The following is a 231414-nucleotide window of genomic DNA, read 5'->3' as shown; positions in this document are numbered from 1 at the left end:
TTTTTTGAAGTAATGAGTAAAGTAATTGGATTACTGTTACTTTCCTGTAAGCACGCTGTGTTACTGCGTTACTAAACCGTGATTTTGCTTGCGAGAGTGTCTCAAATGATGTATGAGTGTGCGACGTCCGTGGCAGCAACAGACACCTGTGCAGATCAACGATGCATAATATGGAGTGCAGGAGAGAGTACGACCACGCAGCGTTTTAAGTGTGTACTGACATTACTTTGAGTTTGATTCGGTAAACAGTTACAAAAACATTAGCGTCCACTGTACACTCTGGAAGGGAAGAAACTAAGTAATAAAGTAATTAATTACTTTTGAAAATAGGCAATCGATAAGTAACTGGATTACTTTCTTGGAGAAGTAATCGGTAATTAGTAACTAATTACTATTTTTAAGTAACTTGACCAACACTGTTGGTTACACTGGGCGAGACGGTCAGCATGGAGTTCACTGTCAGCGTTTGGCAGCACACTGGCTGATGAAACTTTACAGACAGCTTTGAAGTAACGTATAAATCTAAAGCCAGCAGACATTTACTTAATTTCTTACTTAGTATAGAACATAAAAACAACTAAAACAAACAAGAAAAATATAGTTGTTGTTTTTTTCAAATTTATAACAAAAATGTCAGAAAAAATCTAAATGTATAGAAAAAAAATCTACAATCAAAAGATTCACATTTCTGAGAAAAGAAATCTCAAATTCAGTGGTAAAATATTACAAATTTACAAGAAAAAAGGGCAAATTTCTGAGAGTCCTTTTTAAAGCTTCAGCTTTGTGTGTCAAGATTTGCTGGATCTCATTTGTGATTTCCAGTAATAATAATAATCATTTTAAAAGAAGCCAGGCTTTGTGGGACAATTTTATAGAGAAAATTTATATTAATTTCTTTTAAAAAAAAAAACTTTATGCTTGCATTTATTTCTGTGTGAGGTTCCAAGTTATTCAATGTGTTTATTATAAAATGCAAGTGACTGATTATGGGGGAAAAAACAATCAAAAAATCGAATTCATATTAAAACAACTTACCTGAAATGGTCATTTTTATTTAGTTTCATATGTTTTTGTTTCTGGTATCCATTAGACTGAAATAAACAGATTAAAACTCAGGCCAGAAAGAAACAGGCTTTCAGATCGTTTTTAAACGATTAAAGGAAATTCTATGATATTATGAGACGGCTCCAGGAAATTATGAAAGCACTTGTTGCTACTTTCTCATATTTAATCAATCAAATAACTGCAAGAGAAATAAACTGACCTGCAGTGTGTACAGAGAGGTTGATTCAGAGTTGCTTAATCTTGCTACAATGACTCATTAACAATGAACAGGTAGTGCAGGGCCTCATAGAAGTAAAGTGTGATTGGACACACACTCTGAACCTTATCGGCTCATTAAATGTGAGCTGATAACTTGGCCAGCTGTTAGGTCAGTTTATAGATTAAGCAGATGAGATAAATTTAAATTCTTGGATTCTTTCTTCTTCTGTTTCTTTTTTAAATCCCAGGCTCTTTGGTGACTTGAGGACTCTGACTTTTACCCGGTAACATCTGGGATGGGCTCCAGTTGTGACATGAATTTAGATAAAAGAGTGTAAAACAGATAAATATTGTTCAAATCTTCCGGTGAAACATCAGCTGGCAAGAGCTCCAGTTATAAAACAGTGCAGGCATGTAAATCCACACTCATCAGTATAGCGGCATAAATTTCATCTTCAAACAGAGGATTCACAATATGATAACATACACCTGAGTTACACTGCATTAAACAGAAATGGTTTATTTAGATGAGCAATGAGAACCAGCTGGGGGTGAGATAAGGGACTTTTGTTGGCGTCTCATTTTGCTTTTACATCACAAACGAATGAACACAGCTTTTGTATTTTGTAAAACATCAGAACAAATAAACCCAGATTAGCAGACAGTATTTCAGATTTTAATTCTGGACAGAAAAGGGTGCAGTGCCCACTGTCCATTTTGCAGACTGCAATTTAAAATAAAAACGAGTGTCCGGATGGAGAGTGTCTCAGCGAGGCGGCGGTGTTTGGAGGGGAAGTCATTTGAAGAGTTTGAACTTGCGCATCAGTGGCTGGACAGTCTCTTTTGGATACGGCTTCAGGGCTAAACACGTGGGGATGTTCTCAGGCTGTTCGATCCAAAGCTTGTGGGAGACACCAGCCTGCGTCAGAGACTCAGACAGACCAGAGAGGGCAGCCTCGTCTGGAGCCTGGAGACAAAAAAAGCATACTCTCACTGACGACTGCAACAGATTCCTGCAATGAAGGACAGAGTTCTGGGAACAAAACACTGCAGGTCTGTCCAAACAAGAGGCTGAGACAGTACATCTATTTCTATATGCACCACTTTGTTTGTCCTAACAGGCTTTGGTGGGTTTAATAAAGCAGCCCAGTAAAAACAATAGACAACAGCTGTTAAGAGTAATACACCAGCACAATGCTTTCCTTTTAAATGTAAAGGGGAACATCTTGAAAGCTGAAAACAGGCAAAATGAAAGACACCCCTTGCCAGTCTCTTAAAAATGTAATATCATATTATGTTTATAGGGAATAAATCAGCACTCTGACACTTCTTTTAAAAGTGAAGTGCAATTTAAAAATATATATATTTTAATTGAAAAACTGGGAGAAGTTAATAATAACACAACACACTGTAAAGCCTCCTATTGGGCCGAAGTGGACCTTTCACTGGCTTTGGCCTCTGTGTTTGACAGCCCTGCTTCTGAGGAGAAAAATCTCTTATTGCGAACTTCTACTTGAAATTACAGACTTTAAAAGTCTAATGAATTACAGGGAAAATGTATCTGCTAGCGCATAATTTATCATCGTATCGTAATGTGTAGGACTGGTCTTTTAATTCGGCGCTCAGCTTGATCACTCTGATATTATTATTTGTTAAAATGAAGGGTTTTAAATGCTGCTAGAGAAGCAATGACTGTGAATAATAGCCATAAATCGATATTATATAGAAATTTACTGCTGCTGCTGATTTCAAATAAGAATGTCGACTTATAACATCTCCGTATTTAATCTGTATCGGGCGATGAACCCGCAATATGCTCCAAGAAGCTAAAGTAGCGAATTTCTGAACAGAGTTTGGCACGGCTGTCTTACCCCCAGCACCACCTTGTGCATGGAGTCCAGCTCGGACAGGTAGCGCTGTGTGTCCGGATCTCCGTAGTGCAGGTGGATGGCGGCGGTAGCGGCGTGGCAGGCCTGAGTTATCACGGCCCCCAGGGGCCAGGACAGTTTATGAACCAGATCCGAGCGGACCACTACGTACTGGACCAGCCGGCCGGGAGACCCGGCTCCTGACGCCGCCATCTTTAGCCCGGACAGGAACTCATGCTCTGTTTATTTTCCGGGTCAAACTGTTAATAACGTGTTATGAGCAGCACTACCGCCCTCTAGCGGTCACTGTTAAGACTCCATAGTGTAGCAGCCTGTTCGTTTGGTATATGTAAGATTCTATGGTATTTATGATTGCATTAACAAGGAAACAGCTGGGTAAACACCACAGATTTTTCCCCTTTTCTACCACACCTTATATTTCTTATTTTTCCACTTTATTTTCACCTTCTTTCTTCTCTCTAAACATAAATCATAATCCTACTCATCATAAATATATATTTATAAAAACACTACAAACCATTTTATCTGTATACATATAAGAATGTGTTCTTCCTTCACCTTATCCCATTTATTTGTCCATCAAATTTCAAATGCATATACAACTGTCTGCAGATGAGCTCACGTAAATTGTGTCAATTACTTCTGTAAATAGTAAAGCCTCCTGTGATTTGATCAATTTAGCAGAAATTCAAGCTGCCAAAAACAAAATTCATAGAAACATGTTTAAGTAATAAATGATTTTAAATAACTAAGTAGATTTGGGAGCACAGGAGGACAGTAGCTACTTCTACTGACTGTTGGGAAGTTTTTGATGAACAGCCTCATTTTAAAGCGATGTTTGGCACAGCTGCATCATAAAGCCCATAAAGCTGCTCTGCTGATGATGTGATCTCATATCTCCAGTGAGCACAACAGTGTTCAAGACAACCTTTACGTCTACTTTTAATTTCTACTGAAAAGTATTTGTCTGTAGAGTCCTGCCCCCAGCATGAGGGAGTGTGTTGTGTTGTTAGACCAAACAACGCAATGCATACATGTTAGGATAAATCTGTGTCTAGGCTTTGGAGCACAGTGTAAGGGTGTGAGGGTGGGCTCCAGGAGGAGCAGGATAAACACTCGCGGGTGTGTTGTTGACAGCTGTGTTGTTCATAGTGAGTTATTTAAGATGCGCAAACCTTCTGCCCCAGTGCAGCACAAGCTCTTAATGAAGCAGTCGTTCCACACGTCACATTGAACTGACATGTCGTTAAAATGAAGCTCTGAACTGAGGATGTCTCATTCGCTTTATAACTCGTTGCCTCGACTCCTCGCCTCTCTTCCTTTCACCCCAATCAGCCCTGTGTATTTAGAGTACCGTCTCTTCCTCTGCTTTTCCATCTGTTTCCCCTCACTCCTGTATTAATTCAACAAAAACTAAAAGCTTTTGTTTTCTTTTTTTATACCTCATAACAAAATAAGTTAACTTCAATAATGGAAAAAAACCCCACAAATCACCAGTTCATTAAAAAAAGACAAGCAAACGCCAGTAAATGTCACAATAATAATTTATTAAGCATACACATTATAATATAAATATAAAATATGCTATTTTTGATTTTAAAATTGGTGAGACATCATTATATCTGTGTTGAGACAGACGACCATACAAACAGGTTTTAATATTCTACCAAAATCGGCTGAAACTTCTATGCAGCTGTAACAAACTCGCCATGATGGTGCCGTCCTAAAATCAGAGCCTGTATTCACGGAGCACGCCAGAGAAGTGTAACTGATCTAGGATCAGGTCCGAAGTTAATGTCACCATAAATGAGGAGGCGAACTGGTCTTAGATCAGCCCTCCTAGTCTAAGATGCTGTATGCAGTGGGGCCCACGTACAAAGAGAGCACAATTACCTACCGTATAATTCTTTATATATAGTTCTTACTGTAGTCCAACAATGGCAATTAGCAGCATGAAAATGCACCACTCATATTTTATTCTAGTTCCAAGAAACTGCAAAATAAGTCGAAGAGTAAAGGAATGAAATAAACATCAAACATACGGATGATCATTGTCACTGTACTACGAGAGAAACTCCTCCACAGTGAAACAATCAGAGAGAATCAAACAATCAAATCAGATCGGAGCGATGACATTTGATGTCGCGGTCGGGTTCAATTCACTTTGGTCTCGGTCAACGGCAGGAAGTGGAAAATCGTGGCGTTTCTCCCAGAAGTGGAAATCAGCGACATCAGGTTCTGTGCGTTTGATCGACACGTCGAGGAGAAGCGATTCTCAAACCAGGATTTACAGTTTCGGTCGACTGATTCCAAAGTGGATTGATCCCCGAACCGATCAATGACGATAAATAACAAATAGTTTGAAGATTTTTTCCAGTTTTTTGTTTGTTTTTTTTCATCGGTTTTTTCTTTTTCTTTTTTTTAAAAGTTCGGTTGACATGCTGAATCGTTGTGTTTGCAGGTCTGTGGTCGATCAAAAGGAAAAGTATTGGGCGAACCACTCCTGGCGCTGAGCGTCCGGGGAGTCGATGGCAGAGTCCTTTGTTTCAGGAGGGCTTCAGGACGGACACACACAAACAGAAAGTTAAGGAAAGAGAAGTGAGAGGCTGATCGCTCAGCTCGTTTAGTCTTAAACATAAAGGGGTGAAAAGCACAAGCTTCACTTTAACGCTCTCCGATTTTTTCACACCGAAAGTCGATGTGTTTTTATAATAATCCAACTTTAGCCTCAAATGATGACTTTCTGATTGAAAAGAAAATGATGCTCTAATGCTTTCATCTCTCAGGAAAATATAGGTTCAGCTGAGCGGCCTTCCTCCAGCGAAGCTCCACAATCTGATCCAAAGCTAAAAACCTTTTTCCTTTTTTGCCTCCAAAATCAAAAACAAACATTCACACTCTGTTGATATTAACATGCAGAAAGAGCGGGGGACACACATTAACAACTGTGTGGAAGATGTTTGTTTTAGTACTTCGTCCGGTCTAAATACTGAAATAAATCAAACTGAGCTCTGCATCTAAAACATCAGTGACTGTGTGGTTTTGTGGAGGTTCATGCGAGACACGGTGTAGATGTTAATTTTGGACGTATTTTCCTAACTATTACAATAAATAGCCCAAAGCAGCCTCTGTGTTAGTTTGTGAACATGAGCTAGTGACGGAGCATTACCAAAGCCGATCTAACCCTACATGTAACGGGATGCCCGCCTGTGCACATGTCTTCATTGTAACCAGTGATGTAACAGATGAGTTCAGCCAGTTCTTTAGTTACCACATTCCCTCCTTCCTATTGGTTGTTGTGTCGCCTGATCCTGACTTCTCCTGCTGTGTCCAATACTACGTGTGTTTTTATGTGTGTTATTTTCACTGCAGTGGCAGATTGTCGTTTACATGTTTGTTTTTAGAAAATAAAATTATTTAGACAGAAAGATAAGGGGGAATTCTGTTTCTCCTCAGACAGACCAGCTAAACTTTTTTACTATCATGAATCAATAATCATTAATATTACTGTTAATTTAGCTGTTTGTGTGTCTACCTCTGATGCTTTGAGAAAATGTAACTGGGGTTTTGACCTTTTTCCACACTCCACTGGTGTTTTTGTGTGATTTAAGTTTGAAATCTGAGCGTTTGAATGTGTAATTTTCTTTTCTGTCCACAGGGGGCAGCATAACCACAAGATTCAAGATGAGCCACGCCAGTGTTTGTCCTTCTCCGCTCTCCATTACAGCTGATTGAATGACTACTCTCCTGTGCAGCCTTTGGAAAGTAACCACCCGCAATGTTTTATCTCTAAGTAAAGGTTTAGTGAAGTTCACACAGTCCTTTGAAGTGAATAGATCTTTTAAAGAGTATTCCCCGTTTAGCAAAACTGTTAAAAACACATGGCTGTAGCAGCGCCGTCCCTCATCACCATGAGAACGGTTTAATTTGGCTCCTCAAAAAATCATATCACGATGCTGCTGCAGTAAATCATCACTAGAGCCTCAAAACAGCTGAAAATAGTTACAAAAATGGAACAATTTCATCCTGTCTGAATAAGATTTTCTGATAGACCTTAAAAGCTATTTTTTTTGGATGTTATTTGCCTTTAGATGCTTCAATAATGTAGAGATCTGGGCTCAGGGGAGGCCAGTCCATGACCGATAGAGTTTATTATGTTGTTCTATCCAGGATTGCTTTGACTGCAGTGGGATCACTGTCATGCAAAACGAAATTTTGTAATGTTTGGCAAACTGTTATTTTTTGGGCATTTTATAGATTCATTAAAAGAAATATAAAGAAAGGGAACAATTATGTATTTTAGTGACAGGCTACTAGTAACAAAGTGTCTAAAGACACAATTTAAAATGGGTTCTTTGCTTGTCATGTGCACACACTGGTTTATCTCTTGAGTTTTTTTTATTTATTTATTGAATTTTATTGTTTTATTTATATTTTGATATTGCTAGGGATGATGCAATGATCGGGGACCATTCTTAATTTCGTTGTTCTCGTGACAATGACAATAAAGTTTCTGATTCTGATTCTGAGTTGATGGTTTTTTTATGCTTGAATGATTCATAGATCAGTAACAAACAAAAACCATTTTTTGAAGCAAATAACGAGAAATGAAAATGGCTTTTGCATCTTTTTTTTTACCTATTCATGCTTGTCTGGATGAAAAAACAACAACGTGATGCTTCCCCACTTCACTGCCTGTTATTGTATGGCTACTACACCATATTTGAAAACTAGGCACCAAAGTTAAAACTACATTCTAAAACTGTAATACTTTTAAACTTCAAACAGCTATTGGACTGAATCGGAGGTTTTTGTGTGTCTCTGTTTTCTTCCGCATCTTAAAGGGAAGTACAGATTCAGTTGAGCAGCCTCTCTTCAGTGGAAGCTGAAAAATCTGATTCAAAGCTCTGAAGCCTTTGTTTTTTAAAAGATACAATTATTTGTCTTGAAATCAAAGTTTCACACAGGAGTTTGGACACAGCTCTGCATCTATAATATTAGTAATTGTGTGGATGAGTGTTTATGCAAGATATGGTGTAGACGTTAAATTCTGAATTCTTTGGAAGTATTTGAGTTTAACAAAAAATAAAAAGCCCAAAGCACCCTTTGTGTTGCTTTGTGAACACGAAATTGTGATGGACCATTAAGAAGGAAAATCTAACCCTAGAAGTAACAGGGTAACTGTCTGTGAAACGCACAAACTGTCATGTAATGCACTTTCTATGAAAATGTCACAACATTTGCTTCTTCCTATTTTTGTGTCTCTGAAGCACTTCCAATGTTTCTACCGCCCTGCGATGCATTTTAATCCTACGGCTGTGTTCACATTATAAAGGATGGGTGTAGTCACTGTGGCATCACCCATTGGCTAGTAAAGTCCGATTAAAGAAGCCTAAAGTTGTTTACGCTAATGCTTATTAATCATTGTGATTAAAAAGCCTCCTCTCTGACTCTAATATTGACCACAGTTCACAAAACAAGGTTAACATCATTTCCAGTATGACCTTAACATTGAATTATTCTTTATACTATTTATTTTTTGTTACTCTCTCACTGATAAATTCAAAACTGCTGCAAAACAGTAGCCAGAAATGCACAAAATGAACCGATGGGACTGAACAGGCCAATCACAAGCTGTGGGTTGCGTCGATTCGATGTTTAATAGCTTTTTTTTAAAATGAGGGGCAGGTTTTGGTGTAGGATTCCCGCTGAAACACAACTTGGGGATTAAGCTCAACTTTTCAGATTCTTAAGCTTTGTGCATCTTTTATATTGTCTTTGTCACATTTTAAAAGAGCACTGATGGGCTGAGCTTGGTGAGTATATGTGTGTTAAAATACTTTAAGAGGTTAGTTTCCTCAGCAGGTAACTCTATAACACTAAATTACTTTAAATTGGCATTATCCAATGATTTAAAGTCTATTCTTTTCCAGGAGAATGCCAATCGCGGCTGGAATTTATATGATCTAATCAAGCTGCAGTTCCTTCCTGACTCACGTCCTCAGAGGGGAAACACACTGTTCCCCAAAGTTTGAACTAATTAGTGTGTGCATCTATTAAAAACAAACACCTTCTGTTTCTTAATGGGCTACTTCTTAAACAAACAGTCCCATAACCCCGGGGCGATGCTAAAATTTTACGAGGGTATTTTTTTGTTATTTTACTTTCTCCCAAAAAGACCTCCCTTATATTTGCTTAGCCTAATAAATCTTGTTTATGCTGCGCACAGTCACAGTGCAGACTCAAGGCGTTCTGTTTTACCACAAATTCATAAAATATTCATGTTAATGTATAATTTGTGCTCACGGTCATCTCATATTAAACACCCTCAGAGTCTGTATTCTCAGTGTGTGCACTGACTGACAGAATCACGAGGCGATCAGAGGATTTTAAAGATAATTTTCAGGAAGCTTTGATGCAGGAAGTGCAGCTTTCTGTTCGCAAGAAGAAAAGGAGAAAAGAGAGGTGAAATGTGGTGGCATGAAACCGTGAGCAGAGAAGCTGGATGACTTGCAGGAGCAGGGCAGGAAATACGATGGAGAGGAGATGAAAAGAGATTGGCAGAGCATGAGAAGATGAATCAAGGTCAGAGGAAGAAGTAAGAAGAGCGAGAGGAGCGTATCAGATTGAAGGAGGGAGTCTATCCACTGTACGTGACAGCAGAGAGAGGATGTGGCCTCTCTTTGCATTTGCACAAATACTGGACATTGAGGGGGAAACAGAGGGCTAGAAACTCAGCAGGCTTTTACAAATGTGTGCACTTCACCTGCCTACCTTATTTTTTAAGGGATCAAGGTGCAGTCATATCATCTGCAGCTCAAGTGTTTAAGATTTGGTCTTTCAGTTGTACATTTCAATCATGTAGATCAGCGGTCCCCAACCCCCGGGCCTCGGACCGGTACCGGTCCGTGAGTCGTTTGGTACCGGGCCGCGAGAGTTGAGGCTCAGGTGTGAAATGTATGGTTTTCAGGGTTTTTATCAGTTTTCAGCGTTATTTTGTTATCGTTTTTATCGTTTACTCGGTTTTCCTGGGTCTTTTCACTAGTTTTATTTTGTTGTATTTATCCGCGACACCTTAAAGGCCGGTCCGTGAAAATATTGTCGGGCATAAACCGGTGCGTGGCGCAAAAAAGGTTGGGGACCGCTGATGTAGATTACTTCAATTTGCATTGTTTGCACTTTGTTTACTTATCTATATGTTTATATCAAAACTATTTAATTTAAAATATAATTTTTTTTACTATACTTTTTACGATCCATCCATCCATTTTGTTCCACTTATCCAGTTCAGGGTCTTGCTGTAAGGTGACATTGCTGGCCATGACCTTTTAATATACTATGATATTTTAGGCCTTTTAAACAGCTTTAAAGAATCCCAGGACTGTATGAGTAAATGCACACGTTAGAACAGCTACCTGAAGACAGCTTATGTGAGAGCCAAAAGCTGAGACTTCAGTCTGCTCTAAAGGTTCATTCAGCTATTTTTTTTTCTATTCTTGAATCTGTATGATGTCAACAGATTACTAATATGGTCAAATCTGGCTGTGAGCACAGAAGCTGCACCCACGTTCTGTTTAAACTTTCTGTTTTTGAGGGGCAGCCATTGAGAAGAAAGCGGGCCTTGAAGGGGGAGGGGTCTAAAATGCCTTGTTTTAGAGAGTCATTGAACTGGCTTGGCGTCTCGTTGGCTCTGGTAAATGAGGATTATTATTGTTGCAGAGTTTTGTATTTCAGATTTTGATTTATATTATTGTGTTTTTGGTGCATGATACTTGATATTTTGTTTTTTCTTCTGGTGTTTTTCTCTTTAGTTCCTGTCGACATGATTGTCTTGATTCCTTTCAGCTGTTTCTTATTCCTCAACTGTTTCTAATCCCTCTAATTCTCCTACATTTATATGCAGCTTACTCCTGACTTTCTTGTTGTCTGTCTGATACGCGTCTATGAAGCTTGTTTTTATTTTATTTGTTTGGGGTTTTTGCTGTCCATACCCCAAAATTTAGGGTCATTAACCTAAAACACGTAACCTTGAGTTAGTCATCTTGAATTTAGGATTAGATTAGGATTAGTCTGGGACTTAAACATACCCAATTTAACACCATTAACAGGCTGTTATACATATTGCGTTCTATATTTTCCTATTAAACAGATCTTTGTTATGAATGTTCTGGATGTTTGTAGGCACAAAGATATCTCCTTCAGCCAAAACGGGTGCAAGCTGCAGTCTAATAACTACTCTTTACTGCTCTGATGTCTGACTTACTTCTTCTATACAAACTGAAGTCTATTTGAATAACGTTTATCAGGGTTAAACACGTAACGACTTATTGATTTAAAGAGGCCAGCATAGCAAATCGCTCAAGTGTAAGGAAAATGTTTACCATCACTCAAACTGTTTGTTAAGAACAAAGAGTGTGAAGAGTGAGAGCAGAGATAAATTGTACTATAGTCTGAAAACATTTCAAAGCCTCTAACACCTGACCTCATACTGTCATCGCCTTACTTTGTTGTGCATGTTAGAATGTGTGTTAGGGTACAGCTCTGGCAATGAGGAATAATAATGTGTGTGTGCTTGTGCAAGCATTTTAAATCAACAGAGGTTTGTCCCAAGCTTTTGCAAAGCAGCCACTGCGTCTTACTCGGCAGTACAACATGCAGCACAAAGGAAAGAAACCACTCACTCACACACATGCTGTAAACCTACATGCAACTACACCCCCCCCCCTCATCCCGCCACCCCTCACACGCATACACACTGCATGTATTCATGTGAGAAGCATGTTGCATAATTTATCATCATATCAGTTCACACAGTTCGTCACAGCCACCAAAGCAGCGTTTACTGGAGCGTAGAGTAGAGCAGGATCAAAATAAGACACCACCACACACAGAGGGAGACGGTCCATAATAGCAAAAGACAATATCTACTTCAATACAAGTCTGCATTAAAAAAAACGTTTATTTACTTTTTACAAAAACGGTCGAGCCCATTTCGAGTCGAGTAAAAGTGCAACATGCTGAAATTTAGATGATGGTGAGGATGAAGAAAGAAACGTCACAGTGTGACACAAAACAACGACAAAAAAGACACAGTGGATAATAACAACAGGTAGTGTAAACGTCCTGAACTGAAAAGAAGAGAAAACAAAACCAAAAAAAAAAGAACATTCAGCATGCACACAGTTCAGACAGCAACATGTTCGGACTGATGGGAAAGAAAAGAAATCAAAAGTAAAAACATGCCCCTTTTGCATTCCAAGGCCATTCTTTGAAGCTTCAGTCGCACACGGGACTCTTGTGTTTATGTTGCCCTTTCCATATTATTCACTTCTATTTAAAGAGCTGCCAATGCCTCTGAGTTCAAACGTGCTGCAGCAGAAAGTAGTCGTGTCCTTTAATGTCGACTCAGGGTCAGCTGGTTTGTGATATAAACAGTAAAAACCTCAGGCCCTGAAAGGAGGCAGAAAATCATCTACAAGTCTTTTTGATTAACTGTTCGCCAAACCCTAACCCCGAGGAGAGAGGCTGTTATCAAAAACTATTAACGGTTATTATCACCAAAAAGTATGAAAGGACCAAACTGTCGTCATAGCTTAGCATTTATATGACTTAGGGTACTCCAGACGTTTAGGCTCTAGATGTCTTTGATGTAAAACTATCTACAATCCATAGTTAAATAGTTTGGACATTATTTCCACTTAAAAATCTAAATCAAGAAAAACAAAGTGGTGAGGATTTGATTGAACCTGGTTTGCTCTACTGTAAGCTGCAAACAGTAGCATGTCTGTTAGCTTATTAGCTTAAAATTAGCTTTTAAAAAGTAGCCCTGGTTACTTTAAAAGCCAAAAACATTACATCAACCATGCATTAAACAGTTTTTTCTATTGTTTTTTTCCCCAGTGGTTTAAAGTAGTAGGATTAAACTTGGTTTTCAAAAAAATAGCCCTTGCCTGACTCTCTCAGTTGTCTCTAACAGTCCTTTTTCTATTTGGGATGAATTTATCGCAGAAAAGTGTAAGAGCTTTATGCTAGCTTCCAACCTGCAGTATAACATAAATCTCACACAAGCACTCCATCAGGACGATAAAACCTGATGTGGCTCTAGATAGTACTTTGCTAGGGACAGCATTAGTGAAACAAGATTTGGGTTAAAACACCCCCTTGGTTGGAGTTGGGAGTGACCGCTTAATGTAACACCATAACACCTTGAATGCAACGAGCCATGCAGCAGTTTTTATCTCATCAGTTAATACTATGTACTATAATGCCAGTTCACCCTGAATGTCTGAAACATGTATACGATGCCTGGTTCTACTTCCTAATGATTTTTTATAGTATGGGACTGTCTCATTGTTGAGGATTTCAATTTAATATTTTAGGGCCTTTGCCTTGGAATATAAAGCACCTCCTCAAGGTTATACAGCTGTTGTGAATAGAAAGGTTTTATTCATTTCCAAGGAAAAAATTATAATATGTTGACTAAACCTTGGTTGAGTTTGTTTTTCTGTGTCACCTTTAATGTCTTTGCATTTAAACAATCTAACATCACTGTATCTGGAGAATACCATAGTATCCACCAATCACCTAACGCCAAATCTTTAAAATAACTGCCTGATTATGTGATGACTAATTTTGTTGCAGCTCTAGCACCTGCTAAATACATATATTTTAATCTTGTTCCAAACAGAGTCAAGTGGAAGCAACACCTGGCAGTTTAACCAGTGTGTTATCTTGATTAAACTAATAACAAAAACTGAGAAAATCAAGTAGCAACAGCTGATATTTAAGCCAAAAAACCAAAGTAATGATCTAAAAACAAGCAGCGTTTTTCTGCCTTTTTTGTCTTAAACTCAGGTTCCACATCTTGCTTCTACAACTGTCAACAAACTGCAGAGGGGAAAGCTCAACATGGCACCAGCAATCAACAAGGTTGGGAATCAGCGAACAGTTGATCACAGCACAGAGCTTCTGAAAGCTTCTTTTTTTAGAATCTGCAGCTATAGCTGACAATGATTTCATGCTTCTTATGGTTTATGAAAGTGCCACACTTGGCAAGAAAGAATGAGTATAATAAAACAAAACATCTGTAGAGAAGAAGAACCAAGTTCTGTTGTTTGTTTTAAAATCTAAAATAAAGATATTATATATTTGAATGTTTACCTCTGGCCACGACTCACTTCAGTAAAAGTGCTTCTGAGGCCTGTGATTGGATAATTAATGCGCTGCTGTTAGTCGGGGCTGAAAAGGTCTCACCTCATGAATTTCTTGGGTTCGGTGGGAGGGGTCAGCGGGGCAAGAGGTTTGTTGGAGTTGAGCTCAAGGTGATGGAGGGGGGAGTTGGGGATAGGCTCTAGGCGACTGGGCGGGGTTGGGGGCGGGGGTGGTGGTTGTGGGGGCTGGCCGCTCCCTGTACCCACCAAGCCCATGCCCATACCTGCTCCCTCCAGAGCCCTGACATTAGGAGAGCTGCTCAATCTGCTGGCTGCTGTTTTCTCATTCTTTCTCTTTTGCTACACAGGAGAAAAAAAAAAGAAAAAAAAAGAAAAAGGAGGGGCACGGGGGTCAAAAAGGAGCAAAAGGGAAGTTTAAAACAAAATAATAATAAAAACTTAGGAAGTAATGAAAGGATAAAAAGGGCAAATGGAGTACAGGGAGAGCTCTGGAAGCTGTAACAGTCCAGCCAATGAGAGACAGGAAAGAGCAGCGTGCTAACTTAATAATATTCAAATGCTGATCGAAGCAGAGTGAATGGATCAGTCTGAAGACCGGCATTGCTCAGTCACAGTCTTAAAGCACCAGTCACTCTGAGCAGAATGAAAGTTCAGATGAGAAGAGATGTGTAAAAGCGGGAAACATCTCACACTAACAAATGGCTTTGAAAGCAAAGGAAGGCTGAAGAAAAGAAGACCAGTCAAATCGGGTGGCACATTTATACACACAAAGACATGATCAGAGAAAGGGTTTGCAAAGAAAACAACGCGTCACAGGTCAAAGTTGTACCTGAGATCGTGTCAACAGTTAAATCATGCAGTGGGAACCATTCAGCTCAGACACACATGACAATGAGACATTCTGTTAACCAGAAACATCTTCTGAACCTGTTTCCTGCTACGAGCTATGAAGTCCTGCATGAGAATGTCAATCTTGTTCTAAACCTTTTAATTTTCTGCTCTTTTGTACTTTTTTGCCACAAAAGGAAAAGGTCGGCACACTATTTACTTTAAAATATCAATTTAATTCTTGATGCAATGTAACAAAGAAAAGAGTATTAATTTCAAAGGAGCTTCTTTAGACATCGGTCAAAGAGAAAAATGAGCTGCTATTCTTATTGTAGAAGCACTAATTGATTTAAATCACCACGGCAACCACCATATGTCTGGGAGTGTTATCACATGGGACACCAAGAACAAAGAACAAAGGGCCCACAGAAAATCAGAATATTTGATCTGAAATATATTCAGTATACAGTCTGGATTAGAAAACACTAGGAGTGATTTTTGGCATCATCATAAAGATGCATTACTGAAGCAGATGTAGTACATTAAGCTGAATATTCTAAAAATGTTTTCTAAAAGGGAACGGGGATACAATTTGAGGGGGGAATTAAATTTAAAACATCCTCGTATCCGTACAACATTAAAAAGTTTTTGCATCTCTGTGTGTGGAGTGAAGCTGTGGAACAGACTAAGTAAAGATATGAAGCAATGTCCGAGCATGGCGCAGTTTAAAAAGCGGTTTAAGGATATGGTTTTTACAGGGTACAGGGAAAAGGTAGAGATTTTATAGGCTGTTCTTGTCTAATATTTTCATGTGTGTGCGCGTGCACGGGTATGTTGGTATGGGTATATATATATATATATATATATATATATATATATATATATTTGTAGGTTGTGTATCCTTGAGGTGTTAATGGGGTTATTGAAAATGTGTATATGTGCGTATGTGTGTATATACGTATGTATGGATAGATAGAAACATATATGTGTATAAATAAAAAAAATAAAAAATTACACATAACATATAATGTAATTGCAAGGAGGTATTTCTGTAGTCTATTGATACTAGATAGTGGAAAAGGGGTGGGATTAAATAAGTTTATGCTTCTTCCTGCTCCGGCGATCGTGGCTCAAGAGTTGGGCGTTCGCCTTGTAATCGGAAGGTTGCCGGTTCGAGCCCCGGCTTGGACAGTCTCGGTCGTTGTGTCCTTGGGAAAGACACTTCACCCGTTGCCTACTGGTGGTGGTCAGAGGGCCCGGTGGCGCCAGTGTCCGGCAGCCTCGCCTCTGTCAGTGCGCCCCAGGGTGGCTGTGGCTACAATGTAGCTTACCATCACCAGTGTGTGAATGTGTGCGTGAATGGGTGGAAGACTGGATATGTAAAGCGCTTTGGGGTCCTTAGGGACTAGAAAAGCGCTATATAAATACAGGCCATTTATATTTACCTTTTTGAACATGAACGTTATTTGGAGTTGTGGTTGCTCGTTTTCCTTTTGTTTTGCTTTGTTCATTTGTCTCTTTTAATTCTATTTTGTTGTACTTTTTCAACATGTTCAAAATAAAGATTCAATCAATCAATCAATCAAACTTCAGTACAGTGCTTGAGTAAATGCACTATGCTATATTTGAACCACTGGTCCCATCCATACTTTCATCCAGTGGAGTTAATTGTATTTTTAGTGGGGCCTGTGCCACCCCATGCCCCCCCTCTGACCACACCCTTGACAACTACAAGATGGTCGTCATAAATCCAGTAAAAAGAGAAAATACGATGCCGGTGTGACAGGAAGGAAAGAAAAACCAAGTCTCTAATAAACAATTGATTTTAAGGTATTTATTGAACCTTTTTTACACAAGCTGAGGGAAAGGTCTAAATTAAATTGTTTCAATTATCAAATATTAAAATAGAAATAAATGTTATTTATATAATTTCTAAAAATGTGCCATTTAATTATCCTTATATAGTATACAGAGCTTTTCCTTTTGTTGCAATATATTGTGTAACATTGGGGGGCGGGGGAGTCTGGTATCTAAATTAATGCTTGCTTTTGCTTATCTGGTTATTTCGCTAAACCAACATCCTATATACTGATTTTTTGAGAAGTGCTTTAAAGAACAGAAATGTTTGTTTTCAGCAGCTTTAAACAGATCACAAAATCAATGCTTCAGAAAAGCACCATTGTCCTTTTGGCTTTAGGTTTAAATTCTCTAGTTATATAATTACATTGAGCCACAGCGACTAACAGGAAACAGCATTTATTTAATTAAAGGTAATAAGAGAAAATAATTTTATTGCAGTCAAACTTCCTGATTTTATTTGACTGCATTCATTAAAACCAAAGGCCCTTTCCTTTTGTGGTGTTTTTATGGTGCATTGAAATCTATATGAACTGTGACACTTTGGTTCAGCTGCTGCAAACAAACAAGATCTTGGTATGTAGACCTTGGACAGCCTCCCCCTCACTCCTCAGTCTGTGCTATTATCTAGAAATGAAAGAAACACCACAGTTCCTGTTTCTCATGCCGTTTCCTGTCCGTTTCTCCATCCTTGACGACCTTCATTTTACAGAAAAGAATAAATGTGATAAAATTGATTTTTTTTCTCCCCTTGTCCTTCTACTGTCTCTCATAAACTCTGAAAGTTTTACTGGAACATCGTGATCCTTTCTTTGCTGTAAAACAACTTCATGTCTTGCTCTGTAAACTTTGCTAAAGGACGACAGTCACCTCAAAAATGGTGTAATTCTTAACAGGTATTACTTAAAATGATTTACTGTGGTACCTTTTTAAAACCTCAGCACTGATGGTGTTGGTTGATCAGCACGGATGTACATGAAATGACTTGGAGTGGATATCATCTTTGCTATGTAGTAAAATAATGGAGCAGGCTTATCAGAGTGCCCCTGTGTGTGGCGTGTTACAGGATATTAGGGCCTACCTTAATGAGCGGGTTGATAACTCCCACATTAGGACTGGCGGTGAACACTTTGTTGAAGTTGGTCTCCCTGTTGACGAGTTCCAGCTGGTAGAACTTTTTATCGTCCTGGAGGAGAAAATCGTGTTAGCTGACAGCCAGTTAGGCTGCGGAGGACTCAGGGGAGTGTAGAGTGACTGAAAATCACACATTTAATGAGCTCTGTCTGGCAACATTTCCGAGTGGCACACAAACTTGACACTACAGTTTCATGTCTTTGTGAAAACTGCTTAAAAACAGCAATTCTGACAACCAAACTCTTCTGCCCACCAGAATTTTGCACCTGTGAGGTACCTTTTATGCACTTTAGCATAAACTTTTCACCTCCCAAGCGCTCCAAACTGTCAGAGACAACTCCACAGCTGACTCAGACAGCAATAGTGCCTCAGCATTAAAAATGTAACCTGATTAATAAAAATCACCATCTCAGTACCACTGAGTGTCAGACAAAAACAATGAATCTCACAATGTTAATGAACTGAAGTAGATTAGGTCTCAAACTGTCCGAAAGAGAGAAACTAAGCCTGACAATGGTGCTGAAAATTGTGATGCAGCGTTTAAATGAAGACTAATTCCAACATATTTCTGAGGGTAGCAGTTCTGAATGCCAACATGTGAATATATTTAGCATGTTTCCAAGTTTGGACGAGTTGAAATCTTTTATTTTATTTTTAAACATTTCAATTGTCACATGAGGTTTCGGACTCTTCTTGAGAAACAACTTTGTGGTGTTCCTCAGGATTCTGTCTTGGGTCCTGCACTATTCTAATTAGCACCTTCTCTTTAAGTCAAATATTTACCGACTGTTCGTTTTATGAAGGACTCCTCACCCATACATTATTTTTAACATGTCAAACTCTGTGAGTAATGAGTTATTAAGCTGTATGTGTGTGTATGAGTAGTCGAATACATGTTGCTGCCCTCGACAGTCATGAGTGCAAATACTGCTTGATTAAACTACTTACTCATAATTAAGTTCATATTCAAAGGCAATTAACTGTTAGATTTTATAAGATGTTAAACACCCAGCCACAGTCACTACATGGTATAACTACTCGACCACAGCAAAATGTACCCAGATTCTGCACAGGCATGTCAACGGTAACCTGCAAGACGCTGGTGTTAGCACTGCTAATGTTAGCCACCCTTTACTAAATTAATCTGACGCTGTGTGTCTGAACTACTGACTGAAAAGGTCAAAGCTAAGTGTGAAACCATTTAGAATTGGACGAACCAAGTGCTTTTTTTATTGATTGTAAGACAAGTTCTTTGCTAAATGCTTGCTTTCAATTCTCCTCACACTCTGGCTTGTTTTTCTCTTTTGGTGTTCTCTTGGTTCTTTGATGAGGCTCATTAGCTAGCCTGTGGCCAGAAGTGACAGACAGATGATTAGTGCAATGGACGTCATTTAATTATTATTTAAAATGCGCTGGCCGTTTCCAAACAGCTTCAAAAGATGACTTCAAAGCTGGTTCTGTAGTAAAACCATGTGGTGTTTCACTTTAGTCTCGAATATAAGATAAAATATAGTAATATAGTATAAAAACGAGTATAAAATCAGTGTTGTTAGAAAAGTAACTTGTGAAAATCAGCACAACCTGAGCGATTTTTAATTGTACAGCAAACATTTTTTTTGTTGGGTTTATTCAAATGTTTAGCCTAGAGTTTTCAGGAGAGTTAAACATATATTTTGTGGGTCTGGACAACACTATCCATGCTTTCTCTATAAATCAGATAAGATCTGGAAAGCATTACTCATCATTTTTGTTCAGTGTGCAAACAAATAAGGGAGGATGCATTTTCCTCTTCATGTTTATAGCTATAGCTTCTTATGGTTGAGACTTTACCTCAATACCTACCACCAGTTTTTTGACTAGAGTTTCTCTCTCAGAAACCATATCTTTGAGCTCGGCGATGAGCTGCAGATCCTCAGGACGACTCTCTCTGTTCCTGAACTTATCCTCTGTTCCTTCCAACCTGTGAGATAAAGAAAAAAAAAAGACATAAGACCATAAATATCCACCCACAGTCTAGGCTAAAACAAAATTATACATATCTAAAAATCAAGCAACACGTCAATGCACAGTTTGATCCAACAAACTGTGTGCGTTTCTTCCACATATTAAATATGTGACATCAAACATTAGCAGGGAAAGATTCAAAGCAGGAACATTTGATCTGGCACTTTATAGTGTATGTTTACAAGATGGAAGCATTTAAGAGTTGAGAAAATTAAAAGTGTGTATCAAAAGGCGATTTCCTTTTTCATTACACTTTAATCAATAAAACAGTAATTGTCCTTCCTTTCTTCCCCGCCCTCGCCTCTTCTCATCACAAAAACCATTATGTCAGCAGCTGTGCAGTCCCTGTGGAGAATGTTTTGATTCTGTAACTTAGGAGAACTTTCAAAAACGTTATAATGGATTTATTTTCACACTGGCCTTTAGAGAAATCAACACTTTGTGTAAAAGCTCTGATTAATTTAACGTCTGGTGACGTTTTCCCTTCTGCACGCTAAAGAGCGCAGTGCAGTAAGCGAGTGACACGCTCAAGCAAGCAGTCATATGTTGTACTGTTGGCTTAAATTAGTTATTTTTTTAAGCTGTGATAAACTAAAATTTTATTTTGTGCACAAAACTCAAGTAAACATAAAAGAAACATGCCGTGATACAAGTCATTATGCCAGTCTCATAATTAAACAGCGATGCACTCAGTTGCAGTTACTGTGTACTGGGTTGCTAATAAATCAAAGTATTTTCAGAATATGTTTTTTTTTCTGGTCACAAGAATTATGACATGACACTAGGGCTGCTCGATTATGGCAAAAATGATAATCACGATTATTTTCACTGAAATTGAGATCTTGATTATTTGACGATATTTAACAATAACAATGTATTGAATAATGACTTTAAAGATTGTCAAAAAATAATATAAAATAGTGGTCAAATACTGATAACAGTGCAAATGTTTAATTGAGCAGCCCTACATGACACCCTCATAAATTTAAATTAGGAAAGAAAGAAAAAAGAACTTAAGCAAAAGAAACAATAACAGGAAAATGAAACCATCAAAGCTCAGTTACAGAAACTTTTATGTGAGGCGTTTTAGGAAATGAAAACAGGTCTTTTTGATCAAACACGACTTCTTTTCATGTTTAGCTGCAAGCATGTTTCTAGTTTTGGTAATACTTTTTATTATTATTTGACAGTGAACTTAAAAACTTGTTACACTAACACAGTACAAATTTCCCTGGATTTTTCTCCTGTATCTTGTTTATAGTTCTTAAAATTTTGTATTTCAGGTTATTTTTTAGGGTTTTTAGTCTTTTTTTTTATATTGTGTTTACATGCTGAGTACCAAATATACTTAATTGGTTTTAGACTCCCTCATTTCCTTTTCTTTCTTGTTAAGTCTACATCTCTGTCCCCCCGTGCGCTACCTCCAGTTTCAGTTTAGTACTCTGTTGTCTCTTGTTTTTTGTCTTTTATTTTCGTTGTTTATTGTTCTTGATCAGTTTCAGCTGTCCTTGTTTCCCAGGTGTTTTCCCTCCTCCTAATTGCCCCTTTTCTATACAGTCAGTGGCGTCTTCCCATTGTTTATAGTTCTTAAATTAGTCTTTGTCCCAGCATCTGTCTTATACCCTCATATATTCAGACTCAGGTCTGTTGTGTTGTGGCTTTTGCATTTTGGACTGTTTCAAGAACCTCATGAGGTGTCTTCTGAGTTAACTCAGGTTATGAGTCTCTTCAGTCCATTTTTCATAACATGATTTTTTTCATTTTAGTAAGCTTCACAATTTATATATTGATGGGTTGGAGGAAAATAAATCAAGCACCCATCTTTTAACAGCTAAATTTGAGCTTTTAAGTATTTAACATAACAAAAAAATAAAAAAATAAAATGGCAGTAGTGATTGCTTTCTTTAGGCCAGCTTCTCTTCTAGATAAATTGCAGTCACTCCAAAGAAAATCTGGCATTGGAGTGGAACAGCCAGTGGAGCTCATCCAAGTGATGCTGATAAAAGCTGATCTGCACTTTCGTCAGATATTAGCTCTGCTGTTGTGCTGGTACTTTTGAGTTTATCAGACAGGCGATTCATCATTTTTTTTCCTGTTTGCCAAACATTTTCTGCTGCTCAAGTAGGAGAATATCTACAGTATGAACCAAACTAAATTCTGGTTGCTGCTTTGTATTGTTCAAGTGCAATAATCACTTTAGGGATCTAGAGTAAATTCTGAACACGAAAGTAAAAATATGAAGGAAAGGAGCTTGAGGCTGTTGCAGTCTTTGTGTTTTGAAACTGGATGCTACGAGCAAGGGGCAGAGAAAGGACATAACCTCACCCTACAGCACACCCATTATCTTCTTTTTTTGGCTTTAATAGTAATTATCATTTAAAAAATTAAAGTCAAGTTGTATTCAATGAGATATGAAACTTGCTTTGCTTTGCTTTGTCTTAGCTAATTAACAACGTCTTTAGAGATATGTGGGCCTCATAGGGTCACGTCTATGCTCGCCTTTTTCTTTTTTGTTAGGCAAAATATAGCTGATGTTATTGTGCTAATCTTTATTTAAGAAAAATTCAAGTTGGATCCTTTTTTACTGTTAATAACTGATTATCTATCTATCTATCTATCTATCTATCTATCTATCTATCTATCTATATCTGTGTTCAAGCAGACTGAGTTGGTGCTAAAACAGCTCTTCCTCTGAGCAGGAGCACACTGAGGCCAAGTGTTTAGTGACCAGCTATTTTGTGCCTGAGTACCACAGCATCAGCAACCCTTTGCTGAGCAGAAGGACCCTCAGTCACACCCACAGGAAAAGCAAGGGAGCGCTGTGCCACCAGTGGCATTTATCTCATTTTCAGATTTGTTTCAGATCACACGGACAGACGGTTTCCAGCTTACGGACAAACACACACACACAAAACATCATGACAACCTGCAGGGAGAAAATCCGCTGCATGGTTAAGCTGATAAGAGACGCTGGACAGCCACGACTGCTCCAATATGTCACCAGCAAACCTGCAACACTGTGTTCATGTGGATTTTCTGGAGGTGCTTCATCTTCTTGGTGAAGGTGAAGTCTGTGATAAGATGATGACTTAGAATCTCTCAGCAAGAGTCTGAGGTTTCAGGATTTCAAATGTCCCAAAAACAGAAATGAGAAATGGTCAGGAGGGTTTCTGTTATCTTTGCCACCTTCTTATCATGTCTTGACCTTTTCTCTCATAGCCGCTGTTGACACACCACATTCATGCTACTCACACCACATCAGCAGCTGAACGAACAAATGCATGACCCACTCATGTTGTTGCACTGGTCCATGTGCACAGTGTTAACTCTGAATAGTTTCAGCTGTGTGGTTGCAGACACAAACTACTCATTAAGTGAACATTTTTCCCTAGTTGGTTTAAACTTTGTAAGTACAATAATATACACCAAGACATACAAATACAAAAATGTCGTGAGAAAAATGAATGAGAAACTGAAGAGTCATTTCGAAAACTCACTGTGCATTTATGATAGAATATGGAGATATAAAGAAGCACTCATCAAAGAAAACGTTAAAAATAGAAAAGAAGGCTAAAAGAGAAATGAAGGAAAGATCCAAAAGGTCACATTAAGCAGCTTTCATACTGTATGCTTGATATTTTCTCTATAAAGACTTTATAGGAGGCAGAGTTTTATCTACGGCAGCCAGAGACAGCTTGATCTTTAAAGGAGCAGTTTGATTTGTTTGGTCGTGCAGCAACAAAATTTGTTTTCTCTTTGAGAAGAAATTGGTGTTTTGAGACTTGCAGGGGGTTTTCTGCAGGATCCTTGGAGTCTTTTTCAATATTGCATTGCTAATGTTGCAGAAAGCAAAACCTCTGTGATATTTACATACAGTTTAATATGTGTTAATTTGAGAACTGGTGTTGAAGTGTTAGACAGTAATTATGCTTACTTATGCCTTCAAGAGAGTAAACACCAGGAAAGCAGCAGGACCAGACGGCATCCCAGGTCGTATCCTAAGAGACTGCGCATACCAGCTAGCTCCTGTGTTCACTGAGATATTCAACATCTCTTTATCTCAGTCGGTGATCCCCACATGCTTCAAAGAGTCCATCATTGTTCCTGTCCCGAAGAAACCCCACCCTGCCTCTCTCAATGACTATCGCCCTGTAGCCCTCACCTCAGTAGTGATGAAGTGCTTTGAACGCCTGGTCAGAGACTTCATCATTTCTTCACTACCAGACACACTGGACCCACTACAGTTCGCTTACCGTCCAAATCGTTCCACAGACGATGCCATCTCTCATCTCCTCCACACATCACTCACTCACTTGGACACTAGAAGGGGGAATTATGTTAAAATGCTCTTCATAGACTACAGCTCTGCATTTAATACCATAATTCCCTCCACACTCACCACCAAGCTGGAGCATCTGGGACTCAGCTCATCTATGTGTCAGTGGATCTCCAACTTCCTAACTGGCAGACCACAGGCAGTAAGGATGGGCGGACATGTCTCAGCCTCCACCACTCTCAGCACTGGAGCCCCCCAGGGGTGTGTTCTGAGCCCCCTGCTGTACTCTTTGTACACATATGACTGTGTGGCCACTACCAGCTCCACCACCATCATCAAGTTTGCTGACGACACCGTCGTGGTGGGCCTGATCTCTGATAACAACGAGACGGCCTACCTGAAGGAGATTAGGAATCTGGAGAACTGGTGCCAGAGGAACAACCTCCTTCTAAACGTCAGTAAGACAAAGGAGCTGATAGTGGACTTCAGCACTAAGCAGGAGAGGAACTACCAGACCCCCGTCATCAACGAGTGCCCAGTGGAGAGAGTGGACAGCTTCAAATACCTCGGAGTTCACATCACGCAGGACCTGTCATGGTCCTGTCACATCAACACCGTGGTGAAAAAGGCCCGACAGCGTCTCTACCACCTCAGACGCTTGAGAGACTTCCAACTGCCCTCCAAGGTGCTCAGGAACTTTTACTCGTGCACCATAGAGAGCATCCTGGCGGGAAACATCTTAACCTGGTTCGGGAACAGCACCATGCAGGACAGACGAGCTCTACAGAGGGTTGTGCGGTCAGCTGAGCGCACCATCCGCTCCGAGCTCCCTGACCTGCACTCAATCTACAGCAGGCGGTGCTGGACCAAGGCCAGGAAGATGGTGAAGGACCTCAGCCATCCCAACAACAGACTGTTCTCTCTGTTGAGGTCAGGAAAGCGATTCCGCTCCCTGAAGACCAACACAGAGAGACTGAGGAGGAGCTTCTTCCCGCAGGCGATACGGTCTCTCAATCACACCACCACACAGTACTGACCCACACATGTGGTTCTTACACACACGCTGGACTTTCTGGACTTTGGTTTTGCACAACACTGGTCACTATATTCTTCATTTCCAGTTAATACTTGTACAGCTGCTGTTATTGTGTATATATTTATTTATATTTAGATTTCTTCATACATTCTTATATAGTTCTATATTGTGTATTGTGTATTTTGTTGTACAGTTATTTTATTTTCAACTTTAATTTATATATTTTATCTTTATCTTATTCTTCCCAGTTAAATTTACCCTTCATTCTAATTTGTGTTGTACAGTTATTTCATTTTTAACCTTAATTTATATTTTATTCCTTCCTAGTTAAATTTACCCTTTTTAATTTTTCATATTTATTTCCTATCTTATTCATAGCCTTTCCTTTTTTGTTTTCTTTAGGTCACGAGCAGTTGTCCAAGCATTTCACTACATATCGTACTGTGTATGACTGTGTACGTGACAAATAAAATTTGAATTTGAATTTGAATTTGATTTGGTGCCGCTATCATGGTTCTGGATTCTTTTGGTCTCATTTTTATTTAGTAATCTTTTCTTTCTTTCTTTTTTTTTTAAATACACTACCTGCGTTTATTTAACAAGTCAGTCCCCAGTATATACAGTATGTGGACAAAAGTGCAGGGCCACTTACATATTACATCTACAGGATCTGCTCATCCATGGAAACCATGCCATGAAGCTCCTGGCATACAGTTTTTATGCTGATGTTAATCCCAGAGAAGATTTGGAGCGCTGCAGTGTTTGAGTCAGCAGAGTGTTGGCAACTTTTACACATTATGCATCTCAGCAGATAACACTCTGTAACTTTACATAGTCTTTGCAATACTACTACTTTGGACCTAAGTTTTGGACTAAAGATCTAGATTGTACTCTTCTTCCTGGTGTCCTGGAATTGAGTCCCCTCCCTTTGTGAATTTTTCCAGTCATGATGTACGACCTCAGCTGGAAGGCTGCTAATACGACTGCAGACATGACTACAAACTGAAAAATCCTAACTTCATAAAAACAAAAACCCCGCAGGCGAGCTTTTAAACTCCCAGAGGACCGAGCAACAAGGTGCACAGGCAGAGAGCAAAACACTGAAATATTCATGAAAACTAAACAGTGCAGCAATTTCAGGGGATATTTAGAGGGAGGGTAAAGCTGTCGCGTCATCACAGTGATTAATTAGGAAGGGACACAGCTTGTTAAGATAAATCTATGCTGTACTTAATTAGATGACAGAAAGTGGATTATCTAAGAGGAAAGCCCTAGAAATGCATCTTTAGGGACTTGAGTGAAGACAGCAAATCAGGAAGTTTTCCTGACTTTATTAAAGTAAAATTCTTACCATAATAACAAAAAACAAAAAACAGCCTAGAATACATCTGTAACCTAAATTTCCTGCATGGACTACAAACCTTGTGCCCTGATAATGATGTAGATGGTTTCATGTTTTTTCTCTTTGGTAAGGGTTCATTAAGAAGCAAGGCTGGGTCTGATTTCAGATAGATTTAAATGGACTAAAATGAGTGTAATTCAGAAAGAAAAAAAAATCTAAAAAGTTTATTTGAACTCAACACACAACCACTGATCACAAATTTCAACACATTAATCTCTAGGATCAGAAAAAACAACAGGCAGACACCACAAAAAAACTGACACTGAAATGTGATGCAACTAAAGTCAAGCCTTGAGATGGGATTATTTTCTAAAACACTTTTGTGGCATCATTTTTAAGTTTTTGATTAACTATTATTTAATCTCAAATAAAAGAGAAACTAAGAAGATCTTAACTTCTTGCTTTAATTTTTGCCACATGAGACTGTGGCAGGTTTAGTTCATGGAAACACTTAATTCGTAAGACATGTTTTTTTTCTCGAATGAATGCACTTTTCCCCCCAAAGTTAAATAATTGTGATCTCAATACTGACCAAAAAAATGTGGGAAAAGCTTGATTTTCAGAATTGTTGTACACTCGCTGGCCACTTTGTTACACCTGCACACCTGTTCAATTGCTTGTTAACAAAAACGTCAAATCAGCCAATCACATGGCAGCAACTCAATGCATTTAGACATGTACACATTTTCAGTTCAACCTAAAGTTCAAACTGAGCATCATAATGAGGAAGAAAGGTGATTTGAGTTTGTGGCATGGTTGTTGGTATTTCAGAAAGCGCTGATCTGCTGGGATTTTCCCATACAACCATCTCTAGGGTTTGCAGTGAATGGTCTGAAAAAGACAAAATATCCAGTGAGCGGCAGTTCTTTGGATGAAGATGCTTTGTTGGTGTCAGAGGTCAGAAGACAATGAGCAGAATGCTTCTAGCTTGATAGGAAGGTAAAAGTAACTCAAACAACCACTCGTTACACCCAGACTGGGTGGCACTCCTGTCAGCTAAGAACAGAAAACTTGCCTGGTCTGTTGAGTCTCGATTTCTGCTACAACATTTGGATGGCATAAACAATATGAAAGCATGGATCCTGCCTGCCTTGTATCAATGAATACCAAGTGAACATTGTTTAAATTTCACAGCTTAACGGGAATATTTGGTCATCCCACTATAACCATAGTGTACCCATCTTCTGATGGCTGCTTCCAACAGGATAACACACCATGTCACAAATCATCTCAAACTGTTTTTTTCCCCTGATTTCTTCAGCAGACAAACCAGCAGCAACTGTACAATCCCATCATGTCAATATGGACTCAGATCTCTCAGGACTGTTTTCAGCATCCTGCTGGATCTATGCCATGAAGCACTGAGGCAATTCTGAAGGCACAAAGGGGTCTGTCAATGTGACATCATGCATTCAGACTTGCGCTGTAACAAAAGAGATAAATGTCAGACAGCTGCTGTAACGCTTCACATGCGTTCAGATACTGTTGGATTACAGGAAAAGGGTGCAGTGTGTTATGCAAGATAATGTTGAAGGGTGGATGCAAGAACTGCCCATTCAGGGTGATTCGGGTGAATTCACACTGTTCATCTGTGACCCAGCAGGTGGCGCTGTGCTCTCAGCAGAATCTGAGTAAAAGGAGGTCAACTCTAAAGGGTAGAGCTAGCTCGCTACATGTTTCCTGATGGTCTCTGGACACACACACACACACACACACACACACACACACACACACACACACACACACACACACACAGCATGTCTCCGTATGAATTTTCATTTTTCATCTCCCTGTTTTTTATCAGTGTTGCTTTCTCTTCACAGATTCGGTTTCATCTCTTTCCTTCATGCTTTGACATCACAGATCGCCCACCAACAGGAAGATTACCTTAAAATTCACCTTATTTTTACACCCACTCTTCTAAACATCTTCTCCAGTTTTCTCTTTCAGCTTTTATACCACATCTCAGTCTCTGTTATCTATCTTCCTCACATCCCCTCAGCCTCCTTTTTTATTTTCCTCCTATACATACATTCATCACTTACAATTCACCCAACATCTCACTTGACCTCTCTTGCCTACAGTATCTTCACTGCATGTCATCAGTAATACAACTCTCCCTCTTCATCTGCAGTAATAAAAAAAACCCCACACGCATACATTTCCTACCACTAATGAGGTCCTTTAACCCCTTTCATCAATTCTTGGCGGTCTAAATGTCTTTGATCCACATCTATACATCAACTCTGATCTGTGCTCAGAGTTCTTCGACTGAGTAACTTCTAATTTACAGCATACTTAAGGACTCAGAGGACTTATGCTTTAAAGGAGGCAATAATTTACATTTCTTTTTGTTTTATCACCATGCTTGAATTCTCAACTTTATTCAGTGTATAAAGAGTTTAGCTGAATGCCTCATGTTATGAGACTTCAATTGGATGAAGTTGCAGTTTTTCAGGGTTGAATCTGGTGGTGAATCACCCTCTGAAGTTCTTCAGTTTCACATTGGAGAACAGAAAAGCTGCAGCAGTGTGATGTTAACCCTTGACACTCACCATACAATATAATTTATAGATTAGAAATGATTACAAGTTGTATTTTATTACAGGAATGATTCACTGTAGGACTAAAATTGCTTTTGGGTTAATTTGCTCATGTCAGGTTTAAAGGACTTCCTCCAGTGGAGTTAATTCCCATAGACTCGTGTGTTAAAAGTCCCATGGGGGTGGGGGGTACTTATTAAGCTCACTGATCTTAACCTTTTGACTGTTTGTGGTGTTGGAGCCTTTTGGAACATTTTTCATACAATTAATAGTGTCTGAGAAATAATATGGTCTACTTAGCTTGTCTCTTACTTAGCACTAAGTAGCTTTGTTTTGAATGCTCAATTTAAGCAGAATACCTAAATATGTACCAGTCTCTTTAACATTTAAAGGTGCAAATATGGTCACGACTCCAAAACCACTGAAAAAGGAGAGTCAAAACACCACTTGATTGAGTCAAGGTGAACAGGTCTAGATCTGATTTGCTGTGGATGATATCGTGGCAAAGTTCAGCTGGTGAATTAAAACAGCCAATGTTAGCATGGAAGACCAGGATCTGAGACACGGCCTGGAGCTTTTCATGAATAGATTTCACATTGATTGGACTGGCTAAGTGCATATGTAGGTCCACATGGGTGGCACTTCAAGACCCAGATGATGTACTCTTTATGTTCATAAAATATAGTAGGAAACATCTTCTTTTTTGTACAAAAATCTTTCATGCCTACTAAATTGATGGAATTTAATATAATTTAATATCAGGGGCACTAGCAACACACAGACCATGCTGAGTATACGTAAAGGATTCAATATATTTGGGATTTACAGTTTGGAAGTGTTTTTTTTGGATGTTTGAAATAGTACATTTGATGGCGTTGACATGTCATGATTTTTTTGTGTAAAAAAAAAAAAAAAAGTTTGTTTGTGTAGTTGGACTTCAGCCTTAAACTCCAGGTAGGATACTGGTGACACTGGAGATATATAGAAGGTTTCTATTTTTGGACTGAACAGCTCATGTACAGTGATGTTTAGATGAAGAGAGCAGACTTTACATTTACTGTCTGTGTGAAGAAGACGTGCTGATGGTGCAGGCAGCACAGATCCATTGTTATATGACAGTTTCATTAATTTAGAATCAGCTGTCTCATACTTCCAAGACAGGTCTGGGCGTTGTTCCTTAATTAAATTGATTCCATATACAGATGTGAGAGTGTGAGAGTGTGGATAAAGGCACATTACAGCTTCTACACGTGTAATCCGGAGCGCTATATTGTGCTGGCGTTTGTGTTTCTATTTTGCCAGCCTTTGATTCATGGATTATCATTTCTTTTTGTGATCTGTTTGTGTTTTGGAGACTGAATACATTATTTCCAGATGACTGCAGCACAGGTAAATATTGCAGGTGCACTCATTGCTTGAAGCTTGCAGTAAATCTCTCATGGTGCCGCCGCTTACGGTTAGGCAGTTTCGTTACGCACTGTTGTGCTCAGCGCAGTGATTAAAAATTTATGACACGCACAATGTGATTGGCTGGGAAGAAAAAAACTCGTTGCACTTTATACTCCATTCCACCTGGCCAAAAAGGAATAAAGGAAGTCTATGCTTTAAGTGTCTCATTATGAAGTAGTGACTGCACTGCATGAACAAACAGGAAACCCACATTTTTTTTTAAAGACTCCCCAAATGTGAAAAAGAGCATTTGTCTAAAAAACAAAGTTAAATCTGTAGAAGAGATCTGACTGTTGCCTCTACTGTTATTTTCCCCAGAGACACCCAGTCTGTTTATTAGGATATAGTGGGATATACTTTAATGCTCGCACTTGACCCTGGCAACGCAGAATGACATCATCTACGATGAATAGGCTGACCTGCACTCAGAATCTGTTAAGTGTTACTCGTCTGCAGCTGTACAGCTGTTTAAAGGCATATAGTTTTTAAAATGTGTACATACAGTATCTGAAGGGCGGAGATCTTGTCTTTGAGCAGTTCCTGGGCTTTGTTGAAATCTGACAGCATGTTCTGCGTCTCCCTGCTGTGGACGGCGCTCAGCTCGGCTAGCTCCCGCTCGTGTCTCTTTGTCAGCTCCTGCTCATGAGCCCTGAGGAACGAGAAGAAGAGTCAGCCGACAATTTGAAATAGCATTTAAGATTTTTTTGCATGCAGTGTCCAACTCACTAAAATACTGCCATCACACCAAATGTGAGATGAAGTTTTCACACTGCCTTCGTACACACAGAGTCTATGCAATGAGACAAACTGACACAAATTTGCACCGGGCGATGTGAACGGAGCCAAATCTGCATTTGTACTATTTAAAATATAAAACCCATCAGCCGGGATTCTCCTGAAGCTACAGACAATCAGAAATGAAGGACAATCTTGCTGATGCCATTAAGGAGCAGCTGGAGCCGCTTCAGCTTTGCAGGACTTTCTGGCAACTTCTGAAATTATTTTACCTTAACTTAATTCCCACTATCAGTTGTGTTCCATGGATTCGATTTTAATAGAGAGTATTTTCTGGTGTATGAAAACTTGCCAGTAGTAGAAACAGCAAACAGTGAATCAACAGTCGACCTTTGAATCATAAGAGCCAACATCCTGTGGCCACAGCAGAGGTTCAAGACAAGTTTAGCTGTTTGCTGGCAGACATAGGATGTAGATAAGTGCACTTGTGGTTTTCTTGTCTCTCAGTATTGATAACTTGGGTTTGCACTGGCTATGTTTAGTGTCCGGGTGGGATGTGCCAGAGATACTGTGGCTCGAGAGTGCTAACCACTGGCCCACCATCACCATAAACATCAAATAACCATGACCTAAATAGGAGGAATAGGAGGATTCTGCCAATGCTGACTGGGTGGCAGGTGTTAAACTCATACACAGTTCTGGTTTCTGGTCTACAGGGATACAGCACACTGAGGAAGTAACTGTCTCTTCCTGTTTTTGTAGGTTTTTTTGGCATATTTGTCAACACTTACATGTCTCAGATCATCAAACAAGTCTTAATATTAGACAAAGATAACCCGAACAAACAGACATTTTCTTTGATGATCTGAAGCATGAAAACGTGCCAAGAAGGGTAGAGCGCAGATACTTTTTAAATGGTATTATAGATGCTTAGTCTCACCAACGGTGATGAAAAACACAGAATTACTTGCAATATTTTAGCTCCGTCTAACGTGATTCCGCTTTTTGACTCAAACCCAACCCAAATATCAGATCGGTGCGCCCCTACAGCACCTCAGAGCTGTTGCCAATTAAAAGAATCATGATAATGACCGAAAAAACAATTAATTATAATTGCATTATATCGCACTGTTCACTTTTAATTAACAAAAATATTAAGTATATCCCATGTTTCACATCACATCATGTTTCACTTTGCTTGATCACAATTTAAGCTCTGGGATAAAGTGCTGTTTGCTGTAACTCAGAGGTAATAGATTTATTTTTACTCTTTAATATGTGAGGTTGCACTTTAAGACTTAATCAGGTCCTGCAGACTCTCTCTCTCGCTTTGTATTTTTCTCCCAGGACGGGCAAAACATAATGGATTGCTCCAGGGAAATGTTAGTGAGATAAGAAAATCCAGAGACGGATGCACGGAATGAATTCCTAGAACATAATTTCATGACAAACACATAATTAATTTAAAATCATAATGAAACTGACATGTATGAATATTTAATAAAAAAAATACTGCAAAACATGTGCACAGCAATATTTGAAGACCTGGACAAGGGGCAGGATGATAAAAGAGGATAATGAAATGAGGGGAATAAAAAAACAAAACAAAACGAGTTGATGAAAGCGAGGAGGACGATGGAGGGAGAAACATGGATGCTCGTCTGCCTCTCATTCTGACTGGGCCAACTCTCCCCGAGGGGCGCACGTCTCATCTCCCGCTCTCTGCTTCCTCTTTATTTATTTATCAGTCTATTTTTATCCCCGTGACCAGGATTCAGACGGGGCGTTACGTAACAGGAGAAGAAATGTGCTGCGCAGAGAGCGATGACGTGCATATATAAAGGCAAGCGGCACACAAATTAACAGATAATAATAATGCACCACGGGCGCATTTAAAAATACAGTGTGATGGATGCTAATGAGTAGCCGGACCACATTACTCATATAGCACTTTAAAAATTCATGCCATGCCGCAGGGACAACACGATTATAGCCCACATTTTGCATTACCCAAAATAATCTACATGTCTTCTAATCAATGGGCTCCTGACACTGGTCGAGAGACAGAGGCAGACTAAAGAGACGGATTTGCTTCTTTCGGGCTTTTCTTTCCTCCCTTTTATCTTTTGGTGTATTTTCATCACTCAGGCTCGGACAGAGAGGGATTGCAGAAACTATCGTCATCCAAATATAATAAGAGAATTCAAATTCAGACACATGTGCCGATGACAGGCCCACTGCGGGCGTTTTTGTGTGTTCTAGGCGACAGCGTGTACACGCCAAAGCTATCCTGAAATGTCACTGACAGTGTGGTGCTAATGTTTTTAAAGGAATAGTGTGACATTTTCAGGAAGGCAGCTTTTCTTCTTTTTTTTTTTGCTTTAAATGCCACATTCAGCATCATCTCAGATGGTTTTTTTTGCATGGATTAAAGAAATAAGATGTGACGTTTGTAGTTTTTTCCCCAAGAAACAAACTGTTTAATGTTGCTGTTTACTGCTCTGAGCTAAAAGTCTAGATCAGCATTTTAGGAAATGGTAAATGGCCTGTATTTATATAGCGCTTTTACTAGTCCCTAAGGACCCCAAAGCGCTTTACATATCCAGTCATCCACACACACATTCACACACTGGTGATGGCAAGCTACATTGTAGCCACAGCCACCCTGGGGCGCACTGACAGAGGCGAGGCTGCCGGACACTGGCGCCACCGGGCCCTCTGACCACCACCAGTAGGCAACGGGTGAAGTGTCTTGCCCAAGGACACAACGACCGAGACTGCCGGGGCTCGAACCGGCAACCTTCCGATTACAAGGCGAACTCCTAACTCTTGAGCCACGATCGCCCCTAATATGCTTATTTACTTCTTTAATATGTATATTAGGACATTCTATTGCTTACTTATGAAGTTGAAAATTGCAGTTAGTTCAGATTAGCATGAAGAAAGCAACATCTAGCTTGGCTTTCCCCAAACTTCAAAAACGGGTATTGCCCTCAAATAAAGCAGATTTAACCAAAAGATGTATTCATTACGAAATGTGCAGAATGTGCAAACACATCATAACAGAAAACATTAATAGGCAGGATGGCGGTTCAGGTCTACCCTGGACATTTCCCTGTCCAGCATGTTCTCCCTGTACTTGCAGGGTTTCCTGTGTGCTCTAACTTTCTGTCATAGAGCAAAACCAAACATGTTAGGTCAGGATCCAGCCACACATGCCTAGAGACTAGGGCTGCCACAAACGATTATTTTGATAGTCGACTAGTCACCGATTATTTTTGCAATTAGTCGACTAATCAGATCATGCATCCATTGGACGTAAAACGTACAGCTTATTGCACCAGCATGCATCTGCTCTTATATAACTATCATTAGCTTACAGCTTTAAGTGTTTAAGGTATGTGCTAACTAAAAATGAAGACAAGATGATAGTTTATTAAATGTAAATGAAATTTGCAGATTGTTTCCGTGGAATTTAATAAACTCAGCTGTCTGCTCCTTGCTATCTTAAATAACGGGACACCGGAGTAAATTCTCGAGCATCTCACACTTCTGATAATCAGTTGTCTGCTTGACGTTTATTCAGCTGTGTAAAAACTATAACTTTAATCTCAGCCAAACCGATTTACTCAGGAACAAATAAAATACTAAAAAAAGCCAAACAATAACATTTTTAAGTTATCTAAGTGACTTATATATGTTTAACCTGAGTAGCAAAAGACGACGGTGAGTTTGAAAACGATTTGCCGGGAGTCCGGTGTTCTCGCCGGCTCTAGTAAGCCTTGAACCCCGGCTCGCTATCAAGCTGGTGGGTAACAGACGTCTCCGAAAACGTCGGAGCGCTTTTGAAAATATGCGGTTTCTTGATAAACTGAGCAGATATTTCAAGTTTACACAGCTACATACTCGCCCGAAAATATGTTAAACGTTTATTTTGTGACCCAGAAAATAAACGTTTGCCGCCACTGTTGGAAACTGAGCAGGGCCGTGCTATGAATTCTGGGATAGGTTGGGCCCCGAAGCAACCAATCCTTCAAATATGGGGAAGGGCACATTTGTTGGCCGCATTTGTCGGAGTCTTAGAATTTGGACAGTCTTCGTCGTGTCGCTGTAACATAATCGGCCTACAAATGCAGGCACAGGAGGATGCGCTTCCAGAATTTGAACACAGCTGCGATACCGGACACTGCTTCTTCTTCTTCGGGGTTTAATGGCAACTGTCACATGTCAGTTGCGGTGGTAAGATCTAACTTTTTCTTCGAAGGTAAACCTAACTTTCTGCTAGTAGTTGGCATCCATGCTAACCACCAGTAACCACAGCAGACAGCTAATGACCAAATCAACTTTGTGATTGATTTCACATTACAACATCCAGCAAACACTCGACTGGTCTCTAGGTCTGTGCGTCCGAGGTATGTTATATGTGGGTGTATTAATGAATGTGCCTGAAGTGGTTTGAGTACTAAGAAAGACTAGAAAACCACAATATGAATAAATGCCAACCCACATAACATAAATGTCAAGCTTCTAAGACTGATTATGAATATTGTGAACACATGCCAGCTTTGCTTTCACGCTCAGCTCTGCAGATTGTGCTTCAACCAAAACCTAAATTCCTCATTTTTAAAAGTCAAACTCAAAATTGATTCAACAGAAGATTCTAAATGGAATCTGAACCGTGCACTGTAACTGCTTACTGCCAAAAACGGACACAAAAAGAAAGAAAAATAAGGCACTCAAACAACCATCGCTCTAAAATATTCAGCAGTTTGGTTGCTAGGTTACAGTAAAGGATAAGCTTCACTGTGAAGATGCAGTTTTGTTTTTTTCTTTTCTGTGTTTTTGAGATATTTGGACGTGCATGTGTGTGAGAACTGTTCAAAGTGCAAGTTTAACGATTCATTCTTCGGCCACACAGAAACATGATACAAAAGAAAAAAAGAGGCATATTCAGAGGAGATCAGTCACAAAGGTAGAGGATTAAGCAGTCTAATGTAAATGCAGCAAACAGTAACGTAATGTTGACAAAAAGAAAACAATGTTTAGTTAGACTCTGGAGCGGTAGACGAAACCAATTTGCTGTGAACGTGTTGAGAAAACGCGTTTTTCCTCCCTGTGAAGTAAAGTTTGACCGCAGGTTTTCACTTCAGTGCTACACAATGAACACTGAGTCATACCGGATCTGCTGATTGGCTTCACTGCGGATCTTGAGCACCTCCTTGCCCTTCAGCTCCAGCTCTTTAGTCAGGGTGCTGATGTTCTCGTTGAGCGTGTGGATTTGGTGGTCCAGCTGAGCGATGTGGTTCTTCCTCCTCGTCACCTCCTCCTGCAACTCGGAGATCCGGCCCAACAGCTCGCGTTCCTGTGAAAAGAGAAACAATAAAAATCAGCTCTGAAGAGATGAAGGACGTAAAGGTTTAGCTATAAGGCTTGTAATGTTGATTTTAAAGCTTATCTATATGGTAGAATATTTTGGAAACTACACTTTAGAATTTTTTAAAGTTGGTTATTTCGAACATGTTTAACACCTTGAGAATATTTTTTAAATCCACCATTAGGGTGAAACTTTTCAGATGAATAGGTGAATGCTGAACACAGCTGAATGAACAAAAATGGCTTTACCACGATGAAGCAATCATCCATCAGTGCACACAACGCAGATAGCAACAAAGCCTCTTAACGAATATAGTGAACAGCATTTTATCTTAAGTCCTAAATTTATGCAGGACTTTAAATAATCTGGCTTATGTGTCTTGATTCAATTGTCAAAACCCTTTTCAATGTGTCCATAATTTCACATCCTTAAGAAGCTCACAGAGCCGAATTACAGCTTTTATCAAAAACTGAACATATGTTTTGACATAAGTCTGTTGTATTTACTGTATTTTCTCAAAAAGCAACAGAGACTATTTATCTCAAAAACAGAAGACTTGCAGCATCTTGTATTAGAGGCAGGTTTGGTATTTCTCACAAACTGTTCAAACCTTCTGTTTGCAGACAAAAGTTGGCTTAAAGGGAGAGAAGCTGTTTATTTCAGACAGTGGATTAATCGAAAGGTTGCAGCACTATAAGATTAATAGGGGTTATTTTGAAGTGGGAATCGCACAAAGCCACTTTCGCAGAGTTCAGGAAAAAAAACAGAGGTGGAAAGGAGCATATTAGGTCCTCTTTAAGTAAATTTACTTGTTTCCTCAGGTAAAGTCACTGCATGATACTGTTAAGGCAGTATTAAGCTGTGACCCCTCTTAAAATAGATCAGAAATAAATGTTAGATTGCTAAATTCTTTGAACAACAAGCAGCACACCAGTGCCAAAAGTATTCGCTCAGCTTTCCCACACATATGAACTTGACTAAAATCCCATTCTTAATGTCGGCCAACCATTTGCAGCTATAACAGCTCCAACTCTTCTGGGAAGAGTTGGAGAAGAGTTTAAGATGACCAGTCTTTTAGAAGTGCATTTATGAGATCAGATGCTGATGTTCACTGAGATGGCCTGGTTTGCATTCTCTGATCTGATTGATAGTAAATGGTAAATGAACTGGTTCTTATATAGCACTTTTCTACTCTGAGTACTCAAAGCGCTTTATACAACTTGTTCATTCACCACACCCATTCACTTTTCTAAGTGCTATCTAACTACCATTCATACATACACATTCACACACACATTTTTGGGTTGTATGGAAGCCCCAAACGCAATTTCATTGTTCTTGACAATGACAATAAATAAATAAATACTAAATAAATACTAAATACACTCCGATGGCTGCATCGGAGAGCAACCTGGGGTTAGTATCTTGCCTAAGGATATTTGGCATGCAGACTGGGATTGAACCACCAACCTTCCAGTTAGTAGGTGACCTGCTCTACCACCTGAGCTGCACAAAGTTGCGAGCATGAAGTTGTACAAAGTTTCTTGGTAGCTGAAGTATTAACAGTTCCTTTAACTGGAACTAAAGGGCAGAGCAAAACTCCTGAAAAACAAGCCCAGACCATAAACCCCCTCTGCCAAACTTTACACAGATTTTCCATCGGCCTTCCATTTATTTGGGCTCAGGACACAACTTAACACTTCCTGTAACTCTTTCAAATTAAAAGCCTTAGTGTTTCTTCTTACCACAGCTTTGCAGGCATATACAACAAACACTGGAGAGGACTGTTCCTTTAGCTTGCACATTATAGGCAGCCCTTATTTGGTCACTTTGTCCACAGAGACATCTAAATCCTCCACTGGTTTTCATTTAAGGATACACAGTGATTTCCAACTGTGCCACAATAAGCTGAGTCCGTGTAAGGTTCTTATTTTGTCAACTTACTTGCATTTTGCAGCCAGTGTACTTGGGGAAACAATGATCTATTAGTTCTTTTGGGCCATAACAGTTTGTTTATGACTGATAAAAGCAACTTAATAAAATCAACTTAATAAAACTTAATAAAATCCAGTAGAGAACTCAAGCTGTTGAACCAGGTAATTTAACTGACGAGTATGGCAAAAACAAGATTTCAGTCATTATGGGAGAGACGAGATTCATCTGAGCTCTGATAATACAACAGTGCTGTAAACTACTGAATGACTTCATGTAAACATGACCAACAACTGAAATTACTCACGACCGCCTGCCGAGCTGCTCTTTTCTTCTGAGCTCCACACTGACACAAGAAGCAGCTCGATTCTGTCGCATTTTGAAAGTGAGAAAATGAGCAAGTGATTTTCCCAGCAGGGGTGCGGTGAACGACGCGTAGGTTCAACCAAACAGTGGCATAAAAAAAACAAAAAGAACAACGCAGCCTGTCTGCATTTACGAGTCCATTATTGGAACATGTGACTCACAGCTTCGCAAACTTTAAGAAGTATTCCACTTTCTGTTGTTTGTTAATAGGGAGCTTAAATTTCTTTTGTATACAGTGCATGAACTGAGGGGGTGCATTGAGGTCTGGTATAAGATAGAAAAGGATTATTTTGAATAGTGCATAGCTACTCTGATAAAGTCATAAGGTCAGTTGCTGCGATTTATCCTCTTTGTAGCTCTGAATATCATCTCAGATTTTCCTGAAAATGGTAAATTGATCTGTGCCTGTAAAAGGTGAACTTTAAAGAAACAATGACACCTTACTATGTTACTTATTTCACTGATATATATATATATATATATATATATATATATATATATATATTTACATACATACATACATACATACATACATACATACATATATTAATTGTCATCTCTCATTTGGGTGTTTCTATTTTAGTAACTTTCAGTTTTATGTTGACTGTCATTTGTCTGTGATGTGTTTTAGACACAAGAGACTGCTTCCTTTCTCTCATTGTCCTTGATTAGTTTTGGCTGTTCCTTGTTTCCCAGGTGTTTCCACTCCTCTGATTAGTCCTCATTGGTCTCCTTGGTGTTTGTTCTTAGAACTTTGGCATCTCATCTAATAAAAGGTTGATTTTAAAGATTACAAAAAAGTTTATTTGTCATCATGGAGCATTTTGTGTTGACTAATGAGGAGAAAAAATGAGCTGAATCCATTTTCAGAGGAGCCTGAAACACTGAAAGAGATCTGAAACCTTTCTCAAGTCATTGTCATTAACATACTCAACTCTGAAATTCCCGGGAGGTGAAATGGGCCTCACGTGCCAAACATTTCATTACGTTTGGTGACTTAAATGAAGAAGCAAGATGTGATCTGAAGACTCTCAGTTGAGTGCCACTTAACACCATCAGAATTAGATTAAACACTGTCACGTTATCGTCTACTAATGATTCCTCTCCCTGTGAAAAATCTAATTTAACTTGGCACTATAACAATTTGTGCCAAGGACTGTGTTCACATATCCAGAAGCCATAATCTTGTATAATAGCTTCATATTCACAAACTACTGTCTATTTGCATCGCCATCTGCATTTTCACTTAATGTAATTGGCTGTTTTTTTTTTTAAGTCCAAAACCTTCAGTACAATCAAGCACAATGGTGATCGGCCAGATGAGTCTTTAATGACCAATTTACTCATTTTACTCTTCATCTCATCCAAATCTTGGCTGGCGTTGGAGCAGGAGATGAAGGGAAATTAGGAAAGAAAGCTGGCAGAATTAAAGAAAGAAACAAAGGCTAATTGGAAGAGCATTTATCGAATGATATGGGACATTATAACTTAATATACTCTTTCAATTACAGCAGATATCAGCCTTTGATTTCACAACTGCGGAAGACGAGATAAAATTCCCAGTGTTGGGCTCGTTTGGGGGAGAGATTTATTTACTTTTGCATCTTGTCTGAGTTGATCTATCATCTTTTTTTTTGTCTGCTTATCTGCTGTCTCTCTCTTTTATAATCTAATTTTATCCTCTCTTTCAAACACCTCAGATATAATATGTGAACAGTGCCGTAAAGGAGATCGCTTTGTCATTCTCTGTTTTGCCTAGTTCTTCTTTATCCTTCTTTTCCTTAAAAAATAAACTTTTCAAATAATAATCAAAAAGGACATTACAGTAAAATAGAGTGTGATTTCCTGAGCTACTTTATTTTTCAATGGGTATTAGTAGTTAGCCAATGAAATCCCATGAACTGCTGCCATGAATACATATTTTTATTCTCAGGGGAACAATGCTGTGCCCCAGTTTCTAAACAGTGTGTGAGTTATTTGCTTTGTTATTCCTTTAAATGTGCTTTTTTGTTAGTTTTGAGTTCTTTACTGTCTTATTCATAAGTGTATCTGTGAATTTTAACAGTAAAGCCTTCACTTTTAATTCCTCCTTTCAGCGGGACAAAGGTGGTTCGTACTGTTGCTGTAAAATATGCTGGCTGTCATCATGTTTATCCAGGGCTGCCAACACTAATATGGGAAATATGCCACTTTTCTGCCTGTCACAATCTCAGCTAACCACTTCATATACAATTCTACCAAACTGTTAAGAACACATTGCTCCAAAAACCCATGGCTCCATGAGAACAGAACCATAGCGGGGAGAAAAATAATACGAGCGATAAAAGGAAACAACGGTTCTCTGAAGATGCTTTAAATCTAACAATGAGGAAGAAAACAAATGTTCTCATGTGTGCTAGAGCATCATCATGACCACAACAATACAATCAAAGTGGACCGGAATAGTTATTAAAAGTCAAGAGATACTGATGGCAGGGTAATTCTTCAGACAAGACTGTTAGATCAAACATGATAAATATCTAGACAAGGATAGATGACACTGTGCACACAAAGACCTGCGCACACCTCTGCACTCCATCAGCCTCTCCCTCCCCATCTGTTAAGTAATTGGAGGTACAAAAGCATTATTTAACACAGCGTGACGCCCGTCTGCCACTGAGCTCCTCCGCTCTATTGACTCAACTCAGGAAGTTTTAGTTTATGTTCCATTAATGCCTCAGCAAAGTAAACAAGGAATTATTGTAAACACAGACTCCCACTGATGTTGAATATAAATGTAAAACAAAATGTTTAAAGGCAGACTTTTAACATTATTAAATCCCAGGACCTACAGCATGGACAGAAATGTCCATTACTAAAGCCCCATTCAAGCAGGCCCAGAGAACCCCTAGCAACCAACAGTAACCCAGTCACCAGAGAAAAGTGTTATTTCCTGACAGGTTGGTGAGTGGTGGAAGTCGATATCTTCCATGGAAATTATAGATCTACTAATAACTAAAGCTGCTTCTTTCCACATGACTTTACATGGTTAACAGGTAGCAACAGCTTGCTAACTGTGAAAACATACTTGTGTGGCTCGATGCTCCCGCAGTAATCAAGTCTCTGGGTTTAAATCTGATGATTGTTTAAAGAGTTTGCAGAGGTGATAAAGAGGAAGAGGTCTTTCTCTTTTCAAAGGCCTGCAAAAATGGCTTTTTACTTTTTTCTTGTTAAACAGTTACCAATGTAAATTAGATTATTATCCTACTACTATGTAGGAAAGTATGAATGTCAGACTTTGTGTCTAATTGTGATTTATATTCGGGAATGGGCATTCTCTGGCATTATTAATTTCATTGCTCAGTTCATCTGCAAAACAAAAACACTAGAGAGATGACTTGCAGGGAGTTGGTAACGCATTCGACATAAAACAAGAAAAATATCAAGAAAAAAATGAGCCGACAATTATTTATTTGCCCCCTGTGGATCCAACCTTCCATCCAATGAAACTCGTCCAGTGGGTGTTTCCTCAGGAAAAGAAAATATTGAGCAGCTATGTACATCGCTTTGTGAGCAGCACATCAACTTCTTCGTCTGAGCGCGTAACTTGGATGTCTTTATGGATCTCAGAGGACCAAATAATAAATAAATAAATCTTCGGATGCAAGAAAAAAGGCAGAACACAGTGATGTAGAAATCTACGAGAACCTGACCCTTGTCTCCTGTAATCCATGACATCAGAAAACATGCTACTTTTTCAGTCATTCATTTTGAATCTTTTTAAATAAAATATGATGATAATTTTGCAAATCATGGTCCACATTGTGGTCAAAAACAAGAATAAAGGAGAGTTTGCTTTACCTCATAGCTGACTGCTAGTTGACCACCCCTCGCTTGTCACATTCAGTTTCAAATTACCAGAGTGAAAACAGTTTGAGGCTTTAAGACAGATCCTCACTAACAGGTTGATGATGTCATAGTGGCTGTGTTGACTGAACACGTAGTTACATTTCTTGGGAGGTGTGTATCAGGTTAGATGGGAGGTTACGGCACAGGTTTAAGAGGGGGTTCTGCTTATCTCTGAAGTCATGCCGTACATTTCCAGCTGAAGCATAATTCAAACATCACTGCTTGACTGGCAGGTAGTTGAGACTGTAACGTGTGCCTATTAGCTTTAATTGCCCTCCTGTTCTCTTTGTGACTAAAGAGGGAGTAAAGGTGGGGTGTGTGCACGTGTGCATTTAGGGGGTGCATAGTGGCAGTATTAAAGAGAACCAGCTGTGTGTCTCTGCTAGAACATCTGTATCATAAGGTGATGAGAATGGAACTCACTGTGCTGGGGGTAATTAGAAAGATTTACAAGTGGTGCTCAGAGGGCTGCCTGCAGTGTGGTGTGTGTGCTTGTGAGCAGGTGGTATATGATGCTGGTAGCATCATTTAACATTGACTCCATCCCACTGAATTTCTTTGATTTTGATTTCTTTGAAAGTAATTTTGTTTTTAGAGGACTGTGCGACCTAGATTACTGCATTAGTGTCTGAATGTTTTATCACTTATTTTGTATTTGAGCATGAGCTGTATACTGAAGATAGATGGTGGCTGATCAATCACGGCTTCACCAGCTGATTAATGAAGTCCTGTTCTGAAGCCTTGAGTTTTGCATTTTGGCCACCACCACGTTGGTGTGTTGGAAGAAGAAGCGTCCATATTTTGACATGATGGTGGATTACAGAGTTAACGATAACATGCTTCACACAGACATACAGATGTCTGCTAGTTAGTTAGGTCTAGCTAACAGACTCGATACCTCTATGAAGTGGGAAATTAACAATCGAGACAAAAACCAGCCTATAAAACATGTTTTACTGCAATAAAGTTTCCATAAAGGAGACTATAAAGACCCGTGTGTCAAGTGCTCATTTGAGGAAGTGCAACTTTTGGCACTTCTTTATGGCCCATTTATCCTCACCATGCAAACTGTGCCAGATGAAAAAAGCGACATCATATACAGAGGGCGATGTTGCAAAAGTCTGAAAAGAAAAAGACTTTTTTCTCCTCTTATACCAGCGCTGATGTGCACACTGTGTCTGAGTGGAGACACTTATCGTAATGTGGGGACTATTTCCTCCCTCAGTGCTGGTATAAGTGGTACGGAGCTGAGGCGACGTCACTGTTTGCAAACAGACCAATGTAGTGAGCTTAACCGAGGCTGAATTCTTCAGCGCTAAGAGTATCTATTTGCTTTGGACATGAACACTTTCTTGGGCTGTAAAAATTTAGTATATACAAAAAAATAAAAGTAAAAAGCTTCCACAAATCAAGGCGACACCTATAAATTGCTCATTTTTGAGTCAATCCGATTGTTCAGTCTGACGTCACTAGCCGTGTCTGGGTCTAAACTCCGCTGCAGGTCCATATATCAAACAATCACTATGGCATTACTGAGAGTTGAAAAACTGTCTAAAGTCTTTCATCTTTAATAAAATGATCAGCGTTCTGCTCTACCGGGTGTAACAATTGAGTTTAACATCCAGGCATCCATGAAAACTGAATTTATGACATTTAACGGAGTTAGAAGTTAGCAGGAAGTTAGCTCGCTAGCTTCTATCCAAATACAATATAGCATGTCCTGACTGCGGGGTTTTGGAAACAAATTAAAACGTACAGCTCTGTTATCACTTCCAGCATAAATGAAGACAGAAAACTAAATAGCAGTGACGTTTGTAGGGTTACTGAAGTTTGGCTAGCTGGTATATAATGATGTGCTACGTGCTTGCGACACAGCTATGTTAGCATAATATAAACAAGCTAACTTTTTTTCCCACTCGATAAAAGTTAACGTGAGTGTTCTCGGTGGTCAGGAACAAATGTAATCGCATGGCAGGATGCTGTAAAAGGACCAAACTTCAGCCAGGAGAACAACTGAGATAATCCATCCACAATACGAGGTTAGTCATTCATATACTGCTGCATGTGCTGGGCTGTAGTTACATCCTAAGGTTTTAAAAACTGAGCTTAAATAAATGATTAGTGGTAATAAAAGCCGAGGGAGGTCAACAGTGATCACTGACTGTTTTAGGAGCTTTTTGAGATTAAATAGAAGAAAATAAATAACATTAAACATGTTAACAACACAAAAGCCATATTAAATGCAGACTACTTTAGACCCGGAAGTAGGATTCGTCGCGTCATCACTGAACAACCGGATAGGTAAAGCTGGAGCTGGTGCATAGTCAACATTTCCTCTTGAAATGCTCCTTATTTTTTAAGCACTTTTAACATTGATCCAGCTTGTCCTCAATTATTTTTTTGTTGCTCAAGTAATCAGTTATATGACTAATCACCTCGATGTAACCTCAGGCTAATTTAAAAACTTGGTGAAATAAAGAAAAATCCATAAAAATATCAGCAGCCTGTGGCTTTGATCCAAATTAAATGGCTCACCGGTGCACATAAGTCAAGCCGGGTGTGTATGACAGGAGAATGTAATACTGTGTGCGTCTAATCTTCACTGTGGCCATGGAAGAGAGAGAATATGGTAAAGTGTTTTGAGGATTCATCCTTCACTGGATGCCCATTCATCACATAGCTTTGTTGCTCGTGGTGCTGTGGTGGCGGTGGAAATGAATGTGGTTGGAAATGCTGTTGTGATAAGCCAGCCCGTCTTCAGTAAGTCTCACAGTACCTGTGTCCGGTTATTCTCGATCGTCTTCTCCAGCTCGGCCTTGGCGGCGGCTGACTCGTGCTGGTGGGTTTGTCTCAGGTGTTCGATGGCTGACGCGTGGATGTGGTTCAGCTCCGATCGCAGAGAGGCTGATGGAAAAATATGATCGAATACACGAATGTCAGGAGGTCACATTTTATTTGCACAGAGCATCACGCACATGATGAAGCAAAGCTAGTCTGCATATTTCAGATTCAGACTTACTCAGAAAGCTCCTTTCAGCCTTTTGTCTATTTGCAAAAAGAGCTCATTACATCCAAAGGCATTCTTACTACATTACTTTTTTCCCCCTAACTTTGCCCATAAAGAGAATGTCTCTGCTGCCTTTACCCGAGTGGCCTTTAATCCTCACTTCAATGAACACCTTTTATTGCAAACAGTCTAATGGCTTAGAGAAGCATGGTGAGGGAACACACTGCTATTAGCTTTGAAAGACAAAAGAAGAACAAAGTCACGAACTGCACATGATTTCTCTCTGCAGTTCAAAACCAGTCAGAAGACGGGCAAACAGAAAGAAACAGAACATGCGAATACACACGTATGGGGATACGATAGAAAAAAAGGTAAGAGATATAAGGAGGAACAGGTAATAAAATAATATTATCGCTGGAGCCTGCCAGTGTCAGGACCATGACATAGAGGGTAATGGAAGACCATTTATCACAGCACAGTACTGGTTTGTCGGCACCAAATATTTGGTGAGGTTGAGAATTTACTTCACTTATGTGCTTATATGATTTTGTTAGACTTTAGATCCTTGTTGATGTTTCATTTTACTCTGTTGTCCCTACACTGCATTATAATGAGAAAATAATAAAGACCAGATGTTTCTCCTGTCAAATAGCAACATTAACGTAAGACAGAGAAATGTAATAATGTAGTCTGTGATGAAAGAATGTCTGTCTACAGTCATGTAGAAAACATCCATATGTCTTGCGTTCTGAAATTACAGCTATTATTCACGGAAATGCCATTTCTATAGCACCGCGGTGCAAGACCAGCTATCTAAATGCGCTTTAATGTTGTTCTGCAGTGGGGAGGAAAGACTGTCTTTTGACAGAATGAGATCAGACCCGGGCTTGAGGAGGGGTGGTTAACTGCCACAATCGATGGGGATGGTTAATTGAAAAGAGACGACAACCGACAAACAGGACAAAACACAAACTGTGAGCGAGCAGGCACCCATCATTCTACTGCATGACTTTCCCTCGGACCCAATTCTGAGTGTTTTATTGAAACAGATATCTCCCACAGCCGTCCTTTTTCACTTCCGATGTTTTTCCACTAGTTGGAAAAACTCCATGAGGTTCGGGGGAATGAGCCGTCTGAACAGAGCGTGGAGCAGGCAGTAAACATGACCAAGACTCACTAATGGTGAACGGACCAGGTTACCAGCTGCTAAAGTCCAACACGTTCTGACATTAACAGAACGTTGCCAGGGAGCTGGAAAGTTACAGATTTGTGTCCTCACAAACAAAACTGGCTCAAATGTGTGATAATGTGACCTCATCTTTTCCAACTGTTCTCCGTCTGCACCAGCTGGGAAACCCTGAGCTGTGCTGATGTATCACAGAGAGGCCTGTACATGTATATCTCACAAAACTAAAATACTGTGAAAATCTTCATTTTTTTTCACTTTTTTATTTAAACGGGTAAACTTTTATATATTCTATATAGATTTATACATTTAAAATGAATAAATTAATACTTTCTTTGTTTTAATTTTGATTATTATGGCTTAGAGCTAATGAAAATCTTAAAATATCTTAAATTATTTCATTATTTCATTTGAAGTTTGAGTAAATAAAAATTTAAACAGTATAAATACTGCATGATTTTATGCTTCATCTGCTCACGTCCTTTACAGAGATGCTGATTTCTTTTTCCAGTTGGACTTGCTCACAGTGCTGTCTGTGCTCCATTCGTCAGCCAGCTCACTTTTCAGAAATTGGACAGTTTTGTATTTTGAATCCTTTTTTGATAAAAATGAGAAAATGTTACGATAAAACTTATGATGGATTTGTGAGTTTTTTTTCATGAGCTTTAAGCCAAAACCAAATCAAAATGTATAAATATTTAATAAATGGAGAATACATGAAAGTATAAATCCTGAAACAACTAACTTTTTCCTGGACCTTCATATTATTGTAGATGCACTAGTACAGATGGACCCTGTCGCACACTTTTGCCTGCAGACTGGGGTCAGGTTACAAAAATTGGGGGATGCCAAAACAACACTGTGTGGTCTGCGGCTGCAGAGGAGGCGTGGTGCAGTGGGTTCAGAGGCCAATGCCCGGGAGGCTGGGAGGGCAGCTGGGGCTGATTGGCTTATTAGGCTCTCCGGTGATCAGGAGGTCGCTGGGACCGGAGGAGAGAGTTGCACCGGGAGTTGGTAATCTCACTAGAGACACCGACCCTGTGACATTGTACACGTGTTGGGTCCTTTTGCCAAACTAAAGCTCACAATGCATTTACATTTCAGAGAAATCCAGTTTAAAATATATTTTTTGAAAAATAATTGTGTTACATATTAGAGGATAAAATATTAGCCACAATAAATGTGGCAGCCCTAATTTTCCCTTTAAGTCCTTCACTGCCAGTATCTTCTTTCACTCAAGACTTTCTTCTGAAATACATGAATCTGTTTAGCCCCTGCTGCATTTTTTCCATTTGGATTTTTCTGAAATAACCACCAGGAATCCATATTCATAGGTGTGTGAAGTCTCCTTTATGTAGACACAAATCAGCTGCCGCAGGGTGTGTTTGAGGGTTTCATAAATGACTTCCACTTAAGGCTGTATATAGTCTGGAATAGCACTTAATGTGGCAGTGTGAAAACAGAGCGAGACAGGGGGGAGGATCTCATGGCTGAATTGAAGTCCTGCCAATAGTCTCATATTCAACCTACAAGTTTAAACACAAATATATTCATATTTGTGTTTAAACTTGTCGGTTCTACTTAAACATTCTTCTGTTCTTTCTATAGTTTCAGCTCAAACTGAAAAATCACTGCAGACTGAATAAAAGCTCTCCAATCAAGGCAAAATATACTTAAAATTCATGGGTGGGTTAATCTGTTTTTATGTATGCACCCACACACAAAGACAGAGCAACCAAACACACACACACACACTTTACCTAACATGGCTTTGCCCTCATCCTCCAGTTCAAAGCGGAGCGTTTGAAGCTCCTGTTCTGACTGCTGTTTGAGCGTCTCGATGCTCTGGCGGTGAGCCTCTCTGAGAGACTGCAGCTCTGCATGGTGATGGTGGCGGAGACGCTCCTCCAGGTCCTGATGGAGAGATGAGACAGGTGGGTAAAAAAAGGAAACAGAGGAGGGTGAAAGAGAAACAAAAAGAGGTCAGGAAAACAATTAGAAAGAGGGAAATGGAGGAGTGGGAGGACCAGAGGGAGACCAGCGACAGGAAAAATGCAAGAAAATGAACAGTATAGGAGGAAATGATGGAGTGGGAGGGAAAAGTAAGAGGCAAGAGGGATAAAAACAATGAAATGGAACAGTGAGCAAGAAAGAAAGTAAAAGAAAACAATTTTATTTAAAATCCTCTATGAGCTAAAGGACAAACTGACCACTGAAGCATCAAGAAACACACCATTTATGCTGCAGACTGCACAAATCGGGGTCACCTTCTATGTCTGAATGCATCATAGTGCACACGCTATTTTCTTACATTTCTTACATTTGAAATGTCAGAAAAAATTATAAGTCACTCTGCTCTGGAGATGTGATATTAAAGAACGCGCAGACAGTTTTCTCCGTCATATTTCAAGTCTCATAAACACTTTTCCTAGAAGGTTTGCCGTTCCTGTCCAGAAGTGCTTCATATTCATATTGCTGCATATTTCCATCTGCTTTGGATGCTGGAAGATCGTTCTGGTTGCCATTAGTTTGCATGAAAAAAAACATCCTGTCTGCAAACACTTGCCAACTAGCTACTGAACTTGGAAAAGTGCGGCACACCAGAACTAAAGTGTTCACCGTCACTGAACGGCGTGCTTTATTGGTGCAACCAGCATGTTTCAAAACACCCAACTTTCACTTTGAAGGCAGACAGTCTTTGTTTTCTGTTTGTGTCACACTGCTTAGGTATTACATCACTATTTTAATGGCAGATACACAAAGCTAAGGTGTCCGTCGGGATATTAGGCATAAAAATGGATTGGCGCATCCCTGCTCTTCATCCTTCTGCATGCAAACATGGAAATCTGGAGATGGGATAGAGGTGGGTTTCTAAGAAGCTTGCAGATATATCCTGAAAGATCTGACAAATGGATGTTAAGAAGAGTATCAGGCAATTTCCCAGGATTGGAGCTCACATCATGTCCTGCTGGAATTAATTAATTTATGGTAACCCTTCAAAAAACCTGTTTATTGACACAGAGAGAAAAACTGAGTGATGTGCCATCAGATTCTTTTGATAATTTTGCTGTTGTCGTGCTATGAAGAAGGAACAGGCACAAAGACATTAATTAGTATTTAGGCTAAAGGCACCAGAGGCAGTCTTTGTGTACACTTCCAATTTTCAGCTTTTCTGGAAACTTTTTGTCACATTCAGCATCTGAAAGCAAGAGTCTCGACTATTTAATTAATAAAACAATAAATATGTTCATTTTGTTTCGTTCAGCTCTTTGATTTCCACTTTAGTTTCCAAACAAGAACTTAAACAGTTTAAACAGAAAAACATATTTGACTATTAGCAAAAACAACTGACAAGCATACACAGCATTAGCATCATGCATTAGCACTGTTTACTGGAGGGTTGCCACAAAACAAACACACACACACACACACACACACACACACACACACACACACACACACACACACACAGTAACATCAGTGAAGACCTACTAATGTTACGCTGCTGGCAGCTGAGTGTTTACTCTGGCAGGAAAAGGCTGTTTTTGATGTGTGAGTATCCACACTTTGTGCCTTTCTAGCAGCAGTTTATAGGAAACATGCTTTTACTTCTTTGAGAAATAGTCAGCGCTGCTGTTGCTGTCAGGATTTGACGTCTCTGTGTCAAACGGCCATTAAAGTGTTTCTGCAATCTATCAGGAGCCTCATTTCTGTTTCCAGAAAGCAGTCCTCTAAAGTTATCACTGAGATTACACACACAGGGTACTACTTAAGCGCTGTTTTTCAACATGCAGGTATAAGTTGGTACAATATGACTTCTTTAGAGATTAACAGTAGTCATTGTCAAGGCTTTTCTAAGCTTACAAAGGTGTTTATGATGATGATACCTCTAATTTACAGAAAGTAGCCTCCACCTAAACTACTTCTTTTGGCTTTAACTGCAGGGATCACCATAGTGGACTGTCTGCCTCCATCTCACCCTATTCCTAGCATCCTGCTCTGTCACACCAACCCTCTGCATGTTCTCCTTCATGACATCCACAAACCTCCTCTGAGGTCTTCCTCTTTTCCTCCTGCCTGGCAGCTTCATCTTCAACATCCTTTGTCCAGTATATCCACTATCCCTCCTCTGTACATGTCCAAACTATCTTAGAGTCACCTCTAACTTTGTCTCCAAAACACCCAACCTGAGCTGTCCCTCTGATGCACTGATTTCTAATCTTGGTCAAAATCGCTCAACAGTCCATCATCTAATCTGAGAAACTCCAGTGCGTCTCTCTAAAACCCAACTCTTGAACTTAATAAAACTTTTAAATGCTTAACTGTCTGATTAGATTTTTGGTTGGCAGATGCATTTGGTAACACTCTATGTTCAGAATAGAATTTCAGTCTTGATGTCAAGCCCCAAGAAAATGGTCAAACCAATGAGGGCAAAAAATGTAAAATAAAGATGAGAACAATACAAGTGACTTTTTAATTTATCAAGAACCTCGATATAAAGTGTTAAATGTTCTTTCCAACTCTGGACAAACCACCTAATCATCTTTGTCTAAAATGGTATCAAGATAACTAACCCAGCATGACAATAAATAAGGAAAACGTTGATACTTTTTCTATCAGCAGTCGTGAAATATTGGATGACGTTCAGATCTCATTTGCATTGTTGCACAAAGCATTAAAGCACACCACGGTTCACACTGAGTTTAGCTCGTTTTTCTTTGTCAGTGAAATGTTCAGGTGCCATTTTGTAAATTTTAAACCACAATCCATCAGCGAGAATGATCTAAAATGATATTCAAATGAGGCTGACAGAAACATCTGCATTTTGATTCAGCAGTGTGTAATGCCTTTGGGAAATGATACATGGATTGAAGAGATGCTTGAATATTGAAATGAGGCTCGCTCTGAGTTGGCAGACAGCAGCCCTGGTTATTCAGTGTTCGACGGGGCTCCCATGCTGTTTTTATGGCAACCCTTCAAAAGCACCAAAAGCAGCACAGTGCATTAATGACATCAGAAAGAAAAAAGAAAAGAAATAACTGCTATTTATAGTGGATTCAGTCATTTATCTGCTATAACAGGGCTCTCTGTTTTCTCACGATGAAAAGCTGCTTTATATTTTACATAATTTTCCTATTTGCACTTTAGAATCACATTAAGTCCTAAAAAGATAACGTAACAATCCTCAGCAACTTAATAAAAGGCAACATTATTCTGATTAATCTCAAACACAGTCAGAGTATCAATGATGAATGAATCCAGTGTGATTTAATCCACTGCGTATGGAGTTCACATGTTGATGCCTAAAATTTGATGTTTTGGTTGCCACCACAGTTTCTTTATTCTACCAAATCTACCAAACAGAAACCAACCACACAAACAAGGGACATAAAAGTCTGTATCCAGACTAGGGATGGGTACCGGTATCCGGTGCCATAATGGCACCGGTTCTGACATAAACGGTAGTAACCAGACCGAAAAGCAGCGCACATTTCGGTGCTTTGTTTTTCCTGAGCTGAGATACACTTTAGATTCTAGCCAATCATTTTACGTTTCCGAGGATAGTAGGCGGGCCCAGGTACGTACGTTCTTTTAGAGCAGAGCTACAGATTAAAAATGCCCAAGGTGAAGCGGTCAAAGTCTGGCTGTACTTCACAGCAAAAGATGCAAACTCAGCAGCCTGCAACAAGTGCTTTAAGGTGATACTGTGCAAAGGAGGTAACACCTCGAATCTGATGAAACACCTGGCGACACATAGCGGGGTTTTTTTTTTAAAGCCGAGAAATGCACCGTATTTGATAGCTTGCTGCAAGACCTCACACCGAGCACATCTACTGTGGGTGTGGTGGCTGTTATCGACCCGGAGTTAGCAACATCCCCCAAGAATCCGAATAGTAGAGTCCTGGCCCCTAGCCCTGCCAGTGTAGCAGAAATGATGAGGATGATGATGGCAGCAGCAGCCGTTCTTCTCTGGGTGAGTCGCTTAATGTTGTTCGTGTGTAATTTACGTTGAGTAGGCTAACCACGTTATTACATTAATGCATGTAAGGTGAACTAGCAAACACCGTCATAGTTACATGCGGCTGTCTTGTTTGATGGCAGATGCTCCCTTCACTCTGGCCAAAAAAGGCTAAAATGACCAAAGAAAAAGTGGAAAACGGCTAAACGTGAGAGGTTTTTGGACAAAATTTGTTTTTTCCATTGTTTAAGCACTGCTTCCAGCCAAGAGTGATGCCATAAATCCCCTATAGCTGCAGAAAAGGCTAACATTGTTATCTTTTCACAAAAAAACAGCTGAACACGAGAGGTTTTTGGACAAAGTGTGTGTTCTCCATTCTTTAAGCACCGGTTCGAGCACCGTTTAAAAAGTACCGGTTTGGTACTGGTATCGGATAAAACCTAAACGATACCCATCCCTAATCCAGACCAATGAACTATAAAACAAATTGACTCGCTAAACAGCTGATGTCAAACTATCCACCGAAGCCAAAACCATTTTTGTACTAACTTGAAAACATGTTTGCTTCTGCTGTAAATTGGGGCATTTTAACATGTGAGTCTATGAGTGCTCATTCACTTTCTGAGCCTGCCTCAAGTGGCGACTGAAGGAACTGCCGTTTCCAGCACTTTTAACCCCTCAGTCATGATTTTCACATGTGATAAATTGAGAACGATGCAACATAACTTTTTCAAATTGATACCATTGGTGCATCTAGTAAAAATCGATGACATGTTTGAATCTCAGCTACCTCAACCTCAAGGATCAAGGTCATGGATAAACTTTTCTGAAAATACTCTATGGTGTAAATTTGACTCTTTTTTTTCTTCAATTTTACCATACTGCAAGGATTATTATTTTGTTGTCTGGTTGTGTTTCGTCGACCTTTATGTAGCTAACCTGACGCCATGAGTGAAGTAAGCGGTTGGTATAATCTTGGCACAGATAAAAGAATAGACATGCAAAGTGACCTTCAAGATGTTGTAAGCTGAAATCTTCCAACACAAAAGTGGTGCACACTTTATGCTGCCAAAAAGTGTGCATCACTTTATGGCAACATAAAGTGGTGCACACTTTATGGCAACATAAAGTGGTGCAAATAAGCATTTCGATTGAAAAATGTACCCTATATATGCTCAGTGCCCGGCCCAAGAAGGAAAAGCAGCAAAGACCTCTTTCACTCAAATATAAAAGAGAAGCTAGGCCGGAGGAGGGTAACAAAGGGGCTTGCAGATCAATCATGGCAGCCTACTTTACTATCGTGTCCAACATGAGACACAACACTACACTCAATTTTATACTTCCAAATAATCCATTTAGGGCCTCATTCTTTCCCTGTCTTCCTTTTTAAGATTAGGTGTTGGTCCACTGGCCCTTACTTGAGACTTGAGCAAATCTTAAGGACTTGATTTAATCCATCTAATCCTTGCCTAAGTATTCTGTTTCTCTTGAACACATCACAAAACACAAGCTCTACAGTTTGACTTTGAAGTAGCACCACTGCAGTTTTTTAAGATCTGGGAGAGCCTTTAATTATCATAGATATTCTTAATGTCCTTCACTGAGTTCATATGTGCAGCGAATCCTGTAAGAGTTTTAAAAGCCACTAATCTATCTTATTCATCAGTATTGATCATTGTTGCTTTTGTGCCCCGAGTCAGTTAAAAGCATACCTTTTATTCCTTTAATTAAAAGGAGAGCATTAGTTTCTCTTAACTGCAGTGAATCCTTTAATTACAAACTGACCGAACTGTTGTTACATTCACCTCCTCCCCTGTCTTGTCTCTCTGTGCTGTTTGTGTGTGAAGGCCTGCTTCTTCAATCTTCTTTCCATTACCAAGCAGTCAATATTTGTTACTTTTCTGGTGGCTGAATCCATTTAACAAGTAAAAGTGGTGATACCGAAGAACAAGAGCTTCGGGTAAACATACAAAGACATGAACTGAGAACATTGACCCTCAGGTTTTGTGGCAAACTGATTCAGCTGCTTTTAGTGCAATTCTGAATCCTGACCCCGAAGACCACTGAGAGTCCCCAGGTGGAGAAAGTGAGGCATCTGAAAGAGATGTGGCTTAAAAGCCTGTCTAATGTGCATTCAAGATCTTAGACTGTTGAGTAGAATCTTAATGCCTAAACTAACCTGCAGCCAACACAAGGGTTTTAAGACAGGTAACATGTTTGAACCCTGAAGCTGCTGTAATACAATAATGCTCACCTTATTCAAAGCTTTTTTGACCAGAGAACACCACCTGACTAGTAAAAACGTTTGACTGTGGGAAATGACTGCACTCTGCCGTTATTCCAGAGATGATTGAGGGGATTTGGTGATTTTTTTTTTTTTTAATGCAGGACTTGAAGGTCAGATCAGATCAGGAGAAAAGTAGCACAGGTGATGTCTGAACATGTGCACACTAACTTTCAGCATTCCTCATAGATAATTATTTCACTACATAAAGAATTATGGCAGAAAAAAGCAACTCTCCTGGCTGGAAAAAGAAATCTGATTGAATTGAAGCCAGAGAAAACGACCCCACTTGATGCGCTTGATGTATGAGAAGAGTTTATTGCCTTAAAAGTCAGTTTCTATGCTTCTTCAACACAGCATTATGTGTGTTCTGTAATTAATCATGACATTTAAAGTAAAATTGACAAAAGCAGGAACTGTTTGAGTGCATGATGACCTTGTGATTAACAAAATGGTACCAGCGACATTTTTGTTGCTGACTGGGCTGCTGCTGTACAGGAAGGGAGGTGATCTATTAGTCAGATGGTCAGTGGTGTGATCCCTGGCTCATACACTCCATCTCTTGAAGTGTCCTTGGGAAAGACACAGAACTCCAAATTGCCCCTGGTGAATTCATTGGAGTGGGAATGTGTGTGTGATAAGAAAAAAAAAAAAGGTTAACAGCAGAATAAAGTGCTGTGTGGATGGGAGATGTCCAGAAGTACTTCTATTCTCTCAGAAAGAGTAGAAAAGCGCTACACAAGTACCACGAATCAGAAACATTCTACCGAGGCAACTCTGGATAAAAAATATGGGAGTAATACTGAGTGGTGCATGCTGTTTTCTGTTGTGGTGACCAGTAAAATTTAAAGTTCAAATAAGTCTAAAAAAAATTTACTATCTAATTTAAGTGTCCATGGATGGTAACACTAGGTAATGCACAAATTAGAAGAAAATCTTGATTCACAGGCACGACAATTTACATTTTCACAGTAATCTTACAAGTCCTGTGTGAACTAAGTATACCCAATGAGCCAGTAAATTATAGAACCACTGTGGTCACTTGTTTATGCACAGCTGACCTAAGGTCCCACCACAGGATTTCAATTAGGTTGAGGTCTGGACTTAGTCTCAGTCAGTGTAGTAGATTTGCTGTTGTGCTTGGAATTATTGTCCTATGGTGTGACTCAATGTAGACCAAGCTTTAGCTGTTAGACAGATGGCCTCACATTTGGCTCTACAATACTTTGGTATAAAGAGGAGCTGGTTGGCTCAGCGACTACATGGTACCCAGGACCCATGGCTGCAAAACAAGCCCCGATCATCACTCCTCCATCACTGTCCTTGACAGCTGGTTCGAAGCATTTGTCTCCACCTTGGTCTTGTCTATCCAAAGAGCTTTGGTTCAGATGTCTTGTGGTTTATTCAGATACAAACCTAAGCCATACTGTCCAAGGCTTTCTGCCGCCAACCCTTTAAAACAAGTCATAGTTGATCAGACTTTTTCTAATGATACGCTTATTATGAACTTTAGTATTTAACACACCAGCTTAAGTCTGAGTCTGAGATGTAGCTTTAGGATTTTTTGTTATTTCTCTATGCACTACACGATCCAAACTTGGGCTGAAAGTGCTGGAAAGATTGTGACTGTCACAACCTCTGCTTTTACAGAGATGGTCACATTTGCTGATTATCAATCAATCAAGTGCATTTGATTAGAGACACATGACTAGTCCAATGAGGCTGTTTAACATGTAACCCTCTAAATTCCTATTGAAGCAGTTAGTGTTACTTTTCACAGGACTTCATATCTTGTGTGAAAACCTTTTTACATGACTGCATCAACAGGAAGGATTTATGTCAGTAAAACGAATAACATCAATCCATCTGACAGTGATATTTCAGTGGGTGGTGGGTGCCTGCAATTTTTTAAATATTTATTTGAATTAATATCTACACATCCTTTTAAAAAACACCACTGTTGAAGGTGAAATCATTCTTTCCCTTAGCGTGCAGACAAAAGAAGGCAAGTAAGTATTGGAGAAATAACTAAGACAAAAGATAGGAAATTCCATATAGTGTCAATTGCCTCACCCTCATTCACTGCTTCTATTTGCAGCTTTTTGTTGCAGAGAGTCTGGGAGCAAACTTTGGTTATTTGAATGTGTGTGTATGTGCGTATATAGCAAGGATTTGGAACAAATGTATTACTCCCTGGATATAACTTCCTGTGAAGTGTGAAGAGATAACACCAGACAATATGAATGTACCTCTCATCACCCCCCCCACCCCCCCCACCCCGCACAGACACACACACCTACACACACACTGACAAATCACAAATCATCCTTCAAATGCCTCCACACGGGATAATTGAGTTTTCTCTCCCTGCGCTCCGACAGAAACAAACACCCCGTCACCATAAAAGCCCTCCATAAAGCTTTTAACACTTGGTTTCCCAGCTTATTAACTAAGTCTGTGACAGAGGAAGAAGTACTCTGAGCAACAAAAAAAGTGGTCAATTTTGTGGGTATAGTGAGCAAATATGTACCAGTGCTGTGTGCGTTTGCATCAGAGGAGAAACAAGTGGAGGAGGAGATGAAGATAACAGAGAGGAGCGTGTTTGTTACAGCAGTCAGTTCGGTTTACGGGGAAATAATGAAGACTGTCGATTTCATAAGAGCTGTGTGACTCACTGTTTTCTATCATTCACACACACACACACACACACAAACACACACACACAGTCTCATACAAATGTGTACTGTGGGAAATGCCAGAAAGACATCATAAGGACGCTGCTTCCTGACCTCCATTCTACTTAAAGTATTAATACAATTACAGCGTCCAAGACGGAGACGGGATTTGGAATTGTGATGTAAAACTGATCCAAATCGACCTTGACTGTGAAATGGACGGATTAGTGCTGAAGAACATTTTCTTGGCACCTTGAGGAGAGGGTATGTTGTGTTTATACTTGCATGTTTTTGACATTATAAAGAGGAAACACAGAGCTGTCAGTAGAGCTGCTTGATGCAGAGGCTGTCTGCTGTCAGTCAGGGCGAGTAATGATGGAGATGAGTCACTGCCACTCTACTCTTGACTCTGACAAGGCTCCACTGCATTCAAAAGTCAAGTAAGACTTCTCCCGAGGAGCATCTCTAACTGGCTGAGAGGATAACAGGAGTCTGTAAGCTCACAGTTCATGTAGTCGTTTAAACTATTTACATTGAATAACAGCATGAAACTTTTCAGGAATGCAACATTTTACATATAAAAACTAAAAGTTCTTATTATGCTGAAATGGAGGACTACTGTCGGCCTGGGGGGGTAATGGCAAAACCCATCGGGTCTTTTTTTAAGGAGTAAAAATGATGTAGTCTTGGACTCCTGCTGCATATGGAGTTAATTAAACCACTCGTATCTATTTTCTACAACCTCTGTCTCTCTTCCACAGCGTGCTTTTGTTCCGTCTTCCTCCCCTCACCCACAACCGGTCGAGGCAGATGGCTGCCCCTCCCTGAGCCTGGTTCTGATGGAGATTTCTTCCTGTTAAAAGGGAGCTTTTCCTTTCCACTGTTGCCAAGTGTTTGCTCACATTTTGCAAATTTTTATGTTCTTCTCTGTGTTATTGTAAGGTATTTACAAACCTTCGCTAGTCTGTGTCAGTGACTGCCATCAGTCTGGGTCTGACCATGACTGTTTAGAGCTATCCTACCACGTGACCTGTGCAAAGTGATCACCCAGAGATTGATGGTGTTGCATCCTCGGTCTCTTGTCTATGTCACCATTCTTTTTTTCTTTTTGCAATACCCTGTCTGGCATAGTGAAATCTACATAAACCTAGATAGTTTTGTAGCTATAATTGAGAGGTGTCACACAGAGGCAATCATAAAACGACTCTTTTATAAAGTGGTGAGCTGAAGGGATGCACTCACTGAACATGTGTGTGTGTAACAGTCCTATTAAAATGTGGCTGTGGAGAATGGGCAGATTGTTATTTGCTGTTTTGTTGAGAATTACTCATCCAAAGAACATGACTGAGTCACTAAAGTCATCTGCCACAGGAAAACAAAGACAGATAAATGAAAACATGTAGAACATCTTGATCAGCTCTCACTTTTTAGCACCCTTGTGTTAGTCTGTTTGAGTTAGGGTAAAAGTTAGAATTAAGTTTAAATTTAGGCTTAGATTTAGGTTAAAGGTTTAGCACTTAGAGCTAATAAACCAGATAATAAACCAACTAATTCAGAACTGAAGAAGGCCCAGTGGTCTTAGAAAACACACTTTTTGAACTAAATAGAAATAATAATGCACTGTATTCGGTGATTGGGGAACATTGAGTGCAGAGGACAGTGTTCACTGATGACTGCTGATTGATGCTCCACGCAGAGCAGAGAGACGTAGGGGTCCCGAGGGTCGCTGAGATGTATTATTATAATTACTGTTTTATTTCTCCGTATGTCACCCACATCCTTTGTTTTGATTAGCGAGAGCAGTACACGCTTCCCAACAACATTTTGTATTAAGTTCTGTATTTGTCTGCAGGCCTATTGATCTATTTGAGCTGGAAAGACTCTCTGTCAGGAGCAAAATCAATTTCAAATTCAGCTTTCAAACAGCAAACACAACAGCAGCAATTAAAAAGTTATTTGCTCTGCAGTGTGTTATCATTGGTCTCTTTGTCTTCACAGGGTTGTGCAAAGGGATTGTAATGTGGCAGGTCTAGCAGCTTGTCCATCCAAAAAGATTGAAATAGGACATAAACTATTATTTTCATGTAATTTGCAATGAACAAAATGTGTCTATTGGGCTGATCAGTCTACTGCTCATGGTACTGATTTGGCCCGAGTCTGTGTTGCAGTATAAATCTTGCCAGTCAGACTGCTTCATGACACATTTTTAGATTTATATCCTTTCCATCGATAAAACTTTCAGGCATAGAAAAAGAATGTTTTCAGAGGACTCTATGTACTTGTTAAAAACTTAAGTACACTCTTACTGCTTTTGTAAAAAATAAAGATGGCAAGTAGTAGCCAGTAGCAGCTAATCAGAGGCACTTGATAAATTGATTATCAGCAAGTGTGAAAATCTCTAAAAGCAGAAAATGTTGCTCCTTGCTGTACTGGAGCTTCAGGTGCTGTGTAAACAAAATGCCACAATTGTTCAATCAGTGCTAAATTCACCCCAATGTCAGAGAAACAGCAAAAAACCCAAGAGCTACATCACAGACTCTACAGTACAATTAGAAAAAGACTGAACAAGTATGGCCTGTTTGGAGCCTCTTCTCTCTAAAAAGAACTTGGCAGCATGGCTTAAGCTTGGAAAGCTGTATTTAAACAAATTGTAAGACTTCAGTGCTTTGGATAGACCAGACCAAAGTGGGGTGATGATATGGGCTTGTTTTGCAGCCACAGGACTTGGACACTTAGCATTGACTGAGACAACTCTGTATACGCTACCTGTGTGACAGCTCAAGCTTGGCCCAAACTCATGCAACAGGACAATTCAAGCACAGCAGAAAATCTATAACAGATTGGCTAAAAAAGTAAAGGAATCAAGGTGTTTCAATGGCCAGGTCAAAGTGCGGGAGCTCAACCTGCAGCGGTGGGACCTTAAAAGAGCTGTGTATAAATGAAAGCGTGTAAACCTCAATACCTATAAACTTCTTGGAAAGAAGAATGGACCAAAGTTCTTCCACATCAATGGGAGAGACCGATAAAGTCACACAAAATGTATGTCTTCTCTATTCTGTTTTTGACCTATCTATCGATGATATAGATATAGATAGGAACTGAATGGGGATATGGCGAATAACACCGCGTCACGCCAAGTTTAAGCCTATAGCACAAGACACCATCAACTGCAGGATCTACCAAGGAGATGCTTTGTCCCCACTGCTGTTCTGCACAGGCCTGAACCTCACTGACAAGACTGGCTACGGATACCAGCTACAGAATGGAGCCATCATCATCCACCTCCTCTACATGGATGAGATGTAGGAGTGAATGAGACACTGATTCACTGATCCACACCACGAGGATCTACAGCAACAACACTGGAATGTCAGTCGATCTGGGGAAGTGTGGTCGGATGGTAACAAAGAGAGGCAAGGTAGTCAGAACTAAGGGGATTGCACTACCAGAAGGCGATATTGCAGAAATTGAGGACAGCTACAAGTACTTGGGAATCCCACAGCAAATGGGAACCACAAAGACGCCACTAGGAAAGCTGCAACCAACCAAATGAACCTTTGACAAAAAAGCTCTATAGCAGCATTTTTGGGTCACTTTAATGTTACCTTCAAATCACGTTGCCTGGCGTGCTCCATGTCCTGCATGGCGCAGCGGTGGGCCTCCTGCAGACGGTGCTGTCGCCTCTGATGCTCCGTCTGCAGCTCCTCCAGCTGCATCCTCAGGTGCTCCCTCTCCTGGCTGAACTGGTGCTGTAGCTGCTGCAGCGACGACTGCGACTGGGACAGCTGCATCTCCAGACTTTGCTTCAACAAGGATATCTGCACAATAATAAGAACAATACATATTGCAGTGATTGTCAGTGAGAAAGTTGAAGAAGCCGCTGCCTCTAGACCTCTGCATACATAATTAGTTGGATAGAAATCAGGTAGGTGGTCCAGGAAGTGCAAGTTCAGGCTGTCTCAAGGGAACTGCATTTTTACATGGCAGAATAACAAAAAGGTAGAAGGTTGGGGTTGGCAATCAATTTGCCTTAAACAAATATATACTCTCAAGACCTCCAGCAAAAGAGCTTTTTGCTGTGAACATAGCACTAAAAGCAGGCAGCAGTGTGACTCACAAAATTAACCTGTCTAGACAGCTTAGGATTTTGAATTCAAGTGTTGAGATAAGTACGACCTTGCAACTGCTGCCAGGTCAAAAAACACATTCTAATCAGAAATCCCGATGAAGAAGATCGACAGTAAACTTTAGGGGCATCAAACTCATTTAAGGTCACGGGCCCATAAGTTACTTACTACACAATTTAATGTCAAGTAGGCTGAGCCAATAAAATCACTTAAAATAACCCAGTTCTTAAAACAGAAGCAACCATCCATTCACAAAGCAGATGTTTGGAATGTGATCAGAAAATCTTTTAGAAAGGCTTTATAAATTCAAAAATGCTGATTTTAATTTAGCCAGTCTCACCCTTAAGATCGTCTTCTTATGCACTCACAGACAGCTTGTAGTGGGTCTGCGGTTTCTATATTACTCCCTGAAAGTTGTGCTCTGATGGTGTGCTTCTTGCACACACACAACTTCTCTTCCTCTTCTTGACCTAAATTTCATGTAGGGGGTCATTGTTGAATTTCTATTATTGTAGCTTTGGTGATAGTGAAATGAAAATCAGTTAAGACTTCATGGACTCATTCTCAGAATATTGTGATCACACCCCTACACCTCTTTACACAAGTTTCAGGGTAAAGATCTCACAGACAAACAGGAGCATTTGTACCCTGAATGTGCAACTCCGCTCTATGGACTGTGAAAGCTGAACGAATTATCCGGCTTTGAGCTTTTAATTAAAAATACAACAATACTGTCAAACATAATCGGAGAAAGTTGTTGATAAATCCATCATCTTGTGCAGCCACTTGCAGATCATCGTTTCTGAGATAGTAAACACAACAGGAAAGACTCTCTGTGATCTAAATAGAGTAGCTTTGCCGCAGGAACTGCTTCACTAATTTGGAAATTACATTATCACTCAGACATGAGTCACACATTTTTTTGCATGGTGGCAAATCTTTATTAGCAGGCACATATGATTATATATGCTGCACACTGATCCTGTATTATCTAAAATTGACTTGCTCATATAGCTTGCAAATTGTGGACTTAGTGGGGAGGGTTTTTGTATAATAGGTGAAAACTTGCATAATGTATTAAACAGTTTCCACATTCCCTACATTTATACACATTGGCATCCTTGTTTCAAACATTGATATCCACTAAGGTTAAAACAGGGGCCTGATTTACTAAACTGAGAGTGGAAAGTCTTTTGTTTTATCTACTAAGAGTAAAAGGTTTTGTGTTTTGTTGCTGCAATTTTGAATAGTTGAATTATCACCTGGTGATTATGTAACCAACATGAAATGCGACTTTTATAATGACAGCCCATCACTTTAGGGACATTTTGCACGTCATGTCAGGCATTTTAAGCTTTCTGTGCCTCGTTTCACTGTGTTTTGTGCCAGCTGTAAAAAAAGAAGGTCATCACAAATTGCCAACAGTGAGAGTAAATCCTGGACTGATGGCAGTGATTTTGCATGTCTTGCAATTATAAAGTCAGCAGTGCCGACCTCTCTAAGTAGTAACTTTTTGGGGTTTTTGGGTTTCTCCCATAAATCATGTAAAGCTAAAACCATACACTAGAAAACAAAGACAAATTTAATTTATTTAGCTCATTTCATTATATGAAAACTAAATCTGCTTAATACAAAATATTAAGACATGAACCCCTCCCCCCCAAAATAAAGTTTACAATGCCTTAAGGGAGTGAAAACTGCAAAACAGAACAAACAACAACAACAAAAAATATTAAGTGTAGGCCTTTGTGAATAGAAGGGTTTGGAGTCTGTTTGACACACAGATTTAGTTGATCTCAATTTAATCAACATTTTATATTGCGCTGAGAGCCATTGAAGTCATTTCATTACTGGGGTAATGCAGGTAAATTGCGGGTAAAACAGTGACCTATAAGGATTCTGGCTGCTGCATTTTGGACAAGCTGAAGATGTCGATGATGTTGATCATTTGGGAAATCCTGCAAATAGAGCGTTGCAATAATATAACCTACTTGATTTGAATGCATGAACGAATTTCTCAGAGTCAGTTTTAGAGAAGATTTTTCTAATCTTAGATACATTTTAAGTTGTAGAAAGCAGTTCTGGTAATTATAATGATGTGGTTATCAAAACTGAGGTCACTTTTTAAAATGACACCAAGGTTTGTGACTTGATCACTGTGTTTTAGAGAAATGGATGATAAATATGAACACATTTTGGACTACAAGTATTTCTGTCCTGTCTCTGTTCAGTTCTAAAAAGTTTTGAGACATTCAGGACTTCAAGTCATCAATGCAGCTTATTGGTTTATGACCAGAGGTTAGATCATAAGAGGGAAGTGGTAAGTACAACTGCGTGTCATTGCTATAAGAATATGAGGCTATATTAATAATAATAATAATAATGGATACTTTATTGATCCCCATGGGGAAATTACTTGTTTTTCTCTGCATTTGACCCATTCACTCTGTGAAGCAGTGGGCAGCCCACTAAGCAGGCGCCCGGGGAGCAGTGTGTAGGGACGGCACCTTGCTCAGGGGTACCTCAGGGTAGCCGTTAAGTGGATTCGAACCGCCGACCTTCCGATCATGGGGCGACCACTTTACCTACTGAGCTATCCCTGCCCGAAATATTTTATTTATATATATATATATATATATATATATATATATATATATATATATATATATATATATATATATATATATATATATATATATATATATATATATATATATATATATATATATATATATATATATATATATATATATATATAATGACAGTACCAAGTGGGAGCACGTAAAAGTTGAACAGTAATGGACCAAGGACTGACCCTTGAGGAACCCCCAATTGAATTTTGCATTTGAATGGATCTAAAACTGCTAATTGAAACATAAAAAAACTTCGACCCTTTAGATACGATTAGAAGCAATAATGTGTCTGACCTGTTAAACCTACTGAGTCATGAAGCCTTTAGTTAGATTATGATATGGTACAATTATTAATTACTAATAGATTTAAGTTAGTTTTATTGGGTGACAGTGTGATTACAGCACATTTAAAAGAAACAGGGAAAAAGCCAAACTGGAGAGAGCTGTTGATAAAATTTACTAAAAGATTTGTAAAACAGTGAAATACAGATTTGACAACTTACATATATTAATTTTGTATCATTTTTGCTATAGCTGGCATTTTTGAGAAATTTCTTGCTCACAGTTGTCAGATAGACACATATAATGGAGGTTGGGCTTAAAAACCACACTGATTAAGCTTTTGCATGAGTTCAATAAGGAAGATCTGTTTTCACTCATCTGCTCGCTTCTAGTCTGCTGTTATTATGTTCTTTACTGTATTCAAAGTTTCAGACGTGTAGCCCTGTATTATTTAATGGTAAATGGACTGATTCTTATATTTTCTACTCTCCCAGAGTATTCAAAGAGCTCTACACAACATGGCACATTCACCCATTCACTGTCTTCTATGCTTTTAAGTGCTTTCTAACTACCATTCACACTCATACTCCGATGGATGCATTGGAGAGCAACTTGGGGTTAATATCTTATCAAGGATATTTGGCATGCAGACTAGTGGGAGCCAGGGATCGAACCACCAACAGATGACCTGCTTTACCTCCTGAGGTACAGTCATACAGCCATGAGCTATAGTGTATATGATAATATTAGACATAATATTATAACATTTCCCCCTCAATATTATCTTACTTTGGTGCATTTTATTTGCCAAAAATGAAACAAAAAAAAAACAGTGAACATAAGTCAAAGATGAAATTCACATGCAGCCAAATTCTTCTTCTTGTTAATCCTGAAGTTGATAATCATGAAGTGAAAATCTGATATTGTGACAGTGATGGTGTGGATGCCACTGACCCTTTTTAATTTGGTTTTTCACTGAGATTCAAAGCGGAGGTTTTCAAGCTTTACCAACTCTGCGTTTGAGTGCAAAATTACCCGCATATATCATTCACATTAGGCGTTATTTACAACGACACTAATATTTTCAATGCTTGTGCCTTTTGAAAACACACTTTGGAGCATGCTGTGCATCAAGGCCTTACTGGCACTGACATCTGCCATTTGATTTCTAAACAGCCTCTTCTCCATCAGTGCGTATTTGTCAAGAGCCTGACTGCTGCTCTGATTTGGCATTGGAGTAAATAAATATGGTTTAGCTGATTGTGAGGTGCGGAGCTGCCACATTAATCACCGATGACAGGGTGGGCATGTTGAAGACCAGCAATTAATGCAAGAGACATGCACAAACAAACAGAAATAAAGCTGTTGATTCTGCACGTACGATGACCACAGGAGAGCTTAGTCATGCCACATTAATATTACTGTGCAGTCATTAGCTACAGCAGCCGGCTCTGGTGTGCGTTAAACACTAACACATAATGAATACGTGAATCTGTGTGCCAGTGTTAGGAGGAAATCTGTGAGTCTGGCACAGACAAGCCATCACAGGCACAACATACACCTAGAAGAGAGGTAGCTCTTATTGCTTCAATAATGTTTCGCCCATCATATTGATTTTCTCACCACTGGTATAATTACAACCACTTGACTCCAGGCTGTGGGCATTTTGTGTTCAAAAAGGTCTGTTGATTGTAAGTTGAAGATTAAACCTTTAAATCTTTAACCAGTATTGTTGCGTAACAGTACTTTACAGACACACTTGGTGTACAGATGCTATGTGATTTCTTGTGTTAATAAAAGCTGTTAGTTTCTTGCTGTTCCTGTTTTTATTTAAAATATATCCTTTCTCAGCAATGCCTTTGTTTGTGTCTACACTCACTGGACACTTTATTTATCACACCTTGTTACTACTGGGGTGGACCCTCTTTTACCTTTGCCTTTAATTCTTGATGGCAGAGATTCAACAAGGTGCTGAAAACATTCCTCAGAGATTTTGGGAGATTTTATGAGATCACATCTCAAAGTTGCTCCTTTTGGATTGGTTGAGGCCACTGGAGTAAACTCCTTGTCATGGTCAAGAAAACAATATGACATAATTTTAGTGGTCAAAAAGGGATGGACATGATCAGCAACAATACTCAGGTAGGATGGCATTTAAACAATGCTCATTTGGTACTGAGGAATCCAAAGTGTGCCCAAAAATATATTCTTCACACTATTACACCACCACCAGCCTGAACCTTTAATACAAGGCAGAAAAATTCTGAACCTGCCATCTGAATATTGCAGAAGAAATCGAGACTCATTAGACCACTTTTCCCAATCTTCAGTTCTGTCTAATTTTGGTGAGTGTGTGAAAATTGTGGCTTTAGTTTCCTGTTCAGGTCATCGTGACCATGTCTACATGCATAAATGCATTGAGTTGGTTACATGTGATTGGTTAATAAAATATTAGCAATAATGAGCAGTAGTGTGTTTTCCCTCCTTTTTCTTCTTTATCGACTTCTCCCCTCTAATTATCTACAGCTTGGTGTACTTTCAGGTTGCAGTCACATAACCAACACAATTACCTCACATGTTTATCTCTAATTACTTTTCCTTGACTTCAGTGTCAAAAGCTTTGAGGTGAAGTACCTGTGTGAAGACGACCTCTTCAAAAGTGGCCCACACAGCTCACACCACTTTCATTAGGGTGCTTAATAATGTGGTGGGTGATGTGAGTCAGCCCTGGTGATACTACAGAAGTAGTACAGCCTTATCTGTTCTTATTATTTTTCTTTATGCAGGCTATATGAACTTAGACATTGATGTGAATAATGTTTCCATTACCAAGTGGGAAAAAGTGAGAAACTTTGCAGTCACAATGAAATAAAATGGTTTGAATAAGAAATGTGGCTCACCATGCTGTCCACTCATGTTGTCCACTCATCTACTTAAACGCTTCCTTTATTAAAGCTTTTAGAATCTCCGACATGAAACTAATTAAAGGTAATCCCAAAAACTGGAAGTACAGCAACCCCGAAAATGAGAACAAAAGCACAGCAAAATGAGTTACACAACAACATTCACCTCTCTTTGAACTTTGAAATAGGGAAAATTATCTTTATTTATACAGTGAGCTTGGCAAACTGTTAAGATTCAAAACATATCGGCATATTAAATCATTACGGCACAGGCGGTAATTTACATCATCTGTTTCACTTGTCAGGTATGTTGATCATTTTGGTTTGTGAACGTTTGAATGGTGTGCTGCTACGAACCCTGGGAAGGCCTTATTTTCTTAGAGTTGGGAAGTGTATCATCTGCTAAAGGAGGTAAGGAAGCATGCACTGAAGCACCTTTTCTTTGCAACTTGAGAATTTGACCAGCTCTTATTACAGCTGCCATGCAGATGATTTAATCAGAAGCCCTCTTAAGTACAAATGACTATTTGACCACAACCAAAGTCACATCTCTGCTTTTGTCTTTGTTTTATCATCTGTTTATTGTCCTGTTTTCCTGTTTGTGTCCTGCCTTAGTACTGGTTTGTTTTCTCATGTTATTCTCATGTGTTTTGATTTTTCTTTGTATTCAATGTGTGCCTGCTCATCACTGCAGCTTTTTAATTCACACCTATTTATGAGCTTACTAAGTCACAGTAGTCTTTCAAAATCTACCAATATTTACTTACAAAATTCCCAAAACACAACATAAACACCAACATTCACTTAACATTTCAATATGTGCCCTTTTAGTGTTTTGCACAGAGACAGTAAAGTGAACAGAAGGATGGGCGGCACTGTTTGTGCTCCCATTGGGAAGAGCCTCACCTGTTCTAGCAGGTCCTCCACTTTCCTTTGCCAGCTCTCCCTGGCATTGCTCAGTTCCTGCTCCTTGCTTTGCGCCAGCTGAGCCAAGGCTGAGTTTTTGTCCTCCTCGTGCTCCTCTTTCAGCTCCTCACGTAGCTTCTTACACTCCTGCCTATAGCACAGCACAAAATGAAACACATATGCGTTTATGTTTCAGGCGCTTTATTAATCATCCAGTGTGATTCACAAAACCTGTACGGAAAAATACACAAATTCAATCTGTGAACTGCGAAGTTCCAGAAAACCTGAGAGTAAAACAGTGTGACAGAGGAATCAAGTAAATCTTAGTGAGCTCAATAAAGACCCTTCAGCAGCAGCGTTACTGACAGGTAGCTTAGATCAGAGGATGCTCCATTTCAGCACTTTTACCGCCGTTTGTAAGATGGAAATTAGATTTTTGGAAAACAGTGGGAACCTCCTCAAACTTCTTTCTTGTGAGTGAATAACCATAAATCATTGGAACTGGGGGATTGCCTATATTGATTAAGTGTCAACTCTCAAACTGATTTATGTGCTGTGCTGACAAGAAATTGAGCACAGCGTTAGTTCAATCAGGGCATGCAGTCAAGCCCAGCAGTGACCACAGATAAAATAATTTTAACGCCCACTCATGTCAGCTGATACCCTCATATAGATTCAGGTGGCAAATTTAATATAGGGCCTACTGCTTTAGTGTGGAAGCCACTTTGCAACCCACTTCTGCCAGGTTTCTCTAAAAACTCCCTGGGGGAGTCCCTCCCTTTAGTCAATCAAGAGTGCTGCAGTGAGAGTACTGACAGAGACTAGAAACAGCACATTCCTCCCAAATTAGCATCGTCGCCCTGTTAAATCCAGAACTGATGTTAAAATCCTTCTCCTTACATATAAAATCTTGAACAATCAGGCCCGTATCATATTTTAAAGACCTTGTAGCACCATATTATCCTAAAAGATCACTTTGGTCTCAGACTGCTCCTGTACTCTAGAATCAGGCCCCTCTACTTTGAATCAGGCTCCTCGCACTGAGCTTTTCTTCTTCACTCATCTCTTTTCACCCTCTGTGTATTCATACACCACTACTGTAGTTAATCATTAGTTCTTATTCATCTCTATCACTCTCTCACAGTGTGTCCTTTGTCCTCTCTTCCTCCCCTCACCCCCATCCGGTCGTGGCAGAACGTTGCCTCTCCCTGAGCCTGTTTCTGTCGGATGTTTTTCCTTCCCTCTGTCGCCAAGCGCTTGCTCAATGGGGGTCATGTGATTGTTGGGGTTTCTATCTAATATTGTAGCGTCTTTACCTTACAATATAAAACACATTGAGGGGACTGTTGTTGTGAATTGGTGCTATATAAATAACCCCAGCTCCTCCTTTCACGCTTTATCTGACTTAATCTGAAATCTGCTGTCAATGATGCTTGATCTTCTCTGTGCTCCTGCTGATGCCCTCCCCATCACCAGTTTTTACTGTCTCCATAATGAAGGGTGGCAAGGTCCCAGAACGGAGCTGCCAAAAAATGAATTACTCCAGTCATAAATATTAATCTTCTTTTGTCTACAGGGGTCTTGACTGAACTGAAATTATGGATTGCCTGGAGGGTATCAAATAAATCTAACAGGTATGCTCTGGGAAAATAAGGAACTAGAATTCAGCTAATTCCCCCAAATGTTGTGTGTTAGGTTTAGGCTGATTTTGTGGAGATGACAACAAAGTCTGAAAGAAGAGACTCAAACAAGCAGCTAGGAATTGGCTTGAAAAGTAAAGGTGCTTCAGAGAGCTCTATAACACTTTATGGGAACAATAAATTGTCCTGAATCATTAGACCTCAACACAGCTTCCACTGAGCGCCCATCACTCTCCAACACTTCGGCTAACAGCTCTGCGAATGGCAGTGTGTGTGTCTGCGCGCTGCCAATGTGATAGCTGTGTGGGAGTAGAAATGGCAGCTGTTAAATGAAGTATCCAGGCAAACACATTTTTTCTCTCACTTCGAGAGCTGCAAAGTGTCAGACTGAAGGCAGGCTATAACACACACAGCGATGCAGTCACACACCACAAAGTCACGTTCATAATGCGGCACACTTGACACGTGTCATCATTCACGTCCTCGTTCGGCATAAAGCAGACGTTCTCCCTCTCTCTTGCTCTCTCACAGACACATCCAGACTTGAGGCGTCAATGATCTCTGCTCTTCTCTTCTCTGCTGTGCAGGAAGAGCCGAGGGCAAATGGAAAGAGGTAAAAACATGAAGGGATGAAGGAACTTTCAAAGATGGAAGGAATATCCGGATCAAATGTGGGATAATTGGCTGGATTCAGGGATCGTACAGGCAGATATGAGCCGCATGTGCTCATTTAAGGTGCGTGTGACATTATAATTTACTGTGTGCTCAAAATATGTAATCATTCTAACAAGAACTTTGTTCGTACAGTACTTTTAAAACACACAGTTACAATGTGCTTCACAAACTGGGGCGCCACTGTAACTCACCTGGTTGAGCTAGCGACCCGGACACTAAAGGCTAGGGACCTTATGGCAATTCGAGACAGAAGATTTCCCATGTGTCATTCGCCCTCACTCTCTCACCCCCTTCCTGTCTACCCTCTGCACTGTCCACCAAATAGGCTAAAACATAATCAAAGAAGATTAAAAATAAACCTTTTAAAGCATAAATGATTTTTTTTTGTGTTCTAAATTGCAATAAAATTTAACCTTTTATACTTGTATACATACGTCAGCATGCACAATTCATTTTGTTAATTTTATTATTGTGACATGGAAACCTAAATAACAAGAAACCAGAGCCACAGTAGCACCATAAACAATCCAACCTGATGTTTTTCCCAAGATTTGCAAACAAAGGTTAATAACTTATAAACACCCAAAATTACAAATCATCACAATCTGTACATAAAAACACTATTTTTTTCAAAACATCCCACTAGGATGAAGGTATTCTTAACTTGTCATAACTAAGGACTATACAGAAAAAAGTCACTCATTGTTTGTTGTTGTCCTAAACAGGGTTTAGGACTGTATGTTTCGTTAATTTGAACATATGCAAATTTTTGTCATTTCTTTTCAATGACTTTACTGTAGATTTGCTGCAGTGCATTGCCCTGTTGCATGACCCAGTTTGGGCCAAGCTTTAGACAAGTGCATCACATTTGACTTTAGAATATTTTGGTACACAGAAGAGTTCGTGGTTGACTCAGTGTCTCCGAGGCACCCAGGTGCCAGGTAGCTATGAAATAGGGGTGGGTTTTGATAATCGATTTATCGATTAAAATCGATTCTGGCTTGGATAACGTGATATCGATTCATTAAAATCCTGAATCGATTTTTTAATATTAATTTATTTTGCCCGAAACGCCAGAATCTCAGGTTAAACCTCACAAAATTTCAAGAACCACCAAACAGCTAAAACAGTAAATGAGAGCAGGTACACGGATTCTGCACAAAATCGTAAACACAAAGCGCGGACCCGCCGACGGATCAGAATCAGTGAGATGTCGCCTTTCTCACTTGACGGCACGGACACGGTCGGGGCTGGAAGCCGACAGCTCGCTGATTCTGATGTTTCGGCAGGTCCGCGCTTTGTGTTTATGCCTTTTTTGCGCTGGTTCTGAAGCTGTTAGTTTGATGTCTCTCCAAACATTATTGACCGAACCAGCAGCAAAAAAAGATCCAAACTACGCTTCACAAAAACATCGTCATGAATTCCCTCTGACGTTTGCTGTTTTGCTTCCACCACACTTCACGCACAGCTCTCTCTCTCTCTCTCTCTGTCTCTTAGTATACTTCAAGAACAGTTTCCCATCTAAAAATCTGTTTTCTGTATTATTCGCTTGCTTGTTACGCACAAGTCTACTGTTGTTTACAGCGCTGTCGGCCGCTGTTTTTTCCCTTTTACTTACTTCCGAAAAGAAAGCCTCATTTCTGCGGTTCAATAGGCTTCTGAACAAATTTAAACTTTTTAAAATGATGCAAAATGCAAAACGCTTAGCCGTGTCTCTAATAAAACCGCTGTAACTTCAGAAGTAATGTTCATAAGTTGATTAATGGTTTTCTTTTGTTTTTGATGTACTGCAGAATATTTTTATAAAATCCCAGGCCAGGAAAATCCCCTTCATGTTTTTCTGTGTTTTATCTTCAGCTACTTTGACACAAAGGCATCTGCTGTGATGCTCACACCTTTGATAAAGTCTTGCGAGTGTCAGCTTCCTTTTTATAGATACAAAAATATGTAAATGTACTGATCTGAATTATAATATTTCTGACTGTCTGAGGCAAAATTTCCCAGATTTAAATCGAATCGAATCGTGGATCGAATCGATTCGGGACCTTGCGAATCTGAATCGAAGCGATTCTAGAAATCCGTGACGATACCCAGCCCTACTATGAAACCAGCCCAAATCATCACCACTCCACCACCGTGCTCAACAGCTAGTATGACGTGTTTGCGGTGATATCCTGCATTTGTTTTTGTTTGTTTTTTTCAAACACGGTGCTGTGCATTATTGCCAAACATCTGCACTTTGGTCTCGTCTGGACATTTTTCCAGAGGGCTTGTGGTTCGTTCAGGTGCAGCATTTTAAACTAAAGCTGTGCTGTCACATTCTTTTTCAAGGGGAAGAGGCTTTCTCTCCTTTCTCCAACAACGTGCTAAATGTTCTGCTTTTATAGAGATTCTCAATTAATCAAGTATATATGATTAGCAGCACCTAGCTACTTCTTATTAGAAGTAGTATAGGTGTACTGAGTTCTTCACAGTACTGCACAAAGACTGTATATTCACCTTTTAATGTTGATTATTATTGCACATACAGTGTAGTTTAGCTTCTATAGTGAACTTCTAAGAACTATGTGATTTAGTTAGTTTACATAGGGGCAAATTTATCAACATCCTGTCTGCTGTTTTTCATTTTTTAAGTCCACACATCCCTGCAGCATAATTAAACACATACATCATATAGTTAAGAAGAAATGTAACAGTCAAGGTCTTTGCATATTTATAACTTGCTGACAAAAGACTCCGATGCTCTCCATTCCAAATCTGTGAACCTACATACATACTCACATAAAGGAGACGTGCCCAGAATAATTTAATACAAGCAGAGAATGATTAAGAAGAATGTTTAAGAAAATGCTGCCTACAAAAATATGTTTTTGACAGACCTTTACAACAAACCACAGCTTCAGCCAACTGATGCTGCTGTTTCAATATTTATCATTTATAAGAGTCAATACTGCTGCTTGTGAGTCTGAAATAAGAACAATGAGGTGGACCTGAATTTAATGTGTATAATGTATATTGTGTAAAAGCCCACTGTGAGGGAAACCAGCCACCAGGCTTATACTGACTCACAGTTACTGCATCACAGGATTTCCAAGCAGCTGCCAGTCGCACGAGACATTTTGGCTGCTGGTACTTTGACAGATTTCTGATTTGCACCAGGCAACGAGACCCATTGCAAAGCTAACACGCGCATCAACTTATGTGGTGCTAAATCCCTGTGGTAGGCCAAAACGTGGAGGTCTTACTTCTCCTTTTGTCTTTTTTGCCATTCTTACATGTACTCTTGTGTATTTAGGCCAGACATTTCCAAACCAGCAAATGTAAGCGATAACATTGATAATGAGAACTGACGGGGTGTGAAGTGTAAAAACAAATACAGAAATAGAAATATATGGACTAACCACTTGTCTGCAAGTTTCCTTGCAGAATACTTTCTATACAAGTAACAACAACAGTACAAATTCAAACTCAGATCTAAAAACATTTACTGGATTTTCCACTTTAGAATTTAAAAAAAAAAAAGATATTAGTATGACATTAACAATATAAACTTTAGCCTGATTATGTTTCGGGTGCCTGCAGACATTTTAATAATGAGTGACTGATGATTTATTTATTATTCAATATTAAACAAGCAGGTTCACCGCACAGAAAGAAAAAAAAAAAAAGAGAAAGTCGTAGTTTTGGAGTCACATTAATAAAATTATCCCCTAAAGAACAGCCGGCTCACATTACAGGATGATGTGGGTAATTAAATATTAGCTGTCCCTCCGCTATTTACCTTCTGAAAGTCATAGCACAGGCAGACGTTCAGAGTTTAGATGTAAATCCTTGAACGCAAACAACTGCAGACAAACCCTGCTGGAAGCATCTGCCACAAACTCTGCTGTAACATTCAGCAGACTCACACCTTGCAGGAACTTTGTGAGAGGACGTGTCTGTTAAAAGATGCAATAAAGGGCTAAAGAGGTACGTGCAGTCTCTTTATCATAAAACAGCTACAACTGTAGCAACTCAACAAAGCAGTATAGTTTTATGTAACATGGACAAATGCTGTAATAACATTGTCCAAGCAGCTGGTCTTTGTCATTGATTGTAGAATTAATTTCAATATTTCTGGAATATCTGGTGCCAAACTATTATGTTTGTTTAACATTTAGCTAAACTGCCACAGCAGGGAGATGCTGGTGTCATGTTCACTCAGGTCACCATCCTAGTTTTAGGTTGGACAGGTTGGAGGGGGAGGCTGTTTTTCCACTGTGGGGTTTTTACCTTACAATATAAATAAATATAAATAAAATATGTAAATGCATTTTAGCCACATGCTAAAAAAACAGTTCTTCCTGAGTATATCCTCTGATTGGCTGTTCCTCATAAACAGAAGATTAGAACAGCAGGTAAATGGGGCATCTGTGCTCACAGCGTGCCAAATTACACAAAGACTGGACTAAAAATCAGGACCTGTCAATATATTCCATTTTCCTAAAATAAAAAAATGCATATGCAGGCCAATGATGCATAAGTGAGCATCACTGACCCCCTCTAAAAGGCCGCCGTTGATCTAATTCAGTGACATTTTGCAGGTTAACGGAGGCAGTTTTTGGCTGAAACAGTGACCTTTAGATCAATAGTTCAGTCACAGCAGAGATGGAGAAAGGTTTTCATCTTCTGCCCAAGGCTTCCTGCTGCAGCACATTTACAATGACTTACTTTTCGGCCAATATTAATCTGCCACCACTGTGAGATATTCAGTATTAGGTGGCTGGTTCTAATTATGATATAAAATAAGGATTAAATTTGTTTTTATATTGGGATTAGGAGGAAAAATGAACTAGACATCCCTTGTATTGAACTAGTCATAGTATTTTTTACTTTAGGGTCTGATCAGCTGTCCACTACCTCCAGTTTTATCACTGGCAATAACTGGGTATAATATCTACAGGGAACTGTAACACAGAGACAGCTGTTCGCATTAAAAAACATTTTTCACTTATTTATTTTATCCACGACTGTAATTGTACTTTTTCTGATACATTTCTTCCAGAATCTACACTGCCCTTCAATAAATCCTGTTTTCACTTTCATATGAATATAAGCAATAAATACATTGCAAGTGCTCCCTGAAATGCAGTAAATAGGATGTGAATAAAAGCACTTCTTGTGTATTCGCACTCAGGATGCAAACACTTAACTTAGTCCGTTAAAAGAAGGTTCAAAATAATTGATTTCATTTCCTCGTGAGCGTGCCCATTAAAGCAGGATGGATCTGTATTAGGATATACACACTTCAATACTTTTTATTATCTCAAGTCATACTAAATCGCGTATTGAACAATGGTATTTCATACTGCACATTTTCCTTTTATCATGCAGTCCTTTGCAGTCATACTACCTGCTGATTTCTGACTTTCATTTCACGCTCTTTTTCTCAGCCTCGGAGTTCGTTTAATCAGTTAATGCCCCCGCTCTTTGTAAAGGTCACACTTGATATTGTTTAATATTTCTGTCTTTTCCTCGATCAACCGGCCCAAAGATGTCTTCTTGCCCGACTGTAATTTATTTTCTACTTCTCTACTTAACTTTCTTGTATTACCCCACTTCACTCTTACTCTTTCCTTTGCGCTCATTTTTTTTGTGTGTATCTGAATCTGATTGTGCATACTTAGAGGCTTTCAGATGATCAAATCAAGTAAAATGCACCTGCAGTGCTGAGAAAAAGTTTTTGCCACTTCTTGATGAGTTCATTTTTTTGTATATTTGGAACACTTGCATGTTTTCCATCCATCCATCCATCCATCCATCTTTACCCGTTTTATCCGGGGCCGGGTCACGGGGGGCAGCAGCCCAAGCAGAGAAGCCCTGACCTCCCTCTCCCCAGCCACCTCCTCCAGCTTATCCGGGGGAACACCAAGGCGTTCCCAGGCCAGCTGAGAGATATAATCTCTCCAGCGTGTCCTGGGTCTGCCCCGGGCCTCCTCCTGGTGGGACATGCCCGGAACACCTCGCCCAGGAGGTGCCCAGGAGGCATCCGTGAATCGCTACCTTATCGTGGTGGAGGGGTTTGCGTGTCCCAGGGATCCCAGGGGCTATGTTGTCTGGGGGCTTTTGCCCCCTGGTAGAGTCTCCCATGGCAAATTGGTCCTGGGTGAGGGACCAGACAAAGAGCGATTCAGAAGACCCTTATGAGAAAAACATTGAGGGAACAGTTTACCCTGCCCGGGATAGGGTTACCAGGGCCCCGCCCTGGAGCCAGGCCCGGGAAGGGTGCCCAAGGGCGAGCATCTGGTGGCCGGGCCTTAGTCCATGGGGCCCAGCCAGGCCCAGCGTGAAAAGGGGACATGGGCCCATCCTCCCGCAGGCCCACCACCCGCAGGAGGAACCGTAGGGGTCGGGTGCATTGTGTGCTGGGCAGGAGGCCCTGGCGGACTGATCCCCGGCTATCAAGACTGGCACTTGCACGTTTTACATCATCAAATCAAATTTAGATCAAACAAGACCTCAGTAAATTTAAAATGCAGATTTTAAATGATGATTTTCATTAAGGAAAAAAAAACTCTACCTAATAATGGTTGTTCCACCACTGGCACCAATGAGTCTTTAACATCACAGTGGGGGAATATTGGCCCACTGTTTTTTGCAGAATTGTTTTCATTCAGCCACACTGGAGGGGTTTCAAGCATCTCAATTGATTTTAAGTCTAGACTTTTATGAGGCCACTCCAAAAAATTTAAAAAAAATATTTTTTTTGAGTCATCCAGAGGTGGATCCAGATCTTTGTCCTTCTGTATAACCTGAGTATGCTTGAGCATCAGGCAATGAACTGATAGTCGGACTTTCTCCTTCAGGATTTTCTGATACAGCGCAGGACTCACGGTTCCATCAATTACAACAAGTCGTCCAGGTATTAACCACCTTACTACCACCACCATGTTTAACTGTTAGTGTGATGATCATTTTATGAAATGCTGTGTTAGTTTTATGCCAGATGTAATGGGACTCTTTTGGTTTTTGAAATTAAATTAATTACAGGAAATTATAAGTCATCATTTAATAACAGGGAGCAATTACTTTTTCAGATTGGGGCACGTAGGTTTGGATAACTTTTTCCACTTAATGAATGAAACTATCATTTAAAAATACAAGTGGCCATTAGTACTACCCCTCAGCCTCCTAATACGCTCCTGTGGTATAAATTTGATAATCCAAGGTGATTCCTTTGAGTTCAAGGTAGATGAGATTTGTAATAGATGCACCTAAGCTATGAATTTAAAAACCCTACGTTGCCTCATTCTTAAGTTATTGTGTTCAGAATCATAGGTCCACGCCATCTACCCACTACGTTTTGTATTACCTGCGTTATCTCTGTATAATATGATGATCTGAAACATGTCGAGATACCAAGAAGGTTGCAAACACCCTTTCAAATTAACAGAAATGTGGAAAATACAATTTGATTTCAGTTGTAATTTTGTTGGTTAGTTATTAGATTATGTGTTTTCTGTATAATAACAACACCCCAACAACGCCGGTCCAGTCCATAGCCTTAACAGAGAAAACAGGCCTCTCTCTCCCCAGCTGCCTACTTCATCGTTTCCTTGGACAAAGTCAGCATTCCCGAGCCCCTTGAAAGATATCATCTCTCAAGTATGTCACAAGTCTGCTGCAGGGCCTCATCCCACTAGGACGTGCCCAAAACCAGTAAGCGTCCAGCTCGGATCAGATAAACTACCTCCACAGCTCCTTTCGAGGTGGGGGAGCAGCCGCTCCTCACCCTACCTCTAAGGGAGAGCACAGATGGTCTTTGGAGCAATCTCACTTCTGCTTGTGTCTGCAGTCTTATTCTTTCGGTCACGGCCCGCAGCTCGTGGCAATAGGTGATGGTATGAATACAGATCGACCAGTAAATTAACAGCTTCACGCCAACACTCAGGTCCTTTCACCATAATAGAGTGTTCCAGCGTTACTGCAGACATCTGCAGTAAATAAATGTAATACTTGCTTGTTGAAATACTTGGGCGGTCACAGACTTTGTTCTGATATTATAATTTAAAATACTTTTCCTTTTTGGGCACACCTCTGTAAGGTACACAAAGTCACCTTAAAGTATAACAGATGCATTCAAGTAGGGACAGATGTGGGATTTTAGTGTACTGCTATTTCTTAAGAGTGTAGGGGATAAACTAGAATAGAATTAGTATTAAGGATTATCATGAGTGACAGCAACTGGAAAGTGGTGACAATTCAAGCTTCCTACGCATGTGAACAATGAATTAAGACAATAAAGCACACAAACCACCCGAAGACTCAGTGAAGGTGCAAAAGACTAAAACAGAAATATTGGCATACTGACGCATTTATATTATCCTGATGTTCCCCATCAACAGAGAGGGACAAATTTTAAGAAGCACATAAATAGAAGGCCAATAGGTGTCAAGTCTTGCATTAAATTTAGGAGAATTGATGTTAAAATACTGAAGCTGCATCTTTCTTCTCTTATCTTGACAATCATCACAACCTAAATCTGTCAGCGGCCTCTCTCTTGGCAGCTTTTTCTTTCTTTTTATACCTCCCCAGAAGTATGATTTTTCTGGTTGATAACAGTATTTATTTAACAGAGAGAATTCCTCCTTCACAAAAATATCAAACAGTTGGCTAATTTCACCTTCTGCATTACATTTTAAGGTGCTTCCAATGAGGAGGATGTTTAAATAAAAAAATGACAAAAACAAAAAGGGGGGATTGTGTCACATGCTGTAATAGCAGCTCTGCTGTGATATTAATGATCAGACCTGATGCAAAGTACATCTTCTCATTTTCCCTCTGCTGTGCTGACAAACTATCTGCAGCAAATTCACTTAAATACTTTATAAACCGCAGACTAGGTGATATTCAGTCTTCAAAGACAAGGTGAACGCACTGTAGGATTAAAAATAAATAAATAAATATAGACCAGCATATTTATACAGAGCACTTGTCGCTCTCCTCCTCTCAGTCTCCTCTTCATTAGCTTCCATTTACCTTCCTTTGTCTCTATGCACTGAGCTCTTTATTCCCTGGAGAACATCTATTCATTTGGTGGTTGGGGTGAGTACACTGTGGTTAGTGAGCCGTCTGAATAAAGGAGGCTGGCTTTAATCCCCCTTTCACTGTGGAAACAGGCGGTTTGTCTGTGATAGTGTAATCACGGAACGAGCTCTCTGGATTACCAAATGAGCAGAAGAGGTTCGGCGGATCAGCAGACTAAAGCGCAGATGAGGCCGTGCTAGGTTGTCCTGGTTATACATAAGATCTTAGAAGCATGTTAGGCACTTGAAACTTTAGACCAGCTTCTGACAGATGCTTTATCCTCGTTGTTCTGGCCTTTAGTTTAAGACTATTCAGGGAAGTCTTAAACTAAAGGCCATGAGAAGTTCAGGGAAGCAAAATCAATCTATGATTCAGTGAGAACTGACCTGGTTCACACTAAAATATCAGCAATTAATGGGATTTCCTGACTACTTCCTTTTTCCAAAATATTCATATATATGTAAAAGTATATATCTGTACTCTAAAAAGCCTGAAAGTCAATATTAGGCATGCCTAAAGCCCGAACTCTTTTAGGCAAGTTTTTTGTTGTCATTTCTTTAAGCAGTCTTAAGGAATAGTTCTCCAGACGTCTTGTAGGACATTCAGAGTTTTTCTTTGGATGCTTGTTCTGTTCACTAATAATGAGGTACAGGCTCTGAGGAGGTAGTTCAAGGGGATCATTTGGGATCATTTTCATGCTGATAGATGAAGCTGTTGCCAGTCAAATGCTTTCCAGGTTATATTGTGTGCTCGCTCAATCTAACTGTACTTTTCTGTGTTCATAATTCCATCAAATTGGACAAGCTCTCTAACGCAGTAGTACCAAACCATGACAGAGCCACCATGGCTTTACATGTTTACAGACACTCACTATTGTACTCTCCCCTGACCTTATCAGTAAGTACTGATGCAGATTTGAACCTAAAATGTTTCCAATTATTTTCAGTCCAGTTCTTGAGTAATCTGGCAAAACTCACCTTTCCTCCTTTTCCTCTTCGTGAGAGTCACCTTTGTACTTAAACCATTTCTTAGAAAGCTTCAGTGAACAGTAGTTCCTGTCTCAGGTCAGTGCTGGATTTTTTTTCTATTGCTTTAGGTGTTTTCAGATACTGTTCATATGCTGTTGAAAGCTTTTCAGGCCTGCCACTATTTCTTGTGCCCTTCCCTTGTAGTTATTTGTCACAAAGTACACAATACCCTTTGCGTAATAACTGTCGATGTGGAACTTATGAATGGAGGGAATTAATTATCGATTTAAGAAAGCGTGTGCATGAACTTTCAAGGCAAAACTCCACAAACAGAAACAGAGGTATAGATGAGATGTTACGATTACCGCAGCACTTTCACTTTGGCCTCAAAAGGAAGAATTCATCAGATGCTGTTGAATCCTGACAAAAACTCTAACAGAGTCATTTAGTAGCTGTGTGAAAAGTACATCAGTTCACACCTGAAAACAGTCAATTTTACTCTGAGAGGATTTTGAATAATCACTCTTCAAAGGTCTATGGACGTTAACAGAGACTTTAACACTGGATTGAGCTGAAAAGCTGCAGAGCCCACCAAGACTAATGCTCTGTCACAGTCAACGGTGGAAGCAGCAGGACCCGTGTGTGTGTGTGTTTACGTGCATTTGTGTGTGTGTTTAATCTACTAACAGCAGGAAATGAAAATAAGTAAATAAAAAGACAGAAATTACCCATCTGTTCTCAATTTCATACTCTGTTAAAAGAAAAGATGAAGACGGAGGATGCTATTGTTGCTTTTCCATTTAAAATACATACACACATTCTTGTTTTTCTATCTTACTGAGGACATCTAATTGACATCTAATTTTTGGTCCCCACAAAGACATCTAAACCGGTACACACACACACCTGAGTGTTTCAGTCCATTTGAGCTCCAGCTCCAGAGCCATCTTGTCCATCTTATGTTTTTCTTCTTCTTTGGTGGTGATGAGTTTGGCTTCATGCTGACGTTTTTGGGTCTCCAGCTCTCCCTGAGAGAAGGACACATTGGCTTCAGTCCACCATTGCAGTCTAAATCATATGTTACACTTAAACTCTGTGGTGTGCACATCACTTAAGATTCTCAACAAGTTTTGACCTGCCTAGCTGAAGTTTTGGTCTGACGTGCATGCTGTCTAAATGCCAGTCATGCACACATTCACAGCACCTGCAAGCTAAAGAGCCAGCTAACAAGGGAAGCAACAAAAAGGAAAAGTTGCTGAAGGCAGAATAATTTCAGCAGTGGTGTGAGACTGAGCAGCCTACGCCTTTACTGAGTGCAGAGAGAGAGACCCGTGTATTCACCATTAGACACTTTCTGTTTTCAAAGACTATGATTTGCATCATTACTATTTTGTCTTTTCTGTCTTTAAGGAACTTTCTACACATATATTGCGCTCTCATGTTCAGGCCTGTTAAACAGCCTGTGCAAAATTCTGAAAAATGTTATAAAGTTACTTCTTTGCTTTTACATCAGCATACATTTGGTCTTATTGAATTTCTCTGCACTACCTGCTCGTTAAACAGGTTGTCGTGAGTTGACTGTGCTGTAACCTTTGTGTAGAACTGTGATGTTTGGTTTTTCTTAGCAAACTAAGGTTTATGGGGACCAACTGTGTCTGACAAGGCAGAACGGAATGTATGTTCTTAATTACAGGGTGTAAGTAAGCTACAAATTTTCAGGTGCCCCAGTGTGCACCTTAGTGAAACCAAAGTTATGAAATTTATCTAAATTAACTTTAATCTCAATGATGGTGTCAGTGGTCAATCTGCATGCCCAAAAACAAGCTGAGTCAGATGTTTCCTGCACTGGATCCTCCATACTCTATGTAAAGGATAATGTGAGGTAATAGGCTAAATGAAAATATGATTTATGCTTTGTAGATGTTAATTTTGTGAACTGCTCTCCTTCTTCTCATTCATCTCTCAGGCTTTTCCACAACACAAGGAAGGCCAGTATGGGATGCCTTAAAAGTGACAATCAGTTATAGACAGCCTTTCACAAAGCATTGTGGGATATTAGGCCCAGTTTTCAATCAGGTTTTTCCTTTTTTAAGGAGAGAATCCAGCTTCGTAGGTGGATTTTTTGCAGGACAAAAAAATAAAGCTATGTAGTGTGACACTGCTAACAGACAGCACAACATGTTGGCTTCTGGCAATGTCAATCCTAACATCCTAACACAGCAGGGACACAGAAGCCATGCTAAAAATAGAAAAGGAGAAACTGCTACAACAAAATTTACGATTTTCTTTTTTTAAACCAGGACACTAATTTTTAAAAAGAGACATTGTTGCAGTGTTTCAAATATATTATTTTAGCACTTTGATGAGTACAAAGAAAAGAAAATGCTATCTGGTTACATAATGTTTAGGAGAAGGACAATCGTTATGGGTAAATAGCAGCACAGAAAAAAACAAAAAATGTTTATTTGATTTTAGAGTGAACTGTTGCTTCACAGATAAGTTAAGGTTCGAGGTTCATCCCAGGAAGTTGATTCTGTTCATCTGGACGTTTCCATCCAAGTGACTTCTTCAGTCTCAGCTAACTGCAGGTTTCCCCAACCTTATAAACAGTACATTAGCATAATGACTGAAACTAGCACCACAGAATGAATATAATATACAAATTAACATACAAATTAACATACAAATTAATATACAAATTGTCATGACCATTGATCAACAGCTACTGATCAACAACCACTGATCAATGACCACTGATCAGTGGCGATGAATACCACTCACAGAGAGTTGGGGAATGGCTGCAATCACAGCATTTTAAGATGGTGAAAGATGTACCCTTAGGCCCCCTCCTCAAATCAGAGATGTTCTTTCCCTTTTCACATAAATTGCCTCTTTGACTCTCCGCTCAAACCAGCATTCCTCCCTGTCCAGGATGTGTGCATCCTCATCATTGAAAGAGTGTAGAGTGAAAGCCTGTAGGTGTAAATAGGTGCGAGTTAGCTCTTCTGTGTTGTGCCATCCGCTTTGCCAGAGGTTGTTTGGTTTCCCCGATGTATAAATCATGGAAATCTTAACAGCGTACACTACATTACTCTGTTTGTGCTGGGAGACCCGATCCTCAGGATGGGCCAATTAGTGGTGCAGCGTGTTTGGGGGTTTGAAAGCCATAGAGATGCAGTGTTGAGAGAAAACGCGTCACAACTGTTCCGATACTCCTGACAAATAAGGGAACACTAAGGGTTTTCGCTTAGGCAGCAGTTGTTTATAAGGTTGGGGAAACCTGCAGTTGGTTGAGGCTGAAGAAGTCACTCGGATGAGTGATGAAATGTTTCTCCCACTGAAAACACTACGTCCAGATAAACAGAATCAAGCTTTTGGGATTTCCTCACCTGGATGTTTGACCATGCATCAAGATGTTTGAGGTTAAGTATGCTGTTGTAAAGTTCAGTGCCCAGGCTGACGTGTGCTTTGTTTGCCTGACCTGCAGTGCAGTCAGCAGGTTGCTGGTCTCTCTCAGTCGGGCCCGTGTAGCATCCAGCTCCTCCAGCAGCTTGTCCTGCGCCTCCTTCAGTGTGGAGATCTGCCCCTCAGCTGTTTTAATATCATTCTCCCCCTGCTGTACTTCTTGCTGCAGCCGAGACACCTGCAGGGAGGACAGACAGACAGAGTGAGGCAGAGAGAATAGACTCTGTCCACACCCGCCTCTCTGTTACACTTCAGGCTGTAGCTCAGTGTGGCACCAACCTTGAAACTACATCAGCATTTTAGGCTCAGCGAGGTGGAATTTCCATCAAAAATACATTCAATGACTGTTTCCATTTCAGATTTTTAAATGAGCCAAGCCCATATATTTTTTTTGCTAACATAGCAAAATAGTTTTGCAATGCATCACATATTAATTTCCCCAAATGTCTGAAGTAGTGGCTAAAAATGTTTGCATAAAGTACCCCAAAAAACAACAACAAATAGTGGCAGCAGATTTATACTGAGGAAACCTTGAAACTGAAAACCATTTACTGATTCAGTGTTTTAGTATGCAATCAATTTAATTCATTCATAATCATTTGAGCTAAACTCTCATCTTTATTCTTTCTTGTTCAGCTACTTTACTACACAAGTACTAAAGTCTTGTTGTTTTGCAGCAGAGCTGATCTGACCTGCTCAGGTGCAGTCAGGTTCAAAAAGAATTAAAACTGAAGCTTTGGGTTTAAAGTTTTATAAAAAGAAATCTCGAACCCAGTTACCTCCTCTCCTGGGCTCAGTTTGAGTTTACAAGCTCTATTTTTTCACACACTTAATTTTTCTGTGTCCTTTAAGAGCGACGGAAGCTGTGATTCTTAGAAGCGATCCTCAGCTCATTTTTCAGGGGCTAACATGACTGAAATGTGTTTTTATTTCAGCTTAAAAACAGCAAGCAGTTTTTAACACTCTGGGAACACATTTTTTGAAAAGCTCAAGATTCAGATGTAGGTTTCTTAAACTTTCTGTGGTGAGAAAACTGACCGGAAGTTAAAACAACTGTAATAGTATATGTGTGTATTTAAAAAAAAAATCTAAACTTTTACCAAAGTGTGCACATACTTAAAGAAACTCCATGTGCTCAAGGACATCGCTTCATCTGATCTCAAGAACGGGCACTAAACTGATTTAAAAGGTCAAGAATAAAATTTAAACCTTTCAGTTTTTCTTCTTTCCATTGAGATGCTTCTGATCTGTTTTCAAAGTGTTCCTTTAACTTTTTTGAGCAGCGTATTTACACAATATATTGTTTGCACACTTGAACAGAAGTTTTACAAAGTCAATGTGTCGTACCTCCTCAGTGGCTGCATTGAGTTTGGACGTCAGCTCCTCCCTCAGCTCATCCAGCTGCTGCCTGAGCAGCGTCTTCTGCTCCTCCAGTGACTGACGCTCCCTCTCAAACTGCTGCTCCAGCTCCTGTGGAGAACGATCAATAACACAACACTGTCAAAAACAACAGGGAAACTTAGAAAGCCAAAGTGAGCTCAAGACCTTGGATGAAAAGTTTTTGCGCCTGAAGATTCCTTGAACCCTTATCTGTTTCCCTCAGATAAGTGACTCACATAAAGGGGAAACAGTACGAGTCGTGCATGATTTAGTTGAAGGTCGAAGTTAAATTTAATCAGTATTCACGGTATTTAGCGTCTGTAAAGATTTTGAGTCATACAGGTAATGAAATATCTGAGAGACGAGTCAGGGCAGAAATGATTCATAATTCAGATGAAATCTTGTTAAAAACGGTCACGATCAAACAGCAAGTCATTTTTCCACTAACCTACTGAGTACCAATTAATCTAAAATATAGCAAAAGCTGCAAAACCGAAGGCCAACATGAACAACCTTGGGCTCAGTGAATAGGAGACACTTGAGAGGAATTTGAAATACAACAAAATCGGCATAACTGTGCCACCAGTCCATTATAAGAAATGAAAAACACCAGCAAATACTTACAATTTTACATCAGGCTAATAAAAAAACAGCTTTATAATGAGCCAGGAAACATTGATGTTACTGCACATGTTCTACATACTCCCACCTAAAACTCAAAAAGTTTCAAACTGCATTGAAGCGCAAAAAGTTACAGCAATTATTTCAGTCGTAATAGTCCTGAGTGGCCTCTTCAGTGAATGTACCAGGGTGGAAGAGGTTAGAGAAAACCTTTGCAAAGGTTTTTGTTAGAATTTCCTAACTGAAAGTCAGTTTTGCAAACCACATCTAAAACAATCTAAAAGCCAAGGCAGTCGCTCTTTCATTTAAGAGTTTCACCAAAACTGTGCTATTATACCAAAGTTTTATACCAAAGGTTTAGCAGACATAATCTTTAACATCAGACAAAGTGATGCTAATGGGAACATTACTGTGAGTTCATGTTTACTAAATGAATGTTAGCCGATGTAGAGATGCTGTAGACTTGACGTGTCATTGTTTGCCAGCAAGCTGATGTGGGAGGGAGAGAAAAAATGGAGCCTATACACAGATTATTAAAACAGTGCATACAGCGGTGTTGCACTACACCAGTACTGATAAAAAAATTTAATACTTCATAACAAACATCAATGTTGTGTTTTAAATACATACATTTGTATTTTGAGTACAAAAAAAGGTGTGGCTAAACCACATATTAGATAAAGTTTTGTTATGTTATAGATTTTATTTTAAACTGATTTTTATTTTTGCTTGAGTATTTTGGAGTCTGTAGTACTTGTTATAATTTAGTTTTAGTTTTAGAGTTTAATTTGTTCCCTCAGTATTTTCTGTCTTATTCTCTTGTGTCAACCCACCTTTTATGTGTCTGCATTTCACCATTTAACAATTTTCCCTTCCTGTTTTATTTTGATAGTCTTTTGTCTCTAGTGTCTTGTGTTTAATTTTACTTCCCCTCCTGCCTCACTGCGTTTGATTATCTTCACCTGTGTTTTTTTTAATCTACCTATCCATCCATCCATCCATCCATCCATCCATCCATCCATACTATGTACTTTTTTTAGACTTTTTCCATCAGCTGAAATAAAAACTTGCTTTTGTTTGATTTAACCTATCTCCACATATCTACGTTTGGATTCCCTTTGCCTGCAGTTCATGACATGACATAAAGTTACATTTCTAAGAAACTACATGTCTACAGTGGAGTTTATATAGCAACACTGTAGTTATGGATTTACTGCAGTGCTGTAAAAAGACAACTCTGAGGCATTAATAAGGTGACTACAATTCATCTACAGGTGTATCTGAACCAGATTTCAGGTCACTCCATCAAACATTTGTTGATACATTTTACTGGTGACTAAAGAAGGATCCAGATCCAGATCCAGAACTTGCCTCCCTCTCTCTCCTTTGTTTGACATTACATTCACTGCATTCATCTGTACAAATTTCTAAATATACTTCAAACATTTTCATTGTCCTTGGCAGTCAGAAGAGAAAGCGCTCTTGCAATTGTCACCACTATAAAGCTTATTATGTCTTCTGATGAATGGGGAATGGTTTCTGTTATACTGAGCGATGATTGCTACTTTCCAAGGACAATTAGAGCTCAGGGAAATTGCTATAATGTCAAATAAAATTTGCCACCGTTATTCATTACACAGGAGGATGGAGTTTGTAACGGCGTGCAAAAACACTCTGACAAGTGTGACAGAGTCCCATAAAAATGAATGGGACTTTAAAAAATGTATTTGAATGGAAGAAAGAGTGAAAAATCACAGTAATTCATGTGTAATGCTTCATGACTTCTTACATTCCACTCTCTGCTTAGAGCATGGAAAGTTTCTCTGTTGTCATTCTGACAAATGTTACAATTGTTAGCTTACCTTGCATAGAAAGTGAATATTTAATGACAAAAGAATGCATGTGTAAAAAAAAAAAAAACCCTCTGCAATGTGTAATATTTTACACCAACATAACCAGTTAAAACATCACACATTGCTCCACTACTGGCTTCCCACAGCACAAAGGCTCAAATTAGTCTGACAGATGCTGTGAATCCTGCAAAAAACTGAAAATATACCAAAAAGACTTCAAAACATAACCCTAAACTAGAGCTGCATCTTTCTATTTTCTGCCCGGAGCCTGCTTCTGCCCCAGACCCCTGCAGAGAAAAATGAGGGCAAAAATCAGGACACAGAATAACTCTGTAGCAGTATGAGAACTGTATTTATTTTATATGTAGTTTATTTATTTTTTATTATTATAGGACACAATATGCAACATGAACCAAGAGATGCATTTATAGCCAAAGCTAGTCTGCAAGCCCCGTTCCTTGCACAGTAAATACAAACAGTAACAAACAGTGACCAAACAGTTACACAATCATTTAGTGACAGTATACTGAGAAAATTATACTCACAATAATGGGGAATAAGTGAGCCTACATTCACTCAGTGCCAATAAATTATGGTCCCTCCCTTTTGTGCCATTAAAAGGAGACTTCACCAACTATTCAGCTGCAAACCATAAAACAAAAACATTAAACTGAATATGGCACAATGACTCATCAGCCATCACAGTAAGGTAAGTACGACAGTCTTTCTGGGAGTTCTTACAGATGGCTGAAGAGGCCACAGTCTGGGCATAAGATGTGGTACATTTGTGCTGTGCACCAGTGTTAGAAAGGGGAGCTGGTGTGGTTGCTAGAAAGCATCTCATTATCACAGGGCATATGCAGGTTTCTACAATTTATGGGACTCTGGGGGCACACAATCGGTGAGAGCCTGCACTGCAGGGCCGACTGAGTCGACAAGCCGGCCTGGTCGAAATAAGGAAAGGGACATCTCGCCTTCCATCAAAGGCTGAAAACTTCCTGTATTTGCAGAAACAGCCGCCAATACAGAAGGATATACAGGAAGAGGTAAAATTGTATTTGACCAGATGCGTTCTGACCGTGTTCGTGATCCAGCCTCAGTTTGCTGAATTTACAAAAAACCTAAGAATTGGGGGGGGGGCACTTTAGCTCTAACTTTTAAAAATCCTTGGGGATTCTCACTATACTCAAGTAAGTATTAAGAAAAAACATTGAAATATTTCAATACTTCAAAGAAAACAAAAACTATCTTCTAGATAAAAAAAACATTTGTTTTAAAGTCCAACTTTTTTACTATTATTTAACCTTAAAAATCAGAGAATATTGTGTGAATTGCAGACTGTTTGGTGCTGAAACAGACAAAGTCAAATGGTGCAAAAAATAACAAAGAAATAAGAAATAATAAGAGAGAAGGAAATAATAAAGACATATCTATAGGCTCCATAGACTGTATATAAAAGATGGACAGAGCTTCCAGCTCTCATAAAAGAAGCAAAGACCTGCAACTTCTTTTAATGTAAAAAGAAGCCAGACTATGCATGGAAAAATGAACGTACTTTTCACCACATTTAATATCTCAGTAAACAGTTTATTGATATGTTTTTGGTCTCTAATTAATGACCAAGTCTTATTTTATAATAATAATAATGTATCTTTTATTGATCCCATTTAACCCATTCACTCAGTGAAGCAGTGGGCAGCCACCAATCTAGCGCCCGGGGAGCAGTGTGTTATACAACATGATGCTCATTGTGTTTTACACTGTGGCTTCCACCTTATTTAAATTAAGATGGACAAAATTCTCAACTCAAGATGTTAAAACAGAACAGAACTAACTAAAGGGGTGATGTCACAGTGACTGTCCATCTTGTATAGAAAGTCAGTGATTATGACACAGAAGGATTAATGTCATGCCAGGTAGCTTCATTTAGAGCGTGAGACAAAGGCAGAATAGATCCATTTAAATTCAAAATGCAGCCTCCTCACAGACAACTGTCATTATAATTTAAAGTGATGAAAGAATGAAGATGACGAAAGAAAAAATGATTAACTAGAAGTGATGAAACTTGGATCAGACAAAAGAATTAGGTGATGAAGATTCATTTCTTCTCATCTGTCTGCTCTGTCATTTTTGGAGAAAAGATGTAAAATTGTGACTGAGTGAGACGGGAATGAATGCTGCTGGTCGCCCTCCTCCTCATCCTCCTCCCCATCACTCTTTAAACCTGAACAATTCTGCACACAGTGCTGACAGCATAATCATGAACAGGACTGAACAATGGCAAATTACTGTGCAGTTGAGAACGCAGTGGGAGGGAATAGGAAGCCATGTTAATCCCACAGCCGTGAAAATCCCACAGAGCCACGGAGGAGAAAGTCTTCGTATGGAATGCATATCTATAACTACAGAAATAATAACAGTCTTCTCTTAGCGCTGCTTTCCCATCTGATCCGGTCTACAGTGGAATATCATTTAAAACATCCTCATTATGCAACTTTGATGCAAGAGAATACTTGATCACTTGCTTTCACATGGCTGTGTGACTGGAATGAAGGACTCTTGAGATTAGGCATCATCACAAGGCTATTTCGGGCTGGTGGAACTGCATGCCACGGCTGCAGTCAAATCAGTGGTAGGCTGCGATTTGGAACAGCAAACCATAGGCTCATTAAATTGGTCCCAAGCCCAGTTTGTAATCCTAGGAGACAATTTCACTGTTTCATATCAGATACAAAGCTATTCTGTTGGTGCAGTATTCTTCGATACTAGGCACAAAAAAGGATGCCACCGATGATCATCTCCTGAAATTATCCAATATCAACTTGTATTTATTTATGCTTCAGCAACTGTTTTCATTGCACCTTTTACAACAATGACCATGTATACCTCTATGCTGCACTCTAGCTTATATTTGTGGGTCACTTCATTAGGTGTCCCCGTTCAGCTGCTCGTAAATGCAAATATCTAATCAGCCAATCAAATGTCAGCAACTCAGTGACTTTAGACATGTATGCATGGTCGAAGTAACCTGCTGAAGTTCAAACTGAGGATCAGAATCATGAAGAATGGTGATTCAAGTATGATTGTTGTCCAGCTGGACTGGTCAGAGTATTTCAGAAGCATTGGGAATTTTCCCAAAGAGTTTACAGCGTGATCAGAAAAAGGGGAAAAATCCAGTGAGCGGTAGTTCTCTGGGAGAAAATGTCTTGTTGATGCCACAGATCGGAAGAGGAAGTGGATCTGATAGGATGTCAAAATCAACCCAAATAACCACTTTTTACAAGTGAGGAATGCAGAAGAATGAACAAGACAAACAACAGCAGCAGAAGACCCCACAAGGTGCCACTGCTGTCAGATAGAAACAGGAAACTGAGGTCACATTTAACATGGGCTCATCAAAACTGGACAACAGAAACCTTCTGGTGAGCCTTGATGTCTTAATTGTGTCATTTGTACTTTGGCATGAACAGCATGAAAGCATGGATCCACCCTGCCTTGTGCCAGTGGTTCAGGCTGGTGCTCGAACTCTATTAGTGGGTGGGATATTATCTTGAGACACTTTGGGCTCCTTAGTATCAGAGGAGCACTGTTTAAACAGCCTACCCAAGTACTGCTGCTAACCACGTACACCCCTTATGACCACAGTGTACGCATCTTATGATGGCCACTTCAAGCAGGATAACACACCATGTCACAAAGTTTAGGTCATCTCAAACTGGATTTTTGAATGTGACAATGAATTCACTGGATTTAAATGACCTCCAAACATAGAAATTTAACAGAGCTCCTTTTGGACCTGGTAGAAGACAAGACATCGTCCGTGTGCGGCTGACAAATCTGCAGGAAGTGTGTGATGCTGCCACGTCAATATGGACCAAAGGATCTGAGGAATGTTTCCAGCACCTTGTTGATTCTGTGCCCTGAAGAATTAAGAAAGTTCTGGGGAAAGTTCTTTTTTGCATTTATTTTTTGGCCTTTTTTCTACACATTTTTGGATTCTGTTGGTTTCTCACATTTTCTTGACTTTCTGTTTGATCTCTCTAGGTCTTGCCTCTTGGGTCCTAAACTACTGCTCTACATTCCTTATATCCAACTGTGACATCTGAATCAGGAGTTTTCTTTAAAGCACATTTACTAATGAACTTTGCAGCATTCATTTCAGACGAGAGGGAAATAAGAAACTCAGTGCTTTCCAAAAAGAAACTCATGTTCTTCTTAAGAGTTAAAAAAAAAAAGGTAATGGGGTAAAAATATATACCATAGAATATGCAGCAGACAAGCAGTGGGTAAAAGCGTCATCTAAGAACTGTGCATGTATGTGCTTAAGCTCTGTTAGGGAGGCCACACGCTGTTCTAAGTAAGTAGCAGTAAAATATTGATGCTAGAAGTTTTAGAAACTCTCATATATGCACAGACACACACACACACACACACACACACTGTACTGGTTACCACAGCCATATCCTTGAGCCAATGCTCACATCTGTCTCCTTCAACATCAAATCATTTTGCCCTAAATTTGATCACTTTACTTACTTTATACCCTCCACTTGGAGTTTTATGCGCAGTAAATGTCATCCGTGTCCTGGTAAGACTGTGAATTTAAATATATTGGTCTTGCGCTCTTTTCAATGTCGAACTTTCAAAGCTTCTAACAAGCCTTATTTCCTCATTTATTTGAAAGACGACACCCCCCCCCCCCCTAACAATTAACGTTGTCCTTTAAAGAAGCAAAAGCTTAAAAAGTTCCTTTTTTTACTATGTAGCTTGATGTTTTCTAACATGTGCATGCAATGTGTTAATCTAATTAATGTCTTATTGTTTCTGTAGCAGACACACTACAACAACTCGAGGAGCACTAGTTTAAGCATCTCCCTGAAATAGCACCTAACGCTTAAGACGCTCTTTGTCACCTGTGTGACTCATCAGGCAGCATGAACTGTCTGCACATGTGGCTGTCATCAGCTGCCACTTCTTATTATACTTTGTTTTCATTGAGAACCTATTTTAAATGCCTGTTCTGGATCTGGTTGCTTTGTGACATAATAAAACTGACAAAACCTTCATCGGGTTATTCACATTCCTACCAGCTCAGATTAGGAGAGCCCAGAGGTGTTCCAGATTACATTTATAGGTGATAAATATAAATGCGCACCCACATCAGTAGGTTGCATTTCCTCCTTTGATTTTTGCCAGCTTCTTAGTCACAGTTATAGCATCATTTGATGTATTTTAGTCTATAGACAACAAAAGAAAATGCAACTGATGTCATATGTCGTGCCTGTGCTAGTTGGTGTACTACTTTGAATATGAGTAACAACATGTGCGCAGTAGTATCACCCTGTGATACATTTTTCTCTTGTTAGAGGACTTGCTTTTTGTTTGCATGCTGGTTTGTGTTTTAGCAATGACTGTCTTTCACATTGACACTGAAGTTAAAAAGACTCGAAGCCCTACCATTACCAGGTACACTCAGGCAGAGGTGGAAAGTAACTCAGTACAATAATCAAGTACTATACTTGACAACACTTGACTTGCTAGTACTCAACTTTCTAATTTAAACGGTTCTTCTGCTTCACCTCAACATTTCAATTTTTGTACATTCATAAGAAAATACATTTATCTCTATTCATCTGTTTAGATTTTACAGTCTATTCCATGTGACTGATGGTTCCCAAACTTAGATTTTAACATTCTATTATTCTATTATTAACTTGTAACACCTATGTAATTTGCACAAATCCTTTTAGTAGACTGTTTAAGTATTAATAAGCAATAACACAAAGCTTAGGGCAAAGTTGGTAGAAGAGCACAGAACAATGTGGTTACAGTGATTCTTCTCTGAGAGCATGCAGGATATAACATCACTGCTCATCTCTGCCTTTATTATTACAACAGTGCAAGTCAGAAATGAAGCCGAATCAGCTGCTTGGCTGCATCACTCGGGGTCTGGGTACCTCTCACTGCTAACTCTGTGTGACCATTATATACCGTTTTACAGGTCCGCACAGAGCTTTGATGTTATTCTTGCAGTCGCGGGTTGTTGTTTCTTGCATGGACCATCAGCACCGGCTCCCCTCAGGGCTGTGTTCTTTCTCCTCTGCTCTTCTCCCTGTACACCAACTGCTGCACCTCCACCCACCAGTCTGTCAAGCTAATCAAGTTCGCAGATGACACCACCGTCATTGGGCTCATCTCTGACGGGGATGAGTCTGCCTACAGGAGGGAGGTTGAACGTCTGGTGTCTTGGTGCAGCCACAACAACCTGGTGCTGAATGCCCAGAAGACAGTGGAGATTATTGTGGACTTCAGGAAGCACACAGCCCCACTCCCCCCCATCATCCTGACTGACACCCCCATCACCTCTGTGGACTCATTCCGCTTCCTGGGTACCACCATCACCCAGGACCTGAAGTGGGAGCCCACCATCACCTCCGTCATCAAGAAAGCCCAGCAGAGGATGTACTTCCTGAGACAGCTGAAGAAATTCAACCTGCCAACACGGACGATGATGCAGTTCTACACTGCAATCATCGAGTCCATCCTCACCTCCTCCATCACCGTGTGGTACGCTGGAGCCACTATCAGGGACAAACAGAGACTGCAGCGTGTTGTGCGCTCTGCTGAGAAGGTGATTGGCTGCAGACTCCCATCTCTGCAGGACCTGTACACCTCCAGGACACTGCGGCGTGCAGCCCGGATCTCAGCTGACCCTTCTCACCCTGGACACAGTCTGTTTGACCTGCTCCCCTCAGGCAGGAGGCTCCGGTCCATTCGCACCAGAACCTCTCGCCACAAGAACAGTTTCTTCCCCTCTGCTGTTGGACACATGAACAATAACCACATGATTGTCCCCGCCACTAACACATGACCCTACGCTGTGTCACTGCATCATTTCATGTTTGGCACTGATCACCACCTGCACTCATGTATATATCTTTCTACGTAGCACTCATAATTCTTATTCTCATGTATATATCTCATGTATATCTCATGCACATATCTTTCTTTCTACATAGCACTTTAATTCTTATTGTCTGCACTGAAGCATCGCAGCAATTTCCTAATGTTGTAAACCTCAACATCTGGCAATAAACCCATTCTGATTCTGATTCTGATTCTGATGAGTGCAGCGCTCTCTTTACTTTCTTGTCACTTTTACATGTTTGCCAGTGTTTCACGTTTGCTTCTTTGTACGTCTGCAAATGTGACTTTCTTCTTCGCTCTTTTTAGAAAGAAGATGTAATCATCGCTCCTCAGCAGTCATAAATCACTCTAATACTTTTGCCTCATCTTCCACATGAACTGTCATGAAAAGCCGCTGTTGTGCAACGCACATAAAAAACTATGCTGGAACATTTTTCCTACCCCCCCCAAATCACGCAGACAATCGAGGAACTTATGTAGCTTATTGTTTGATTAATAACTATGATGTAATTACTGAATTACTCCATTACAGAGCCAGAATATCAATGATGTGGCTCATCCGGTTCGCAATCCATCACAATTCACAGGTTCTTGCCAGTAAAATGACAACTGTGACCTTGAGCACACTTTGGGTGAAGACCCATTAGTTGATCACTGTCTGCAAGTCTCTGACCAATACCCAACACTGACTACAGTATATCCATCACTTTCTGCAGATTAAATACTGTAATCTTAGTTTACTTGCCTTTATATGAGGAGTAATTTCAGGTGTAATGATCCCGTCAGTGCTGTCATCCGATAGGGAAAAATGTGAAGATTTTCAGCACTATGAAAAGTGAAAACCATCAGGTTGTGAGAGCCTAACTCACCAATCTCAATATCCAAAAGAAACTTTAATCAAACCTTCATCAGTCCCGGATTGCTAAACTGATTCGTGCGTACTACACAATACGAAACATTTCAGTAAACAATGCATGAACAGTCACAGACTTTAGTAAGCACAAACTTCAAAATTAGGGAAAAAATTCCAAACATCACAGCTCACTGCTCTGTCTATCATCATCTTTCTAACAGATTTTCAATTTCAAACGTTCTTCAGCCTCTCTGAGAGAATCACATCTGCTCTTCCTCTTACACACAGGAAAAACTGCGCTCTTTGTATTCACGAGACTGACAGTCTTGTGACAACAATAAACTGAAAATGTTAGTCGGATCTTTTTCCACCGCCTGAGAGGAAGCGTTTCAAAGAGGAGCATCACCTGAAATTCAATATGAAATTAACTGAATACCGAAGCCAGTATTCAGCATTTCTTTACATTTTTGGCATCAGCAGAAAAAAGCTATTGAAACAGTATTTAGACCTTTGTGAAAAACATGTTACAAAGTGTCTAGGAAAACACAGCATTTATCTTCTTTATAGCTCTTGCGGCAGTGAATAAAGGAGAGTTTTTGTACAGATTGCAGAAACAGGCTTGTGATAAGTTACTTGTTAGTAATCCACACACACAACTTACATAAGATCATTTGTGGAGAGGTAAATGAGTATGGCTCACAGTACAGGACTATATTAATAATTGGGAATAGGAAAAACTTTCATTTTCAACCTAGATTGTTAATAATCAACATAAATCCCCCCCCACCACCACCACCACCACCACCACCACCACACACACACACACACACACACACACACACACACACACACACACACACACACACACACAACTGCAACCTACTGTAACTGTAGCCAGTGGTATAGAAAAACATATGCAACATAATGCGGGCTGTCTGTCATTCCACTCGTTCGCTAATGAATACAACATGAGCAGACTGAATTATCTGACAGGACCACATCCTTTGGCAGGCCGCAGATCCTTAGTGCAAAGAACCCGAGCGAGCCGACAGCTTGTATTTTGACTGAGTCGTTCCTGATTATCTGTCTGCTCATCGTTTTATAATATCAACTCTAACTACACGGTTATTTGCAGTAGGTGCCTCCCGGGTTATGATAAAGTTTTGTAACAACATGTCACCACTTATAACTGTGACTTAGAGGTAGAGCAAATTTCAAACAGGGAGGACGTTCGTCAAACAATCCAGGTGAGCAGCAAAAAGGAAACAAAAAAATACACAAGAACAATGGAAACAAGAGAAATACTACAAAGTATAAAGTAGAAATAAAACACTGACTTGAGGGAGTCTGTTGCTGCCTGGGTTAATAATAGCTAAAGTCCAAACGGGACACCGAATCTGATCCAATTCATCAGATTTCTATCATCAGTTTTGTGATCTAGTGTACATTTTTATCCCTGTCAGGTTACCGCTGACAGGGATAAGCGGAAGAGAGCGGATGGATGGATGGAGGTTACCGCTGAATAATTAGATTTCAAAATGAAATATAAAAACTTGACGACAGAAAGTATATCATACATAAGTATGATATATTTTATGTCAAACTTTTATTCTGTACATGATGACAACAGGGTGACACAAGCTGATTATTAATGACTGTTCTCTTTCCTCCTTATTTAAAAAATCAGCATTGACTTGTGTTCATATTCCTCAGTCGTTTGAGTTGCCATGGTGAATTGTGATATCACTGTTTTATGTGTTATAAACTACATAAAACTACACGTACTTCAGCTAGTTTGAAAGTAAATTTAATCTCAAAGTTTAGCTCTCCAGACAGCAAATTTTCCATCACATACTCTATATAACCTACAATATGTCTGTGAAGGTTCTCAGTCATCCAGGTCATCGTAGTCAAAGGAGCTTGCAAAGGGAGGAGGGAGGACAGACGCAACAACATTGTCATCCCCTATGTAGCCGGCGTATCAGAGAAACTCAGGAGAGTTTTCTCCAAGCATGACATCCCAGTGTATTTCAGACCCAGCAACACGCTCAGACAGAAACTGGTTCACCCGAAAGACAAAACGCCAAAACACAAACTTAACAATGTGGTGTATGCTGTACAGTGCAGCGAGGAATGCTCAGACCTCTACATCGGAGAGACCAAACAGCCACTTCACAAGCGCATGGCACAACACAGAAGAGCCACCTCCACAGGACAAGACTCAGCAGTCCATCTGCATCTTAAGGATAAAGGACACTCTTTCGAGGATGCCAATGTTCACATTTTGGACAGAGAGGACAGATGGTTTGAAAGAGGAGTGAAAGAAGCCATCTATGTCCACTGTGAGCGACCATCTTTGAACAGAGGCGGGGGTTTACGACACCAACTCTCTGCCATCTATAATCCAGTTTTGAGATCCCTTCCCAGACGCCTTAACGCCCACTCACATCCTGGGCCATCTGACCTCAGGAATTCGCATGATAAGGTGGGGCCAGGTTTCACAATGAACACACCCGAAACTCTGGCTGATTGGGACCCACACCCAGTTTCACACCTTGGCTCAGGCGATTAGAGGATCATCAGGGGGTCCTTTTGTCCCTCTGTGGGGGGATACTAGGTATCCACTAGGTTTATATCTGGGACTCTCCACCATTTGACCTTAGAACTGAAGAAGCTTCTCGGATGAGAGGTGAAACGTCTTCAAGCAACTTAAAGAAGTCCAGACGCTTTATTTGCAAGCTCCTTTGATAACCTACAATACTCTACCTGCTGTGTAGCAAATGGTAGAGAGGAAATTACTGATAAACACAGAGGGTCATTTAGGAGCGAGAGAAAAATATTTCCTTCTGCAGTTAGCAGACCACAAACAAGAGAGTGAATATTGGACAACAGTCTAAATAAATAATGAAGTTACTCTGTAAGATGTCAGATCGTATCAGACTGCTGCAGTCAAAGGTTAGAGAAGCGTGTCTACTACAAGATCAATGGATCAGTCCCGGGTCATCTCTCTCGTCAACACCACTGCTCCGCTGATGCTGTTTCAGCCTACAGCTATGTGCAAGTGAAACTTTCCTTAAAAAATACATGCTAAATCAAGTTGGTCAAGTTAGTTTGTTAAAAATTATTTCCTGAAGACTAATCCATCCATCCATCCATCCAATCCAATCCAACTTTATTTATATAGCACTTTTAAAAACAACAAAGTTGACCAAAGTGCTTTCCAATAATAAAACAGAGATAGCAGTTAAAAACCATACTTTAAGCATACAATGAAATCAATAAACAAAATAAATATATAATTGAAAAAGATAAAAATAAATCAGTGTATATATTAAATATCACAACATGAGTAGAATAAACAATAAGATATACAATGAATAAGATTAACAAGGTAGAAAGATTAAGAATGATCAACAGCTGACTACAAACTGACTCTGATAATACTCCTAGAAAGCCTTTGAAAAAAAGTGTGTCTTTAAAAGTGATTTAAACATTTCAAGTGTTGGGGCCAGCCTGATATGGAGGGGCAGTTTGTTCCATAGTTTGGGGGCCACAACAGCGAAAGCTCGGTCCCCTCGGTGTTTCAGTCTCGACATGGGGACAGCAAGGAGTGACTGGTCAGATGATCTGAGAGATCATCTGACCAGTCTGACCAGTCAGACCAGTGTCCTTTAACCATGCAGATTAAAGGACACCAGCATCTTACTTACCAAACATTTTTGTATTAGATGAGGTCAGTACCTGAAGCCAACGAGTTGCTTGTCATCTTGAGCAGTTCACCATCTCCTTCTTTCACTTTATTTCTGATTGAATGCAACATTTGACAACTCTAGCTTTTCAACATGTGCAGTTCTAGGGAATTCAACAGTAATGGCAAAGTTTGTAATAAAGCTGCCCAAGCCTTTACTGGACGAAGAGTGGCCCTTTTACCATACATTTTATACAGTTGTCCTAGGTGTGCGTGCCACCAAGATGTCTGATGGCCTAGCCCCCCCCAAAAAATCACCACAGAAGGTTTTGGTTAAACGTATTTAACCTCCCAGTGACTAGTATGCAGCTGATTAGCTCAAAACCGTGCAACAAGTTCACACTAGTTAGCAAGCTAATATTAGTGGGCTGAGATCACAGACACTATAAAAGATGAACACAGCTTTTGGGCCTGAAATTTAAGTTAATGCAAAAGCACCTTAACCGTGATTCTTTTTATTGGTCAGCCAGGAACCACTGCACTAGAAAAACTGGGGAAATGGCCCTCAGCTCACTCTCCCTGTGACCTCACTAAACATTTCCTGATATGTTTATGGGCCCAATCACTAGTTTCTAATCATCGCAAACAGCAACTCGGGCCCACTACCTTCCATTATTAACCCAATTACCTGTACTGCTGTCACTGTCAGCAGGCACCAGTAGACACTGTCACTATGATTTCCCATCACAGTAATGGCGACTGTGCTGGATTGTGGAGCACACAAATCGGCGATAGCAAGGCACCACGCGATGACCATGTTTTGACATATTTTTAGCTGCACATTGTCTTGTGACTAAAATATTACCAAAGCTCAAAAGTGCATAAAGTTAAAAAAAAAAAATCTAATGCATCAGAACAAATAAAAATACTTATGCACCAAAAGTTAATTTACTGTCACATCTGGTGTCCATCAGAAATTCTTCGAAAAACAGAATGTTTACGGCTTGAGAATAGCTCCGGGCCTGATGATGCAGGATCAATTAGCATACAGCTGTTCACATTCCTTCGGCTTCGAGCAATAATCGCTGATTACTCAAGATGCGGCAATCACAAAATAAACCCCTGTTGATTTTCATTCATTGTGCCCTGTGAACCCACCATCTGATCCATCCATGTTTTAAAGCTGCAGTATACAAAAGTGTTTTTAGAAAGTGACATGACATAAAAACACTCAAACACACTGGGCTTTAACACTCAAAAAATGCATAAACATGCTTATTTGTTCGTGATATTGTCCCAGCTACAGTCAGCAGATTAGACAGGCGACCCACACAAACAACAACAACACTAAGGCCGGCTAACAGCAGCACTTCTCAACAGAAAGGTTCTGTACATCCTCAACAACTCACCTCAGTATTGGAGAGAAATAAGCTTCACTGACTCCAGAGGCTCCACATGGACACCCAGCTGACATAAACAGCAGACTGACAGAGTTGTTTGTACCTACAGCCGCCATAATTAGGATTACGCACTTAAATTTCAGAGGAGTAAAAAAACAGAAATGGACGGCAATCAGCAAGCTACTGACATCTACAGCAGTGGTGAGATTTCACAAACTGTACCTTTAACTCTATGTTTTTTGGCTTGTTTTAACAGACAAAGGAAGAAAACTTGAGATGCACTGGTTTAGCCCATTCAACCCACTATTTTCTTTAAACTACTGCACCGAGGCTAGTGTGAAATTTGCTCAAGTCCCTCCTCACAGGCTACATTTTAGTAAAGCCTGAAAACAGAGGCCAGAGGCACTGCAGAATTCTAGTTTCCTCTCCAACTACTTCGGTTTCAACCTGCTGGATTATCTATTTTTTTTTAAATAACTACACCAGCTTTAAATGTAGTCGTTTCTTCTTTGTAGTTGGGACCTTTGTTATGATTGCATGTGTCAGATGCTTCACTTCATAATAAGGCTCTGGTCTGGAAGAACCTTCGTCATATCAGAGGTGTACACTGGAACATTTACAATAAAGGGCCCAGGCCAGCCCTGTATGTCTTTCTGTCCTTGAAAACAATGAAAACATGTCCCTGTGTGTGTGTGTGTGTGTGTGTGTGTGTGTGTGTGTGTGTGTACTCACAGCCAGGAGGCGGTTCTTGTCCTTCTCGGCGTTGTTGAGAGCGGTCTCCAGGGTCACCCTGTTCTTCTTGGCGACTTCCTCCAGAGCTCGAGCTTGGCTCTCCTTCATTTGGCTGGTCTCCTCTTCGTATCGAGCTCGCAGACTGTTCACGTCCTTCTCGTGGGACACTTTCTCATCACGGAGGGTCTAAAAAACACCGAAAACGCACGTGCGAACTTAAATTATGCTCAAAGGTGAGCGCTGCGATAGACGATAGACAGACACAGAGCTCGGGCTGACATTCACAACATATGCTGCATTATTCAGCCATATTGCCACCGTTTGCTTGGGGATAATCCTCCAGGCTGCCTCTATACAGTGCTACTCTTTCTCGCCACGTCACTCTCATGTGTTATTCTTTGAACAGTAAAAGTTGATAAAGCCTGGGCACAGCCTATCTGGGATTACTGATAATGGGGTTATTGATTAGGACACAATGAAGCCCATTATCAGTCTCAAAAGTAAAGATACAATCGTTTGGATTCTAGATGTCCAACGGTCTTTATCACACTGGTGTTCAGGTATTGTGTTTTTTAAGTATGCTAAAGCAGTCTAGCTGATAACAGGAGAACTTCTTTTTACTCATTATTTAAACAGTAGGTCTTTGAGTTCATGCAGAAAGAAACAAACAGACTTTGGGATGTTTTGTAGTGAAGTCCCAAGTGAAATGAACAGCTGCTGATTGAAGACTCTGACCAACACGTTTTAAACATTGTAAAACGATCTTTAATATAGGCAGGCATGTAATATTATGTTTGACAAAAATGTAACTAAATTAGGTGCACAGAAACTATATTTGACTCTGCAGTGGGACATCGCAAGATGATGACAACAGCGTATAATACGGTGACCTTTGGGATAAAATAAGAAGCAGCAATACGGAGACCAAACAGTTCAGGATATGTTGACCTGATCGTGTGGCTGTTTTCACTTTTTTTTTCTTTTCTTGTTTTCTTGGACAAGTCCAAATATCAACTTTGGTGTCCATACAGGAAACAGTTTTGATGATCTATAGTATCACTACATATGAATTATTTGTTTAAGGCAAACACATCAGCAGTGTTAGTTTTAGTCATAATGCATTTTGGCTTACTACAAAACCTCCTAGTGGTAAAATGTCAATGTACCAGTGTTGTACACTCATTCAAACAATCAACTATGGTTAGAAGTGCTTCACAAGTACCTGGATGATGTACAGTCAAACAAGTAAGTAAAACTCTTGCCCTTCTTGCCTGCAGGAAAGAGAGGGACCTGAGAAATTTTCAACCAAGTTACAAGAGCTAGCAAGACAATCACAATTCTCAGTGTCATCTATGTACATTAAGTGCACAACTTAGATCATTTAATTTGAGACAACACTGTGTCATTACAAACTGCACTTGCAACTGAACTAATGAGTACTGTAAAAAATGCTCATCTGTATAGATAAATCCAATAGTAATTTTAAATTTAAGAAAAAAGTGAAAATTTGTTCAAAACGAACTTCTAATGCGACCCACTGATGAGTTACAGACGTGACAGATGTTTAAGAGGAGGAAAAACATTAAAAAGCCTGAAATTCCAAGTTAAAATGCTAAGTTAATGAGTATAAACACAAAAAAAATATGTAATGAGCATCATTTAAAGAATGAATATAAGTTATCAGCAGTGATTTATATGTGTGGATGAAATGAGAGGAGAAGCTGTAGAATAGCAGAGCAAGGAGGCAGAAAATGCAGTGAAGAACAGATGTAGAAAAGATGTTGTTTAGAGAGACACAAGGAGAACGAATGAAGTCCTGCAGAGTTAGGTTGTTGTCAGGCTCTATAAACTGTGTAACTCAGAGATGAGCAGACAGGCAAGAACAAATGCCCTCTGTACCCAGCAACAGTGCACTGGGTTTGTCATTGGGAAGCTATTATAGTATGAATCAAGGCTACAGTCAAAAAATAGTGATTTTCAGGGGAAACAGACAAAACAGACAAAAAAAAAATTAATATGCAAGCGCTAAAGTTTGGTTTTAATCAGGAGAGCAGCTGTTTCCTCTTTGCATGGCTTTAACAAAACTTTAATTGGCTAAACTTCGCCAAAAAAAAGTCACAAGGGAACTGTAATACACATGAGCTGAGCTGACTCACACAGTGAGCGATCTGAGGGAACATATCCTATTAAAGACTATACCAAGATTATCTGACTACTAATGAGATTAGAGTTAAAATCAGCAGCTCTGTTTCCAGCTTTAAATTTCTGTTCGTTGTGTGTCTCGGGTTAAAAAACTGTAGCTAAAGGTGTAGATAAAGTTAACATGTGGGCTCTGGTTGTGGAGCTGGGTAGGTTCCTGGTTTCTTTGCGCACTAACAAGAGATTGGCACCACACCAATCATCTGGTGGCAGTAGCACATCAGGGCGTACTACAGGCAGACATAAAAGGGATGGCAGGAAGAAAACTTGAAAGTAACTGATAAAAATAATTTTTAAAATAAGGTTATATATATTTTTAAATTTAAATTTGCTCAGTCTCAGGAGTCCACACACTGAATTTCAGGTAGGCCATTAAAGGCTCTGACAGCATTTTTACTGATGACAAGCGTATGCGTTATTTGATGGTTATTTTATTAAAATAAATAAATAAAGAGGCTAAGTGGCTGGTAATAGAAGCGAGGGATTAGCTGAGTGAACAATTAATCTTTGGCACCACAAATATATGTTTGTTAAACTAATTGCAAATGTCATCAGTGTCACCGACTCACTGTTGGGTTACGCAGCCACCCGTCACTTACCCAGGGTTGCACTGTACACTGCACTGTAGCCGCGACAGCTCCCCTCCCCTCTCGCTAATTGCTGTAATAGATGTAAACAAGCAGGGTGGGAGGTGGAGCAGATGACATCTAGTAAAACTTCTGCAGTCCACCAGTCTACTTTGATGTAGCGAATGAAAGGTTGAATGTAGCGTTTGAGTCCGGCCTGTCATATAGACTATGCCAGCCTTAATTAATTTCAAATCAAACTATCAATATATATCACATTTTACAAAAAAATCCCGTTAACTGTTTAGGAATTACAGACATTTTTAAATACAGATCACATTTTTAGAGGTTCAAAAGTAATTGGAGGATTCACAAGCAGTTTCATAGCTTAGTTATTATTATATAACAAATGAAGCAGACATAATATCTGAAGTTGAATTAAAATGTTGAATTTCACGTGTCTCAGCAAGACACACGAGACAACTAAGGTGGATGAAGACAGAATTAATTCCATGGTTAAGAGAAGTAACATCTAACCAAGCTAAGAACACCTTTGAGCAGATAGCTGGTACCTCCATCTGATCCTATCACTAATATCATCCTCTGTCACACCAACCTTCTGCATGTCCTCCTTCACTATACCTGTGAATCTTTTCTGTGGTCTCTGGCAGCTCCACATTTAAAATACTTAGCCTAATATGCACTCTCTCTCATCTGCACATGTCAAAACCATCTCAGCCTTCCGTCGTTTGAACTTTATCTCCAAACAGCTCAACCTCAGCTGTCCCTCTGATGCACTCATTTCTAATTTCTAAACATACATCAAATCAGGACTCACTACTATCTTGTAAACCTTCCCTTTCAGTCTTGCTGATATTCTTCTGTCACAAATCACCTGACCTACTCCTCCCTGTATGCACTTTCTTCTTCACCCCTCCTGTGCACTGTCCATTACTTTGAATGGTTGACCCCAAGTATTCCAACTCATCTACCTTCACTAACTCTACCAATTTTATGTTTATCTTTCCACCTGTCTCCCTTTCATTCACACACATGTTCTGTTTTGTTTCATTGTTTCATTCTGTTGTTTGCTTCATTCCTCCTCTCTCCAGAGCATACCTCCACCTCTCCAGACTCTGCTTCCTACTCTCCTTACAGATCATAATATCATCTGTGATCATCAGCGTTCACAGAAACTCCTCCCTGAGCTCAGCTGTCAACCTGTCCATCATGACCACAAACAAGTAGGGGCTCTGAGCAGATTTAATCTCACCCCAACTTGAACCCATCTGTCACTCTTACCACACACCTCACCAGTGTCTTGCTGTCCTCATAAATGTCCTGTACCTCCCCTCACATAACTTCTCTGACGGCTCATCAACTTTGTCCATCTATAGTGTGTCCAGCTTCACATACAACTGACTGTAAGCTTTTCCTTTGCCACCTCACTCTTTCTTGAACGCCTACCCTCCCAGTACTCCGGTGTACTATTTTTAATCTCCATGCTATCTCACTTTTCCACCCTCTTCCCTTGATATTCTCACTCTGATAACAAAATTTATATCAATGGACATAAGTGGAGCCTTGCATGGTGGTGGATGCAGAAACTATAACATTGTTGTTGGTTTATTAGATGGAGAGACATCTGTATCGGCATCTCATGGTATTAAAAATCATATCCTATGACATACTAATACCCTAGTGTTCTATATACTTTAATGGCAGTAAATTTACTGCTTCAGAATTAATAGCGTAATAGCTCCCCAGCCTATTTAGTGATACTAAATGCTTACATAACCACAGAGAGCCCATTACAAATTATATTCACTCATTACAAATTAAATGTTTGCTTAAGTGTGATAAACGTAATGTGTAAAACTCTTCCTTTGTCCACTAAACTAAACTCTAGAAATACTAGGCTTAAGAAAAATGTGAATATATTAGCTTCTCAAGTCATTTAGACTGACTGATCAACAGCATGACACATTTTACTGTCCTAAAACATGTACAGTTTATATCTCATTCAACCTCACAATTTTCATTAACCCTACTGAGTGTCTGGCAGATCATCAGACACTGGCAGCAACATGAAAAAACTTTAATCTCCGATCAAAGAACGAGCATATTAGTGTGCAGTAATTGCTCAGAACCAAAGGCTGTTTTGGAAAACTACCAAAAACAACATCTAACAAACTGGGCAAGCCTGCTGTGTTATCATATGGCCAACAAAGCCATGGGCGCCACATCTCCACAGTGTGACACAAACAACAGGCCATGAACATCCTGAGAGGTTAATTTCTCCTTTTGCAGAGAGACAGAGGAAAAAAACTCAAAGAAATAAAAGCAAACAAAATGGGAGAGAATGGTAATAAGAGGGAACCGAAATGAAAACCAAGGAAACAATTAATCTAATGACTTTTCACACATGTTCCCTAATTAAGTCAGGTCAATGAAATTATCATTATAGTTCCGTCTCTTCTTGTTCACTAATGTTGCTTATTTCGAACCATAATTGATCCAATCTTTGTCTTAAAAAAACAAGGAAAGAAGAAAACATGGTCTGCATTGCCAAAAAAGATGCAAATTTATATGGATTTCACTTGGAAGGAACTGTGCCAAATATCACTACATTAACAATTAAATGTAATTATAAAAATCATCTTTGCAATGTTTACATCAAGGTAATTTTAATTTATTTTACAAATACGATACATTCACTATCATTCAATTGTACAAAGCATTTGTTTTTTACGGGACTTTTAGCAGTAAGTATTTACATCTAAAACACTCATGAACCCATCTGAGTCAGGGCTGCTATAGCTGATTATGAATGGTTCTTACTGTTTTTGTTTTGTTTTCGGTTTCAAGCCACTTCGCAACCCAACTCTGTCTCAGTGTAGCAGAAAAAGTAAATTAGCTCTTTATAACTTCAGTCAATTATCCTTCCATGTTTTAACTGACTTGGTCAGTGTCTCATCTGTTGGCACCGTTTCCCTATCTGGTCCTGCTGCAGCCCTCCTCGCCACTGGCTTTCATATGTAAAGGGTGAAGAGGTCCCTGAACAGAGCTGCACCGCCAAATATAAATTACTGCAGATGGGAATGCTCTCTTCCCAATTTCTTGCTTCACTGCCCGTTCAGCTTGTGACTGTTTTCTTTTGGCATTACATGTTATGTTCTGTTTACTCACTTTACTAAACTTTAGAGGGGAACATTCAGTTACTGTGACACTCATGTTCAGTGCAGCATTTTGATCTGCTGCTCCATTGGGGGTCCTGAGACCCTATAACTGCATTTTGATCGAGGTGATATGTCCAAAGTATAATACAAACACCAGTGTAATTTCTCCATTTCACTACTAAGGGTTAAAATATCACTGTATTAAGAAAATTCTTTTAAGTTTACCTGAAATGAAAAGTTCTTTTCAGACAGTTATGAGGAGACAGAAACGGGTTCACGTTATTTATAACCAGCTCAAAGCTGGTTATAAATAACGTGAACCAAATAGAGATTCTGGCTTTAGGTTAGAGGGAGTGTAAAACTGGTTGAGTAACAGTTACCTATAACCAGTTGTGGCAAATGGCTGATCCTCCCTGAGCCTGGTTCTGCTGGAGGTCTCTTTCTCTTAAAATGGCGTTTTTCATTCCCACTGTTGACAAGTGTTTCCTCAGAGAGGGTCGTCTGATTGTTGTTTTTTCTGTATTGTTATAGGAGAGCTTTGAGGCAACTGTTGTTGTGACTTCACGCAACATAAATAAAAGTTTTCAATGTGTTTTTTCAGATGAGAAAACATGTAGACTATGTGACACAAAAATACATTGGAAAAAATTCAACCCACCTCTCTGGGACCTTTAATACAAAAAGCATTCATAGCGTGAAGGTAAAATTTCATTAAGCATAAATAAAGTTATTTTACATTAATAAATCAACTGAACCCGTCGAGGTCAGATGGGAACTTTTATCAAATTTAGTTGAGTTTGCATAAATTTCATCAAGAGCCAATTTATAATGATGAATCAGTGTTGAAAGGTTTGGAAATTTAGCTTCAGCCATAGAAGAAAGATGGCATGAAGTTTAAGTGATCTGAGATCTTCCATTATCCTTGGGAAGACATCTAAATTCACAGCAACCACACTCAGTGGGAGAAGTCTTTCAGCTCCCAGAGGATTACACTGCACAAATGTCAGATATAAAAGAATGGGAAAACACACATGAGGCTGCAACACTTGACATTTACTATCGGCTGCGGTTGGTCTGCTGACTACGCTGTTGCTTAAATCATCTGACCTTTAAGAGTCCTGCTTTCTAAAAAGAGGAGCAGCTGTCCTTTTTTCAGAGCTTGTAAAAGCTGTGATCGACAAGTTTGACCCTTTCAACTGTTTGACGACCACAGGTCATCTTGCACAGATGACATGCTTTAAACTTTGTTGCAGACCTACGATTAATTTTCTTCTTAATCCCTAGGAATTCCTCTGCAACGCACTAAATATGCCAAAATAACTAACGAAAGATAGACAGGGCGGGTATTTATGCATACTGTAAATCTACATGCTCTTATCTAAAAATCTGACTTCGCCTACAAGTACAACTCTCTCAGATACATCAATAATTAAAATCAAGTGCTCTTTTTACTTCTGTAAAGACTTGGTTTGGGAAAGACATCAGCCTCACATGGGGATTGCAGTCTCGTCTGTACAGTCAGTATCACAAACTAAGAGAAGCAAGCAAAAGAAAACTTGAAAAATGAATTTGGACTAGAGTCTACGTTTAAATCTACTTTTGCTTGATCCTGGTCACATGGTCAGGAGAGACAAGTTCACTACTTAAAATGCACATAAATACAAAAAAATACAGGAGACCAAGGCTTCATGCTGGGGTTTCACAATAACATTTTGGGTACAATTTTTTTTCTAACAAAGTAACCCTAATGTGAAAACCTGATGTCAGTAGGTATTACTTATTACTGCTCAACTCCATCGACATTGGACCACTACACTAAAAAGTATGGGCACTGACTTCTTCACAGTCCTTGTATTTTAAACTGGTGTGAAGCAAACTACAAAAAAGATCAGTTTCTGCATCTTGATGACTTATTGGTTATTCATAACAGAGCTGCTTCCTGTCCGACATGAATACAAAACACTTCACCATCACACACACGCACCTTCTCCAGGGCCTGGAGCTGCTGTTTCTGTCTTTCATCCAGTGCTTGGCCCTGGCTCTGAAGGGCCTCCCTCTCTTCCTCCATTCGCACCACCTTGTCCTTCAGCCGATTCCGCTCGTTGTCCAGGTCCCTGATGGCTGCTTCCTGGGTCATCTGGGTGGCCTGCAGACTGCTTATCTGACCTATGGCAGAGCAGAGGCGAGAAGAATACAAATATTCAACTGATGCAATCAGCATGTTGCTGGTTCTTATTGATGCTGCCAACACAGCTACAACGAGGGGCTGTCAAAAAGTTTCAGTTTTGTGATTGTGCCATAGTTGACCCTGACTCATAGGAAGAAGGTCTACAACTCCCTGGGGCCTTTCTATGTGGAGCTAGAATTCTTTTGCTTTGTCATGTCTTTGTCTCTGGGTACTTCAGAGCTATACAGTTCTTCACTGAAAACCTGCTTGAGATTGCTTTGATCTCTAGGGGCTTGCTACATTCTCCAGTAGTTAGCAATGAAAATGTTGACATGCCCACAAATACTTTTAAAACTATTCCCAGAGCAGTAGTGAAACTGTTAAAGTACAATGCAAAACAGGAAGTAAAAGTTGTGTTTTTTCACGTGTTAGTTGCAGCGATAATTCTGTTTCTAGAAAGCTTCACACAAGTTCTAAGTTCTAGTTTCACTATTTACTCTCCAAGTTCTAGTGAAACTAGAACTTGGAGAGTAAATAACAACTCTCTGAAGATAAGTTTCCATCTTCCCTGTGAACTACAGGTGATCGTGTCAAACTGCTTGCCATTAAATCAATCACAAGAAATTTTTGTTGCAGCCATTTTTGTGACCGATTTCACTTCCACAAGTTTGGAAATAAACATTTTTGTTACCCAACTGGTGGTAGCCAGTTAGTAACTGATTGGTCTTTGTGATTGTGAGAGGCCTTAAATGCTGATTCTAAATTAGCTGTAAGTATGAGTGAGAGTCTGAAAGGTTATTTTTGTCACTATGCTAGCCCTGCAATGGATTAGAGACCCTGTCTCTCCCCCGTGACAGCTGGAACAGGCTTGAGCCCCACTTTGGCCCTTAACTCGATAAGCTGTTAGGAAAATATATGGATGAATGGACACCCAATGTGGCAAGAAAGGGTCCTTATCAAGCATCTGTATGTGAGCTGGGAGTGAAAATGTGCTGGACATTTCTGGACATACAAACCATAAAACTTAAACTCAAGACTACACATTTAGTAATTGTTGAAGGATGATAAGTTGAAATTTACCACTCTTACACTTTTTTTTTTACCTTTATAACTTAAAAAACAAAAGGCACTTTAAAAGGCAAAAAGGACTCATGGTCATTTCTTTGCAAACAACCTTGAGAGGTCCTCTGATCTGTAGTGTGGTAAATGAGACTCCCATGGCTGCATTTACCAGCTGGATCTTATTTGTCTCTAACATGCAAGCAGCTCCAGTGGAAAGTGATAAAATGCTCTCATTGGATACAACGAACTCATTGGAGCTAATGGGCCGAGAATGACTCCGCACCAAAGTGGCTGCGATTGCTCACACGTTTCAGACAGTAATGTTTATGCAATGTTGTTAACCAAAGTAGTGATGGAAATACATCATAAGACATTAGACCAGATTCTAACATACACCTATTTAGCCATTTACATGTGCACATAAACACAGACAAACTGGGCACTGTCGTCAGCAAGGCTTCTTCTAGCAGCCTCTGAGGGACCGGGAACACCATTAGCCCCGATATACAGTACAGCAACATGCTATTAAAGTGTAACAGGCAACGATGTGTCAGACAAGATGAGGGGAGCTGTTAGTCGATATGTTTGACGTGTTTGCACGGAAAGCATAGAGTGCATCTTGAGTCTAGTGCGGATGCAAGAATTCACAGGTCTCATGAAAAGAGAAAGGGAAGAGATTGTGGGTCTTACTGGCTTTGAGAAGTATTTCAGTTGCCTGCTGCTGAACTCGGTCTCTGGCTGCCTCTAGTTCACATTCAGCCTCCTTCTGACGGATTTCCACAATCTCCGAGTTCTGGGTCACCTCGTCCAGCTGCTTGGTTAAGTCCTAGAGGAGAGTCAAATCCACAAAAGAAAGCTCTGTTAGGGTAGGTTAAGAAGAACAACAACCAACCTCTAACATCTTTACAGAAGGAAATAATTAAATTATAATTTACCCCCAGTTTAAATGACACTGATGAAAAGACTGATGGTCTGTGCTGTCATACAACTCTTTTCGGTTTACTTTCCCTACTTTCAGACATTGCAGACGGGTGTTTTCAAACATCATTAAAGACCAGCTGATAAATGCAGCTTTGATATATATAGTTCTAAGCCTAAATATAGTATCTAAATGAGCTTGAATATTAAACCTAAATAACTAGCAGACCAGAGACTTCAAATGGCATGACACATCTGACTTTTACTCAGTGAAACTGCAGTTCCTCTAATGGCCACTTGAGACCAGCTTCCAGGTCAATCCCCATAAACTCATATGTTAAAACTTCCCATTAAAAACAGCATGTTTACAGCCTTGCACACAAACAGTTTTGGCCTCTACAGATACTTTCCACCTTTAAAACAACTATACAGAGGGGAAATATTTTTATCCAACTCATTCATGTGGATAGTGGCCACTCTGACAAGTTTTCAGACAGTTGGAGCTGTATTTGTGATATTGGTGCATTTTGTAGAATTTTTAATTGAACTAGCTCACAAATAATATAGCCTGTGGTAAGCTACAGCCCACCCAAGATGCTTATGGTTCAGTTTTGATGACTGAAATTCTAGTATTTTGATTAATGATAATGTTGAGGTTTTAATATTTAGAATCTCATATGGATGTCAACACCACGGGTATGACGATGTTTTACAAATGAAGTCAGAATTATTAGGCCCTGTATTATTATTTTTTGTTTTAAACAGAGCAAAGAATTCTTAACACAGGTTTTTTAAACATTCTATTTTTATTTTGGACACTTAAAATATGTTACTTGGTACACAGAAACAATATTATACCACATAAACCAAAAACTACCAGGGTTAAGACTGTTACTAGTCAATTTTATATCCTTTTTGCTAGATAACGGCCTGCAGCCGTTTATTGTAGTTTTCGGCACGTCTTAAACATGCCTTGATGGTCTGCGATGGTCTTCTGGAATGCGCCTTGGCCTTTGGTTCACCTCACAGATTTCCAGTTGGATTCAAGTCGGGGGGGTTTTGTTCACTTTGGTCGTCTAGAGGTAGTTCTTCTCCAGGGGCGATGTGTGTATTGATTACGTTGGAAGACAAAGCGATGACCCAGACCCAGTTTTGCTGCCAATTCTTTGAGGTTTTCTTTAGGATCAGCACATATCTTTTTTTTTTATGATTATCCTTCAACCTTGGTGGGATTCCCAGATTCAGATGCACTGCAGCTTCCCTACAGCATAAAACTCCCACCATGTTTCACTGGGCGCACTGTTTTTTAGGGTTGTACTTCAGAAAAAAAAAAAGAAAGATTCCTTGCTTCAAACGTATGCAGTGTCTCTGTGGCAAAAAACTACAGTAGTTACATCTCATCTGACGTGTATGTCCAGTATGCATCATCTTTGTTCAGGTTTCCGTAGCATATTTCAGTCTGGCTGGAAAGTGTCTCTTCTTCTTGGGCTCTTTTTTTCTTGGTCTGTAACCTCACAGTCCATTTCTGTCTAAGGTTCTCATGATTGTGAGATCAAAAGTCCTGACTTGGCTAATTGTTCATTACTGTTTTCAGCATTTGTTCTGGGGTCTTTAGACACTTTTCTCAATAGTTTTCTTTCCAATCTCTGCCGGGCTTATTCTGCACAGTGTAGCTCTCTTTAATTTTTTTGATGAAACTTCTCATTCCAGTTCTTGACATTTGGAAGCTCTGTGATAAGGTTTTTAATTCATCTCCTGCGTTGTAAGCATCAACAATTCTTTTTCTGTTGTCTAAGCTGATTTCTTTTGTTTTTGGCATGATGCTTTCTCAAGCGGCAGCTCAAACTCCTGCTGAAGTTTTTGTACTGTGTGTAAACTGGAAGACGATGCTCAGTTTTAACTTGATTTTACAAGCTTTGAGCATTACAAAGTTAAAGCACATCACTGCACAGCAGTGGCTTGTGCTTTTGCTCAATAGAAGTTCAGGTTATCGGGGGTTATGTTAAAAATATGTTGCTCTGTTTCATTGTGGAGTAATTATTTTATCCTCACCTTTATATACAGTCAGTCAATCATGTGTGGTCACAAGTTCACCAACAAAACTTTAATATTGATTAAAAAAAAGGTCTGTGTTGTGCTCAAATATTTTGCATGTTTTTTTTTAGAAAAGGGAAGAAAAAGGAATAAAGAGAAACTAAGAGTTTACAAAATAGTTTATAGAGCTGTCCTAAGGAGGAGTTCTTGACCTCTGGACAGGTCAGGTTAATGACTAAAACATTGTTTTACAAAATTATCGTACTATCTATAAATGATTTTTGTGGTGATAAAAAATAATTTATAGATAATGTCTTTGTTATTTACAAGTTAAAAGATCACTCATTACAAAGACTGCCACAAGGCTCGCTAGCTAGTATAAATAGAAGAAGATGGGTTTTTTTCACTCTCACTAACTTTTTTGAATGATAGGATTGTTAGCCCAAGTCCAAACTTCAACATTCAAGACCTAAATATCTGGGCACATGCCCTTTAATGTCAGTCATTAACTAAATGGAATGAAACCTGAGTAAATGTAAATCCACCTATTCTATATTTGATGAGCTGTTAAGGGTGTGTTCAGTACTATTATGAGGTAAGGTATGCTACTGAAGACAGACCTTTAAAATTACATGTTGCTTGGTCATTGCAAAAAGGTAAGTGTAGTACGTTCATATTTAAAGCAATGTAGAGGCTTTAAGAGGCACATCCGTATAGAAAAGTGAACTTCACCTTATGTTGTAATGCAATGCCAGGATGAAGTTGGCAGCCAGCAGTTGCAGCCAGTTTATCACACTTACAGAAAGAACCGTATTGGCAGAATATTAATACTGAAGATTGAGAGTGTAAATGCTGACTGGTGCTCAATTAATAGGAACTAGACTTCAGGGAGTGATTTGACGTGAGCACACACGCACACACACACACACGCACACACGCACACACGCACGCACGCACGCACGCACACACACACGCACGCACACACGCGCACACACACACGCACACACACACGCACACACACACACGCACACACACACGCACACACACACACGCACACACACACGCACGCACACACACACACACACACGCACGCACACACGCACACACACACACACACACACACACAGTACAGTAGCTTTGTGATTTAGCACTCTGCAAGAACTTATGAGAGGCAATTTCACATCTTTCAATCCCATCAAACAGCCTCCCTCAAACTTAATTACCGCTGCTATGGCTAAGACAATGAAACCTCAGTATGATGAAAACCACTGAGGAGTCACACAAATTAGACCTGATATGTGTGAGTGGGTGAGACACTGTGTGTATGCTGATTTCCCTCAAGGAAAGTAGTTGCACTTTATGACCGCTAGGTTTAGATAAGGTGGGATAAACCCACTTTAACTTTATGATTTGGGGGGTTACATATACAGTGGGGCAAAAAAGTATTTAGTCAGCCACCGATTGTGCAAGTTCCCCCACCTAAAATGATGACAGAGGTCAGTAATTTGCACCAGAGGTACACTTCAACTGTGAGAGACAGAATGTGAAAAAAAAATCCATGAATCCACATGGTAGGATTTGTAAAGAATCGTAAATCAGGGTGGAAAATAAGTATTTGGTCAATAACAAAAATACAACTCAATACTTTGTAACATAACCTTTGTTGGCAATAACAGAGGTCAAACGTTTACTATAGGTCTTTACCAGGTTTGCACACACAGTAGCTGGTATTTTGGCCCATTCCTCCATGCAGATCTTCTCGAGATCAGTGATGTTTTGGGGCTGTCGCTGAGCAACACAGACTTTCAACTCCCTCCACAGATTTTCTATGGGGTTGAGGTCTGGAGACTGGCTAGGCCACTCCAGGACTTTCAAATGCTTCTTACGGAGCCACTCCTTTGTTGCCCGGGCGGTGTGTTTTGGATCATTGTCATGTTGGAAGACCCAGCCTCGTTTCATCTTCAAAGTTCTCACTGATGGAAGGAGGTTTTGGCTCAAAATCTCACGATACATGGCCCCATTCATTCTGTCCTTAACACGGATCAGTCGTCCTGTCCCCTTGGCAGAAAAACAGCCCCATAGCATGATGTTTCCACCCCCATGCTTCACAGTAGGTATGGTGTTCTTGGGATGCAACTCAGTATTCTTCTTCCTCCAAACACCACGAGTTGAGTTTATACCAAAAAGTTCTACTTTGGTTTCATCTGACCACATGACATTCTCCCAATCCTCTGCTGTATCATCCATGTGCTCTCTGGCAAACTTCAGACGGGCCTGGACATGCACTGGCTTCAGCAGCGGAACACGTCTGGCACTGCGGGATTTGATTCCCTGCCGTTGTAGTGTGTTACTGATGGTGACCTTTGTTACTTTGGTCCCAGCTCTCTGCAGGTCATTCACCAGGTCCCCCCGTGTGGTTCTGGGATCTTTGCTCACCGTTCTCATGATCATTTTGACCCCACGGGATGAGATCTTGCGTGGAGCCCCAGATCGAGGGAGATTATCAGTGGTCTTGTATGTCTTCCATTTTCTGATGATTGCTCCCACAGTTGATTTTTTCACACCAAGCTGCTTGCCTATTGTAGATTCACTCTTCCCAGTCTGGTGCAGGTCTACAATACTTTTCCTGGTGTCCTTCGAAAGCTCTTTGGTCTTGGCCATGGCGGAGTTTGGAGTCTGACTGTTTGAGGCTGTGGACAGGTGTCTTTTATACAGATGATGAGTTCAAACAGGTGCCATTCATACAGGTAATGAGTGGGGGACAGAAAAGCTTCTTACAGAAGACGTTACAGGTCTGTGAGAGCCAGAGATTTTCCTTGTTTGAGGTGACCAAATACTTATTTTCCACCCTGATTTACAAATAAATTCTTTACAAATCCTACCATGTGAATTCATGGATTTTTTTTTCACATTCTGTCTCTCACAGTTGAAGTGTACCTCTGGTGCAAATTACTGACCTCTGTCATCATTTTAGGTGGGGGAACGTGCACAATCGGTGGCTGACTAAATACTTTTTTGCCCCACTGTATTTTCTTTGTCTCACTTCTTCATACAGCATTCTGAGACAAACCTACAGGGAAAAAAAGTTTTGAGTCCATCTGGGAACTACCGTAGCTGAGACTAAGGTTGGAGCTCTGGAGTAAAGATAAAGATTGTGTTATTTCTACAAGTTTCTTCACTAGCAGTACAACCTATGGCTCTCTGTGAACAAGAAAAAGTAAAAGTGTGAATGTTTCAGAAACTGGGGCATTAAGTGGAGTCCTAATTTCTTCACAGGGCTGTTTCAAGACTCAGCTTTGGGTCTAAAATTGGAACTGGGATAGGATGGGGTTAGACACAGCTGTTTAAATGCCAATGCACGATTCAGCCAGGCCAAATATGTTTGGTTTTGTGTCAGTGTAGGCAAAATCTCTACAGGCAACATTCTTAACAAATGCAGACCTTTTGATTATGGAAAGACAAAAGTGAAAATCAGGGTGTGTGGGGCTTAGTCAAACTGACTGCTGCTTCTCCATAAGTCAAGCTCTGTGCCTCCTAGGTGAGGAGTTGCAGACATCCTAGGGCAAACACAGGACATGCTGTTGAGATTATGCCTCACAGTGGGCTTGGACACCTCAGTATCCTATGGCAGAGGGTAGCTACTGCCGATTAATTGAACTTCTGCGAAAGTTTGGATGTTTCTGCCAGTCCTGAAGCCTTCAAAGATCTTTTTCAGGATCAAAGGATTTCTCTAGTTTTTGTCATAACCCCTATGGTTCTCAGACAGGTGGTGCCCTACATGTGACAGTTTGTCTCACCTGCCATCCTCACTTTATATAGCTTGTTGTTGCAGATCCAGGTTACTGAATCTTAGAACTAATATTTTCTACTGTTTAACACCACTTTGATTTAAAGCGCCCTCCATCAAGAATCTATGTCACAGAAGGCTCCAGTATGCGGCTAGTTTGATTAAGCCAGTTTGCCTGACCTGTCAGTTTTGTTGTACGAGCTTTAACCAAAAAAAAAAAATAATACGACTCTTTTTATACAGACCTTTTAATGAAAACCAGTATTGTGTTAATTTATCTCTTATTTCCTTCAGATTTTCTTCATCGTTCTAAGCCAGTTTGTTCCTACAATAGAAGTAAATGCACAACAAATATTGTCATTTTTAGCAAATCCAGTTAACATAATAAATTTGTTGAGGTGTCTTTGTAGTGGCTGAGACACAGCGCCCATCAATGCACTGTGTGAGAGACATAAGACTTGCCTATATACTAATGCTAACTTTTGGTTTAGACTGAGTGGAAGGTCGTTGGTTGTTAAGGTTTGGGTTAAAGGCAAGTGAAAGCACAACTGTCCCTTCGAATGCAGTGTACACCTCTGTTTGTGTGAATGAGGCTGGCAGATGGAGGTGAAAACGCTTTAATTAACAGTATCTCTGTTGAATTATCTGAGTTAACAGAAGAATCCCATTGTCATGACATTCACTGATCACCTTTGATTCACATCTAATCCCCTTTAAACCTCAACAAAAACACCCACACGCGCACATGTGAGTTCTTCTCACGTACTGCCTCACCTCTGTCAAGCCTCCTGATTGGACCAGGCTGATTCCTGCATTTTCATTTAAATACAAAAAGGGACCCGAACATAGTGCTTTAGGTGATTTATTGTTTTATCTCACTAAAAGCTCCCATAGACTTAGTCCAGATAAGCTCTACCTGAAGTGAAATATTTAGTCCAAGGTCAGTGACAGCAGCAATTTAACACAGCGTCAGTGGAGTATTTCACTTGGGGGACAATTTGTAATTTTTTGGCATGCATATTCCTGCAGAAGCATGTGAACACTGAGCCATTAATTACGTCTGTCTCAGTTACTCTGAGCGATCATTTGCTTGCATTTCTCTGGAGATTTGCCTACTAAATCATAAGCTAAAGGAGGGTGGCAGAACAGTGAAGCAGACGCTGCAGCATCCTGACACCAACCGCAAGTGTCTCACACTGGTGTTAAGCCGATATTTGATGATACGGTTTCTCCACATGGCGTATGTGCCAGTACAGTAATTATGCCTCCGGAGACTTGGGAACATTTTGATTTAGTGCAGCATTTTAATTTTCAAGAGTCAAATTAATTTTGTGAAGGGTCTAAAAATGTGCCTCTACTTGCGCAAATGCTAGCAACTGTATAGGTATGCACAGTGACGAGACACAAGAGGTGTAAATCAAACCTGTGTTGCGAGCTTGTTAAGGTTAAATTAAAATCTATCATCCAACAATGAGCTCACAGCAGGACGTGAAGGATTAAAAGATCTGTTCACATACCGAGGCTGTTATTAAGAGATTATTATGATATTACTTTTACAACTCAATAACATTTCAGCTGCACAAAAGACAAAACCAGCAAAGGATCAAATAGTTTCCATCCTCTGATATCTGTTTTACCTTCTTACATCAGGTATCAACCGCTCTGCTTGTCGTTTCTTTATCTGGGTTGTAGTTAATTGCTCTGATAGCTAAAATTATTAACTCCACAGCCACCGCTGACCTCGATCCCAATTTCAGCATCACCAAGGAGGAGAGATCCCTTCCTGTCTTTGTCTGCAATCAGTGATAATTCCACATAAACTTCAGAGCGAGTCATCAAAACAAAACAGACCTACTTAGCCAATCCTCCCTGGAGCACATGTCAGCTTTATTTTCAACGGCGAAGATAATCACGGGCGTCGTCACTAAAGATCTTACAGAAGTCAGACACTAGAAAAAAAAAAAATGACTTGGGAAATAAACACAGCACTGCTATTTTTGCTGTCATACCAAATAGAGACTTAGTGTGCTGGATATTTTGGGTAATTTGTAACAAATACAAAAAAAGTTACAACTTTGGCAATCCAAAAATCCGAAAGGAAGATAACCAATATTGCTTTAACCGGTTCTGTTAATAGGGGGCTTCATTTGCTCAGGCATAATGGATACATTTTGCCTATCAAATCATCAAATAATAGGAAATAGCTTGAATTCCTCTTTAAAAAAAAACGTAAGATCATCTTTAGCAGCAATAACTTGTAGGGTTTGTCATCGTGGAGGAATTTTGGCCTACTCTTCTTTGCAATGTTGCTTTAGTTCATCGAGGTTTGTGGTCCCACGATGGCATTTAAGTCAGAGGAGTGGACTTTGAAACCCCAAGACACGCTGCCCTATTCTCTAGAGAGAATCGGTAACACTTTAGTCTTTTTCTAATTGTACTGTCATGAACTTAACAAGCTAACTGAAGCCTGTAGCATCGTCTTTCTGTGATATTGTAAATCCTGAGTGTTACAACCTGACCCATAAGCTGCTACGCAAAAAAACTGACAACAGAGTTTATAAAACCCTTTAGTTATTTCAACTGATAAATATTAATAAAAGTTCCAATTTTTGGAAAGATGTTAATACTTCAGCCAGGAGAGTACAAAGTCTAGCAGAAAGTGGTTTGAGTCACAGCCACATTTAGCAGCTAATGTAAATCTCATAGCAGAAGAAGTCTATTTGAAAGCTTTTGTTTGGGAACTCTTAAGCATGCAGCTAAAATGTAATCCAAATCTAACTCAACTCTTAAGTGGCTTGCTGCCAACCTGCTGGATGCTGAAAGGGTAAGTCCATACAGAACCCACTGAAAGGGTAGCATGAGCTGCAAATGGGGAGTAAAACTGAATCCATTAACCTTACATCCATTAACCTGAGACACACAGTGATTCTAAAGTGGCTGTAGGTATACGTGAATCTGTCTGTGCTAGCTCTGTGATACTTTCACAGGAAGTCTTACTTATACAGCGGCAACAGGCCAGTATTAGCTGGTAACACTGTCAGATAACATCGTCCATCATATGTTGGTTAGACATCAGTGGGTAGAGAGACAGCAGTGTGCAGAAAGGCCCTGCTCATATGTCTGCTTAAACTGTCCTAGAATATATTTAATGGCACAGAAACAGCCAACCGTTTTAGAATAATGGGACAAATTACTTGTAGACTGTACGGTTAAGCATCTCAGTACACAGGTAGGCTGTGGAAACGCAGCACACTGTTTTTAATCATTTACTGTTCAGCAGCTTGGACATTTTTGATCTGCTCCTCCTCTAAATTACAGAGAGAAGACGAGCAGGGACACAAAGTTTAAATACAATCTTGCTGACATGTCATCATCCTAATGACTTAATCAGAATCAGAATCAGAATGCTTCAATAATCCCTAAGGAAATTATGTGGGTTACAGTTGCTCCAAGACAATAACGGTGACAGACTGAACTAATTAAACAATACAGTATATTACAAAGTTTAGAATATATGAGAAATAGCTGTAATATATACAAATAGCTCAATTACAAATATCGAGAATATTACAGAGATGAAAAGTATATGATTGACTGAACAACCTGGACTAGCAGCCAACTTGAAGCGTTAATTTGGCGAATGTTTCTATTTGCCTTAACAACTAAATGTTTTAACAAACACTCTCCTTTAAGGCACCCGCACACTGCATGATCCGGGGAATCTTATAAGTTCACTGCATGACACTATGCAACATGGATGTATTAAACTCAGGCAGGACACCAAGTTTGATGACATTATTTCCCTACAGAATCAGGGACTGGTCTGCAGTTTCTCTCCATGCTACCATCACTCTTACATCCTAGACCAGACCTCTTACGACACGTAGCTGAACCATTTTACCTGTGCTTCACTGTTTGAGATCAAGACACAAAGGAACCATCCTTCTATAAAGACAGCCCAGCATGGCTAAATGACATCCTCACCCAATTTAAAGCGAGCCTCCTGTTAGGATCCCTGGGTCTGTTCCCAGTGTTTGTGTTTTTTTTGAACTTTTGCATGTTGTATTTTGTTTTGAGAAGTGAGCTATGTTTCTAGTTCGTAGTCTTTTGTTAATTTAGTCAGTTCCCTTTCATGTCCTAGTCTCACCTGTGTATGTCCTTCGTAGGGTCCCCGGTGGGCATTCTCTCTCTGTGTCTCTACCATATGACTGTGTCAGTATCTCAGTGTTTGTGATTTCCTGTCTTATTTTGATAGTCATTGTCTCATGTGCAGTCTTGCTTCCCTTTCTTCATTATGTCTATTTTGCTCCAGCTGTGTTCTCATGTGTCTCCACTTCTTCTAATCACCCTCCTGTGTATATGCAGTATCTCCCTTTGTGCTTTGTCATGTTATGGTCCATTTATGCTACTGTTCTGTTTCCCAGGCTTAGTTTTTGAGTGTTTCTTTGCCCGAGTTAGTTTAAGCAGCTTGCATTTAGTTTCCTGTTTGGTTTTGTATTTTTGCTCATGTCTTGTTTACTTATCAGCTCATTAAAGAGCTCGCCTTTAGTTAAACTGCCTCCATGCCTACAATTTTGGGTCCTCCTTCACCACACCCTAACCCTTGATACCCTGTGAAAAAGTTCAGTTCCACCTTGCACTTGGTTGAAATGTATACAAGCACAGAATACAACCTGTTTAGGTTTCACTTCCCTACTTCAAGGAAATACCTGGCTTTAGTTGCTAATTGCTCTCCTATGTTCATCGTCAGTTCTTGTAGGAGCATTCAATAAAAAAAAAAAAATCAAGCTGAAGGCCCTAAAACGGTGAGATCCCCTATTATTTGACCCATTAATATAAAAATATCATTTTTGAAATCTATGAATGTTAAATTAAGGCTCAGGCTCAGGTTGGACCGCTTGATGAACATCTACTCGTCATAATTTAATCTATAAAGTGACTATCCATATAGAAAGGAATACATTTATTGAATTTCTTCACACGGACCTTGTTCCCTGTTTTAATTTGAATCTATCTTTGATTACAGGCACAAAATCTTTGCAAGCTGTCTATAAAAAGAGACATCAGCTCACTTAAAACGACAGGATTTTCGGCTACTTCGCCTCCGTCCACCTTCTGTTGACTCATTTTTGGATGAGCAGGTGAGGGTTCACACTCACTTTGACGGTGCTCTCTGCAGTGTTAAGTGACGACTGCAGCTTGTAGGACCTCTCCCGGTTTTCCCGAGCCTCGTCCGACACCCTGGCCAGCTCGGCCCTCAGTTTTCCGAGGGTTTTCTGCAGCGCCGCCTCCTGAGTCTGAAACTCCCGTCGCAGCTCGGCCTCAGTGCGTTTCCATGCCAAGAGGTTGTCGGCGGTAAGCTGCTGGGTTCTCTTCATGGCCTCCAGCTCGCGCTCATAAAAGGCCTGAGCCTGGGGACAAACGCACACTTGTGAAAGTGTTCACCACTGCGGAAAAGATTTAAGCCAAAAACATGAAGGGTGTAAAACTAATTAATAAGCCTCAGTTTTCTCTTTTTAATGACAATGTGAATTTTATATCGAAAGGTCTAAAAACATTTAGAGCTGGAGCCAAAATTACTTTCCTGACAGTGTTTACTGCCGACGAGGATGCTTTTTTTTATTGAATTACTAGCATCTAAATGCAGTCCTTAAGTGCAGCTATGGCTTTTCCTGTACACAGATCTGCAGATAACAACCTTCACTTTCAGCAGCGTCAACACTATAGTGCCAACAAATTAAATTTTCAGGCCTTTTTTTAACTATTACTAATCCAAGGACATTTAGCACAGCCTGGAGTGAATCGATTCTGGAAATGCCAGATGAGACACTGTGTGTGCAAACCTTTTCTGCTTGAATCCTCTTGAATCCTTATTTTATTTAGGCTTATTTTTAAAAGATCGCACCTTTCAGTCTGGACTCAGTATTAGGTTTTTTGGGTTGGCTCTAGACAGAATTAGACTGTAGCAGTAGTGAGAGCAGGGAAGGAGAGTACACCCACGCTTTCCTGAAAACATTAATAAATAGAGTAAATAACAATGGACTTAAGAGTCTTAGAACATAGTGGTACCAGTTCTCCATCTACTGCAGGTTCTGGATAGAGTTGGCCCACTAACTTGGATCTCCAAAGTAAAACAAACACTACTGTATATTGTCCCTAGCAGCAGTTAAAGGGTTTGGAGGAGCGATACGAAGTGACTGAATAGCATCAAGGACATGTGAACAGTTTGGGAAGGGCAGACAATCACAACGAGAGCAAGAGAACTGGAAGTGGAAGGAAAACAAAACACACGGGTGGGGGGTGGGGTGGGGGGACTAACACAGAAGGCATCTGAATAAAATACCCATATAATGCCCAATAAATGATTTATTAACTCATATTTGCTTACCAGTTTGTTTACCAATTATTAATGATGGTTATTATATTTAATGTACTGTACCTTGCTGAGTTTGGCCTCGTATTCCTCCACCAGTCTCTTCTTGTCCTGTTTCAGCTCCTCCACCCGCTCTGTCAGAGAATCAACCTGAACGTCCAACATGGAGACACAAAGAAACGGCACATTTCGAATTAAGTAGAGTCAGTTTATTTTAAAAAAAATTAAGCAACCAGAAGTCTCTGATGCTTTTGCTGTAGAGAGACGATTATAAATTACATTATAAAATGCATGTAGTCTATACTAGCGTTAAAATGTTGTATAAGGAAAGGCAAGGTAGAACAAAGAGTTGGAAACTTGGTAATTATCGCTGTCCCACTTTCTTTCTTCTTCCCTGTAGTGGTTTAGAGTTTGATGCTTTGGCTTTCAAGAGCTGCTCTACTTTTGCAGAAGCGAGTGTGTTACCTCGGCTTTATGGAGCTGTACCAGTTTCTCCTGGTCTTTGCTGTAGTTTGCGTTCTGGCTCTGGTGGCTGCGAAGAAGCTCCTGGATTTCCTGTCTGTGCTCAGCCTTGAGCTCTTCCAGCGCGGCCCTCTTCTCCTGCTCGAACTGGGCCTGTGCCTGGCTGAATGTACGCAGCTTCTCCTCAAAGGACCGTCGCATCTCCTCCACCTCCCTTGACATGGACACCACACGCTGCGTGTGCTGCCAAAGAAGACGGGAATGAAAGGCTGAGCCAACAGGGGAATTGATTTATGGGTTTTGTAGGCTTCTTACAGAGCGCGTGACTTTTCAAAAGGTCTAAGCCAGGCGGTGGTGTACTGGCTTGGGGGATTTTGACCTTCTGGCTGCCGACCTGGCTGCTCTAAATTAGCAGTAAAAAGCAGCAGACTAAACAGAAACAAAGTGTGTGAGCAGAAAATGCTCTGAAGGTCATTGTTCAAAAATTACAAGAAAAATGTCATCTAGTATTGACATAGGAAGTTATCATTCTGACAATGCCTCAATCCATTGATATTATATGTTATATTGATTAGCAGAAAAGTGGTCTCTAAGGTACCTGATCAGAAAAACACTAAACATTTTACGATAAAATCTTTAAGGCACATAACAACCATCTGTCAGGGGAAGATTTACTAATACGTTTTCATACCTTTCATTTAATTTGACTGCATTTCATTCTCTAAAGTAGCTAATTACACAATCAGCACCAACTAACTATTAGCCATAAATTTTCTAGTCTCAAAGGGTACAGAAGTGGCATATCAACCACGATAAAAGTAGGAGACACCCATGACTGACAGCTTGGACAGTTATCAGGGAAAAAAACACTCAGGGATAATAACACAAGCACAAACACAGACACACATCTGCATATTTGCCATCAGTACGGTGGCTCATTCTGCTGCACTGTGGCCTCACAGCAAGTGGGTTCCTGGTTCAAATCATTCCTCCAGGAGACCTGGCTTCTCCTGCCGCCAAAACATGCTAGGATAATGCTCCCCTCGCTGTGCCCTTGACCAGAATAAGGCCTTACAGGTGCCCACTGCTGCTAATAATGAATATGGGTTAATATGTGGAGACTACAGCCTTTGGGTGTTTGCATTTTATTTCTTTGAGCGTCACTCTAAATCAGGGATGTCATTTTATTTAATGGGCTAGATCAGTAAAACCACTGCATAATAACATGTGGTGAAATATCCATTTCCAAAACACATGATGAACATCCTCAGATCATTTTAACAGTATGTCTTATTGCATATGTGCTGTAAATAAGTGAATCTAGAAAATGCAAAAGTAACTTTAACTTTGTTCTGGAGGTAGTTCAATGCCTGTTTTGGGTTGTTGTGTCGGAAAAGTGATGACCCAGACCTGTTTTACTGCCTTTTAAAAACCTGACATATCCTTCTTTATTCACAAGTCCATCCATCTTGACGAGATTCCTAGATCCAGATGTAGCGAAGCTTCCCCACGGCATGATACTCCCGACACACTGTTCTAACTCTAACCCTCATTAGCCACTGGTCTGGAGTCTTTAAACATATCAGTAGTTTTCTTTCCTTCCAGGCTTGTTCTATATTTGTGTTTCTCTGATTCTGTGGATGATACTTCTCAATCCTCTTTTTGTCTGTACAAGTATCAGTCCATTTACCAAACAGTCCAGATGTGTTGTGAGATGATGTATATTGTACTGATAACTGTCCGTACAAGTGTCTTACTTTTCAAAGCCATCCAGTGGGCTTTGGTGGCCTGGTTCAGGCCCCAGGCTGCTTTGTTTGACATCCCTGCTCTAAATCATAAATTCCTGCATATAGTCAATTTTTCTTTATTCCTGCCTTTGCATCTTTTTATCAGAGAGCTGCACACACTCCATAAATCTATATAATTATGTTCATTTGGTCAGCTATTGTTAGAGATTAGTTACACGCTTCACTGTCCTCCCAGGTCATATACAAGCATATACATGGGGATGATTTCATACACACTGGCTTGCTCATAAACTTATAAACAACAAAGCAGAGGCAATTTACAGCATAGCAATAAGAGAGGTACTCCTCTCCTACTTACACGAGGTGCGGGAAAAAAAAACGAATTTAAATTATATCTCTTTATGTGTCTTAGCAGGACTGGATTGTTATTGGATATCGAAGAAACTAGATGTGATTGCATCCGAGAGGCAGCCAGATCCAGCTGTTCAATACATCCTGCATTTGACTTGCAATCCAGGCAGATGTGAAGAAGATGAGTGCATGTATCTCTCTAAGACTTCAATGCAATGTTCACTTCTCCCAGCTGTTATTGTGTCAAACAGTCTGTGGTCTGTCTACTGTTACTGTAATCCTAACAGGCAGATCTACTTTGGAATAGTACCAGAATAACACCAGTTGTTCCTCGAGTTTAATTAACAGAACAGACATTGCCAGCTTCTGAATCTGAAAATGAAAGACTATAGAAAAGGTGCACTGGGTGCTTACAGCATGTCTGTGATCTCTGGTCATTGTAATCATCTGTTTTGATATTTATATTTTAGTTGCAAGCCTCTATTTAAGGCTGTGTCCAAAAAAGTTGGCACTAATACGTCTGTATTTTTACTCAAATAACTGTATATAAAAGATGGATGCACCGTGCACCCACTGTGGCATCACCCACTGGTTAGTGAGGTCCTGCTGAATCGTTTTGCTCTCACCATCTTGGTGTTTTAAAATGGGAGATATTAGGCAGGGTTTTGATAACTGAGAAATATTGTATATACCTGAGCTGCAGCAAACCCTACCCTCCTTTTTCACTGTGATGAGGATCCTAATTTACAAAATGAACTTCATGTTTTATTCATCTAACGAGACCATAAACTCATGTTGTAGATCGAGTAAGCCGAGGGCTTTTTTTCCATCAACTCAACTTGTGCCCATTGCACGACATTACAAAGAATGCTGGTTCTGGACACTAAGCTACATCTAAGAGTAGTTTCATTTTGTAGTATTGCTGCCTTCACTAAAGTAAAGAATCTAAATCCTTCCTCTGCTGCTTTCCATGTATTTTCGTATATTAAGGCTTAAGGCAATCGACAAGAACCTGAAAATTGTGCCTCCCATTTCCTAGGCTAATATTCAAAGCTGCATTTTCTGATTTCCCCCATGCGCTTCGCTCTGATGGGTTCTTGGCCTTTCCTGTGGCAACACATTCAAAGGTTAGACCAAGCCAAGTTCTCTCTTTTATGTCTCTCCCGCTCTCTGATCCAACTTTTCCTTTGTCTCACCATGAGCACAACTCCTCTTTTAACTAGATGACCCAGGCCTCCTTGTTTCCTGTTTCTCTGCAAGGCCCTGCTCACATCTTAGTAAAATCAAAAATGGAGTTATAGTGGGCCAAATCATTCTCAATAAATCATCATCTCACATTCTTATGGGGGAGTTTCTTCTGGTTGACTTGTTTTAAAGAAACCTACTAAAATGTGCAAGAAAATCTGTTAAGTGATGGCATGACGTTGGTGTTTCCAGGTAAACGGAGCTCATTCTAGTCATCATGTAGCTGGATTAACTCGTGGATATACGTGACTAAATTTAAAAATGTATTGAATAATATCTGGACTCTATTTACAGACTCCTTGAAAAAAGAAATGAAAATGAGGCCTGAATGAACCCTGACCGCTCACAGCAATCTGAGGCAGTTGATGCAGACAAAGAGAGACTCTCCACTTCACAGCAGGACAGAGAAACAGACTTAATAGCGATTACCTGCAGCTGTGAGTGCAGACACAGGTGCCTCTTGCCTCCAGCACACACAGACATCACATCACTCTTCCATTTACCTGAGCCTCAGTGCAGAGCTGCATGTCTTCCACCCTCTGACGGTAGCTCTCGAACTCGGCCAGGGCCTGCCTCTTCATCCTCTCGTGGAGTTCCATTGACTCCTCCAGAGACTGGATCCGCTTCTTCAGGTCCATCTCATCGCTGATCTTGCTCTTGTACTGTGACAAACATTTAAAGTTCAGTGAAGTGCTCGCTATCATCCAAATCTAGCATTTTAATGACAGCATGTGTGGAGATGCTTACTCTGTGATTGACAAGGCACAATATGTCGTACACTTCATATCCTCCAAAACTTGATCATTTTGAGATATTATGGGACATAAATTGCATACAAACACCGGTAAATAACCATCCTGGATTTCAGCTTTAATTAAAATTACTTTAAAAGATTGGCTGATGCGCACAGAATTTAAATTAGGCTTTGATTTTCCTCATTATGACAACAAATGAAAGTGAAAATTAAAAGATTAAATAGGTACATCCAATTCGGCTAAATTAATTAAATTTGCATTCAAAGCACACCAGTAAACACTGCCTCCAGGGAAACTTAATAGAGAAGCAGAGTGAGGCGATGTCTGCGTATTCAAGTTTAGCTGATCGAGGTTGGTCACATTACTCACAGAGAAGCATCGTCATTGAGGCATTGTCATCAAGAGTAATGACGTGACATATAGGCCTAAATAATTAATATTCACGTGATTCATAATTGATGACTTCATTTCAAATGTGGTCTGAGCTCACCGGTGATCACAGTGCAGCGCTCCTGATGTATTTTAGCTACATCATCAGCTGTATGTGATTTTATAATGATGTCTGTTTTCTGTTGAAATCTATTATAAAGTTGACTTTAGTTCCTCTTCAGCCTTTTGTCCACCTATTATTATTACTGTTATTATATTTATTATATCATTGCGTCTAATTTTATTACGCTTTATTTCATTTTTAATTGCTGTAACAAACGACTTTCCCACCTTTTATGATAAATAAAGTAGATCTTATCTTAATCTTATCTTTTAGGTCAAAATGAACAAAGGCCTATGAGAACAGCTTCTCTTTACACCTGTGATACATTTCTATTATCTAAATTTCGAAAATAGGCTTTGCTTACATAATATTCATCCTCCTCCTTTTATATTACCACTAAAGAGTCAGATGTAGACGTTTAGATTCAGTACGACTTCGCCCTGGGTTGCATTACATTATATCAGCACATGCAGACATCTTTGTTCTCCTGGATACTGAGTGCTTGCTACAATACATGTCTCAGCAGTGGTCCTGAGACTCCTGAAACTCCTTTCTGCATGGATGAACCTGGTCTAACGAGATTCCCACAACGCCGTCTTCTCTCTTTCATTTTATCTGCATTCCCCAAGTCTGCATGTTACTAAAAAGCCAAACACTGTGTTAGATCCCAGTTACCCCGTACAGGAGGTCTGGATTGGGGTCTGAGTCTGAGTTTCTGATCCTATGAGTATACTATGAGTATACAACAGTGGGTTATTCAGAAACCATTGGCAAGGAGACTCCTAGATCTAAAAGCCTGATATCTTGTAAGCTTCTACTTGATTCATAATATGAACTTAATATGAATGGACAACACTGTAACAGCAGTTTTGCTCTTAAACCACTTCCTTGTATTGTGGACAGGAGCAAAAGCCCCCTGACATGTCATGAAAACAGCACAAAATATTGTTGGCACAGAAACAACATCTCTAGATCACTGGCTGTGTGAAGAGGACCAAGCAAATCATCAAAGACATTGCAGACCCTGGACACAATTTGTTTAAGCTCCTACCATCAGGCAGACATTTTCAAACAATCCACAAACAAACGGATTGAACTGCAGCTTTTACTAAAGCCCCAACTCAAACATCTCCTCTGTCTGAAAACTAAATGTATGTACAGCTTTACTACTACTACATGTACTATACTTATATCCTCACTAACTGTCCAATTATAGACCTGATTGTTCAGCATTATATATTTCTTATCTCACAACTTGGGAGTAATTTTGAATTGAATAATTGAATTTTAGTGTAATGGTCACTGAGATACTGGATGAAAGGAATAATCATTCAAATCCATTGAAAAGTGCTCAAAAAAACTCCAAGAAAAGCTTTAAAAAGATTTTCCCCCATAAAGCTGTACTTCTGCTATGCATACGTACATATCGTGACTTTTGAAATGGTTGTGAAACTCTAATGTGGGCATGCATCTTTGCAATGACATGATTGATTTAACCATTTCCTGTTTCAAATGTTGTATGGCTCTTTGGGGATGAGATCGCCATCTTTAGCGTTTCATAATTCTCTAAAACCAAGTACACCCTCACTGCTTCCATAGGAATTAAGTGGGTAAGTAGCAGCCAGGAGATGCTAATCAAATGCTTGATTAATTAATCATCAACAAGTGTGAGCACCTCTGTAACACCACTAATCAGAGAAATTGCAAAAAAAACCCCAAAAAACCCCAAGAGCTACATCTCAGACTCCAAATCTGACATATAGCTCTACATCTCAATTAACATTTATCATGCTAACTGAGGCCTGTGCTTCTTTCAGATGCTCCCTTATTAGCAACGCATCTCCACAGAAGAGGGATCCGCATATTTGATTTAGCACACATTTTTATGCTTGATGCCCTTTGTGACACAACTCTAAATCATTTGCCAGGGATCTCTTGCACATTAGGTCAATGTGTTAACCACTACACAAAGATGAATATGCATGATTAGTTTGGAAGGGCTGCCAGGAGAAAGTCTGTTCTGTATAAAAGGAATATGGGACCATGCCTAGATGTGCACAGTTCTAAAGAACCTAATAAATTTAAAGTAAGACAGACACACACACAAACCTGGAGTATCTTCTCCCTGGTCTCAGAAAGAATCTGCTGCACCTCCTCTTCATGAGCCTCCTTAAGAGTAGCGATGGCTGCCTCGTGTTCATCATTTTTCGTGTTCAGTGCATAGATAACCTGCAACAGAGGGAAGAAACACATTAGATAATGTACAGGATCATAATAAAGATTTAATACAATATTGATATGGTTTTTGTTTTTTTTACACCTGACTAGACAATTAACAGGAGTATTCAGCTAACATGCTAGGACTGCTATGCTGGGCATATTGTGTTAAAATATTAATACGGGAGCTAGCAGCAGGACATCAAAGCATGAGGATAAAGTAAAGAAACATGAGAGCGGAATAATAAATCTGTAAGATGAAAAGGAAAGGTGATATTGATGTTTTGAGCATGAAGCTCCCAACGCGGTTCAAGGAGAGAAAGAACTTCTCATACAATATTTTTACAATCAAGTCCAATGAAGTCTTTATGAAGAACAGCTGGTACTTAGTGCAAACTTGGTGTTATAGACAAGGTGTTTGAAGCATCCACTATAATGTTCAACCATCACCCTAAATCAATGAAAAGAAAATTTTTCACAATTTTGAGAAGTCGAGTTGGATGAGGAGTCCTCACAGGGTTTGTCCTTAAATGCCTTTTTGCCTTTTAACCAAAGGAAAAAAAATCACCAGGACTGTGATAAAAATATGCGTGCTTAATTTTCCAAAGCTGGCAAATACTTCACGTTTATAAGATGGCCAAACCCTCGCCAGTTACTCTCCGAGTGACGCAAACCGAACTCTACTATTCAGCTGCAAAATAAAAGATTCACCTTAATGCTGCAATCAACACATTTGAAAGGACAAAACTTTTGCTTTGAAGGCGAGCATTCTCCACTTCCTGTTTGCACTGTAAACACACACGTTGCACTTGTTATAGTTTCACTGGTGTTTAATGAGAAGTTGATAAGTGTTTGCAGACATGCCGGGGGCTTCCATGTAAACTACAACCATGACGATCTGCTAACAAATAAAGCATTCACGAGGAGATTTTGGTGCAGCACTATATATTTCATTGCAACCTCCAGCAACAAGTTGAAACCAGAAACCAGTTGCAGACTGGTCTCAAGACCTGTGAACCCTAAAGACCTAATGTGAGCCACAACAGTTATAGTGTCATGTTCAGGCCATTATAAAATACACTTAAAAAACAAAAAACAAAAAGCAAATTCAAGATTATCTGCCATACTACCAATATTTGTTGTGGTTTACTGAAACGATTAATGGTGAGACAATTTGCTGAATTTTTGCTGGTTTGCTGGAAGCTTTTCTGGGAACGCAGACCAGACTGACCAGACATGATGAAGAACTTAATAAGAACTTAATGCAATTCTAACTTCATATTTTGGCCTCAGTTTGATAGTCCTGCTGTAGCATAAATATTTCTAATGCTACTGACATACAATTAGTAGAGATGAACTGTGGTACTGTATATAGCTGCTATAAAGCTGCTAAAACCTCCTATTCCATTGCTTAATGTTTCTAATAACTCAGAAGTATCAGTGATCTCTTAAGGATAAGCTATGAATTTCACATAGCCTTACTTACTTAAATAGTAGATATTAATGTTTCATATATAACTGACAGTAAATCTTGCAAGTCTTCACCTTTACAAGAGAAACATCAACATACTATGGATTTTTTTGCTATATCTTCTCCATATCTGATGCCTTGCAGTGATGAATTAGAAATTGGTTGACGCTGTGTATTGCTGGGGATAAAAATAACACAAGCAAACTGTTGTGCATGAGATTGACCTTTAAATCTGTCCAAAAATACATGCGGCCATCCAATAATTTGACAGTGCTGTGATCCTCTGCTCAGAGCAGAATGAGAGGGAGAGGACAGAAATGGGTTCCATGGGTTTCCACATGAAAAACCGTGAGACACCCGTCCTCTGCTTCTCTCCCTGCCGTGAGAAACAAAGCTCTGCGTTGCCTCTTTGAAAAACCAAGTCAATAATTCAGCACATTGAACTGTGTTTGGGTGCTAAAGAGCCTTTGTTTACTTGGGCCAAAGTCCATCAATAGAATTGGAAAAGAGTGCAGAGGAAAAAATTAGAGAAAGAAAAGGAGGAAAAAGCTTTCACTGACACTAGACACCCACTTCTTATTCTTTGCCATGCCTTACTGGGAGAAGAAATGTAGTGCATGTAGCTTGACAAGTGCTGATGTCTTTGAGATTTTCATTGTTTATTCCCCACACACTCACCCTGTTTTTGCTGACAGCTGCAGAGCGGTGCAATGAGAGAAATAAGTCACTTTATAATCAAAGACATACTCAGGCGTGGGATGAAGCCTCTCATTTGATTTTGTAAACCACTGAAGTTGAACAGGACTGTCCAGCTTTCGTTTGGCCAAAAATCCAACTTTATCACCTCGTTTTGACTCAAATTATTGTTGTACAAGATTGGTTGTGTTGTTCTCTTTTGATTTTCAGTGTAAAGGTATTAATTTAGGAACACTTCACATTGCAGCTAAAGCTTTTATTTAATTAAACTGTTAATAAGTGTGCAATGAAACATTCGATTAACTTGTTTATATTTTAGATACCTCAGCTGCAAATAAGCCTAGTTCATGTCTAATTAAAAACAAGAAAAAAGTGTTTATTAATTCTATAAAGCAACGAATAATAGTAATAAAGGTTTAACTGTGGAAAAAGAGCCATTAATGTGAAGTTACATTAGTGTATGAGGTTTATTTACATTATAAGAAACTCTAATAAGTTTCTTAAACAGTTGTGTTGGTAAATGCTTAATCTAATGTTTATAATACTATTATTACTGTTTATACAACCTTATTAGCACATAGTATATCTTAATACATGCAATAGATATGAACTAACATTTATTACATGGATTTTGACATCATGCATTACCATTTACTGTCCTGGCAATAATAAGATGCCAATAAGACATTATGCTAATGATCCTGTAAAACTGCTCTATGGCTGTGCAATTAACTAAAATTTTGTTTCATTTTCTATTTTGGTTTCTACCAGTTACTAAAATGAGATTATCAAAATCACACAGTTACTATGTCAGATTCTGTTTTAAAATAATCATCTTGTTTTGCTTCCAGTACATCACTTTTCTGTACATTTGATCGGACACATTTATTCACTTCAATTATAGTAAAAGTTCATAGAAATCCACTTAAATAAAAATGGAAAATAAAAGTGCCTTAAATCATCAGTACTGAAAAAGTAATTATGATTTTGGCCATAATCAAGCAGCCACAGACTGGTTTTAGGTTCAATTTCAAGAAGAAGAAGAGCTTTCCCTCCTCTTTAACGTCTCTCTCCCCTGCAGGTTGTAGCAGCTTTAGCTCATCTCAAACCAAAAAGAGGTAACTTTAATAAAACTGACCCAGGTCTGTGGAAAAACTCATTTTAAGTAGGAGTTCAAGAAGGTGACAAATAAGTACTATCTTTGCTAAACGTTTATGATTGCCATGGTCTAGCAGGCCATGTGTGTTTAGTAGCTGACTTAAAGGAAGTGATGTGTGTGAGGTTTTGGTCTGTCTTTAGTCTTTAATAGGATTTACATTTAATGGAAATCCAGCTACAGCTAGACTTGGACTTTAAAAAAATGCCAGTATAGATAATTCATAGTGGTGTCAGAGAACAGGCCAGGGGATCACTAAAGTCAGCAGAACTGGTCCCCTGATGCTCATGAATGTTTATCCAAAATTTATAGCTGTTGACATATTTAAGTATTTCAAGCTGTTACAGCCATATGACTATGTTCCTCCCCCTTGTTGTCCACTCTTTCTTGTAGGCCAATTAGTGCCTACTGTGTACTTGTTCTTCATCCCAGCTTCCTCTACTTCTTGGGCAGGTGTCCCAGTCCAAGGCTCTAATACTAATTACAGCGGCTGACTCAAAAGAGCTGCCAGTTTGTCATTTGAGATAGCAGTGATTTAAAGTGAGGAGTCTGCCCCGTGTCTCCTTGTTTGTAGCGTTGTTGTTTGGTAATCTGGTTAACACTGAATGTACCTTAGAGGCTTTTGTGTTCTGCTTCAGATGTGCTTGCTTTATAGTGCTTTAACTCTGTAACCGGAGACACTTATCTGAGTGTGGAGACTGTTTTATCTGTTTACAGTTAGAATTTCTAACTTTTTTGTCCATTTTTGTCTCCTGTGCTGTTTTATTTCAATTTACCCATTAATAGAATAGAATAGAATAGAATAGAATAGAATAGAATAGCTCTTTACTGTCACTGTTACAAGAACAATGAAAGGCAATTTCCCTGACCTCCACACATCTCTCCATGTGTGTGAAATAAACAATAGCGTTAGTATTTACAAAATAACACAGACAAATTTACATTTACACAAGTAAGATATACATGGACCTGCAAATATCTTTTGTTTGTGACTGTACCTTCTCCTTCTGTGGTCAAAAGATTGACTAACATCAGTACACCCATGCAATCCATCCACACACACACACACACACACACACACACACACACACACACACACACACACACACACACACACACACACAGCCTAGTTTATGTATACAGGATAGTTTTATCCAAGAAGAATTACAGCCCATGTTTTCCTTTGGACCTCTCACTGTAAGTCTCCTTCACTGTGTTCACAAATGAGCAATGAAGCACCAAAGATCAGAGACAAACTGCAGAGAGGAAAATAAGGCCAAGAAAAATTTGGTTTGCTCCAAAATAAAACATCTTTTCCTCATCAACACGCCTAAATTATTCAGCTCGGCTCAGCCGCTCATCAGCTTAGGAAGCGAACGAAGCGAACGTAACGGTTAGACGAGCTAAAATCTCCATCAGAGTCATCAGCACACTTCTGCAGATGAAATGCACTAATCATGATGCTGTTGGGCCTGCACACACACACACACACACACACACACACACACACACACACACACACACACACACACACACACACACACACACACCAGCATAAATTGTCAAGTTCCTGATGAGCCAATGAGCCCATGTCCAAACTCATCATGATAATTTGCCTGACAAATGGTCAGAGGCAGAGATGTGGAGGCAGAGACTATTGTGTGCGTGTTTGTATGCGTTAGCACCCACAACAATGACAAGTGCAGCCTGGGAGATAAAGCCTGCAAATATTGCCGTCATTGTCACCCACGGACACTGAACAGTGTGTGCCAGTAAAAGACATTCTTCTAAAGGTTATTGCAGATATGAGCCAATATCTTCTGCCAGTGCTGATCTATGTAAAGAGTTTCTGTAGATCAGCACCGTCTGAGAAAATTTGGGTTAATTTTAGTATTACACAGCATATATTCAGCATTAGATGAAGACCCATCCTGCCTGGTGGGGCTCTGTGAGAGCATCGGTATACACAATTTAAGGGACTTTCTCAGCCCTAACTGATCCTCTCAGACAGCGTTTTCCCCCAAAACGTGCTCTTGGTAAGGCAGTACATAGCTTTAACTAAAGTCCTGCCTTAAGGCGGAATTACAATTCTCTGTCAAGGTGTTGTGAGGTTACCCTTCAGGTATATACAGGGATCAGCTTAAGATTTAACCCAATGAACTGCCAGAGCACTGTCTGTGAAATGCAATATTATTCATTTATTTTATGTATTGTAGGTATGAAATATATTTTGGTATTCATGTGATGGAGAATCACACCAAGGACACTTTGGTAACAGCTTGTCTAGATTCTAGATAGTAAAACACGTTTGTGCATATTTAGTGATAATTTCAACTTGGTAAATTAAACATCACTAAAATGACCATGTTCCAATTTTTGTAATCACATTGATCACAAGTTTTCTAAAGGACATTGTTCCAGAAGTCTTATGGTTTGCTCGGATGCAACTTTGCAGACCATCCATGTTCCTTTTAGAAGAAAGAAGAGAAGAAGCTTTCTCCTGGCAACACCCCCAAACAAGCTGCACTTGTTCCGACTTTTTCTAATTGTACTCTGACAAACTTCAACATTTAACATGCTAACTGAGGGTGTTAGACTCAAAGATATAGCTCTTAAATTATTTAGGCTGTCCAGTCCTGTATGTTAACACACTCATGAATGCTTCAGACCAGCATACTGCCAAAAGATCTTTTTAGTGGTGTAGAAACACAAACATTTTAGAAATCTTGTCAAAAAAATTTGTAAAGCTAAAACATATTTATTGTTATTGAGCCGAGACACTGGACTTCACACAGAAAGACCCCAGCCAGATGGTGGATTTAAACTCAGGACCTTCTTGCTGTGAGATGACACTACTAACCACCACACCACCATGAACAGTGAGAACAAACCACAGATTAAAAGACTGTAAACCACAAGAATGAGTCACAAGACATAAACGAATGTAAACAGGTACAGGTACTAAATTCATCAGAGAAAGTACTGTCAGCTATTAGAGTCTCAATTTAAACCTTTTTCCAGCAGTTAAATTTGAGATTCATGTGTTTTATGACAAAAGGCCACCGTTAAGATTTTCTTTTGGTATACAATACAATGAATGCTACCCTCAGCCTAAACTACAAGCTCTTTTTTACACTTGAATAAAGTGCTACGAATTCATCCATCTAAGGTGTGAGCGTGAGAGAAAGAGGGAGTGAACGTGTTTGCACGGTACCAGAGATCTTTTCTCATCTCCGCCGATCGATCAGTTCATGTCCTTGGAGGAGTTTGCTTAAATGACAGTGATACCAGGCCAATCGATAAGGCGACAGCAAAATGCTGCAAATTTTGTCTGTCAGCTGGGAGAAAGTCACTGCTGAGAAACTCGCTAGGACTTCGACCAGACGCGCTACGGCTGAGTCTCTGCCTGCTGCTCGGTGAAATATTACTCAGCTGCCAAAAGCTGGGAAAAGCTGGGAAAATAGGACTGTCTAAAATGAAAGTTTCCTCTCCTCACTCTTACTTAGTTTCTAACCCCCGGTTATTTCTATTTGCTTTTATGTTATTCACTCGACACAAACCCGCTGCAGTGTATAAGCTTCATAGCAATGCTGAAGATACGTAAACTTGTTTTCTTGTCTCCGTTTAATTTTTTCTACTTGAGGTGTTTACTCGTCTGCAGGAATAATGTCAGATTTACTTTGCGTGGTGCTCCAGACATGCTATCATCAATGTAAGCTTCGGAAAGTAGCGTGGATAAACAAACTAAACGATGTCAAAATATATTAAATTAATGTTAAAATATACAAACACAACAACAAACACAGAACGTTATTTTAGCTTCACACAGAGCAGTAAAGGTTTCTGTCAATACCATAAGGACAGCTTAAGCTGCTTTCAGTAGAAATGATTATATGTGATATTTTGTTTGATATATTTTATGAACATTGAAGTAGTTTCAAAAGCCTCGTCACCTCATTCTCGAGTTATGGGATTTATAAATTTGGGTGTCCACGCTGCTAACAATACTCCATTAGCCTTTCACGGCTGAGGGGTAAAAAGGATGCACACAGATTTTGGGTCTAAAAAATTAAACCAACTTGGGAGTGCCTAGAACCTGCATTGTCTTTAATGGCCATCGAGGGGTGCTAAATGTACTTTGGGTCCTATAGAAGTCTATAGAAAATAAGCCGTCTGACACTTTCCTGATGACGGTCGAGTGCTCAAGACTCAGTTTTAGTCATACTGAACAAAAAAAACGAAAACATTAAATCTTGGTCGTACTGTGTATCTGGGGTATGCTCACTACGCTCACCACTGAATTGTGATTGCCAAGCCATCAGGAAATGAGCGTGTGGTTTCACGGTCAGAACAGCCCTGCTCTCACCACAGTGGATAATACTGGCATCACTATATCTACATCTGATGTAATATCTATCATCTTTTTTTTCTTTTTTTTTCAGATCGATCATCTGACGTCAAGATTCATGGGCTGGACAACACTCATTACACTTTAAATTCAATCGTTTTATTTCAAATGCACACCTATAAAAACTGTGACTGCACCTTGCACCTTGAGATGCATGCATGAATGTCATGTTGAAAAAAATCTGCCCACAAACCAGTAAACCCCTTGCACTTGATATTGCCTTTGGGGAAGTTATAGTAGCTGCAGTGGTTGTGTCCAGGATGCACATATTGCCATGACACACACACACACACACATATATACACATACACACACACACCAATTTAATGACTGCAATGCCACTTTTTAAAGAGTTTAGATTTTCCAAAGTCAGACTGAGATTCAGGGAGTGCAAAGTTTAAAAGTGTCCCCACAATTAAAACTCAGACAATAAGAACTCTGAAGAAAAAAAAAATCAAAATTTCATTGGACCAACAGCAGCTGGAGGCAATATGGCAGGGGAGGTGAGTCTTTACTTTTTAATTAGCTTGAAAGGGACAAGATTCTGGGGTGATCAAAGCAAACTATGCTGTTTCATCTTCACTTCCCCACCACACTCAAACCTCAAATTTTGTCACTCTAAATTGCTTGTGAGTGCTATTTTTAGACATTATTTATTTATTTATTGGCTCTGCTGCCAAGATTGGATTGTGTACAACTTGCAGAGATGCAAAAAAATATGTTTGGAAGATCCTGGGCACTGGCTTTTGTTGCTTGGTTCCCAGTGCCAGTAGGAAGAAAGGGTTCTGTAGCGTATGCATGTAGAGCAGCGCTTCACGTAGTTTGATCCTGGAGTTCAGAACAACTGCACCGGTGCTGAATACTTCTGTAATGCTGCTTCTAATTAGTAAGACTGCAATGCAAAGCTACTTAATGACATAACATCAAAAGATGTACATTTTTAGGGGTATAAAGAGATAATATTTAACTGTTCTGCTTTTGTCTCATACAGTTTTACAGAGAGAATTTTATAGAAACTGGATGCACCTGAAACTACAAAGGTAAATATTCATTGTCTTCATTGAGGTAATCCACTTGTTAAGCCCGACTTCATTAGTTACTTCTGGCTCTCAGAAGCCAACCAAACTGAGTAAGTCCATCAAAGTGTGGCTCACAAGTGTTTAATGTATAGCTTTAACCTCCTGAAGCTTTGCAATATTTGGAGTCCTGGACACAATACTAAGCTTAAAGACATGATGGAGAAGCTTAGGATGACAAAAGAATACTTCTGGGGGGCTCGTGTCTATTCAAAGACAGAGTAATAGCACTGCAGCAAGTTCAAATGACTTTGAGTGAAACTTCCACAGAAAATAAAAGTGAAAAGTCCATCAGGCTTTGCCAAATGAAACGGGGATTGTTAAGGCCAAGATTCAGCTGAAGTCTTTGAACTGGCAGGATGAAAGCTGCCAAAATAAACTCCCATAATAAAGCGGATTGTTAGTATTTGCAACAAAAGTATTAAATATCACCTACAGACCAAACAAACAAGACTTGGAACTGTTTGTGCCCAAAGCAGGAAGTGAAAAGGACAGCTTCTAAAATTTTGTACCGTTGTCATTGGATTCCCAACGACTCAGTGAGGGAAAGAACATAAAAGGGTAAAAAGATGCTGCTTCTTCTTGGAGTTTTAGCAACTTCAAAGGATCTAATGGCCACTAAGAAAAACTGCCAGCTATCCACACACACACCTAATCTCTCTTATCGGGTTTTTCCATCAGCTGATGAGACTTTGATGATAATGATGATGTCTAATGACCACCATTACACTACCTTAATGCAAGCCGGTAGTCATTTCCCACCTTGTAGCTTCAGAGCTTTGTCTTAGGAGTTCAGTTGGTGTGTAAGCACGTGAAGGAAAGCTTGAAATGTGTTGGGAAATGCACAAAAACAGAAAGAAATACAGTATATATTCCTCATTCTCTTCATTCTTTTCATTAAATGCCAATTTTCTATATAGAAGCGAGATTCCTCTTCCTAATGTTCAATGATATATTTTATTTGTTTTATTTCTCATTTAAAAAAAGTTTAATCATTTTTATTTTTATTCTGGTAATACTGATTAAGACAATTAACAGCTTATAGATATAAATCACTGTTGACTGTTTATATAATATGATACATAGAAACATGGTCATGCAATATGTGTTAAAATTTAAAAACAGAACAATAGTGTAAATATAAAAACATCAAGGAGATTTAGAGGTGAAACCAAGTAAACTGCATTAACATGGTTACCACTTAATTCAAATTTCAAGCCTTTGTGCCAGGTGAAGCTAACGATCAACCTCGAAGTGTAAAAATATGAATGCACATTTTAATTAGTAATGTTAACTGCTTCATGCTTTAATTTCTGATTTTGAATTAAAGTTCAAAAATAACACAGTGCAGATATGAGCGACTGCATGTCGGTACCCATGTATTGATTTCTGCACACTTGGGAATAAGATCGTTAATGGTTTGGAAAAAGGTCAGTGGGTGGGATCTGGCATTTAATTGCTCCAATAACTATTGATGTGTCATTTCAGTGGCAGAAGCCTTTTAGTCAGTGGGCTGCTGCAGAAGGTAGTCAGTTTAGTGGAAAAATGGGTTTTGCAAGCAATTAACTTCATTATTACTGCTGCATAACAAACTATAATTATTATGTTGATGGGAAGCCTGCTTTATTTTCTCTCTTTGTCCCCTGTCCAATCTCCCTCTGCCTGAGTCTTAATTCTTATGTCATCTTTTTTTAGTTAAGCTACAGAAATGGAGAGAAGAAGACATTTTTACTACTATTTAATAATACTTTTTTATTTATTTATAATGTTTAGTTATAATGTTCCACTTGTAGATCATCTTATGACACGTGACTCACTTACATTAGCTGATGAGGACCATCATATGCAACTGAAAACTGTAACTGGAGTTCATAATTTGCTGTATAATAAAAACAATGTCAAAGATCAAAAGTTAAACACAAAAACATGAGTATAAAAAAGTGATGCCATGCATGTGACACATGGTTATACATAGGAGACCAGTCAGAGAGAGAAGCAAATCCAGCAGGGACAGGACAAGAAGCAACATTTCTACAACCAAGCCAAAAAGTCATGCACAAAAGAGATCAGTTAGATAATGAGGCAGTACACAAGGAAGAATATGAGAAAGAGCAGGAGGTAAAAGACAAGATGGGCTACATGAAGCAAAACTAGAGGAACAGGAGGATCACAAGATGTAAAAACAATAGGGCAACATAAACATGAGGAAGAAACACAAGGAATCCCGGATGCAAATGAAGCAGGAATATAAAGCTGAAAAAACATACAAGAAAGCATAAGCAAAAAAATATGAGGCCATGATTACGAACTTGAAAACTTGTGCAAAAACAATCTGGCAAGTGGGAGGTGAAAGACAGACTGTATATTTATAGAGTGACTGATTAACTAAAAAACAGGTGATACAAAGGAAGGAAAGACACAAGGTTAAAGTGACAGTGTAAAAAGACAGAGTTAGAAAATAAAACAGGAAATGATGATGTGAGGCAGCTATTCTAACCACTGACCCAGCACCGTCTTGCTTGTGGTCAGTGAGTTGTGAAAGAACAAAGGTCTGAGTAGAGTATAATGTACAATCTCGTGGCGTTCCAATGTGATATCCGCTATAACGGCTTTAAATACTACTTGGCTAAGCAATATGTGATGAGACATGAGTGCCAAATCCTCCCGAGCTGCAGTGAGGAACATTGCTAGATAATTATCATTATCTTCCTGCACTCATTAGAATTTAATCTTAGTCAAAATGGAAATTTAATTTCTAATTTGGAATATAAGCCTGTGGCCGTATCATGCATTGGTTTACATTACTCCTATTTTTTTACTTATCTTGTAGAATTTTATGTCATCCATGCCATGTCACAGTTAACTCATTCACTGCCAGCCATTGGCAGTGAATGAGTTAAACCCATTGACTCATTCACTGCAATTGACGGCTATTAGGGGAAGTTGATCATTTTTTTCTGGAGGAAACAGTTTTTCATTAATTTAGAAAATTTCCTTAATAATGTCAGTGATAGAAGACCAGCATACAAACCCAATCCAAATCTCTTTAAGCAAGCTTGAGATCAGGCACAGGGGAAGCAGTCAATCGGGTAAACTAAGCAGGTGAGGAGCAGACAAGAGGCCAGAAATCCAAAAAACAGTCCGAGAAAATGAACATGAAGAATATAAAGCAGCGAGTAGCTTGATCAGAATGAAAAGATGATCCGTTAGTTAACAAGATATAAAAATCAATATTTGCAGCTTAAAATTTGCAGAACGATAAGAAACCAGACTACTTACTCCTCCCATGCAGACTTCAGTTTGTGAGTCGTGCAAGTATATTTCAAAATTCATTTGTATTTTTTCACCTGTCTAGGAAAAACAGTGATCAACTTACAGGGACACTCTTGCTAGCTACTATTTTAAAAGTTCAGAGCTGTTATTTATTGTCTTAAAAGTATATATATTTGGAAATGTGCATACTGCCCAAGTTAGAAGTTTTATTGAATTTCGGGGAGGTTGTCGAGTTTTGCTGGTGGATGTCAGGAGGCCAGAATGCAGCCCTCAGGCATCTGTCGTTTTCTGCATTTACTTTTACTACATTTGTCTGGTTTGTTTTATTTTATTTAACTATTTTGCTGAATTGAATGTTATCATAGTCTTTGAATTTTATTGTACTTTTGTATGTTTTTTTTCAGTCATTAAGCTTCTTTTTATCTTACATTTTTTTTTAAATTATATTCCATTTAACTTTACATGTTTCTTTTTTATCATTTTCCCACATTGTGCTATTTTGTTTTGTCAACTTTTATTTACGTGTGTCGCAACTATATGTGTTTGAATTTCCAATCAATTAAAATGGAGCTAATACTGACACCGACAGGTGGTGACACTAGCAGGAGGAATTACAAAATAAAACAGGAAATGACTTGCAAATACAAATAATCAGTATGGTAGTGCTGGGGTTACTTCTCATAAAGACCATCTATTTTCAGATTGAATCCAACATTAGTATCAGCTTCCTCAAGTGCCACCTCACACTTCTACTGTGCGCTACATCGCAGCTTTTCCCCGCAACATCATCTGAAAGTTTCATATTTGCAAATGGGGGGGGGGAAGGCACTGTGCCATCTCATTTCAGCTGCCTCAATATTATTCATTTTCTGGGAGAGAATTTACCGAAGCACGGAGAGAGAGATAGGAGGTCTAATTACTTTAATTATAATGTGCGGCTGTGATCTGCTAAACTGTAAGGTGCACCTTAATCCGCCAGCTAATTACGGGATGCTCTGTGGCAGCGTAAGCAGCGGCGCTGTTAAGATAGGTTTGAGCCGGTGAGTAAACTACAAAATTTGGTCTTTATTTAATGCAGATTCTGTGATCTGTGGATCAACTTTGTTAGCATTTCACCAAATAAACACCATCTGATTTTAATTGAAGGATCCTGTCGTGACTTGTCTTTCTAGCGCTGGATAAGGGGGAGAAAATATTAAACGCGTGAAGCAGACTCACTGCAGACTGTACATATTTTCTGCTCCTTTTTTTGGGTAAGCTTTTAATGCACATGCTTTTTGCAGCTTGTCAACACTGTTAAATTAAAGAAGAGGCCACTCAGTGCAGTTTTTTCAGATTTTAACATTTGAATCCCTCCATATTTCTATCATACGAATAACACCAGAAAAAGAAAACACATCATGCTCGGGGACAATTCTTCAAAAATATAAAAGAACAGATGCATGGCCTAAAAGTCAACATCAAATACGTCTAAAAGAACGTGTGAAAGTGCCTCTTGCTTCTAAAAGATCGGTGACTGCTCAACAGTCAGTTGAGCTAAAATGTCAAAATGTACTTTAGTCATTTCTGGTTTTAATTAATAACTCGTTGATTTGAACATGATCCAAATTAGCTTAATATTCAGTTTCATTGTAAAGTACCTTTATTTCAAAAACTTGTAGTCTTAAATAATGCATTTGTTCTCATTGTTTTATACACACTTATTTACTCCCCTTGACATCTGTCTCTCTCTCTCTCTGTTCTGCAGGACCAGAGTAGCCAGTGACATTAAATGTTACCATTAAAGGACTGAATAGATGCCATCAATTCCCAAAACCAGCTTTTATTAGCTTAATTTGCAGTGATGCATGACTTAACGCACACATTTTAATTTAACAGAGAATCTGATTTACTGGGAATCATTAGCTGCATTTGGTTTTTAGAGCACCGTGTAATTCACCAAACAGACTCAGCGAGCAGAAAAATCAGCTTTACAATCATTTGAAGACTCTCCATGGGGGAATAGTTTGCGCATCACTTCTTTTGGAATACACACTTAATAAATCCTACTCCTAAAACAGAGTCACTGTTGCTCAGCAATACGCAAATGCATGCCTAAAGTAGCGCCAAACACTGGAGGGATGACATATATTTATCATAGATCTAAATCCAAAGTAAAATTTTGTTGGAAGCCAAGTATTTTTAGCTGGCATGAAAGCCAACTTTCTGCACTCTGACTTGATAATTAACCAGTTACTGTGGCAACTACTGCAAATACAGATGCGGCATAAAAGCGCGTGACAACTAGTGAGAGTTTGTTTATAACTGGCTCCCAGTTGCCTTTAGGATTGATTTTAAAATCTTATTGCTGGCTTTTAAGGTTTTAAATGGCACTGCACCTTCTTACCTGTCAGAACTCCTTAGTACTTATCGCCCCAGGAGATCTTTGAGGTCAGCCGACCTGATGCTTTTAGATGTTCCCAGGTATAAATTAAAGACAAAGGGAGAGAGGGCGTTTGCTGTGGCTGCACCCAGACTGTGGAACAGTTTACCTCCTCACGTCAGACTCTCCAAAAGCCTAGAAACTTTTAAAACCGCTCTTAAAACTCACCTCTTTTCATTGGCTTTTAGAAAGGTTTAATTTATTTGTTTTATATATTTTTATTTTATTTTTATCAGCGAGGTGTTATTACGAAATTGTGTTCTATTGTATTTTTATCTGTATTTACTGTACAGCACTTTGGTCAGCCTTGGTTGTTTTTAAATGTGCTCTATAAATAAACTTGACTTGACTTGACTTGACTATATGCGTTGTTACTGTGTTACAAGAACTAAACAGTACAGACTCATCTAATTGAACAATGAGCACCATCTGGATGCAATTAGTTTACTGTAAGCTCTGAGTGCGTTGTTCTTCTGGTTCTTTAACACAACACAAAGAAGGAGTAATGCAATCTGTTTCTGGTGCATAATACTTTCATTCATCTTAACCTTTTTATGGAAATTCAGGAAAAATGAATACAACAAAAAGTCAGATTGTAGCTCATTTCTTTGGCCTTTAACCCGTGAATACTCAGGCACACAAACATTGAGTAGGGGGGATGCTGGGCTTTCTTTCTCCGCTGGTTGGATGTGATGTGATTTCTATATTATTTGCATAAATAGTTTAGCTCTGACAGACACAGTGACCCCTGCTTGGATCACAGAATTAAAGATTAGAATACCTTCATATTTGGCCAATATGTTAACCTAAGAAGAAACTTTTTGGACTTACTAACAAGTTGTTTAATGAGCTAAGATTTCAAGGTATGGTATGGTTGTGGTTGCACCCTAAAAAAAACATACTAATGCTACAGTCACACTGGGAAAAACAGTGGTTGATGAATTGTTCCCTTCAAAATGGTTCCTTTGAAGACAGAGACCAGGTCTGTGATTAATCACAGTCTGTTACAGTCTTTCAAGCGTCTTTAGTGTTTCAAAAATGCATTGAAACTGTAATAAGACAGAATCATTCTGTTATCAGTTTGCACCGAATGGATTCAAATTGGCAATTATGTAAAATTGGTGATAGTATAACAATTAACTGTTATAAACCACCAAAAATATCAAATCTGTTGCTGACTAAATATGCAGAAATTGACATTAAATAAAAATTCACATTCACCCATCTTCCTACACTCAGAGTCTAACCAGAACCCCCTAGTTTTAAAATTAGAACTCATAAATTCCCCTGCAAATAATGATGATGTTTCTGCAGGACAGCAATTTAACTGTAAAATGACACAGTCCCTCAGAAACCTTCCATTGCAAACATTGGAACCAGTTGAGTTGAGTCCCCTGTTACAAAGACATATGTTCCAAACAATTAGCATTCATTAGTCCAGACTGACTGACTATTTGGATTATTTAGCTGCTTACAATACAAAGGTACTTCTCTTTTTTTGGGCTATTTTTCACTCCTCTACCTTTCCTTTTTTGGTGACAGTCTATTCCCACTTGTTTAAATGTTATCGACAAAGAAGCTATGTCTGGAGTCTGAGAGATTTGTTAGCTTGCTATGTTATCAAAACCACCCCCACACCACCAGTATATATATATATATATATCTCATCCTTGCAATGGGCTCAGCGTCTGCATCCAGATAAAATAATAGACCATCTCTGTTTCCCACTATATGTTTGCATGCTGTATTATATGGAAAATAAAGCCACTGCACTCAGTGAGACTGAAATAAAGTCAATACCATGAATGCACTTCAATCTCAGAGGTTTAAGGCAAGCCTTACTAACAAAATACAGTGATTTTATGGCCCTTTAGATGTTTTTATTTTAAAACAAGAAGGAAAAGAGCAGCTTGATTTTAAAAAAACAACAACAACAACAACAATTCATTCAACACAAGGCGTGAGATTTATTTTTGCATTTTAGCATGAGTAAGCTCATGCTAAAACGAAAAGCAAATTAAGACCCTGCTGAGACATTGCTATAAATCAGCCAAAAAGACACCTTATGAGCATCACAGTACGGTATTGTGCACTGTCTTAAGCTACCCCTCAATTCTGTGTTTTGCTAAAATAATCGTAAATGTGGAGCAATTCATTGACATGTGTCCAAGCATTCATGAAAATACACTAAATAAAGCAAAAACAGAGTTCGAACAAACTCAGTATTTGGTGACCACCTTGATTCTTCAACATTAAATTCAAATCTTCAAATCTTGTCGCGTTCATTGTCAAAATGATCCCACGCTGCTTCAATCAGTCATCTACTGACCCACTCCATGACTGGTAGTGTTTCATTGTTTGTTTTTCTTTCCAGATATGCTTTGGCTGCATTGCCAGTGCACTTGGGAATAATAATAATAATAATAATAATAATCAGCCCCAAACTATTGCAGAGCTTGCATTGAAAAAGCAGCCAATATCCAAAGAAAATCTCTGAAAGACCTTCAAAAAGCTAGACAGCTGTTGCTCAAGACAACTTCAAAAAATGACAAGGAAGTCTGACTTTCTGGAAGCAATATATAAAGAAATTAAGGATAGCTCAAGACTTTTGCACAGTTCTCTATACCAATTCAGACCGATTAAAAAGACACAGAAGCATAGTGTAGATGAACTGAGTGGGAGCCAAAAGAAGAACAAAAGCATTCAGAGAATGCAACTCCACCAGAAAGACAAGGGCTATACTAAAACTTGATCATTTTCAGTCAGTAATATTTTATAGATCATTTGTGGTTATTTCACCCTAATGACATTAGTAATACTGAAATCCCTAATAATGACATGAACATTGGGCTAACAATGAATCAAATGCTTAGCCAACCTAGGTCTTTACGTCCAACAAGGCCTGGTGTATTGTTCTGAAGTTTGAAGACGAACCTTAAAAAAAATTGTGAGTGAAAGAGGCTTTTACTGATTTTCACATTTGTTGTGACTTTGACCACGACACGATTTTCACCTAAATTAAATCAGATCGAGCTGTTATTGCTATCTACCATCATACAAAATGTGAAAATGATATAATATAAATGATATACATACTCGCTCACTTCAGAGGGAGAACAAAGGTGCGTTTTTAGTCTTCAGATCTCAGTAAAAGATTTGGGAAGCAGCCTGGGTGGCCCCATGTGTGTGTGTATGTGTGTGTGCATGTGTGTATATTTGTTATAGAGCCCTGAGTTGATTACAGCCTATGCTCCACTCCTTTCATCTGTCCACAGGTCCTGGCAGTGTCAGGCTTTGACAACAGCTCTCTGCCCAGGTTTTATTACTGAGGGGCTTCAATTCTCTCTTGTTCATTCTCACAAGTTTACAGTAGCTGGAAAAGCAATCAGCCTTATTTCTAATGTCTTCATTCACCCTTTGCTGTCACTGTAAGAGCCGAGGCAGCACCTGAAGAAAAGCTCTAGATGCACCAAGCCTGGTTTTCCACTAATTACCACATCTCTCCATTCACACCATTCACAGGAAGTCCCTAAACAGAGCTGTACTGCTGCACACAGAAACAGCAATTTTCCTTTGAATGTAGTGGTCCTGACCAAACTGTAACTACAATCCCTTTGTAATCGTAAAGCAGTATGGTGATAGAAAGTAGAGATGTGGAGGCTGACAAAGAGGAGTGAGTAATGCTGTGAACTGTCACAGACCTGTGACTATGTCTGCCTTTTTAAACCGGACTCTGTTGTTTTCTTTATTTTAGCCATTCTTTAACCTTATTTTAGCTCATAAAACTCAAAACTTTTCACTCTTCTTAAACATTTTGTAGCTGCCATGCTGCAGAAACAGTAGTGCAAATATATACAAGAATATGGTAAAATGTCAGGTAAAATTGCAGTCATCCAAAAAACAACAGCTCTTCCCTGATGACAGATTTGCAAAGCTACTATCAGTATTTCTTTATTTCTACGTCCCTTTGCTGTTGTTGTCACTGGACTCCAAAGCAATTGAGATATTGCTCAAACCCACTGCTGCTGTAATCTGGCTGCAGTGGTCCAAAGAATCAAATCTGACAAACTGTAAGTTATTTGAAAGCTAAAAGCCTCACCTTAACAGCAAAACTGCTTTTTTCTATCTTTTTCATCATCTACAGGGAAACACACTGTGAACGTTTGACAAACAAAACATTCGTAAGTTTTTAGTTTTTAAATGAGAGTTATCACTTAAGATTTTATGCCTCTGCCAGCCAGCGTAGCTCAAATTTAAATTGCTCCAAACTAATGTAACATATATAGTGAAGACAATGAAAGAATTTTATACGTAATCAACTTGGCAGCTGACCAGATGTCAAGAATGATAACAATCTCTCCTTGTGTTTGTGAGTCAAGGCACTGACTAAAAGTCAGTGAATTTATGTGATGACAAGGCCTTCGTCATCAGTCAATCCCTCCACAATTCATGAGAATCATTATTCAATCCACATTATTTTTCATATTTTCATTAAACTTGCATAAGTTTATCACCTAATGGGTCTTGCCCAACACTGCGTTCAAGAAAAGCTCATATTTGTCATTTTACACGGGGCTTTTCCCTTTTTTCAAGAACTGCTTCTCCTCAGATTTTAGTAAAGTAAGGTTAACTTGTCTTGGATATGATTTCTAACTTTCTTTCTGTATTTTACATGTTACAATAACCTGTACAGTTTGATGGCTCATGAGCCAGTTGAGCTACTAAGTCACTAATGTTCTTGTAGATAATTATAATTAAATTTATAAATTATAAATAAAATGTAAAGGTTAAAAGCAAACAATCATTTTTATCATCATATGTCACTTCCAAAATGCAACAGTGGCATGACTTTGATGCAGTGTATGCAATAACACTTCAGAATAGATCAGATATTTTGATCACGTACCTCTGAGAAATCATGAAAGTAGTTTGTTGTCTATAATTTAAAAGTTAATGTGTATGTTATATATATATATATATGTGGGTTATATAATTTATATACTCACAAACTTGTGGCATGTTTTCATCTCTATGAAGCTTCTTAAATTGCTTACCATCAGCATAACTGTCATTAAGACAGAAAAAACACCTCCACATGTAGAAACAGCATCAAACAGATGAACCACAAAGCTGATGGCCTGCAGCCAAAAACACACCAGCTTGGGCAACTTGATTATTCCTGTTCTTATTTTCCATCCCGTTATCCGTCTATCTGCTGTGCTGACTCCCTCCCATCTCGTGCTTTTCCCGATAAAACAGGCTGGATTGACACAGAGCTCACTTCAAACTTGAAAACTAAAAGGCTGCTCTGGTTAACAAACCGTCTAAGACATTTTAAATTGATGTTAATGAATTGTAATAGCAACAAAAATCACCCCGTGCATTGGATGACCAAAACGGGAGCAGACAAGCATGAGCCAGCAGTATACGGTGGCACAGCAGGTTAGCTGACAGCCTTTATCAGGGCTGATTAATGCATGGGGAACAGGGATGAATGGGGACACTAACATTCTCATGAATTTACTGTTTCTCTTTTGAGCTCATATCAAACTCCTTCCCTCCTCATCCTGCTTCTGCCTCCGAAAAAGGCGCAGAATGGGATGGGTGGGAACAGAGGATTAAATAAATGCAGAGAGTTTATCATTTATCCCTCCATCCATCCACTCCTCTCTCCCCGCTGTTACCCACAGGCTCTGAGGAAAACATGTTGATCTGATTATGTTTGTGAACGTGTGTGTGTTTCAGGAGGACATGTGTGTATTTGAATCCCAGACTACACACTCCTATGCTGAGGTGTAGTGAAAGCTTAAATAACACACAAAGGCAGCGTGTCGGACTGTTGAAATTAGTTTTTTTTTATGTGCACTGAGGATTTGATGAAGGCTGTTAAAGGAATGAAGGAATAGTTAATCATTTCTCCCACAAAATGTGGGCGACTGCTTTGTGGCAGTGACATAGATGCATGGACATCAACTCAGACTGTTTGTCCTGCTGTCAGTAATCTCCTAGCAGACATGCACGATGTCACAGAAAAATAACCAGCAGCACACAACACTCAATACAAGACAATTCAAAAGCACTGCTGTATTCAAAATATATATTAAAATGGGCTTTTGCGAAAATTAAGTGCAGGCATTTTTTGTCCAAGTGACCAAGCGGGGTAATTTCTATGTGATGTTGTGATAATTTTTCTCATAAAAATGTATCCGAAATCTGTTAAATGTGTGTTACCAGGCCAGTGGGTGACCCCTGGCAGCCTCCGGTCATTAGCAGATTGCTGTGGTTGCCTGTAGTTTGCATGGAAGACACCAACTTCAGTGAAGTGGTAGCAGCAATCATTGACACGGGCAGAGAGTTGCCAAATGTATCACGGCAACAAACATGTTTTGCAAATGTTCACCCCCTATTGAAAATCATAATTAATGAAATTATAATATTTTACAAAATCTGTCATAATTACAGAAAACCGTATAGGTGATCAATACCTATGCTACTGTACAAAATGTAATGTGGTCAAAAACGACCGGATTTGGTCAGTTTAGCGGCTAAAACAGCACAATCCTCCAGGCTTACAGTTTCAGTTGTGGGATTTTATGTTTCTTGTCAGTCCTTTCATATTTAGTCTCAGATGTTTTGCTGCAAAAAAACACCCCGTTTCAAGTCCTCTGTGTGGTTTAATCACTAAGGTAAAAACCGGGGAGGAGGAGGACGGAAGAGACGAAGAGGCAGGATTAATCTAGTGGCAACAAGCAGCTTCGATATTGTGTTCAGCGTGTGAGTGTGTGTGCGTATGTGTGTGTGTTTCTTGATCTCATAAAATGTCCATGTGAGAGCATAAAATGTCCATGTGAGAGCAAAGAGCCAAATAAATATAGAAAGAGAATGAACAGAAGGATTTTAGCTGGCGCTCTTCTGTTTATGTCACAGGTTGAACCTCTCAAAACGCGTGTGTGTGTGTGTGTGTGTGTGTGTGTGTGTGTGTGTGTGTGTGTGTGTGTGTGTCTGTGTCAATGAACCATCTTGCATATGCACTGGTCTCTGAGAAAATGAGAGTCAGGCCCACTTTCGCTTCATTTACGCCTTCTTGACCACCGCTGACCTCCATCAGCCATCACATCAAAAATCTCTTCATGCACTAAGAAGCATGAAGTGATGGCCTATGTAGGTACAGTACTTTTCCCAGAGACATTATAGGAGAGAGACACAGCATTCAAAGGTAGACTTTGCTACTCCTATCCTTCATGTTCTGTTGGCTGAGCACCTTGACTGGATTTTCAATCAGAATCCAAGCTGCACAAAAGCAGATGGACGGTCTTACTGGTCTCTGTACAACTCTGAGAACTTGCCAAGAAGCCAAGATGCCATGCAGCACTGCTTATCCAGCCTGAAGATCAACATCAGGGATTTATAAGAGGATTTCGGGCTTTCCAGACCAGATTCTTTGTTAACTTTTGTTAAATTCTTACAAAGAAAAGGGTGTTTCTCTTTAAGAGCATGCTGTCATGTTATTACAGTTTATTAACAGGGATTGTATGTCTTATGAAGAGTTAGATGTAAGATTTTTAAAGACTTTTTTTAAAGCCACTCAGAATTCAATTTAAGACTAACTTAACACCAACCAAAATGAATAAAGAAAATATATCTATTCAACAACAGGAAATCGACAATGCTCTGCTGGCTTAATAACTACAGATATCCAGCTGCACATCTGCATCTGTTGGTACGCTGCACAGCAGTGGAGCAGACAGTGGTGCGGAGGACTGTTGCTTCACAGCAAGAAGGTCTGGGCTGAGTTGTTTCTGTGGGGTTTCTGTTCTGTTCTCCCTTTGTCTCGCTGGGTACTCTGGTTTTCTTCTAAAGTCATGGTGATTTTAAACTGACCATAGGTCTGAATTGTTGTCTGTGTCACTCTGTTTTAGCCCTGTGACCCGGTGACGAGTCCAGGGTGCACCGCCCCTCTGGCCTAAGACATTTGAACTGGAAAAGTGGGATAAAATGGATAGATCTCTTTGGTCCTCTCCCGAATACTTACTGTAAAAACATTTAATTTCTGCATGTTTTTTCTGGACAATAAGACATTATGAATGCAAGACAAGACATTATGAATGCTACTAATTACTACTTTTGTGTTATTTGATCAACGGCAGGAGTAACACAACTTGAAGCAAAACCATTAATACTTCTGTAGAGGCAGCTGGATGTCAGACCAATCAGTAAACAATGGGGCTTGCTTTAGATGATGACAATAAGAAGCAGTGCAAGTTTTTTTTTTTTTAATTTAGTTTTTTTGTTTGTTTGCTTTAACTTAATCTGAGTGCTGTGTTTGGTTTGCAGCCCTGACTCATTAAAGGCTGAGCCAGATGCTAACAAAGTAAATTTGGTCTACATTCACTGATGATGTCTCTAAGCCAAATAAATGCCAATTTAACCTTACCAGACCGCGGTGAATAAAAGGATATTTGTGAAGCTGTCTGCCTGCAGGGTAATAGAAAGTAACATGCACTGAAATTAAATGACAGGCAAATGAAAAGAAAAAGAAGCAACAAGCAATTGGCATCAACAATAAAGAACAAAAAAAAAAAACCCTAACTAAACCTACGCTCCCTGCATAAAGCCTGTTTATCTTTAAAGATAAGCTTTTGTGTGCCATCCAGATAAAACTGTCATCACAATATGCAGTATTGTTAATAATAAGCTAATAAGCTGTGAAAAGTTGACAACATAAATGATTAACTGACAGCAAGCGGGACATGGTTACATAATCTACATCAGCATTCAACACCAGGACATAAAACGTGCCAGATATCTGTCAATATGAGGTTTATGGATTGAGACGTATTAATTCTAGGGTTGGGCCTTTGAACAATGCGTGAAAGACATTATGATTCGCAAATGATGGATTTATTATTTTATTGTATTGATGTAATGCACTGAATCACTGTATCTATAGCTTAGTCTATAGTCTGTGGTAGAGCAGGGCGATATGGCCAAAAATATTTATCACGATATATATTTGAAAATTTGCGATATAATTGATGCGAGACAAAATACAACTCCACAACATTACTAGCGCAAAAAGACAACCTTCCATTTATTTTCACTTAAACAAGAAGCTGGTTTTTATGTACATTAAAGCTTTATAAAAATGTAACAGTGCAAATGCAAATTCCTTGCTGAAAGTTTAACCAAAAGGCATTTCCAGTAGAAATGGGCTGACATATCCTGAGCATAACCATGTATAATATCCACTGAAGTTAAAAAGAGGTGCTTTGCAACATTAAACTGCAGTGTGCATTACGCATTTTTCGGACCATAAGGTGCACGGGATTATAAGGCACATTAAGCGAAACAAAGCAGTCAGATAAATCAAACTTTATTAAACTCATTCTTCTTGCTTCCTCCACTTCTGTACCATTGATTCATTAATGTTGAATTCTCTGGCAGCTGCTCTATTCCCATGTTGCAGTATATTAATGACTAACCTCGTATTGTGGATGGATTATCTCAGTTGTTCTCCTGACTGAAGTTTGGTCCGTTTACAGTATCCTGCCATGCGATTGCATTTGTCTCTAACCATGAAGAACCTTCACGTTAACTTTTATAAGTGGAAAAGTGTTAGTGTTCGTCCTCCAGCTTCACTGTTTATGTTATGCTAACATAGCTGTGTCGTTAGCGATCACGTAGCACATCATTATATACCAGCTAGCCCAACTTCAGTAACCCTTCAAACGTCAATGCTGTTTAGTTTCCTGTCTTCATTTATGTTGGAAGTGATAGCAGAGCTGTACGTTTGATTTTTTTCAGAAATCTCTCCGTCAGAACATGCTATATCATGCTTAGGTAACTAGCGAAACTAGCGAGCTAACTTCCGCTAGCTTCCTGCTAACTTCTAACTCCGTTAAATGTAATAACTTTTGTTTTCATGGATGCCTGGAAGTTAAACTTCATAGTTACACCTGGTAAAGCAGCAATGCTGATCGTTTTATTAAAGATGAAAGAATTTAGACAGTTTTTAACTCTAAGTGATGCTGCAGTGTTGTTTGACCTGAAGCATACAGAGTTTAGGACCCAGATTACTCCCAGATTTAAGAGCATCTTAGTCCGACAAATATGACAATAACAATGGCCGCTTGCACGTTCTGCAAAAAAATGTGCTTTGTCGTGTATCTGACGGACAAACACCAAACCAGTTCCACATCACTGAAGTTGCACCATTTTTACAAACCAATTCTAGTTCATCTGTTTCACTCAACAATCGGCCATGTGCGTATGAAAACAAAGGCACTGCGCATGCGCGTTTTACTCCCATTCTATCGTGATATTTCATTTTCCTATCGTTGCCTAACATTATACCGGTATTACCGTGAACGGTATAATATGGCCCAGCCCTAGTCTGTGGCTCATATTTTAAATCCAGCCCTCACAGGGCAACTGATTTTGGTTTCCACTGACTGTTTTTTAATGTATGTCAGTAAAGATTTTTAAGTTGACTATTCGTTGACTGTATCTTGGCATCACATTAATGACGCGCAAATACCTACATACAGATGTATTGACAAAAGATCCGTAAAACACAATGCCTCTGGCCATGGTTATTTCCCAGCCTGGAAGCATGGACATAATTACTTATAGCCGTAGGTGATATTTGTGAATGTGGCAGGTAAAAGATGTGGTCAGCATGTCTAAACCTTTTTGCACTTTGCAAACAAAAAGAGGTGCTCACTACATAACTAAAGTAAGGTTGAAAATTCCCAACAGACTCCGAAGAAAAAAGAATATCTAGCTAGATCTGGATTAGTTTCCTATACCTCCTCGACGATGTCTCACAGGTTTTGTTATTTAAATATTATAGCAAGTGTTTGTAAAAAGAATGCAAAATGCCCATCTCTGACTTTAAGTAGCCTTTCAGAAACTCCAGGATTCAGATCCAGATCCTAAAATAATCCCTACTAAGTTGACCCAAGCTGACCTTGGGCAATTTGTCACGGAAATCCATCCACGACCACCCTGACACAAGTACAGGAAAGCAACGGGCTGGAAACAAACACACCAGCTGAACAAACTCCACTGAGAGAGAATTTTGAATCTCTTACTTGCTACTGTCCTGACCTTGTTCTCCTTGACACGAGTTGACTTTCACAGTATTTTTAAAGCTTTTAGACAAATAACTCACACACACTACTTTTAGAATTCCAAATGTGCCTTTAACTACTTCTATTTTTAGCAGAAAAGAAGTATATAAGCATTAGTAAAAAATAACATGTATATTAACTTTACATGGTCCAGTGAAACCCTCAACATTGCACGCTTCTCTGTATGTGGAGTCAGAAAACTACCTACAGCATAATTATATAAGAAATAAAATGTATGTTTCAGTACTGTTTTATTAGCCCCTATATTATGATGCCAAGCAGAAGGAATGTGAAGTGTTGGTAAGAATAAATAAAGAATAAATAAACTCCGTCAAAGCGGTTCACTTTACTGGTCTCATTGCTCTGCTGTGCCAATCATTAGACAAGAAAAGAAAATCATACTGTTGCTGGGATCAGTGAAACACCCACCTGTTTCACACCTGTTTGGAATAACTAACTCTCAGATTACGCGCTGGGCGAAAGGTCTTAAACTGGACCTCAGGAGTGGAAATATTACAGTATGTGTGTGATTAGTGATATAAAACACATTGCATTGCATTTTTAGACACATTTTTTTAATCTACTTATAGCTTTAAGCTAGAGTAGTAGTAAGGAGAGGTATCAGGGCCAAACTACACATTCAAAAAAACCAATGACATTATTATCTTGACTGAAAAAGACCGTAGATACTCAGAATTTCTTTTTGAGGCTCAGCAATGAGCTGCCTACTCATTGCTCACACACCGGCAGAAATATGGATCTTATTTTTTAAACTGCTGCCCTTCAACAAGTAAAGGATAAATAGAAAAAATAAATAAAAATACTTTTAAGGATCCACAAAGCACATATTTGACGCAGGCAGTATTTAACTTTTATTTTTTTATTTTTTTAAATGTGCTTACCTATGCTACTTCTCGCTGCAGATAATAACCTGAGCACTGTGGGAGCCTCTAAATACAAAACTGAATCCAAACAGGGTGCTGAGACAAGATCATTGTAATAGTTTTCTAGAAAATAATCAGATGACTGTTCAGATAATTGATAATAAAAAACTGAATGCATGCTTTTGAATGCTGCAATTTTATTATTTGCATTAAATGTGAATCTAAGTGGGGAAAAAAGAAGAAAAACATGGTCAATGCATTTTAATGACCGTCAGTATAAAAATATGTAATTTGTGAGATGTAAAGATTCTCAATTGTCATAAAACAGCTCATTTATGAACACCTATTGTCCCTTGGAAGGTCACACAAAACTGTTAAATATGCAGGTGTCAAGAGTCAAGAAATGCACAATAAGTTAAATGCAGAGTTAAAACTGATAACAGATCTGGTTTGGCATAATTTAAATAATGTTCAGGGAAAACAGTGGGATATGTAGAGTGTTCCTTCATTAAAGCCGGTAAGCTAATCCAACACAGTACATACGGCGCATGCACAATGATTAAACAGAGGTAATGTGAGCCCTTTTGCACGATTTAAAGCCTTTTACTGAGACACATTGTCACGCTGAGTGCTGCTGACAGCTGGTCTGCTGCTTGGCAGCCAATCTAGTTTGTAGATGCCAAGTTTACCGCTGAAATATTGATCCTAAGCAGACAGGTGAGTGTTACTGTGTCTGAGGCGACTGTAGGTCCCGGCTAAAAATACGTTGTGACTAAGGTGTCCTGGTGGCTCAGTTGGCACATGAGCTTTTGAAAAAATAGTTTTAGTCTTTCTGGCTCTTTAAGCAGCCCAGCGGGAGAGGTGCCACAGTCTATTTGAAAGGAAAAAAATGTCACTACTGCAAAGCCTGAACTCCCACACATAATTATAAGTTAATAATTATCAGTCCAAATAAACCATCTGTGTTAGTGACAAAATTGTTTAATTAGTTTATTTATTATTTCCTGGCTTCCCATGTCCTTCAAATTCAGAAAATGATATTGAAACATCACTAGAAATGTATGGATTGTCTTTTTTTTTTTTTTTAGAGGATAAAGCAGATATTTTAGGTTTTTTGTTAAATTATCTCAATAACTATTGCATGGATTTTAATTAAATCTGGGAGAAAAACACAAAACCCACACAAACCATTAATTCAGCATGATAACAATCACAAGAATTTGTCTCTGGTGGGTTAGATTTTTCACCTGTGAAATATCTTTCACTGACATTTTATCTCAGTAACGGATCATTCTGGATGGTAAGTAATGTAGTTGGGTATTCTTGTAAACCACCGTCATGTGCTGCAGTGTTGTGCTTGAATGAGCTAAAAAGAATATGCTCACTGAACACAGTGAATGGAGTGAATGCGAGAATGTAGCTGGGGTGCTGTAAAGTGCTCACTGCGTGAGAGCCACTGTAAACAACAACACAGCTTGTTGGCATGGTTAAGGAAGAATTAGAAGATACAGCTAACAGTAGCATCTCTGAGGCCAGTTCACATTTTAAAAAATAAATGGATTCAGACATTTTATGCAAAACTCTGCAAGTTGGGTTTGAACAAAAAGGTCAGATTAGCCAAATCTGGAACTTAACTTCCAGCTTTCGTCCAGTCTTGGGAAATATCAACGAGGGATTGATGGTGAGAAGAAATCCTAACTACAGAGGCAAAACAATGAATTCCCACCAGGCTCCATCACCTTCATAAACAGATCTGTTTTGAGATGGCCTTTTCAGTGCTATGTCACTGCTGAAACGGTAAAAATCTGCATTCTTTTGTTGGTTTGATTGCACAGTAGAACTGTGGTAACAATGACTGGGACTGTGTGGAAATGTAAGTCAGCTCAACTCAAATTAATTTATATAGCAACCAAAGTGCTGTAAAACAGTTACAATAGATTAAAACTAATTAAAAAATGGAATAAATAAGAAATAAGTGAAATACATGTTAGTAGGTACAGAGTTGGCTGCAAAAGGCAATGGAGATATTATGGTTTTAAACGACTCAATGGCGGGAGCAGATTTGACTGTGAGTGGACTGCTGCTCCACAATCAGGGGCAAACACAGAACACCTTCTCTGCTCTGAGTTTAAATCTAGAGTGGGGGACAGTCTGAAGCACTCGATCAAGAGGCAAACCATGAAGGTTTCAAGATCATCCTGTTTGTAGACAAACAGGATGATCTTGAAATCTATTCTAAACCTTATTGGCAACTGATGGATGGAAGCTAAAACAGGTTTATTTAGATCTCTTTTTCTGTGGGGAGTCTAGCACCAGCATTTTTTTTTTCCAACATTATGTTTATTAAAGTTTTACATATATACATATATAAAGTACATACACAAACAAATTTACACAATAAACGAAACACAAGGTACATTCAATGAAAGCACTTGAGTCCATGAGACCTCTGACAGATTTTAAAGAATAATTTTCAGATTGCAGCATATGGTTGTGGTCCTGTACAGGGAATAGATAGGCTGTCCCTGTCTCACACAGTAAACCAGATAGATCTTTATTCCCAATATACTGGATGTAGCGCCCCCAAATTTTCTGGAAAATTTCTTGTTTATCTTTTAGAGTATATGTAATTTTCTCTAATGGTAAACATAAAGACAATTCTTTGAACCAATGTGAAATACTTGGTTTGCCAAGACTCCCCCACGTTAGAGCTATCACTCTCTTTGCTTGTAGTATTCCCATGTTTATGAAGATTTTTTCAAAATGATCTATGTTACACCCTACAGGATATAATCCCAGTAGGAAAAGTTTGGGATCCATCACAGGTTTAATTGACAAAATCTCCTTTATCATTGCTCCAACCTCTTCCCAAAACTCCTTTATTTTTGGACATGACCATAAACAGTGGAGCAATGTGCCCTTATCTTCTTCACATCTATTACAGATATCAGGAATCTGCATATTAAATTTGTTAAGTTTTTCTGGTGTTATGTACACTCATCAACCAATTAAACTGTAGCAATTTTAGACGTGTGTTCCCTGTCTGTGTTTGGGCTAGCTTACATGCTCTACTCCATTGTTCCACTGTCAAGTCCTCCTGTAAGTCATACCTCCAAGCTTCAAGCTTAGCAGCAGATGAATCAGGAGAGGATGTCATCATCAAGTTATATAATTCAGATATCATCCCTCTACCACTGGGGTTTTTGGTTAGGATTTTCTCTAATGTGGACAGCGGGGGAATATGTGTAAAATCATTATGATAAGACCTGATAAAACTCCTAAACTGTAGGTATTTGAAAAAGTGCTTTCGGGGAATATTAAATTTAGAGATTAGTTGTTCAAAACGTAAAAGTCTTCCATCACCCCCGAAAGCATCCTTCACCAGTCCCAGCCCCGAGTCTGCCCACATTTTAAAACCACCGTCCACCCTACCCGGGGCAAAATAATTGTTGCCCCAAATCGGGCTAAAAACGGAGAGGGGAGATTTTACGTTTAAATATCTTTGAGTGACATGTAAGATATAAATCATGTTTTTAACTATAGGATTAAGCGTAATGTCTTTGAGTTTATTATATTTATCAGAATATACATATGTAGGAAGTGGAAGCCTAAGAGAGAGAGACTCAATAGTTCTCAATGCGGGGGGCTTTTCTGCAACATAATAGAACATTATAGTTCTTAACTGGGCTGCCCAGTAATACCAAACCATGTTAGGACATTGCAGCCCTCCTGCATCAAAGGGCAAGTACAAAAGTGATAAGCTTGTTATTCCATAAAAACTGATTAAACAGTTTTCTTATTTTAAGGAAAAAGTCTGAGGGGGGTGGCAAGGGGATATTCTGAAACAGATACAGAAGCTTAGGGAGCACGTTCATCTTTAGCATATTTATTCTACCAATCAGTGAAATTTGGAGACTCGACTATCTCTCCACTGATTTGGATATGTCAGTCATAATTGGACTATAATTATGGTTCACCACCTCTTCCAATTTCGGGACAATCTGAATACCTAGATAAGTAAACTGATTCACATTTCTAAAATGGCAGGTGTATTTAGGTGGATTCATACTTTCTTCTGAGTTCAAAAGCATTATAGAAGATTTTGATTTATTGATTTTATAACCAGAAATATGTCCAAATTTTCCAATTAGGTCTAAAATGGCTGGAATAGATTTTCCCAGATTTTTAAGAAAGAGGATCACATCGTCAGCATAAAGAGCTATTCGATGGTCGAGCCCTCCGATCTCTATACCCGTGATCACACAGGGTTCTCTTACAGCAATAGCAAGTGGTTCAATTGCAATTACAAATAAAAGGGGGGATAAGGGGCAACCTTGTCTACAACATCTTCCAATCTCAACTGGTTTTGAGATAACAAGCACCAGCATTTTTGACAAGCTGGAGACAGGATAGAGAAAACTGACTGAAACTGTTGCGCTGTTGCGCTGTAAGAACTTGTAAGAAAGTAAGTAAGAACTTGCTTACTTTACAAACTTACTGTAAAGTAAGCAAGTTCTTAATGTGCTCAAGGGATATCATAATGCTATCCAGCCTACACCTAGCTTTACCTTTGCCAGTGATAAGCAATGATCACTGGGGCTGCTTGGGTGGTGGGAGGAGGGTTTTACTACAAAGAAATTAATGTGAACGGAACCTTAAGCTAGAAATGAACATCTACAGTGTACATATGGCTAAAAGGAATTAATTATTAATATGACAACTAACTGAAGGCATGTTAACCCTTTAAGACCTACCATAGAACCAAGTCCGCCAGAGCTTATATTATATTTTTACATGCTGTAGTGCCATTTTTGGGAGCATTTCAAGTTGCTATACATCAATACAACCGTTATAGCCCAAATTTTAATAATATGCATGCATTAAGTGGCATAGTAATTACATAAATTCCAAAAAGTGCAATAAACTACAAAAAAATTGAAAATCGTTTTTGTTTTTTTTAACATATATTTCTAGTTAGAGAAATTTAATAGGCTTATCCCTCAAAACTGTAAATACAAAAAAGTTGCACAAAATAGTTTCCCACCACAGGAAATTTATTTTGAGTGTCTTCATAGTTTTATTTTTGAAATACACCAATTTTTATATACTCCAGGAAAAGCAAAAATAAATATTATAATGCAAATTTGCAAAAAAAACCCAGCATATGCATCAAAATAAACTATTTCCAGCAGTGCAATATGAGTCCTAAGCATCCTAGAAACGACACAGAAAGTCATAAAGTCAAACATAACTTTTAAAAACACCAGTATAGGCTCATAAGGCCCTGATAGTAAAAAACTACATTTCCGCAAAATGACATCACTTCCGGTTTCGGGCAGTGCTGATGGACATAGAAAGTGTTATGAACAGCTGATCGAATCGGCAAAGGTTTCTGGAATATTATGTTTTTGTTGCTACAAGTGCTTTTTATGCAGTTTTTGCAAAGCTATATGTGGAAGGAAACTGTGACCGAGGACAAGCTGATGGCATAAGATGTAAGTACAACTCCTCAGGTTTCATATGCAAAAAAAATTATTGCGCTAGCTTACGTGGTTGCAGAGCTACCGTGATTTAAAAATAGTTATGCGCTTCATAGATACAGAGAAAAACCCAACAATCATATGACCCCCTATGAGCAAGCACTTTGGCAACAGTGGGAAGGACAAACTCCCTTTTAACAGGAAGAAACCTCCGGCAGAACCAGGCTCAGGGAGGGGCGGCCATCTGCTGCGACCGGTTGGGGTGAGAGAAGGAAGACAGGATAAAAGACATGCTGTGGAAGAGAGACAGAGGTTAATAACAGATATGATTCAATACAGAGAGGTCTGTTAATACATAGTGAGCGAGAAAGGTGACTGGAAAGGAAAAACTCAATGCATCATGGGAATCCCCCGGCAGCCTACGTCTATTGCAGCATAACTAAGGGAGGAACTATATGCTTTAGCAAAAAGGAAAGTTTTAAGCCTAATCTTGAAAGTAGAGATAGTGTCTGTCTCCTGAATCCAAACTGGAAGCTGGTTCCACAGAAGAGGGGCCTGAAAACTGAAGGCTCTCCCTCCCATTCTACTTTTAAATACTCTAGGAACAACAAGTAGGCCTGCAGAGCGAGAGCGAAGTGCTCTAATAGGGTGATATGGTACTACAAGGTCATTAAGATAAGATGGGGCCTGATTATTCAAGACCTTGTATGTGAGGAGCAGGATTTTGAATTCAATTCTGGATTTAACAGGAAGCCAATGAAGGGAAGCCAAAACAGGAGAAATATGCTCTCTCTTTCTAGTCCCTGTCAGTACTCTTGCTGCAGCATTTTGGATTAGCCGAAGGCTTTTCAGTGAGTTTTTTGGACATCCTGATAATAATGAATTACAGTAGTCCAGCCTGGAAGTAATAAATGCATGAACTTGTTTTTCAGTGTCACTCTGAGACAGGATATTTCTAATTTTAGAGATGTTGCGCAAATGGAAGAACGCAGTCTTACATATTTGTTTAATATGTGCATTGAAGGACATGTCCTGGTCAAAAATGACTCCAAGGTTCCTCACAGCGTTACTGGAGGCCAAGGTAATGCCATCCAGAGTAAGAATCTGGTTAGATACCATATTTCTAGGCTTTTCAGGGCCGAGTACAATAACCTCAGTTTTATCTGAATTAAGAAGCAGAAAGTTAGCGGCCATCCAGGTCTTTATGTCTTTAAGACATTCCTGCAGTTTAACTAATTGGTGTGTGTTATCTGGCTTCATGGACAGATAGAGCTGGGTGTCATCAGCATAGCAGTGAAAATGTATGCTATGTCTTCTAATGATACTGCCTAAGGGAAGCATGTATAATGTAAACAGAATTGGTCCTAGCACTGAACCCTGTGGAACTCCATAATTAACCTCAGTGTGTGAAGAGGACTCTCCATTTACATGAACAAATTGGAGTCTATTAGATAGATATGATACAAACCACTGCAGTGCAGTACCTGTAATACCTACAGCATGTTCTAATCGCTCTAATAGGATATTATGGTCGACAGTATCGAATGCTGCACTAAGGTCTAGCAGGACAAGCACAGAGATGAGTCCACTGTCAGAGGCCATAAGAAGATCATTTGTAACCTTCACTAAAGCTGTTTCTGTGCTGTGATGAGCTCTGAAACCTGATTGAAACTCTTCAAATAAACCATTCCTCTGCAGATGATCTGTTAGCTGTTTGACAACTACTCTTTCAAGGATTTTTGATATGAAAGGAAGGTTGGAGATTGGCCTATAATTAGCTAAGACTGCTGGGTCTAGAGATGGCTTTTTGAGTAAAGGTTTAACTACAGCCAGCTTGAAGGCCTGTGGTACATAGCCGATCATTAGAGATAGGTTGATCATATTTAAGATCGAAGAATTAATTAATGGCAGGACTTCTTTGAGCAGTTTTGTAGGAATAGGGTCTAAAAGACACGTTGATGGCTTGGAGGAAGTAATTATTGAAGTTAACTCAGAAAGATCAATTAGAGAAAAAGAGTCTAACTTAACATCAATGGTACTAAGAGCAGCTGTAGATAATATTACATCTGTGGGATGATTACTGGTAATTTTTTCTCTAATGATAAAAATTTTATTTGTGAAGAAGTTCATGAAGTCATTACTAGTTAACGTTAAAGGGATTGTTGGCTCAATAGAGCTCTGACTTTTTGTCAGCCTGGCTACAGTGCTGAAGAGAAACCTGGGGTTGTTCTTATTTTCTTCAATCAGTGATGAATAGTAAGATGTTCTGGCTTTGCGGAGGGCTTTCTTATAAAGCAGCAAACTATTTCTCCAGGCTAAATGATGATCCTCTAAATTTGTGACACGCCATTTCCTCTCCAGATTACGAGTCATCTGCTTTAGGGTACGTGTTTGAGAATTATGCCACGGAGTCAGGTACTTCTGATTAGAGACCTTAGTTTTCACAGGAGCTACAGTATCCAGAGTCATACGTAGTGAGGAGGTGAAATTATTAACAAGATAATCGACTTCTGTTGGGGTAGCGTTCAGATAGCTGCTCTGCTCTATGTTGATACAGGGCATTGAAGATGATAACAGTGGGTGGATTATATTCTTAAACTTAGTTACAGCGCTTTCAGAAAGACATCTACTTTAATAAAGTCTACTATCCACCGCTGTGTAATCAATTATTGTAAATGTAAATGTTATCAGGAAATGATCAGACAGGAAAGGGTTTTCAGGAAACACTTTTAAATGTTCAGTTTCTATGCCATATGTTAAAACAAGATCTAGAGTGTGATTAAAGTGGTGGGTGGGTTCTTTTACATTTTGAGAGAAACCAATTGAGTCTAATAACAGATTAAATGCCATGTTGAGGCTGTCATTTTTAGCATCTACATGGATGTTAAAATCACCCACAATAATTATTTTATCTGAGCTCAGAACTAAATTAGATATAAAGTCTGAGAAATCAGACAGAAACTCTGTGTAAGGCCCAGGTGGACGATAGATGATAACATCAGTCAAGCTTTATAGTGTGAATAAAGTAAGTCGTTAAAGAGTAAATAAAGGTACTGGCACAGAGGCTAATATGGCTCCCATTGCTGCTACTGTTTGGCTATTGACGGTGGGACAAGATCCAACTTTACCATTTAAATATTGTTCTATAGATTTCTATTCAGGATTATTTGACTGCAATGGCTTCTCTCCATAATGTCTCTAATAGCCACCATCAGTAGTTCTAAGACCAAAGGACCAGTAAGGCTTGAAAGTGCACCAATACTCTGAGCCCCTCCTGAATGACCTTGTGGCAATCACTGAGAATACAAACCAGCATCAATCATGGGTAAATCAACATCGCTTTCACATAGAGCTCTCTGTTCACCCCAACAGATCAGTACAGCACTTGGGCCATTGCAGATGCTCCACCAGTCCATCTGTAAATCCCTCTCCACACTCCCTTTGCTAATGAACAAGTCCATGAGGTAATTATTTTCCTCAACATGGGCCTGCAGTTCATTCCCAACCCTGAGTGGACGCTCCACCCTCTTCCAGCTGCGATCCATGGCCTCAGACTAACCACTTCCAAATTTGAAGCTTGGAAATAAAATTTAAAAAATCTGTGATTTTATTTGGAGTAGCAGAATCAGAAATTGGGACAGTGGCATATCCTGACACACTACCCAAAAGCACCACTGTGTGAACTCACATTAAAAAGTAAAAATGTATCTTCAGGTTTAGTAGCTGTTATCTCATAGCTAAACCCTCAGCATGAATGCCAAAACTTTTATGCCTTAAACCGGGGGAAAAAACAACCTTATTCACTCTTAAATTAAGAAAACCAGTAGGAGTTTTTTTGTATTTCAGCACACACACACAAGTGCACACACGCTCACACTATAGGACCTCATTACCCTGAAGTGTTTCAGATAAAACCAGCTGAGAATAACTAAAGTCATTTCTCTTCTCCTCCTCCGCCCCACGCCGCTCTCTTCCCACCATTTCTCCTGTCTCAGCAGATATCAGAACAGAGCAGGGAGAAGACAACTTTCTTGCTTTTTGAAGCGAAAATGTGACACTCTCGGGAGGTCCGCGTTGCGGCCGACAGAGTAGCAAGGGGACGGTGCTCTGTTTCTCCATCTCTCCTGCATCTCATCTGCCTCACATGAGCCTACCCACACCCGCACACATGCACAGCCAGGCTGTAATCTCTTTGGTCTGCTCATCGGCCTTTTATGTTTTCCCCAGAGTCCTCCCAGCATGCTGCAGTTGGGCATGTCCTGCTTTACTGAGCATTGGAAGAATCAGAAACAGTATCTTATCAATCTGTTCATTTTATTCCAGGTTGATCGTTTCGCTTTGCGTTTTGGAATGGACTCCAAACTGAAGCGAGCAAAGCAGAAATCTTCTGTTAGCCCCTGTCCTCAGGGATGCGGTTTCTCTTTGCACGACAGCGACCAGCACGATGCCTGGCCTGTCTGCCTGGTATCATCAAAGATGAGCTTGTGGGGCCTTTTCGGGTTGAGGATGGAGTCAAGCTCAACTCCCAGTCCTACTGCCAGTTTCTGGAAGACACCTTCTTCAAGCAGTGGTACAGGAAGAAGTCTGCATCCTTCAAGAAAAACATGATTTTCATGCAGGACAATGCTCCATCACACGCGTCCAAGTACTCCACAGCGTGCCTGGTAAGAAAGGCTATAAAAGAAGAAAAACTAATGACATGGCCTCCTTGTTCACCTGATCTGAACCCTATTGAGAACCTGTGGTCCATCATCAAATGTGAGATTTACAAGGAGGGAAAACAGTACACCTCTCTGAACAGTGTCTGGGAGGCTGTGGTTGCTGCTGCACGCAATGTTGATGGTGAACAGATCAAAACACTGACAGAATCCATGGATGGCAGGCTTTTGAGTGTCCTTGCAAAGAAAGGTGGCTCCTCTGCCGACGCAAGAGACCGGCGCCCACTGTTGAAGTGGGTGTGCCGCCAACGAGAGCACATTCTCCGGCCCGAGCTCCACACCAGTCGGCCTGGAGCAAAGACCCACCCTCGGGCCCCCGGCGGGACCCGACGCCCAGGAGGAAGAAGCCTCAGCCCTCCTAGCTGTGGTTTCGAGTGGAGAAGGGGTCCAGCAGCAGGGAGACCTTGCTTTTACCCCTCTGTTGCTGCCCAAGAGGTGCCGCTTAAGTTCTGTTCAGGTTGTCAGCCCCAGAAGGCACTGCACTTTCCTAACACTGTCTCCCAAGCACAAAACCCCTGCACACAAAATGCCTCAGGTAACTCCCTGTTCAGGTGTGTTAAATGTTCAGGTGACCATATCGCGTGTTCCCGCTGTTTTTCATTGTTGTGCCCCAGAAAAGGTGCCTCCAACAAAATGTATGAATGTACATGTTTCCATGTTACAATCAATAAAGAGTGTTGTTTATTCTCAAACAATCACAAATGCTCAGCCTGCAGGCAGAATGAGCCAGGTCAGGCAGGTGATGCAGTCCCCTGCAGACACACTGAGAGGGCGACAACGCCCCGCCGACGGTGCTGCAGGTCAGCCGGCTGGCTGCTCACTTCCCTCAGTGGCGCGCTTGCTCAAAATGCGGTCCTCAAATGCGTCCTTCATTTCCCTGAATTTTAAGGCTGTGGCAGTGTAGACTTCATGGCCCAACATATCCCACAATTCATAGCGCGGCAGTCGGTGTGGATAATTTTGTCGCAGACGGCAGAAGCGGAGCGGCCGAACAGTAAACTGTGAAAAGTAAGTACTAAATATTATGTCACTTATTTATGTGCAAATGTTTAATAATGAGGAACATTAAAACATTACTGTTGGCCACATGTCGGCAAACTTATTTGCCATTAGCGATGTTTGTACGTTCAGCTTTTACTTGCTTTCAAAGCCTTTAAAATATAATAATACAATAGTCGACCTTAATCTTACAGAGAATGTGATGATTTTGTGGATAATTAAGCTGAAAGTCAGTGATGCTGCTCGGTTTGCAGTCCTGAATATCACGGCACAAGCAGGATTCACTGCACTGTTAATGTTAGCTATGTTATATTGCTGCCTCTGTCCGGTGGTGTCGAGCCAAACGGACTTTAACGTGTATTTGAACGAGCTGACGGTTCACTCGTTAAGCTGAAAGAAAGATGCTTTAATCACAGGAGTCACACATGTGTCCACTGTACCATCTGGGAACTCTTCTTGTTTAGCACTCGTAATAACACAAACACTAAATCCTCCTGTTTTGTAGTAGTGTATACACCTGAGACTGTCACCTGTCTGTCTGTCCTGCACTCGCTCTCTGTTTCTTTCTCTCTGATTGTGGAATAAAAGTATGAACATGTGTTTATAAGTTACACTTGTGTTTGAATCCTGCAGCTTATCACACATTTGATTTCCATGTGTGACAACTGCAAGTGTCCATGAGGACAGACTGAGGGACCCACTGCTGCACATCATCTGTGAGGCTTTGCACCCCTGATGATCCAACAGGACAAACTCAGCAGTGTGTGAGGAAGAGGAGGAGGAAGAGCCAGCAGCAGCTGACAGATGGAGAGAATAGACAGACTGTTCCTTGTTTGTGAAGGACTGCTAGAAAAGTTTAAAATAACTAACTGTCTGTCCTGAATCAGTCTTATTAGGTAATGTTCAAACAATTTTATCATTCCAGTGTTTTCAGTGCAGGAGAAAGTACACAGAGCTTTCAAGTTACACACTATGAAAGGCAGCAACAAGTTTAATGTCCAGAAACCTGAAGTATGTATCAGCAGCAGAATGGACCTAAAAATAAATGTTTGTTCCAGTTCTATGAAGCTTTGAGTATTTTGGATTAGTAGTACTCCTGTGTTTGTTGCATCATATTGCTGTAATTGTTTATATGCTTTATATATTCTGAGGTAAGTTGATCTATAGTGTTACATCATATTCTATAAGGATGTTATGTGTTTGTTTACTTTCTGCCCAGTTTGACCCATTTAGCAGAAGTCAGCCTGTTTAAGGCTCTGATATCTATTCTGTATGACTTAAGGCAGTTTTGACATGATATGATTTTCTCACCCAATAAAGGAATATTTAATATATCAATCTACTCTTCATTCTATCAGACACAGTTATCACAGCTCGTACATTTTCTTTTTACACATATATGTAAGTATTGAGCCAAATTTAGTAATGCCAACATACCGAAGGAACAACATTTGTCTCTTATATATGATACACCTATATATGCACTGTCAAAGATACTTGAGTGTCTTTGAGTGAAGATTTAAGGTGATAGGACATATGGATAGCTGCAACTTGGATCTTTACTGAAGCTCAGTATTTGACACAGAGTTCACTCACATGAATTTCACTCACATGTGCTGTACCAGTGTACCTGCACATGTGATGTGACAATAGAACTAGGGCTGCTCAATTAATCGAATTTTAATCACGATTACGATCTGGGCTTTCAACGATCATTAAAAATGACTGAGCCGATTATTAGCCCCTCCCTCATTTATCCGCGACACCTTAAAGGCCGGTCCGTGAAAATATTGTCGGGCATAAACCTGTCCGTGGCGCAAAAAAGGTTGGAGACCGCTGATTAAGAGGACCCGAGGGAAGCCCGGAAAGCTAAGCAGAAGTTATTTGGAGAGGAGAGTGACTGCCGTTGGCTGAAAAGAGAGGTAAAAAAAACTTCAGTGGTGTTGCACACTATTTTATATTATTTTTTAAAGTCATTGTTAACCCTTTAAAGCCGGTCAGAGCAGCACGCTCCGTTTTGTGTAACTATTTTTTAAATCCCTGAAGAACCCTGAACCGTGTAAGCTAGCGCAATAATTTGTTTTGCATATGAAACCAGAGGAGTTGCACTTACATCTTATGCCATCAGCTTGTCCTCGGTCACGGTTTCCTTCCACATATAGCTTTGCAAAAATTGCATAAAAAGCGCTTGCAGGAACAAAAACATAATATTCCAGAAACACGCTTTGCCGATCCGATCAGCTGTTCGTAATACTTCCCACAGTGAAACAGAGGTCAGCGCGAACTGTCGCATGTCCGCCATTTCCTGGCCGAAACCGGAAGTGACGTCATTTTCGCGGAAATTGTAGTTTTTTTACTTGTAGGCCTTAAAAGCCTATACTGGTCATGTTTGACTTTTCTGAATAGTTTCTGGGATGCTTAGAACTCGAATTGCACTGCTGGAAATAGTTTATTTTGATGCACCTGCTGTTTTCTTTGCAAATTTGCATCATAGGATTGTTTTTTCGTTTTTCCTGCAGTATATAAAAATTGGTGTATCTCCATAATAAAACTATGAAGACACTCAAAATAAGTTTCCTGTTGTTGTAAACTATTTTTTGCAACTTTTTTGTATTTATAGCTTTGAGGGATAAGCCTCTTAAATTTCTCCAAGTAGAAATATATGTAAAATATACAAAAAACGATTTTCAATTTTTTTGTAGTTTATTGCACTTTTTTGCAATTAATGTAGTTACTATGGACTTAATGCATACATATTATTAAAATATGGGCTATAACAGTTGTATAGCAACTTGAAATGCTCCCACAAATGGCACTACAGCATGTAAAAATATAATATAAGCTCTGGCGGACTTGGTTCTATAGTAGGTCTTAAAGGGTTAAATAAATATCGTCAAATAATCGAGATCTCAATTTCAGTGAAAATAATCGTGATTATCATTTTTGCCATAATCGAGCAGCCCTAAATAGAAGTGATTTGATTTGTGAGTTCAAACTCACTACTGTAATAACTAATAATGATTAATATAATAACTTTAATATTGGCCATCTCATATTTACACTGACTTTAGTCTCATGAACAACATTAACTATTTGTTATTTACTAGCTAATCTTAAATGACTGTTCAGTACAGATATGAAGCCCAACAATCATGTTTTACAGTCCTGTGGTCTCAGCCTCAGATACTTATTAAATCACACAAAGCTCGTGTAGAAACAAACAAACAAATGAACAAAACATGTTCTCCTTCATTTCTGTCAACCACATGTTTCCAGCTATCATGGTTGCCTGGCAACCTGGGCAGCGCGACGGAGGCTAGACCGTCCCATTTCACAAGCCTCACACTTCTGGCCTTAGCGGTCTTTGACTACGCGGCCCTTGAGGACCGTTGAGGCTGCGTACTTTAAGGCTGCAGACCCTGAATGGGATACAGCCGTAAACACAACTGTCAACACCGAGGCGGCCATGATACTCAGAGAGGAAATAAAGGCGCTATTGCAGAAAAGAGCAATACGAGTGGTCCCTGCTTCGGAGACAGACAAAGGTTAATACAGCCGTTATTTTGTTGTTCCGAAAAAAGGGGGAGGGCTTTGTCCCATCCTCGACCTGCGAGTCTTGAACACGTATGTACGAACGTACAGGTTCAAGATGCTAACACTCAGACAGCTCTTGAATGCAGTCGGCTCGGGAGATTGGTTTGCAACAATCGATCTAACAGATGCTTATTTTCATGTGGCTATACACCCGAAACACAGGCAGTTTCTGAGGTTTGCATTCGAGGGCGTAGCCTACGAATACCTAGTGCTGCCGTTCGGGCTGTCGCTCGCTCCTCGCACCTTTACGAAATGTGCCGAGGCAGCGCTAGCGCCCCTCAGAGAGAGAGGCATCCGCATCTTAGCCTACCTAGATGACTGGGCTCTCGTAGCTTGCTCCAGAGAGCAGGTGGACCACAGCTGTCGCTGGTTCTGTCACACATTCGGACACTGGGGTTCTCTGTGAACTTTCAAAAGAGCTCGCTAATCCCGAGTCAGCAGATTACTTTTCTCGGTTTGGAAATATGCTCGCTTTTGTCACGATCCTGGGTCTTATGACCCAGCGTTTTGAGTTTTAGTTTATTTTGATGTTTATAGTATATGGTTAAGCTCATTAGGTTTTCTAGTTCATTTGTTATTAGATTCCCCTTGTGTCTTCCAACCCCTGTTAAGTCTCCCTTGCCCTTCATGTGTTTCATGTCTGTTATGTTGTCAAGTTCATGTAGTCATGTCTGCATTTCATTAGGTTTCCTATTTTATTTTCTAAGAGGTTCTGTGTTTTGTTTTACTCTTTCCCTGTGGCGTTGTTATGTCCACATTGTGTCTACTGTGCCTTTCTGTCCCATGTTTCAGGTTCCTATGTCTCCCCAGTTGATGTTAAGTTTACATGTTTAGAGTTTAGTCAGTGTGTTTCCTGTTTTACTTTGAAGGTCCGTGTCTCATGTCAGCGTTTCTAGTTTTGCTTCCCTTGTCTCGTCCAGCCTGATTACTCCTAGCTGTGCTCTCATTCTGTTTCTCATTCCCTCGTTATCCCTCAGTGTATTTAATAGAGATGGCACGATACCACTTTTTTATGTCCGATACCGATACCGATATCATAAATTTGGATATCTGCCGATACCAATATGAATCCGATATAGTGTTTTTTAATCAACAAAACTGTTTTTTATATATCTTGCTGCATTTTGTATAAGTTCATACTCAAGTTTAAAACAACAACTACACTAAAGCTATTCTGTTATACCTGTATGCAAAAAAAATGTTTCATAGTTCAGCAATACTGATCAATCTAATAAACTTAAACCTACACCATCCTCCCTATTCTGGTATTTTAAAGAGTACTTAGCATAAATATTAAGCAACCTAACTAATAGGGTTCCAACTCCCAGCAACAACAAAAATAAATAAATAAAAAATAGGGAACCACCCCTCACGCACCACCTCATGATGCTTAATCGACGTAATCAACCTTAATTTGATGCAGTGTGAAAAAAATGCACAGAAATCAATTATTTTTCAAGAAATATTAAATAGATTCAACATCTTTCTTCAACAAAATTGCAGACTGCACAGATGGTACCTTCCCAAAGGAAAAAGTACTATAGCTTACTAGGGTATATATATTAGACTTAATAGTTACTATATACAGTAATGGACTTCTATTCATTTTGCATCAAATTAAAACTTTGGGTGTCAGATAATTATTTATTAAAAGCTAGACATTTTAAATGAGAATAAGAAAGAAAAGTATGTCTTTGTGCCCCCTTTTCCCTGTTAATGCCCTATCGGCCCCCCTGGCTAAACTTTGCTAGATCCGCCCCTGCACAGTTACCAGCCGTCAGCTACGTAGAAAAAGATCCTCGAGTAGAAAGTAATATTAAATAAATTCTAACAACAGCTTATCAAGCTTAAACGTGCTGCTGTTGTTCAGCCGCTGGTTTCCTCTTTCTGGTGCAAAGTGGGCCAAAAGCAAACTAGAGACACGGACTCACGACAGAAAAGCTGATCAGCTGATCGTTAAGCAGTTTCATGATTGAAGTAGCAGCAAGAAGAGGCAGTCGCTCCATATATCGTTTGTTAAGCTTAACGCAGGAATGCTTTACAAACATTCAGAGATGGACTTACACACTTGCTTTACTTCTCTCGGGGATAACTTTGTCGGAGATGAAATGCCGGGTTGCTAGCGAAGCTCCAAATGCTATCCAGACCACCGACAGGTCCCGCATGCCACAGCCGCTCTATCACGTGATGCATACTGCTCCAACGTGCTAACGTTCTGAGGTGAGTTACGGCGTATTGCAAGTTTTGTGAGGTGCTTTCGTGATATTTAATGGATCGGATTACATTTTTTATTTTTCTCCGATATCCGATCCAGTAATTTAGGTCAGTATCGGACCGATACCGATACGTAATATCGGATCGGTCCATCTCTAGTATTTAAGCCCTGTGTTTCTTCTCGTCAGTGTTGTAGTCTCCCTCATGGCTGTGTTTCCCTGTGTATTAGTTATCCATGTCCCAGTTTAGTTTAGTTATATTTTTCGTGCCATTCTGCAATAAAGCAGCTTTTTGAGTTTAATTCCTGTGTGGTGAGTTTTGCGTTTGGGTCCTTCCAGCCGCGCACGTTTGTCGGAGCACAGAGTGGCCGGGTTCATCGCTGCCTCGCTCAGTTTCAGTTGGGACGCAGACTGTGTTTCCAGACGATATTAAGCTTGTTGGGCATGATGGCATCTATGATCGCCGTAGTGCCACTTGGACTGTTAAAAATGAGAACGTTTCAACCAGTGGCGGAGCGGGGGGGTGGCTTACTGAGCTTAAGCCCGGGTTGTTTTTTCAGAAGCCCGGGGTCTTTTGGAGTGTAATTTTTTCATAGTAAGATGCCTGGCTGACAACTGTATAAAGCAAAAAACTACACACAATATTTGAAGCACATAGTGCACACTGTGGGAATTTACGACTGTGCGTAAATCTCCCCTAATATTGGTATGATCGGAGCTCAGGCACTAAGCGGGGCAGGGCAGCTGCTGCCTACGAGTGAGCTGTTGGAGAAACGGAGCTAGGCAGACAGATGAGAACTGAAGTTTGACCAGGTACCAAAGCAAATCATTCGTACTGTACAAAAAATGTAAATATGATGGTGTATCACGAAAGATTGATATCAAACACTTGACCCATATTACGTTACTTGCTCTTCGAGTGAATCAACAAATGGCGAAATGAAAAGCCGAACAACAACAACGCTGTTTCTTTAGAGAGTCTTAGCTTACATGTGTGTTTATTTCATATTTTCAGTTGTTACCCTCCACGGCTAAATAAATCGGTTTCAGTAATGCACTGATGAACACAACAATGGACATTAGAGGGTTCTTTCAAAGAAAAAACTTGTTCAGTATATTTCTATGCAAAACAAGAGGAATTTCAATACACAGCAGTGTATTCACAGTTGAAACCAGATATTTACATACGCTTTATGGAAAACACAATAAATTTTCTTTACTGTACAACATAAATTTAGAGTAAACTTGTTTTGTTTTGGATAAATAAATATTTAAATATCTTTTGAATTAGTTAAATGTCAGAATAAAGACAGACAGAGCTATCTATTTTTTATCACTTTCATCAAATTTTGAAGTACATATACACCAAGTTTATTGTTAATTAATAAGAAAACTCCAGACGATTCCATTCTGAGCTGAAGAAGCTTCTGATAGGTTAGTAGACTCCATGTGAGTAAATTGGTGGCACACCTGTGGATGCATATAAGGCAAAACACAGAGCCTGTTTCTTTGACATGGGAAAATCAAGAGATGTCAACCAAAACACCAGAAAAAGAATCGTGGAGCTCCATAACTGTGGCTCAATTTTGAATACAATTTGGTGCCATTTACAATTAAGAAATACAGATAATTTCTCTCCTTACTCTTAAAGTTAACAAATGTGTTTTTATATTTTCAATCTAAAAAAATAAACATTTAGTCTAATTTGATGTTACAATTAAAAAGTGTTTGTGTTTTGATCTGAAGAGTGTGTAAATATCTGGTTTCAACTGTATATTTGATGATTATCAGCACAAAGAGGGAGAGAGAGGAGCAGAGAGGGAACAAGAGCAGGTGAGACACACATGTTAGTCAAATGGTTATTTACCAAAAGTATCACCGTATCATAAGTACTCATGTATCTCGTACCTAGTGTTTCTTTTTAGGTTTGCTATTTTTCAAATTCTATATTTATTAAGTTCTGCAGGCTTGTTTGCACAACAAGGCTAAATAATTATATAAACTTTTCTCAATCTAAATAGTGTACTTTGGTAGAATTAAAATAAGTGTAGTGCAGGTCTATGATGATTTTTAGTGCTACTATCATCTAGTTCTGATTCTGGTTCTGTCTTGGTTAAATCCTAAGTAGTCCTGATTTTGAACTGTTGTAGTCCTGTTTTAGTTTTGGATCAGTTCTGGGTCTGGTTGAATTGGGGTTTAGTCCTCGTGTCTTGATACAGCCCTGATTTTGTTCTGCCTTGCCGCTTAATTAAAAAACTAGTTTAAGGTGTCCTGCATATGTGATATATATTTTTCCCTATATGAAGTCATTCTTTTTTGAACAAAACTCAAAACAGAGCCATTTAATCTTTCAGTCATTTCTAAACCCCCCTCCCAAAAAAAAAATCCCACATGCATACTACCCTTTAGGGCTAAGCCCCGGGTGTTTCAAATGTCTGGCTCCGCCTCTGGTTTCAACGCTGGACTCTCTCACACCGTTTGTGTGCATCACGTCACCTCCGGAGGAGGCTGCCGGTAACCGTGTCTTGCATGCTAGCTCGCAGTCCTTGGAGGGAGCCCAGGCTGCTGCATCAGGGCTCTCGGATTGGGAGGGTGTTGTTTTGCAAGGTGGTGTCCACAGATGCTGCCCTAAGAGGATGGGAAGCGCTGTGCGAGGGTGCATCAGTGAGAGGGATCTGGCCCGCAGCCCAGCGCCAGCTGCACATCAACCACTTAGAGCTGTTAGCAGTGTTCTTAGCTCTAAAGCATTTCCGTCCAGTCCGGGAGGGCCACCATGTCTTAGTCAGGACGGACAGTTCAACAGTGGTGTCCCACATAAACAGGCAGGGAGGAACACGCTCTCTTCCCCTGTTGAAGCTGTCTCGCTCTCTGCTGTTATGGTGCAGTGTTCATTTTCTGTCTCTAAGAGCCACCCATGTCCCGGGCCACCTGAACCTGGGGCCGGACCTTCTCTCCAGGGGGGGTCCTCTGGTGAAAGAATGGAGGTTACACCCTTTAATAGTGGCTCAGATTTGGGATCTATTTGGCAAGGCGCAAATAGATCTTTTTGCTTCCAGGGTAAATACTCACTGCCCCCTGTTCTTCTTCATAATCGACCACGATGCACCCTTGGGCTTGGACGTGCTAGCGCACCAATGGCCAGACGTGCTCCTGTATGCATTTCCCCCAGTGGAAATGATATCTCCAGTTCTAGAGAGTGCGTCGGCATTCCCCCTCTCTGATTCTAGTGGCCCCTTGGTGGCCCACAAGGTCGTAGTATGCAGAGATAATCAGCCTGCTAGCAGCGAGTCCTTGGGAGCTTCCTCTCCGCAGGGATCTCCTCTCTCAGGCGGGAGGAGAAGTGTTTCATCCGCGCCCAGATCTGTGGCGCCTTCATGCTTACCTGCTGAGAGGTTAAACTCGATTGCTAAGGGTTTGCCACCTAGTGTGATAGCGACAATTCAGAGCACTAGGGCCTCATCTACTAGAGGCTTGTACGCTTACAAATGGCGAACCTTCGAGCAATGGTGCCAGGACTGCCACACTCTCCCATTTCAGTGCTCTATTGTGGATGTTTTGACATTCCAGGAGCTGCTGGATAAGGGCCTTTCATTTTCGACAGTTAAGGTTTATTTAGCAGCTATATCTGCTTGTCATATTGGCTTTGACGGGGTGACATTTGGTGCACATCCCCTTGCCATACGTTTTCTAGAGGAGTTCACCGGCTGAGGCCCGTGCTTAAGTCCAGTGTCCCTGCTTGTGCCTTGTCTTTGGTGCTTCTCGCTTTGGCTTCGGCAAAGCGAGTGGGTGACCTTCATGCGCTGTCTGTGCATCCCTCCTGCACACAGTTCTCTCCCGATGGCCACAAGGTCGTATTGCGTCCAAATGCTGCCTATTTTCCCAAGATCATGCCTGCATCTTATAGCTCAATGGAGTTTGAGTTGCTGAGCTTTTGCTCCCCTCCTTTTGCATCTGAGGAGCAGAGGAGGATGTATTCTCTTTGTCCAGTGCGTGAGCTATGCACCTACATTGAGCGCACTCAGAATGTGCGTTTAAGTGACCAGCTGTTTGTCTGCTTCGCTAATCCAAATAGAGGTAGAGCTCTGTCCAAACTGAGGCTGTCCCACTGGATTATAGAAGCTATCTCACTGGCATATGGCACCAGAGGTCTTGCTTTGCCCCACGGGGTGAGAACTCATTCCACCAGGGGGATGGCAACCTCATGGGCTCTTTTTAAAGGGGTGCCTGTAGCTGATATTTGTGCGGCAGCTAGTTGGGCATCACCGCACATTTTTGTGCAGTTTTATCGGTTGGACGTTACAGCCCCTTCGGTGGCTCATGCTGTCCTTTCTGCTGGGTCTACCACTCACTAAGGATGCGGTGGTCCGATTCCGGTTTGGTGGCTGCTCTGCGGGGTGTGTATATATGTCCCATACTTATGTGTTGTACCGAGTGAATCGACTGAAAGGGAACGAATAGTTATGTCTATAACTTCTGTTCCCTGAAGGAGAGGAATGAGGTACAACACAAGGTGGCCCCACTGAGCAGTTTGGCTCGGTGAAGAGCGGCTATCGAACTGAGAGATGACTGTGATGACAGCGGCTATATGTGCAGGCGGGGCCGTGCGCGTGTCATCACACGTCATCTGCCTTAAAGGCGTGAATAAAGGCTTCTTCAGCCAGGACACGCGAGGGCGTGATATCCCATACTTATGTGTTGTACCTCGTTCCTCTCCTTCAGGGAACAGAAGTTATAGACATAACTATTCAATTCATATTTTCAAGTATGTTATTGCAACTCTTTAAACATTAACCCTGGCTAGGGTTATGTAATAAACCAGAACGTCAATGATGTTAGCAGTTCATTTGGCTCACAATACATGAGATACAAGAGAGTTTATTGCCCATAAAATGACAATTGTGAACTAGACCACAATTTGGGTAAGGACCCATTAGGTGATTAAATAAATTCAATTCTGACCAATACTGTAGAAGTAAAAGTTCTTGAGGACTTCGAATGGATGGATGGATAGATGGATGAACGGGCAGATGGACGGATGGTGGTTTGGGTTAAAATATCACGACTGCTAATGCTTACAAAGCTCCATTTTATTGCTTGCAAGGCTAACACATTCTCTCTGAGGAGTCTGAACAGCTCCAGACACCAAACAGAGATAAACATGCGTTTCAAAATCACCCTGTCACCCAAACAAATTCAACAATTTGACTCAATAAACAAAAAAACAATAAAAATAGATTACTCGTCCTCACAGCAAAATGTGAAACTGTCATGTAAAACCAGAGTTGAGTGGAGCATGAGACTGACAATGTTTGCATGTTGCTGGTACAAAAAATTTAATATTTAGTAGACAAAGAAATATAATGAAGACTACATTGTTGGTGTGACAGAAGAGGATGCTGGGAATAGGGTGAGATGGAGGAAGAAGGTCTACTGTGGCAACTCTTAAAGGGAGCAGCCCAAAGAAGAAGAGGAAGAAGAAGTCCACACACTAGCTATACACCAGTTTTTCCTTTCCAGCTTGTTTTGGACTGCTTTTGCCCTCCAGTGCACATGAAAATCAGTTATTGTAAAATTAAAAAAAAAAAGCCAAACTGCTGTCAGCTCCACAGTTCCACACATCTGTCTGACCCTGGTTTACACAAGGAGTCTCTGAAACAGTGAGGGAGGAGTGGAGGGGTATAAAAAAAACACAACTTCTCTTGTTTCTCTTTTCACTAATTCTCTGAGAGATTACTCTGACCACACAGTTCCCTGCAGTGCATAAAATCCCAGTTAAATAAGCTGCACAGAACAACACTGATCACTGATGCAGCAGTCATTTGTTTATCTGCTCAGAGAGACAGAGATATGTCTGCGTGCTCCGCCAGGCTGATTTTCTCAGCTAATTGCAGCACGGTGGCCTCGTGCATTCAATTCAGACGCAGAACAAAGCTGAGAGCGTTTGACTCTGATCAGCTGGGACTGAGGACAGCACAGCGCGCACACAAACCCGCTCTGTGTGTGCATGTTTGCACGCAGCGTTTACAAGTAATGATATTTCTTTGGTGTCTGCCTTTGAGTCAAATGGACAGAGTCGGGTGATGAAATAGAAAGCTGAGTGTCCTGATTTATATGTTCTATATCTCCTACTTAGGTTGCTGAGGTTGTAAATAACGTTTATTTCCATAATGATATCTGGATGGATTTTTAAAATTAATTGTCTCTCTTATATATTAGTTGGTTCAATGGCTAAAAAACAAAAGAGATTAAAATTTTAATCAGGAACTAAACATACTGGGTACTTTCTGCTTATTAAATGACTTCAAGGATTATATAATACTTAAAAGATCAGACAGGTGAATTTTTTATTGTCAGTAACATACTTTCTGACTCCTCTGCCCTGTCTGTGGCACGCTGCCCTTAATCCGCGTATTAATACTGAAGACGAAAGTCTTAAAAAGCGGATCACAAATATTACTTTTTATTGTTTTTAAAAGAGGATCTGTAATAAACCGGGCACACTAGTTTTTCGAAAACATTAGCAGAGCAAGAGTGCATTCTAATAAGGATTATTTAGCTGTATGTGAATCATCTTTGCTGAGTTTTTTTTAGCGTTCTCTGTCAACTGCTACTTGAGCACACTGCTCGTGTTTATTGAATTGACTGTGAAGTAGAAGGGTGTGGCTTATTGTTTATTCATTTATTTATTTTTTGTAATCTTCGGCAGGTCTTTTGCAACACTGAAAGCACTTGGAAGATTTTGTTCTAGTGGAAATCGAATATAGAAAGTTGCCATCCTTCACAAATGTGCGAGTCTGCTTTGTTGGTTGAGTCAGCAGCAGACTACAGTACCCAACAGAGGCGACTCAAAATACTACAAAATGTTCTTTAAAACCACACTGCACACACAGATGATCCATAATATAGGCAGCAGAATGACTTATTGAGTCCTTGTTGTAAAACTCCAAGCTGTATTTTGAATTTAAGCAGGAGAAGAAAAAAAGACAAATGGCATTCTTAAGGACATAATCAGTAAAATACTGTCTGTGCAGAGAACAGAAGCTACTACTACAACTGGGACTAAGAATTCAGCTCGCACGTAATCTCACATTTTGTTCCACCTCCACTAAAAGCCGGCAGATAAAAATGCCACGGCTCCTGGAAACAGATGACAGGTGCCACAGTCGAGCCCAGATAAAACTGATGAGGAGGCATTATCTTCTTTTATGAAGCAGAGCTTCTTTTTCTTTCTTCCTGTAAAGCACACGACTGGTTGGACAGGAAGGATTGCAGCATCAGGGGAACGATAGTTAGACTAAGAGTGAAATTAGCTTTGAAAGTGAGGTCTGATATGAGAACGATGACAAAACATATACAGTAACCTTGACTCTTTCTTATAACATTACCTCAGTGTAAAGTAGCCCATTGCCCTCGTAGACTGACTTATTGAATGACGCTGCAATAAGGAGCCCCGTTGCTATGGTCACACCATTAAGCTACAGCCTCAGAGATTGTTTTTATGTCCTCGGAAGGAAAAATTAAACAATCGCACGCTGACTTATTCAAGCGTTACAACGAGATGCCATCTTTTATCCTGCATGCCTGCAACAGTACCACAACCGACGAAAGCATTTTTAATCTGAGTGGGACCAACATAGTTAATTAACAATTAATTACGCAAAAGAGACAAGCACAATAAAGAGGTACAATTATGTTAATCGCAAGTGTCGGGGACAAGAAACGAGTTACTGGGATCATGAACCCAAAAATCTCTGCAAATTAGTGCAGGGTGGGTGGTGTCACAAAATTATTATCATGCCAGGCCCAGAATGCAGAGATACTAATAACAGGAGCCTTTAATTTTGAGCAACAACAATAAATTATGAAGGGAACAAAAGACTTATGAAAAGACTGAAAAGATTTTCAGTACAATATAAGTACTTGATTTTGCATCGCAAATATGTAAAACATGAGGCATTTCTTTGAGTTATATACTTGATAACATGTATGTGAAACACAGCATAGTATTTATTATATGGAATATCTGAATGAATTCTCCATATTGTAGAGAATAAGCAGTGCTCCATTGAGCGAAAAGGGGTGAAAAATGTAGCCACTGGAAAAAAAACACTGCAGTTTCTCTAATGGCCACTTGAAACTGGGTCCAAAAATGAGTTAATCCTCCACCTGTAAAACTCAAAGCTTATTGGCTAACAGCTTCTCAATCAAAATGAAATTTAAGTTTATTTAATTTTCCTTGAAAACAGTGACTGAGCTTATTAACATCAGGAAAATGCAAGCCGAGCTAATGTCCAAGGGTAATTTTCCTATAGACCAGAACTCAATAGGAGCGGAAGTCGAGCAGTCACTTCCAGCTTCCAGGCACTTCTCACAGCCTGAATCCATGTCCATCTTTTATAAAGTTATATCATAATGTCTGTGATACAATAGGGATCTACTGCTTCATCATAAAATTTTACTGTGAACTTTAATCTGCTCTCCGTAATTATAATATAACTATAAAATCAAAATGGATTTAGTTGCAGGACGATATTCAGGTATTTTGGGCATACTTTATGTTTATTGGAACACACTGAATCTTTTCCAGTACACTGCTTGACACATTTATTAGACCACCATCCAGTGTAATGTTTATGCAGCAGCTGCTCTAAATTAACAGTACCGGTAATTACCAAAATCATTTGTTATCTTTCTGTAATGGTAAATCCACATTTTAACAGTATCTATGAATTTAGAAAAGTTTATTATTTTACAGAAAAAAGTAATGTTTGCACTTATGTTTGAAGTCCAGGGTACCTGCTTTAATTTGAGAATAAAAATGTGAATTCAACGTAAAATGGTTAAATAGCTTTTGAACAATTTCTAAAATATTTGTATTTTCTTGTTTTTATGTCAGGTGGTCAAATAAATGTGTTCAGCACTGTATATTGAAAGTTGTATTGGTGGGATTTGGCCTTATGGCCTTATGAAAGGAAAATAACGAGGACTGACATAAAAATATTATTAGCCACAAGTTGAGTTTAATTTCCAAAAAACCCTTTTATGATTATTGGAACTGACTCCTAGTATAATTAATATCAAAACTACAACTCTTCTGTGAGTTCTACTGTCTTAATAAAGAAAGGTAAATGCACACTGACTGGTGATTCACTTTATATTGATTTTGTGTTTTATTACTCTTTTCTAAACCTATTATCTGTAGAATGCAAGTTTGTGCTTTAATAACTTTGAACCAAGTTTCTTTATGTACTTTTATATTACTTAGAATTCAAAAGCAAAAGGAAGCCAGTTGAAATGGAGGGCATGGTGGTTTCGAATGTACAATCCTTCACCTGTCACCGCGAGGGCAAGAAAAGTAGGAGAGTGTATGTGTGCTTGTGAGTTTGGATGTGAGCAGACAGAGCGAGCTGACCAACTGCCCCAGAGAGCAGAGTCTTCAACAAAACTGTGTGTGTGTGTGTGTGTGTGTGTGTGTGTGTGTGTGTGTGTGTGTGTGTGTGTGTGTGTGTGTGTGTGTGTGTGTGTGTGTGTGTGTGTGCAGATACAGATCATCTTCTTACAGGTTCTCTCTGAATTTGTTTTCATGTGGGACCTGAGCCACTGCAACACAGGAAAATCTGTGTGGGCGCATTTTTTATTCAATATTTGCAAAACTTTGATTATAAGCAACAGTGGCAGAACCACAAATATGCTCATACATTTGTTGGTAACACATGCCATTAAAATGCAGGACTGCTGTGTTTTTTGGTGCCTTGCAGGCAATAGATGAATCCCCTCCGGCTAGTACAACTGCATATGTAATGTAGTGTTAGGAGCTGCACAGGAAATGTGGGCCTAAGATTTTGTGTTTATTTAACAACGTAAGCTTGGATTTTAAAAAAAAGTATGGACACTTTGCAATATAGACAAAATAAATCTTACACAATATAAATGTTGCATTTTACCAGACAGCTGCACACGTTGAGTGAAAAGCAGCATAGATGTGTTATTGTTTTACAGAAAGTTAATACAGTGGACCAAGTTACTTAACATTTGTGTGGTTAATAGAAGTTATACAGAATTAAGCTTTATGTGTTAACCTATGTAGCACTTCAGCAAACAGAAAACTTTAAAAGTATATAGTTTAAGAAAATTAACTTTGGTGCTGGTGATCAGTGTGGTTTCAGACATTGTTAAGCATTTAATGTTAAAAACAGACTTGTCATATTATTAACACAACAATAAAGAACTGGCAGAATTTACAGAGTGCCTCTAAAGCTGACCTTCAACCTCTACATACACATAACCATACATTTGGCAGACTCAGTAGTCTCCCACATGATGTAAGATGTTACTGGTACTAACTCATTTTTATACGTATTAACTTTGACTGCCCTTGTAGTTTAAAACTATAGTCTTAAAGCTCTGATGGTTTTTTTGTAATGCTCCAAAGCTTTTTTATATTTAGGGCTCTCTCTGATTTTCTTTAATTATTTGCTCTTTGTCATCTTCTAGCTTCTTCAGGCTTTATTTTAATTACTTTAGCACTTTAACTTCACCTCGAGCTGATTTATCTTGTAGATGTGTTCTATACAAGGTTTTGATACTTTTAGTGTTTTTTCTGTGTGTGTGTGTGTGTGAGTGAGTGAGTGAGTGAGTGAGTGAGTGAGTGAGTGAGTGAGTGAGTGAGTGAGTGTGAGAGAGAGAGAGAGAGAGAGAGAGAGAATGAATGAATCCCGGGTTCAAATCTGCCACTAAAGCATCTGTTTTTCCTGGTCTTTCTCCCAGATCTCCAGCTCTTATTAAAAATAATGGCTAAAAAGCCCCAAAATATGTATACTACTAAACGTTGTTAACGAGGGAAATCTATTTAACAGTGAGAGGAAAAAAAATAAAATCGGGAAGCACTGTATGTTTTATTTCAGCCAGATACCATTTGAGTATTATCTGACAGCTACAGGAAAGTGTAGGGTAAACAGCAGGGACTGGGTTTATATTTATCATTGTTAGGTTTTAAAGAAGTTCTTATTTGGCTCTCTGTGCATTCACTGTGTGGACCAGTGTACCTCTTAAAGCGCTATATCATTAGTTCTAAATAACAGAATGATGACAGTCATTACTTCAGGTTAAATTAATAAGCAAGAGATGAAGTAATAAATGACAGCTTTCCTGCCAAGAAATGTAGTTCAAATACAACACAAACGATTAAAGCAAAGTTTACTCTGTAATTTGAAATCAAAATTATATTTTCTTTACTGGAAATGTTTAGTAGTTCCAAATATAACTTTTCGGTCTCTTTAATGACTAAAAATTGCCATCAGTGTCAGCCCTGAACAAGCTATATCAGTTGATCCCAGTAAGCAACGGTTAGAATCTCTTGAAAACAAGATCTCAAACTTAATGAGACCCAATCAGTGGTTGCGGGAGAGAGGCTTAGTTTAAGTATCTCAGGATCTTATTCATAATTGACAGGAAGCTGGAGTGCGATGTGAGTAATGTCACGGTTGTGTCATTATGAAGAGACAGCTGAGCTAGAAGCTGAAACTTCCTACTTATCAGAGTATCTACCTTCCAGCTCTCACCTAAGGTCACGAAATTTGGGTGATGAAGGAAAGAATAAGATTGCGAATAAAAGCAGCTAATATGAGTTTCCTCCATGGGGTGTCCAGAGCTCTTACAGATAGGGTGAGGCTATCTGTAAGAGCCCCAGCTTCATCGTATCAAAAGGAGTTAGTCGAGTTGGATTGGGCATCTGATCAGGATGTCTCCTGGGCGCCTCCCTTTGGAGGTTTTCTGGGGATACATCTAAATGGGAGTTTACAGGTATATACAAAAAACCTGCTGCCTGCTGCAGAAGTTACATATGTCATCTGGCCTGGAAACCCCTTGGGATTCACCTGGAGAAACTGCAAAGTGTTTGTGGTTACCCTGCTGTCAACTTTAGATAAGCAGAAAAGATGATGGATGGATGGATGGATGGACCCTATACTATATAACTTTTCATTCAAAATTTTAAGAAACTTTGACTTTTACCAAAGATTTGTTGTGACATCCATTCTCAAGCAGAGTACACATGGTTGCAGGACAGCTAATAGGACACGAGCAGCAGAAAGGACAGGAAGAAAAAGTAGAGCAGCAGCCTGTTCCAGCTCCATGCCAGCTCTCGCTGTGCGTTGTGGCAGCTGGAGGGTTGTTGCGGTTGTTTTTCTTGGCATTAGAAGTCAGGTAGTGTCTGTTCCCTCCAGCAACTAGTCATGAAGTGCGGGAAAAGTTTGAACGGTCTCAGCAGTAGGTGCAGGAAAGTGAAGTCTGCAACATTTAACTTTGTCCTCAAACTGATGGAGCTAAAAGTTTCCACAGGTGTCTGCTGAGGTTTGGGATATTTTTAGAAGCGAGTGGGTAGACTGTAATTACACACTGCACAGACAGGTGAGGAGAGAGGGTGGTGGTGGGGGGGTTAAAAACACACACGAAAAAAACCCTCTCTTTTACACACAAACGTACGCACATACACACGTCTGATTGGCAAGGCTTATCGGATGCGTTTCCATGGTAACTAGACACAGCTGCTTCTATTAAAAGGGAGGAGGTTGAAAAAGGTGAAGAGGGAGAAAGAGAAATAGGGAAGTGAGGGGGAGCACAAATGAAAGAATAACAGAAAGGGGAAAAAAGCCAGCGATAGAAAAATGGCTGAACATATTTCTAATTCAAACCCTGTAATTTACACTCAGCTGGTGACGCACATACTAAAAGCAGTGATTGAGTTAAAGGAAGCGAGGCGGGCAGGTTGGCAGTCAGGTGCTATCTAATCAGCTAGGGGAACAAAACACATTGTAGACAGATGATAAATGAGTTGCTGGGAGTGATTATGACCAATCAAGGCTCCCACTGATTAAAAATAACTGTACTGCAAACTTGCGTGTGCCTTGGCTGTGAGATAAAACTAATTAACATGATCATAAATACGTTGAATAATCTTTAAAACACCACTGACATAAAGAGCATTGACAATTTGCTTGCTAGTTATACAGTACTGTGCAAAAGTCTCAAGCCACCCCTCATTTCTTCATATTTTGTTACCAAGAACCCAGACTAGTGAAAATAATAGAGCAATAGTTCTTCAGACTTCCTGGTCACCAAAGCCTTCACTTGGACAATAGCTGCTTTTTTACTCATCGTCAGTCCAGTCAGCAATATGTCTATATATTTAAGGCTCTGGACACTGACCAACCAAGCAGTATAAAAGTCACTTAACTCGAGGGGTGAACCATGTTGTTTTGTATTAGCCAGAAAACTTGGCATATCTCAGCATGGTATGCAGTCTATCCTGAAAAAAAAACCTGAAAAAAAATGGACAAGTGGAAGACAAAAGAGGTGGAAGGCCTAAAGAAAAAACAAAACAAACACCTTTTACAGCAGGTGAACACCATCTGGAAGTAATTTCCATCTCATCAGAAACAGTGCCATATGCCTGTCAAGAAGCCATTGTCATGGAAAGGAAACAGGGAGAAAAGGCTGAGGCATGTCAAATTACACAAGAACTGGGCTCAAAATTGGTGGCAACAGGTCTTATGAAGGGATGAAACCAAATCTGAAATTCAAATCGTTGTCAATATGTACAAAGAAGGTCAGGAGAGATGTGCAACAGATATTTTCATGTGATCACTCAACCTTGATGAAGATATCCATATTATGTCAAATTCAGTGTGCAAAATGACAAGAATGTGATGATAAAGTGAAAACTGTGGCCATGATGGAAATGACCATCCAAAACCTGCATCAAATTTCTCCAAAAACCTGAAAAGGTAACACTGTGACTTAAAGAAAGTAGTAAAAAAATGCAAACAATGATGCCAAACACCTAAAAGCAAAACTTTCAGGTAGCTAAAACAGAAATGAACAGACACAATTCAGTTTTATTTACATATCCCCCATTCACAGAAACAAGGTACTTAAATACTGTAAGATAAAGATGTAAAATATCAAAGGAAAATTGATCAGCTGATCCCCTAATATTGTCTTAGAAATATGAATACCTCATATCTTGTTAGGGACTGGTGCTGAGTATGTGGACTTATATCAGGCTTAACTTTATACTGTAAACTTGCAGTTATGTGGCAATGCATTTCAATCTTGTGATTTAAAACAAATATAATGTACAAGTAAGGGCTAATACAGTGCTTTGTTGGACCCCAAAACTGCAATTTACTCAAATTCAGTGTAAGATAAGGAGCATATGGAGAGTTTACAGCCCGCCCACGCTGTGAAACATTAATGGACAGGGACACATCAACAGAGCCCTGATTACCAACATTCAGCTAAAGCAGCTTTGCGCTTTTATATACTGCAATTTTCCATAATAGGCATAAAAGCCTACAGAGTGCAATGAGTCATGAGTAGGTAGGGATTAGTGCTGGGCCTCAGCTGAGGAACATAAAGTCAAAACCTCATGTATGATTCTGGAACCAGTACTAATAAATAACAGACAAGAAGGAAATAATAGCCAAGGTGAGATCAAGTCACAGGGTTTCCATGCCTTTCTGCTAAATAACTGACATACAATCTTTCAAACATGAGCCACTTCAGGGATGTGTTTAAGCTTTTTAGAAAGACACATAAAAGAAACCCCTAATGCAGGTGCTGGTTGGAAAAGAAAATGCTTGTGAAAGCAGCTAGCAAGACTTTGATCTGTCTCTTTGTACTCATTTCATCATTTTCTACAATAATAGTGGTTTACATATCACTTCAAGCTATAGTGGATAAAATGAGAAAAGTGACAGTCTTTTTCCTGCACTATTTCTTTGTTCTAAGCTCTTCAATCCATTGATATATCTTGATCGTGCGAGGCTGTTTTGTGAGTAGCTGCCTGAGTCTCACCAAGGTGCCATTTGGCAGCTGTGCCTTTGTGCAAGAGCCCTGGTAATATAGGACTGAGACACAACGGTTCAGTTTTACAAGGGGTTCAAGCCACATATAGCAGACAAGACACTGTGATTCACATCCAAATTGGACCTTTGCATTTCAAGTTTTTTTTTAACTTGATGATTTGTTTCATTTTACCTACTTTTTACTGGTTAGATTTAGGCACTAAGTGCTCCTCGGTAAGGTTTGGACACTAAAAGCTATTTGGTTAGGTTGAGTGATTAAAAACCATTTGGTGAGGTGTATGCACTAAAAACTTACTTGTATGGTAACCAAAAAGTTAAGTGCAGCCTTGTGGATAACTGAGGCACATCAGCCGGTTTGATAAAACGGCATTGCTTGACACCCAGGGAACGAGAATGGACTGGGTTTATATGTGATCACAATAAATCAGTGCTGACTCACGGCTTCATATGCAATTCAAAAGACATTCTCACGTGAAAGTTTACTGCTTAACTCACAGCAGACTCTTTTTTTAGTCTTCATGAAGCAGTTTTTGTCTTTCATACAGCTCAACTGATCTGGTCTGTATCTGTGATCAATTGTAGTGTCCTTTCACAGAGCCAAGAGGAGGTGCAGGACTCCTTTCCCCCCATTAAAGTTCTTAAATGGGTTTAGTGAGAGAAAATGTCCAGTTTCAGCACAGTTTTAGTTCATACAACTCATACAACTCAGTCAAACAAATAATCAGTGCTAAATTTAGCACCATCATGCTACCCAAAGCAGAGCTCTGCATTTAATTTTAATCACTGTTAATGATACAGCACATATGTGAAAACAGAGCACCCCACATATGGTGACAGGTGAGTGATCGATGTGTGTTTCATTGAGTTTTTCTGCCTCTGCTGTTGCTGCTGCTGTTGAGAATCAGGTCAGATGAGTCACCAGCAGCACAGGCCCAAAGCTACAATCTCGCTCTCTAATCCACTCTCAGCCTGATGTGATAATGTGATCCCATTCAGTCTGCTCTTCTGTTGACTGCTAATGTCTCGCGGTTTGTGCGCTTCTTTACTGCATGGTCATTTGTTTGAGTTAGAGTTTGACAGGTGCACGTGTTTGAAGAATGCCACTGTAAAAGTAAAACTACTGTTGAGTTTGAGCATTTAAGCCTATGAGGAAGGGAAACAGTCTGGTCACAGACATTTGTGTCTGTAAGAGTTGGTTTAGTATAAACTTAGTTGTTTTTCTTAGTCTTTTCTGACAGTTGTTAAGCTGGACGGCATTTTTTCCTGTGGGAAAACATCCTAGTATTGAACTGCTGTTTGGACTAATGTGAAACAGGGTGAAAGTTCAGTGGAGTAGAGATGGATTGGCAGAAATTAATCTGCAACTCTCAGAGGCTTAGATAATCTCTAACCTTCAACAAATAAATCAAAAATGCACCCGAAAGTGCACAATAACACTGAGGTTATGGTGATAAAGTGCTTGCTGTAAATTGGATAACTGAATCATAAAAAAACGCAATCTAAATATTATGGGGCATTTAAAGTATGTCTATTTATTTTAATAACACAAATGAGTATGTTGATGATAAATGTACACAGATTATCCCTAGTGCCAATGTTTTTTTAAAAACAGTAATAAGCTGATGGAATCAAGAAAATAATCAACAATTGTTTACTTATTTATAATTATTGTTGTCATTTCCGAGCAAAAATGCCAAATACTTGTGAGGTCAGACCACAAAAATGCTCTTGCCAAGCAGTATCAAGATTTTTAAAGCAGACTCTAATTTCCTGAAATATAAAATCATTTTATTCTTCAATAAACAACCAGAAATAACACAAAAATGTATAAATGAGTGTTAAATAAGGTAGCATTAACTCACTGTCTTGGCTATACGCAAATTAATCGTGCTTATATGTGTTGTCACCATACCAAAGATTTATTTTAAACCAGGTAAAAACCTTAAGGTGTGCTGTTTTTGAGCCACAAAATAATATGAAAAAAAACATCTGTGAAATTGGTGAATTTTGGAGGCGCAGGGAACTTTTAAAAGGTATTCTTTACCATTTTCACACATTTTACTGAGGAAAAGGTTCAAAGTCAGGAACAGGTTGGTCTGTAGAAAGATCAATATTAATTCCGGCCTTGTGAAGGAATCTAAACTTTGGTCTTCTGTGTGAAGTTAGACAGTTGACCAGCTAATGAACAAACACACACATCATCCAGATATAAAGAGATCGCTGGTCAAACGGTGCCTTTCTAACTGCAGATTCATTGACATGTCAGGCTCTCACTGTCAGACAGAACCAACCCCCAAGTAGGTCAAATCAGGATGATGAAAACTGCAGCAAAGTCATTACTTTCTTCAATTTTTCAACATATACTGGTGAAGTACAGATAACATTACTTGACTGGAGTGAAAATATGTTGGCAGTTAGAAATATTTCTAACTGAAACATGTCCAGTAAAGAGTCAAATACTATTTTTTTAGCTCCCCCCACAGTGCTACCAGTTCTTTCTTCGCCACTGAATTTCATTGACATTTCCTAGTCTCTGGTCATCGTATCGCTGCTTATCTCTTCCTGTGGGGTTTTACTTTCCACCTCGCTACATAAATGACACACTAATTCCTGCACTTGCTTTGTATAACTTATGAATTGTGTGTTTAATACAATGCCAATGACTGTGCCTCCACCCACAGTATTTCTATGCAACGATCTGATCTCATTCTAAGCTGGATCATCACTCCTCTGCAGTTCACCTCCTACCATATAACATTTAAATTGTAGATGAATAATAGCACTGTCTTCAGTTGGCAAAACACACAGTGACACTCTCCGTTAATAGCTTCCTGTTTTTCCATCTTTCTTTTTCTCGACATGTCCTCGTTGTGTTTCCAGGCGGTGGCCGGCTTGTCCAGCCGACCGTCTCTCTCCAGCTGTCTCCCTTTCTGCGTTGGCTAACTCTGACTGACACTGACCCTGCCCACAGGCTAAAAACAACACAGCAGTTTCAAATGCATTCATTTCTGCACACGCACACACTTGCAACACACACCCACACAATGAGAGATACACAGTGGTTGGTTTGTGGCAACGACAGCTTGATCTAATCTGACCTCAGACTCTGTTGTCTGGTTTTAGGTCTTTGTGTGTGTGTGGATATGTGCTCACAGCTGTTGAATGATGAGGCACACTCCATCACCTGCGTCCCAGTCATCCTCCTGTGAAATAGCGGATGGCTGTCGCCCTAAGAGATACGCACAGTGGCACACACTGATGTTTGGATTGTGCTTCTTGCTCATGCCTCAGTATATCTTATCTGTATCCTGTCTTAATCTTTCTCTATGTGTCCCTAATGTCTTCCTCCTGTCTTAAAAGTTGTCGGTGTCTGCATGCTGTGCTGCCTCACCAGAATGACTATTCCATCCAAACTACCAGCTACCATAGAAAGTATAAAGTATAAAAGACCAGAGTAGTCAACACACAGTCACACACTATTTAGTGACGTCGTGTTATGAAGCCTTGAGATCAGTGTTTTCACCATTGAAACAGGATGTGACAGGCAAGGGAAAAACCAAATGCAATGCATGTTTATTGTTGAAAGACTTTTGATTCATCAGTCCATTAGAATATTTTAGATAATCCTCCTTTCTGAATCCAATATTTACCACATTTTACAATATTAATGACATTTTTATTTAATATGACCTCAAACTAGTGATTTAACCCAAAAAGTCATTTGGAAAGTTTTATACTGCGGTCAAAGAGCTGAGGGTCATCCCACATAGCAGACAGGTTTAGGGATGGGTATTGATAAGATTTTCACCATTCCGATCCAATTTCGATTCTGTTTAACGATTCGATTCTTTATCGATTCTCTCATCGATTATTTTTAAAAAAGGAGAACACTAAGGTCGATTAGCTTAGAACTTTGTTTTATATCTTCTCTTTGAATAAGATAGAAATTTAGGAGTAACATGGCCTTACAAACCCAACAGTGAGATCTTAAGAGATCTCAAGAATATCCAGTAATGTCCCTGCCTACAATTAAACACATTCACTTACCGAAAATCGGGGGCATCTGCTGTGGCAAATGGGTGCAAGCCTTTTACCACAAACTTAGTCACTGCTCGGTGACATTCGTCTATCCTGGCCTGAAAGGAGACGCTACCGGTAGACTGCAGCGAGAACTGCCAGCATCTGAGCCAGCCAGACTCTGTCTGTCTCATCATGGTCACCTAAATGCACAGTAATGGCAGGTTTTGTAATAAGGCAGATCGCGCTAACATAATATGCACTGTTAGTTGGTTATTTACCTGCCGCATTAATGGAAGAGGATGTGCAGACGTTACCGCTGCTGCTGGGTTGAGATTCACGATTCCGGAGCGGAATTAAAAACACAACATTCATTTAAGGTTATCGTGTGTTTTGTGAGCAAATGCTTTTGCATATTCATAGTGTTTCCTCCCTTAAATGAAATATCTACTTTTCAAGTATTGCAAGTTGCCCTGTTGTCATCCGTTCTCGTAAAGTATAACCAAACTTTTGAGCGTTTGAGCCGCTTAGGCGCCGTGTTTCCTGACAGGTAAATGACACTCCGCAACATGGTGACGTCATTCGGGGCGAATGGAATCGATAAGGGAATCGTTTGCAAAAATGGCAAACAATTCCAAGGAATTGAAACAGTGGGAACCGGTTCTTGTTGAGAACCGGTTTTCAATACCCATCCCTAGACAGGTTTGGCCCAGATCTGGTGTCAAGCCGACACTGCTGGCTGACTTCTGGCATGGTAAGTGGTATGTCATTCAGATATGGGCCAGGTTTGGCATAGATGGCATTGTTTATGTGATGGCATGCCATATCTGGCTCGTTTATGGTTTGGTTTATGTGTCCCAGGCTCATAAAAAATAACAGGTCTTCCCCAGATGCGGCATCAAGCTGGCACTTCTGACTGACTGGTGTCATGGCAGGGTGTATGTCAACCAGATGTGGGCCAGGTCTGGTAATTATGGCACTATTTATGTTCTATTTTTCTATTATTCATTCTAATTTGTGTTGTACAGTTATTTCATTTTTAACCTTAATTTTTTATATTTTATTCCTTCCTAGTTAAATTTACACTTTTTAATTTTTCATATTTATTTCCTATCTTATTCATAGCCTTTTCCTTTTTTTTTTTCTTTAGGTCACGAGCAGTTGTCTAAGCATTTCACTGCATATCGTACTGTGTATGACTGTGTACGTGACAAATAAAATTTGAATTTGAATTTATTATAGTACTGCAACAAGACCCAAATGCCTTGTATACTGCTATGGTAGCCAAAGTTTCAAATCCAGGTTTGACAGGTTTGTGAGTGTACACTTTATGCAAAACCTAGTGAGGGGGTTACTTATGTTTCCCACCGGGCGGCTGTAGCTCAGTAGGTAGAGCAGGTCACCTACTGATCAGCAGGTTAGTGGTTCGATCCATGGCTCCTCCAGTCTGCATTAGGCTGTGTGGCCAGCAGTGTGTTTGCAACTGGTCTTGTGCTGGCCCATATGTGGGCCACCTCTAGCAAACCAAATCTGAACCACCAAAGGGCCGTCATTCTTTGCAGTGTGTGGGCCAGATCTGGGCCATACCAATTTTGCTATGTGGGATTTTGTCACAAACTCCAATACGTTAGGAGGTTAAAAAGAATGCAGATCTAAGGAACTTAGATCTATGGCAGGTATGTGGGGCATATGAGTATGAAAGCCCAATACTAACCTTTTTCTACAAGTCAGATCTGAAAAATCATATTCATACTACCAATCAGTTAGTTAGTTAAACAAAATAACTCATCACAGATTCACAGAATCTTTGTATAGGCTTTTCTATTCCTATGCTATCGTACGTTTCCCATGGCAGTCTTGAAAATAAAAGTGTAAGACAAGCCCTGAATACTAGGAAAGTTGTGCAATTCTGTCTGCCATGGAAACCGGTAAAAAAGAATAAATAGCTGCATTTCGACAGTCTCATTACATAAGCAAAATCATGCACAGGTTAAACCGTTTTGAATACAAATTGGGGCTCTGTGGATCCTTTACAGGATTTCAATAAAAACCCTCTACATACAATTTAAAGCTAAAAGTTAAACTTTGGAAAAAGAAAAGAACAATATCTACAGTTTTAATAAGACCACAAGTGCTGGGAATGTTGGCTTTAAGGTAAAAATTGTCTATATCATGTTATAAGGATATTTTTCATAACGCTATGGGGATTCTATTTTGGGTAAATGTGTGTTTTACAACAACAGAAAGAATCTCCATGTTTTATTCCTCATCATCCCTCCACCACGCTGTATTTCAGTTTAATTTCTTTAAAAAACACTCATCGCCACATCATTGGGTCTACTCACGCATTCAGACTTATTTTTCTCTGCGTCACAGTTTGCTTTCGGTCTAAGAAAATCTCTCCTGTTCTTTAGATTCATACTCATTCTCAAGCACAGCATCGACCACCCTCGCCTCATCTGCTGCACCAGCGCTCCACGCCTGCCACTTTGCTCTGCACTCCGTCTCTCATTCATCCTCTAAGCCCCGCTTCTACCTTCAGCCCTCACCACCTGCTGAGTTGGCTACAGTCAACTTCAATCCCTTGCCTTCATCATTGCTGCACTTCTCTATGATCTTTAGGATCCTAAGTCTGAAATCTTCACTGGTCATAATGCATTGTTCAAAGCAACAAATAAAGACTCTCTTAATCCTACCAGAAGAATCTTCCTACATCTTAATTAAATATGCTAGGTAAGATAATCTAGAGCAGTGTTAAACCAGTCCACCACAGAGTCCAATTTGACCCAATGAATGGCTTTAAAAAAGGCGTAAAATGCAGTCCTATTGTAGTGATGCGATGCCAGCATTACTGCAGAGAAGTGAAAATGTATGGAAACCAAATGTAAACTAAATGTATGTTTAGATATAAACATCATGTTTAATTCATAAAGACATAAAATACTTTGCTGCTTGCTTACAAAAATGTGAAGGTTGTGGCTGTGAATCTGTAAATATAACAACATCACACTTACTAAGGGGTTGCTTGGTGCCTCACCCAGGACCAATTTGTTTTACTATACCTTACCAGGGGGCACGTTTCCCCTAACAACATAGCTCCTGGGATCACTTGGGTAGGCAGACACCACCACCAGATTAAGGTGGACATTCAAAAATGCACAAATTAGCTTCCTCTAAGGTGTGTCTGAGCTCAGTCTTAGAGATAACACTTTGGAGTGGTCCAGGCTTCTTACTGTAATGTCTTCTGCATGCCTCGTAGTTGAAGTGGTTCAAGGATGTCCTTGGTTTGCCTGAGGATCAGACCTGAGGACAAACCAAGGACATGATGGAGAGAATGTGGCTCTGCAGGCTTTACCCCTGGAAGAGCTTGTAGATAACTGGGCCTTGGCATCAATCCCGTAACAGGGATGGATAGAGAAATTTAGAGGAATACTGTTTTCATATAGGTTAGTTTACAATAGATTAAGTTTATCTCTCCTAGTATGTGATACTATTCGGGAATTTGAAGTAATGGTGCAAATTATCATTGGATGAATATAACATAATGCATAATAAACTCTTTCTCATTACTGCAGAGGACAAAAAATAACATAAAGGTAAAAACCATGAACTCCCTGCTATTAAGATGAAGCAAAAGCCAGAATTAATCGACTCACCAGGTCATCTCGCCCATTCTGTTTTGCCTGATTTACAGCCCTCTGCTTCTCCTTTGCCAGCACCAGGTCAACCACTGGTGCATGAAAACCATTTACAGTGTGATCACTTTCTGTTGAGTCATGCTGTAGATCACAACTGCACAGCTGGAGGTCATTCTCTAAGACTATAAGGTCTACCGCCTTATGTGACAACAATTTAAACGCGTTAATCATACTTCCTCACCTCGAGTACAAAGCTATGAATCTGTTCTGACTTCAGATATAGTCCAATGAAGATGCTGGTGTCAGTGTTCAGCACAGAAAAGCTGTTACGAACCCGTGTAGCACAAGTAGTGATGTATGAATGGGTCGATCGTTATAAAGAGAGTGTTAAAAATAGCACAGCACCGGGTCCCTCTGGAAACTGCATGGCTCGTTCCCTCTCTTTCCTCATCTTTCTTCTGCTCTGTTTTGCTCACACAGTCACAGCACACTGAATTCCATTAGAAGAGGCATCAGTGTCTGTAGCACTTGTAGCCTGCAGCTTCTTTCTCACGCATATTCGGTGTGTGTGTGTGTGCGCGTATGCCTATGATGTCACTATTTGTTGTATTTTAGACGCAATGGGACTGAGTGAACCCTCTTTAAACAGTGCGGAGGAACAGAGTACTAGTCTTTATACTAAAGGTTGTAGATTAATGCCTGATAAGAATTATTTTAAAAGACAGCTTCTCTGGTGAACAAAGAAAACACACACTTCAGTTTTTCTGTGGGTTTAACATTGGGGGGGTCGTGGTGGGACCTGAATTGCAGCCTGGTCTCATAGCAAAATGTGAAACAAAAACCAAAAAACCACAAAAACATATTCATGGACTCAAACTGTCCATTTGTTTGCTTGCTTTTTGTGTGAGTCACCATGACATTGAAACTAATGTATCTAAATTAAGTTTTGTGTTTGCATCATGTAAGTTGCCTTGACTTTTCAGCAGGGACATATCACCATGGCAACCAAGAAACCTTTAAAAGAAGAGGCAAAGCATGAAGCTTTCACCAAAATGATCCACAAATTGGAATTTTTTCACTATTACAAGTGAATAATATAAATGCGCTTGGAAAAATGTTCAGGGGCATTAAAAAAAAAAATAGAAGAATGTGTGTCCAGAAACCCAAATCGGCAGATTAAATGTTGTGGCTAACAGCTGGGAGGGGCTAGCAGCTACAGTCAGCAAGAGTAAAGACACATGGAGGATAGCTTTTTATTTCATTTCCTTCTTTCTTTTATCATAAGTTTTATACAGATGGTATAGTTGTTGGCACAGTCGTGTAATAAGTGAAAGACAGCTAGTGTAAAAATCAGCCAAATGAAAACATGTGGGGCTACCTGCTGTGGGGACCCCTTGGGAATAAGGGAATAGCTAAAAGTAGCAATAAAAAAACAGGCCACTTTAAACTGATATAAAGGCATACTTAATATTAACGATGATTTAGTGATATTACTGTAATTAAAAACATTTTAATGTCAATTAACTATTTTATTAGAACAAAATAACCATGATAGCTGTACTTTGCAACAATGCTCTACTTTTGGACTTTCAGACTCCTTTACACACTCTTTATTTCAGTTTTTTGAGTTCAATAAATCCACACTTGTTCCAATGAATGAGCAGTTGTAATCTCATTATTAACCAAAAAAAACATAATTATAAAACTTGCCATAATTGAGTGATATGCAGTGAAACCACCCGAATCCCTGTGATACAGATTTTTTGTCATGCCGCCCAGCACTCGAGGAATGTCAAGCTGGAGGGAAAACTGATCCACATTACACAGTCATCCTTTTAACATCTACTGCAGCAGTTAGGCTGAGATGCTCTGCACATAGGTGTGTGTTTGTGTGAGCACGCCTGTGATATAAGATAAGATAAGATAAGGTGATATAAAAGACAAGGGTGAGATGTCGTAGCTCACATACAGAGGTTTTATCAAAACAAGCAGACAGATAAAAAAGCATCAGAGAGCTGAAGGGAAGCGGTGCCGTGGAGTTAACACGAGGCAGGCGAGCATTCTGCTGAAGTGGTAATAAGCTGCGAATCCACAAATGACTGTCCACATATTGTGTCAGTGCAAGCAGAACTGACACCAAAAGGCTTTGCACAATGTCCCTGGCTGTGCTCAGCCTGGCATTCAAAAGCTGAACATTGCTGAATACATGTTGGACTCAGAATGTTCATCAAGTTTAAAAAACTGCAAATATCCTCCCACCTAACTTGAAAGTGTTTAAAGTTTGTCTGTTGTACTTAGTGTTTTGTATGTAATGTTCTTCTTGTCTGCATGCTAATTAAAAAAAAGAATAGGAAAATAATTTTTCTGAAATGGCAAGCACAGAAACTCACAGGACAGTTAATGTTTCACTTCAACTCTTTCTTTTAGCAATGACAATCTAAAACACTAAGATTGTATTAAGTGTGTTTCCCTTAAACTTATGTAGAGCACTTTTACTGTGGTATATTAAGTTATATTTATAGGTCCTATATATGCTCCGAAGAAACCTTTTCACTATAAAGCCACGATAGCACATTTCATTTTACACTAGTGTTTCATGAATCCATTCGCTACCAGAAGAAACTATATCTCTGTGTCCTGCAGGCATCATTTATGCACGTTCAGTTTATTCTTTTTCCATTCTCCTGTGTCCTTGGCACTAAACCAGTATATGTGTAATACCTTTTGAATTCAGTCTACTCATTAAGTACACCCTAACTACACCCTGATTGATTGACTTTCCCTAAGAGCAGTTCCTCAGCGATTCCTGTTAATTAAATGTCTATTTTCTGTGTATGAATTGCTACGTGCATACTGTGTGATGAAAGCTCCCAGCAATTCAGTACGGAAAGAATAAAAAAAGCTACTGTGCTAAAACCATGTGATGCAGATAGTTTGTTTTTGGATATATCATTATTGAACATTCATTACTCTTGACTGTGGAAACTCTGTGAAAGTGTTTGTCTTTCATTTCTCAGGATCACTTTGTGAACCTTTTTGACCTTTCAGCTCCAAAATACCAAGTTTATACACCATCTTCCAAGCTGAGCAGAACTACTGGAAGCATTAGAGAAACTTGGGGGAAATACACCACATCATTCCCAAGCCAGAAAACGGGCATAATCTCTTCACTGTGTCCTGGCTATGCCCTGGGGTTTCCTCTCAGTAGGATATGCCTGAGCTCACTTGGAATGTGTCCAGGCTTTCCTAGTCAGATGCAACAACTAGCAACTAAAACAGTGGTTATGGGTGACACATTTGTCACTGTTAGTAAGCCCAGCAACATTAACACAGCCCCGTAACTATGTATACCGGCACACTGGACTCAGTGCCATGTTCTCCTGCACGATCGGTATCATATTTAGAAAAAGTAATTCAGTCCAGGAATAGAAGGTAGAAACAGGGAGTCAAAACAGGAAACAAAGCCGTCGCTGATCTTTTTTTCTTTTCAAAGTTCTCGACAGACCGTCTCATCATCATCCAGCTGTTGAAGGAAGCCCCTCTCTATCACTTTTGCAGTGATATATAATTAAAATGCTGGTAAGGATGTGAATGCTTGTACACTCATTTTCAACAACAGCAAGCATAAACCGCTGATTTTAGACATCCTTCAGAGGAAGCTAATTTCCACCTCTTGTATCTGCAATCTTCTGGCCACTACTCCCAGTTCATGGCAATAGGTGAGAAAAGCTCACACAGTATATATCCACAGCTTTGCTTTCGTGCTCACCTCTCTCATCATCACCACAGACTAGTACAGGTTCTGCATCACTGAAGATGCCATGCTGACCCATCTGTCAATCTGTCACTCGTTCACACTTATAAACAAGAGCTCAAGAATAAAATGTTTTAAAATAAATAAAATATCAGAAGTCAAGCCAACAATTCTGATTACAGCTTCTCAGTGTTTACTTCCTGCTTTTCTCGCTTTTATTTGATAACAAAGCTATACATCATTACCAAATATGCTTTAAATTGGGTAATATAATCATTAAAAAAAGAAAAATATCCTGACACGAAAGTCACATTCATCCAGTTTGACTCAGTTTCCTGTGTGAACTGATTGGAAACAGCAAAAACAAACCTTGCATTTGGCTTCAAGGAGCTAGCAGAGGTAGTCTATGGACAAAGTATGGCCATCTTATCCTTTGCTTGTTTAGTAATGCTTTCTCAAGATGTATGAAAATATTTAATCTGAGTCCCTCATGAACTTTATATGCTACATGAAGGTCAAACTGAAGCTTTAGCCTTGGGCTTTTTGGTTTATTGTGAAACTATTAGCATAATTCAATATAACCATTTATCACTTGCTTTCATGTTTAAAGTAAACACAACTTAACCAAGAACCTTATAAAGGTAAAAAACACAAACTCCCCTACTATTTAAGAATATTTAAATCTATTTATAAATCAAAGAAAAATTAGGCTAACAGCTTACCATCCCAATATAACAACACAAAGCTGAGAATAAAGTAATCAATGAATGTAACATGATTCTATGAGTGAGCTGCATTGTGCCTATTCTCTTTAAGAATCTCCATCCTCTCTGCTATTTTCTGAGATAGTTTTGTAATGTTGGCAGTTGCCATCACTGAATCAGGCTTTTCACAGTCTGAAAGGGAATATATCCTCTTCTACATTTCTAGCATAGCCAACAGGAGCTCCTTCTCACTGACCCCCCAACCCCCAAAAGAGGAGTGATTACTCAAGTCTTTCTAAAGCCATAAAACAAAGCACTGAGGAGGCACAAAAGTCTAGTTTCCTCTCAGACCACTCTGAATTACAATACTAAAATGTTATGGTGTTTTTGCTCAATGATACCATAAAAATGACTGCCTACTCTAGCTTTAAATAAGGGCCCTCTACACCATGGTAGGTTTTTCATTGTTCATAAGAGACAGGCATTGTGTTTTACATCAAAATATCGCACTTGAATTGATTAACAAAATAATAATAATTGTTTTGCAAATGGAATTTGTTCATTAACATGACTAGCAGGGTATTAGTAAAAATAAACTGTAAAAATTAATAGAGAAATCATGACAGAAAAATTCATGACTTAATGTATTGGATGTTTTTCCTTCCCACGGTGGAAGTTTAAGTCACATTCTTCCTTCATGTTTGCAATTACTCACCAAGTCTGTGGTTCAGTTGCTGCATTTTACTTTAATTAGTGCTGACATTTCTCACTTTTTAGCATTTTAACCATTTGCACATAAAAGCAGTTTGATGTTTTAAAAAAAAGGAAACTTGTACTTGGCATTGATGGCACAGATGGTGTCAGCTGTTTGGGCTATAAAGGTGGTGTATTTTGTGCTTTAAAAGTACAGAGAGCAGTGAAGCAGCAGCATGTTCTACAGTGATTTCGCTTTTAGTCTGTCAGCTGCCCTAGGCAGAGATGTGCCCTTATCAACAACATTTCTTTCTGGATAAACGAGGTTGAGCTATATTATTTTCCTCTGTTAATGGTTTTATTTTTTGTCATTTTTGGCTGATTAAACAGGTAGATTGTATTATGAAATTCTTCTATAAACATGCTCAATAAATTAAAACCGGTTACAAATCTTGTACTTTCTACCTCAGCATTTCAGTTTAGAGCTTTACTGCAGCTAAAGTACATATCTAATGCTGCAATCTTCCACATAAACAAGAAAAAAGGGACCAAGAGTGAATTAAAGGAACATTTAAATTCCTGTGACGCACAAAGAGGCAAAGAGAAGCAAGGTAGGCATTTGTAGAGAAAGAGCTTTATTGATTGCACATAAACCACCCCTCAGAAAACTGACTGATATAAAAGGAGCAACGCTGAGTCATGGGGTTGTCAAGATGTCAGCAAAGAAAGGCCAGAGGACTGTGCAGATAGATGGAAATATGTGGAAATGATCAGAAATATACTAATAAGTTATGAACAAACAATTTCCCAAAATTTGGTTAATTTATTAGTGAACATATTGTCTCACAGATTGTGATTCAATCATTTTGGCTCTACTTCTGTCTTTATAACAGATTCCAAATTAAAGTTTGGCCTCAATAATTCCCTAATGCGACTTAAAAGCTATAAAAAGAGCTGGAAATGTTGATGAACTGGTGTCAAATTGTTTTTCTCTATGTCAATATATGCATTATACATATACATTACATAGGAAGATTCATCCAATTTAAATTAAATTTTCTTTACTGGGATAACTTAAGTTTCAAGTTACTACCGTATTATGTCCTTTATCCCATCGCTGTTGACTACTGGCCATAATATCCCCTGAGGGATTGGTTTCATCTTATCTTAATAGGAGGACAGACTGAAGACTGGGTGAAGTCATGGCGAGCCCTGCTGTTGTTTGGATGTCCTTTAGCTTGAGGGAAGGACAGACTGATAAACAGAGACATGGAGAGAGGATGTGAAGAAGAGAGGAGTAAACACAGGCCTGCCAATTTTAGAAAGAGCCAAGAGGGGCATGGTCTTCAGGAGAATAAATAAAAGTGCAAAACGAAAGAGCAAACAGCAACTGAAGAGTGAATATTCAATACTAACATTTATGTAAAGATTACAGCGTAATATGAATAACAAATCATTTGAAGGCATCAAATTCACATGTCACAGTATGCAGGTAGTTCTCTTCTCTGCCTTCAGATTGAAGACACATCACCAAAGAAGTATACAAGGACATTAATGGATTATTAATGATTAAAAAAATTATATAGAAGTGAGCAGCAAAAGGACATTTTTGGGTACTTACAATAATAATGTGTTTTTCCCACTTTTTGAGTAGTAGTGTACCACGTTTCTGCTGCTGATGCTGCTACTGTTTGGCATAATTGGGTGTTACAGGGATTAGGGATGGCCACGATTTTCCAATAGAAGTGGACAGACTAGAAGAACTGGTCACTTTTTTACCATTGATCCACAGGTCTACTAACTCACCCAGTCTGTGTTTTCTGTTTAAACTTGCTCACCAGTCTCACCTACTATTACTCAAGTTGATGTTAAAAAAGATGCTTATCAGTCTTCTCTTAAATAAATAAATTAAATTAAATAAGTTTAAAAGAACAGGTCTGAACTATTACACCCAATACAGTTTGAACTATTTCATTTTGAATTGGGCCACTTTTACACATATATTCTTTGAACACTGATAATAATTCAGATCCACAGTCAGGAAAAAAGAAGTAAACACTACACTCTTGTATAAGCCAGATACTTAGCAAATAATCAAATATATCTGAAAGAAACTTACTTCAGCAGCAAACTTTAAGAAAGACATAACTGCAAAAGTGAAAGCAATAACAGTTTTTTTTATTGTTGAGCAATCATATGCAAGCCACTGCCCTCAGCTATTTCTATGAGCTTATACCCAAATGATGCACACGGTGAGAAGGAGAGGGTAACTGCCAGTGTTAGGCCCATCTCTCCCATCAGTGAAGAGAAACAGAACCCAGTGAGTAAAGATGGATCCCTGGTGGCCGAGTAGGCTCACGCCGCTGCCAAGAAAAGAAGAGAAAGTCGAAGCAGACTTTAGCCTCGAAAATCCTGATGCTTGCTTGCTACTGACAACGTCTGCCAAACAGCTCCCTTCTCTTGTTAAGTGTGTGGGCTGGTGTCAAGTTAGTAGGTCTTCACTTTGTAGTGGCTTTCAGTCAGTACTGTTGATTCCCACATCAATTTAGGGCACTGATGAACACTTTACACTTTATGTAAATATGTCAGACGGTCTTTTCTGATAAACCTTTATTCTAGTCCGTGAATTTGAACTGAAATAAACAGACACAGAGGAATGCAGAGGAAATAAGTCTAATAAAAATTACAGTTGTTGTGGAGAGGAAAAACTGGCCCACAGTTGTCATCACTGATGGATTATACACAGAAATCCAGCCCACGAAATGCACTCATGTGCAAAGGTGTGTAGCTTTATTTCTTTTTTCCACATCAAAGCTGTAAGTTATACAGATCCATACAACTGATTGCTCCTTTATTCTAGGGCTGAACGATTATGGAAAATAATCTAATTGCGATTTTTTGCCCCAATATTGCGATTGCGATGCGATATGCGATTATTTTTTAAGGTCTTTGTCTTCTGTATTATTAAACAAAGACAAGCAATACATCATATAGTATGGCCAATACTATATTACATTAATTTTAAACTGTTCTTTCCTGGAAGACAGACCTCTGTTATGATGACATGAGGTGATGCATGAATTGATGACTGACATTTTTATTTAACTTCTTCAATCACAACAGTATATTTGAACATACACAATAGTTTATTTTTAGCTTACAAACATCTGAGCATAAAGTGCTGACAAGGAACCCTGGTGTAAACATTAAAATGAAAGTCAGTGCAATGTGCAGATTGCAGAAATATACATAAAAAAAAATCGGTGGCTTTACCACACTCAGTTTTTCAACATCTGTGAACTACTAGACAGTCATTAAATTAAAAAATAATATTAAATAAATAAAACTAATAAATAAAAAATGCACACATCTTACTGATCTCTGCAGTCAGTAACATTACACATTTTTATATATTTTATTTATTGTTTACTCTATTTAATTTGTAAAATATGTGTACACACACACACACACGTGTAGAAAAATATTTAGTATACACATCCAGAAATGCATATACTATTATATATTGTACATATATTTATTAGTTTCAGATGTAGCCATTCTTGTATTTTGCTTGTTTACATTATTGTATTTTGCACAACTCTGTTGCTTGTGAAGCTCGCACACAAGAATTTCACTCACATGTGCTGTACCAATGTACCTGCACATGTGATGTGACAATAAAAGTGATTTGATTTGATTTGACATAAAGTGCAAACATAATAGCAATTGTATAAACAATGAGTATGGCTCAGCTAGCCATAATCACCCTAGCTCACAGGTTTTTTGCTAGGAAGACCAGCATATCTACTTTTGCTGGCTTTAAGGATGAGCGAGTGCAGGTCACTATATTCCCTCCAGTGCTGAACAGACGCTCTGAGGGGGCACTTGTGGCTGGCACACACAGATATTTGCGGGCCATCTTGCACAGTCGTGGAAAGTGAATGTTGTGCACCTTCCACCAGGCTAAGGGATCATCCTCTCCGTCAATGACAGGGGTCAACAGGTAACTATTCAACTCTGTCTTCACGACATCTTCAAGTGGCAGAGGCAAAGCTGAAGAGGCCGCACTGGTCCTCAGACGGTCGGGTAGGCCGGAAGTAAACGGCCATGAAATTGGACGGTCTAGCCTTCTGATTAGCGTCACCGCTGTCTCGGTGGAGCTTAATAAACTCGGCCGTCTGCTTCTTGCTATCTAAAATATAACCAGACACTGGTGTAAATTCTCGACTGTCTCATACTTCTGTTTAATAAGTTTTCTGTTTGACGTTTAGTCAGCTGTGTGAAAACCAAGGAGGAACCCACCCGGGGGATTAATAAAGTTTTATTTTATCTAATCTAATAACTTTAATCTCAGCCAAACCGATTTAATCACGAACAAACAAAACACTGAAAAAAGCCCAACAATAACATTTTTAGGTTGTCTAAGTGACTTATATATTACGTTTAACCCGAGCAGCGAAAGTCCGCGGTGATCTGAAAATGATGTTGTGCCGTTCTCGGCCGCATCAGTAACCCTCGAGCTCCCGGCTAGCTATCGAGCTGGTGGGTAGCAGACGCCTCCTAAAACGTCGAAGCACTTTTGCAAATATGGGATATCTTGATAAACCGAGCAGATATTTGATGTTTACACAACTACTTTCTCGCCTGAAAATATGTTAAAAGTTTATTTTGTGACCCAGAAAGATTAGTATGAGTAATTTTAAAACTTAGTAGCGGCCGCCATTGTTGGAAACTGGAGTTTGGCTGGGCCGTGCTGTGAATTCTGGAATATGGTAGGCCACGAAGGACACACCCGACCCATCCTTCAAATTCGGGGAAAAGGAGGACGCATTTGTCGGCTACATTCGGAGGAGTCTACGAATTTGGACAGCCTTCGGCGCGTCGCTGTGACGTAATCGGTCTACAAATGCGGCCTCAGGAGGATGCAGCCCATGAATTTGGACATGTCCAGAGTATAATCGCAGCCTTTGCAGTTAGAAAATTGCACTTGATCATGTCGCGATATTATCGCAAATGTGATATATCGTTCAGCCCTACTTTATTCTGCAGCATTTTATATCTTTCAGAATCTATGTGCTTTTGGCTAAGATACTCTTTTAAAATCTCTGGGACTGGTGCTTTGTCAATATATTGAATTAAAAGACATTGCGCAAATATTTCACTATATATATATATATCATCAAGTAAAAAGCAAATATAGTCCCTCACCAATCAACAGAGGAGAATAAAAGTTAGGAAAAAGAGCTGGCCAGGCTCAGTGGTCGCCAGAGTGAAATACAATGAAGCAAGTTCAATATGGTTTTATCTATGTTAGGGGGCTTGACAAAATCTAAACCCCCAGTCTGAGATAAGAATTATCACAATGGTGGTTATCATCTTTCTCTGCTAAACCTTTGTGCTTCAGGCTCTGTGTGCGGTCATACGAAACGAGGCTTTGATGCATCATTCGACTGTTTCACTGCAGAAAACAGAGTGCTGCCTACTGCAGCCTCAGACTTCAGCAAAAGAATGTGTGACAAAGATCTATTCAAAAGTAAATAAAAAGCCAAATAGCAATATTGCTTCTGCAAATAAGTAAAGAGAATGATGCTGTGAGAAGTCTTAGATCTTCACTAATTCACAAATGAATAGCTGTTACAGCAGAACGCTTTAGAAATGTGAAACTTGAGCCATTTAAACATTAAAGCTGTTCATTGATGTTTGACAGTCTGATGAAGGGGGAAGTGGGAATAACTTTAGTTTGTGGACAAGTCAAAGGGAAATACATTTTTACTGATTAAGAGCCTACAAATAGTTCATTTTTTTAATCAGTGTTCTAGTATCTGCAAATCAAGCAGTGTAAAACTTTACTACTTATGAGTATATTAAGTATAAAAATATATTTCTACATTACTAAACGAATACATGTACAGTTTGTGTCCCTGTGAGCTTGTACCAGGGCTTGATTTGGTAGTGTTAGTCAGGTGATGTTCAGCAGGTGGCAGGTGTTCTTACTGGAGAGAAACTGGATCGCACGTAGAGCAAAATGTCATCAACATAATTCCTGAAAAACTGCCACTTAAATGGTAAATGGCCTGCATTTGTATAGCGCTTTATCTAGTCCCTAAGGACCCCAAAGCGCTTCACACTACATTCAGTCATTCACACACTGGCGATGGCAAGCTACATTGTAGCCACAGCTGCCCTGGGGCGCACCGACAGAGGCGAGGCTGCCGGACACTGGCGCCACCGGGCCCTCTGACCACCACCAGTAGGCAAACATGGCGTTAGTATCTTGCCCAAGGATATTTGGCATGCAGCCAGGAGGCAGCCCTGGATCGAACCACCGACCTTCTGATTAGTGGCTGACCTGCTCTGCCACCTGAGCTACAGCCACCCCACTTAAAACCAATTTTAAACTAAAACTGACTCCGGATCAGGTCATACGCTCAGCATAAGTTACCATGGTGATCTAACGGCTGAAAACTCTTTGACAACTGACTTTCTTTTGCTTTAGGTATCATTAATTTAAACTTTTCATTATTGTATTGATTTATTAATTAATTTAACTTTCTTGGTTATCATCTAGATATCTTTATTGTTATTTCCTTCATCCCCCGGTCCATTTCAGGGAATACAACACAAGGTTATAAAACAAGAGACAACTACAGTTCAACAATTACCTACCTTCTTAGGTTAGCAAATACTCCAGATAATACTATGCTGGTAAATATATCATACCAACAGTGATTTCTTGGTCAAAATACTCCATATACTCAGTGTAGAAATGTTTACCACAATTTCAATTCCAGCTCTAATGATGTGGTTTTTGCTCTACATCTACAAACACAATCAGCTCTGCGCAGCTGCTCTGGCCCACAAGCTGCTGCCTTTCAATATGGCCACCAGAAGGACTGTTACATCACCTGAAAGCCCTCACAGTGAAAACAATCCTGTGCAGAGCACGCCTTGTTGCAGGCAATTTGTGACAAAGCAATGATGGATTACATCCTTTTGGGCCATTACTGGTTCATGGAAGTGAAAAAAATATTGGTGCGAGGTTGTTTCCTGGCATGTTTTTTACTCTCTCTGCAAAAGTTGAAATTTTACTGAGTTGAGATTTCTTTTTTATAGTTGAACAACGATGCAATGTGGACAAATTATGGAAACACAACATTGACGAGGACTGTTTCTTTTTTGCCTCTCTCTCTTTTTATTGTTAATTTTTCAGATGTCATAAATGCTGATACTAATTTATCAAACAAATGTTTCTTAGCGAGGGTTCGTCCACTTTGTTTTCAACTTAAACTTAAATGAATCAGGCCAGTTATGCCAAACCCTGATACGCTTACTTGTTCTCCTCAACAATAACACAGTGTGTAATGGTATTCAGTTGCAGTTGAACTCTAAGCTTAAAAAGTTATCTAAATGATTATCACAATAGATAAAACTTATTTTTCTTTGATTGACTGACAAATACTTACACCTTAACAATTTTTATTATATTCAGCTGGCCTAATAAGCTCAATGTCACCTTCAAAAATAAAAATACAACACATGTGAATTGAAGCAACAAAAAGACTTTGTTACTCCATAAATTGTCATACAATAAATGCCATTTAAACCTTAAAATTTCCAAAAATCTTATATGAACATTAGTCATCCAGTGAATCAGTGAGGCAGGTCCCACTGCAGCTTTTACAGGCTTCTGAGTACAACCCTGCCACACTGCGCTGGAATGAGTTCTCACATCAGACATCTCATAACAGTAACAATAAAAACACACCGACTGTGTTTACAGGCAAACCTTCATCATATTGGAGGTGGAAGACACTCTTCTCCTCTTATGAGATTTTCCACAAAGACAGCTGAGTGTTTGTTTGATATATCAGGGATATGTAATGACCAATTGTGCACCGGTGTTGCGCCGCGTCTCGCCTGTTGCTGCGACATGAGTTGCTGCAGCGTCAGCCAAATAAATCGGGGCAGAAAAGACGAGCAGCGATGTGGCTTCTGGCTGTCCAAAGGCAGAGGAAACAGTCAAGGTCAAACATTAAGAATGACTCATCAAATTACCCTCCATGTGCACCTCGCGACGCCATAAGCCACATGTGTGTACATCCAAGAACGTGTCTGTGTGTTCAAATTCAAATTCAAATTTTATTTGTCACGTACACAGTCATACACAGTACGATATGTAGTGAAATGCTTGGACAACTGCTTGTGACCTAAAGAAAACAAAAAAGGAAAAGGCTATGAATAAAATAGTGTGCACAGTTTTGTGTGTGTGGGTGCGTCTGTGTGTCAACAGGCATGTCGGCAATGCTTTATTTGTTCTGGATAGTGCTTCAAGCCAATATGCTCCCATCTCACCCCCTATCTTTGTGCTCAGCTCCCTGTATGTTTGTGTTTCAGTGTAAGTGTGAGTGTGTGGGCGTATCTTAATGAAATCTGACAGAGAATTGTGACAATCAGTGAAGGAGCATCCTGCAGAGGTTAATAAGCTGTACTCCTCACAGCAGCAGCAGCAGCAGCATGCCGCTTTTCTCTCTCTCTCTCACACACACACACACACACACACACACACACACACACACACACACACACACCCACACACACACACCCACACACACACACACACACACCATTATCCCTGTGTTTTCATTCTCCCAAAATTATAGTTAGAAATCACAAAGCTGAAATTCATGGCCAGTATCTTTAGCGCCCTATAAGAGCCAATCTTCTTTGTTTGTCACCTCAAGAAAGTAGTCTGAAAGGATACCGCGGCTGCTCCTTGGAATGTTTTCTGAGACAAACAGCAGCTTGTAATCAAATCCCACTTCCATCCTTACAAGATCTGAACTAGGACTTGTGATTTGGTGTGGCACTCAACAGAATAACACACAGATAGACTTTAACTTAGGTAGTTCAAACTGAGCTGTCAGAGGGACATCTCCATTCAAGTCAGTAATTACTTAAATTCTGGATAGATTAAGACTCTTTTCTAACTAAAAACCCCGAGTTAAACTGATCAGTAATTTTCTAAACAGACTTTGTGAACTGCATTGCTGACTGCATTTTGTTTGCCTGTTTACTCTGCATTCGAATCCTCTGGTACAATGTCATTGTAGGACAACCGTGTCTCCTGTGGCATATACAAGGTAGAGAAAAACAATCACCAGAATTTGCTGAATTCTCAACCAATTTTCAAATAGACTGGATGGCATAAATCATTAAAAGAACTTTTTCATTTGCCACAGATCCCTGGTGCCACATCATTTCAAGAATCCAAGGACAGAGTCCAAAGACTTAACTCCTACCTTCTTCTCCTAATCACATTTCCTTGATGGAAAAGTAATGAGGTCATTGAAAAGTGTAAAGGAGAATTAATAAGCATTTGTGGGGGGAAAGGGAAGCACAGTGCTCAGAATGATGAGATCAGAGTGGAGATGACTGGCCATAAAGCATGGCCACATTTAGAGAAAAGCAAAATACAGCATATCAGCACAAACACTGTGAGGGATGGGGTGATGACCGATGCACCTTGCGGATATTGAGTCGACCATGAACTCCTATGTACACCAATACATTCTTGAATCAATGTTAGGCCATCTGTCTAACAGCTTATTGTATGTCCGGCTAAAACTGGGTCATGCAACAGGACAATAATCCAAGCACAGCAGCAAATCACAAGCAACACAAAGACTGTAAGAGAAAGGAGTCAAGGTGCTGCACTGGTCTAGTCAAAGTCCAGACCTCAACATGCCTGAAATGCTGTGTCAGAACATTAATACAGCTGTGCATAAATGAAGGTTCACGAACTCCCTGAGTGGTCCCTTGGACCACTGTGAGCAATAGCAGACGTGTGCACTGTGGTCACGCCAGCATCGAATCCATCCAAGTTACATGGTTTATTAAAATAATCAAATTACAGCATTTACATTTATTTTTATCATAACTCTGGTTTTACGTGGCCTATCAACACAATTTAAAAACTGGTATAAAGTCCACACTTTTTTCGTCAATTGTTCCGTCTGTCCTTCTCACATCTCCAATGGTTGTACATGTTGTCATTAACGTGTCGGCACATAAGGACGCTGTCATAGTCTGTCAACGTATATACGAATGTGAATCGCATTATTGGCTGGACTATGGGATAAGGTTCTAATCCCATACGGGAGCCGCCAGTCACTTACTGACTAACACTGCAAAACAGAATTGTTAAAGTTTTAATTTAAATTTCAATTCAGGTTCGATTTTTTTTTTTGTGCGCAACGCAGATTTTCTGTGCACAGAGACTGTGCCAGCAGTGCACAGCTTAGAGGGAACATTGGCGGCCACCATTCTTGGAAACTGGAATTGGCTGGGCCGCGCTATGAATTCTAAGATATGGTGGGCCACGAAGGACACACCCAACCCATCCTTCAAAATCGGGGAAATGAAGGACGCATTTGTCGGCCGCATTTGAAGGAGTCGACGAATTGGGACAGCCTTCGTCGCCTGGCTGTGACATAATCGGCCTTCAAATGCGGCCTCCGAAGGATGCAGCCGACGTTTTGGGACACAGCTTTTATAGACACCCGTGTTCTTCACTCCAGGCAACAGCTCAACAAGAAACAGATTTTATTACAGCACTGTAATATTCATGTTACATGAGCTGAACCATCAGGCAGGGTGTCGTTATGACTTGTGGGACTGCATTATCTCCTTTCTTTTTATTAAGAATGGCCCAGTGTATTCTCTGCTGAATGAGGTAATAAAGGAAGAATTGAAACACCTTTCCTACGTTTTTAGAGAATTCAACCAGCTCTTGGTACAACTGCCACACAGATACTTCCAGGTCACTTCACTGAGTTGGGAGTAGAATTCAGTTTATTTAAAAGGACGTTATCCAGGTTTTAATCATGCAGCCTCTGCTTTGTTGTCCATATTTAGAGCAGCTATGTTGAAATAACAGTATCAAATGGATGCTAATTGCTACAGCTAATATGACCATTATCAGGAGAAGCAGCAGTATCAAGTCTTTAAGTCGATAAAGATTAGTTCATCATTGAAATATATTTCAATTTGAAATCTTCTTACTTGTTTAAAAATCTGTGTGCACAGTATCAGGCTTTAAAATCCCAATCAGTAAGCAGTACTCTATTCCCAGATCTGGACTCATGTTGCTCTGACCATCTGCGCTCTAACCCTGCCCCGGCTACACAGATCACTGCACTACCACCCCTGGATTATGGCATCAACACACGCACATGCTGCTGCCAAGTGATGATAGTGTATTTATCTTTTCCTGCGTTGTCTTCAGTGCAGTCACTAAATACAATAACAAGGAACAATAACTGGAAATTTCTACAAAAGAGAAAAAATTCCATCTTTTATCTACCATGAGTACTTCTTTCTGTAGTACTGAACAGACGCTTGGCCACAATGTGAAATAAGGGAATAGCGGGGAATATAAAATTAGAAAACTACTAAGCCTCAGATTGTAGAGCAGCTTGTGTGGATCTTCTCATCTTTTCTGAGTTGCTTGTAAAGAAGTCTCACTAGGGAGGAAAAAAATGTAATTAACAAATTTCTCTATGGATATGTCTGAGTCAGAATATCATTTAATCAGAGCATAAAACCAAATCCTCTTATCATCTTATGTTGGACCTTGTTTAGTGTCTATACGTGATACAGACAATATAAAGCAGTGTATATGTTGCATACTTTTGTGGAGTCATCGTGAATTATGATTACAGTTCCTATTCCAACGCCATAGAGATCCATATAAAAGAAAAAAGCATAAGTATAAAAAATAGCAAAACCTTTTCTCTATTCAAACTGTTACTTTTAAAGCAGCCATCCACAACCTTTAGACTGCCATCAAAACTATAGTCCATCAAAACTTGAAACCACATAACCAAAGATAAAGCATTTCTCTGGGGTTTTTTCATTGATTGATTTGGACATCTTTTGGTGATCTGTCTGTTAAAGCTGATTCTCCAAGCATGTATTTCTTGCACTTGATAGCTACCACTCTATTTAAGTTATTTCATGCCTCTGACAGGAAACGATGAGTTTAGAACTAAAAGTTGGTCAGAAAATGAAGAATATGTATCATTTTCAAATCGTGTTTTTCTTTTAATTTTTTCTGATTCGTTTTAAAGTGAAAATACTGCTTTTTTTCAGCCCAGAAATATCTTTAAGATAAGGCTGTGCCATATCAAACTGTCCATGGTAACACCACTATACATTTTGTATAGTGGTGTTACCATGGACAATGCATTTCGCATTTCATAACGTGCAAAACAACACAAGCTCAAACATGCCGTAGAGCCACATGTCAACCTCTGATGACGATTTTGTATGATTTAGTAAATCATACTACGATTTAGTAAATGAGCTACTTACAACACAGTACTTTGCAAAATACTCTAGAAAATGTTTCGGGCTAAAGCTGGAAACAACAGCTGGTGATACGTAACCTACAAGTAAGCAAATGACTCGACTGAGCATGGCTGGAGCTCTCTGTAGTTGCATCGATGTGAAGGAAGAGCAAACAGTGGATGGAAATTACTGTTGCTGTTGCATGATGGGAATTCTTTTAGCAGCTGGTTAAAAATCTCAACCCAAGATACAACATCCCAAGGAGAAAATATTTTTCCATTTCAAGCTTTTTTATATGTCTGTATTGTTCAGACTGTTGAAGAATAACAAGGCTAACTTTAACTAAAGTTTTAAGTCGTTCTGTTATAATTTTACTTAAAAACATCAGGTAAAACACTACTAACACTACTTTTGAAGTTACATTTGACTTCTGTATATATTGGTGTCTCACTGCCATTGCACTGTACCTTGTGGCACTAGAGTCATACTTTGAATCAGGTCACTTGCCATCGATGATACTGGTCCTTGGAAAAGAAGGATGGAAAATGCTCTTCATTTAGTTTGCACTTAATAGCAGCCCTGTTTGAAATTCTTGCATTTCATTTATATGCTACTTAGCACTAATTAGGAGGAACCTGTGTCCCTGCGATGCATCCATATCATTTATGGAGGAAATGTGTTATTTAAGCAAGCTAGCTGTAGCTGGTGGCATACTACTAAACACTCTTGTCCAAATGTTCTCACTTCTGGCTCCCAAAAAAACCCAAAACCCCCCAAAAAACTGTAAGTCTGCCCATCTTTTAATTACACTACCATGTTCAGCTGTCATTTTTTTAAAGTACTTCTGGCTATTAAGGGGGAAAAAAACAAACAATGGGCAAAATGCAAAAGTAATCAGTGACATCATAGTGTTTACATCTATTTATTTATATGAATGGATTTACCAAAGCTTTAGAAAAATGAGATAATGAATCAGCAGAGATGGTTTGATATTGAGGTAAAAAAAAAAAAAAAAAAAACATACTTTTTTTATTTCCTCAAACTATATTTGAAAACATCTTTGCTGAAATGTTTATACACTGATTTGGTGCTGCAGCACCACATAATATGAATTACAAACACCACACACACACACACAGTGTCCATGGTATTTCAGTATCTCTGTCTCTTCTGATCCCTTCGTCCAGAAATGCACAGAGAGCTCAGAGGTCTATTTCTGACTCACTTCAACACTAAAGTCAGTCAGGCATTGCAGATGAAACACACACACACACACACACACACACACACACACCCTAGGCTAGGTAATACATTTGTTATAAAGCCTTCTCCTGACGATGCAAAATGACATGCTGCCCTCTCTGTTTCCCAGAGCTCTGACAACAAGCAGAAACCTCACTCCTGACTCACTGTGGACAACCTACAAGATCAAGCGTATTTTTTTTGTTATGAAAATCATCAGCCCACTTCTTACAGTACATTGCCCTGAATTATCATTTAAAACTTGTTTCCATAACAGCAAAGCCCCTGCACTGCCTTCTTTTTGACAGAAACACTACAATAAAAAGAAAGCCATCAGAGAGTGTAACTTGTGAAAAAAAAGAAAAATCATGACAGTGAAATCCCAGCAGTACACAAAGGCAAGCAGCTTTGTGGGATTAAAAATTACTGCATGAAGTCTTAAAGAACAGTGCCAACAAGTCTTGCATCACAAATCATGAAATTCAGCATCCCAGGAGAATGGCAATCGATAACTGACTTACTGACTTTGCATGAAATCCCAGCAAAAACGTACAGAGCATTGAAATGATAACACTGCTTCACTGACGCACGCTACAGCTGTCAGCCTGCTCTCATAGCAAAAGTTGAAGTGGTCACGTACAAGCACTGTCTTTGTTCACGTTCACGGACACAAATTCTCACATGTTTTCATGTCAGTCAGCACGACTTTGAGACTGAAATGTATTTTGAGTCTGCGATGCACAGGTTATCCAGACTCCTCAATGGGAAACACTCCATCACGGAAACCACAAATACAAGCTTTAAAACATGCTGCATTTATTACATGTGTTCCTGTATTTTTATTATAACGATTTAACCTGGCAGGAGTTACATATGTTCACATTAAGCAGTTATAGCGTTTAATTATGAGGAGAGCATGCACACCAGCGTGAGCTGATTCTCCATCCCTTGCTGAGATTTTTACTTTCCAAATCCTCATTCACGCATTTAAGACTGCTTCCATGCAGGAAGCAATTCGCTCATCATGCACTGCATTGTTGCTGATGGTTTGTCTCTAGTTTACTCCAGGCTTCACCTGCCAACGTAATCCTGTAATTTATTCAACAGCCTGTAACATGTCAATCGATGGCATGCTTTGCTCTCTGGCTGAAGTTGAGATTTGCCCACTTTGTCTCTCAAGCAATTATTTTGTCTTTGTACGTAACAAAATAATTTATTGTATTATGCAATAGTAATGTAAACTATATAAAGTATTGCAAAATTTTAGTAACTATAAAATAGTTAGGATAACAAAAAACAGAATTACAGTAGCACTGTAGCAAGCTGGCTGATGTTATCAGGATTAAAAATCATGACCAGATTATAAAAACGAAATAAGGGAAAAAAGACAAAAGATTTTGAAAAATCATAACTTGTAAAGCAGACACTATAGATTCAGATAATTCAGTTAAAATACGGGACTAAAGAGATGCGTCAGTCGCTCCCGAATCATTCTGTGACAGCGAGCTGGAAATCATCCAGGCAGAGATGTGTCACGAGAGTGGCTCAGAGAGGTTCCAAGGTTGCTATTTATTCCTGAATGCATCTCTCACTCTGCAGAGATCAGCGGTCAGCAGGTGGGCCGAATGCTATCAGCCTGTTCCCCTCCCCTGCTTTGTCGTGGCCCAACACAACAAGGCACTGGAGACACGAGGCTCAGATGTGTCGCCTGTGGGAACGTGTGGTGATCATGTGACTTGGCGTATGAAAACAACATCTACTATTGTGTCAGTTGGTGCACACTCACTGGAAATACGGTTTTATCTCAGCCTCTGTTTCATTGTGTTTTAATGCCGCTATGAAATTAGTGCTTCTCCACTTTTTCTTTGAAGACATTTTTTCTTGTACTTCAATATATAGGCTGAAAATGGCTTAATAAAAATGAAATATATGTCATTTTTAAATTCCATGGCATTGTTATTTTTCTTATGTTAATGTAAATATTTGATGCCAATCTCAAATTTTTTATTGTAAATGAATTATTGGGATACAGGTGCAGTAAAAATTGTGTAAATTGCTATTTTGTGTTTCCCATCACTGTCTTAAATTCATGTTTTGTTGTTATACTTCCTATACAAGAGCCAACAGTGGCATTAAAGACAATATATCAAGGAGGAAGTGTTGATGAAGAGAAAAAAAAAACAATCTTGTTGGTAAACACATCAAAATATCAGCCGTTTTCTTGATAGACTGCAAGTAAAAATATTTAGTTAAACTATGAATGATCTTATTTTTTAACAGTTTAGCACCTTGAATTGGAATTCTAAATGAAATGGATTAAAAGCTGACTCTCACTGAGAAAATGTAGATTAAACTACTCTGCAGCATCATGCAGGCTTTCATAGAAGTGCCTGATTTAAATGTTTTCTACCCTGTTGCTGACCGATGATCCGTGGTAAGTGTACAGGTGCAGAACTGGAAACAAAAATGGAACTGGAAGTGAGGATTTACCTGGATAGACAATGAAAAAAAAAAACTTTCATGAGTCCTGTCCACTGTGAGGTTAGGTTTATCAACACTATAACACAAAAACTGTAAATTATAAACACTCCAGTGTTTAAACTGGAGTGTGCAGTTTATATACGGCATTAGAGTCCAGATTTTTTAACAGTGATGAAAAGATTGATGTTGTTATTTTTTTTAGTGTAGGTTATATTATTTGTTATTTCTATGCTTACTTTTTTAGTAAGCATAGTACTTTTTATGTAATTAATTTTTATACCTCCTTAGAATCCACTGAGCTCTAGCAATTCTAACACTATGTTAAGAGAACATTTTTCATAAGCAAAATATAGTCTGACAACACAATGTTAAGGGGGTTATGTTTAGCTCCTTGTAAACCATCCTAATAATAATTTTGTTGCACCCAAATTTGTCTGCTTCTGTTGTCCAGAATTATGCAAAAAGACAGCATTACTACATAATATTATAGAAATTAATGTTATAGTCTACACATCAGCTTTTCACTGAAAAGAATATATTTGTGCTTTTCCAATATTCTCTGTCCAAGGCACACCAAAGCGTGAACTAAAAAATTAGGACTAACGTCTGTAATCAGTTCTTCTTTTGACTGGGCTGTCAGATGACAGGACACAGCACCTGCACATAGGTGTCAGAATTAAGGACCTAAATGCAGGACTCCAGGCAGACTAAATATTTAAAAGCAAACCTTTCATGAGGCACGCACAGGAACAGATATAGACACCACAACAAAGACCAAGGGAAAGGGGCAGGACTATTTATACACATAGGGTAATCAAGAAAGTGGAGAGATCTGGAAGGAACGAGACACAGGTGAAGACCAAAAAAAAAAAAATCACAGCAGAGGAAGTAAAATTCAATTTTAGACACGAGACAATGTTAAATTAGGACATTAAATTCAAAACATGACCATACCCAGGCTGCTAGGCTGAGAGAAGCAAGGTTTTTTGCTTCACAATAAGCTCCACTATCATATACTTTGCCTCCATAATTAAAATAATAGTTAAAATAATAGTTTTTAAAAAAGGTATTGTTGTTTCTTAACATTTCTTTTGGCATTGCAGTAGCCATACACAAAAATGTCTTTTAAACTTAAATAAATGAAATCAAAATGAACATAACTGTTTTTTGGCAGGGGGTCTGTTGGATCTTCATATAAAATACCAAACATTACCATGAAGAAAAATCCCTGTACCTTTAACATTACATAATATTTGAACAAAACTGTGGCAAATAAACACAAAAACTAAGAAGTTAAAAAATGTATGCAAAAAATACAAAAATATTACATGTGAAATTTCCTTTAAATTATTATTAAAAGCTATGCTGCATATTACGATGGTTAATTAGCTACCACGGTCGAAAAGACCCTTTTCTATTTCATTGTGACTTTAAAGAGTCCACTCTGCACTAAGGCTTGGCACACACCTAGCCCAAGGCTGCTGAATTGTTGTTTTTTCGTTTTTTTTAAGCATCCACTCTCTCAGCACAAAAAGAGCACAAATCTTATACTTAGAAGTCAGAGGCAAATCCTCAGAGTATATATCACCAACTCCAGGCATCAAACCCTTCAGAAGCCACCTGGAAACATGTACAAGTGCCTGGTGGACCCCCCAGCTCGATGATAATGACACCCTGGAGCCAGAAACATGTGCTGACATGGAGCCAATGTTTTGGAGACGCCAAAGTTTGGCAAGTGACATAAAAGAACTGATCCCGCTTTGAGGTGAAAATCATTTAAAATGCCCTTGAAAGACCATAGATGCGGGTGGTGTAGAGGAATATCATTCAAGTCTGCTGGTCTAGAGCAACCATATATACTGTAAATGATCTCCAAAATATATACAGTACACTATATAGATACTATGAGGGATCAAAGTTTTCAGGAAGGGTTTAGTTTAACTGCATACAACACTTATGCATGAGAAGTAAAACTAAATGCCGGAAGAGTCTGTGCTGCTAAAGATGATTAATGAATGAGATGGCTGATATTGTGATGACCCGCTGCTCGCTTAAAATGCAGCATCCAAGCAGACCTTGGGGCAGCTCGTACCTCCCAGGTAAGAAATCACGCCAAACTCACTAAAATAAAATATCAAACTTTGACGGCTTTTGTATGCTTTTAGATTTCAGTATGCCATGAGGCATTCAGAGCTGCTGCTTCTTTCGGCTCACAATTCAAACACCAAGCAGCATGCATTTAACTTAAATCCAACTTTAACTTCCTTTAAACCAAAGCGATTTACAGCTGTAGTGAGCATATCCTACTTTAGGAGTTAATTATTTTTTATCAGACGAATAAATGTTGCCTTAAATGGACCCCGAAAGTACAAGAACACCCAGGAGATCCACTAAAAAATGTCAGTCTTGTTGTGCTCGTTAGACATGTAAACCGACACAAGTTTAATTGCTAAACGGGCAAATTTCCAATGGAGTTTGGTGCCCAGTTCTCACACCAGAACAGCAGGTACAGGGTCTTACCCAAGGGTTGAAGAGAGAGTGCAGAGGAGGCCTCCTAAAAAAGGATCCTTACCTTTGTTAGCTGTGCTATCTTCTTGCTCATCTTCAGGTGTAGGTCTTGGGTATATTCCATGGCGATGCCGGACTGAAAAGACATGCTGGATGCCGAGGATGTGCTAAATTTCCCCTGACCGGCAGGGCAGTAGCGCTGCTGCCAACCCGACCCAGTCGCCATCTTCACGATGATGCCTCAGATGCTCGAGAAAGATATGGGCAGTAATTACAATAATAAACTGGAAGGTGCTAATGAGCGGTGTGTAGGACTGGGACTGTGGAGGATTTATGTTTTTGCCGAAAAAAAAAAAATCAGAAATATGAAGCCTTTTGAGCCCACAGACTGTTAAGAATTGGTTTCATTTTTGCTTCTGTCGGGGTAATAGTACACCAGAGGGGTGAAATGAGTAATTTTAAGGTCCGGAAACATGAGCTACTACCATCTTGTCCGTTATGCGTCCGTTTTCAGCGGGTCCAGTCTGCTGTCACCTGGCGCTGATGTGCAGCCGTTTCCAGGGAGCTGGTTGGCGGGTTGGCTCCCGGTCGGTCACCTTGATACAGAAATTTGTCAGCGGCAGCCGTTAACAGTGATTCCTCCTCGGTACATTCCGGCTACACTGAGGAAGAAGTGAGTAGAGACTGGGGTTATGTGTGTGTGAGCGTGTAGGACAGGCTCGGCGGTTGGCTGCTGCTCCTCTGTTGCCATGGATCACCTCAACAGTTTATGCTGCATTCACGTAGGATGGGAGCAGCGCTGCATTCATGTGCAGTCGGACAAAACGAAACGTGCTCACGTACAGCTTGCCAACACCAAAATACGGTTACTATAACTAACTACGCTAAAAGTAGGTGTCCATTTTAGTTAACGGAAATAAAAATAATATCGTTTACGATTTTTCGTTCTTAAAATATAACAAAAATGAAATAAAATATAGAAGAAATGACGCTGATCGCCTAAGCAGCCTTTGAGGCTTTGATTCATTACTTTATTGAGACGTGTCAACAGCTTTTTAAAACTTCACAGGCTTCATTGAAACTAATCTGAATCCAAAGCATAAAGTAGAAATACAATCTAATTAGGCTTTAAATTAGGCAAAACCAAAAAAAAGTCTTTTCACTGCATGCCAAAGCACATCTTGACTCATATTTGCAGATGCAGATATAAGTGCCTTATGTTGTCTACGGTTCTTATTGATTTCCAACTAAGCTTTTGCCTCTTTAGCATTAGTTAACTTTGGACAACAACTGATGCACTCATGATTAAAAACAATTTACCTTTCCATTTCGTTTGTCTGTTTGTTCTCTTGTTTTCTTTCTCCACAAAGTGATCCGTTATTACCACCCGCCATAGTTTATCCTTTTGGCTGTTGTTTGGCTGATGCTAAATCCCATCATCTGGAGTTGCCTTGAGGCACACAATTGGAAAACCACTTAAAAATGTAAAAAGTAAAATGGAAATGGAAAATTAGAAAGTGCATAGAAACGCAGTTACACCCAAGATGGGTCTGAAGAAGTCATAAAAGTCTTTTATTTTAGTGGGCTGCAGAAGGCACAGGCTGATTTTCATGACTGCACTTTTTTAAATGTCTTTTAAAAATGCACATATATCTAAAAGTCTTGGAAAGTCTGTTTCACAGGCATCCATGACAACTGTATGACAACTCAACAGCTGAAGAGACAGTTTAATATTTTACTACTTATCCCATACACCCAGTTTTTCCTCTCCCCATTTTTTCAGCGATGCCTCGCCTAAAGCACAGCCTCTGGCCCAGCTCATTGCTTTTCATTCATCTGTCATCTTCATTATTGATAAGCGTTTATCATTTGTATTCGGGGATGTGGTCCTTGCTGGTGAAAGGAAAAGTAGAAGATCTTTAATCATGTAATTTACCCATAATGTACAGCACAGCCTCCTGACCTGAAACTGGCTGCACACAAAATGAAATTTCCCTTTCCAGTTGCATCACTTTGAGACATTGTGCTATAGCCGTATGTGCCTTTTTAGTTCAGTGGCTCTCTGAAGCCAAGAATTTATTGAATTTGTCTGTCGGGCAAACTAAAATATGTATTTGGCCTGATTTGGCCCATGGGCCATGATATCAAGATTATAAAAACAAAAAGCAAGATGTACGGAACTAACAGCAGTGATTTCAATTTAAACCTACTTTGAGGAAATTAATAATCACATATCAAGTTGTCTGAGATGTAAACCTATTCAAGATGACCTCACGTATCATGAAGACTGAGACAAAAGCAATTAGCTATGTTATGCAGTGCAGGTTCAAGCCAATTATATGGACTCAATTACACCCACTTAGACTCAGTAATTGGAATTAATTAAACACCTATCAATCAGCAATCGACCAAAGACAGTGCGTCATTTCCCATTAAAACATCATCAAAAGAGGTGGCATAAATTCTAAAAAGACCCAGCAGGAAAAATTAAGTCTCAAATCTGTTTTTAGGAATTAAGAAAGTAACCAAAAGGCCTCAAATCTCAGAGATACATTTTCTATTTTCTCCTCCTTCCTAAGGGTGTCAGTGTTTGAGATAAAGCAGGTAGCACAGGCAATTCAGAACTGTCATATTGTCAAATAGCCAGAAAAAGGGGTAGGTTGGCCTTTGACACCTATTGAAGCAGTGATGGGTGGCCGTTCTCACAGAGAGATGACAGCATGCTTTGGGTGTTGTTTTTCCACTATGAGAAATGAAACAGGTAGCAGGTAAGGGGGTTTATGCTCAGTGGAGCTTAATTTTGACAAGTGTAGGTGTACGTTCCTGTATTTCATGGTTATAACACATCTGTTTTGTCATTTACATCTACTGAGATGTGTCTACAATTTTAATGATACCATTATTTGCTGCTCAGTGACTTTAGTTTTCACAATTAGGTCATGTCTATGAAGTATTCACTATATTCTAATCATCATTGCGCTAACAACACTTTTTATTTTAAATATTACATGTTATAAGTCTTAATAAAGCATGATGTTCCATTATCCTAAATGTCTACATCCATTTGCATAAAGCTCAAAAAGATGGCCGCATGTTTTACCCTGACCTAAGCTAAAAGCATGCACATGCATATTCGTGCCAGATTATTCAGGTACAATGCACCATTTCTCTTCATACAATGACAAATACACAATGGACTATTGAATTACTGAAGCCTGGGCCATTTTTATTTGTGCCTTGGCTCCAGTAATCCTGGCTGACCTGGAAAAAGTCTTACACAGTAATACTTTCACATTAGTTTGTGTATTTACTGAGGTTTTCGCAATAATCGGTGATAAAATTCTGCAAATTAAGCTTTTCAAAAGTTAAATGGGGAAGATGGCATATGAGCATGTGCTCCTCCCCTTCCTCAGCTTGCACGCTATTGCATGTTTTTGCAAAGATCAAAACCTGGCCCACCATCTGGTTTCCACGCAAATGTCAAGTCTCACCATGAGACCTCCTGTTTAGCCCCAAAGATCACAAACAACTAAACATGACACACTTGAAATGAAGTCGGTTTCCAGAAAATCTTAGGAACACCTTCTCAAAAGGTGTAGGAGTGACACTCAGCAGTGTTTGAAGAATGAAAGAATAACACACAATGAACCTTTTAGATGAAATAAATCTGCAGCAGAATTTCTATTTTTACTCTTGTGCACGTTCGTTTTTACTCGCACATACCAGCTACTCTCACTAAGGAGGTCATATGAAGCACGAGTTTCTTCCATGGCACATGAATGCACCAAGCTGAATTTCAGTGACGTCATTTCATCATTCAAAGCTTAAGAGGAGGAAGAGGAATAAAAATTTAAACTGACTGGCTCGCTGCAGGCAGTATATCTGACATAGTCATAATCACAGGGATGACGCAAATAGTTTTTCTTATGCTTTCTATTTAGGGTTTCTCACAAGCTTTGCAAGAGTGTGACCGCTTATTGCATCCATTTTTGTGAAATAAATGTGTCCACGTAATGAATAAATAAAACAACTATCAATTTGTGCCTCACTGTGTTGAAATTTAAGAGTACAACCAGTACATTAACAGTTTTGCAATAATCACAGCTTGTCTATATAATTTGAAGTGGACTACAGTAACTATTTTACCAGATTTATTATTAAAAAAAAGGATAATTTTATTAGTGCCCACTGATGCAGTAACAACAGTGTGATTTCCTTCTGCTGAAAATGTTTTCACTTATTAATATAAGAGAAGATGTGCACTTCATAAAAGTCATACTTGCAACCAGTAATTTTCTCAGTTGATAATGTTAATTGGCTTACGAGGCTAGGAGCCCTTCTGCTAGAGGGGGCACAAAAACTGGTTAAATCAGCAGTTCAAATGATGAGAAAAAATTACGCGGATGAGCACACAATCCTGTGAGAATAATAATTTCAAGCCAGGCACTAACTACATCTTCCAAGGTGCACTGTTGCAAGAGAGATCCAGTCATCTGTATAAGAATATATCACCATTTGCATCACCGACTAACAACTTTGTCTTCACAACCTTGGAACTGAAAAGATCCAAGTTCAAAAACTGGTACACAACTCTTCATGAAAGTAGCAGAAAACAGCACTGCGGGGCCGCCAAACTCTAAAAGGTAGCAACCACTGGGGGTGGGGGGTATTGAGCAACGATCAACAGTATCTGTCTTGCACATCCAAACAAAAGCCATGGGAAACTACCAGTAGCTGACAATTTTCCCACTGTGACTGGGTGGGAAGCCTCCAGTTGCTTACTGCCCACCGGGCACATCACTCCAGTTCTGGCTTCTTTACATTGGCTTCCCATTGAATTTAGGATTCGTTTTAAAGTCCTTTTATTGTTTGTTAAACCTTTAAATGGCCTGGCTCCTGTCTACTTATCTGATTTGCTGAAGCCACATGTTCCTACTCAGCACTCAGCTGAGCAGCTGTTGCTGTCGGTTCCTAGGTCCTAGGTGGCTGAAACTCAGAGGAGACCGAGCGTTCTCTATTGCGGCTCCCATGCTTTGGAATAACCTTCCCCTCCATATTAGACAAGCGTCATCAGTGTAGGTCTTTAAGTCCAGATTGAAAACCTATTTTTATTCCGTGTTACGACTGTGATCGTAATCATGTGTGAATTTGAGTGTCCAGGTGCTCCTCCGGGATTGGTGCATCCAGGGTGGATGGCTCACACCGATTGGCTGAGGACTGGGAGGCAGCGGATAAGAAGAGACCGCCAGGGACTGCCAATTCATTCATCCTCGGCCCAACCCAACCAGCAGACCGTTCACTGTGTCAAAATATTATGTTAATGTAAGAGCATGTAGGGGTGGACCGCCTTTTTGTTTGATCAGTTTTCTCCTGTTTTTGTTAGGCAGGGAGGAAAGTGATTGTCATTTGGTTTAGTTCTTTTGAGTAGGTAAGTTGTGTTTATTCCTGAGATAGGTTACTTTTTGTTTGTTGTTTTGGCCTTGGGTTCACCCTGAAGTTATGGTATGCTCCCTTCCTTTGTTTAACTGCACTTATTGTAAATAAATCACTGTCACAAAATATTACGTGTGTGACGTGCTGCTTGGGGTTGGACGGGGATGGATCACCCTTTATGTTGTGGTCTGGCCGCGCCTAGACGGGCGATAACACCCTGATTTTTAACTCTGTGGGAAACTGATACCTTTCTTCTTAATTTTATTGTATTTTTAATTTTGCTAGTTGTTTTGATTTGTGTTGTTCAGCACTTTAGCCTGCCTGGTGTGTTTTTTAAAGTGCTATACAAATAAACAATGATGATGATGATGATGATGATGATGATGATGATGATGATGATGATGATGATGAGATTATCTTGTGGTCAAAGAAAAGCTCAGAACAATGTAAACATCAGTCAATATTATAAGAAAAATACCATGCTCAGAGTTCATGCATTCTTTGGATGTAGATGAAAGTAAATTGCATCGTAAGCCTCACTGTTTACCAAGTTTACTAAGTGTGTTGCACTCACAGTATTTTTGTTAGGAAGTGTGCACAGAAAGCAGAGGAGAGAACAGGTCAGGAAATCCATGCATTCTTCTGATGGCCACATTTCCCAAGTTGGAAAATCATTCTGTCGACTCCGTTATGCTTGTTCTCCTAACCTCTGTGGCATCCGTATGAATTTTTCCAACTGAAAATGTTCTCTTTCTCATTAATCTGAGACCACATGGTTGCACAATAAGCTGCATCTACCCCCCCTGTTACTCACCTAATAAGCCCTCCCTGATATAAACTGACCTTGTATGGAATTATCAAGAGCATATTCCTGTTTTGAAATGACTCACACATTCTCGAACCTCATTTGTTTGATATTCTCAGGTGAAACCATTTTCCTGGCAACAGATGTCATTTTAAATCATGGCTGCTGGCAACAAATGAAAAACAGCTCTTTTTTTTTTCTCTCGGTCTGGAATCAAGGACATTTGTTGTTTCATTTCTTGTGGTAAAGTCTGCCCTCTTTATTACTGTGAAACCTGCATGCGGGAGACAATTGCAGCATCGGTAAGAAGCTTAGCGAAAGGTCTATTGTGTCTTTTATAATTTTCTTTTGTGCTTCTTCTGCAAGAATGACTTAGGTTCGCATACACTGTAGTTTCATCATACTGTATGTCCCGACTTCAACAGCCCAATCATTTGAATTCACAATGTAAGAATTACAAGTAGTAAAACACACGCACATAGCCTACACGCACAATTCATAATCACTTGTGTTCAGTGAAGCTTGGTGTCAGTATGGGAACATTAATTTCTGCCTTGTCTTTGTCCTGCTGTGGGTCAATAACTCTTTAAGGACAGAGAAGACGGGTCCCTGCTGATGCACAGTCACAAAGAGGCTGCAAGACACACGTGTGATGCATCTAGCTATTAAAGAAAGTAATGCAAAGTATTAATGGTGTGAATTCAATATGAGGCTAAACAAGGAAGCGCCTCAAGGTCCATCAATAAAGGGATTAAGCTCCCAGGGGCTAAAATTATTTACAGAATACAAGGTTATCACATGGGCTCAGTTGTGGGTTTATGTGCAGATACCCACGGCAGGGGCAGGGGGCATCAATAAGCTCCAACAAATCCCCTGCATCTACAATCATTTACAACCAATCCCCCCAAAAGCCTCCATTTAAAAAGAACGAATCATTTAGGGACAAAAGAAAAGTGATATCTGACGACTGATGGGTTATTTGGTCAGCTGGACATCTTTGAAAGAAAATGCCCAATGAGCTCTAAGAACATTCGTCCAAACTGAATCTTAATAACTACTGGTCATGAAATTTGTCACATTTATGCACTTTATTGGAGAAAATAAATTATTTTGCTGATCTGTACTCGTTTGATATATTTATAGAGATTAAAGTTAGCATTTGAAAATTAATTAATACTAACATCAAAATGTGACGAGGCAGCTGCTTTAATGTGCTGTCTAAAATATCTGAGTGCATTTAGACATGTGGACCTGTTTGAGACAAGCGAGCATCATAATGAGGAAGAAAGGTGATTAAAGTGACTTTGTACATGGTGCGTTCAAAGTCACTTGTGTTTCAGAAATTGCTAATCTACTGGGATTTTTCTACACAACCATTTCTAGGACTTAAAGAGAACAGTCCAGTCTATCTATGGGAAAATGTCCTGCTGATGTTGATTGCTCTGTACACTCAAGGTATGCAGAAGAGACTCTCTGAATGCACACCACATTGAACCTTGAAACAGACGGGCTACAGCAGCAGAAGACCAGACCAGGTGCTACTCCTGTCAGGTGAGAACAGGAAGGTGAGGGAGCAGTTCACGTGTGCTCACCAAAAATGGACAATATAGGATTGGAAAACTGTTGCCTGGTATGGCAAATTGCAATTTCAGCCGCAGGGCAGAATTTGCCATAAACACCAGGGAAGCATGGGTCCAAATCATCAGCAGTTCAGGCTTAACCAAGGCACTATTTGCACCAGCTGTGCTCTGTTTAAAGACCACAGCCTACCTGAGTATTCTTGCTGACCATGTCTGACCCTTTAGTGTCCATTCTCTGAAAGCTTCTTCCAGCACGCCGTGTAACAAAGCTCAGTTAATCTCAAACTGGTTTGCTCAACATGATAGGGAGTTCACTGTCATCAAATGCCCTCCACAGTCACCAGATCTCAATCTAATAGAGCACCATTGGGATGCTGTGGAGTGGGAGATTCCTATCATAATGTGCAGCTGACTAATCTGCAGGAAATGTGTGACGCTACCATGTGAATATTGACCAAAACTTCTAAGGAGTGAATGAGTGTTTCCGGCACCTTGTTGATTCTCTGCCCTGAAGAAACAGCAGCTCGAAAGACTAAACAGGGTCCAACCTGCTAATAGCAAGATGTAGCCTAGCTGACAAAGCAGCTACCAAGTGTACATCTACCAGAAACTTTGAAAATTGCATGCTTGTCCCTCCACCAGGCGTGACAAAGATTGTCCCTAGGAAGAGGCCCGAAAAGGTCATGCTTAGTGGAAGTGACTGTTCTTTATTATCGGGAAGACTAAAAATCATAGAAGGGGGTATAACAAACCTCTCTGGGGTGGAATGACCTTCAGAGCACAATGGTCAGTCTTGCTGCATCACATGTGCTCATCTCATTTCCCCTTCACATTAAGTAGTCCTGCTGTCATGAAATCTGCTAAAAGCAAATCCCTGTTTGTCCACAATAGCAAGTAGAAATTCTCACTGCACACATGTTAACAAAGCAGAGCTAGCAACTGCTGAAGTGAAGCTGAGCAAATTCAAGTTGTGCATCTGGAGGGTGTATTGAAAGTATTTGATGTGAAAAGGAAAAAAAAGCAGATTTCCCAAATATGCAGCTCCTAATTTATTAAATTATTACTATATGAAGCTATAATTCAGGTTGATTGCATAGAACCTAGCTTTGTTGAGGGACCAATGGACCAAAGGAGTTTATTAAATCTTCATTTAATCAGGGTGTCATTGAGAATACAATTACTTTTTCCAGACAGCCCTGAGACCCAAACATTTACCAGAACAATAAGCCACAAACAACAGAAGGCAATAAACAAAGAATTAATGAGAGCAGTTGCAAGATTCATAAAAACATCAGTTGCAGACTGGTTGGTATGATAGATTTGGTTAGATTTAGATGTGCAGCGTAAACTTACTGCATTACCTAAATACGATTAATCATTTATTAAAAGATTTTAATTTTGGGCCACTGTTGGGCCAAAGTACTCTGGCTAATGAGTAATGACAGTGAAATCAATGCATTTTTTTAAAAGCACATTTAAAGCTAAAGTTTACTCAGTTCTAGACATACTTCAATCCCCATGGTTAATCTGTTCTAAAAGTCCACAAGCATCTTCTCTTGTCACAATCTGACACTTAATCGAGGTTGTTATATTAGGAAGAAGCATTATTTAGTGAGTCTCTACTCTCTGAAGGCCACTTTCCTTAAGCGTCACGTGTGTGTCATTGAAGCGGACTGCCAGGGGACACTTATTCCGCCTGTATCATATCAATAAATCAATAAAACTAAAACACCCTCAGAGGGAGCAGCATCCCTGGCTCCCTTTCCCGCTTTTGAACAAAACTGGTCATCTTGCAGTGACAGGAGCAGAATAATATGAACCTTATGTCCTTCCATTTATTAAATCCCCTCTTGGGACGCAAAACCATATTACAGTAACTGTCAATGTGC

At 39.5% G+C, this 231414-nt stretch overlaps 2 protein-coding genes across 6 annotated transcripts; both read right to left on the bottom strand.

Moving 5' to 3' along the window:
- Positions 1-1757: 1757 nt before the first annotated feature.
- On the bottom strand, positions 1758-3386 carry ptrhd1 (peptidyl-tRNA hydrolase domain containing 1). The gene is made up of 2 exons (XM_085432380.1): positions 3135-3386; positions 1758-2230 (listed from the first exon to the last, which is right to left on the bottom strand). Exons 1-2 carry the CDS (start codon positions 3342-3344, stop codon positions 2060-2062), a joined length of 381 nt encoding a protein of 126 aa, XP_085288506.1. The 5' UTR covers positions 3345-3386; the 3' UTR covers positions 1758-2059.
- A 1292-nt stretch (positions 3387-4678) lies between these two features.
- On the bottom strand, positions 4679-222489 carry fam184ab (family with sequence similarity 184 member Ab). 5 transcript variants are annotated; one of them, XM_085432375.1, is made up of 23 exons: positions 222193-222489; positions 221772-221955; positions 131826-131945; positions 128972-129130; positions 125128-125367; positions 124729-124812; positions 123449-123700; positions 112241-112376; positions 110306-110487; positions 102378-102563; positions 86271-86393; positions 84940-85101; positions 82365-82486; positions 69110-69260; positions 61864-62076; positions 49101-49254; positions 45924-46051; positions 36765-36949; positions 31355-31501; positions 19985-20102; positions 18090-18194; positions 14406-14662; positions 4679-5707 (listed from the first exon to the last, which is right to left on the bottom strand). In XM_085432375.1, the coding sequence occupies exons 2-23, from the start codon at positions 221931-221933 to the stop codon at positions 5626-5628; spliced, it is 3468 nt and encodes a 1155-aa protein (XP_085288501.1). In that variant the 5' UTR covers positions 221934-221955; positions 222193-222489; the 3' UTR covers positions 4679-5625. The 5 variants fall into 5 exon arrangements, with proteins under 5 accessions (XP_085288501.1, XP_085288500.1, XP_085288504.1 ...); XM_085432374.1 differs by having other exon boundaries at positions 221772-222489; XM_085432376.1 differs by lacking the exon at positions 4679-5707 and adding an exon at positions 12094-12602 and having other exon boundaries at positions 221772-222488.
- Between the last annotated feature and the right edge of the window lie 8925 nt (positions 222490-231414).

This window comes from Copadichromis virginalis, linkage group LG15 (assembly GCF_057382275.1).
Source record: "Copadichromis virginalis isolate Kocher_CV1m ecotype Utaka linkage group LG15, C_Virginalis_male_GT1.1, whole genome shotgun sequence".
Classification (NCBI taxonomy): Eukaryota; Metazoa; Chordata; class Actinopteri; order Cichliformes; family Cichlidae; genus Copadichromis; species Copadichromis virginalis.
The sequence above is the reverse complement of the archived record's forward strand: the minus strand, read 5'-3'. Positions and strand labels throughout refer to the sequence as shown.

Bases quoted from the DNA above. Each gene is read 5' to 3' on its own strand.
- ptrhd1 (XM_085432380.1), bottom strand. From the start codon at position 3,344: ATGGCGGCGTCAGGAGCCGGGTCTCCCGGCCGGCTGGTCCAGTACGTA. The intron at 2,231-3,134 runs GTAAGACAGCCG...TTTTGTCTCCAG, and splicing joins TGCACAAGGTGGTGCTGGGG to GCTCCAGACGAGGCTGCCCT.
- fam184ab (XM_085432374.1), bottom strand. From the start codon at position 221,933: ATGGCGACTGGGTCGGGTTGGCAGCAGCGCTACTGCCCTGCCGGTCAG. The intron at 69,261-82,364 runs GTGTGTGTGTGT...GCTGTGCTATAG, and splicing joins AAATGGACTGAAACACTCAG to GCAGGAGTGTAAGAAGCTAC. The intron at 5,708-14,405 runs GTGAGACCTTTT...TCCGTCCTGAAG, and splicing joins GAACCCAAGAAATTCATGAG to CCCTCCTGAAACAAAGGACT.